At 37.4% G+C, this 288,358-nt stretch overlaps 1 pseudogene; it reads right to left on the bottom strand.

Annotated features, from left to right (window-relative positions):
* Window positions 1-21,749: 21,749 nt before the first annotated feature.
* Window positions 21,750-23,077, bottom strand: LOC100352449 (adenylyl cyclase-associated protein 1 pseudogene; annotated as a pseudogene).
* Window positions 23,078-288,358: the final 265,281 nt, after the last annotated feature.

Genomic DNA, 288,358 nt, shown 5'->3' on the forward strand with positions numbered 1-288,358 from the left:
AGTGTCACATGTGGATTCCTGGATTCTCCCTGATAGCTAAATCCTTCTACCAGCTCCTCTTGGAACCCATATCTTCTCCTTTGTATTCACAGAACATCCTCACCAAGCTTTCAACACCCTTAAGGCTGCCTTACAGACAGTTACTTCCTTGTGCCTCCATGATGTGACTAAACCCTTTAACTCTTTGTACAGGAGAAAGAAAAGAGACACTACTGGTTCTCACTCAGTCCATGGGGCCATGGTATAGACTGTTGGTCTACCTATCCAAGCATATCAACTCAGTTGCCAGTGGTTGGCTACCCTGTCTCCAATCTCTACCCACTTCTGTCCTCCTGTTCCAGGAAGCAGTAAAACAATTGTATTATTTTAAGATTCTCCACTCAGTGATGACTCTGCTAAACAATAAGTGCCACCATTGGCTATCACAGTGAAGAATGACCCAATACTGTGACCCAGGTGCTATGTGAAAACCCACATGTAACCTTCGAGCCTGTACAGACTCTAAATACTGCTACTTTCTTACCAGAAGTGGAGGGACCCCCTGACCTGGACTGTGAGGAGCTCCTGAATGATGTCTTTTCGACCTGATAAGGCTTAACAGCTGTCCCCCAACCCACATGTGAAACTCTACAGATTGGACCAGCCTAGTCCATGAGGGACAACCAGGTGGCAACACAGTAGTAAATGCCACAGCTCTAGTGGAAAGTGGATGCCTCTTGGGGACCTGGTCTGCCCAGAAGGCTGAACTCTAGAATCTAATATGAGTACTCCAGCTAGGCAAGGGGAAAAATGTCACTAACTATACCGATTCTAGGTACACTTTTCCTACCCAGCATGTCCATCGGGCCATCTACAAGGAAAGAGGTTTCCTCAATGCCAGTGGCAAGGAAATAAGAAAGAGATTCTAAAGTTACTTGAAGTTGTTTTGGATCCCAGACACGTGGAAATTATGCACTGATGGGGCCACCAAACTGGCACTGACTGCATCCAAAAGGCCATGCTGTGGCAGACAGAGAAACAAGACATGCTGTTGTAAATGTGAGCAGACCAGCTGCTCAAGGACTCACTGTACATGTAAAAGACCTGGAGCATCTTGGGATACCTGCCTGTACCCCAGAAGAGTAGGCCCAGAGGGAGGAAAAAGGAAGTCCCATGGATGGTGGGTGCTGTCTGACATGCACTGGATTATGCCCCAGCATTTGGCCTATGTCTTAGTAAAATCATATCACCAACTCACCCACTGGGAACAATAGCACCAATAGATATGTTAGCCAAAGTCTTCTTTATGCCCCATCTGTCCTCTCTAAATACATCCATGACCAGTCACTGCCAGATCTGTGCCATGGATTTAGTTACCCCCTGGTGATGGTCTGCACCTTCTTCAGAGGGGTAGAGGCCTTCTCCACCCTGACCAAACGGGCCAGAGAAGTGGTAAAGGCTTTCCTAGGACTCACCCTAACACTAAGGAACAAAAATGATCCTGCCTTTGTGGCCAACAGAGTCCAACCGCTGGTCACTGCCATTGGAATCAAATAGAAGCTCCATACAGCCTGGAGACCACAAAGCTCTGGAAAGGTTGAAAGAGTAAAGCACACTCTCAAGAATATTTTATGAAAATTGTGTTTTGAAACCAGATTGCCATGGGTCAGCCTGTTCCCATTAGCCTTGGTCAGAATCAAGTCCACTTCAGAGCCAACTGGGAACTCACCATTTGAGATACTTTATGGCCAACTTCCCCCTTTGCCTCGCCTTTTTAAGGATAGTCTTCAAGCATTGGGAGATGTTCACCAGAAAGTGACCTGGGAAAAATTGTCCACAAAATCCACAAAACTGCCTTGGAATGAACCCTAGTCACACTAGGCAATTACATTCACCCCTACCATCCTGGCAAGCTCATTTTGGTCAAGGGTTAGAAAACAGAACACCTTAAGCCCTTAAGCCCTAGAGCAGGGACCATATTGTTATGCTCATTACTCCCACTGTTCTCAAAGTTGCAGGTTTGATCCCATGGATTCATCACACTTGGGTTATGCTGTCCCCACATGCCACCTGGTCATCCAAGCTGGTTTCTGGGGAGTCACTACAACTCTGCCTGTCCAAGAATCCCGACAGCCAATCACAAGAGCCATCCTCTCTGCAAAGCTCACCCAATACAAACACTGACACTCTGCCCTGACCACATACCAAAAGTTGGTCAGCCTATACACCATGGAAGCTTAAGGAATCTCCAGCCATCACTCTAGTCACAAACCTGGGGGCCAAATGGTCAATGCAGCGAAAACCTGGAAAACTCAAGAGACACCTGGAAACTAGAGTCATGATGTTACCATATTCCATTGAGATTAATGATAATATTGGCCTTGCTGCTGTCCATAGGTTTAGCCAAGGATGTCCCAAAGGACTAGAGCTAAAGAGTTGCTCTAGCTATGTTCTATATAGGAATATTTTAAGTCTTATAGTCTCTGTTTTGGTAAGCTCCAAGTTGCATGGTCAGGTTATTCTCTGCGCACATGGGTTTTTGAGCTATTCCCCCTGGAACAACCCAGTAGTTGCAGACTCCCCTCAAAACAAGAGACTGTGGCCCAACTTAATCAAATTTGTCAACTTTACCCATGCTGATCTCAACCTATCCAACCAAAACATAGTTAGGGACTGCTGGATCTATATGACCCCAGGGCTCTTGCAATATATTGGATTAGCTGTCAATTTCTCCGAAGCTCTCCCCTTGAGTCAGGGCTCCACTGACACCATCCTAGGGCCCCAGCTCCCATCTAGGGAAATTCTCCTATTCTACCTGGGTATACCAGGGTCTATATCCCCAAACACACTGCCCTAACCTGCTCGCATGGTGTCTCTTACTGCATCATGCTAGATAAACTCTTCTTGCCAGATAGTTAGTCTCCTGCCTAATCTTTCCCTAATCCCAGTGTCTCAGACCTCCTCCTTGCCCGACAAACCACGTAGATATAAACGCAGCCTGGTAGTGTCTATTCGCCCTGGTTGTCAGCCTTCTGGCCACTACAAGCATAGGGCTGTCCTACGCTTAATACCAGGTTCTCACCAAACAAATCATTACTGACTTTGCAGACCTGACAGTGTCTGCTTTGGCCCTCCAATGACAGTTAGACTCCTCAGCCACTGTGGTTCTTCAAAACTGCTGAAGCCTAGATCTCTTGACTGCTGCCCATAGAAGCATCGGTCTATTCTGCCAAGAAGAATGCTGTTTCTATACTAATGAGTCAGGCATGGTTTGAGATACCCTACAAAAACTTCAGGACAGAATACAAGGTGTGAGGCTCTGTCAACATCCACATGGTGGAACTCCCTGATAGATTGGCTCCCCTGCAAATCACCTTTTATTGGGCCCTGGGTTCTCCTGCTATTGGCCCCTGATTATTCAATGCCCTTACCCAGTACTGGTCCCTAGAAGATAGGCTTTTAGAGGATTCTAAAGCACATTAAAGATGAGGAGGAGATGTTACAGACCCTAAACTCAGGAATCTGTCCCCGCTGACTTCACGGACCCCCTCCCCACTTGCTATCACACCTAAAACCCAGTTGTATGCCTAAGATAGTTGTGTGCCTCATAAAACTACCTTGTAATTGACTTACTGGTTGTGAAAGTACATTGTAACTATGACTTGCTGGTTTAATGTATAAAAGTAGAGAAAGGATCAGTTCTTGACTCCTAATGACATGAGTTCAGTGAAGTCTGCACGTGTGAATAAATTGTGTGCCTTTTCTCCTGAAAGTCTCAAGTGCCACTTAGTTGCTTGGTCTCCTGTCTGTAACACTTTGACCCCGAAATTTTCTGAGGCTTAGATAACTTTATCAATTGCAATGGAAAATGGCTGGAGGCTCCCTATGTATGGGCATTTTTCTACCTTCATAACCATCCCTCATTCTATGGTTCCTGAATTTTAGTCTAAATTCTCCTCCTCAGGGAAAAGATTAAGTCTTTAACAACTGAGCCTCTTATAAAGAACTTCAAACCTCTAATCCCTGAACCTCCAAATCCAAGCCTGACTTTGATCATTCAGATCATTCAGATCATACCCATCTGGCCCATTCCATCTTTATCCTTATGCCACCTCAACTCCCATTTCAGAACCTCCTTCACCCTCCAAACTCTCCCCACACCACCCACTCATACCCCCAGCAGCCATTCTCAGGAATCATCTCCTACTCCCAAATATTTTCTCAGTCCATTGCTCTCTGATTTTCTCATTCCTTCTCTCCTACCACCTGTTAACACTCACAACAGCCAGAGGAAAAATGGCCCATTTTCTAATCTGTATATTACAAGGAATGAAAAAGACTGCCCTTGAGGCTGTAAATTATGATAAAATTCAAGAGATCACCCAAAACCTTGATAAAATCCCACATTTTTTATGAACTAACTCCTGGAGGCCCTCTTCAAATATACCAACTTATATCTGGAGTTGGAAGCAGGAGAATCTACCTCCACACTCAATTTATTTCCCGGGCATCCCCAGACTTCAGAAAAAAAGTACTCTAAAAATTTGAAGATGGACCATAGAACCCTCAAGAAAGGGTCTTTAGTAATAGAGAAGAGGAATTTAAAACTACAAAGAGATCAGGATAAGTACCATCTACTTGCTTCTGCACTTCGAGGGTGCCAGAAAAAAAAATCCTCTGCCTGATGCCCTTCTGAGCCTCCGGGACCCTGTTTCAATTATAACAAGGAAGAACATTGGGTAAGAGCTTGCCACATTCCCTGGGCTCTGTTAGAGACATGCCCAATGTGTAAAGTAAGAGGACACCAGAATTCTGAATACCCCCATTTCTCTGGAAGTTGGGTCACTCTTTCCAATCCCAGATCTGAGCTGGGATTGTTTTTTCCTAACCTCCTTGTATTGGCTGCTGTAGACCAACTTGGCCTGGATTAGAGGGCTCCCACCATCATCATCACCAATGCGAAACCCAAATCTACTTTCTCTTAGACACAGGGGTAATGTATTTGGTTTTATAAGAACACATAGGACCTTTAGTGCTTTCCTCTCTATTATGGGAGCTAATGGCCAAATCTCAAAGCCCTCAGCACTCAGCTTCTCATTTGCTCAATAGGATCTCTGTCTTCACTCAGCTTCCTTGTCTTACTTGCCTGTCTGATTCTGCTCCTTGGTGGGGACATGTTGGCTAAATTATACTCCATAATCACCCCCATAAAATATTCCACAAAAGTCCTCCAGAATAATTGTGATGAAATTCTTGATCTCATCCTTTCCCCACATCTATGACTCCCCTTTGCATAAAGCCATTCCCCATTGATTTTTATATGGAAGCTCCACTAATAAAAAAGGCCTCTTCAGTGGCAGGCTATGCCATCATTACTATTGACTCTGTCTTAGAGCCAAATCCTTTACCACCAGGTACAACCTCACAACAGGCAGAGCTTATTGATTTTACCCATACCCTTACCCTGGCCAAAGATCTGAAAGTAAATACATACAGATTGCAAATATACCTATCATATCATATACTCTCCACCCCCCATTTGTCAAGAAGATCATATATTACAAATCATGGCTCTCACATCATTGACAGTTTTATTCTAAAACTACTATAGGCAGTAACACTACCACAGCAAGTAGCCATGTTCTACTGAAAAGGACATCAAAGAAAAAACTTTCATTGCCCTGGCAAACAACAAAGCAGACAGAGAAGCAACATACCAGGCTTCCCATGCCATGCCTATTTTCTACTAACCTCCCTGCTCTTAGCCTTCCCACTTGAGCCTCCCCAATACTCACCAGAAGAAAAGACAAATTTGCCCTTTCAGAAAGTAATTACACCAGAGGACTGGCTTCTTAAAAATGGCCAAGTAATAATTCCAAAACAGAGGAGCTTTGGGTTTCTTAGCTCCCTCTACATTCAACTGCTTGTGGGAAACAGATCCCTTCATCTCCTACTTTCCCATCTCATTGATGACCCTTAATCTCACCCATAACATGTCTGCTTTCACTCAATCCTGATCCATTTGCTGGAGGGGGTTCATTTGGTTATTTTGACTACCCTCACAATTGACAAACTGCCAGGCTTTTCTTCCTTCATTAATGTTTCTAGGTTAAACTCTTCCCAACCTAAGAAGATACCAATCAACGTGAGACCCCATTAAGGTGGTGATCACAAGCCCTGACACCTATGTATCTTTACTTCAACACTGTTTCAGAGGGCTCTGAAGAGAATGAAATGAGCACCCACAAGATCATGAGACTCCCTCCCATGTCTGACCCTGAACAATTCTATCATCTTGTCCTGACCCTTTGAGAAAGCTGTCACACCCCTATCCAATCAGAATAAGAACTCCTCACTTCCCTGTGTGACTGCTTTCTCCAAGGTGACTTTATTGACAATATACATGACTGCCTTTAGCTCTGGTTATATTGCTCTGTTGTGGGACCTAACACCTGAAGAAGATTTGCATGCTGCTTCTCCTGAGCACTGCCCTGCCTTCCTCCTGTCTAGTCCCCATACAAGGCATTTTGCTGCACATCACTTGGACCACACACTCAATATCACCTTTTTCACTTCTAAATAAAACAAACATCCAACTTGTGAATAGCAACTGGTTATGTGTCTCCCTAACCATCTCTGCTTACACTGCAATCCCCACCCCCCAGACTGCATGGGTTAACACCACAGCTTAGCATATTCAGATCAGAAGGAATTTTCTTCATATTCTACAGTCCAAGCAGACTGGACCATTAGGTTTTATGAGGTACATGTGTTGAGTATCACAACATTTCCTTATCTCAAAATACTGATACTCAGCCCAATTACCACCAATATACTACTCCTAGCCAAAGCCCCTTTTTGCATCAAAAGTGACCATACCCAAGGCAACATTACCCTGGAGGATACCTCTTGAGCTTTGTGGGGTAATAATCAACATCACATTCAGTCACATTACTCTGTCTCTCATCACACAACCAGCCCTGTTCTCAGCTCCTTCCACTCTTCTGTATTCTTGACCCTATTAACCCTATTTCCCAGTATTATGTGGGCTGTCCCTCTACATAGCATGGGTTCATTCCCTGGACTTATCTCAGAAAATCTAACTACACAATACCTTCTTCTAATTGTATATAAAATTCTACCAATTCATTCCTCACAGATACCCGCATTTTATTCTTTATGAAAATAAATCACAAGGAACAACCCAAATTAGCCACAACAATGCTTTACAACTTCTCACAGGCACCATATTGGTGGGCACTTTCAATATCTGGTAGAACAAACCAGGAACAGCAAGAGGCACTTAGGCATTTAAACATCTATTTTCCATCCATCTGACAACTTGCTTACAGGAACAGGGGGGCTTCTTCATTTGTGGGACCAACACTTACCTCTGCCTCTCCTAGTGGAGAGATCTGAACTTGTACTCTCTATCATTTTTCTGTCTCCTAACATTAATGTGTCCTCCACCAAAAACAATCTCTACCAGTTCATCTAACTGCAAATATCAGCCAGAAAAGAGCTGTCACTCTAATATCACTCCTAACAGCTTAGGAATTGCTGTTGGGGTAGGCAGGAAGTAGGAGGACTTGCCACATCCCTCTCCTACTTGCAGACCCTTCTTAAAAGATGCAAGACAGAGTCCTGTGTTGTGGCACAGTGGGTTAAAGCCCCAACCTGCAGCACCATCATCCCATATGGGCACCAGTTCGAGTCCTGGCTGCTCTTCTTCTGATCCAGCTCCCTGCTGATGCCCCTGGGAAGGCAGAAGATGCCCCAGGTTCTTAGGCCCCTGCACCCATGTGGCAGACCCAGAAGAAGCTCCTGGCTCCTGGCTTCAGATAAGCTCAGCTCTGGCTGTTGCAGCCATCTGGGGAGTGAACCAGTGGAATGGAAGACATTCCTCTCTCTCTCTCTGGCTCTACCTCTCTTTGTATCTCTGTCTTTCAAATAAATAAAAAAAATCTTAAACAAAAAGATGCAAGACAGTTTAGATGATATATTGTAAGGCCTTTTTTATTATTTTTTTAACTTTTATTTAATGAATATAAATTTCCAAAGTACAGAATATTGATTACAATGACTTCCCCCCGATAACGTCCCTCCCACCCGCAACCCTCCCCTTATCCACTCCCTCTCCCCTTCCATTCATGTCAAGATTCATTTTCGATTCTCTTTATATACAGAAGATCAGTTTAGCATACATTAAGTAAAGATTTCAACAGTTTGCTCCCACACAGAAACATAAAGTGAAAAATACTGTTTGAGTACTAGTTATAGCATTAAATCTCAATGTACAGCACACTAAGGACAAAGATCCTACATGAGGAGTAAGTGCACAGTGACTCCTGTTGTTGACTTAACAAATTGACATTCTTGTTTATGGCATCAGTAATCACCCTAGGCTCTTGTCATGAGCTGCCAAGGCTATGGTAAGGCCTCTTTTAAGTTCAAAGCCAAGTCATCTCTTTGGAAGCAGTAACCTTACAAAATCTACAGGACTATGATCCACTAAGAGCAGAAAAATGAGTTGTCTATTCTTAGAGGAAGAATGCTGTTTTATGTGTGCTGCTCACATGCTGCTGGACATGGTATCTAAAATTTGACAGTAGACATCTGATTATTGGAACCACTGGTTTCAAAAACCCTTCTGGCTATCATCACTTGCATGCCTTCTCACTCCACTCATAACAGTTTTTCTTTTTGTCTCTCTAAGGCCATGCATCCTTCAGCTGCTAAAATGATTTGTTTATTAAGTGGTCCAGAATCTCAACTCAAACCCATGTTGACAATATCCTTCTTCTAAAAGCCACCCAGATCCAGCCACTACTCCAGTGATCTCAATCCCAGCACTGGGGGAAGGAGTAACCATTGCCCTAACTACTGAATATTCACTTCAGCCTCCCTACCAATTCTCTCTGGGTGCCCTACAATCCTATCCTAAACTCCACTATGCTGTGTTTTCTACAATAAAAAGCTTTTCTGCTTTCATTGACTGCTTTTTCACCTTTTTCAAACCCTAAAAATTCCTAAAATGAACATCTGAAATTGTTTCTTCTAAGACCAGGAACAAAACAAAGATTCCACGTTCATTATTCTTAATAACCTATTGGAAGTGCTAGCCAGAAAAATAAGGAAAGAGAAAGAAAGAAAGACGGGCATCCAAGTATGAAAAGAAGTGATTGAACTATCCCTGTTTGCAGATAATATGATTTTGTATATAGAAAAGAGCTAAAATACCCCCAAAATGAAGTGCTAGAAATGATAAATGAATTAAAGTTGCAAGATACAAAATCAACATACAGAAAAAGTTTTATACACTAACAATGAAATTACTTAAGAATGAAATCTATTTAAAAAATGAAATGAATAAAAGAATAAAATTTATTTTAAAAAGCTACAGAAAACAAAATACCTAGAGATACAATTAACCCAGTAGGTGAATAATTTCTACAATGAAAATTTAAAAACAGTAATGAAAGAAATTGAAGTGGACAGGAAAATTGGAAATATTTTCCATGTTGTAGATGAGAAAATTAATATTAAAAGTCTATACTAACCAAAATGATATACATATACAATTCTTAAATGAATACTAATGACAATCTTCACAGAAATAGAAAAAAGACTACTAAATAATATAGAACCACTGAAGACCCCAAATTACCACAACAATCCTGAGGAAAAAAACAGCAGTGTTACCAGAGATGGCTGGATCTGAGATCCTTGCCTATGCATAAGGAAAGAATTTCAGAAGTGAGAGTAGCATTAAGCATGCTACTGGAATTTAATTAAGGGAATACACCTGACAGACCAGCAGGCATCTCAGCACAGAACTGAGAGTCCCATCTTCATTCAGACTGGAGTTTTTACAGATATTGGCCCCCTCTTTCTCCTCCTCTCTCCCTCTTGTGGGATATTGCTGAATGGAGGGATTTCCAGGCATGGGATTCATGAAATTCCTCCTGGAACTTTAATCAGTACAGTGTTGTTGGACCTAATAGCCCCACCACACTCCCAGGAAAAGAGAAGATTCCAAGCTGTCCCTGGAGCAGGGCTGGGATCCACCTCAAAATGTTCTTGGACTTGGTCAAGACTTTTGATGTACAAATGGTGGTGTGCTTCTAACGTTCTTCCCTCATTCAACACACAAGATTCTTATTTTTGTCAGCCCCTTTCATACACATAAGCTAATGTCTACCTTCTTATCTAACATGACATAGTGTTGGGCTAAATTGGAATCTTGGCCTGGCCATGGGGCATCACTTGAGACCAAGCCTTTCAGGCAACTCTGGAGCCCGAGGCTGTGGATTCTGACCTGGCATCAAGACAGGTCTAAAGGTTCAATTCATGGTTTCCGTCTAGAGTATTGGGCCTTGTGTGATGTGTCTAGATCTGAGTTCTACTAGCTTCAGAGCCCCATATTAGAGCAGAAACAAAATGTGGTGTTCATTTTTCTTTCCTTCCCCTATTTGGTGGGTATCTTTTTCCATGAGTGCTGCCTAGTGTTGAGGGAAGGAAACAGACAGTACTGTGCCTCACTCAAGAGATGTTACCTCTTACCTGGTTTCCTTAGCATTTCTGAAGGTATTTTTGCATGTAACTAGTTGTTAAACTTGAGGTTTCTGCTGGAAGATGATAGCGAGAAAGTCCTATTCTGTCATCTGATGTAGATGTCTGAACTGAGACTCTTCTGTGAATCTCTTTGTTCTTTTGAAAAGCAGTTTGAGTAAATAGCTCAGTACTCTCTTATAAGTAACCTTCTCTTCACAACTAGAATTTTCCAGTCTAGAGTTTAGCCCACTTAATTAAATTTATTTTATTTCAGTGATTTTATTCTTTACTACAAAAATGTTTCTAGTTCTTTGATTTTTAAATTTTTTTCAACTGATATGGCTATATTTATTTCTTCAAACATGTAACTAATATGCTTGTATTATTATCTTATCATCTTTCTATTTAATAAAGTTAATTTCATCTGGAATAAATTCATATTCTAAGTATTAGGTGACTATTTTATTATTTTCATGATTTGTAATTTTTGTTTGGAAAGTCATTTTAAATGTGAGGTTGTTTATATTTTTCTCCTTCTATATCCCCTCTTTCTGTATACACATCTCTCCCTTCCTTGTTATTTCTATCTTTGCTTTCACATGACCTTCAGATAATCAGAACAGGACCAGATCATATAATCATTTTTAAAATTTCCAAACTTATAGTGGTATTAAAGATATTTAAAATTCTGTAAGTTGAACAGTGGAGGCCTTGGTTCCCTTACCGGGTCCTTATCTATTCACTATATGCACAGCTTCAAGTAAAGCAGTATCCCCATGTATAATGCCAACAATAGGCTTATCAGAATTTTCTCAGGTATGAAGAGCCCTGTGTTAGCTTGTGGCTTCAGGCAGTATGATTTGCTGTAGCACCCATATTTTAGCTACAGGATTTCATTTTTTCATTATCCTGCAGGAACTCATCTCTCTAGACCTGCAGATTTGCCTTCACTCTCTACTTTGTGTCTCCATACCTGTTTTTGTCATAAAGATGTTACTTAATGTGGAGTGCAGCCCTGGGGCATTTTCTTGAGTCTCTCCAGACAAAGGGGGCTATCAGCTCTCCAGTTTCAACTAAAGATGCAAGCATTACCTGTCATCACCTCCTAGACCATAGAAAACTCATCTTAAGGAAATGTTGCAGTTACAAGTATGCTTATTTTAGTCTATATTTTAATGGACAGCCTCTGGCTGTCCTGCCAGCTGCTCCTTTACAAGCATATGGTAATAGTCACGTTAACTAAAATGAAACTGCCACAACAGGTATAACCCTCAGATTACAGACTCTGTTGCAGCAGTTGTCACTCCCTACCTGACCTGCCTGTCCACTGCTTCCTTGCAGTATGTTCAGTAAACCTATGTGTGTTCAGTCTGCTTGGTGAATTCTTTTCACTGTCAGTGATCTGGGCTTCAATAGGTTTCCTTTCATGTGGAACTGATGATGGTTGGAATAGAGGTTCTAGCAAGCAAGGAATTTCAGACATGCTTCTGTGTTCCCTCCTTCGTTTCATCATATGAACTTATTTTTTTTTCCTTCAGCACCTCTGACACACACAGACTAGTGTTTACTGAAGACAGATATTTATCTTACTTTCAAAAACACTTATACTTTTTAAATTCTATCTTTGCTATTTGTTTGATGGGGAAAGGCTATGTCACAGCATGAAAATGTGGTGACTTTTTAACCAGGTGTTTATTGTTTGCTTCTGATTTCCATCCAAATCATTTCATAGAAAATGCCCTTATGACATTTATGTTGCTTAATGTAATAAACATTTTTCTATCTTCATGATTTCCAGCCTCTTAGCAGCATTGAACAAATTTTGCAATTCTCTGTTTCCTCTCTTTTTTTCCATTACATATGAGTGTGCTTCAAAAGTTTGTTGAAAATGCAAATAAAGTTTATTTTCGTGTAAAGCACTTGATAATTGTATATATAAATATGCCTTATTCTTTACTCTATCACAAGCTATTATTCTAGCCCTGTTTTTGACTCTTTCTCCAAAAGATCTCTATCGTGTTGAGATTCCTTAAGAAACAATTCTTTGTTTTTTTTTTTTTTTCTCTTCTTTATCTTCACCCTGTCTAGGTGTTTAAATAATTCCACAGCACCAATTACTATCTGAGTAGATATTAGTTCATATATATATATGTATGTATATGTATATGTCCAGCCCAGATATCTTTCCTGAGCACTAGAGACTTACAACCAATACTTTATGTTACTGTCTCTTAGGTGTTTCATAGATATCTCAAATTGGAGATGAAAATTATATTCATTATTTCCCTCTAACTTATTTCTCTCCAAATCTTACTCAGCTCAGAAGACAATATTACCATCCAATTACATGTTTGAGCTAGAAGATATGGAATCATCTATGTCTCAATATTTTCCTCAGAATTCACACTCATACATTTGCACAAACACACATATATTTAACCCATCAGAAAATCCTATATATGAAATATGTGAATTAAAAATAATCACTGTCTCATTTTAGTACAGGACACTGTTATCTCTTATCTGGGTTGCCATGATTGCCTTTTAATTGGTCATTCTATATGAAGTAACTAGAATGATTTTTTATACACTAATAATATGACCTTTCTGCTTAAAAACTTCAACAATTTTAAAATGTACTTACAATACAATTGAAAATCCTTAAAATGGCCTACAAACCCTAAATAACCCTTCCCCTAATTCTCCAGGTGTACTTATGAACACTCATTCTGTCCTTCATTATATCATAAACATGGAGGTACTTCAAAACATTCATGGAAATATGGAATTAAAAATAGTTTATTTTGAGGCAAAATTATCAAAATCCTTTCATAGTATTTCTATAATTTTCTTTTATGGAAAGATTTATTTATATATACATATATATATATATACACACATATATTTATTTGGAAGGCAGAGCAACAGAGGGAGAGACAGAGATAGAAAGACCTCCTATTCCTCTGGTTAATTCTCCAAATGGCCTCAACATCCAGGGCTAACTCAGGCCAAAGCCAGAAGCCAGGAACTCCACCAAGTTCTCCCTCATGGATGGCAGGGTCCCAAGAACTTGGACCATCTGCTGCCTTCACTGGTTTATTAGTCAGCAGCTGGATCAGAAGCAGAGCAGCCAGGACTCCAACTGACACTCCAATATGGGATGACAAGGTTGCAAGTGGTGGCTTAACCCACTGTGCCACAGCCCAAGCCCTTGCAATATGCATTTTGAAGAACTTTTTGGAGTACCTCTGTATGCATGGATTTCTTTTAGTATAAAAATAAACTTATATTTTAATTCCATTTTCCGTGAATTTCTGAAGTACCCCACCATAATGACCTTCTTTTATGTCTTTAGTGCTTTCTCCAAAATCTTCCTTCAAGGTTTCTCTACCAAGGTATTTGCAAGACTGCTACCTTTTGTCATTCAGGTCTCAATTTATATGCCACCTCTACACAGGACCCATTCTGGGCCATTTTAAATGTGCCCCCTCCCCACTAATCTCTGTCATAAAGCTTCTGCTTCTTTGTTGTTTTTTTTTTTAATGTTTTCCAAGGGCTATTTTTATTGGGTTTATACATTTGGCTATTTAGAAAATATTTCTTTCTTGTACTTAGTTGTTATTAGATCCATATTGATATCTAGTACTAAAATATCTAACACTTCCTGCAGTTTGAAAGCAAATAGTGGGGGCCAGCACTGTGGCTTGGAGAGTAAAGCTGATGCCTGCAGTGCAGGCTTCCCATATGGGTGCCTGTTTGAGTCCCAGCTGCTCTACTTCTGATCCAGCTCTCCGCTATGACCTGGGAAAGCAGTGGAAGATGGCCCAAGTCCTTGGGCCCCTGCACCCATTTTGGGAGACCCGGAAGAAGCTCCTGGCTCCTGGCTTCAGATCCGCACAGCTCTGGCCTTTGCAGACAATTGGAGAGTGAACCAGTGGAAGGAGACCTCTCTCTTCTCTCTCTCCTCTCCCCTCTCCCCTCTCCCCTCTCCCCTCTCCTCTGTCTTTGTGTAACTCTGACTTTCAAATAAATAAATAAATCTTTAATAAAAACATTAAAAAAGAAAGCAAATAGTCCCATTCATTCAGATACATGCAAAAAGAAAAGCCAATGGGCAAGCACCATGTGACTGTCAAAGTCTACACTTGTTGTAGGTAGGCATATAGGATAAAATTGACTAGATTTGAGAACTGGAAGACCATGCCTCCACCATACCACTGTGTGACCTTATGCCCCAACCTGACCATATCTGTGTGTGTACCTGCCAATCAGCATAATTAACCACACCCCTTTGGAAGTGGTTAAAAGGTCTGATGCACGCTGGTCCCAGCACATTTTCCTTTTGCCCTGGACCTGCATGTTGCCCCTGCATTTTCAAGGTACATGGCCTTCTGGCCACCTGCTCTATGCTTCCTAGCCTAGATGCTCTTCCATATGGCTGGCTCCTGGTGCTCTGTATGAATCCAGATTTCCCTCTCTTTCTTAGATAGAGCCCTCATTCTCCTATGCATTTCTCTCACTGAATAAAAGCTTAAAACTTATCATGTTGCCTCATTTATTTATGCCAGTATTCAAAATTCTTCTCTGAGTATGAGGCAAGAACCCACAATGTGTATTAATATCCCAAATTTATTATTAAGCATCCTGTAACACCCCAGGTGGGACTTCTAAGGGGTATGTCTCTGTTAACACGCTCAGAATCTCAAAATGGAGCTATTTCCATATTTCTGGGAGACTTGCAATCATGCAAAAGAGAATATTTACTTTACATTCTTGTTTTGAAGGAGTATGTCCTATATAGAAGACTATTCTCATTAAAAATTTTCAAGCCATTGAACATTAGTGTCTGCATTAACAAATATTGCATGCATGGCTGGATTCAATGTTATCTACTAAGTTTTGTTTGGGAAAAATGTCCTTTGGACTAGAAAAAAATATGCTTATATAATGCTATTATTATACATATACACACTTACTTGAAGTCTTGAAGAATTCAAATTCTTCTTCTTCTTCTAAAAGGTCCTTATAAAAACTTAATGGTACTTAACCTAGTCAGTGGCTTCCCAAAATTTTGATTACTGTGATTAACATACCTACCACATGTGTCTTGAAGGTCAGTCAGCATCAGCCCGTGAGCTATGCAGGGGATATAGAACAGAGTCTACATATGGGCACTTTACATTTAATTATTCTTTAAATAACATTTCAATGGCAATTGAATGGTGCAGCTGTTTGTAATCAACTTAGTACTGTGATCTCTTGAGCACATAAGATAAGTAACTGCTGCTGAATTTTGCATTCAGGTTGGTATAAATCAGGTTGGTTTCTTTTAAAACTAGTGTGTTCTATAAAGGCAAAATATGAATTATAATATATATTCAAACTTCGTATGATGTGGGAGCAATGTTATTCTTGAATTCCCTCTTTCTGCTTAAAACAAGGTACCTAATGTTAGTTTCCATGGAGCTACAAATGATACTAATAATGAGTTATCTAAAATATATTCAGTTTCCCATTTGAAGAGATTAACTTAAATGAGTTATATATATTCATATATATTCTGTAAACTTGTCCTTACTAGGACCAAAAGCTTGCATTTTCCATATGCTTTGGGGTTAGTGGGGACTGTAAAAAAGAAGTATCTATAATGAGTCTGCATGTGAACAGATCTACCTCACTCATTGAAGAAAAAAATTGATGCTCACTAAACAAGCTTCCAAAAATCTATGACCAAAAATCATATATGTGAATCATCTCTATGATTAAACAGTGGTCATGATTAACATATTATAAACCATAAAATTAACTATGAGTAAATACGATTATTCTCATTGAGAATACGAAGAAATTAAAGCTGAGAGGAGTAAAATGGCTTATACAGCATCACATGGCTATAAGAGGTAAACACTAAACTAACCAAGTCAGTTAAATCCAAAGGTGGACTTATTAATAAACATAATATAAGCCCCCAAAATGTCTGATAATGCATCTTTTTGCACAAATGTAAGACTAAATTGGGCAAGAAGGAAATACAATAGACATATTTGGAAATTTGTATTATGCAGATTTTGAACCAACACGTCAGTACTTATAATGTTAAATTTAAAAATGAGTGACACTTAGTGAATCATATTATGTGAAAGGAATGAGATGAAGCAGTGGTCATAGGGATAATGGTAATGCCATTAACAAAATTGAGAAAGAGGAATATATAAAGCACAAGTAAGAATGTTCTTTAAACATATGAAAAGATGCTCCTCACATATAAATAAGGAAATGTAGCAAATGTTAATTGAACCTACAGTGAGATACTATATCTCAACTATCAGGTGCACAACAAATAATACAAAATTTCATGGTTAAGCTCCAAAATGTAAAAGACTTTGGAAGTTGTCACTCACATTCTTGTAACTAGAGAAAAACCTGATAAACCTGATAAATTGAAAATCCATGGCTGTTTTAATTTGATCATTGAGATGAAATGGAGCAATTCCTTAAAACACACAAATTATGAAAAATCATATAAGAAAAAATAGATCATCTGAAAAGCCTATCACTCTCAAACAACTGAATCAATAATTAGTAACTTACCAAAAGGTAATGCAGCAGGCCCAGATATCTTCATTGGTGAATACTACCAGTTACAGAGGAAATTATATTCATTCTCCTCAATCTCTTCTAGAAGACAGAAAGAACAGGAACACTTCTTAAAACATTCTTTGAGGCCAGCATTACCTCAAAACAAAATGTGAATGGAATGGGAGAGGGAGCAGGAGATGTGAGGGTTGCAGGTGGGAGGGAAGTTAAGGGGGAGAAAAAGTCATTGTAATCCATAAACTGTACGTCGGAAATTTATATTTATAAATAAAAGTTTAAAAAATCATGCTAAAACATCACAAGAAAAGTAAACTATAAGTCAGCATCTAATCTGATCACACATGCACAAACCTGCACCAAAAATAGACAATTTAAGTCAATAATGTATACAAAAGAATTATATACCATGACTAAGATATATATTTCCACTATGTAACTGCTTTGTCATGTAACATAAAGCTGTATAAGCCCCCAAATCAATGGGCCAAACAAGAAAAATGACAGCATCAGTTGATCATATGACAAAACTCTAAGCATATTCATATTTTTAAAAAATAAGAAAAAAGATATAGAGTATTTCTTCAATGAGATATAGCACATCTATAGGAAACCTATCATTAACATAGTACTTGATGTTGAAAGTCAGAGTATTTTTCTCCTAAGATTAGGAGCTAGGCAAGAGTATCCTCTCTTACCTCTACTATTCATTATCATACCAGCAGTCCTATCTATTCCAGTAAGATAAGAAAAGGGAATGAAAGTTACACAGATTAAACCAAAGTTTAAAAACTGTTACTTTATCCCATTTAGTATTTTTTTGTTCTACTTAATACTATTGGTTGATCTCTTTAATTAACACACAATTATTCTTAGGTGTTTAAATTTAACTGAAAAGTGATCCCTGTTAAATATAAGAGTGGGAATAAGAGAGGGAGGAGATGTAGAATTTGGGACATGCTCAGACTTGCCCCAAATGGTGGAGTTAGAAACATGCCAGGGGACTCCAATTAAATCCCATTAAGATTGCATGTACCAATGCCATGTCACTAGTCCAAGTGATCAATTTCCGTTCACAATTGATCACACTGACAGGTCTAATAGTCAAAGGGATCACACAAACAAGACTAGTGTCTGCTAATACTAACTGATAGAATGTAAAAGGGAGAGATTGATCCAACATGGGAAGTGGGATACACAGCAGACTCATAGAATGGGAGATTTCCTAAACAGCACTCTGTCCTCAGAATCAGCCCTTAAAGCATTCAGATATGGCTGAAGAGCCCATGAAAGTATTTTAACACTCTGGAAAAAAAAAAAAAACCTAAATGAAAGATCTCTGTGAGTGAGATCCCAGTAGAAAGAATGGGCCATCAAAGAAGGAGGTACCTTTCTCTGAAGGGAGGAGAGAACTTCCACTTTGACTATGACCCTGTTGGAATAAGATCGAAGTTGGTCAACTCAAAAAGCTTCCATAGCCTTGGCAACTCATGACTAGAGCCTAGGGAGATTACTGACGCCATAAACAGGAGTGTTAATTCGTAAAGTCAACAACAGGAGTCACTGTGTACTTACTTCTCATGTGGGATCTGTCCTTAATGTGTTGTCCAATGTGAAGTAATGCTATAACTAGTACTGAAACAGTATTTTTACACTTTGTGTTTCTGTGTGGGTGCAAACTGTTGAAATCTTTACTTAATATATACTAAACTGATCTTCTGTATATAAAGATAATTGAAAATGAATCTTGATGTGAATGGAATGGGAGAGGGAGCGGGAGATGGGAGGGTTGTGAGTGGGAAGGAAATTATGGGGGGGGGAAGCCATTGTAATCCATTAGCTGTACTTTGAAAATTTATATTTACTAAATAACAAATTAAAAAAAATAAAGAAATAAAAAAATAATTAGATGACTTATAGGAATATTATGCTGGCTTATCTGACTCTAATTTAATCACAATGGTTTTTTTGAACTCTATCCTGGTCTCCCAATAAGTGGCCATACTCCGCTATTTTCCCACTTGCGCTAGCAGAGAGCTCGATTAGAACTGGAGCAGCCAGGACAAGAACCAGCTCTCATATCGGATGCCAGTGTCCCAGTTGTTGGTTTAACCTGCTGTGCCACAATGCAGTCCTTACAAATGACTTTTAAAGTGAAAGAAAGGAAAGAAACAAAGAAGTCTGGGACATTCAATATGAGAGAACTTGCTGGCTTTAAAGATGGATGGGTGCCATGAGCCAAAGAATGTGGGCAGATTTTAAAAGGTGGAGAAGATAAAGGAATGGATTCTCCCTGGAGGAACACAGCTCTATCTATATATAAGCACAGCTAAACCAATGCCATATATACTATCTACATAACTATAATATAACAGAAAATTGTGCTTTTAAGTCATGAAATCTGTGTTTTTTTTTCTGTTATAGTTGTCATAGAAAATGAATACAAAGCAAATAATTAGCAATCCTGAAGCACAGCAAAGTTGAAATAATATACAACGCCAAATTTAAAGATTTTTATAAACATACAGTAGTCAACGGAGTAGATAAACAGAAAAAAATAGGAGACCAAAATTAGACTTACACAAACATTGTCAGTTGATTTCAGATAAAAGCATAGTCAATTTAATAAAGTATTAATATTATTTCAAAAATGATTTTTGAATATTTGGATACCTATTGCCAACACAGAGGGAGACTTACATCTTTCATAGTAATTAACTCAAAATATTTCATGTCTAAATGTAAAATGCAAATTATAAAACAACTATAGGAAAACATAAAAAACTTTATAACCTTGAGTTTGACAAAGAAGTCCTATATATAACACAAGAAGCATAGTTTATTGAAAACTGTTGATGTTTGACATTATGAAAATATAAACATCTAGACTGTGTATGCCACTGATTGAAAACTGAAAAGAGAAGGCACAGACTTGAAGAATAGATTAGCAAATCATGTATCTGATAAAGGATACACGAAATACTAAAAATATACAAAGAATTCAAAAACTTTAACAATACAATAAAGTTTAAAAAGAGGTCAAATATCTGCTTACATAAAGGTAAAGGATACAGATGAGAATGATATTCAGCCGGTGCCGCGGCTCACTAGGATAATCCTCCGCCTTGAGATGCCAGCACACCGGGTTCTAGTCCCGGTCGGGGCGCCGGATTCTGTCCCGGTTGCCCCTCTTCCAGGTCAGCTCTCTGCTGTGGCCAGCGAGTGCAGTGGAGGATGGCCCAAGTGCTTGGGCCCTGCACCCCATGGGAGACCAGGATAAGTACCTGGCTCCTGCCATCAGATCAGCGCGGTGTGCCGGCCACAGCGCGCCAGCCATGGCGGCCATTGGAGGGTGAACCAATGGCAAAGGAAGACCTTTCTCTCTGTCTCTCTCTCTCACTGTCCACTCTGCCTGTCAAAAAAAAATGATATTCAATTTTATTTGTCATTAGGAACTTGTACATTAAAACAGTATACAGACAGATCTTTGCCTGGTGGTTAAGACAGATACACACACACACAAACACATAAGCAAGTTTGAAATTAATGTTATTCTATTTTCTGTATAACTTTAAGTACAAAAAGGCTTATTTCCACAGCACTAAAGAAATGGGTAGAAATCACAGGATAATCTCTATTCCCATGACAAAATTTGCATATTTTTGTAACTGTTCTAGAGGGAAAACCTGACATCACATTAACAATGCTGTGCACGATCATTACATACATTAATATCTATAACCAGCCCATGGTGGAGGTTTTAATCCTTTGTTTAGGTGCCTGGACAGAAGCCACACACCATTGGGTATGACAAGCAAAGGAGACAATGGGTGACAGGCACCTAGTGGGAATGGAAGAAGAATGCCAGATTCCTTGGAATGGTATATTACTTTTTTTTTTTTTTAAAAAAGTCATCTCTATAGAAAGGTGCTGATCAGGGAGCTCAGAAAAAGAAAGGATCCAACTGCCTTCAGTGATGGGCACTGCTACAGCAGCTGTTACCAGAGAACCCACTGTTTCATGCTTGAGGCAGACTTACAATAGAATCTAGAATCTACAAAATCCTACAAAATTGTAGGAAACAATTTTGCTTAGAATGCTATATGACGAAGTCTCAGCCTTTAGTCCGATGCAACCTTTGCCTCACTTGTCAACTGTGAAAGATTAATTTGGTTAGAAGAACCACTTGGAATAACAACAGCTTCTGCTACCTATCTGCTCATTGTTAGGAAAAGCTTCTCTAGTGTGAACATTCTGATCTGTTAATTCCTGGGACTCATTTGTTCTTCCCAAAGGACTGTAACTGGTCAAATAACTCCAAAAGCTGAGAGCAAAAGTGCCCTAGTCCTTGTCTGCAGTTTCTTAAGAATGAATTGGTGGTGTGTGGTTGTTCTGATAGAAAGAAGCTGCATCTTCCTGAAGATAAACTGACCTGCTATCCTGTCCCAAATCTCAGGCTGAAGTATATTTCAGTGAAGGCAGGTAGCCGTGATAGCTGTGCTTCTCAGGGCAGATAAATAGTTTCAGAGCAGAAATGTAGAGGAAATCTAGAAAAGAACCATCTTGATACAGACTTATCCCATGGTTTGAAAGAGAAGGCAAAGAACTCAGTGGTATTTCATTTAACTGGTGATTTCTGTCACGGTGGTGACCAACGTCTGCCCATTCAATAAACTCTTGAATTGCTCTGGGACTGGAAACTCATTGAAGTTACTGCCTTCCGTAGGAATGAGAATGTTCATCTCAGATGATTTGGCACGGAAAATCTAGGGAATTCTTGCTCAGGTAAGTGTGGTACCCATTCATTTTGCTAATGGAAATGGTTGGCACTTTACCCATTACCTGATCTTGACATCCCTTCTACTGATTATCTCCACAATGCTCACCACATCATCTAATACACAATTGATTTTCTTGCACTTATCTACTGTAATTGAGTTAAGCTTGCCCTTGATGTGCAATGTTGTGTTGACATATTTGTGTATGTATGCCACCTGTTTCAATTCTATGTGATCAGTCACCAGGTTTGAAACATTTTCTCGATTTTCCACTATCAATTTCTTGTCCTCCAGTTCAAGTACAACTGGTTTATTCTTTGTGGCTTGTTTGAGGGGTGGGCAGCTTGCGGTTTAGGTGCAGAGAATGGTTTGGGTTTCGGGCCACACATACGGGACCACTCAGAGCCTTCAGGGCAGGTTTCTTGTGATTCCTCATATCATCAGACACATGTTTCAAGGCATCTGTGATGTTTTCTCCCTGATTAATCTACACAGACAATGCTGAGCAGGACACAGAGTCATTAGAGCCTGAACTGGTAGGAAATGTGGCGGTGAGGGCGGGAGAGGGGGGATGGTGCAGGCATAGGGGATGAGGACCTGATCCAGCAGAGGGTCCAGATGCCAATCCACTCAGTTTTTTTTTTTTTTTTTTTTTTTTACCATTTGACACAGGCCCTATTTTGCTCCAGGGCAGTCTAGTGGTATGGAGCTCCTTAACGTAAGCCTGGAGCTCTGTCCACATACTCAAGTTAAGCTTTGAACCAGTCTACATTTTTCTATCCACATCTTTATATTCCTTGAAGACTTGGTTTGTATAAACATGGCAGCATCATTCATTTCTTTCAATAGGGAGCCATAGCCACCCAAACCAGGGCCTGGATGCTTTTGCTGACAACTAACAGGTGATTAAACAACTTGCTGCCTTGGTTTTTCTCCCAAAATGTTGTCATTTCTTGCATCTGCTCCGAGATGGGAGGCAACAAATCAGGGAGCTTATTACCTGCTGGCTGCTGACACCGAGTGGTTTTAACCAAGAGAGCTTGCTCCAACTTCAGACCTTTATGCGCAATCTCTAAATGTTTCTGCACATCTCCCTGAATCTCCTGGGCGTATATGTGGCCCCAAACCCAAGTACTGATCTTCAAGTACTCTGCTAAGACATCTCTTGCCATGCCCGCTGCACATATCAGAGTTCCTGAGTTTAGCTACTAACTCCACATTTCATTCGCATTTACCGCAAATGTACACCCTGGGAGTTAGCAGGTGATGGCTGAAGTACTTGGGTCTAAATTACCTATAAGGGAGACCTGAATTGAATTCTAGGCCCTGAGCTTTGTCTTGACCTTGCCATGGGTATTGCAGGCATTTGAGAAGTGAAAGCAGATAGAAGATTTCTCTCTGATTTCTCTTTGTCTCTGTCTCTGTATCTCTCTCCCCATCCTTCTTGCTTTAAAATAAAGAAATAAAGCAATATACTACCATTTTACACCAATTAGTATGCCCAAATTCCTATAACTCAAGCAAAAAAAAAACAGTTGAAAAATATACAAAGAAATGAAATAAACATTTCTAAAGAAGATATACAAAAAAACCTACAGGTATATGAAGAGATGTCTGGCATCATTAATCATTAGGGAAATGTAAATCAAAGCCATAATGAAGTATCACCTCACAGCTTTTAGGATGGCTTTTTTATATGCACACAAACACACACATGTTTATGTTTCTTGCATGTCTTGGCTATTGCGAATAGTGTAATAATGAAGATGAGAATAACTACATACATTTTCCATCATGGTGGAATCAACTTATATTCCCATTATGACTTAACAAGAATTCCATTTGTTCCATATCCTTGCCACTCGTTGTATTTATGTGTAGATATTCTCAAAAAATTAGAAGTAGAACTGCTATATGATACAGAAATCTCACTTCTGAGAACAAATCCAAATGAATTGAAATCAGTATGCTGAAGAGATATCTGTATTCTAATCTTCGTTGTTGCACTATTCACAGTAGCCAAGACATGCAAGTGACATAAATGTCCGTTGATGGCTGACAGGATAAAGAAAATGTGATATATGGGGCCAGTGCCATGGCATACTAGGTTAATCCTTCTCCTGCAGCACCAGCATCCCATATGGGTGCCGGTTCTAGTCTAGGCTGTTCCACTTCCAATCCATCTCTCTGCTGTGGCCTGGGAAAGCAGTGTAAGATGGCCCAAGTCCTTGGGCCCCTGCACCCGTGTGTGAGACTCGGAGGAAGCTCCTGGCTCCTGGCTTCGGATCGGCCCAGCTCTAGCCACTGTGGCCATTTGGGGAGTGAACCAACGGAAGGAATACCTTTCTCTCTGTCTCTCCCTCTCACTGTCTGTAACTCTACCTCTCAAATAAATAAATAAAATCTTTAAAAAAATAAGATGTGGTATATACATATAATTTAATATTATTCAGCCTTTTACAAAAAGAAAACCTATCATTTGTGACAACATGAATGAACCTCGAGGGTATTATGCTAAATGAGATAAGCCAGACACAGAAGGGGAATTGCTACATGACATAACAGACAACAAATCTAAAATCATCAAACTGGTAGAAGTGAAGAGTAAAATAGTGCTTTCTAGGAGTTGGTAGGCATTGGAACTTGGGAGGTGCTATTCAAGTGTATTAAGTTCCAGATTTGCCAGAGTACGTCCTAGAGACACTTGTGTATTAGTTTATTTTGATGTAAAAATTTTTGATACACATGCAATTTTTACAATATGGATTTTAATGAACTTTTTGAAGATACTTTGTACTGTATACCATAGTTCTTATAGTTAACAATACTGCACTGTATACTGAAAAACTGCTAAGAAGGTAGACATTATGTTAACTCTCCTTACCACAAATAATAATAAATATATTACTATAAATAAAGAGGACAAGAGAAAACATGGAGGTGAAGGATGCTTATGGCAAGACTGTTATATACATTAAATGTATACAGCTTTGAGACAGAGATCCAAAATAGAAAAGGGAAAAGAAGTTCTGATTCTGAACACAGGAAAGGAACAGAAGAAAAGGGGAAATAACAGCATTCCCAGGGGACATTTGGAGAGAAATTCACAGTAGAAATTCTACAAAAAGAAGAGAGATGCCTGTCATAAAGCAGTGGGGATGTTACAACCACACAGCACTAAGCAGGAAACCATGGGAGACTCACACAGCCAGCGGATGAGGGGAAGCCATCTTCTTGGAGCAAAGTACTTGACAACCAGCAGGGAGGAAACGCCATCTTAAAAAGGCAAGTAGAGGCTGCTGTACTGCACAAGTGGTAGATTGTATTAGAGGAATAAATCTGTGATCCCCATTGGCTTTGAGTCTGGCCTGGAGGGTTGACAGGAAGCAAGGTGCCACTTAGGCTCATGAAGCACTCCCCTACCCTTACTCTATCGTGGCACCTGGAAACATTTAGCCAAACTGGAGCACTGAACAACCCTTTTCAGTTGAGCAGGTGACACTGGAAACACCACAGCTCTTTCTGTGGGTAAGGGAGGCTTGTAGGGCTCTGAGTGGATCCTTCCTCCATGTGACAGTGGGAGACCTGTACCATGTGACTGTGGAAATTCTTTGTGTGATAAGGCATGTGATAGCATGTGGTTGGGTCTGAGGTAGTCACTGCATCTGGCTTCAGAGGCTTGGGGTTCCACAATCACACTGAGGGGCTCACAGATCATTTGTGTGGTTCAGGCACCTGCATGGGTGAGTTGCCTTGGTGCTATGGACCCATGCTTGGTGTTTGGTTCACCTTAGCAGAGAGGGGCTAATGCTGTGATCACACTATCTGATGCAATCATACCCTTCCCCTAGATAATGATAGGGTAGATCTACCATTCCCATCTGGGGTATCACACTGGACTAGGTATTCACTGAAGGACTAGATATTCAACTAAGCCACAGAGGCATATTTCAATGATAAAAAGCTGTCAGAGGAGAAAACCAACAAGTGTTTCTACAGATGCCTAAATATAAACGTAGAAATACAAAAACAAAATGAACAAGGAAGACAATACTTCCCAAAAGGAACACAACAACACTTTAATATTAGAAAGTGAGGACAAACAGATTGATGAAATGCCTGACAGGGAATTTAAAAGAATGATCATATGATTACTAAAAACAAAGAGAGGCAAGTACATGAATTAAAGAAATCCATGTGTGATATGGATGATAAATTCTGTTGTGGGATAGAGATATTGAAGAGAAATCAAACTGAAATATTAGAAATGAAGAATTCAATATGTCAAAGGGAACATACAGTGGAAAGCCATAACAACAGACAGTGAGGCAGAAGAAAGAACATCCGAGCTAGAAGACAAATCCTCTGAAATCTCTCAGTCAGACAAAAAAGAAGGAGGAGAAAGAGGAAGAGGAGACAGAAGAGGAGGAGTATACAAAATTAGGAAAACCAAAATTAGTGTTTTAGATTTAAGGGATACTATCAAAAAACTAAACATATGTCTTACATGTGTCTTTGGAGTTCCTGAAGGTGAGGAAAGAGAGAATGGATTAGAAGAGCTATTCAGTGTAATAACAGCAGGAAACTTCCCTAATTTGGAGAAATATAGAGCCATCCAAGTACAGGAAGTACACAGAATTCTCAACAGACATGATCAGAAATGTTCACATGACACATCGTAGTAAAACTTTCAACAGTAAAACATAAAGAAAAGATTCTAAAATGAGCACAACAGAGATGCCAGATTTCAACCAGCAGAGCTCCAATTAGATTGACATCTGATTTCTCATCAGAAACCCTATAGGCTAGGAGAGAATGGAAAGACATACTCCAAGTCTTAAAAGTAAAAAAAAACCTGTCAACCCAGAATATTATAATTTCCAAAGCTCTCACTTATGCATGAAGGTGAAATAAAGCCCTTCCACAACAAACAGAAATTGAAAGAATTTCTCACCAATCATCCAGCCTTACAAATGGCATTTAAGGATGTGCTACACACAGAAAAAGGAAAGATAGCCATAATTCTCATACATTCTCTCATAATAGTTAGAGAATGTAAAGCCAGAAAAATCCCCTAGTAAATGTACAAAGGAAATCTAAAACAAACAATGGGAACATTTAAGGGAAAATCTCAAGGCCAAGTTATTATTTATCAAAAATAACGTTGAATGTAAATGGCCTACACTCTCCAATTAAAAGATACAGATTTGTTGAATGGATTTTAAAACAAGATCCGTTTAGTTGCCACCTCCAAGAAACACAAATCAGCAGCAAAGATATACACAGACTTAAACTGAAAGGATGGAAAATAATCCATGATAATGGAAAGTAGAAACGAGCAGAAGTAACAATTCTAACTTCAGACAAAATAGACTTTAAGACAAAAACTGTCAAAGGAGAAAAAGGCATTATGTAATGGTTAAGGGATTATTTCAAAAGGAAGTTATGACTATGGTAAATGTATATGCACCCAATGCTAGATTGTCAGGCTATTTAAAACAAATGTTAATGGATCTATGCCAGGGGATTCTGATTCAATCCCATCAAGGTGGCATGTACCAATGCCATCTCACTAGTCCAAGTGATCAGGTTCAGTTCACAATTCATCATAATAATAGGATTAAGAGTCAAAGTGATCACATAAACAAGACTAGTGTCTGCTAATACTATCTGATAGAATTAAAAAGGAGAGAACGTTCCAACATGGGAAGTGGGATACACAGCAGACTCATAGAATGGCAGATGTCCTAAACAGAACTCTGGCCTCAGAATCAGACCTTAAGGCTTTCAGATATGGCTAAAAAGCCCATGAGAGTTTTTCAGGCATGGAAAGCCAAGACACTCTGGCAAAAAAAAAAAAAATGACCTAAATGAAAGAACTCTGTGAGTGAGATCCTAGCGGAAAGAATGGGCCATCAAAGAAGGAGATACCTTTCTCTAAATGGAGGAGAGAACTTCCACTTTGACTATGGCCTTGTCTAAATAAGATCGGAGTTGGCAAACTCAAGAGGCTTCCATAGCCTTGGCAACTCATGACAAAACCCTTGGGTGATTACTGACGTCATAAACAAGATTATCAATTGTTAAATCAACAATAGGAGTCACTGTTCACCTACTCCCCATGTAGGATCTCTGTCCTTAATGTGTTGTACTATGTGAATTAACGGTATAACTAGTACTCAAACAATACTTTATACTTTGTGTTTCTGTGTGGGTGAAAACTGTTGAAATCTTTACTTAGTATATACTATATTGATCTTCTGTATTTAAAGATAATTGAAAATGAATCTTGATGAAGAATGGGATGGGAGAGGGAGTGAGAGATGGGATGGTTGCAGGTGGGAGGGAGGTTATGGGGGGAAAAGCCTCTATAATCCAAAAGTTGTACTTTGGAAATTTATATGTACTTAATAAAAGTTTAAAAAATTAAATTAACATTCCTAATCAAGCAAAAAATAAATAAATAATAGATCTTAGAGAAGAAATAAACAAAATTGAAACAAAAAAGTAATACAAAACTTCCAGTGAAATGAAGAGCTTATTTTTTTGAAAAAAAATAAAACCAATATACTAGTGGCCTAAATAATCAAAAATATGGAGAAGACCAAAATTAACAAAATCAGGGATAAAAAATGAGATGTAAGGATGGATACTACAAAAATAAGAAGAATCACCAGGAATTACTGCAAACTGCTATTTACAAACAAACAGAAATATAGAAGAAATGGATAGATTTCTGGATACATACAATCTACCAAATTTGAGTCATGAGGACATAGAATACGTAAATAGTCCAATAATCAAGATGGAGATTGAATCAGTAATAAAGAACGACCCAACAATGAAAAGCCTAGAATCTGATGCCTTCATTGCAGAATTCTACCAAACCTTCAAGAAAAATTAATTGCAATTCTCCTCAAACTATTCAAAATAATTGAAAGGAAGGGAAACCCTCCAAATTCCTTTATAAGGCCTATATCACCTTAATTCCAAAACCAGAAAAAGATACAATAAAGAAACTATAGACCAATATTCCTGATGAACATAGATGAAAAATTCTCAACCAAATACTACTTAATGAAACCCAACAACTCATCAAAAAGATCATTCTCCTGGATCAGGTAGGATTTATCCCTGTTATGAAGGGATATTTCAGCATACACAAATCAATAAACATGATATATCACATTATCAAATGGAAAAATGAAAAACATATGATTATTTCAATAAATTCAAAGAAATTATTTGCATTTGGTATACTGCAACATCATTTCATGATAAAAAATCTTAAGCAAATTGGATATAAAAGGAACATTCCTCAGTATGATCAGGGCAATATATGAAAAACACAGCCAATATGAAATTGAATGGGAAAAAGTTGGGAGCATTTCTACTAAGATCTGGAACCAGACTAAGAAGCTCCTCTTTTACCATTGCTAATTGATATACTTCTGGAAGTTTTAGAGCCATTAGGCAAGAAAAAGAAATCAAATGGATACAAATTGGAAAGTTGGAAGTCAAATTATACCTGTTTGCAAATGACATGATCAAGAAAGGATGTTGTAGTATATCAAATGATTTCTTTGCATTTATTGACATAATCATACACACACACACACACACACACTCACACACAAAAGGGGAGACAAACCAAAAAAAAAAAAAAAAACCCTCCAGAAAGAGATTTTGGTAAATGTGCAGGATATAAAATCAACACACAAAATTCAAAAGCTTTTGGCACATACAAAAAATGCTATGGCTCAGAAAGAACTTGTAAGAGGAGTCTCATTTAAAATAGCTACCAAAAATCTAAATACATTGGAATAAATTTAACCAAGGATGTGTAAGATCTCCACAATGAAAATTATAAAACGTTAAATGATCATAAAGTGTGTATATCACAAAACAACAGCCAATATCATACTGAATGGGGGAAAACTGAAAGTATTTCCCCTCAGATCTGGAAACAGACCAGTCTTATTCAATATGCTACTAGAAGATTTAGCAAGAGCAATTAGGGAGGAAAAAGAAATAAAGGACATTAAATTGGGAAAAGAGGGAGTCAAATTATCCATATGTGCAGATAAGATTGATATTGTTCATGGAAAACCTAAACACTCCATTCAAAAGATCTTAGAATTAAAATAAGCCAATTCAGTAAAGTTACAGGTTACAAAATAAACATACAAAGAAACAGTAGCTTTTTTGGATGCTAATGATGAACTCACAGAAAGAGAAAAAGAAAGCTCATTCACAATAACAACAAATTAATCAAACATTTAGGAATAAATTTAGGCAAATAAATTAAAGATCTCTACAATGAAAAGATTCAAAGAAAATAATCAAGGTCAAAAAAGATGGAAAGTTATTCCCTGCTCATGCATAAGAATCAATATCATCAAAATATCTATACTACCTAAAACAATTTACACAATCAACACAATCTCTATCAAAATACTGATGGCAGTAGAGAAAGTTAGAAAAAAAATCTTTTAAAATTCATATCAAATCATAAAAGACCTCAAATAGCAAAAGTGACCTGAACAAGAATAAATAAGCTGGAGTCATCACAATACCTGATATCAAAGCATATTATAAAACTGTAGTTTCTAAAACAAACTGAAATTGATCACTTGGACTAGTGAGATGGCATTGGTACATGCAACCTTGATGGGATTTTATTGGAATCCCCTGGCACATTTCTAACTCCACCATTTGGGGTAAGTCCGATTGAGCATGTCCCAAACTGTACAACTCTTCCCTCTCTTATTCCCACTCTTATATTTAACAGGGATCACTTTTCAGTTAAATGTAAACACCTAAGAATAATTGTGTGTTAATTACAGAGTTCAACCAATAGTATTAAGTAGAAAAAAAAATACTAAAAGGGATAAAGTATTAAACTGTACATCAAGAATCGGGAAAAGGGCTGATCAACTCAGTGTTTCTCATAGTGTCCATTTAACTTCAACAGGTTTCCTTTTTGGTGCTCGGTTAGTTGTCACCAATCAGGGAGAACATATGATATTTGTCCCTTTGGGACTGGCTTATTTCACTCAACATGTTTTCCAGATTCCTCCATTTTGCTGCAAATGACCAGATTTCATTGTTTTTTACTGCTGTATAGTATTTTTCATTTGCATTTCCCTGATTGCTAGTGATCTTGAACATTTTTTCATGTGTCTGTTGGCCCTTTGGATTTCCTCTTTTGAAAAATGTCTATTGAGGTCCTTGGCCCATCTCTTAAGTGGGTTGTTTGTTTTGATGTTGTGGAGTTTCTTGATCTCTTTGTAGATTCTGGTTATTAACCCTTTATCTGTTGCATAGTTTGCAAAAAAATGTTCCCATTCTGTCGGTTGCCTCTTCACTTTCCTGACTGTTTCTTTTGCAGTACAGAAACTTCTCAATTTGATGCAATCCCAAATGTTAATTTTGGCTTTGACTGCCTGTGCTTCCGGGGTCTTTTCCAAGAAGTCTTTGCCAGTACCTATATCTTGCAGGGTTTCTCCAATGTTCTCTAATAATTTGATGGTGTCGGGTCATAGATTTAAGTCTTTAATCCATGTAGAGTGAATTTTTGTGTAAGGTGAAAGGTAGGGGTCTTGCTTCATGATTCTGCATGTGGAAATCCAATTTTCCCAGCACCATTTATTGAATAGACTGTCCTTACTCCATGGATTGCTTTTGGATCCTTGATCAAATATAAGTTGGCTTTAGATGTTTGAATTGATTTCTAACCAATTTGGTACTAGTATAAAAACAGATACATATGAATGCAATAGAATCGTGAGCCCAGAAATTAATCCATGAATTTACAGCCAATTGAAAGGACAATCTCTTTAATAAATGGTGCTGGAAAAAATGTATCTACATATGCAGAAGTGTGAAACAAGACCCCTACCTTACAGCTTATAAATAAAACAACTCACAGTGGATCAAGGATGAAAATCTATGACCTTATACCATCAACTTACTGGAGGAAAACATCCGGGAAACCACAAGATACTGACACAGGCAAAGACTTCTTAGAACAGATGCCGCGGCTCACTTGGCTAATCCTCCAGCTGCAGCGCCAGCACCCTGGGTTCTAGCCCCGGTTGGGGCGCCGGATTCTGTCCCGGTTGCTCCTCTTCCAGTCCATCTCTCTGCTGTGGCCCAGGAAGGCAGTGGAGGATGGCCCAAGTCCTTGGGCCCTGTATCCCCATGGGAGACCAGGAGGAAGTACTCGGCTCCTTGCTTCAGTTCGGTGCAGCGCACCGGCAGTAGCGGACATTTGGGGTGTGAACCAATGGAAGGAAGACCTTTCTCTCTGTCTCTCTCACTGTCTAACTCTGCCTGGCAAACACAAAACAAAAAAAAAAAAGACAAGACTCCAGAAAAACATGCAATACAAGCTATTATAGGCAAATGGGATAAAATTAAGCCAAGAATGATTTGCAGAGCAATGGAAACCCTCAATAAAGTGAAAAATCAATCAACAAACTATGCAACTGATAAAATATTCATATACAGGATCTATAAAGTGCTGAAGAGACTCAACAAAAAAACAAACAATCCAGGTAAGAAATGGGCAAAGGACATGAAAAGGCATTTTTCAAATTACAAAATACAAAGAGTCAACAGAGACATGAAAAAATGCTTGAGATATGTGTCCATTAAGGAAATGCAAATAAAAACCATAATGGGGTTTCATCTCACCCTAGATAGAATGGCTATCATCCAGAAATAAAAAAATCATAAATGCTGGTGAGGATGTTGGGAAAAGTTTATACTAGTACACTGTTGGTGGGAGTGTAAACTAGTACAACATTATAGAAGACAGTATTGAGATTCCACCTCAGATATCTGAAAATTGATCTATCAATATAACCCAGCCATCCTCCACTTTGGAATTTTTCCAAACAAAATGAAATCAGAATATGAAAGTTATTTATACTCCCATGTTTATTGAAGCTCAATTCACAATAGCTAATATATTGAAATAATCCAGGTGTCCATCAACTGATGACTGGATAAAGAAAATGTGGGGTACACACACACACACACACACACACAGAGTATGGAATACTACTCAGCCATCAACAAGAATGAAATCCTGTCTTCTGCAGCAAAATAGATGCAACTGGAAACCATTATACTTAGTGAGATAAGCATAGTATTTCTTTCCAAAGGTAAAATTTCTTACTACACAAACCAGCAACCATGATTATACAGTTTAACCAAATTGAATCAAATACTATGTCCACACGGAATGTTTATGGCACCTGAATTTTCATAGCAGCCTTATTCATAATCACCAAAACTTAGATGCAATCAATATGTCTTATAGGTGAATGGAAGAACATACTGTGTTACAGTCATATGATATAGTATTCAGAAAAAAATAGTATATTAAGCCAAGAAATGATACAGATGAATCTTATACGGAAAAGGCAACTAGAGAGCAAATAAAAGTCGTTTCTATCAGGAAGTCTGAGGGTGGAAAGGTTGAATAAGTGAAGCATGACACATATTTTAGTGTAATGACTATATTCAGTAAAATGCTGTAATGACATTATACATTCATCAAAAGATATAAAACTTTGCAATACAGTCAATCTTAAAGTATACAAATTTTAGAAAATCTGGGCGTAGGGGTTAACTCCCTGGCCTGAGGCGCCAGCATCCTATATGGTGCTGGTTCAAGTACCAGCTGTTCCACTTCCAATCCAGCCCTCTGCTATGGCCTGGGAAAGCAGGAAGAAGATGGCCCAAGTCCTTGGACCCTTTCACCCGCATGGGAGACATGGAGGAAGCTCCTGGCTCCTGGCTTCGGATCGGCACAGCCCTGGCCGTTGTGGTCAGTTGGGGAATGAACCATCAGATGAAGGATCTCTCTCTCTCTCTCTCTCTCTCTCTCTCTCTCTCTCTCTTCCTCTCCTCTTCTTTCTCTGTATAACTCTGACTTTCAAATAAATAAATAAATCTGTTAAAAAGGGAAATTTGTTTAGAAAGTCAGAGGATGCAGAATGGAATGTAGAACATGACAAAATAATCTAATTATGTTACAAATGAATGGAAGAGACTCTTGTAAAATGGTGGGGAGAAAGTGTTGACAACCTGAAAACGAGTGGAAACCATAGGACTAAAAGCAAAATAAGCCATACATAAACACTGTACATAAACACTTTAGTACAATAAGGTTTTCCATAAGAGTAAATATTATGATATTAATGTACTCATACATGTACTGTTCTGGAAAAATTAAATGGATGATGAATGGCAGAATTTGAGTTTTTCACTGTAGGAGTGGGAGGTAACAGATAAGACAGTAGAGGGGGCATGCCTGATCCATGTAGTAATGAAGTAGAATTAGAAACATCAATATGAATTAATGCTTAGTTTACTATATAGATCGATAGATAATTGATACATAGATAGATAGATAGATATGTCTGTTAGTATAACATATATTTCCCAATTACATCCACTGCAAAAGTCTAGAAGCAGAGACTTCCCAGTATCAAGAGCTTACCTAGCATCCAGACATTGATTTCTAATACCATTTTTCTATGAAAGGAACCAAGAGCCCTTGAAGAAAGGGTGATCACAGGACAATGGCAGTAAATATTTAAGATGATTGTCGTTCATGCTATCATGCCATGAAGTAAGGAAATGCTAAAGCAAACCAACCAACACACAATGATTGGAATATATCAAAGAGACCCAGGAGCCAACTTGAAGAGCACTCACAACCAAAACTGGAAAGAAATTTAATGAAATAAAATAGCATTGCATTAAAATCCAGTCTAAAATAAATGTCCACAAATTTATACAATTATACAAGGAATAAATAATTAAATGAGGAAAAGTAGAAGCATCACCAATTCAGAAAAATTCCAAGTAATTTATATATAGTTTTGCACTTCAGGAAATAAACATAATTCTCCACATCTGTGCATAATAACTTCCTTTCTGACATTATAGCATGGACAAAAGATTAACTTTACAGTGAAAAATCCTAACAAGCATTACTTCAGCAAAGTGATAATGGTAGTAAGAATATGGAAAATTAATCCATTTATGATGTCATAGAGGTGGCCTAGTGGGAGGTCCTTAGAGCAATAGGGGAGGGCCCTCAGAGGGTAGTTGTCCCAAGTGTGTTGATTATTAAAGATGAATGGAGCCTAGCTAAAACTATCTGCCTCATTTGCCCTGTTATCTTTTGTGTTTGTGACACTATTGCCATCCTCCGGCGTCACCTGAACAAATGGTACCCATACATTCATGGACTATGAACCTCCAAAATCGAGAGTCAAAATAAACCTTTTCCTTTGTAAATAGTTTCTCATATTTTCTTACAGTGATGAAAAGCTAGTGAGTGATCAAGATAAATCATAAATAATGTTAATTGTATGTCCCCTTGAGAATTATGAAAATGACACTTTATTCTTCTGCTCTTCCTACCAAAACTTTTATAATCAAATCTAACAATGAGATAAAGCATCATACAAATTCAAACTGAGGGACAAGCTACAATATACTTGATCTGTTCTCTTAAAAAATGTTGAAATCTGCAGGCCAGCTCTCTGCTATGGCTCGGGAGTGCAGTGGAGGATGGCCCAAGTGCTTGTGCCCTGCACCCCATGGGAGACCAGGATAAGCACCTGGCTCCTGCCATCGGATCAGCACGGTGCACCGGCCGCGGTGGCCATTGGAGGGTGAACCAACGGCAAAAAAAAAAAAAAAAAAAAAAAAAAAAAAAAAAAAAAAAGACTTTTCTCTCTTTCTCTCTCTCTCACTGTCCACTCTGCCTGTCAAAAAAAAAATGTTGAAATCATGAAAAACAAGCGAAGTCTGATAAAATGTCACCATATAGAGGAACCTAAGGAATTAAGATGATTTAACAAAATGTTTTATTGTGACTGGGATCCTGAAAAAGAAAAAAAATAGAAAAAGGGATGATATTTCAATAAAATATGGAATTAGTTAATATTGTATAAACATTCATTCATTAATTATAAATTGTACCTTAATATGAAATATTAACAATAGGGGAAATTGGATATAGAGTATATGGGAATTTTCTTCACTGTCTCCAAGATATTTTGTAAATACAAAATTTTCTCAAATGTAAAAGTTTGCTTTGAAAGTATATTCATTCTATTAGTTAGACTGTGTAAAAATAAGTACATATACATACAGCTCCATGTTCTGGTGGGAGTATGAATTGCATTGCTACAAACCCTTATGAAGGGGAACTGGATAATATGTAAAATGTACATGTGCTTATCATTCAAAACAACCACGTAACTTCTCAGAATTCATCCTGAAAATGCAACTTCAACAATAAAAAATGTATAAATACAGGGTTATTTGCTGCAGCATTTTCTTATACATATATAACACTGGAAATACCTTAAGTGCCCTCCAGTAAAAACATAGTTGAATAAACTAGCATCAGTTTACACAATGGGATATTGTACAACTGCAAGAAACAATGAGGAAGAATGTAAGAACTGATAGGGAGTAACTTCTAGGATATATTAAAATGAAGTGTAGAGTATCTATGGTATGCTAGCTTCATAATAAATATAGAAAAACAATAGAATATACAAATAACTCCCGATTTTTTAAAAAAAGAAACATAGCAAAGATAAGTCAGAAACAAGAGACTGGTTACACAGTAGGTGAGTAGGAACAAGACAGAAAGGATTGCAGATGTGAGTAATTTAGAATGCATTGAGATGTCAAAAATCTAGTCTTTCAGGGAGAACCATATGTTCTCCCTGATCGGTGACGACTGACTGAACACCAAGAGGGAAACCTGTTGGAGTGAGGTGGACACTATGGGAAATGGTGGCTTGATCAGCATAGCCCTGACTGTTAATGAACAACTAAATACATTATCCCTCTTAGTAGTTTTTTTTATCTGTTCTACTTAATATGACTGGTTTAGATCTGTAATTGATGCACAGTTATTCTTAAGTGTTGAAAATTAACTGAAATGTGATCCCTGTTGAACATGGTGGTGGGAATGGGAGAGGGAAGAGATGTATAATTTGGGACATGCTCAGGCTGACTTGCCCCAAGTGGTGGAGTTGGAAGCATACCAGGGGATTCCAATTCAATCCCATCGAGGTGGCATGTACCAATGCCATCTCACTGTTCCAGGTGATCAGTTTCAGTTCACAGTTTGTCATGGTGAAGGGACTGGGAGTCAAAGGGAGCACATAGACAAGTCTAGTACCTGCTAACGCTAACTGATGGAGTAAATAAAGGGGAGAGTGATCCAACATGGGAAGTGAGAATCTCAGCAGACTCATAGAATGGCAGATGTCCTAAATAGCACTCTGGCCTCAGAATCAGCCCTAAAGGCATTCGGAACTGGCTGAAAAGCTCATGAGAGTATTTCAGGCATGGAAAGCCAAGACACTCTGGCAAAAGATCTCTGCGAGTGAGATCCCAGTGGAAAGAACAGGCCATCAAAGAAGGAGGTACCTTCCTCTGAAGGGAGGAGAGAACCTCCACTTTGACTATGACCTTGTCTAAACAAGATAAGAATCGGAGAACTCAGAGGGCTTCCATAGCCTTGGAAACTCATGACTGGAGCATAGGGAGATTACTGATGCCATAGACAGGAGTGTCAATTGGTAAAGTCAACAACAGGAGTCACTGTGCACTTACTCCTCATGTAGGATCTCTATCCTTAATGTGCTGTACATTGAGATTTAATGCTATAACGAATACTCAAACAATATATTTCACTTTGTGTTTCTATGGGGGTGCAAACTGTTGAAATCCTTACTTAATGCATACTAAACTGATCCTCTGTAAAAAAAAAAAAAAGAAAAAGAAATTATCAATTCCCAACTTGACTCTCACTGGGATTAAACATGACAATAGGTCTGCTCTGATTTCATCATCATTTAAAAAAATCATCTATTATTTTTCACTTTATGTTTCTGTGTGGGAGCAAACTGTTGAAATCCATACTTAATGTATACTAAGCTGATCTTCTGTATATTAAGATAATCGAAAATGAATCTTGATGTGAATGGAAGGGGAGAGGGAGTGGGAAAGGGGAGGGTTGTGGGTGGGAGGGACGGTATGGGGGGAAAACCATTGTAATCCATAAGTCGTACTTTGGAAATTTATATGCATTAAATAAAAGTTTAAAAAAAATAAAAAAAAAATCTAGTCTTTCTTTCTAAATAGTCTTAATTTTTTGAACCATGTTTTTATTTTACATATTCAAAATTATATAAACACAGCAGAAAAAGTGCATTAATTTAACAAGGATGGGGGGAAAGTTCAGATGTTAAATACAAACAGAAATAAATGAAGCTGCTTGTCAAATGGATACCTTAAGCTTAATCACTATGAAGGTAGGCAGGATGATGGTAACTTACTCAGGTAACACTGTAACATACTATTTTGGAACCATATAAACTCAGGTAAATACATATTAGAGCGGCAGGTGTGTGGAACAGCAGTTAAGTCCTCTCTTGGGACAAACTCATCCCATATCAGAGTGCCTGGTTGGAGTCCCAGCTACTTGTCTTCTGCTACAGCTTCCAGGCAATGCCCACTCTGAGTGGGAACAATTGGTAGCTTGTATACTTGAGTCTCTGACACACACATAGGAGATCCAAACTGAATCCCAGGCTCCTGCTTTCAACCTGACATTTCCCTAACTATTGCTGGCATTTGGGGAGTTAACCAGTACATGCAAGATATCTCTACATCTGTCTTACTACATTTCAAATAAAACAAAAATAAACATTAATGTGCAGACAGCTTTTTTGTTTGCCAATTTAATTTCCTTTGGATAAATTCCAAGGAGTGGGATGGCTGGGTTGTATGGTAGGGTTATATTCAGGTTTCTGAGGAATCTCCAGACTGACTTCCATAGTGGCTTAACCAGTTTACATTCCCACCAACAGTGGGTTAGTGTCCCTTTTTCCCCACATCCTTTCCAACATCTATTTTTGGTAGATTTCTGAATGTGAGCCACTCAAACCGGGGTGAGGTGAAACCTCATTGTGGTTTTGATTTGCATTTCCCTGATTGCTAGTGATCTTGAACATTTTTTCATGTGTCTGTTGGCCCTTTGGATTTCCTCTTTTGAAAAATGTCTATTGAGGTCCTTGGCCCATCTCTTAAGTGGGTTGTTTGTTTTGATGTTGTAGAGTTTCTTGATCTCTTTGTAGATTCTGGTTATCAACCCTTTATCTGTTGCATAGTTTGCAAATATTTTTCCCATTCTGTTGGTTGCCTCTTCACTTTCCTGACTGTTTCTTTTGCAGTACAGAAACTTCTCAATTTGATGCAATCCCAAATGTTAATTTTGGCTTTGACTGCCTGTGCTTCCGGGGTCTTTTCCAAGAAGTCTTTGCCAGTACCTATATCTTGCAGGGTTTCTCCAATGTTCTCTAATAATTTGATGGTGTCGGGTCATAGATTTAAGTCTTTAATCCATGTAGAGTGAATTTTTGTGTAAGGTGAAAGGTAGGGGTCTTGCTTCATGATTCTGCATGTGGAAATCCAATTTTCCCAGCACCATTTATTGAATAGACTGTCCTTACTCCATGGATTGGTTTTGGATGCTTGATCAAATATAAGTTGGCTGTAGATGTTTGGATTGATTTCTGGTGTTTCTATTCTGTTCCATTGGTCTATCCATCTGTTTCTGTACCAGTACCATGCTGTTTTGATAACAACTGCCCTGTAGTATGTCCTGAAATCTGGTATTGGGATGCCTCTGGATTTGTTTTTGTTGTAGAAGATTGTTTTAGCTATTCGAGGTCTCCTGTGTCTCCATATGAATTTCAGAATCATTTTTTCCAGATCTGACAGGAAGGTCTTTGGTATCTTGATTGGTATTGCATTGAATGTATAAATTGCTTTTGGGAGAATGGACATCTTGATGATATTGATTCTTCCAATCCATGAGCATGGAAGATTTTTCCATTTTTTGGTATCCTCTTCTATTTCTTTCTTTAATGTTTTGTAATTTTCATCGTAGAGTTCTTTAACATCCTTGGTTATGTTTATTCCAAGGTATTTGATTGTTTTTGTAGCTATTGTGAATGGGATTGATCTTAGAAGTTCTTCCTCAGCCGTGTCATTGCCTGTGTATCGAAAGGCTGTTGATTTTTGTGCATTGATTTTATATCCTGCTACTTTCCCAAACTCTTCTATGAGTTCCAGTAGTTTCTTAGTAGAGTTCTTTGGATCCCTTAAATAAAGAATCATATCATCTGCAAAGAGGGATAGTTTGAGTTCTTCCTTCCCAATTTGTATCATTTTAATTTCTTTTTCACAATAGCTAAGACCTGGAACCAACCCAAATGCCCATCAACAGTAGACTGGATAAAGAAATTATGGGACATGTACTGTATCGAATACTATACAGCAGTCAAAAACAATGAAACCCGGTCATTTGCAACAAGATGGAGGAATCTGGAAAACATCATACTGAGTGAATTAAGCCAGTCCCAAAGGGACAAATACCATATGTTCTCCCTGATCGGCAACAACTAACTGTGCACCAAAGGGGTAACCTGTTGAAGTGAAATTGACACTATGAGAAACAGTGACTTGATCAGCCCTTGTTCTGACTGTTGATGTACAATTTAATACTTTATCCCTTTTAGTATTTTTTTTGTTCTAGTACTATTGGTTGAATTCTGTAATTAACACACAATTATTGTTAGGTGTTTAAATTTTAATGGAAAAGTGATCCCTGTTAAATATAAGAGTGGGAATAAGAGAGGGAGGAGATGTACAATTTGGGACATGCTCAATTGGACATTCCCCAAATGATGGAGTTAGAAACATGCCAGGGGATTCCAATACAATCCCATCAAGGTGGCATGTACCAATGCCGTCTCACTAGTCCAAGTGATCAATTTTAGTTCACAATTGATCACACTGATAGGTCTAAGAGTCAAAGGAATCACACAAACAAGAGTAGTGTCTTCTAATACTAACTGATAGAATCAAAAAGGGAGAGAATGATCCAACATGAGAAGTGAGATACACAGCAGACTCATAGAATGGCAGATTTCCTAAATAGCACTCTGGCCTCAGAATCAGCCCTTAAGGCATTCAGATATGGCTGAAGAGCCCATGAGAGTATTTTAGGCATGGAAAGCCAAGAGACGCTGGGAAAAAAAAAAGGAAGACCTAAATGGAAGATCTCTGTGAGTGAGATCCCAGTGGAAGGAACAGAGCCATCAAAGAAGGAGGTACCTTTCTCTGAAGGGAGGAGAGAACTTCCACTTTGAATATGACCCTGTCGGAATAAGATCGAAGTTGGCGAACTCAAAAGGCTTCCACAGCCTTGGCAATTCATGACTAGACCCTAGGGAGATTACTGACGCCATAAACAAGAGTGTCACATTGTTAAGTCAACAACAGGAGTCACTGTGTACTTACTTCTCATGTGGGATCTGTCCTTAATGTGTTGTCCAATGTGAAGTAATACTATAACTAGTACTGAAACAGTATTTTACACTTTGTGTTTCTGTGTGGGTTCAAACTGATGAAATCTTTACTTAATATATACTGAATTGATCTTCTGTATATAAAGATAATTTAAGATGAATCTTGATGTGAATGGAATGGGAGAGGGAGCGGGAGATGGCAGGAGTGCGAGTGGGAGGGAAATTATGGGGCGGAAAGCCATTGTAATCCATAAAGTGTACTTTGGAAATTTATATTTACTAAATAAAAGTTAAAAAATATAAAAAGTTCAAAAATAAATAAATAATGGAAAAGACACATAGAGAACCACAGCAAATATTATGTTTTAATCTTTTAATAAACAGGTTTATTTTTCATAGGATTATGGGTTAGCAATTCTATAACTACATCATATGTGTTGTAGGATTATGGAAGTTAGTAAATACATTGTAGATAACAAAAACCAGGTTTTTTCACTGTCAGCAAATGAATTACAAATTAATTACAAGGGGAGAAGGAAGAAAGGCTAGAATTAACCTTGCGATATTGGATTAAAATCATTGTGAACTGTTTTTAATATAATTGTAGATAGCTAGAAAGATACATCTGTATATACATATACATTTTTTCCATAGCTCTCTCCACTAAGAGGACCTGGAAGCCAGGACACCCAGTACAGCAAATACCAAAAGAAGTTGATTCTTTACCCAGAACCTAGGGCAGTGCTTAAAACTAGATGTTCAATAAATGCTAAATACCATTATCAACATCATTATCTTATTTTAGCATCATGATAAAAAATGTTGATTACATGTACAGAGGAACATTAAACAAATTAAAGCAATATAATGATGATAAAAGCAAGAAGGGATATTGAGAGGCCACATTTCCATTGGCATAGGAAGGCATAGCCTTTCCTAAGTCAGAAATTTTGACTTTGATAAATATAGTTAGTGTTACTTGTAGTGGAAGATGGAAGAGTAAAAAAAAATAATTTTAAGATTGAAAAGAAAATACTTCTAATCACTGCAGGAAAGATATGAATTGAAGTCATCTAATGGTAGCAAAGAATGTAGGAAGAGAAAAGTTAAGGTTAAAGTTAGGAATATTTGGACTTTGTTACAACCAGCACTTCTGGAGAAACGTCATTAGGGACAAGATCAAACTAGAAAGGTCTGCAGAGCTGCAGAGAGTGCCCGCGTTAATAAGCATGAATGTGAAATAAATTCAATCCATTTCCTAACAATATTAGTTATCAAAACACACCAGTTAGTATTTTATTGGTTGGGAATTTTTTTTTTATGCTTAAACATTGTCTAACTGTAACTTTCTTAAGCAAGAGAATGTTTCTTACAGAAATTCAATACTTTCTGTGGCTCTCAATGCAGTGTTGGGGTCATAGCACACACCCAGCGGAAGACTAGTAACAAGTAAACAACTATTGCTTTTTCAGCTTGGACATGGTGATTTCCCTACACTTGGAGATTGCTTAGTTCTTCAACCTCTTTCCAAGTAGGTCAGAGAGATGCATGACTTCCCTTATAAAAATTGGTTGATTCCCAAAGGAGCTCCGAGAGAGAAGGCTGCACAGCCACACTTGCATTTTATAGAAGTGCATCTGATGATCTGTGGCAAATCTTTCATCCAGGGCCAGCTTGTCTAAGTCCATGAATACAGGGTAGAGTAAAATTTTCTTGTCAATATCATCATTAAACTAATATGATGAAGAAAAGAAGTCACTTCTGCATCCAGATTGGCATTTGGATTGTTCACTGTTTTTAATTATCCACATTACTCGTATCATGGTGTTATCCAAAATGTGGCTACACTTTATATGCCAACCACTCCTCCTAGGTTGTGGACTGGAGATCCCAGAGCAGCAAGTACTCTTATCAGAGGAAGATATTTTGAACTGTAGCTTTTCTCTAGACTCAAGGGTTTAATTCCAACCTAACAGCTGTACTGCAATCCATGAAATATTTACATTGTTTCTTGCTAAATTATATACATTATTTACCATATCATCTATTAAACATTTGCCGCCCTTCCAAATATGTCATGCATCACACCCCACTGATCTTGTTTCCTTTAGCATTAAAGTAAAAAAGGCCAAGCCTTGCAGAAGCCTGGAGAAAAGTGACAGTGACAAAGAAGAAAGCAGAGGAGGAAAAATGTGAAGAAAAGCAGAAGGTAGCTATCTGAAAATGGGATCAGTGTTACACTCTCAATATTTCTTCAACTTTCCCTTTCTCTAGCTAGAATGGTCATTTTTCTCACTAAAGAAAGATGCTTATTTTCCACTAACTTATATATACAATCTAATATAAATTAAAAATAAACTTATTGTCCATGAGAGATATGCTTTATAATGGCCTGATATGTAAAATCATCTGGTAAGAAAGGTTTACAGTGATGTCAAAAGTCAAGACACTAGCCTATCATATTCAGAATTCTTCCTGCAGAAAATGGAAAAGATTACCTTCAATCAAATATAGAATAGAAATGAAATACATTCAGCCATTCAACTCTCCTTAAACAATGTAATATCTTACTCTGTGAAACATGAAAGTTATTAATAGATGTGTTGTCAATGAGATGCATGTGGTCTTGCAATCAGTAAAACCTGCCAAACTATAGGCCAACAAATGATACCAAACTCTGAAAACCATTGGTGGTGTCAGGAATATTTAAAAATAATCTGAGTGGTTCCTACTTAATCAAGATTTTAATTTCCATTGTTACAAAGGTAGGCACCTCAGAGATTGCTAGTTAGATACCAATTATGTATTCTCTTTTTCTATTTAAATGAACATAACCTTGACTTTTAGAGGAGCACACTGAAGACTGAACTTACAGCCTTCCTAGTACCTGAGGATGGTATATGATTAAGTTTCCACCAATAACAAAGAGTATACAGAAGTGCTTTGTAGAATTTCCAGAAGTAATGTTATCAAGGATGGGAATATGGATTTCTTCCTCCCTTCCTCCATCCTGCTGCTTGAAAACTGGAGAGGATGACAGGAGCCCAGTAGCCATCTTGGACCGGAAGGATCAAAGCCATATCATAGCAACCAAACTGCAAAAAGCTAGACAAGTCAGGCTGCCTCATGGCTATAGTGCTGTCATACTGTAGGTCCTCGACAGCCTACTTCAGGACTTGTTTTACATGAGAGAGAAATAATTCCCTGTCATTTTTAAGCTACTTTATTTTATGTTTCTGTTTTATGTAACCAGACCTCATCTATAGTAACACAACTAAGTTATGCACTATTTCTTTCTCTCAACCATTTCAACATACAGACATTGAGTACCCTCATGGTACCATTTGCTGTCGAATCTTTTACTGAGAGCAATTGCTGCTATCTTAGTGGTACAAATATAACTCCGAATTGTTGCAGTGAGAGTTTGCTTTCTGTTGAGCGTGAAAGGCTGTTTTTGTTCCTGTTCATTTGAAGTCAAGGGATACCTATTTATAGTGATTATGAACACCCTAAATTTTTCCTCCAATTTAGACTGCACTGAGTTATAAATGGGGTAGTGCTGCTAATGTCATGAAACATACAAGAATTATTGATGTCCACATCCCTGGAGCTGACAAAACCTTGCTAGTTAATTTTCATTTTTGGATTGAGTAGTTGTTTGCAATTACTGTACAGATATAAATGATCAACACACTTGACTTATACATAGAAATTAAATGCCTAAAAACCCATTTGTTTCACATGCAAAATCATTTGAAAATTCCCTTAAACTACATTTCAGGTCAACAAACATTTGTTGAGTGCTTATCATATGTTAGGAAATAGAAAGCATACTGATCTGAGATTCAACAAATCCAAAGCATATAAATGGACTCTCAAGAGTGAGAGCAGTGCAGACAGTTTTGAAGAAAGCATTTGAATTATAATTATGCTGAAATGAATGGGTGCTATAATTGCATTTTTGCATTAAGTGTAGTCATCTAGGGCATCAATACTTCTTTTTAAATCTTCTAAATTTTTTTATTTTGCTTTGATGAAACACATTGAATAACCTCATATTGCAGCTGGGATTTCCTGAAATCTCTATTTTCGAAAATTAAAAATCTCCAAAGTGCATTGCAGGTGTTTTTATGGAAGTGTATTCTTTAAGACTGTCTTGAATAGGTCCTAGATTTTTTTAATTAAGATTGATTTTTTAAACTGTTAAAAGATGGTTTCTGTACCAATGTCTTCAGAAAAATCAGGTGAAGGTCATTGACCTTGATTATTTTAATGACAAAGATGAAAATGTCTATTTTCAGTCAAAAGTTATATGATTGCCTGAGCTTTCATCTTTATTTTGCAAAAGTGGACAAAGCAAAACTGTTCTGAAGGCTGTATTGACAAGGTGTGCTGTTATGTAGTTAATAAAAAACTTCAATATGAAACAGAAGGATAGATAAGAATATTGGCAAGAAAATTAACAATGCATTGCATTGTTTTTAGATCTTTAGGTGCAATGCATTCTCACCTGGTTTTGTTTAGCATAGTTTCTCGCTTTTCAAAAATGTATTTGTTGAATTAATTTGAAAGGCAGGGACATAGAAAGACAAAGACAGAGACAGAGCAAGAGATGGACTGAGAGACATCTCCCACCCACTGACAGACTTCCCCAAAAGCTCATAGTACCCACACAAAACCAAGAGCCGAGAACTCAATCTGGGTCTTCCAGGGATCCAAGTTCTTGATTCATTATCACCTGCTGCTTTCTAGAGTGCACATTAGCATGAAGTTAGTGGAGTCGGGACTTGAACTCAGGCACTCTGGTATGAGATGCAGGCATCTCAGGTGGCACCCAAACCACTATACAAACACTCACTCGCTCTGCACACTCTTTGACGTGCCTACATAAACCACTTTATGATTTGCTAATTTGTAGCCTTATATACTCTGTATACTTTCTGGGCTCTACCATTGAGTTCATGGGAATAGAAACTGGCTATCAAACCATTTCATGGGTATTATAGGTATTCCAGCTCCACATTATGTGTATGCAATGTTCTATTTTGCATCCCTTAATTGCATACCAAGATGGGCTGATGATTGAAATATGGAGTCCTGAACCAACTGTAAAGCCCAATACAATATGAACTATATACATAATATTTCCATACTTACCTCTGTTCCTCTGTTTTTCCTTCAGTTTAGGACCTATAATGAATTATGAATTGCCTGATTTTAAACTTGATGAAGCTCATGTTAGAAAATCTATTGTTAATCCAGTATAGTTTAGCTGAGGGACCACCAATAATACATATGTGCTCATTCTAACTTTTAAAAATGTTTGTTTAATGTGTAAAAATTGTACATATTATGGGTATAGTGTGATATTTTAGTACATATAATATATCATGTACTGATCAAATTAGGGTAACTAGCATTTTCATTTCCTTATTTTTTATATGTTTAATCTTGCATCCAGTATTTAAAAGTTGATTTATTTTCATTTTATTTGAAAGGCAGAGAGACAGATACACACACATACACACACACACACACACACACAAACGGCACTTCCATCTACTGCTTCACTCCCTAAATGCCTACAACAACTGAGGCTGGGCCAGGCCAAAGCTAGGAGCCTGGAACTCATTCCACGTTTCCCACATGGGTGGCTGAAACTCAAGTAGTTGAGCCACCTTATACTGCCTCTCAGGGTGTGCATTATTAGCCGAACCTGGATTGGAAGCAAAGTAACAAGGATTCAAACCAAGGCCTCTGATATGGGATGCAGAATTTCTTAAATGCCAAATGCCTGTCCCAGCCTGTCCTTTATTTCTTTATAAGTTATATAAAAAGTGAATTTTCATGTTACTTGATCCTAGTCTGTAATTGGGGAGTGATTTTTAAAAGAAATTCGAGGTATTATTTAGTCTGTAAAATATATTTAATAAAAAGAGTCACAAAAATTCAACATCTGCAATGTACCTGATGGTCATCCTCTCAAGATGAATGACCTTTATTTTTGTATCTCCAATTGTTGTGCTTTTTCATTTATTCCTCTCTGCACCAGTGTGCTTTCACTTGTGCCTATTTACATTGTTGTGGGGAGGGAGGAAGGGAGGGAGAGAGAGCATGCAAGTGAGATCAAGTATAATATTTTAATGGGGATTTTGTGCAGACTGACTTTTTAACTGGTGATTTCATGCTTGGGATTAGAAAAAAAGGAAATAAAAGGGCATCTATTTTCCTAACACTATATTCCTTGTATTCCATCTCATCTAGAAATCTTCTCAGTTCACTAATTTTAAGCAATTTTAAATCTATTTCCTAAAGTAACATTTAGGAATTAAGTATTTAAATGCCAAGAAGTGAAAAAAAGGCTATATAGAATATAAGCACAAAATTAAATAAAACCAAGCTTTATCAGTTCTTCCATTAGGAACACACAGATTTTAGAAAAAAATGAAATAAAATACTATTTAAAAGTATAAGAATAGTTCAATTTCACCAGAGAAATAAACCAGTTCTGGCATTCAACCAATTCTACAGGCTTCCTTGGGGGCTAAATTCTGTCTGCACGTCAATGAAACAATCAGTATTTGAGACACGAAGTAACTTTTGGCAGACATTGAAAAAGGCACCAAATGGTCTCTGTCTTTGCTGTGATCAACTGTGAAATGAAACCTACCACTTAAATCACTTCTGCTGCAACCTAATTCATACTCCCTGAGCACAATGCAGAATAAATCTCAGTGCCCTCCAAGCCACGGATTTTTTTTTTAATAAAGCCAGCAATGCAAAGGTTCTATGGTTGGAACATCATCCCAATCTTCAAGTATATTTGATATTTCAACTGTAGTTTGAAATTTAATCTATCAGTGCATTGTCTGGTATACATAAATGCCAACATCATTTAAGTATTAGTTCTACTACTGATTAGCTGTGTGGTCTTGGTCAAGTCACTTCTGTTTTATGGCCTTCATTTTCTTCAGCTGCATATTCAAACATTAATCTCATTTCAAAGGTTTCTTTTTAATTTTAAGGATCTATAACCTCAACTAATATTTAGACAATGGTTTAAATTTTCTTTCCTGGGGCCGGCGCTATGGCACAGTGGGTTAACGCCCTGGCCTAAATCGTTGGCATCCCATATGGGTGCCGGTTTAAAGAAGGGGCTGTTCCATTTCCCATCGAGCTCTCTGCAATGGCCTGTCAAAGCAGAAGATGGCCCAATTCCTTGAGCTCATGCACCTGCATGGGAGTCCCAGCAGACGCTCCTGGCTCCTGGCTTCGGATTGGCGCAGCTCTGACTGTTGCAGCCAAATGGGGAGTGAACCAGTGGATGGAAGACCTCTCTCTCTTTCACTCACTCACTCTCTCTCTGCCTCTCCTTTATCTGTGTAACTCTTTCAAATAAATAAATACATCTTTTAAAAAATAAATTTTCTTTCCCTTTTCCCTCAACATTCAACTATCAAACAGAATTATGCAGAATAGATTTAGCTACTCATTTGTAAGGTAGGGCCAGTCTTAGATATGTGAGGAATAGATATCTGTCCTCATTGGACAACATGCCCTTAATTCATATGAAAAGGCCCTGTACAGAGATGTAAGCCTCCAAAACACCTCATATACAAATTCCTTTGTTTTATGAAAAGGTTTTCCTTATGCAATCTTATTATTTAGGAATAGAGTTGAAAAGTATGGTATCCTTCATGCAAAGCAATTATAGCTTCATTTTGGGCTTACAACCATGATAAAATAGTGTACTTGGTTATTCAACACTAACTACAGACACTTCAACAAAACAATATTAATAATAGAGGTTAAAAAGTTTCTGCTTGTTAAGGTGTGTGTGTTGATCTGGCTCTAGGAGATATTGTGTATACCTCTAGATAAGGAAAGCCTCTACAGAGTTTTTCTTTTGAGATCCAGCAATGTAGGGATTTCTGTACTCCAGGAAAAATCAAATGAAAGGGTTTAGGTTGACCAAGTGTTCACAACTGATGTAATGCAATACAAAATCACAAGAGTATCAAAATCTTTACCAAAAACTTAATTACTTCTTAAAATTGAGACTTATTTTACTCAAACTCATTGATATACAATCACATGTACATGTATATATGTACATATGTATATAGGCTTATTGGTTTCCAATAAAGAGTTTTGTGTAGACTATCTGTGAGAAAATAAGACCCAACCTACAAAAATCCATTTGATACAGCTCTCATTACAAGAGTACCTATTTTTTTTTTTTTTGGACAGGCAGAGTGGACAGTGAGAGAGAGAGACAGAGAGAAAGGTCTTCCTTTGCCGTTGGTTCACCCTCCAGTGGCCGCCGTGGCCAGCGTGCTGCTGCCGGCGCACCTCGCTGATCCAATGGCAGGAGCCAGGTACTTATCCTGGTCTCCCATGGGGTGCAGGGCCCCAAGTACTTGGGCCATCCTCCACTGCACTCCCTGGCCACAGCAGAGAGCTGGCCTGGAAGAGGCGCAACCGGGACAGAATCCGACGCCCTGACCTGGACTAGAACCTAGTGGGCCGGCGCCGCAAGGCGGAGGATTAGCCTAGTGAGCCACGGCGCCGGCCTAAGAGTACCTATTTTTAAACTAATGTATATTGGTTAATGCTCAACTTAGAGTAATTAGTGTATCTATCACCCTAAACTTTTACCATCTCCTTATGGCAAGTACTTTAGAAATCCTATTTTCAGTTATATAATTGATTATTATTAATTATATCTAGAAGATATAAGTTTATCTCAGAGTAAAATAAAAGTCTGAGGAGTTCAACTGCATTTTAAGAATATGTTGCTCCTTGGGGAGAAATAGTTTGAGTTTCTTGTACCTCACTTCCTGCTAAGACTATTTTTCTCAATATAACATAAATATATTTGATATTTCCTTGTGCTTTTTTTGCCTGTGTTCCTTAAGTGTTTGATGTGCTAGGTTCCCACACTAAGTAGGAACAAGGCTTGATTTCAACTGACAGATGCTGGCAGAAATTATTAATACTTCATGAGAAGCCAAAGTTAGGCAAATATGCACCAACTGTTCTATAGATTTGGAAATAGAAAAACAGTCGACCAAATTAAAGACTACAGAGTGCTGTGGGAGCAACATAAACCCACTCAAGGATCTAAAATAAATTTTTTTTCATCCATCCTCATTTCCTGTTGGCTTCAGTGCCAGATGTTTGAGAATTTCATGTGTCTTGACATCCTCCAAATAACGGTATGAGTAATTAAGGCATATGTTGATGTGTGTGTGTGTGTGTGCGTGTGAGCACGTAGGAATGGGGCTGAGAGGGAGAGGGGGAGGGGAGAGAAAGAGAGAGAGAGGAAAAGAGATATTACATGCGTGTATCTGTGTGTTTGTTTTTCCTGGAGAATTCTTTTGTATAAATCCCTGTATTCACGTCTAAGAATACAGAGCTTAAAAAATAGAAAGTGTTGTGCCAGGAAGAACTAGGATTAAATTTACCTATCAAGCCACATCTGTTTTTAACTCAATTAGATGATCAAATTTGGTGCCTCTGTTTTCTCATTTATAGAAAGGGAATAATTGGAAGGGTTCAAATGTCATAGGAGTGTCTGAGAATTAGTTAATTTTTAGCACAGTGTTTACAAAAAAGAAAATAATCAATAAATAGTAATTATAATATCAAGGATTCTTAAAGAGTTGAACAGTTTTTGAAATTCCAGAGGAGGAGAAAGACAAAACATGGCCATTTTCGTTCTGGGATCCATATGTACTGAATTTACATTACTGTCACATATTAGATAGGAAAGCCAACGTAGTGCTTAAGAAGTTGATATCAGTAATCAGATACATCACTGTTGAACACCTAGCTTTATCAACTATTCATTTGAACAATTTATTTTATAACTCTGAGCTCTCATATTTTTGTATTGAACGACAAAGGTTGTAATGGTTCCTACCTCACTTTCTTATAAGCACTCAATGAGCACTGAATGCATGTAAAGCATTGTGAACACTGCATCTATCACATAGTAAGCATGCAATAAATGGGAGTAATCACTATTGTCACAGTGTTACTTAACAAATTATATAGTGATGATGATGGAAGGAACCTGATTATCTAATATATGAATTGAAAACCATTCTTTTTTAAGTATAGCATGATTTGTTCAAAAAAACAGAAGTAACCAAATCAAGGTTAAATATTTCTTTAGTGGCAAAGCTATGATGGAATCTGGGTTTCTTGTACCACAGTTAGTACTATTTTCAGTCTCTTAGAGATGCCTGTGGATATAACACCAGGATTTTTCCAAGAAGCCTTTGTGGGTTGCCATGGGTTCAGACTCTAAACTACCATTTAGGAATTCTTTAAATGTTATATGATCTTTTTATTCCCAGTGATGAGAGACCTAATTATGCTTTTTCTTCTCAGGGACATTATAAATGATGGCTAAATATTCCTATCTTTCAGGTGAATAATCTAGCCAGAGATCATTTTTAAATCTTTCAGCATCATTAATGTGGTCATTGGTTTTATTGTTCTCACTTCCCAATCCTTGATCCCAAAATCTCACAAGAAACACAACCTTAGCTTTCACATCCATTTATTATCAATTGTCCCAGTCCCTATTATTTTTAATAGTTCAAACTTAAAATCCATCTTAATGTGTTCATTGAATAATGTGGCTTCAGTAACGGGTTAACCAATCTTGGTGTCTTCCATTGTGATTGGATGAATTTTTGCAGTGTATCAATGAGCTTTTTTTTTGTGGTTACAATAGATCTTATGTATATTTCCAAAATTGCAACATGGAATTGTTTTTAATTTGTGGTTAGGAAAAAAATAGTTGGCTTCAATGGACACATAGGTCATAGGTTCCGAATCAGAACTAAAATAATAGGAGCAATTAGAAGAGACATTCCTCCTACAGTCTTTTTTTTTTTTTTTTTTTTTTTTTTTTTGACAGGCAGAGTGGACAGCCAGAGAGAGAGACAGAGAGAGAAAGCTCTTCCTATTTTGCCATTGGTTCCGCGGCCGGCACACCGCGCTGATCTGAAGCCAGGAGCCAGGTGCTTCTCCTGGTCTCCCATGCAGGTGCAGGGCCCAAGAAGCTGGGCCATCCTTCACTGCACTCCCGGGACACAGCAGAAAGCTGGCTTGGAAGAGGGGCAACCGGAACAGAATCCGGCACCCCGAACGGGACTAGAACCCGGTGTGCCAGCGCCACAGGCGGAGGATTGGCCTAGTGAGCCATGGCGCTGGCCCCTATAGTCCTAAAGTTGGAAGAATTCTCAGCGGCCATTAGCCCAACTTCTCAGTAATTAAAGAATCCTTTTTAACTCTCACTAATACAATAGTCATTGAGGCTCTTGTATTAGCAATCATAGCCACAAGAATTTTGGGAGTTATCTAATTTAACATATTACCTTGCTAGATGGGGAAACAGATGGGAAATGAAAAGCTCACCATTTAAATTGCTAATTAATTCCTCAAGATTGAAAAAATGAGTAGGCAAATCAATGATCTTCTTCCCACTGAGTTGTTTGTTTGTTTGTTTGTTTTTTGAGTGTAAAGCATTGGGTTTCTTCCCCTTTTACTGATGCAGATTGATTTTGTTTCTGGAACATTTGCTAATACTATTCAAACTGTAGGACAAAATGGTAGCAAGGTTAAGGGTGAAAGATGAAATCAGATGTTTCTAGAATAGGGAAAAGCAGGAGCGAGGAGGTTTTAAAGAAACTTCAACAGTTTATGTTTTCAAAAGGAAAATAATGATTATTAAGGTAAATTTTTCTTCCAATCACTCCTTTTTTGTTAACAATTACATTGCAGCAGTGCTGTTCAACACAATTTTCTGTGATAATAGAAATGGTCTATGTCTATATTGTCTAATATAGTAGCTACTAGCCACATATGGCTATTGAGCTCTTGAAGTAGGGCTAATTTGACTAGAGAACTGAATTTTTAATTTTACTTAACTAAATCACCACATGTGGCTAGTGGCTATCATATTGAACTTAGCAGTACCAGAGCCTAACAGTACCATTTTTTTTTTCATTCAGGCAAGATGGTCCTCCCTTGTTTTATGTCATGAAAATTCTCCTAAAGAAAGAACACATCTTTTCTGACACATTTTATTATAAAAAATCAATTCTACCATATTTTGTGTTATACAATATATTAAACAAGATATTTTATTCTTTCCAAATAGTTTACCTATCGCCATGCAAATTATCTGAGTTGCAGTTTAAGCTGCATGGTAGGTATAATGTTGAGTAGAAGACCCTGGTGAACAGCAGAGAATCAATAGGTGTGCCTGAGTAAAAGACAGATTAAACTGCACTACCCTTCCTTGAAATAGTTTTTCTTTTTCAGAAATATCTCACAGAACTGCTGATACATCTCACAGAACTGCTATGTGCATTTACAGAAATAACTGGTTCAGAATAATTGTAAGTGAAACAAAATGAAAAATAAAGTAAGAATCATCCACATTTGATAGATGAGGAAGTTAAAGTCTGGAAAGTGAAAGGAAAGACCACACCAATTTATTAGTAGAGTCTGAAAGACAACACAGGCCTCTTGAATTCTTCACTAATTATTTCTTTTGTTGCAATATTCAGGGACCAGCACTGTGATGCAGTGAGTTAAAGCACAGACTGCAGTGCTGGCATCCTATATGGGTACAGGTTCAAGTCCTGAGCTGCTCCACACCCTGAGAATGTGCTTGGGAAAGCACCAGAGGATGGCCCAAGTCCTTGGGCCCCTGCACGAATGAAGAAAATCCAGAGAAGCTCCTGGTTCCTGGCTTTGGATCAGCTCAGCTCTGACCTTTGCGGTCACTTGGAAAGTGAACTGGTAAATGGAAAACCTCTCTCTCTCTCTCTCTCTCTATATATATATATATATATATATATACACACACATATATATTTCAAACAAAAATAAATCTTTAAAAATAACAGTTCAAATGAGTTTCTTAGGTTAAGAATCATAGCAGCAAGGACTCAAATATTATAATTTTCAAATGTCGATTTGGCAACAATAGGATCACAATTCAGTTATAGAATTTCCTTGCTTACCAGCACAAGTAACATTAATGTCACCTTGAAATGGCTTTTTGTAAACAAATTTCAAGTATTATTTTATGCCATTTGATAAATGTGTTGTCCCATCATTTTCCAGTGAATAAAATTTGCTCAAAAATATTACCCAGCATATCATAGACTATGTACCCTAATGTAGTTGACTAAATTCTTTTTTTTTTAAATTTATTTGAAAGTCAGAGTTACACAGAGAGAGGAGAGGCAGAGAGAAAGCAAGGTCTTCCATCCGATGGTTCACTCCCCAATTGGCCGCAATGGCCAGAGCTGTGCCTATCCAAAACCAGGAGCCAGAGCTTCTTCCAGGTCTCCCATGTGGGTACAGGGTCCAAGGACTTGAGCCATATTCCACTTATTTCCCAGGCCACAGCAGAGAGCTGGGTTGGAAGTGGAGCAGCCGGGTCTCAAACCGGTGCCCATATGGGATGCTGGCGCTTCAGGCCAGGGTGTTAACCCGCTGCACCACAGCGCCGGCCCTGACTAAATTCTTAGATGCATTTTCAAGATTATTTTTTTCTTGCTCAGATATAATTCAAGCCAAATGAATGCACATTTCTATGGTTAGTCAATACAGAAATATATCTTAGAATCAATACATTATGCTATATGGAATTGGTGATGGTATTAGATCACCACTGCTATACATTCACACTATGAGTTTTGTTGAAACTCCCAGACTTAGCTCTTAGACATCTACCACAACCATAGATTTTGTGAGTTTTGCCAAGATGTTGTCAAATTGGCTTCCTCATTCATCAGAGAGATATCAAATTTATTTGCAATACTTCTTAAAAGATGGCCCCAAGGCCACATCAGCAACACCTGAAGAGAGGAAATCATAAAATATAGATTCTTGACTTATGTTCCAAAGGATATTCATTAGTGAAAGCCTGTTCTTTGCACAGTACTCTTCTGGGTGTACAACAAAGGACAATAGAAAAGTATAATTTATTTGATATTTTAAGAGTCTATAGTCATTTGAATATAACTCAAATCCACATTTTATTTTGAAATTAAAATTAGGTTGCGGACATAAACAAATAACCAGAATAGAGTGTGAAAAATTCTGTCAGAATCAAAATATTAGTAGGGGTAAATATTGTGGTGCAGTTGGTTAAGCAGTCACTTGGGTCTTACACATCTTTCATCAGAGTGCCAACTCAAGTCCTGGCTACTCTTCTTCTGATCCAGCTCCCTGATAATGTACCTGCGAGACAGCAGATGATGGTCCAAATACTTGGGTTCCTGCAACCCATTTGGGAGACCTGGATGCAGTTCCTCGCTCCTGGCTTCTGCCAGACCTATCCTTGGCTGCTAATGGGCATTGGGGGAGTAAACCAGTGGATAAAGAACTCCCACTCTGTATTTCTCTCTGATTTTCAACTAAGTAAATCTTTAGAAAACATTTTTAGCTAAACATTTTTAGCTAAAACCAGCATGTAAAAGCTCTATAAACTTGATGCTATTGCTAGACAAATGGTTTTTTTTTCTTTTTTTTTTGGACAGGCAGAGTGGACAGTGAGAGAGAGAGACAGAGAGAAAGGTCTTCCTTTTGCCGTTGGTTCACCCTCAAATGGCCTCCGCGGCCGGCACGCTGTGGCCAGCGCATCGCGCTGATCTGAAGCCAGAAGCCAAGTGCTTTTCCTGGTCTCCCATGCGGGTGCAGGGCCCAAGGACTTGGGCCATCCTCCACTGCACTCCCTGGCCACAGCAGAGAGCTGGCCTGGAAGAGGGGCAACCAGGACAGAATCCGGCGCCCCGACCGGGACTAGAACCCAGTGTGCCGGCCCTGCAAGGCAGAGGATTAGCCTATTAAGCCATGGCACCGGCCTAGTTCCTTGCTCCTGAATTTGAGAACCAGGAGATGAGATTGATCTCTCTCTTTTTCTTTCTCTCTCCCTCCATCTGTACCTCCATGTCTCCTTCTCAAATAAAACAACATTCATTTTTTAAGTTCCAAACCAAGGATTTTATGCTGCACTCATTTTTTTTTTCATGGCCAGCACATTACTGTCTTCATAAATTATCCCCGCTAATTTAAACGCACCAAATCTGGCACTTTAAGTCTAGGATGAGTAGTGGATCCTAACAAGTATTGGTGAGAAATGTCTCATGCTTTAAATTTTACATATATCTGAAAATAGAATATTTTCAACCTATACATTTGCCTGTAGACTCTAAGGTCTCCTTTTTTCAAAAACTGTTATTTAAACAAGGCTAGAGAACAGAACAGGCAAGATCATGTGTGGAGGGGGCAAAGTACAGTAGCAGATGCTTGAATCTTAGTCAGATACTAACATTTTTAAACATCCTCCTATGAGGTTTGCTTAAGTCTGATTTCTGATCCTTCAAAAGCAAATCAATGCAATGATTGCAATATTCTATATGGTTATGAAGCAACAGATGTAAACCCATTTACCTCTCGTCATTTCAAGTGTTTATGAGCAGGGAATTTTGTGAAAGAGGTTAAGTTGGGCCTACATATATTTGTTAGGAATCAAATTAGTTTCTTAAAATTAAACATATTTCCTGTGCCTTGTAATTTAAATGCTTGATGTATATTGGTGGAGGAGAAATAATCAAGCTTATACTAGTTCAGAATAAGACTCAACACAGCTTAGTCAAGAAAACAAGATGACTATCTCTATATTTGGAAATATTATTGTTTTCTTGCATCTTTATTTTTTTTTTTTTTTATTTTTATTTTTTTTTTTTTTTTTTTTTTTTTTTTTTTTTTGACAGGCAGAGTGGACAGTGAGAGAGAGAGACAGAGAGAGAAAGGTCTTCCTTTTGCCGTTGGTTCACCCTCCAATGGCCGCCGCTGCAGCCGGCGCACCGCGCTGATCCTGGCAGGAGCCAGGAGCCAGGTGCTTTTCCTGGTCTCCCATGGGGTGCAGGGCCCAAGCACCTGGGCCATCCTCCACTGCACTCCCTGGCCATAGCAGAGAGCTGGCCTGGAAGAGGGGCAACCGGGACAGAATCCGGCGCCCCAACCGGGACTAGAACCCGGTGTGCCGGCGCCGCAAGGTGGAGGATTAGCCTATTGAGCCACGGCGCCGGCTTGTTTTCTTGCATCTTTATACAACAGCACTTATTTTCAATGAAGTCAGAGCATGTTGATAGTCAAGATGTTTAACATGAAGGAATTAAACTTTATTCTGCCTGTCAAGGAGCCACTAATCTCATTGATAAGATAAAATCATTTCTATGGCAGATATTCAACAGTCGCAGGACAATGATAAGCACATGGAAATTCATATAATGCCTGCCACACATAACTTCTAGAGAAAGTGTTGCTAACTGCTAAATGTCTGGAAAAATTAAGCTAGAATGGCTTCCAGGGAGCCCTACCAGGAAATTGATAACTATCTCATAACTATTGAGGATTCTGAGGCCACAGTAGTGAACAAGTTAAATATAAGTTCTGACTTCATGTACTTTAGGCTAGAAGACAATGAATACATAAAACAGGCATGAGAAATATTATAAATAGGAAATTCAGGTGCTATGATAGTTTCAATCTAGTTTTGAGGCCAGGGAAGGTCTCCCTGAGGAATTGAAGGCCCTGAGGCACAAGTGGGCATAATGTATCCCAGGAACTGGTAGAAAAACAGTGAGATTGGAAATTAAAGTTTGAGGTAGAAACAGCAAAGAAAAAAGTCAGAGAGAGAGAAACTAGAAATGCACATGACGAGAAGTGAGTGGGAAAATGAGGTGAGCTTGAACATTGTACCTTAAAGAGCAAACTAAATCTGTAAAATGAGATTGATTAGAATTTTTAAAATTCAATTATCTATAATTGAATACAAATATCAATGTTTTTCCTTTTATCTTATTTTATTCAAATAGATCATGTGCACAAAAAAGCTGGATCCTTCAATGATGCATCACAGAAATAGATATGGAAGGATGGAAGGACTTTGAACTTCAACTGAAATCTAAATTCTTAGTTATTTCAATTTTAACGTGATTTCAATCTGTTCTGAAAGTTGTTATTCTTGGGTCTGCCAGATATTTAGTCAATACATTATAATAATTATTTCATAATTTAAGCCTCCCAAATTTTCAGACCCAGAGAGCAAATACAACCATACAAAATCACCTGAAGATTTAATAAATAAAATGTCAGTGCTTTAAGATATATATGATAGTGTATTCCATCACTCACATTTGGAGCTCATTTAGTAAAGCCATGAAAGTTAAGTTGTAATGACTCACAAATGCTGACCTCATCACTTACATATGACAAAAGACATTTCAGCAGATGCACATTTGTCTTTTTGAACATTTTTAATGATTTAAAGGAAATGTAGCTAAGTTCTATAGTTCTCCCCCTGTGCTAAATTAATGAGAAGGCAACTTATCTTTAGCAGATGATTTATAGATTTATTTGCTTCCAAGAAAAACAAGCAAGAATATTAGGGTTAGAATTTGTTTCTCACACAGTATTCAGCAGCTAGATCATCAATGGGCCCAATTTGAGAAACAATTCAATTTTAAGCTGCAAAGTGCCACATATGCACTCAAAACTAAAAATTCCAAAATCAGTTGGGATGGAAATAATAAGCATGAGAATTCAAGCATGTAACTGGGATGATTCTACACTATAATTTATCCTCTGTCTTACACATACATAATATTAATATACACTGTAGAGCAAACTATTGAAAATCTGCTGGGATTCATTGGTTAGATACAAGTCATAATCCTTATTTCATTTAACTCTTTTTAAATGATTGGTCCATACAATAGTTTCATATGATGTATGTCTGTTTTTTAACATTTAATAGTAAACAATATTAGTTCATCTTTAGCTCTTCTGTGACCATAATTCAGAATGTCTAAGCCACATAGCCAGTTGGAAATCTAGCACCTTGTCATTGGAGAAGGTAGAGACATCTGCAACTCAGTGAGATAGAAACTATTGGAAATAAACTTAGTTCATATAAGTACACATTAGGCATAAGAATATGGGAGAACTGGCTATGGTTTGGTCAAAACTTCACATTTGGGAGGTCTGATATAATTGGTATGTCATCATAGCTAGATATATGACGCTCAGGAGTCTCATCCTAAATAAACTTGAGGGCATTGGAGTAACCATGACTCCTGGTGAATCGTGCTAAGCAAGAAAAATAAGGTATTTAGATGACAGACAATCCTGCACCCCAAAGCTAGTGGGTTGAGACTTATTTGATTCAACATGGGTAAGCCTAGAGAATATTATGGTAAGTGAAATACATGATACAATTCACATGTGTAGTCTAAAAACATCAAACTAATAGAAACAGGATACAGAGGTGACTACTCAAAGTCAGCAGGTAGGAGAAACATGGAGATATTAGTCAAAGGGTACAACCTTGTAATTATAATATGAATAATTTGTGGTGCTCTAATGTACATCACAGTGACTAAAGTTAATTATAATGTATATGTGAAATTTACTGAGAATAGATTTGAAGTATTCTTATCACATACACACAAAAATAACATATATATGTGGGTATACAGATATGTTAATTAACTGTGGTAAGTATTTTACAATGAATACATGTTTTATGTTGTATACTTTCAATATATACAAATTTTATGTGTCAATTATACCTTGGTGAGGCTGAAAATGAGATCAAGTAATTGTCTCTCTAATCAGAGCTAAGTTTGACTTAACAAAGTTGTAGGTATGATGAAGGATACCAAGAATTCTTGCTGGAGGAGTGTTTATAATGGATAGGCCTTGCCACTCTAAATACTTATAGTCACCAATGGCATGTGGTATAGAAAATGGCACTATGTATAACATTTGAGGCTTTTTTTCTTATGATTTTTTTTTGACAGGCAGAGTGGACAGCCAGAGAGAGAGACAGAGAGAAAGGTCTTCCTTTTGCCGATGGTTCACCCTCCAATGGCCGCCGCGGCCGGTGCGCTGTGGCCGGCGCACCGCGCGGATCCGAAGCCAGGAGCCAGGTGTTTCTCCTGGTCTCCCATGGGGTGCAGGGCCCAAGCACTTGGGCCATCCTCCACTGCACTCCCTGGCCACAGCAGAGAGCTGGCCTGGAAGAGTTTTTTTCTTATGATCTTAACCATATTGAGCCAACTGTTTAGAACGAATCAAAAATAAATTTATCCTTGGGCAAATGGGAGAGTTGCCAGACCTTATTGTGTACCACAACTGATCAACAGAGGTATTTGAAGTTGGATTATGACTAATAAACCAGTAAGATAATAAAATCCTTTCTATTATGTAGCTTGAGTATGACCCATATAACTTAGAACTTCCTATCACTCATTGGCATACATTCTGTCCCTTGAACTTGAACTACAATTTTACAGATCTGAGATCTATCTGAGATAGATATATAGATGATAGATGATCAATAAATAGATGATTGATAAATTATAGATCTATACATGATAGATGATAGGTAGATAGATAGATCTCATCTGCTGGGTCACGGCCCAAATGTCCACCAATGCAGGGGCAGGCCTGGCTGGGACTGGTATGCAATCCAGTTCTTCCACATGGGTAGCAGGAATCAAACCATTTAAGTCATTACTACTTCCTCCCAGGACCTGCATTAGCAGGAAGCTAGAATAAGGAGCTGAAACTAGGAATCGAGCTCAGGTACTCTGATATGGGAAGCAAGCATCCTAACCAGCATTTCAAGTGCCAGACAAAGGCTTACTCTCGGTACCTTTTAGTCTGGAAAAATTCTATTTTTTTACATTTTTGTTTCTTTTTTTAATTTTTAAATTTTTTTAAGGTGAACAAATTTCATGCACTTCACATATACAGATTTATGAGCATAGTAATGCTTCCCATCCTGTCCTCCCTTCTCCTTCCTTTCCCATTCTTTATTTTTTTCAACTTTTTTTTTTTTTTTTTTTTTTTAAACTTTTATTTAATGAATATAAATTTCCAAAGTACGACTTATGGATTACAATGGCTTTCCCCCCATACCGTCCCTCCCACCCACAACCCTCCCCTTTCCCACTCCCCCTCCCCTTCCATTCACATCAAGATTCATTTTCGATTATCTTAATATACAGAAGATCAGCTTAGTATACATTAAGTATGGATTTCAACAGTTTGCTCCCACACAGAAACATAAAGTGAAAAATAATACATGATTTTTTAAAATGATGATGAAATCAGAGCAGACCTATTGTCATGTTTAATCCCAGTGAGAGTCAAGTTGGGAATTGATAATTTCTTTTTTTTTTTTTTTTTTTACAGAGGATCAGTTTAGTATGCATTAAGTAAGGATTTCAACAGTTTGCACCCCCATAGAAACACAAAGTGAAATATATTGTTTGAGTACTCGTTATAGCATTAAATCTCAATGTTCAGACAGCATTTAAGTGACCATCAAAATGCAAATTTAGGCAATCTGTCTCTAGGAATAAATATCTGTGGAGGGCAAAAAATGTAGCAGTAGAAAGGGAATTTAGAAATTAACTTAGAAGTAGTTCTCTTTTCATAGGTGGGGAAAATGAGGGCTAAGAAGTTGGCAAAAGAGAAGTTAAGCTTATTAATAGCCAAAAGGAAATTAGGATTTGCATTTTTTTGTTTTTCCATTTTTCACTTCTCAATGTTGCTCTCCTCAAAATCTGTCTCTAGGAAAGTTTAAAAATAATTCCTAAGAATACATCAAAATTATCTCTCATTGTCTGACTAATTTCAGTACTTTTTACCTGAATTAAATGTGACAAAAAGGACAAGGAAGGAGATCATTTTATTCATACAAAAGAGGTCCTTCTGTTCTTACTCTATAATTTATTATGCATGTTTTTATTCAGATGCAAGTAAGGTTGCTTCTAAATCACAAATTCATTTTTAATGGATCATTAAACCAATTCCTATGTATCCATAGTGATGAATGATGCCCATATTCCTAACTTGCCCCCATAACTACCCTTATTGTATCTTGTGTCCTTCTGTTTCAGTAGACTCTTCTACCTGATGTTTTGTATATATTCTCCAGTTGTTTCATGTGTTTCCATTTTGCACACCTCCCTCTATTCCTAGAACTGTGCATTCTCCTAAAATGCCAGTCCCAGGGATCTTAGTGATCTATTCAATTTCTTCTGAGTTTAACATTTGTCATCCACAGATAACAAGAGTCATTTCTCATGCTAAAGTGATTGTTTTGAGAGAAAGTTTTCTCCTTTGTGTGCAAAACTAAGTGAATTATTTTTCTCCTTTCACAAAAGATTGAGAATGAGTGTGTCAACTTGTCTTGGAAAAACCAATGTTTTTTTCTGATGGACATATATTTCTTGTTAAGGTCTGGCTGACTCTGAACCTGAATGTGTATGTGTAGTAACTTTTTCCTATTATTTTGCAGGTAGAAGCAAGATAGAACTTTATTGTGCTCCAGAAAGAGCAATAAACCTTTCTTCAGACTTCATAAGACAGCACAGTAAGAGGAATTTCACACCAACAGGACATTTTCCCTTCAAAATAACAAAAGGAACCAAAATAAACCAAAACATATGAACAGAGGAAGGAAATCAGTGATCTTTGAAGCTGAACTCCAGAAATAATTTATAGGGCCAGAGTTATAGAAACACTTCATAGATTGTCAACTGGTTTTCTCCTACTCACCCAGATCCCCAGATGCAAAGCAAGAGAAGTCCCAGAGTGACAAATTTAGATGGACAATATTAATCTGGACCGTGAAAAGTCTTCTATATCTGTTGTTGTATCGACTTCCATAGTTACCTCAGAAAATTGTGCTTTTAATTGTTTTACTTTTACTTTTAATTTTTGCCAATGAAAATATTGATTTGTTTACCTATATACCTTAAGGTCTAGCAACATAGGAAGAAAGCAAGTTGCTACTTAAGCAGGTTGGAGTGCATTTTTGGAACAATGGAAATTTATCATTGAGTCTCTCACGGTCTTCACCTTTCAAAATATATCTTTCACATAGAATCGGCTGCCACAATAAATTTAGACAGTGCATACTCTAGAATAAAAATCACAACACTGTCACTTTTTGACGTTGCTGGATAATTTGCAATGCATAGAGATGATTTGAATACATGTCCCAAAGGAGACCTGGTGAAGGAAACTCAAAGGTAATCTGACACAGCAGTGGCTAATGATAGCAAAGCCAGGACAGAGGCATTGAAGTAAAACCAAAAGCATTTTCAATATTCAGCTGCTAGAATGATGTAAGGAAGCAAAGACTCATTTCTGAACCTTTTCAATTTATATGACTTCTCAAATTCTAAAATCTTCATATACCATAATCCAGTAAAAGAACATCTATGGTATCAAGTCCCAATTTCTAAACTTACAATTAAAGTCTCTGGGAAATAGGATTGGATCACCTCCATTTTCCATAAAAACGATTTATAAAACTGGAAAGTAAATACATGAGACAACTTGGTGGATCATTTCACTTTCTTTTCTGTGTTCTCTTATTTCTTAAGCCATCTTTTGTAACCAATTTTAAAAAGTTTAGCCTAAGTACTTTTTACCATACAGATATTAACATAAATTACAAGATTTTATTTTTTTGAAATGTTTATTTATTTATTTGAATGGCATAGTGAGAGAGAGAGAGAGAGAGAGAAAGGGGAAGAAAAACAGAGACAGGGATCTTCCACCTGCTCACATCTTCCATGTGAGTGCAGGGCCTAAGCACTTGGGACATTTTCCACTGCTTTAGCAGGGAGCTGTGTTGGAAGTGGTGCGGCAGAGACTTGAACTGGCACCCATATGGGAAATTGGCATCACATGTGGCCACTTAACCAACTGTGCCATGACAGTGGCCCCAAGGTTTTACTTGTATCATTATTTCTCAGCTTAGTTCAATGTTAAGGAAAATGGTTTTGCCAGCCCCCTTTTTTTGCCAGTCTCCTTTTCTTCCTTTTTTTTAACCATGTATAAGTCTTGGGGGCAGATTTAGACCTAGTTTTAAAAATATATAAGAGAGCTTCCAAGATGGTAGAGTAGGAAGGGAGCTTACTGCTCTAGTCTAGGAGAAGATAGTTTTAAAAAAAAGAGTGAAGGGTGCAGTCTTAGGGAACTCAGGGAAGAATTAGGGAGAAAATGACAGAGGAAACTCCATGGAAATTAGAGTAACACAGTGTACCTACATGGAGGGCATGGATGCCCACAACTCAGGACTCCACCAGCCAGGAGCCTACACACCAGTTTTGGAGAGTGAGGTGAAACCAGACTGCAGCAGCCCAAGCCACTAGATATAAAGCTGCAGGAAGAGCCTAGAGGAAACCCTGCTTGGAGCCCTGTGGGGGACAGAATACCTGCCAAACTAGAGGAGAAAAAAAAGGAGGGACATGTTTCTCTCTCCCTGATCACCTTACAATGATGTCCTGTAAAAGGCTGATAGAGTGGGTACCATTTTAGACATATATAACAGCTGTGCCAGATCGTGTCTGTGCCCAGCAACCAGCTGAGTGGACACTCCTGACTCTGGTGGGGAGAACTAACAGGGGTCTGAGTGCTTGTGACTTTGTGTGCCAGGATTGTGAAAAAACAGAGGCTGTGTGGGAGGACTCACCACGTGGCTGGGACTTTGGGCAGTCACTGTGCGAAACTCCACATGTTCAGGGTTTCCTGGTGACCTGGTGAGGGACATTGCTAGGGAATCTGAGCTTACACCAAGGACTCCACAGATCCTTTGGTCCTTGAGGCAGAGCAGATGAATATTAGACCTGCTGGGGTAGCCCTCAGGCACTGGTCTCCTTTGAGGAGAGGAGCTCAGCTGAGCAGAATAAACTTCCCTTCTGATAAAAAAAAAAAAGGTGGAGATTTACCATGCCAAACCTGGTTGTGTCATCTTAGGCAAGCCCTTAACCCTGGAGAACTGAACAGAGCTCTCTGGCCACACCCACTACATACCTCTAGATATTCACTGAAAGCAGATACTCCACTTATCTACAGAGGAGCAGTACAAAGATAAAAGCCAGCAAAAAACAAAACAAAACAAAACACAACACAACACAGAAGAAACAAATGAGTATCTCCACCAATAGCTAATAACAAATGCACCAATTCAACACCCCAAAAGAACACAACACTTCAATACTAGATTGTGAATACAATGAGACTGAAGAAATGCAAGAAATGGAATACAAAAAAAGATCATAAGATTACATAGAAGCAATGAGAAGAAAATGCATGAACCACTGAAAGGAAATTTCTCCCATGAAACTGAGATCTTAAAGGGAAATCAAAATGAAATTAAGAATTCAATAGGACAAATATAAAAATGCAGTGGAAAGCCTTAACATAATCAGTGGGGCAGAAAAAAGAATGTACAATTTAGAAGACAAAGCACAGGAAATTATACAGTCAAACCAAAAAATAACAAGAAATTAGGAAACTGAAAAACAATGTTGGGAAACTACAGGATACTATCAAACAACCCAACATATGCGTTCTAGGAGTTCCTGAAGGCATGGAAAGAGAGAAAGGATTATAAGTCCTTTTTAGTGAAATAATAACAGAAAAATTCCCTAATTTGGAGAAAGAAAGGGACATCCAAGTAAAGGATGCACATAGAACTCCTAATAGACATGACCAAAAAAGATTTATACCATGATACATTGTAATCAAACTCTCCACAGTAAAACATAAGGAAAATAATCTAAAATGAGCACAAGAGAAATGCCAGACTGCCTTCAGAGGATCTCCAATTAGAATCATAACAGACTTTTCATCAGAAACCCTATAGGCTAAGAGAGAATGGTGAGACATATTCCAAGTCTTAAGAGAAAAAAATTGTCAACCCAGAATACTATAGCCTGCAAAGCTCTCATTTATGAATGAAGGTGAAATAAATACCCTGCATAACAAACAGAAATTGAAAGAATTTGTAACCACCAGTTCAGCCCTACAATAGATGCCTAAGGATGTGCTACAAACAGAAACATAGATACACGGTCATTACTAGGAAAGAGGGTAAAGGAAAAAAATCTCCCAGGAAAAGTTAAAAGGAAATTCAAAGTAAAAAAAATAGGAATATTTTGGAAAAATGGCAGGGAAAAGTTGTTACTTATCAACAGTCACTTCGAATATAAATGGCCTCAATTCTCCAGGTAAAGACAAAGACTGGCTGAATGAATTAAAAAAACAGAACCATCTATCTGCTACCTAAAAGAAACACATCTCACCAACAAAGATGTACACAGACTGTAAGTAAAGGATAGAAAAAGATAGTCCATGCCAATGGAAATTAAAAAATCACTGTTGTAGCCATCCTAATATCAGATAAAATAGAATTTAACACAAAAACTGCTAAAAGAGACAAAGAAAGGCACTATGTAATGATTAAGGGATCAGTTCAACAGGAAGATGTAACTATTAAAAATGTATATGCACATAAGTAAATGGCACCTGGCTATTTAAAAGAAATGTTAAGATTTAAAGGGAGACATGGACTCCAATACAATAGTAATGGGGGACTTCTATACCCCAATTTCAGCAATGGACAGATAAATGACACAGATAATCATCAAGGAAACAGCAGAGTTAATCAACACTAAAGACCAAATGGACCTAACAAATATATACAGAATTACAAAACATTAAAGAAAGAAATAGATGATACAAAAATTGGAAAATTTTCCATGTTCATGGATTGAAAGATTAAATATCACCAAAATGTCCATACTACCAAAAGCAATTTATAGATTCTACATGATACCAATCAAAATGCCAAAGACATTATGCTCAGGTATAGAAAAAATGATGCAGAAATTCATATGGAGCCACAGGAGACCTCAAAGAGTTAAACCTTCTTATACTAAAAAACAAAGCCATAGGCATCACAATACCAGATTTCACAACATTCTACAAGGCAGTTATAATCAAAACAGCCTGAATCTGGTACAAAAATAGACGAACAGACCAATGGAACAGAATGGAAATGGCAGAAATCAATTCAAAGATGTACAACCAATTTATATTTGACCAAGGAGCTGAAACCAGTCCCTGGAGAAAGGACAGTCTCTTCAACAAATGGTGCTGGGAAAACCTGATTTCTGCATGCAGAAGTATGAAACAAGACTCCACCCTACACCATACACAAAAATCCACTCAACATGGATTAAAGATCTAAATCTATGACCTTGCACCATCAAATTATTAAAGAACATTGAGGAAACCTGCAAGATATTGTCACAAGCAAAGAGTTCTTAGAAAAGACCCCAGAGGCACAGGCAGTCAAAGCCAAAATTAACAAATGGGAATACCTCAAATTGAGAAGCCTCTGTATGGCAAAAGAAACACTCAGGAAAGTGAAGAGGCTACTGACAGAATGGGAGATATTCTTTCTAAACTATGCAACTGATAAAAAGGATTAATTACCAGAATCTACAAAGAGATCAAGAACTCCACAAAAACAAAACAAACAATCCAGTTAAGAGATGGGCCAAGGAGTTAAACACTGTTCAAAAGAGGAAATCCAAATGACCAACAGACGCATAAAAAAATGCTCAGGATCACTAGACATCAGGGAAATTCAAATAAAAACCACAATGAGGTTTCACCTCATCCCAGTTAGAATGGCTTCCATGCAGAAATAAAAAAAAATGCTAGTGAGGGTGTGGGGAAAAAGGTACCCTAATCCACTGTTGGTGGGAATGTAAACTGGTAAAGCCACAAGGGAAGATAGTATGGAGATTCCTCAGAAATATGAATACAGACCTACCATATGACCCAAGCATCCCATTCCTGGGAATTTACCCAAGGGAAATAAAACAAGTAAATAAGAGTTATGTGCACCCCATGTTTATTACAGCTCAACTCACAATAGCTGAGCCATGGAATCAACCTAAATGCCTGTCAACTGAAGACTGGATAAGGAAATTATGGGGTGCCAGAGCCGTGGCTCACTAGGCTAATCTTCTGCCTGTGGTGTCGGCACCCCAGGTTCTAGTCCTGGTTGGGGCGCCGGTTCTGTCCCGGTTGCTCCTCTTCCAGTCCAGCTCCCTGCTGTCTCCCAGGAAGGCAGTGGAGGATGGCCCAAGTCCTTGGGCCCTATACCCACATGGGAGACCAGGAGGAAGCACCTGACTCCTGGCTTTGGATTGGCGGAGCGCACTGGGTGTAGTGGCCATTTGAGGGGGTGAACCAATGGAAGGACAACCTTTATCTCTGTCTCTCTCTCTCACTGTCTAACTCTACATGTCAAAAAAAAAAAAAGAAATTATCGGATATGTACACTCTAGCATACTGCACGGTGGTAAAAAAATGAAATCTGGTCATCTGTAACAAAATCAATGAATCTGGAAAACATACTTAGTGAAATAAGCCAGTCCCAAAGGGACAAATACCATATGTTCTCCCTGATCTCATAGAACTAATAGAACACCTAAAACGAAATCTATAGAATTGAAATTGACCCTTCAATAAGGGATGACTTGAGCTGCCCTTCTCTTGACTATCAAGGAAGAGTTTCAGGATTTTTTTGCTTATTTTTTTTTTTTGTTGTTTTATTCTTCACAATATTTGTTGAACTCTTTACTTAACATAGAGTTAATCATATGTGTATAAAGTCAATTCAGGTTGAATCTCAGTAAAATATACGTGTGAGAATAAAAGAAGGAGGAGGAATTTTGTAACTTTAAAGCTCTATAGTTCTGCATACATTCATATGGACTTACTTCTAAGGGTACAGTTAAAACCTTGTTATGGGACTCCAAATCCCATTAATCTGGGTGGTAAAAATTCCATCTTAAATGTTAAAGTGATCATATTATATATGAAAGTGAACATATAGGTAGGATTAAGTATTAAAGTGATCATATAAATAGGATCAAGTATCTGGTAATAATAATAGAATTAAAAAGGAGAGAATGTTCCAACATGAGAAGCAGTCCACACAGCAGACTCATAGAATGACAATCACTTTAGGTAACACTTTGACCTCATAATCAGCACTGAAGGCTTCCTGGTCTGGCTGAAAAGCCTGTGGGAGGATGCCAGGCATGGAAAGGCAAGACACTGTGAAAAAATATTCTAAATGAAGGATCTCTGTGAGTGAGTCCCCAGCGGAAAGAAGGGGCCATCAAAGAAGGATAATGTTTAAAACAAGTCAAGTAAGAGGAAACACTAATACAAATAATGTGATAGGAATATATATATATATATATGATAGATGAATTTCTTTAAAGATATAAGCTACAAAGGATCACTTATGAAATATATAGAAAACTGGAATAGCATTCATTCCTGTTAAGGAAATTGAATTTATAGTTAAAGATATTTTAAATCAGAAAATCCTAAGCTCATATGGCTTCACTTGTTAATTCTACCAAAAAGACGACAAATAAATAATAGCAATGCTGCAAAAAGCTTTCAAGGAAATTGAAGAAAAAATTTAAAGAATGAGAAAGGAATGGGGAGGGAGTATAGTGTTGGAAGCATCACTTTGCTCCTAAATCTATATAGATGAAATGCATGAAATTTGTTCACGTTATATCAATTTCTAAAAATTGAAAAAAGTAACTGCCATCTCATTTTATGAAAACAGCAGTGACCTAATATCAAAAGCACAAAAATATTAGAAAATAAAAGACAAGCTACAGTGTGGGAGAAAATATTTACAAGTCTCTTGTTGGCAAAAGAGTAATATATGGAACATATAAAAAAATGGATGTCATCATGGTCCAGATTAAGCCACTGTTTGGGATGCATGCATCCCATATCCAGTACCACTTCAAGTCCCAGCTACATGGCTTATTCCAATCAAGCTTCTTGCTCTTGCACACCATTAGGAGGTAGATATTGCCAAAGTACTTGGTACCTGCCCCAGACATGGGAGATGCAGATGGAATTCCTGGCTCTTGGCTTCAGCCTGGTTTGTCTCCAGCCATTGTGGGCATTTGGGGAATGAACCAGTAGATGCAAGATCTTTTTCTCTTTCTCTCATCTCTCTCTTTCTCTAATAAACCTTTTAAAAAAATACAATTATGAATAACTCTTAAATTCAACAATAAGAAAGCAATGTAATTAAAAATGAGCAAAATATCTAAACAGATATCTCTTTAAAGGAGATATACAAATGGGAAATAAGTCAATGGAAAGATATTCAACATCATTAGCCATTAACGAAATTCAAATTATAAACACAATAAGGTATTGCTACACACCAATCAAAAGGGGTGAGATTAAAAAGTAGTGGTAACACTAAATGCTAAATACGATGTGGGAAAAGTACATGACTCTTGAAATAACAATATTACAGAGACAGGGAACAATTCAGTGATTGCCAGGAGATAGAAACTATAGAAGGAATGATGTAGCTGTGATTATAAAGAGGTTGCAGGGGGTAGATCTTTGTGTCTGTGGTTATATAATGGATGGCATAAAATTGCATGCCTATAAATTGTACAATGTCAAATTACTGTTTTTAATATTATCCTATAATTATGTAAGATTTATACACTGGGGCAATTGGATAAAGGGTACACAGAGTCTCCCTTACCTTTTTTATATCTTCCTATAGATCTATAATAACTTTAAAACAAAAAGTTTTTAAAAAGTTAAACTAATAAAATATTGGAAGCAAAAAATTATTATAAGGAAAGAATACTGCAGGTCAATAATTTTCATGGATGTAGATGTAAAAATTCTTAACAATATTTTAGTATAGTAAATCATATAAAATGATATTTTAAAATAATAATATGGTACAGTCCAATGGAATTTAGTACAGCAATCCTTGGTTGGTTAAACATTCAAAATCAATCAATGTAATTCATGATACATAAAAACTTATCATCTCAATATAGGCAGCAAAAGTATTTATTAAAAATAATAACTTTCATATAGAAACTCTCAACAAACTTAGAAATGGACATGGATTTTATCAACATAATAAAGGTCATCTATGAAAAGTATATAGCTAACATCCATCATGCTTATGGGGAAAGACTGCATGCATTTGCTTTAAAATTAGGAATAAAGGAAGTGTCTGCTTACACCAATTCTATTCAACATTGTACTAAATGTTCTAGCCAGTGCAATGAGGCAAGAAAAAGAAACCAAATTCATTCATATTGAAGAGGAAGAAATGAAAATGTTCTTATTACCATATAATGAAATCACCAATGTAGAAAAACTATGTGTTTTTTTTTAAAGTAGTTCTAGAACTAATGAGAGAGTTTTGCAAGTCTGCAGGATACAAAAAAAAAAATCAATATTAACATCAACTGTCAATTCTCCTTACACTGATATATAAGTAGCATCGAGTTCCAATCAAAAATCCAGCAAGATTTTTTGGTAGAAATCGACAAGCTGATTCTCAGCTTATATGAAAATCTGAAAGAGAAAAAAACAAACTAATTTGAAAAAGCATAAAGTTAAAGGAATTATACTACCCTAATTTAAGACTTACTATAAATCTACAGCAATGAAGATTGTGTGGTATTTGCATATAGATTTACAACATAAATGGAATAAAATAAAGCACAGAAATAGACCTCTTTATATATCGTGAATTGTCAAAGACTGGCTAGTGATAAAATACAGCATTTTCAAGAAAAATTTTTACTTAAATATTTAAATGTTCATATTTAAAATGTAAGAATGAACAAAAGAAATACTCCAAGATATTGGTCTAAGTGACAACTTCTTGGATAAGACCGCCAAAGCACAGGCAACAAAAGCAAAACTAAGCAAATGGGATTATATCAAACTCAGCACAGCAAAGGAAATGATCAATAGAGTGAAGAGACATCTAACACAAATGGAAAAAAAAATATTTGCAAGCTACCTATCCAACAAAGAATTTATATCCAGAATATATTAGCAACTCAAAAAACTCAACAACAACATCAAAAATAAACAAATTGATTTTTAAGAAATAGGTAAAGGACTCCAATAAATAGTTCTCAAAAGAAGAAATACAAATGACTAAGAAATACATGAAACAATGCTCCATAGCCATCAGGGAAATGCAAATCAAAACCACAATGATTTATCACCTCACCCCTGTCAAAAGAGTAATAAATACCAGCAATGATGTAGAGAAAGGGGAACATTTACACACTTTTGGTGGGAATATAAGTTAGTGTAGCCACTATGGAAAACAGTATGCAGCTTTTTCAAAAAACAGAAATGGACTTGCTGTGTGATCCAGCAATCCGACTATTGGGTATATAGCCAAAAGACATGAACACGTTGTATTAAAGAGATGTCTAAACTGCCATGTTCATAATAGCACCACTCACAATATCCAAAATATGGAATCAACCAAGGTGTCTACCATCAGATGAATGGAAAAATAAAATGTGTTATGTATATACAAAGGAATATTATATATTGAGTCAAAATGGATACAACTGGAGTCTATCCCATTGAGTAAAACATGCCAGACACAGAAAGACAAATACTGCATGTTTTCTCTTAGATGTAGGCACAAAAACAAAACAAAATAAATAAAACAAAACAAACAAAAAAAAAAACAGAAAAAGAAAGCAATGACTGTGTACATCAGTATTGCTGCAAATTTGTTTTTGTCAAATATTGTTTTATATCTTTGTCAAACCAATGGATAAGAATGGCATTCCACTACAGTTTAAATGATTTGCAATTATTTTAAAATTTGCTGTCAATGGATGAAGTGATCATATTCCCATGTGACTGTATTTATGGCCCTTGCCCTTATTATCATTGAATTATTTTTTTTTACTTTTTACTTATTGATAACTTTATTTAATGGAGCATTAAGCCCTTGACTGTAATGTTAATTAAAATATTTTATCTGAAAATATAAAAGAAAGAGAGGGGAGGAAGAAACAGCATATCATTATATTCTTAGAATTGTATCTGTGAACTACATTGAATTTGTTATCTTTGTATTAATATCGCATCAGCATGAAAAATAAAGTATCAGAAAAAAGGAAATGCTAATCAGTTCCATGCACAATAGCAAAAATTAACTCATTAAAATAGAACTAACTAAAACAATATACTTGATAAAACAATATACTTGATAAAAGAAAACACAGGAGTAAATTTTTATTACCTCAGATTAGGCAATGTTGTCTTTGATAAAATATCAAACTCATTATCCATAAAATAACAAGATCTTAACAGATACTCATTAAAATAGCAGAAAATGTTCTAATTGTGCCAATACTGTGTGTTGGCAAGGATATGGAAGAGCTGGAATTCTCACATAGTGTTGGTGAGTCTTTGAATAATACTACACTTTGTAGTTTGATGGTTAACTTAAAAATTAAATGTCCCAAGTTAAACATACATCTACCATATGATTCAGCCACTCTACTCCTAGGTTTTCACACAAGAGAAATACAAGCATATGTCCACACAATGACATATACACCAATGTTCATAGAGTTCACGTATACTAGCCAAAAAGTAGAAACAATCCATATGGACATCAACATCATATTCAATAAATAAGTTGTAGTATAGCCATAGGTGAAATGTTATACATCAATAAAAATTTATCAATATAAAATATTGAACCGTCAATATATAAAGAGCACCAAAAAAAAAAATCTCAGAATACAGGCCCAGCATTTGTTGTGTAGTGGGTAAAGCCACTACCTGTGAGGCTGACATCCCATTCAAGCAACAGTTTGTGTCCTGGCTTCTCTACTTATGATGCAGCTCCCTGCTAATGTCCTGGAAAAGCAGTGGAAGATGGTCCAATTCTTCAGACCCCTACACCCACTTGAGGGACCTCAAAGAAGTTCCAGGATCCTGGGTTTGACCTGGCCCAGGCTTGGTCCAGCACAGGCCAATGCATCTACCTGGAAAGTGAACCAGAGAATGGAAGACACTTTCTCTCTCACTCTCTGCTCCCTCTCCCTCTGTCACTCACTCTAATTCCTTCAAATAAATAGGTAAATTTTTAGAAAAATCTCAAAATATGAGAGGTCTTCAAAAAGATCGTGAAAAATGCATATTATGAAAAAACTATGCATAGATTTCAAAAGTTGTTTGCACAAACTAAAGTTGGAACAACTTGGTATAGCATTTCTGAACAGGATCTATTTCTTACACATCAAATGGAAAAGAGGTCATGAATTCTGCTAAAACTGAAGCAAAAACAATCACCAAATTTATGATAAAGTGTGCGTAAAGAATGGTGAGATTATTGATGTTTTACGAAAAGTCTATAGGGACAATGTCCCAAAGACATCAACAGTTTACAAATGGAGAACTCATTTTGAGAAGGGATAAGGTGATGTTGTAGATGAAGTCTACAACAGCATATCATCAACACCAATTTTCTAGAAAAAACTTAATTTCTTCATGCCCTATTTTAAGAGAACCAGTGATTAACAGAAGAGACAGTAGCCAATGCCATAAACATCTCAACCAGTTCAGCTATATAATTCTGGCTGAAAACTTGAAGCGGAATATATATTCTGTTTGACAGATACCAAACTGTTCTGCCCAGATCAGCTACAGACAAGAGCTGAGATTTCAATGTAAATTTTAAATAAGTAGAACTAATAAATTGAAGCACTACTTTGAAGAATTGTAACATGAGATGAAGCATGGTTTTACTGGTATAATCCAGAAGACAAAGCACAGTCAAAGGGTTGACTAGGAAGGGGTGAAGTAGTCATCAAACAAAAGAGCACCCTAAAAAAGCAAATACCATTGGACCAGGATTTGGAGACACTTAAGCCATTATGCTGTTAACTTTCTGGAGGACCAAAAAACAAAAACATCAGCTTCTTAGCAGAGTGTTTTGAGAAAGTAAGCCAAAGCTTTAGCAGAAGAATGCCCAGAAAATCTTCACCACAGAGTTTTTATCACCACAATAATGTTCCTGGTCATTGCTCCTATCTAATGGGTGCAATCTTACAAGAGTTTTGATGGAATAACATTAGGCTGGTTTGTCTTCTTCTGGTTTCTTTTTATTTACGAATCTCAAAAAATGTTCAAAGGACATCCACATCATTTTTTCCTTCATTTAATAGTGTAGAAAGCACTGCATTGACATGGTTAAGTTCCTAATACCCTTGGTTGTATTGGGATGAACTAAACGCTTTTTATAAAATGTTGTTGAATTGGGATAGACTAAAAGCTTTTTTATTTTAAATGCTTTAAAATATGTGTTGAACTTTATGGAAGTTATACTGAAAATACTGTAAATTTTTCATTTTTACACTTTTTTTAAGATTTATTTGTAAAGATTTTTTTTATTTGAAAGACAGAGTTACAGAGAGAGGCAGAGACAGAGAGAGAGAGGTCCTCCATCCGCTGGTTCATTTCCCAGATCGCTGCAATGGCCGGAGCTGCACCAATCTGAAGCCAGGAGCCAGGAGCTTCTTCTGGGTCTCCTACACAGGTACAGGGGCCCAAGCACTTGGCCATCTTCCACTGCTATCCCAGGCCATAGCAGAGAGCTGGATTGGAAGAGGAGCAGCTGGAACTAGAGCTGGAGCCCATATGGGATGCTGGCGCTTCAGGCTGTGGCTTTAATCCGCTGTGCCACAGCGCCAGCCCCATCATTTTTACCTTTGGATTTCACTTTTCTATGAATATTTTGGTGTCCTCTCATAAATTAATTTTGTTTAGTTAAAGGAGCTAGATAAAAAGGAGTACAAACTTTATGATTACATGTATGTACAAATTTTAGAAAATGCAAACTAAGATTTAAACAATAATTATGTTTGTGTGAGGAGAAATTGGGGTGAGGACACACAAAATTTTGTGAGTTGGCAGATATACTCATTATCTTCATTGCAATGATAATTTCTTTTTTAAAAAAAAATTATTTATTTATTTGAGAGGTAGAGTTACAGACAGTGAGAGGGAGACAGAGAGAAAGGTCTTCCTTCCGTTGGTTCACTCCCCAGATGGCCACTACGGCCGAAGCTGTGCCAATCCGAAGCCAGGAGGCAGGTGCTTCTTCCAAGTCTCCCATGTGAGTGCAGGAGCCCAAGGACCTGGGCCATCTTCTACTGCTTTCCCAGGCCACAGCAGAGAGCTAGATTGGAAGAGGGGCAGCTGGGACTAGAACCGGCGCCCATATGGGATGCCAGTGCCACAGCGGAGGATTAACCTACTTCACCACGGAGCCAGCCTCTGCAGTGGTAATTTCATGGGTGTATGTATACAGATGCCAAAATTTACTGAATTATACTTTTAATTACATGAAGTTATTTTAATAAAGCTCTCAAATCACCATATAAAAGGTTCACAGTAGTTATTTTTATGGCATTTTATTAGAATGGAAATATTATTTTAAATTATTTGCCCTTTGGCAAAAGTGATGCTCAAATTTCTTTTTTTCATTTATCCTGTGCCTGTGATTTTCTATTCCTTTTTTTTTTGTACCCAGTTTGAGAACTACTTTCTTACTTTCCTTATTAATTACAAAGCAAGACTCTGTCCTAAGAGAAAATGATTGATTTTTATTTGAGAGGCAGAAAGACATAGATACAGAGACAGAGTTCCCATCTAATAGTTCACTCCCCAAATGCCCACAATGGCCAAGGCTAGACCAGGAAGAAGCCATAGGCCAGGAATTCAGTCTACATGTCCTACATGGGTGGCAGGGACCCAACTATTTGAGCCATCACTTTTGCTTGCAAAGGTATACATTAGCAGGAAGCTAGAATCAGAAGTGAAGCTAGAACTTGAACCCAAGGTTACCTTTCAGCATCATAACTGCTAGGCCAAATGCCTGCCCCAAAAGCAAGCTTTTTGAAGGCAACGATTGGGTTTATGTCCTTACTGTTAGCACCAAGCACAGTGCATGTCGCAAAATAGAAACTCAATGAATATTTGCTGATTGAACTAAACTGTGTGATAATGTTTCATCTTTGCCTTACATATGCTACATTGAATAACAACCATAAACTCACTTGAATGATATAACTGTGATGGATAAAAAGCTAGAAGAGGTATTTTACTGGTTTGGCTTATCACCAGTCCATTATTTGCCACATTCTGCCATTGCAACATTCTCACACACTTTCTTTGTTTTAAAGACTTATTTATTTATTTGAAAGTCAGAGTTACAAAGAGAAAGGAGAGGCGGGCGGGGAGGGGGTGGGAGGGAGGGAGGGAGAGAGAGATCTTCCATCCACTGGTTCACTCCCCAGATGGTCACAATGGCCGGAGCTGCGCCAATCTGAAGCCAGAAGCCAGGAGCCAGGAGCTTGTTCTGGGTCTCCCATGTGGGTGCAGAGGCCCAAGGACTTGGGCTATCTTCTACTGCTTTCCCAGGACATAGCAGAGAGCTGGATCAGAAGTGGAGCAGCCAGGACTTGAACCGGCGCCCATATGGGATGCCGGTGCTTCAGGCCAGTGATAACCTGCTGCATCACATCGCCTGCACCTCTCACACACACTTTAAAATTTAGATATAGAAAAATCTCAGACTGATTTTGGTTTAACTGTCCCCCTGGCACTTAATGCCAATGTTGTTTTGAGCAGTTAATTTGAGGTCTCCACATCTTAATTTTTTCACTGTAATGTAGAGATAATTACACTTCTTTTTAAGGTTGTGTATGGAGTTCATGAGATAAGGCCCTTAAATTACCTGCGTCTTCGTAAACAGTGCTCTCTTTCCTTCTGGGTGTCAAATATTTAGGACATATTCAAGAAAATCTTCCCATCCACCCATCCAGTACCTCATCTCTTCTGGACTTGGTCCTCTCTGATAAGGCACTGAGTGAAACAGATTAATAAATAATTGCATGGTATTTAAATAACTTTTACCAGAGAATTGAACACTTATATAGAATTGTAGGATTTGTCTCCACAGAAACATTTGTATCTATATGTTACACCACATATTCAGTTGTGTTTGAGTCCTACCAATGCTTAAGCTGGCTTTGACCTCTATACATCTCATGTTCAAGGTCCTGCCTCCTACCCTATAACTTCTTATCCCAAAACATCTATTCTTCTTCTCTTAGTATAACCCAAACCCAAATTACATGATCCTTCAATACAAATGTACGAGGGGACTTCAACAAGTTCATGGCAAATATAATTAAAAAGGGGCCGGCACTGTGGCACAATGGGTTAAAGCCCCGGTCTGCAGTGACAGCATCCCATATAAGTGTCGGTTCTAGTCCCGGCAGCTCATTTCCAATTCATCTCTATGTTGTGGCCTGGGAAAGCAGTAGAAGGTGGCCCAAGTCTTTGGGACCCTGTTCCCACGTGGAAGACCTGGAAGAAGCTCCTGACTCCTGACTTCGGATCGGTGCTGCTCTGGCTATGGCGGCCATCTGGAGAGTGAACCAGTGGATGGGAGACCTCTCTTTCTCTCTCTGTCTCTGCCTCTGCCTCTCTGAAACTCTGCCTTTCAAATAAATAAATAAATCCTTTTGAAAAATAAAGTGCAATAAAAAATAATACACGGTTTCCATGAAACTTTTGAAGATTCCTTGTGTTTGCTGTACTAGTTATACTGCAATGAAAAGACTTTTCCTAAGCCTAATGAGAAATTTCCTGGTACAAATGAGTGTCTGAATATTTACCACTTAGTCACTCATTTTGCTGGAATAAAGGAGGGAGGGAAGGAGGGAAGGAGGGAGGGAGAGAAGGAGGAAGGGAGAGAAGGAGAGAGGGAGGGAGAGATTTTTCCCCTATTCACCAGCATGTTCTGGAGATACCATGTAAAGCAGAATGAAAAATCCTAAGGTAGTAGTTATAAAATATGAGTATACAAAAGGAGTTTTCTGCCAATCTTACAATCTTAAAACTATACTTAAACACAAGGCATGGTAAACAGCTAGAACAATGACAATCAATATTCATTGACCATTTGTTATGAACCAGTTCTGTTTAAAGCACTTCACATGTAATGACCCTGTTAATTCTCATTGCAACTTTCTGGTTTAGGTACTATTATTCTCATTTAACAGCTGAGAAAATAGAAGCTAAGTATCACAAGGATAAGACACAAATCATATTAAATCATTTTACTAAGATGAAGCAGGGCAAGGAATTGAGGCTTGTTAAAAATCTACATTCTTAAGCCCTATACTTGAACAATACACATAATTATAGTAAAATTTCAATTGATCTGAACTCCATTTACTTAAGCCGTTATGCCAATATTTCTTCTTTTAAGCTCATATTGTATATATTTTTTTATTTCTTGTTCCTACGTTTACATCCACAAACACACAAAGTCTTAGCAATCACTAGATTTATTTACTAAAGGTATAAAATATAAATTGACACTGTAGAAAAATATCAAGTAACAGAAGAATAAAACACACATATTTGCTGTTTCTAACCCTCAAGAAAACAGATCAGGTGCTGGCACTGTGGCTCACTAAGTTAATCCTCCGCCTGTGTCACCGGCATCCCATATGGGCGCTGGGTTCTAGTCCTGGTTGCTCCTCTTCCAGTCCAGCTCTCTGCTGTGGCCCAGGAAGGCAGTGGAGGATGGCCCAAGTGCTTGGGCCCCTGCACCCACCGCGTGGGAGACCAGGAGGAAGCACCTGGCTCCTGGCTTCGGATCAGCATAGCTCTGGCCGTGGCAGAACAAACAGAAGGAAGACCTGTCTCTCTCACTGTCTCACTCTATCTGTCAAATAAATAAATAAAAAGAAAACATATCATCATACTAATATGAACAACCCTTTCTCATGCAGTCTATTTAAGTGAGGTTTTCTGATATGTTGACATTTTTACATATAATGCTTGCTACGTGTCAAGGAAGCAAAATACTCATATGATTATCTTACCAAAAATTTTTCAGTATTTATCTGGTTAAAGATAGTGACTAACTTTCCTTCTGCAATGAAGTATGATAATTTTATGACATAGTGACACATGAATGGTATGTTTACAACTAAATACTATATAATAAATAACACACACACAGACACACACACACACACACACGTGAGGTTCCTTGAAAAGTTCACAGAGCAGCAGGCATATGGCTCAGTGGTTACGATGCTGATTATAATGCTCATATCCCATATTGGAGTGCCTGTGTTAGAGTCCCAGCTATACTTCCAAGTTGTGCTTCCTGTTAATGTACACCCCAAGGGCAATATGTGATAGGTCAAATATCTGGGTCTCTGTCACCTGTATGGGAAACCAAAATTGAGTTCTGGGTGTTCCTGGTTTCAGGCTGGCACAGTCTCAGTTATTGTAGGCATTTGTGATCTTCTATCCTCTAGGTGGAAGATTTATCTCTGTTTGCCTCTGTCCCTCTACATTGGCTTTTATACGGAAATCAACAAGCAACACATGCTGGTGAGGACGTGGGGAAAAAGGAACCCCAATCCGCTGTTCTTGGGAATGTAAACTAGTACAGCCACTGTGGAAAACAGTATGGAGATCTCAGAAACCTGAATATAGAGCTACCATATGACCCAGCCATCCCACTCCTGGGAACTTACCCAAACCAAAAGACATCAGAATGTGAAAGAGTTATCTGAACCCCCATGTTTATTGCAGCTCAATTCACAATAGCTAAGATACAGAATCAACCAAAATGTCCATCAGCTGAAGACTGGATAAAGAAATTATGGGATATGTACACTATGGACTACTACACAGAGGTAAAAACAAAAATGAAATCCTGTCTTTTGCGACAAAATGGATGCAACTAGAAAACATTATACTTAGTGAAATAAGCCAGTTCCAAAAATAAAAATACCGTATGTCCTCCCTGATCCATGGTAACTAATAGAGCACCTAAAACATAATCTATAGAAGTGAATTTTTTTAAAACTTTTATTTAATGAATATAAATTTCCAAAGTACAGCTTATGGATTACAATGGCTTCTCCCCCATAATGTCCCTCCCATCCTCAACCCTCCCCTTTCCCACTCCCTCTCCCCTTCCATTCACATCAAGATTCATTTTCGTTTCTCTTTATATACAGAAAATCAGTTTAGCATACATTAAGTAAAGATTTCAACAGTTTGCTCCCACACAGAAACATAAAGTGAAAAATACTGTTTGAGTACTAGTTATAGCATTAAATCTCAATGTACAGCACACTAAGGACAGAGATCCTACATGAGGAGTAAGTGCACAGTGACTCCTGTTGTTGACTTAACAAATTGACACTCTTGTTTATAGCCTCAGTAATCACCCTAGGCTCTTGTCATGAGTTGCCAAGGCTATGGAAGGCCCCTGAGTTCACCGACTCTGATAATTTTTAGACAAGTCCATGGTCAAAGTGGAAGTTCTCTCCTCCCTTCAGAGAAAGGTACCTCCTTCTTTGATGACCCGTTCTTTCCACTGGGATCTCACTTGTGGAGATCTTTCAATTAGGTTTTTTTTTTTTTCCCCAGAGTGTCTTGGCTTTCCATGCCTGAAAAACTCTCATGGGCTTTTCAGCCGGATCCGCGTGCCTTAAGGGCTGATTCTGAGGCCAGAGTACTGTTTAGGACATCTGCCATTCTATGGGTCTGCTGTGTACCTCACTTCCCATGTTGGATCGTTCTCTCCCTTTTTTATTCTATCAGCTAGTATTTGCAGACACATTTTTAGATGCAATGACTTTGGACAGTCCTTGTCTCAACTGTTGAGGAACATCTTTTTTCATACTCTTGTTGAACTCTTTACTTTGTATAATATTAATATTTTGTGTATAAAGTTAATTGAAAATAGATCTTAGTAAAAAAACAAGAATGGTAATTGGACAAGGAGACAGGAAGAAGGGTGAGAGTGCAGGTGGGAGTGGGGTATGGTAGGAAGAATCACTATGTTACTAAAGTTGTACTTATGAAATGCATGAAGTGTGTATGCCTCAAATAAAAGGCTTCTGTGAAAAAATAAATAACAACAGAGAAATTATAGAATCTGGGTAAGGTTACCAAGTCAGAACCTCAGAGATTAGGATTTGGGATCTGGAATGAAATAGAAGCAAAAATAACAGGAAACAAAGTGAAAAATTTGGAAGGCCTTCTTGGGGCTTCTAAATTGAGATCAGTTGCACAGGAAATTTTTAAAAAGAGGACATGTTAGAGAGACAGTGGCCTGCCAGCCAAGAAAGACATGGGCACCATGCTGTCAGTTTCCAATTGGGCATGTTACAAGGAGTTGGAGCCAAGCTCTGGGAACTGAGTGCACTGTGCAACCTTAGAACTCTGAGTTTCAGGTGGGATCATGGTTTCAGCTGACACCCTAAATATGCCTGGGGAGTGCAAGAGCAGAGTAATCTGGCCCACATAAATCATGGCTAAAACACAGCAACCAAAAACAAATACATCTTGCCTACCTGACAACGGATATAAGCAGGAGAGTTAACCTGAGCCTTACCTTGTTGGATTTGCTTTGTGATATAGGACAATAGATGAATACATACATCACAGATTCATAGTTCCACACAAGCTCTTAGAGAGCATGCTGTCCTATCTTCAAGAGGTTTAATTGAACCTCCTCAAGGCCACACTGCCAATTAGTGACCAACAGAGTAGTGAGACATATGCATGCACATTGCTAGAATTGTGCTATAAAATAGGTCAAGGAGAAAGGCATTAGACAGAGCAGTTAAGATCCTGCTTTGGAAGACAACATCCCATGCTGGAGTACCTGAATATGAATCCCAACTCTGCTACGAATTCCAGATTTCTGCTATTGTGTGCCATGAAAAGCAGCAGGTGATCACTCAAGTACTTGGGCTTTTGCCACTCATATGGGAGGACCAAATGGAGTTCCAAACTTCTGGTTTTGATGTAACATAGCCCTGTCATGGGAATTTTGGGAGTGAACCATCAGATGAAAGATTCTCTCTCTCTCTCTAATAAAAAAATTAAAATGGTAAAATAGATAAATAAACTCTCAAATGAAAAATTTTAAATGGTAAATAAATAAAATTTTTAAAGATCATATTAGGTGGGTATGAATATGGGGGTCAGTTTCACCTCTACATGCTATCCAGGTTCTTGTTAACGCACCTGGAAGGCAGTAGATGTTGGCTCAAGTGCTTGGATTCCTGCCAGGGATGTGAGAGAACTGATTGGAGTTTCTGGCTCCTGGCTTTGGCATTGCCTCACCCTTCTGTTGTGGACATTTTGGGAATGACCCAGTGATGGAATATCTCTTTGTCTCTCTCTTTCTCTGTCTCCCCCTCCCTCTGTGTCACTCTGCCTTTCAAATAAATCTAATATTTTTTTCTAAAGTTCATGGAAAAGTGGAATTAAAAGTTTATTCGGATGCAAAAATTCTGAAATTCAAGATAACTTTTTCATGATTCACATTCCCATGAATTTTTTGAAGATCCCTCATATGGATGGATATCAGAATTTTTACATGAAAATAAACTTATTTTTTATTCCATTTTCCAGATTTTGAAGTGTGTGTGTGTATATATATATATATATATATTCACATACACATACACACACCAAATCATTTGTAGAGATAATGTATGTAGTCACAATTAAGAACATTTGTTACAGGCTGGTGCTGTGGTGCAGCAGGTTAACACCCAGCCTGAAGTGCCAACATCCCATATGGGCGTCAGTTCGAGACTTGGCTGCTCCACTTCCGATCCAGCTCTCTGCTATGGCCTGGGAGGGCAGTGGAGGATGGCCCAAGTCCTTGGGCCCCTGAACCCACGTGGGAGACCGGGAAGAATCTCCTGGCTCCTGGCTCCTGGCTTCAGATCAGCACAGCTCTGGCTGTTGCGGCCAATTGGGGAGTGAACCATTGGATGGAAGACCTCTCCTTCCCTTCCCCCCAACTCTTCCTCTCCTCTCTCTGTGTAACTCTGACTTTCAAAAAAATAAATCTTAAAAAAAGAACCTTTGCTAATGCATCCTGATATTTTTATATCAAAATTCACATAAGCAGAAAAGAGAGACTAGTGTTCATGTATTGATAAAAATTATGAAGCTCAAATTGAAGATTTAGAAATATTAAAAGGAAGTTTCCACAAAATATTTATTAATATAATATAAAACTTTAATAAACACTCAACATAATAATGTGATGGTTGACATGGGTACTGAAGTGTTTACAAATAATAAAATTGGGCTGTTAAAGTCAAAAGACTTGATAAAGTAATTGAATAATTGGCATTTGAACTAATAAGAAAATTTTGGAAATGCAACATTATCAATTTGAAATATATCCACTTATCTTCCTAAGACCTGCTCTTTCAAGCATTGAAAGCACATTCTAGCAGGTGGCCAAATAGCTCGTGTGTGGTGCAGAAAATGTGACTTTGGGAAAGGCAAGATGTTTTCATAACACACATGTGCATTCTTAAACACACATAGTTCACCTATAAAATGATCTCATAAAATAAAACTTTCAGGGCTGGCATTGTGGTTCATCATGTTAAGCCACTGCTTGGGATGCCAATATCCCATACTGGAATGCCTAGGTGAGTCCTGGGTACCCTGCATTTCAAATTCTGATTCCCACTAAGGTACCTGGAAGGTAATGAAAGATGGCCCAAGTACTTCTATTTCTGCCACCCACATGGAAACCTAAGGCTGCTCTTGGGTGCAGCCTGGCCCAGTTCTACCTGTTGCAGGCATCTGTTGAGTGAACCATCAGATAAAAGATTTCCTTCTCTGTCACTCATGTTAAAATTAATAAAATATTTTAAATTTTCTCAACAACAGGAGTCACTGTGCACTTACTCCTCATGTAGGATCTCTGTCCTTAGTGTGTTGTACATTGAGATTTAATGCTATAACTAGTACTCAAACAGTATTTTTCACTTTATGTTTATGTGTGGGAGCAAACTGTTGAGATCTTTACTTAATGCATGCTAAACTGATCTTCTGTATATAAAGAAAATCGAAAATGAATCTTGATGTGAATGGAAGGGGAGAGGGAGTGGGAAAGGGGAGGGTTGCGGGTGGGAGGGACGTTATGGGGGGGGGAGCCATTGTAATCCATAAGCTGTACTTTGGAAATTTATATTCATTAAATAAAAGTTTAAAAAAAAAAGCAAATGGGCTAAATAAAAAAAATATAAATTTTCTCATCTAATGTGTTTAAGAAAGCATTCATGAGATTAACATGATCAGCTTGTAAAATTCTCACAGATACTATTTTTTTTCATTTTGCCTAATTTATCTTGATTAAGCACTATACACACTTCTCTTAGCAGGTATCAATTGATTAAGTAAATTCATGCTATATTTCTCTATTTGTCTCTCATCACCTTTATGTTCTTCCCCTTGCAGCATTTTTTTTTACCCAAAAGTGGTAGTTTGCATAAGGATTTAGGAAAATATATAGTTTCATTTTCTTTGGGTCATTCCCTAAGTGATCATTAAATTCATTTAAGAAGATGAACTGTACAAAATAAGGGAAAAAACTAGCATTTTATATATTATATGTGTGTATGTGTGAGTGAAGAACTCCACAAGTCCTCATTTGTGTGTGCAGACTCAAAGAAGCTATGTCAAAAAATCACCTACGGGGGCCAGCACCATGGCTCACTTGGTTAATCCTCTGCCTGCAGAGCCAGCATCCCATGTGGGCACCGGGCTCTAGTCCCGATTGCTCCTCTTCTAGTCCAGCTCTCTGCTGTGGCCCAGGAAGGCAGTGGAAGATGGCCCAAGTGCTTGGGCCCCTGCAGCCGCATGGGAGACCAGGAGGAAGTACCTGGCTCCTGGCTTCGGATTAGCGTGGTGCGGCAATTTGGGGGGTGAACCAACAGAAGGAAGACCTTTCTCTCTGTCTCTCTCTCTCACTAACTCTATCTGTCAAATAAATTTAAAAAAAAAAACCTACCATTATGCTATGTTAGTTACTTTACCATTATTACTTTTTAGTATATGAATTTGAAAGAAAAGATGTAGGTTACTCTTAATTTTAAAAATTATTTAAAGGTAGCTTGCATGGACACAAAGATTTTCACAGCTACCTAATATAATCCTCAAGTATTTGAGTACCTATTTTGTGTAACTGTAGTTAGAGTGTCTTCCTAGATATCCAACAGAAATACTTTCAAATAACTACTTTTTATTTCAACTTCTTACCAATATATTCCTTCACCAGTCTTTTTCAATTCAGAAAATGCCACTGCTATATGCAGTTGCTGAGACTACAAATATGGGTATCAAACACATAAAGAGATTTTCCTCAAAATTACATACAAATCAACTATGCTCTCTGTTTCTTTCTGCTTCTTGGTTCACCATTTATCCTCTCTGCATCCATGGCCCACTATTGTCAGCCCTACCAGATCAAAAACTAATGAGACTATCCAATCTTGAACTGTGAACCTCCAAAATATAAACCAAAATAAGCCTTTTCCTTCCCAAGAATCTCCTCTCAAATATTTAAAGTAACAAAAGCTGACTAGTAGCATGCCTCCCATCTGTAATACTCCATATTATGTTTTGAACTGAGATAATTATTCTCCCATGATGAAAGTTGTTTGAATACATAATATTGCCATTAGAATAAAACCTAAACATCTTAGCCTTATCTTCAGGTTGCTATATGATCCAGCACTTACCTACCACTCAAAATTAAGCTCAAGACTTTCACCTTCCTACTTACTACATTCCAGACACATTGAAAGTGCCTCTGTTCTTAGAACAACATACAGCCAATGTGCTTTAGGGCCTTTTATATTCTATCCTATCTCCCAGTTCCTTAAATCAGTGCCAATTTTTCATCCATTATTCTCAGTACACATGACCTCCTCTAAGAGATATCTTTGACTACTCTAAGTAGCATATTCTCCATTAAAATTTTCACTTGAAGCACATCTAATTTGTCACTATTAAAAATTTACAATTAGTTGTGTGAGTATTTGGTTAACATCTGTCCCCTCCCACATTCCTATTTCCCACACATGCACTAGAATTTTATAACCATGACTGGTTCATCAATATATCCCCAGCTTTTCCTTCAGAAGCTAGGATGGACTAGGTCTGCAACATATATTTATTAAAGTAAAGATAGTGTCAATTGATTCAGTTATCACAGGAAAAAAGGTGCCATGGATGGGAAGTGGCAAGGAGGGAAGGGACTACAGGATCTAGAAAAATCAGCATTTTTGAAATCATCCAGCTGACCTTCCAGATATCCTTTCCTCTGGTAGGACACAATCCTGCTTATCAACTTCCTCAGGTACAAGTAATCCTCTGAGCTTCTAGACTCTATAACTTCCAGATAAGATCAAGCCAAAGACACAATTTGAATCTTTCAAAGAAGACATAAATAAAACCAAGCTAACCAATCATTTTCATAACACATTTATCCTCTGATTCCCACCTTTTCCTTCTTAGCCCCAGTTACTCTTAAAAAGAATAAACTTTAGAGAACAGCAGATCTAAACTCGACACACAGCTGAGGGCATAGACATGCATCTATAAAATAAGATTTTACTACCCTGATGGTTCCTGGGGCATGGGGCAATGGACTTCTTCGGTTAACATTAATTACTGAATCAGGTTCCAATACTGTTTACCCAAATATAAGGAATAAACAGAATTCAGTCATTCAGAATGGAAGGCCTATCTGCATTACTGACATGCTCCAATTAAAGACTATTTTCAAATACAGATTTTGTTAATTTTAGTTCCTATAATAACTTGATAAATAGAGAGGAATTAACTATAATAGCACATCAAACATTATTGATATTTGAATGAGGTAGTCAAGAGTCAGGTCACAGTGTTCCTCAGATGCCATGCTCAAAGCTTATATATTTTTTTTCCTGAAAATTACACAGTATCACTGAAGAAGCTTAATTAGAGAGTGATGAGATCAAATTTTAGATCATGTTTTATGTAAGTCTCAATATGGGAGCCATGAAAATGATAGATTGAAAAGGGCAGACCAACAACAAGGAGAATAATTTGGAAGTTGTATCCATATTCTGATTAAAAATGACCAATACCTAAAACTATGCTACTAGGAATGGCAGAGAGAGGATATATTTCACTGATGATTAGGATATAGACTCAGGTTAACCTCCATACTACAGGGGTTGGATGTAGGGAATGAGAAAAGAAGACAAGAAAAACATCTTTTCCAGGTTTCTCATTTGTGGAAGAGGGTAGTTGGGGGGTCATTTTATACACTTAAAAGCACAGGAGGAGGATTAGGTTCATGTGAAAAGATCATTTGACATATGTTCAATCTATGATATCTGTGAAATATGGAAAAATTGCTACATGCCATGTTGTATTATATTAAATTTCTTCCCTTATAACTTTTTTTCTCGTATAATTATGGGACCACAGTCTCCTGCAATATTCAATACATAGAAACATTCTGAGCAGGTGCTCAATATAGTTGTTGATTTGATTTAATTTGCGTACACTCTACTTCAGGTCGCCCAGAACAGCCACCTGGGCAAGAAGAATGGGAAGGAAGGGGATGTTCATCTAATCTGACAGAGTAGGGCTGTAGTCTGCAAATTATCCCTGCTGTCAGCTAAATTCCTTGAGCTGCTGAACAGATGCCTGGAGAGAAGGTGGGCCTATACCATTTGCAGAGGCGGCTTGGTTGTCATGACTGCCAATTGTGCTGCAGCAGAGCTGTCTTTCCTAAACTCAACTTATTTGTTTCCTTCTCTGGAGCTGTGCTATGGCCAAGACACATCTGTGGCCTTGAAAGAAAAATGAGTTGAGTAGAGATGAAGGAATTAGCTATTTCTTCACTGGAAATTTAAATAATAGGCAAAGCAGCTCTTCAATGCTGTACTCAATTACAGCACAACCCAATCAGTTGCCATTTGTTGGAGTAAATGGACTATTTAGGGTGTATTTTAAAATAGGGCTTGCATCTCCTTCTAAGATGGCTTTTACTGTACAATAGTGCCATATTGTTGCTGTATTTAAAGTACTCATTTTCAGTGTTCAGGGACTATGACGGCAACATAGAAAAAACTTTTCAATTTGCCACTTTATCACACAACCTTCAGAAGAATATGTGCCCATTTTGCTCCCTGCATAGGAAAATGGATTCACCCATAAGCAGTTAATTTGATTTTTTACATTTGACAACACAACAGAATTGTATATTGCCTTGATCAATTCCATCCCTGCAGCCATTGTAGAGTCCTTGACATTGGAGGTTGTCTTTCCAAAGAGAAAATGCCTTAGTGGTTTGGACTTGAGACCCAAGAGATGTGTTGATGCTCCAAGGAAAAACTGTGAAGAATGCAATCCTCAGCTGAAGAAAGCCAATGTTTGCTTTGGAGTTTGGGGCAATATTTAATCCCCAGATGCTGCATCTCTACTTAGTAAGGATTGAGTCCCATGATAGGATTCAAAAACCTGTAGATTAGGCTGTGAGCTTGGAGATGGAGTAGAAATTCCTAATTCCTAGTCCTGACTGTGATGTTGCTCAAATTGGACAATGTGGGGCAGGTTTCTTTAGCTCTCAGATCTTAGTTTTCCCAAATGCAAAATTCGGTGTCAGAAATGATGTTCTCCATTTTCCTTCTAGAAGGAATATGATGTTATTCCGAATTCTTCAGCTAGGTAGATGCCTACTTAAATGGGATTAAAAGATCTAACAAAAATGTAATTTGCCCCCAGTGAGTTTTCAAGTCAGTTTCCCATGGTTCTTATAATTACCCTTACTAGAGTAAACCATCTGAATGAAGGAAGCATCTCCACAATTAAATATTCTACCCACAGATAAGAATCCTAATGGAACTCAGGAGAAGGTTCAAGAGCAGAGGTTCAGAAATGTGCCATGCATCAATCAAACATGAATGTAAATTTTGACAGTTGCTGCTATATTTTTTAAAAGTAATTCAACCTCTCTATGTCTCAGTTTTTCTCATCTGTAAAATTAGTTTAATAAAAACTGACTCATTTTGTGGTTGTGATCTAATGAGACAAAGCATATGAAGCACTTTCAACTAGGTACAGTGCCTTCATATAGGAAGTACTAAAAATGTTACCAATTATTATAATTAAGAGACTCCAGCATAGCTGAAGAATGATTGTATCACATATAGTCTAGTATCATGTGAAATATGTTAGACACATTTAATTATCATTCACAGTAGGTCCTCTGAATGCCATATACAAAACACCTTGCTGGCTGCAGTATTACACATCTGTATTCCTCTATTGTGCAAAATAAGAGAAACAAAACAATTTTTCTTTCTTTCTACCTTGTCCAGTATTATTATTTTTCTTTTTTATGACAAATGACACCTAGAAACCTTCTTTCACCCATACTGCACCAATATATCTGATATGGCTGATTGCCAGCACTATTAATTCTGTCTTACTAAGACTGCTTCCCTAGAATGAATCCTTGTTCAGCAAAGACCACTGGGATGGTCACATGAACATACTGTTTTCTAAGACACCCTCTCTAAAGGAAGAGAAAACTAAAGGCAATCTTAAATAAAGACAGGGTTCCTGGTGGTTAGACTTCCTTATGAACTATTTAAAAACTCAGTTGGTTTGAAATGACTTACTTCAGCCATGTATATGGAACAGTCACTTGATAAAGTACACATTAAAAACTCACACATAGCTTTTAAACACATTCTTTAGGTACAGCTCTAATCATAATGATATCCATTGTATTATTTCTAGGCTTCGCTTCCTAAATATTAAATCTTGAGAAATCTCTATTGAGGAGATCAATAAACTTCTGTCAGTTTAGAAATTTCAGAAATTTAATCTATTTTAAAAGGTAACTCTACATTTTTTCTCATTTACTTCAATTACTGTGACCCAAGAACATTTGGCCAGAATGTTCAAATTGTAGAGCTTCTGATGATGCTATGGCATCTATTCAGAGTCTTGTTGAAACAAAGTCTTTGGGAAGCCAATTTCATGGGTTTTTTTTTTTCATGGTATGATGTTTGAATTATTTTCCTTCATGTTAGTTTTGATAATTTGATTTAAATAATATTTCCCATTGTGGGTTGCAATGTGGATTTCAGATGCTGGACTGCTCTACTGTGGATTAGTTCTCTGTTTGCATGATAATCCATTTCTTGTCTCTTTAGCTAGCATTTTTAAATATCTTCATTTAGATTTCTATTGAAGAAGGGAGGGGAGTAAAAGGAAAAGCTCAAGGAAAGAGAGTTCCTTAACAAAGAAAGGTTGTTGGAGAGGAAGGAAATAAAGAAAAGATTTAAGCTAGAATATGAAATAGAAGTGCTCTGAAAATAAAAGGAGAAGCATTTCAATTTTCTTCTGGTCTATAGAAAATCACCAAAACAAAATGGCATTATTCAAGTCTAGGTAGAAAGGAAGATTATCAAAATTACCACTTGTAGGTGTACATTTATTAGTAAGAAAATGACCTGCTGTATTCAGATGAAAACGTGCAGCTCTCCTAGTAAAGGGAATTCAGATACATGCTAATTATCTGCCTAAGCCCTTCAAACAATTCCCAGGGCATCTCTTCTCCAAGGCTTGTGCATGCCTCACATACCCTGTTCTTTGAAAATCATTTCCTAGTCATAGTTATAGGAAGCTGCCAGCTGCTTAACTTCAGTGTCTTGGCCACAAATTGATTATATATACAATGTATTATATATAATATATATAAATATGCTGAAGAACATACACTATTAAGGAGACTATAGACATAAGCTTCATTTATGAAAGAAATCTTAGTAGAGTGTCCTTGGGATTAGGGCAGTGGTGAAGAGATTCATGGATTCTATACCTGCATTCTAGAAGCCAATTTGGGTAGATAAGAATCAGACTATTCAATTATTGTCTGTCAATTTAAAACAGAGAAAAACAGAAAATAGCAGATAATATAATTTACAATAGCATCAAATTATGAAATATTTAGGAATAATTCAGACCAGAGAACTAGACGACTTATATACAAAAACCACAAAAGATGGTTAACGGAAATTAAAGCATTATTAATTTTTTAAATAGTAAAAGTTTCTTCTTTCTTTCCTTTCCATGTTATTTTCAGTTCAGATTACTTTGGACTCTATGTTGACGAGAGAGCTCTGAGTAGATATTAACTACCTTGAGAAGCCAGATGCATAATATTCCTCCATCAGCTTTCACAATACTATTTGACACCATTTATCATCATTTCCTGAAGGATCTTCATGTTTTCCCATGCCCCAGACTTAAGCAAATAATATCCTCTAAAACATGGTAAAGGAATTCCTATTAGAAGAAATTTTGGAATTCATTATAATGAGTTGTGTTAAAATAATAAATATGTGTTTTTAAGTTCTTCCTTTTGCCAAGTTATATATTGTGGTTCTTGAGGTTTCCTGAATATAAGGCCTCTCAGCGTTGGCTATAGGGAGCATTTGTGCCAGTTCCTTATGGCAAGCAAAGAGGTAAGCGAAAGGGTGAGTACCTTGGAAAGATGAATGGTAGCTTTGGAAAAGATGAAGAATATCTATAGGCAATCTTTGTCCTAACCTAATATTTAAAGGAAATGGGACCCTCAGAAGCACCCAGTCCCTCTTTTCTGTCATTCCATCGTCTGGTCCATTGGTAGGTAATATTTTACACTGCACGTGGTAGATCACTTGGGGGAACTTCCTCAAGCTTTTAGAGGTTTTTCTTCTTTTCTTTTTCCCACAAGCCCTAATGCCAACTATAACATGCATCCCTCTTTCCAAGTCAAAATTTCCTTTTAACTAGCTTCTAGTTTCAGGTTCATAAATGAAAACTGCATTGTATAATTTGATAACCAGCAATAACTATATTAAGACTGAATGTGCAACAAAAATTGTGCATTTATAAATATCCACATATGGGATTTCACATATTAAAGTGCAGACTGGGAGATATGGGAGGGTTATGAGAGATTTCCTCTCTTTATATTCAATTATTTTTCTGCATACATATGACAGTAGCTTTGTTGCAGGACAAATAGTTTTTAAAAATGACACATTCATAATAAATCACATTTGCCAAAATAAATTATAGAATTTGTATTGTGGGACATGAAGGGGCTAAGTCTTTGATTACTTTTCTACTAGATAAACAATTTCTCCTAGATTTCTTTTCCAAAGAATTTATAAAGTATAGAAATAATATGTGCTTTTGTTTTTATTTCTATTCTGTTTTCAGTTTTGATTCCTGGACACCAACAAATAACTCTAGGATATAGGCTCCAAAAATTTTTAACTTCAATACTCTTCCAAACTAAACAAGGAGAAGGAGAAGAAGAAAAAAGAACACAGATGAATTTTCTGCGATAAACAAAACCATTCATATTTTTTCATATATAAATCTTAAAAAGTAATTCATTTATGACATACAACATTAGTATATTAATCTTAAGGCAAGTAATACTGATGTGCTGCATTTGAGCTTTTTCAATAAAGCACAGCTGATTCTTTCTACTTATTTTCTTCTGTGACTCAGAATAAGATAAGATGAAGTGAAATATTAATACAAAAAGGGAAAGTTCACAGAGTTCACCTGTTTTTAAAACATCATTTTCCCAGGCTTCCCAAGTATATAAACAATCATTTTATTTTCTTTCTCACTCCATTTTTCTCCCTTTCTTCCATATATATTTGTCCCATCTCAATCTACACTGTGAAAGTAGTTCATTACTCGACAACCTCCAAATACTTGCAAATATCTAGAGCATTTTTTCTAGTCCATACAGAGATGATAGTCTGGTTACGGTGTGGCTACTTAACAAAATCTTCCAGAAGTTCTGCTGCTCTTCCTTCTGGAAAGGGGGGATTTAATATAGACTTTTTAATGTGCTAGTAGAAGTTCAATTGAATGTTTTCACCTGTTCCTTTGGTATCCACTGTATAAATCAGTTTATATCTTACAAGTAATATAGAATAACACCACCAGCTCTACTTTTACTTTTAAAATATGACTCCAGGGCTGGTGTTGTGGCACAGCAAGTTAACCCACCACTTGCAACACTAGCATCTCACATCAGAGCACTGGTTGAAGTCCCAGCTGCTCTGTTTCTGATAGAGCTCCTTGTTATTCTGCCTGGGAAGGCAGGGCATGATGCAGCCCTGCCCTGGCTGTTGTGGCCATTTGGGGACTAAACCAGCATGTGTGCTTGCTTGCTTCCTTGCTATCCCCCTTCCTCCCTCCTCTCATCACTCTGCCTTTCAAGCAAATACATCTTTAAAGAAAAAAAAAAAAACTAAATGAAAGATCTCTGCGAGTGAGATCCCAGTGGAAAGAACGGGTCATCAAAGAAGGAGGTGCCTTTCTCTGAAGGGAGGAGAGAACTTCCACTTTGACCATGGCCTTGTCTAAATATGATCAGAGTCAGTGAACTCAAAAGGCTTCCATAGCCTTGGAAACTCATGACTGGTGCATAGGGAGATTACTGATGCCATAAACAGGAGTGTCAATTTGTTAAGTCAACAACAGGAGTCACTGTGCACTTACTCCTCATGTAGGATCTCTGTCCTTAATGTGCTGTGTATTGAGATTTAATGCTATAACGAGTACTCAAACAATATATTTCACTTTGTGTTTCTATGGGGGTGCAAACTGTTGAAATCTTTACTTAATGTATACTAAACTGATCCTCTGTAAAAAAAAAAAAAATTATCAACTCCCAACTTGACTCTCACTGGGATTAAACATGACAATAGGTCTGATCTGATTTCATCATCATTTAAAAAAAATCATCTATCATTTTTCACTTTATGTTTCTGTGTGGGAGCAAACTGTTGAAATCCTTACTTAATGTATGCTAAACTGATCTTCTGTTTATAAAGAGAAACGAAAATGAATCTTGATGTGAATGGAAGGGGAGAGGGAGTGGGAAAGGGGAGGGTTGCGGGTGGGAGGGACGTTATGGGGGGGAAGCCATTGCAATCCATAAGCTGTACTTTGGAAATTTATATTCATTAAATAAAAGTTTGAAAGCAAAAAAAAAAGCCAATAAATATTTTTTTAAAAAAATGCATGACCTCCAAACTATGTACCATCCAGCCTGAAAGAGGTACTTTTGAGAAAAATTACAGAAAGATGCTACTGAATCTCTCCTCTCCTCAAGATCCTTATAACAGTTATTTCTTAGTTCACTCACCTGTATCAATTACCCCCATCTTAGCAATAGGATTGCGTAAGGTTGATTCAACCTCCAATCATATCCCAAGAGGATCTTACTTGATTTAAGCTAATTGGTTTGTTTCTCCCTCTTGAGACACTATTTTTTATATTAAAGATAAACATATAAAAGAGTGAAGTACTTAAATTTGATAAAAATGGATGGCTTCTGAGACTTAAATTTCCTTTTCTTTATCTTTCCCAAATCTGTTATTGAAGACCTATATAAGCAACTCTCAAGCACCCCACCCTAAGCAAAAACAAAGATATTCTGGAGTGGGCTTTTAATTTAGTGGTTAACATGCCCACATCCATATGAGTGATTGGATTTGAATTCTGGCTCTACTCCAGATTCCAGTTTCCTGCTAATGCCCCCACTGAGAGACATCAGGTAACAGCCCAAGTACTTGGATTCTCGAATTGCCAGCTCTTGGCTTTGACCCTGGCCCATCCCCAGCTGTGGTGATCATTTGGGTGAGCAAATCAATAGATGGTAGTTACACCTCTTGCTCTCTCACTGTCTCTTTCTCTCTTTCATAAACAAATATTTTTAAGATAAAGGTAAAAGCAGAGATTAGAGAAATGAGTAAAAAATGGTTCAACCATATGTTGTATCCAAGAGACCCATTTTATGCTCAGGATCACTAGCCATCAGTGAAATGCAAATAAAAATCACAATGAGGCTTTACCTCACCCCAGTTCTAATGCCTATCACCCCCAAATAAAAAAAAAAAAACAATAAATTCTGGTGAGAATATGGGGGAAAAGGTACCCTAATACACTGTTGGTGGCAATGTAAACTAGTAGAGACACTGGAAGACAGTATGGAGCTATCTCAGAAATCAGAAAATAGATCTACCATATAACTCAACCTGGGTTTACCCAAATGAAATGAAAACAGTAAATGAAAGAGTTATCTATACCCCCATGTTAACTGCAACTCAGTTCACAATATCTAAGATATGGAATCAAACCAGATGTCCATCAGCTGATACCTGTACAAAGAAAATGTGGTATAAATACACTATGGAATACTATTCAGCCATACAAAAGAATGAAAATCTATCTTTTGCAACAAAATGGATGCAACTGAAAAACGCTATGCATAGTGATATAAGTCAGTCCCCAAAAGACAGTATCATATATTTTCCCTGATTTATGTTAACTAATATACAGAATACAAAAAATATAATGTATATGAGTGAAATTGATATTTTGCAGTTTGATTATTGTTTATAGCCTTTATCTATACTCTTGAGGAACACTGATTTTTTTCTACTTACTACTTGTTGAATTCTTTATTTAGTGGAGGGTTCAGCTTGTGATTATAAAGTAACCTAAATGCATGTCATTAAAAAAATAAAAGAAAAAAATAAGAAAGGAAGGAGGAGGGAGGGTAGAAACATGGGTGGGAAGTATCGTTACACTCTTAAAACTGTATATATTAAATACATGTAATTTGTTCACCTTCTATAAATATTTTTAAAAAAGAGACCCATTTTAGAATCAAATTAATGAGTAGGTTGAAAGTGAAATGATGGGGAAAAAGATATACCATGCAAACACAAACAGCCATTCTAACTGGAGCCTGGGAACTCAATTGTTGTCTCTTATGTGGGTGGCAGGAACCCAATTAATTGCTACATAGCCATTGTTTCACAGAAAATCCAGGAGAAAACTAAATGCAGGATGGAGTATCAAGCCTGGGTACTTTAATATGGGGTAGAGGCATCTTTTTTTTTTTTTTTTGAATTTTGAAAATTTGCCGGCGCCACGGCCTACTAGGCTAATCCTCCGCCTTGCGGCGCCGGCACACTGGGTTCTAGTCCCGGTCGGGGCGCCAGATTCTGTCCTGGTTGCCCCTCTTCCAGGCCAGCTCTCTGCTGTGGCCAGGGAGTGCAGTGGAGGATGGCCCAAGTCCTTGGGCCCTGCACCCCATGGGAGACCAGGATAAGTACCTGGCTCCTGCCGTCGGATCGGCGCGGTGCGCCGGTTGCAGCGCGCCAGCCAAGGAGGCCATTGGAGGGTGAACCAACGGCAAAGGAAGACCTTTCTCTCTGTCTCTCTCTCTCTCACTGTCCACTCTGTCTGTCAAAAAAATAAAAAAATTTAAAAAATGAATTTTGAAAATTTATATAAAGGGAAAAAACTTCATGTATTTTTTTTTCTTACTACTATTTGTTGAACTGTACTTGGTTTAGTATTAATCTTATGAGTGTTAAGTAAACTGAAAGTAGATCATTGTAAAATTAATAGAGGGAATAAGAGAGGGAGGAAAAAGATGGTTTGGAGAAACAAACTGCCTGAATGGATTAAAATACAAGACTCATCTATTTGCTGCCTACAAGAAACACATGTCATCAAAAAAGATACATGAAGACTGAGAGTGAAAGGATAGAAAAAGATATTCCATGTTACCATAGCAAAAAAAAAGTAAGTGTTGCAATCCTAATATCAGACAAAACAGACTTAAACACAAGCACTTTAAAAAGAGAAAAAGAAGGTGGGCCAGAGTTGTGGCGCAGTGGGTTATAGTCCCTGCCTGCAATGCGGGCATCCTATATGGTGCCATTTCTAGTCCCTGCTGCTCCTATTCCAATCCAGCTCTCTGCTATGGCCTGGGAAAGCAGTAGAAGATGGCCTAAGTCCTTAGGCCGCTGCACCTGCTTGGGAGACCGGGAAGAAACTCCTGGCTCCTGGCTTCAGATCTGTTCAGCTCTGCCCGTTAAGGTCATTTGGGGATTGAACCAGCAGAATGAAGGACCTCTCTCTTTCTCTGGCTCTACGTCTCTCTGTAACTCTTTCAAATAAATAAAATAATTCTAAAAAAGAGAGAGAGAGAGAGACAAATAAGGGTACTATGTAATGATGAAGGGATCAATTCAACAGGAAGATATGATAATAAAGGTATATGCATGCACCCAATCACAAGGCACCAGGCTATTGAAAAGTAATGTTGATTGAACTAAAGGAAGACATAGACTCCAATGCAATAGTAACAGGAGACTTCAACACCCCCACTTTCAGCAATGGACAGATCAACTACACAGAAAACCAACAAAGAAACAACAGAGCTAATCGACACTATGGACTAAATGGACCTTACTGATATCTACAAAACTTTTCACCCTAGCATTACGGAACACACATTCTTCTCATCAGTGCATGGAACTTTCTCAAGGCTAAACCACATGCTAGGCCATAAAGCAAGTCTCAGAAAATTCAAAAAAATCAAAATCATACCATGGATCTTCTCTGAGCACAATGGAATGAAGCTGGAAATCAACAATTCAAGAATCTGTAGATGATACGCAAACACATGGAAACTGAACAATATGCTCCTGAACAACAGTGGGTCATAGAAGAAACCAAAAGAGTAATAAAAAAATATGGAAATGAAGGAAGATGACAAAACAGCATATTAAAACTTAAAACTTATAGGATTCAGCAAAAGTATTGTTAAGAAGGAATTTACAGCAATCAATGTCTACATGAGGAAATTGGAAAGATACCAAATAAATGAGCTATGAATGCATCTCCAGGACCTAAAAACACCAAATGAAACTCCAAATTCATAGGAGGAAAGGAATACTTAAAATTAGAGAATGAACAAAATTGAAACCAAAACAATACAAAAGATCAGTGAAATGAAGAGCTGGTCTTTTGAAAAAATAAATAAAATTGATACAACATTGACCCAACTACCCCCCCAAAAAGGGAGAATACCCAAATCAATAAAATCAGAGATGAAAAAGGAAATGTAACAACAGATACCACATAAATTAAAAAAAAATCAGTAATTACTACAAAGAGCTGAATGCCAACAAATTGGAAAATCTAGAAGAAATGGATAGATTCCTAGACATAATCTACCAAAATTGAGTCATGAAGACATAGAAAACCTGAACAGACCAATAACCAAGACAGAAATTGAATCAGTAATAAAGACCCTCTGACCAAAGAAAAGCCCAGAACCAGATGGTTTCACCACTGAATTCTATAAGCCATTTAAAGAGGAACTAGTTCCACTTCTTTTCAAGCTATTCAAAACCATTGAAAGGGAGGGAATCCTCCCAAACTCCTTCTGTGAAGCCTGTATCACCTTAATACCTAAACAAGAAATAATCTCTTAAATTTTCATATTGAAATAGCTGTTGTATTTAACAGGGGCATCCATGTTCTGTGTAGAAGTGCCTGGGTTTGAGTCCTGACCTCATTCTCCATTACAGCTTCCTGCTAATGCACATCCTTCGAGGCATCAGCTGATGGCTCAAGTACTTGGGTTCATGTCGCTCATGTGGGGGATCTGGATGGAATTCCAGGTTCCTGGATTTGCATGGCAGAGATTTGGGAAGTAAATCAAACTCTCTCCCCTCCCCCCGCCCACCCTGCCCCTTATCTAGTTTCTCTTTCTTTTTTTTTTTAATTTTATGTAAGATATACACATTTGATGTATACACAGATTCTGGCACATACTGATACTTCCAACTCTACCCTCCCTCCTGCCCATATTCTCACCATTCTTCCACCTCCTTCTCTTATTCCCATTCTTATTTTTTACAAAGATATATTTTCCATTAACTTTATACTTATAAGATTAACCCTACACTAAGAGTTCAACAAATACTATCAGGATTAAAAAAAAAAAAAAAACACTTTTCCTCAACAATGGAGACAAGTGCTATTAAAAATCATTGGATCTCAAAATGTTAATTTCACTCCTATTGATTACCAAATATTTTTAAACACCATGGTAATGTGTAAGAACAAAAAAAGAAAGGAGTACAAAGAAAACTCAAGCTTTCACACTGAAAATGTGAAATCATGGGATCTAATTAAAATTTATAAAATACTCCTTCCAAAAGCAGCAGAATTATACAGTTGTTTTCTTGTTTCCACAGAACACACACAATTATAAATCATATCTTGAACTATTACAAATCCTGAATTGCTTTTAGCCCTTGTTTATACTTTTGTGGCACTGTGGTTTTTCTATTTTATTGCTGAATATTCTGTTTAGTGAATTAAGCTTGTGATTATAGAGTGCACTAAAATTATGTCTTTGCAAAAAAACTATACCTATGAAGTACATGATATCAACTCCCTTTATATTAGTAAAAATTTAAAAAGTAAGACTATACATTATGCTTTTTAACAATAGGATAAAGCTAGAAATAGTAACAGAAAATTGTAGGAAAATCATCAAATACTTGGAAACTAAACTTCACACTTCTAAATAATACAAGGGACAAAAAAGAAGTCTCAAAGACATTAAAATAGTTTAAAACAAATTAAAATATATATGTGTCATATCAAAATTTATGGAGAAATAGTAAAAATAAGAGGGAAATTTATAGTACTAAATTCATAAATTAGAAAAGAAGGAAATACTTCAAATCATTACAGAGTAGTATAATTTCACCTCCAGAACCCAGAAAAACAATAAAATAATATCAAAGCAATCATAATGAAATTAATAATAAAGTTAAGATGAGAAATCAACAGAATTAAGGAAAGGAAAGTAATAGAAACAGTCAAGAAATAAAGAACATAAGAAAACTGATAAACTTCTAGCAAGATATGATGATAAGAAAAAAGAAAGAAAGCACATTATTTTCATTATCAGTGGTGAAACAGAATTTCACTACATGTAGAGTGCTACATGGAAATAAAAGTCATAACTTAAAAAATCCAAAGAAAGAAATCTCTAAGCTCTTAGAACTTCACTGGAGAATCTTATTAAACATTTAAAGAAGAAACTAATAATAGTTCTAAAATTTTTCCTGAAAACAAAAGAATACTTCCTTATTCATGCTATGAAGCTACTATAGCCCTGAAACTAAAATCAGACTAAGACAATAGCAAAAAGTTGATGACACACCAGAATTTCTCACAACGATAAATGTAAAATATTAGCAAATTCAGAATATATAAAAACGTTACCGAGTTGGCCAAGGAAAGTTTATTTCAGAAATGCAAGTCTCAATCAACATTCAATAATATAATCTGTCATATTAACTGGGTAAAAAAGAAAAATCACAAGACCAATACAGAAAAACATTGATAAAATTTAACATGCATTCATAAAAAAAGTCATAGTACAATATATGTAGAGGAGAGCTTCCTCAAATTGAAAAATAGAACCTATGAAAAAATAGCATATTTTTTCTCTATAGTACAATATTAGGTACTTTATCTCTATGATCATGAACAAGACTTCTACTATGATTGAACATAATGCTAGAAAATCTATCCAGTTCAATCAATGCAAGAAAAGTAAATAAACACATGCTGATCAGAAAGGAAGTAATAAAGCTGCTTTTATTCTCAGATGGCATTATTGCCTACAGAAAACATCATAAGAAATGTACAAATGATTTCCTAGAATAACTGAATTCAAAAAGCTCTCTGAATACAAGAAAATACATAAAACTCAACTGCATTTCTACAAATAATGAACTCACTGACAATAAAATTTAAAATGTAATGTCATTTATACTTTACAAACTATGTACTAGCTGTAAGTCTAACAAAATGCATACAGAACTACAAGTATGCATGATTTCAAAAATTTTTATACTAAAATAAGCCTTTCTCTGAAATTAATTTTCTCTAAAGTTTTAGAAGTGTCCTTGTATATTCTAAAAACTATGAAACACAGGTAAATCAACCAAGGACTAAATAAAATGGTTTTCCAAATTTGTGGAGTGGAAGATGCAGCATTTATAAGTATAATGTAATTTCTATCAAAATTATAGCATGCATTTTAATAGATACAAATGAATTTAGTCTGAAATTTATACAGAAATTTAAAGGAATTAAGACAACTAAAATAATTTTGAAAAGAAAAACAACTTATTTTTGAAAAAGGTACAAAGAAATTCAATGAGGAAGTAAATATTTTCAACAAATTCTGCTGAAGTAATTGCATATGCATAGCCAACAAACATACATACATACGTACACACATAAGTATATTGAGAGGGAGAGAGATCTTGGTCGGTCTCACGTATTATAAAAAATTACCTAAAAATGGCAATAAATTTAAATGCAAAGTTATAAACTTTTAGGAAAACAATAAGAAAATCTTTAGGATCTAGAGCTAGAAAAATAATTCTTACACTTGATACTGAAGAAAAGCAAAATCCAAAGACAGAAAACTATGATAAAATGGATTTCATCAAATTTAAAACCTTTGCTCTACAAATGATTTAGATAAAAGGATGAAAAGAAAGCTACTAATTAGAAGGAAAAATTGCATGCTGTGTTTCTGATAAAGGACTCTCATTTATAATAAAAATTACCTAAATAACATAATTCTATTAAGAATAAGTAACATGGGGACTGGCGCTGTGGCATAGTGTGTAAAGCCAATGCCTGCATCCCATATGGGCGCTGGTTCGAGGCCCAGCTGCTCCACTTCCAATCCAGCTCTCTGTTATGGCCTGCAAATGCAGTACAAGATGTCCCTACTGTTTGGGCCCCTGCACCCATGTGGGAGACCTGGAAGAAGTTCCTGGCTCATGGCTTTGGATTAGCCTAGCTCTGTCCATTGCGGCCAATTGGGGAATGAAACAACAGGTGAAAGCTCGCTCGATCTCTCTCTCTCTCTCTGCCTCTGCCTCTCTGTAACTTTGCCTTTCAAATAAAATAATAAATAAATCTTAAAAAGTAAGTAACATTTATGAATAGACATTTTACTGAAGAGAATATGTAGATGAAAAATAGGCATATGAAAATATGCTCAATTTGATAAACCTTTGGTGAAGTAAAAATGAAAACCATAAGAAAACACAAACTAAAGCCACCCACTTAACATGAAGCAAGACCCCTACCTTTCACCTTACACAAAAATCCGCTCAACATGGATTAAAGACTTAAATCTACGACCTGACACCATCAAATTATTAGCATTGGAAAAACCCTGCAAGATATAGGTACCGGCAATGACTTCTTGGAAAACACCCCAGAAGCACAGGCAGTCAAAGCCAAAATTAACATTTGGGATTGCATCAAATTGAGAAGTTTCTGTACTTCAAAAGAAACAGTCAGGAAAGTGAAGAGACAACCGACAGAATGGGAAAATATATTTGCAAACTATGCAACAGATAAAGGGTTGATAACCAGAATCTACAAAGAGATCAAGAAACTCCACAACATCAAAACAAACAACCCACTTAAGAGATGGGCCAAGGACCTCAATAGACATTTTTCAAAAGAGGAAATCCAAAGGGCCAACAGACACATGAAAAAAAGTTCAAGATCACTAGCAATCAGGGAAATGCAAATCAAAACCACAATGAGGTTCCACCTCACCCCAGTTAGAATGGCTCACATTCAGAAATCCACCAACAATAGATGCTGGAAAGGATGTGGGGAAAAAGGGACACTAACCCACTGTTGGTGGGAATGCAAACTGGTTAAGCCACTATGGAAATCAGTCTGGAGATTCCTCAGAAACCTGAATATAACCCTACCATTCAACCCAGCCATCCCACTCCTTGGAATTTACCCAAAGGAAATTAAATTGGCAAACAAAAAAGCAGTCTGCACATTAATGTTTATTGCAGCTCCATTCACAATAGCTAAGACCTGGAACCAACCCAAATGCCCATCAACGGTAGACTGGATAAAGAAATTATGGGACATGTACTCTATAGAATACTATACAGCAGTCAAAAACAACGAAACCCAGTCATTTGCAACAAGATGGAGGAATTTGGAAAACATCATGCTGAGTGAATTAAGCCAGTCCCAAAGGGACAAATATCATATGTTCTCCCTGATTGGCGACAACTAACTGAGCACCAAAGGGGAAACTTGTTGAAGTGAAATGGACACTGTGAGAAACAGTGACTTGATCAGCTCTTGTCCTGACGCTTGATGTACAATGTAATACTTTAGCCATTTTAGTACTTTTTTTGTTCTAGTACCATTGGTTGAACTCTAATTAAAAATTATTTTTAGGTGTTTAAATTTTAACTGAAATGTGATCCCTGTTAGGAATTTGGAAAACATTATGTTGAGTGATAGGCCAATCCCAAAGGGACAAATACCACTTGTTCTCCTTGATAGGTGACAACTGAGCACCAAAAAGGAAACCTGTTAAAGAGAAATGAACACTATGAGAAACAGTGACTTGATCAGCCCTCACCCTGACTGTTGATAGCAGCTTAATATGTTATCCCTCTTAGTATTTTTTTTTGTTTGTTCTACTTAATACTTTTGGTTGAATACTGTAATCAATACACAATTCTTCTTAAGTGCTGAAACAACTGAAAAGTAATTGCTGTTAAATATAAGAAGGGGAACAAGAGAGGGAAGAGAAGTGCAATTCGGGACATGCTCAAGCTGACTTACCTCAAACAGTAGAGTTAGAATCATACCAGGGGATTCAAATTCAATCCCATCGAGGTGGCATGTACCAATGCCATCTCACTAGTCCCAGTGATCAATTTCTGTTCACAATTGATCGTAATGATAGGACTAAGAACCAAAGGGATCACATAAACAAGAATAGTGTCTGCAAATACTAGCTGATAGAATAAAAAAGGGAGGGAAGGGTCCAACATGGGAAGTGAGATACACAGCAGACCCATAGAATGGCAAATGTCCTAACAGCACTCTGGCCTCAGAATCAGCCCTTAAGGCATGCGGATCCGGCTGAAATGCCCATGAGAGTATTTCAGGCATGGAAAGCCAAGACACTCTGGAAAAAAAAAAAAAAAACTAAATGAAAGATCTCCACGAGTGAGATCCCAGTGGAAAGAACGGGCCATCAAAGAAGGAGGTACCTTTCTCTGAAGGGAGGAGAGAACTTCCACTTTGACCATGGCCTTGTCTAAAAATGATCAGAGTCAGTGAACCCAGGGGGCTTCCATAGCCTTGGCAGCTCATGACAACAGCCTAGGGTGATTACTGAGGCCATAAGCAAGAGTGTCAATTTGTTAAGTCAACAACAGGAGTCACTGTGCACTTACTCCTCATGTAGGATCTTTGTCCTTAATGTGCTGTACATTGAGATTTAATGCTATAACTAGTACTCAAACAGTATTTTTCACTTTATGTTTCTGTGTGGGAGCAAACTGTTGAAATCTTTACTTAATGTATGCTAAACTGATCTTCTGTATATAAAGAGAATCGAAAATGAATCTTGACATGAATGGAAGGGGAGAGGGAGTGGATAAGTGGAGGGTTGTGGGTTGGAGGGACGTTATGGGGGGGAAGTCATTGTAATCAATATTCTGTACTTTGGAAATTTATATTCATTAAATAAAAGTTAAAAAAAAGATCTAAATGAAAGGAGAGACATTGTCTTTGAGAATTAGATCACTCAACACAATAAAAGTGCCAATTGTCTGCAAAAAAAAAAAAAAGAATACCTAAATTTTTAAAAATGTGAGAACATCAAAGTAGGAAGAGGATGTAGAGTGACTAGGTAACCAATATAATGCTTGTAGCAATGTAAACTGTAGACAAAGTTTGGAAAACAGTTTGGCAGTTTCGTAGAAAAGTATGCACACAATTATCATATGAAGCAGTAATTGCACTCTTGGGTATTTATCCCAGAATAATGAACACTTATGTTGACATAAAATCCTGTAGATAAGTGTTCATAGTAACTTTATTTGCAACTACCAAAAATATAACCAGTCTACATGCCCTTCAGTAGGTAAATAGTTAAAATGTTTTCCCTCTATACCATGAGCTATTATTCAGCAATAAACAGGAAGGAGCTTTTAAAACATGACATATCTTACATAAGTCTCAAAAGGACCATGCTTAGTGGAAGAAAAGAAAATAACAAAAACAAAATATTAATACTGTGTGATTGCATTAATGCTACATTCTTGAAGTGCCACAATCAGTAAACTGAAAGCAGTGAGAGAAACAGTAACGTTACATACTAAGGAACAAATATAGAACCTGCATTAACCAGAAATCAATGAAGTTATATCATCAAATGCTGAAAGAAAAAAATCAACCCAGAATTTAATCTCCTATATATTTGTAAGTTTAGTAATATACTTCTAAATATCTAAGGCCAACAGGATACACAAGAGACACTAGAAATATTTTAAATTAAATGAAAATAAAATTAAAGGCTATAAAAATGATGGGATATAGCTAAAGTAGTAGAAGGAAATTTATAGAATTAAATGCTTGTGTTAGGAAAGAACAAAGATCTGAAATGGGTAATCTAATATTCTCCTTCAAAAAATGAGGGAAAGGGTTTACAGTTTGGCCTAGTAATTTTGCTACTGCTTGTGACTCCCACATCTCATACTGTAACGATGCCTAAGTTCGAGTCCTGGCTCATCTCCGAGTTCCATGTTCCTACTAAAGTACACCCTGGGAGACATCAGGTGATTGCTAAAGTAATTGGGTCCCTGTCATCCATGTGGGAGACGTGGATTGAGTTCGAGTTCTCAGTCCCCAGCTTCAGCCTGGCACAGACTGAACTACTGCATACATTTGGGGAGTGAATCAGCAGACAGGAGTGATCTCCTGCTCATTCGCTTGCTCTTTCATCACCCAACTCCCAGCCCCTCACAAATAAGCAACAAAAGAAAAAAGAAATTAGGAAAAGAAGAATATTTCAGACATATGGCATATAGAATGAAGAAATAATAAAAGCAAAGTGAATAAAATTGAAAATCAATAACAGTGAAGTTAATACCACCAAATGATAATTCTTCTAAAAAATAAAAATTACACTTCTAATAAGAATGAAGAAAAAAATATAAGGAAGGAAAATATAATATATATAAAAAATGAGAGATAAGACATTACACGTGCTCCAGAAATTAAGAACATACTAAATGAATATTAAGAAAAATTCTATTCCGGCCGGTGCTGTGACTCACTTGGCTAATCCTCTGCCTGAGGTGCCGGCACCCCGGGTTCTAGTCCCGGTTGGGGCACTGGATTCTGTCCCGGTTGCTCCTTTTCCAGTCCAGCTCTCTGCTGTGGCCCGGGAAGGCAGCAGAGGATGGCCCAAGTCCTTGGGCCCTGCACCCGCATGGGAGACCAGGAGAAGCACCTGGCTCCTGGCTTCGGATTGGCACAGCACGCTGGCTGTAGAGGTCATTTGAGGGGTGAACCAACAAAAGAAGACCTTTCTGTCTCTCTCTCGCTGTCTATAACTCTCTCTCTCTCTCTTCTCTCACTGTCTAACTCTGCCTGTTAAAAAAATAAAAAAAGAAAAACTCTATGCCAATAAAATTGATAGATAAAATGGTCAAAATTTCTTGAAAATCACAAAAAAATCACTGAAAACATTGATATCCAGAACAAATATGTTTAACCTAATGTTAGTTAAAATCTTTTGCACAAGAAAGATGCAGGCCTAAATTAGTTTACTGATAATTTATAATAAATGTTTAAGGAAAGTAACACCAGTGCTATAAGAGCTCTTGCAGAAAACAGAAGAGAAATTCACAAATCATTTACTAAAGCCAAATTTCCCTGACACCAAGTGGGGGAAGACATTACAAGAAAATAAAATTAGAAATTAAAGTACCTTAGGATCTTTGAAAAATAATCCTTAGCAACATATTAACAATTTAAATACAACAATGTATAAGAAAGATAATCTACCATGATACAGTTGGGTTTGTTCTGAAGATATCAGGTTATTTCAACATTTGAAAATCAATAATTTTTCACTAAACCAACAAGCAAAAAAAAAAACCCTAATATAAGATTATATCAATAGATACAGAAAAAGCATATGACAAAATTGAACATCTGTGGGGAGCAATCCGGACTAGACTGAGTTACTCGAATTAAGACTTATTCTATGCATCTGCTCTCCCACAATATGGCGCTGGGAGAGAAGTAAACAGCTTCCGCACAGCTGCCTCCAGTTCAACTAATAAATTGTAGGACTTGCTCCTGATTGGAGGAGAGCAGTGTACTCGGCGTGTGGGCAGCCGAGTTGGGATTGGTGGAGGAGGACTATAAAGGAGGAGAGAGACGGCATGCACCGGGAACATCTATGGGGAACATCTAAGGGAACCCGTGCAGCCCCCGAGAAAGCCGGCGGTGTGCCGCTCCCCTGCGGAAGTGGGGAATGTGGCCAGGGGGAACTGCCCTTCCACGGAGGTGGAAGGGATAGTAGCCAACCCGGGAAGAACCAGCAGCAAACCCGGGGAGGGCCGAGCAGACGAAAGAACAGCGCAGGGTCCTGTGTCGTTCCTCCACCAAGACGGGGAGCGACAAACATCCATTTAAAAAATTCTCAGCCATTTAGTGACACATGATTTCCTCATCTTGATAAAAGATATGTCTGGGATACCTAAAGTTAACATGAAATTTCAGTGAGAAAGATTGAATGTTTTCCTCTTCATTTCAGAAACAAGGGAAGAATGATCAATTTATACTTATATTCAAAATTAGACTAGGTTCTAGCTAGTGCAATCAAGTACAAAAATGAAATTGGAAAGGACAAAATAAACTGTCTTCACTCGCAGATGACATGATTATCTATTTAGAAAATTCTAAAGCATTTTCAAAAAATGTATTCCATCTGAAAAATGAGTTTTCAACATAACAGGAGGTAATATACCCAAATCAGTTGAAATTTTCTATACCAGCAAAGAGCAACCAAAATTTACAATGAAGAAAACAGTATCATTTATAATTGTGTCAAAATATTAAATATGCATGAATAAATCTAACAAAAGAACTACAATGCCTGCATGCAGAAAACTATAAAATATCTTTGAGAAATGTAGAAATGTCTAATTAAGTGGAGCAATATACAGTGGTCATTGATTAGAAAACAATATATTAAGATGTCAAGTCTTCTCAAATGGATCAATAAAATTATGTCACTCTCAATCAAATTTAAGCAGTCTGATTTATTTTTATAAGAAATTATCATGGGGCCAGTGCTGTGGCATAGCAGATAAAGCTGTCACCTGCAATGCCAGCATCCCATATAGGCACCAGTTTGAGTCCCAGCTGCTCCAGCTCTCTGCTATGGCCTGGGAAAGCAGTCAAAGATGGCCCAAATTCTTGGACCCCTGCACCTGCATTGAAGATCAGAGGAGGCTCCTGGCTTCAGATCGGAACATCTCTGGCAGTTGCAGCCCTCTGGGATGTGAACCAGCAATGGAAGACCTCTCTCTCTCTTTCTCTCTCTCTCTGCCTCTGCCTCTCTTCAACTCTGCCTTTCAAATAAATAAATAAATCTTTCAACAAATTATCTTGGAGCCAGCACTTTGGTGTAGTGAGCTAAGCCTCTGCCTGAGGCACCGGAATCCCTTATGGGCGCCAGTTAGAGTCCCGGCTGCTCCTCTTCAAATCTAGCTCTCTGGTATGGCCAGGGAAAGCAGTAGAAGATGGCCCCAATCCTTGGGTCCCTGAACCTCTGTGGGAGACCTGGAAAAAATCCTGGCTCCTGGCTTAGCTCCAGCCATTGCAGTCACTGGGGGAGTGAATCAGCAGATGGAAGATCTTTCTGTCTCTCCCTCTCTCTGTAACTCTAACTCTCAAATAAATCAATAAAAATATTTTAAAAAAAGAAATTATCATAAGAATTATCAAGCTAATTATAAATTGTATATAGGAAATCAAATAACCTGAATAGCCCAAACAACTATGAAAGAGAACAAAATTCAAGATATCTTACTACATAATTTAAGGACAAACAGGTATATAGTGTCATTGAGAAAAGTATAGACATATAGATGTATGAAACAGAAAATCCATAAATAGATTCACATACATATATTTCAACTGATTTTTTAAACAAATTGCCAATATAATTCACTGGATAAAGAATATCTTTTTTTGTACCCTAATCCACTGTTGGTGGGAATGTAAACTGGTAAAGCTACTATGATAGACAGTGTGGCAATATCCCAGAGGCCTGAACATAGACCTAATGTATGACCCAGCCATCCCATTCCTGGGAATCTACCCAAGATAAATGAAATCAGCATATTAAAGAGCTATCTGGACCTCCATGTTTATCACAGCTCAATTCACAATAGCAAAGACAGGGAATCAATTCATATGCCTTTCAACTGAAGACTAAATAAATAAATTATGGGATTTGTACACCACGGAATACTACACAGAAGTAAAAAAAAAGTCATTTTCAGCAAAACAGATGAATCTGGAAAACATCATACTTAGTGAAATAAGATAGTATCAAAGGGACAAGTTCTATATGTTCTCACTGAATTATGATAACAAATAGAGCACCTAAAATGCAATATGTAGAAATGAAATTGACACTATGAGAAGCAATATATTTGAACAGCCCTGCACTTGACTGTTGAGGAACAGCTTTTTATTCTATATTTTTATTTTTTCCTTTATTTTCCTTTATAATATTTTCCTTATATTTTTCTCTTTCATACAAATCATTGAACTCTATGCTTAACATAGAATTATTCATATGTATAAAGTTAATAGAAAATAGTTCTTAGTAAAGAATAAGAGTGAGAATAAGAAAGAAAAGAGGAATGGGGGTGGGAATATAGGTAGGAGGGTGGGCATGTTGGGAAGAATTACAGAGATCCTAAAGCTGTAATATTGAAATGTATGAAGTTCATAACTGTGAAGCAGTATAGTCCTACATATTTTCCTATGGACTTACTTCTAAGGGTACAGCTAAACAGCTGTGCTGAACCCCAAAAACTTTTAAGCTGTCTGAAAAAAATAGCAATTTAAGTATCATAAAGACTAAAGGATAGGATTAAGTGGTAAAGTAACCAAATAGATGTAATCAAGTGATAAAATGATCATATAAATAGAACTAAGTGTATAGAAACAATAATAGACAGAATTAAAAAGGAGTGAAGGCTCCAACATGGGAAGCAGTCCATAGAACAGACTCATAGAATGACAATCACTGTAAGTAGCAGTCTAGCCTCAGAATCAGCCCTTAAGGCACTCCAATATGGTTGGAAAGCCCAGGGAGAGCATTTCAGGTGTGGAAAGCCAAGATACTCTGGCAAAAAAATGTCCTACATAAGGGACCCATATGGATGAGACCCTAGTGGAAAGAAATAGCAACCAAATAAGGATGTATTTTTCTCTGAAGGGAGGAGAGAACTTTCAACTTTGCTTATGACCTTGCGAAGCTAGTGGATCCAAAATGCTTCCATAGCTGAGGCAAATCATGTCAAGAGCCTTGAGTGACCACTGATGTCATACATAATAAGAAAAAGAGTCATTTTGTACAAACTTCCCATATAGGACCTCTGTCCCCAAAGAGTTGTACCATGAAATTGAATAATAAAACCTGTTCTTAAGAATCACTTCCTTTTAGTGTATTAAATGGAGGACATTAGTATGTCTCATAAGATATAGTCATGTCTAAGAGCACAAAAAAGATGTAACATACTTGGGTACTTCTTTAAAGACAAGTTTATAAAAGGAAAGAATGGTGGAGAAAGGATGGGAAAAGAGGAAGGGGGAAAAAAAGCTAAGTTACCTTCAAGAAGCAATAACCTAGAAAAGTTCTTGTATAGACTGTTGTGGAACTGTTCTCTTAGTTCTTTTATTCCAGTCATTCTTCCTTCCTTCTTTCTTTGTTTTCTTTCAAAATTTTTAAAGATTTTATTTATTTTATTTGAGAGGTAGAGTTACAGACAGTGAGAGGGAGAGACAGAGAAAAAGGTCTTCCTTCCATTGGTTTCTCCCCAAATGCCCACAATGGCTGGAATTACACCAATCCGAAGCCAGGAGCCAGGTGCTTCTTCCTGGTCTCCCACGCGGGTGCAGGGGCCCAAGGACTTGGGACATTCTTTACTGCACTCCTAGCCTACAGCAGAGAGCTGGATTGGAAGTGGAGTAACCGGGACTTGAACTGGCACCCATATGGGATGCCTGCGCTGCAGGCAGAGGATTAAACAAGTGAGCCAGGGAGCCGGAACCTCCCTCCCTCCCTCTCTCTCTCTCTTCTTTTCTTTTATTTTTCTTTTCTTTCTTTTCTTTTCTTTCTTTCGTTTTCTTTCCTTGCTTCATTTTACTTCCCTTTCCTTTTCTTTCCTTTCTCAGATAAAATAGGAGAGGGAAGAGGAACTCAGGGGGAGAATGGGTGGGAAGGCAGGTATGGTTGGAAAAATTACGATGTTAACAATGTTGTATTTTTTTAAACTTTTATTTAGTAAATATATATTTCCAAAGTACACTTTATGGATTACAATGGCTCCCCGCCCATAATTTCGTCCCACCTGCAACCCTACTTCCGCTCACTCTCCCATTCCATTCACATCAAGATTCATTTTAAATTATCTTTATATACAGAAGATCAATTCAGTATATATTAAGTAAAGATTTCATCAGTTTGAACCCACACAGAAACACAAAGTGTAAAATACTGTTTCAGTACTAGTTAAGCATTACTTCACATTGGACAACACATTAAGGACAGATCCCACATGAGAAGTAAGTACACAGTGACTCCTGTTGTTGACTTAACAATTTGACACTCTTGTTTATGGCATCAGTAATCTCCCTAGGCTCTAGGCATGAGTTGCCAAGGCTATGGAAGCCTTTCGAGTTTGCCGACTTCGATCTTATTCTGACAGGGTCATAGTCAAAGTGGAAGTTCTCTCCTCCCTTCAGAGAAAGGTACCTCCTTCTTTGATGGCCCATTTTTTCCACTGGGATCTCACTCACAGAGATCTTCCATTTAGGTCTTCCTTTTTTTTTTTTTTTTTTTCCCAGCGTCTCTTGGCTTTCCATGCCTAAAATACTCTCATGGGCTCTTCAGCCAGATCCAAATGCCTTAAGGGCTGATTCTGAGGCCAGATGTTATTTAGGACATCTGCCATTCTATGAGTCTGCTCTGTATCCCGCTTCCCATGTTGGATCGTTCTCATCCTTTTTGATTCTATCAGTTAGTATTAGTAGACACTAGACCTGTTTGTGTGATCCCTTTGACTCTCAGTCCTTTCATTATGATCAATTGTGAACTGAAATTGATCACTTGGACTAGTGAGATGGCATTGATACATGCCACCTTGATGGGATTGAATTGGAATCCCCTGGCACGTTTCTAACTCCATCCTTGGGGCAAGTCCGACTGAGCATGTCCCAAATTTTACATCTCTTCCCTCTCTTATTCCCACTCTTATATTTAACAGGGATCACTTTTCAGTTAAAATTTAAACACCTAAGAATAACTGTGCGTTAATTACAGACTTCAACCAAAAGTATTAAGTAGAACAAAAAAATTCTAAAAGGGATAAAGTAGTAAGGTGTACATCAACAGTCAGGACAAGGGCTGATCAAGTCATAATGTTTCATAATGTTGTATTTATGAGATGCAAACCAAACATCTACAGCCAACTTATATTTGATCAAGCATCCAAAACCAATACCTGGTGTAAAGACAGTCTATTCAATAAATGGTGCTGGGAAAATTGGATTTCCACGTGCAAAATCATGAAGCAAGACCCCTACCTTTCACCTTACACAAAAATTCACTCAACATGGATTAAAGACTTAAATCTATGACCCAACAGCATCAAATTATTAGAGAGCATTGGAGAAATTGTGCAAGATATAGGTACTGGCAAAGACTTCTTGGAAAAGACCCTGGAAGCACAGGCAGTCAAAACCAAAATTAACATTTGGGATTGCATCAAATTGAGAAGTTTCTGTACTTCAAAAGAAACAGTCAGGAAAGTGAAGAGGCAACCGACAGAATGGGAAAAAATATTCGCAAACTATGCAACAGATACAGGGTTGATAACCAGAATCTACAAAGAAATCAAGAAACTCCACAACATCAAAACAAACAACCCACTTAAGAGATGGGCCAAGGACCTCAATAAACATTTTTCAAAAGAGGAAATCCAAAGGGCCAACAGACACATGAAAAAAAGTTCAAGATCACTAGCAATCAGGGAAATGCAAATCAAAACCACAATGAGGAGCCACAGAGTCTGAGCGCCAGTGCGGGAAGGGGAGTGGATGTGACACAGACACCAGAGGGGAGAGGAGCGACGCCCAGGGCTCCAAGTCCACACATCGGCGCTGGAAGCGGAGGTGAGCTCAGTAACCACAGACATTGGTGGGGAAACAGCGGACAGAATTTTAGAGGGAAGCGGGCTTTGAAGCGGGAAAGTTCAATAGACTGACTACAGGAGAGAAGGAAAAATTAATAAATAAATAAATAAAAAGGTGGGGGCATACTGCTACAGACAAGTTCCACTCTCTGCCAACCTTGCAAAGGCAAGCAAGAGACAAAGAGTTGGAATATACATAATAAAAGGGGAGAGTTAAGGCTACAATTCAGTAGCCTAGGCAACCCAGTGGGAGTCCACAGGAGAAACTGAGCCTGCACAGACTCTGGGTAGAAGCCAGAGATCTGAAGCTAAATACCATCCATTCTGCTCAGCCTTGCAGTATTACTTACCTCCTGAATAAAAAATAAAATAAAATAAAATAAAATAAAATAAAATAAAATAAATGAATAAATAAATAATTAAATAAAGAGAGATTTACCACGCATAACCTGAGGGTGTCACCTTTGCACACCTGTAACCCTGAAGAACCAAGCAGAGCTCTCAGGCCACACCCATCTCAAGCCGGCAAGGCTCCTCCAACAGCAGGCAGTCCACTTAACACGGACATAGTATAAAAAAAAAAAAAAAAACTCATAGTGAGGGAAACAGAATTAACCATGCCAAGCAATAAACACAGATATCGAGGGGACAAGATCAACGATGACACTATGACACCTCCAAATAAACAAAATACCCCAAGCCAAGATTATGAAGATGATGAGATAGAAGAAATGCAAGATACGGATTTCAAAAAATTTATGATAAGAACATTTAGAAGTTTTCAAAAGCAAATCCTTGAACTACAGAAATCCTTATTGGACAGGATTGAAAATCTCTCTAGTGAAAATGAAATTTTAAGGAAGAATCAAAATGAAATGCAGAAACTAGTAGAACAGGAAACTGATAGTGACGAGAAATGAAAATGAAATGAAGAGCTCAATAGATCAAATGACAAACACATTAGAGAGCCTTAAAAACAGAATGGGTGAACCAGAAGAGAGAATATCGGACTTAGAAGACAGAGAACAGGAAAGGATACAGTCAAACCAAAGAAAAGAAGAGGAAATTAGAAATCTAAAAAATATTGTTGGGAATCTACAAGATACTATTAAAAAAAACAACATTCGGGTTCTAGGAGTTCCTGAAGGCATGGAGAGGGAGAAAGGATTAGAAGGCCTTTTTAGTGAGATACTAGCAGAGAACTTTCCGAGTTTGGAGAAGGACAGAGACATCCTAGTATAGGAAGCTCACAGAACCCCCAGTAAACATGACCAAAAGAGATCCTCACCATGACACGTTGTAATTAAACTCACCACAGTGAAACATAAAGAAAGGATCCTAAAATGTGCAAGAGAGAAACGTCAGATTACTCTCAGAGGATCTCCAATCAGACTCACAGCTGACTTCTCATCAGAAACACTACAGGCTAGGAGGGAATGGCAAGACATAGCACAGGTGCTAAGAGAGAAAAATTGCCAGCCCAGAATATTATATCCTGCCAAGCTCTCATTTGTGAATGAAGGTGAAATAAAGACCTTTCATAGCAAACAGAAATTGAAAGACTTTGTGGCCACTCGTCCGGCCCTGCAAAAGATACTTAAAGATGTGCTACACACAGAAACACAGAAACACGGCCATCAATATGAAAGAAGGGAAAGGAAGAACACCTACCAGTAAAAGAGCATGGGAAGCTCAAAGCATATACTAGAAAATATCTCCAGGAAAATGGCAGGGCAAAGTCACTATGTATCAATAGTCACATTAAACGTGAATGGCTTGAACTGTCCAGTTAAAAGACACAGAATGGCTGACTAGCTTAAGGAATAACACCCAACTATTTGTTGCCTACAAGAAACACATCTCTCTAACAAAGATGCATGCAGATTGAAAGTGAAAGGTTGGAAAAAGTTATTCCATGCCAACAAAAACCAAAAAAAAAAGCAGGTGTAGCCATATTAATATCAGACAAAATAAACTTTAATACAAAAACTGTTAAGAGAGACAAAGAGGGACACTATATAATGATTAAGGGTTCAATTCAACAGGAAGATATAATTATTATAAATGTATATGCACCTAATTACAGGGCACTGGTCTATTTAAAAGATATGTTAAGGGACTTAAAGGGAGACTTAGATTCCAATACAATAGTACTGGGGGACTTCAATACTCCACTCTCAGAAATAGATAGATCATCCAGACAGAAGATCAACAAGGAAACAGCAGATTTAATCGACACTATTGCCCAAATGGATCTAACAGATATCTACAGAACTTTCAAGACTACATCTAAAGACTTTACATTCTTCTCAGCAGTGCATGGAACCTTCTCTAGGATTGATCACATACTAGGTCATAAAGCAAGTCTCAGCAAATTTAAAAGAATTAGAATCATACCATGCAACTTCTCAGACCACAGTGGAATGAAGCTGGAAATTAGCAACTCAGGAAACCCCAGAAAGTATGCAAACACATGGAGACTGAACAACATGCTCCTGAATGAACACTGGGTCATTCAAGAAATCAAAAGAGAAATCAGAAACTTTCTGGAAGTAAATGAGGATAACAACACAACATATCAAAACTTATGAGATACGGCAAAAGCAGTATTGAGAGGCAAATTTATAGCAATAGGGGCCTATATCAAGAAATTGGAAAGGCACCAAATAAACGAGCTTTCAGTGCAGCTCAAGGACCTAGAAAATTTGCAGCAAACCAGACCCAAAGCTAGTAGGAGAAGAGAAATAATTAAAATCAGAGAAGAAATCAACAGGATTGAATCCAAAAAAACATTACAAAAAATCAGCCAAGCGAAGAGCTGGTTTTTTGAAAAAAATAAACAAAATTGACACCCCATTGGCCCAACTAACTAAAAAAGAGAAAAGACCCAAATCAATAAAATCAGAGATGAAAAAGGAAACATAACAACAGACACCACAGAAATAAAAAGAATCATCAGAAATTACTACAAGGACTTGTATGCCAGCAAACAGGGAAACCTATCAGAAATGGATAGATTCCTGGACACATGCAATCTACCTAAATTGAACCATGAAGACATCGAAAACCTAAATAGACCCATAACTGAAACAGAAATTGAAACAGTAATAAAGGCCCTCCCAACAAAGAAAAGCCCAGGACCAGATGGATTCACTGCTGAATTCTACCAGACATTTAAAGAAGAACTGACTCCATTTCTTCTCAAACTATTCAGAACAATCGAAAAATATGGAATCCTCCCAAATTCTTTCTATGAAGCCAGCATCACCTTAATCCCTAAGCCAGAGAAAGATGCAGCACTGAAAGAAAATTATAGACCAATATCCCTGATGAACATAGAAGCAAAAATCCTCAATAAAATTCTCGCCAATAGAATACAACACATCAGGAAAATCATCCACCCATACCAAGTGGGATTTATCCCTGGTATGCAGGGATGGTTCAACATTTGCAAATCAATCAATGTGATTCACCACATTAACATACTGCAGAAGAAAAACCGTATGATTATCTCAATAGATGCCGAGAAAGCATTTGATAAGATTCAACACCCTTTCATGATGAAAACTCTAAGCAAATTGGGTATAGAACGAACATTCCTCAATATAATCAAAGCAATTTATGAAAAGCCCACAGCCAGCATTCTATTGAATGGGGAAAAGTTGGAAGCATTTCCACTGAGATCTGGTACCAGACAGGGATGCCCACTCTCACCACTGCTATTTAACATAGTTCTGGAAGTTTTAGCCAGAGCCATCAGACAAGAAAAAGAAATTAAAGGAATACAAATTGAGAAGGAAGAAGTCAAACTATACCTCTTCACAGACGATATGATTCTTTACTTAGGGGATCCAAAGGACTCTACTAAGAGACTATTGGAACTCATAGAGGAGTTTGGCAAAGTAGCAGGGTATAAAATCAATGCACAAACACCAACAGCCTTTGTATACACAAGCAATGCCATGGCTGAGAAAGAACTGCTAAGATCAATCCCATTCACAATAGCTACAAAAACAATCAAATACCTTGGAATAAACTTAAACAAGGACGTTAAAGATCTCTACGATGAGAATTACAAAACCTTAAAAAAGAAATAGAAGAGGATACGAAAAAATGGAAAAATCATCCATGCTCATGGATAGGAAGAATCAACATCATCAAAATGTCCATTCTCCCAAAAGCAATTTATAGATTCAATGCAATCCCAATCAAGATACCAAAGACATTCTTCTCAGATCTAGAAAAAATGATGCTGAAATTCATGTGGAGGCACAAGAGACCTCGAATAGCTAAAGCAATCTTGTACAACAAAAACAAAGCCAGAGACATCACAATACCAGATTTCAGGACATACTACAGGGCAGTTGTAATCAAAACAGCATGGTACTGGTATAGAAACAGATGGATAGACCAATGGAACAGAATTGAAACACCAGAAATCAATCCAAACATCTACAGCCAACCTATATTTGATAAAAGGATCTAAAACTAATACCTGGAGCAAGGACAGTCTATTCAATAAATGGTGCTGGGAAAATTGGATTTCCACATGCAGAAGCGTGAAGCAAGACCCCTACCTTACACCTTACACAAAAATCCACTCAACGTGGATTAAAGAACTAAATCTACGACCTGACACCATCAAGTTACTAGAGAACATTGGAGAAACCCTTCAAGATATTGGCACAGGCAAAGAATTTCTGGAAAAGACCCAGGAGGCACAGGCAGTCAAAGCCAAAATCAACTATTGGGATTGCATCAAATTGAGAAGTTTCTGTACTTCAAAAGAAACAGTCAGGAGAGTGAAGAGACAACCGACAGAATGGGAAAATATATTTGCTAACTATGCAACAGATAAAGGGTTGATAACCAGAATCTACAAAGAGATCAAGAAACTCCACAACATCAAAACAAACAACCCACTTAAGAGATGGGCCAAGGACCTCAATAGACATTTTTCAAAAGAGGAAATCCAAAGGGCCAACAGACACATGAAAAAAAGTTCAAGATCACTAGCAATCAGGGAAATGCAAATCAAAACCACAATGAGGTTTCACCTCACCCCGGTTAGAATGGCTCACATACAGAAATCTACCAACAACAGATGCTGGCGAGGATGTGGGGAAAAAGGGACACTAACCCACTGTTGGTGGGAATGCAAACTGGTCAAGCCACTATGGAAGTCAGTCTGGAGATTCCTCAGAAACCTGAAGATAACCCTACTGTTCGACCCAGCCATCCCACTCCTTGGAATTTACCCAAAGGAATTTAAATTGGCAAACAAAAAAGCGGTCTGCACCCTAATGTTTACTGCAGCACAATTCACAATAGCCAAGACCTGGAACCAACCTAAATGCCCATCAACAGTATACTGGATAATGAAATTATGGGATATGCATTCTTTAGAATACTATACCGCAGTAAGAAACAATGAAATCCAGTCATTTGCAACAAAATGGAGGAATCTGGAACACATCATGCTGAGTGAAGTAAGCCAGTCCCAAAGGGACAAATACCATATGTTCTCCCTGATCGGTGACAACTGACTGAACACCAAAAAGGAAACCTGTTGAAGTGAAATGGACACTATGAGAAACGGTGACTTGATCAGCATAGCCCTGACTGTTAATGAACAAATTAATACATTATCCATCTTAGTAGATTTTTTTGTCTGTTCTACTTAATATGACTGGTTTAATTCTGTAATTAATACAGTTATTCTTAAGTGTTGAAATTTAACTGAAATGTGATCCCTGTTAAACATAAGAGTGGGAATAAGAGAGGGAAGAGATGTACAATTTGGGACATGCTCAAGCTGACTTGCCCCTAATGGTAGAGTTAGAAACATACCAGGGGACTCCAATTTAATCCCATCAAGGTGGCATGTACCAATGCCATCTCACTAGTCCAAGTGATCAATTTCAGTTCACAATTGATCATAATGAAAGGACTGAGAGTCAAAGGGAGCACATAAACAAGTCTAGTACCTGCTGATACTAACCGATAGAATAAATAAAGGGGAGAGTGATCCAACTTGGGAAGCGAGATCCTCAGCAGACTCATAGAATGGCGGATGTCCTAAATAGCACTCTGGCCTCAGAATCATCCCTAAAGGCATTTGGATCTGGCTGAAAAGTCCATGAGAGTATTTCAGGCATGGAAAGCCAAGACATCTGGGAAAAAAAAATAACTAAATGAAAGATCTCTGTGAGTGAGATCCCAGTGGAAAGAACAGGTCTTCAAAGAAGGAGGTACCTTTCTCTGAAGGGAAGAGAGAAACTCCACTTTGACTATGACCTTGTCTAAACAAGATATGAGTCGGAGAACTCAAGGGGCTTCCATAGCCTTGGAAACTCATGACTGGAGCATGGGGAGATTACTGAGGCCACAAACAAGAGTGTCAATTTGTAAAGTCAACAACAGGAGTCACTGTGCACTTACTCCTCATGTAGGATCTCTGTCCTTAATGTGCTGTACATTGAGACTTAATGCTATAACGAGTACTCAAACAGTATATTTCACTTTGTGTTTCTATGGGGGTGCAAACTGTTGAAAGATTTACTTAATGCATACTAAACTGATCTTCTGTAAAAAAAAAAAAGAAGAAGAAATTATCAATTCCCAACTTGACTCTCACTGGGATAAACATGACAATAGGTCTGATCTGATTTCATCGTCATTTAAAAAATCATCTATTATTTTTCACTTTATGTTTCTGTGTGGGAGCAAACTGTTGAAATCTTTACTTAATGTATGCTAAACTGATCTTCTGTATATAAAGAGGATCGAAAATGAATCTTGATGTGAATAGAAGGGGAGAGGGAGTGGGAAAGGGGAAGGTTGCGGGTGGGAGGGACGTTATGGGGGGGAAGCCATTTTAATCCATAAGCCATACTTTGGAAATTTATATTCATTAAATAAAAGTTAAAAAAAAACACAATGAGGTTTCACCTCACCCCGGTTAGAATGGCTCACATTCAGAAATCTACCAACAACAGATGCTGGTGAGGATATGGGGAAAAAGGGACACTAACCCACTGTTGGTGGGAATGCAAACTGGTTAAGCCACTATGGAAATCAGTCTGGAGATTCCTCAGAAACCTGAATATAACCATACCATTCAACCCAGCCATCCCACTCCTTGGAATTTACCCAAAGGAAATGAAATTGGCAAACAAACAAGCTGTCTGCACATTAATGTTTATTGCAGCTCAATTCACAATAGCTAAGACCTGGAACCAAACCAAATGCCCATCAACAGTAGACTGGATAAAGAAATTATGTGACCTGTACTCTATAGAATACTATACAGCAGTCAAAAACAACGAAATCTGGTCATTTGCAACAAGATGGAGGAATCTGGAAAACATTATGCTGAGTGAATTAAGCCAGTCCCAAAGGGACAAATACCATATGTTCTCCCTGATCGGCAACAACTAACTGAGCACCAAAGGGGAAACCGGTTGAAGTGAAATTGACACTATGAGAAACAGTGACTGGATCAGCTCTTATCCTGTTGATGTACACTGTAATACTTTATCCATTTTAGTATTTTCTCTTTGTTTTGTTCTAGTACTATTGGTTGAACTCTGTGGTTAACACACAATTATTCTTAGGTGTTTAAATTTTAACTGAAAAGTGATCCCTGTTAAATATAAGAGTAGGAATAAGAGAGGGAGGAGATGTACAATTCGGGACATGCTCAATCGGACTTGTCCCAAATGGTGGAGTTAGAATCATGCCAGGAGATCCCAATACAATCGCATCAAGGTTGCATGTACCAATGCCCTCTCACTAGTCCAAGTGATCAATTTCAGTTCACAATTAATCACACCGATAGGTCTAAGAGTCAAAGGGATCACACAAACAGGTCTAGTGTCTACTAATACTAACTGATAGAATCAAAAAGGATGAGAACGATCCAACATGGGAAGCGGGATACAGAGCAGACTCATAGAATGGCAGATGTCCTAAATAACATCTGGCCTCAGAATCAGCCCTTAAGGCATTTGGATCTGGCTGAAGAGCCCATGAGAGTATTTTAGGCATGGAAAGCCAAGAGACGCTGGGAAAAAAAAAAAAAAAGGAAGACCTAAATGGAAGATCTCTGTGAGTGAGATCCCAGTGGAAAGAATGGGCCATCAAAGAAGGAGGTACCTTTCTCTGAAGGGAGGAGAGAACTTCCACTTTGACTATGACCCTGTCGGAATAAGATCGAAGTCGGCAAACTCGAAAGGCTTCCATAGCCTTGGCAACTCATGCCTAGAGCCTAGGGAGATTACTGATGCCATAAACAAGAGTGTCAAATTGTTAAGTCAACAACAGGAGTCACTGTGTACTTACTTCTCATGTGGGATCTGTCCTTAATGTGTTGTCCAATGTGAAGTAATGCTTAACTAGTACTGAAACAGTATTTTACACTTTGTGTTTCTGTGTGAGTTCAAACTGATGAAATCTTTACTTAATATATACTGAATTGAACTTCTGTATATAAAGAGAATATAAAATGAATCTTGATGTAAATGGAATGGGAGAGGGAGTGGGAGATGGGAGGGGTATGAGTGGGAGGAAAATTATGGGGGGGGAAGCCATTGTAATCCATTAACTGTACTTTGGAAATTTATATTTACTAAAGAAAAAATAAATCAATAAAAAAATAAAAAGTAAATAGGTAAAAAAAAATATTAGGACATATGTACATATGCCTCTGGAGATGGGGTGGCATTTATTTGAAAAAAAGCAACTGAGGAATTAACATTTTCACTATAAAAAACAGAATACCTTTTTAAAAATGGCACTAGAAACCTTATGCACCTTTATATATAAAAAAAACTCTGAACCATCCATCACACCACATAGAAAATTAACCAGAAACATAATCATTATCTAAATATAAACATACAAATTTTAAAAGAAAGTCTGGGTGAAATATTTATGATCTTGAGCTATTCCAAGGGATAATAGATTGAGACAGGCATTGTGGCATAGCAGGTAAAGCTGCTGCATGAGATGCCAGCGTCCCATACAGAGTTAGTTCGAGTCCCAGCTGCTCCATTTCCAACACAGCTCCATGCTAATGTTCAAGTGAAAGCAGCAGAGGATGGCCCAAGTCCTTGGGCCCTGGTACCCATGTGCGATATTTGGAAGAAACTTCTAGCTCTTGGCTTCGGCCTGGCCTACTTCTTTACATTGTAGCTATTTGGGGAGTGAATCAGCGGGTGGAAAATTTCTCTCTCCATCTCTCTCTCTCTCTCTCTTTAATTGTGACTTTCAAATAAATAAAATAAATCTTTAAATAAAGATATAATAAATAATACATATAGAAACTATGAAATGAAAATATTGATAAATTAGACATCAAAGTAAAAAAATACAGTTCTTCAAAAGACAATTTTGCAAAGATAGAAATTTCAGCAACAGGCAAGGAGAACATTTTTGCCAATTACATATCTGATAAAAGACTTGTGTACAGAATACAAAAGGGACACAACTAAATAGTAAGACAAACAACAAAAGGCAAATGTTTGCATAGATATTTTATTAAATAAGAGCTACAGATGGCAACTAAGGATATGAAAAGATGTTCAATATCATTTGCCATTAGGAAATGTAAATTAAGCTAAAATGAGATACCACTAATACTACTAGGCTATCTAGAATTTTTAAAACTGCAAAAAGAGGAAGGAAAAGCACATTTAATTTTCATACATTGCTGGTGGGAATGAAAATTATGCAGAGATTTTAGAAAAGATTTTGGTGCTTTCTTCTGAATTAAACATACACTTATCATATGACCCAGCCACCACAGTGCTAGTAATTTACCCAAGAGAAATGAAAACATATGTCCATACAAAGGATGTTACACAAATGTTCATAACAGCTTTATTCAAAATAGCCCCAAACTGAAAGGAATACAAATGTTCATCAACTGGTGAAGGGCAAAACTGAGATACAATTATACAATGAGAACTATTTACAATAAAAAGTGATGAACTACTGACACTTGCAATAGCACTGAAGAATCTTGAAAGCATTATTCTACAAAACCAGACAAAATCACATATATATGATTCCATTTATATGAGATTCTAGAAAAGATAAAATTATAAAGATAGTAATCTGATCAGTGTTTGCTGGGGATTGAGAGTGAGACTCCTGATTCCATTCAAAATAACAGCCAATGTCCTTACAATGGCTTATGAGGTCTTACGCAATCTGACATCCTCATTACCTCTCTGGCCTCATATCCTAACACTCTCCTCCTCACTCCCTTCACCTGAGCCACACTAGCTTCATGACTAATCCTAAAACACTCAAGACACACTCTGCCATTTTAAGGCTTTTGCACTGGCCATTTCCTCTGCCTAACTCTTTCTTTCCTTAGATACCTATTTTTGTTATTCCCTCTCTAAGTCTTCACTCAAATCTTACCTTCTCAACAGGGACTATCCTATTTAATAGTCTCCTCCTTTTCATACAGTCCAGGTACTTATCATATTTGAGCATATTAAATAACTAATCTTTTTGCTTATTCTTGTTTGTCTGCCCCCACTAGAATGTGAGCATCAATACAGACAGATATTTGTCTTATTTATCTTCTGGTTTATCCTGAATGAATACAACAGTGGGAGCTGGCTGCATAGTAGGTCACAATACTTATTAAATGAATGAATGTTTTGAAACTTCCATATTATGCAGCACATGATAGGATTCTGTCTATCTTTGTATAATTTGAAAGTTTTCTATCAACTAAAACTTCATGCAATCACTGTTTTAAAAAAAAAGTTTGAAATGGTTTAGAAGATGAAGTTTCAAGGATAACATCTTTTGATAGGCCATAAGAGTATGGAAATTAAGGTATACCAATAAAAGTGGAAAGATTTATCCTTGGCATGAATTGAAATGACATAGACAATTTTAACTAGTTCACTAAGTACCCACTTATTATGAGTCCTGATATCAGATAAGTCTTGTGGTAGACACAGGAGATCTTATTACAGAATTTCAGGAACTAGGAATCTAGCTCTCAGCCATGGCCTGGGAAAGCAGTAGGAGATGGCTGAAGTGCTTGGGCCCCTGCACCCACATGGGAGACCAGAGAGAGCTCCTGGCTCCTGGCTTCGGATTGGCTTACCTCTGGCCATTGCAACCACTAAGGGAGTGAACTAGTGGATAAAAGACCTTACTCTCTCTCTCTCTCTCTCTGTTGTAACTCTATCGTTCAAATAAATAAAAGTATATTTTAAAAAGAGCAATTATGTTAAAAGATGATGTGTTCTTTTAGTTGTTAAAAATAAACCCTCAGAAAAGTCATACAATTATTTAAACAATAAAAATTAACTGATTTTTAATGTTCCTTTTGTGATTAGTAATAAGAAATAATATTTTGTAACATGGCTGTTAGTGAGTTATATTTTTGCAAATTTTTTCTTCATGTTTCTTTTTAATATTATTCATTTAGCTGTATGGCTGATTTATACATTATTAATGTCAATCATCTTTTAAAAGTTTTTTCTCAAAATATCATTTACTATTTTCAGATATGATGTTTTAGGACATGGAGAATTTCTAAATTTTATGTCACCACTTGTATTTTTTTCTCTTTGTGCTTTTTAAATGATCACAAGTTCTATTTCACCATATACAAATTTACCTATATGTTCTAGTTTTTATTGGTTTTCTTACTATATATTTTTAATCCTGTAGAAAATTATTTTGGAGTATTCTTTGAGATAAATGGTATAGCAATGCTTTTTTTTTCAAATATACAATATATTGCCCCAACACATTTTGTAAGTGTCTCTGTGTTAGCATTATTTATAACTTTAAAAATATAAGACTTGTAAACATAAAGTTGAGAGAAATTTTAAAATTCTACTGAATGACAATTACTATATAACAAAGTACATATATTGGCCACTTTTTAAGCATCTTAAAGGCAAGGAAAGATTCTTTGCTCTAATGTTAAGTAAAAAATAAGAATATAGTATGATTTTTATCAACTAAATATTAACAGTGGAAGGAGGTACACCAAACTATTGACACTCATTATGTATACATCATTGGATTATGAGTTTTATTTTGAGTCTTCTGTATTTTATAAGCTACATTTAATAAGCATTCATTATTTAGAGTGTTTTTTTTAATATTTATTTTATTTGGAAAATAGAGCCACCAAGAAAGGGAGAAACAGAGATCTTTCATCCACTGATTATCTCCCCAAATGACAGTAACAGCCAGGTGTGGGTCAGAACAAAGACAGAATCCAGGAAACCATATGCTTGGCAGGGGCACAGATAATTGGCCCATACCCCACTGCTTTTCTATGCACATTAGCAGGGAGCTAAATTCGAAGCAGAGCAGTCAGGACTGAACTTGGCACTTCAATATGGGTTGCTGCTGTTGCAAGGGGCAGCTCAACCTGCTGCACCACAATGCTGGCCCCAATCATACTGTTTTTAGATATTTTTAAATCAATTTTCTGGTAATAGTCAAAATTAAAAATATGAAAGGAAATTTGTGTGAAATTGTAAATTTTAGTTGATCGCAAGATTAATATAAAGAATGATCAACATGAACTGCTTATCCAGACATCTATATTAACAGAGATATGGGGTCCAATCCATGGATAGCAGTAGTCTCACATATTTCCATGATAGCTAATAAGCAAAGATTATATTCATTTTAGTTCTGGGTTCTGTATTTGGAAAATAACACTTAAAGATAGAAAACATTCACATATAAAGTTTGTTAGAGTACTTAGTGTTATATTTCTTTTTAAATATAATTTGTGGGGGCAGTGTTGTAGCATAACAGATTAACCTGCTACCTGCAATGCTGGCATCCCATATGGGCACCAGTTCATGTCCTGGATGCTCCACTTCCAGTACAGCTCCTTGCTAATGCATCTGACAAAGCAGTGGAGACTGGCCCAAGATTTTGGGCCCCTGCACCCACATGGAATACTTGGAAGAAGCTCCTGGTTCCTGGCTGTGGCCTGGCCCAGCTCCTAGTGTTATGGCCATTTGATGAGTGAACCAGAAAATGGAAAGTCTCTCTGTGTAAGTCTGTCTTTCAAATAAACAAATAAATCTTTAAATGTACATATAATTTGCTTATTTGTTTATTGACATATAAAATAGCTAAATTAGAACAAGATTAAGAGGGAAATTCATTATATAAAATTGGAATTCTTAGGCAAGGAACAGTTTTATGTCATCCCAAAAGACAAAACTAGACTTAGAAAAACAGACACAGCAGCTGAAAAAGAAACTAAATAGTTACCTCTCATGACCAGTATAGAAAGATTACTACTTTAAGTGGCAAGGTAGATTGAGCAACCCAAATTGTTTATTTCAAACTTCAAATTCCTAACTCAAGGATTATCTGATCACCTTCACTTAGACAAAGAAAATTTTCTATACCATTTAATATCATTAAGAAAAGGCAAATTTAAATTTGACTTATTTCTTTGTGTGGTGATAAGTGCTTCTAAGCTAAAAATTATAATGTTCATATGAGAAAAATATGCATCCTAGTATTACAAAAGAATTTGTGAAGAAGTTAAAAAATGCTAGAAAATGTTTTCAAATTTTCTAATGATATACCCTGGAGATTCAGTCAGATAATAGTATTTCAATTTTAACAGGGATATATATTTTGATTTTATTCACATGATACTCATAATGCTCTATAAATGACAAAAAATATGACTTATAGCCAAAATTCACAGTACAATGACATCATTGGTATCAAAGGCCATCATTTATCTCATAATTCATAGAGCAAAAATATTATTATGAATTAAGAATTAAACGTTTTACAAACCTTTTTTATTATGATGAAAGATGTATAATTATACTTCTTGAAAGACATTAAATCTAATGACGTTAGAGAATATAAAGAACAAGTATTCTACCAATGAGAACTTGAGTTATTTATCAATTTGGCATAAAACTTCTGTGCTCATACCAGAATTGTGGCCATTTTGTCAATCTATAACCCAAATGACAAGTTCACTTGGAGTCATTTCTCTTGAACTACCTATGAGCATTCTTGAATACCAATGCTTATCAGGGCAATCACGGGATTGTTAGATATAGCCAGATCAACCATTGTGAAAACAAGAGCACTGACTAGACCAAGTCAGACACATGAATTCATTCATTAAGCATGAGCTATGTACCTAATATTCGCCATCTAGACCCTAAAAGTGATTAAAAAATGTATAAAATGTTACCCTATTAAGTAGCTTAGAGTTTAATCAACATTGCAAGATTTGTACACAGATTAATAATGCAAGAAACAAGGTGATAACATAAAGGAGAGAAAATTAAGGTGTACTGGGATTTCGCAGTAGAACATATTGCTTTTTGATAGGGAAAATATAAAGCAAATATTTAAGTTAAGCCTTAAAGAAACATTTAGGATATGGACAGGAGAGATATCAGGACAAGAAAAAAGGATTTGCAGGAGGGGGATGATGGTACAAAGAAACTGCTAGGAACTAGAAAGCATACTTAGAAGAAATGAATGGTGCTGCACAGATGAAGTAAATAGCATGGGAAAGATACATTGGGAACAGAGGAGTAAGGGAAAGGGCTAAAGTGTATTGTTAAAGCATTCGAAATGTGTTTGGCACTGAGGAGCTTCTAGGGGTTGGGCAACTAGTACCAGCAGGATGCCATAAATCCCAAGATTGTTTCATTGTGTGCCTGTCAGTAAGGGTAGATGGGAACATGATTCTCCTTCATAGGCTCCCAACCACTTCTGATTGGTTTCATTTCCTATCCAAGTATACCCTTGAATTTTGAGGAAGCTCAGAGACTAATCAGAGTATGCCTAAAGGTCTGCACAAAATTCTAGTTTGTTTTTTTTCCTTTCAAGACCCCATCACTTTTACAAGATTGCCAAGCAGAATGATTATTGAGCAAAGTAGTATATATAGACTCAGAAAGGAAAATACTAACAATATCAGATTAAATACAATGGTCAGAAAGCAAAATTTTCAGCCACATAATGTAATTCATTTTATTGTTTTGAATAATGTGTTTTGCTATATTATCTATGTCTGTTCCTTTTAATGAATATAGATAGCTTAAGATGCCTGTATATTGAACCATAATGAAAGTAAGACTATCTAACTCTGTCTCAGCCATCAAACATTGGTTCTGCTTGAAGCAGTTTTTGCAATTGGCAGATGCCAATAAGCCCCCTCACTAAAGATGCTAAAATTGAGTTAGTTATATATAACTATTGCTATTTACTTCATCTGTGCAGCACCATTCATTTCTTCTAAGTATGCTTTCTAGTTCCTAGCAGTTTCTTTGTACCATCATCCCCCTCCTGCAAATCCTTTTTTCTTGTCCTGATATCTCTCCTGTCCATATCCATGACACAGCACTAACAGAGATAATACAGGCAGTAAATCATGGTGATACAAAAAATGAATTGTATGTGTGTACCAGCATTTCAGCAAATATAGTTTTGTAAAACTATGTCTTACACCTTTGTGAAATCAATGGTTAAGAATCTCATACTACTATAGGTTTAACAACTTGTCAATACTGTACTGTATATGGGTGAAATGGTCATTTTTCCATTCAATTATTGTTTAGAGTTGTCTATATTCCCATTAAACTAGGATCTTTTGCTCTTTTTTGTTAAATTTCTTACTGGTGAAGTATTAAGCCTTTTAGCTGTAATTTAATTTTAAAATGTTATCTCAAAAGCTAAAAAAAAAAGGAAAAGAAAGGAGGGTATCAGAGGGTGAGTAATTGCAAGGCAAGAAGCAGGTTGATTACATTTAATAAAACATCTTGAGCACTTAACTTCTTGTATGGCATAGTATTGTGGGGGTACATCAGTAAAAGGAATTTTGATGTAATTTATTGTTGAGACCAGAGCATCTTAAAGAAAATAAATGGAATTACTCTTAAATTGTAATTATATAATATTAGGGATAAACTTGAAAATACTGAAATGTATGGCCTGCATCTTGATAGAACTGACATGTCAAAAACTGTAGTGTACAAAATGACATATGACCAAATGCAAGGTTTAAGTTGGAAAAAAAATTCTGAGAAGCAGTTATACTCATCAAGACAGTAAGATATGAAATTAGAAGATGAGAGATCACTGACTAAGAATAGACATCAAGATAAATAAAATAAAGGTAGAAAAGCTAGAAGTCTAAGTAAAAGAGGGAGGGTTGAAGTGAAGTGGATGTGAGCAGGAGCCCGAGAAAGTGTGTTGGACTTAAGTCAAAGCATATTTTGGAATGGGTATCTGAATAGAATTTTTAAAGGTTGATTCAATTGATTCATATTGGCTCTCCTTGAAAAGCAGGCTAAGAAGATAGCACTGCTTACTTCCTCTGTATGAAGTGATTTCCCTCTTTAGAAAGCCAATTCCAATTATGGATTTCATGCATGTCAGGCTCAATAGGCAGGGATATGATTACATCGGAAAGTGGTATGCAGTGTGTGCACTTTAAAATTACTCAGAGAATAATAGTTTGCAATCTTTATGTAAATCAGTAAGCCTTTCTGGCTCTATCACTCCCTCCCAGCATGGCAGGAAAAGTGCAAACCTCATCCATTTGCAAAGAAAATGACTGATGAAATATTAATAAAGATTACTGACAAAGTAAGCACTATGACTCAGGTTGTATAGAGCTGTGGGACCTAGATGGTGAACAGATTTATTCATCATCAGTGCAAGTTATTCAGATGTTTTAAAGCCGATGATACCGCCTCTATAAACTCCAGCGAGCCTTTGGGCATGAGGCAGCTTGGGGATATGGGAAGGGAGAATTTGAAAGAAGGGAGTAATTTTATTGGGATTAAGTAGCAGTCAAAAAGGAGAGGAAATCTGAATGAAAAATCTTACAACACATTCACTAAGTAGTACAGAGGTCCTCATTTCCTCTCTAAAATAGTTACATTTCCCTCAATCTTATTTGGAGCATCATGGGGATTCAATTAAGCCATACATGTTTCTCAGCACAAGGCTACTATACAGAGGCTTGAAGATCATATGCACATGTGACCGGCTAATATGTTTCTTTTTTATTTAAAAAAATCAAAAAGTGTGATGTGAACACTGCCAATGGTATGTAAAACAAGGTACCTCTAAGACAATTATACCTATTTAAATGGATTTGTGTATTAGAGACTTACATGATGACAGGGTCTTGAGAAAAGATCAGAAGAAATCAATGTGTGTTAAATGCAGAAAGAACTGACATATATTCTGTCATCCCTAATGTCCCCTGAACTTAAGAGTTTGTTAGCCCTGGTGAGGGGAGAGATAAAAATCATATTCAATAATTTGAGGGACTTACATTCAACAGGGATGTTCAAAGCAGCTACCTATGCATCATCTCTGGTAACCCTTCAATCTTTGCAAGGGTGGCTCAGGGGTTGGGGATTGCTACACGGGTGCCTGTGATATTCAAGTTATGGTGTTGGGGTGCCTTCTTCCTGCACTCCTGGGAAGGTCCTCTCATGATCGTTATTGTAACTCTACCACATAATATATAGGCCATGAACTAAAGGGGAAATCCTTTATCTGAGTAAATTTCAACATTAACGGGGTAGTAAAAGGAGAGAGCATGCATCAATCAAGAGATATACCCATTTTTATAAGTGAGAAATTTGAGGCCCAGAGAGGCCTTCAGTAATTTAGTCAAGGTCAAGAAATGAGTTACCAAGGAAACACAAAGAATAATTGAGGTCTCCTGAATCCTAGCAGACTTTCTTTCTTCAAAAGCATACTGCTGACTTGAAAGCTTAAAAAACTCTCAGGGCCTCCTTTGATAGGTATTTTCCTATAGGCTAGAAAGGTAACTAAGGTCATTTTTATAAAGGAAGAGGAATTAAAGAAAGAGAAGACTGCAGCTATTTCTCAAAGATTGTAGTTCAGTTATATCTATTACAGTGAATAACTTACAGAACAAGGGACACAAGAGAGCCCAGAGGGTAGTGAGTCCATCCTGACTTCAAATTTTTCAAAGAAAAAGGAGAAGTTATCGCTATTGTTTTAAAGGTGGTTAGAGGATTTTTTTCTGGTGCTGTTGCATAGTACCCATAGCTTTTAAAAAGTCAGACTGATAGTCATCCTTCCTGACTCTCAGGATTTAATAGGGATTAAGAGCTGGGGTATCAAGGTGCAAGCCTGAACTACAGAAGATGAGTTGAGCTTTGCTGTAAACTATTAACTGCTATTAGTAATTATATTAAGTATATGTGTTTAAAATCCCATTGCTTTTACATGAGGACTGGGAGACTTTATTCAGTTAAATAAAGGCATGGCTTAGTGCCCTACTGGTTTGTGTGATTTGTATACATTGGCAGAATTCAAGTGCTGTTTTTCTTTTATTCACAAGCACTAAACACTAATGAACTACGGGGACTGTCAATTCAAACAAACTATGAAGAATGTCAACATCAGAAGTGCAAATACTCTTGTAATTAATGAATTTAATAATCATTCCCTCTGGTTTGGGATATTAACACAAATCTGGTGCTTATAAAATAATAAGATGAGTATATATACAAACATAAGACCTAGTCTCAACACATACACAAACACACAAGAAAATAAAACTCAGCAACTTCAGCCCTGGACTGATAGACAACAAGATAAACTTGAGATTTTTCTCATAAACCCTATGAACTAAAGCCCAAGAATTTTATCCTATAGAATTATTTCATTCTTTGTTCAAAGTCACATGCTGATGTATCTGCATGTTTATTTGCATTGTATTTTATATACAGGCAAAATAATTTTACTTATCCTCAAATCTACAGAATATTAGAAGCAGCAAATTAGAAGGTCAATCAAGTAAAAGTTGTCAGTTCAGATGACAAACAACAGTCAAAAAATGCAAGGTATTCTTGTAACAAGCTAGAGGAAAAAATGTCTAAGACTATGCCCAAGATTTTTATTCCTAAGAGTTTCAGACATTTCTTCTAGCATCTTGACAAGGATGTGAAGAATTATCTTAATTCTTGAAACTGGGTATTACTGTTAGTTTTCCCTTTGTTTACTTAATTATTTTTACTTGTAGTATATTAATTTTGTTAAAATTAAAAAAGTGGTACTTTTTAAAAAAAAGAAATTAAAAGCACTGCAATTTGATGTTATTCTAGGTATCTCAAATACAAAGATATGATAACGTATTACATGACCTGATATTTGATGGTAATATTGATTCATTTCTTCAGTCATGAAACAAAAATATTCTTAAATTCTCTGAGATTTTATCTTCCTTTATATGAATTATTATGAAATAAAATTTGTGTCTTGCTGATTTTCTAAAAATTTCAGTCTTTAAAAAGGGGTTTAAGTTTTTTGAAAAATTGACTACTCCCTTAGTGATGCTTGATTGAAAGTAAATTTCCATATTTATATGTGTATGTTAGAAGAAATATCAATTTATTCTGAGTTCAATGAAAGAAATTTAACTTTGGGTGCCTAGATAAAAAGAAGTAGGACTGTTCCCAGGGTATACGGGGTTGAGACCAGGGTACATATTAAATATTTTTTGCAGAGCCTCTGATTATATGTAAAACTTTATTTATAAAATTATAAAATCAATGTTAAATTCACATGGGACCATATGAAGACATAGAATTTGATAAAGAAAATTTAGGGCCAGTGCCACGGCTCAATAGGCTAATCCTCCGCCTGCGGCGCCAGCACACCGGGTTCTAGTCCTGGTCGGGACACCGGATTCTGTCCCGGTTGCTCCTCTTCCAGTCCAGCTCTCTGCTGTGGTGTGGGAGTGCAGTGGAGGATGGCCCAGATCCTTGGACCTTGCACCCACATGGGAGACCAGGAGAATCACCTGGCTCCTGGCTTCAGATCAGTGCAGCGCGCCGGCATAGCGACCATTTGGGGGGTGAACCAACGGAAGGAAGACTTTCTCTGTCTCTCTCTCTCACTGTCCACTCTGCCTGCCAAAAAGAAAAAAGAAAATTGTATGGTGAATAAGTGCTTTTGTTTTTGTGAAAACTTCATAGTGTACAGGTACTGCCAGATTCTGTCAAGATCCAGAAACAAGTTATTTGTGTATTTTATTGTAAAATATGCTATTCCTGGCTAAATTCAGATCTCTCATAGGATAAAAAGTAGAAATAACAGAAATACTGTTATTACTCATAATATCATAGCTCTTTTTTTTAAACTTTTATTTAATGAATATAAATTTCCAAAGTACAGCTTATGGATTACAATGGCTTCCCCCCCCATAACGTCCCTCCCACCCGCTACCCTCCGCTTTCCCACTCCCTCTCCCCTTCCATTCACATCAAGATTCATTTTCGATTCTCTTTATATACAGAAGATCAGTTTAGCATACATTAAGTAAAGATTTCAACAGTTTGCTCCCACACAGAAACATAAAGTGAAAAATACTGTTTGAGTACTCGTTATAGCATTAAATCTCAATGTACAGCACACTAAGGCCAAAGATCCTACATGAGGAGTAAGTGCACAGTGACTCCTGTTGTTGACTTAACAAATTGACACTCTTGTTTATAGCATCAGTAATCACACTAGGGTCTTATCATGAGCTGCCAAGGCTATGGAAGCCCCCTGTGTTCACTGACTCTGATCATTTTTAGACAAGGCCATGGTCAAAGTGGAAGTTCTCTCCTCCCTTCAGAGAAAGGTACCTCCTTCTTTGATGGCCCGTTCTTTCCACTGGGATCTCACTCGCGGAGATCTTTCATTTAGTTTTTTTTTTTTTTCCCCCAGAGTGTCTTGGCTTTCCATGCCTGAAATACTCTCATGGGCATTTCAGCTGGATCCGCGTGCCTTAAGGGCTGATTCTGAGGCCAGAGTGCTGTATAGCTCTTTGCAACAACTTTATTGGAAAATAAAGATCTTCTTGCCTCTACAGTTCTCAAATCCCATTTGTTTAATGCTGGTTATACCATCACTCATGACACACTTTATCATCCATTCTGCTTTTGTAAATAGTAGCCCCCAGAGAATGCCTTATAAGTTATTACTGTGGTTTCACTTTTTAAAAAATATTTATTTTATTTATTTGAAAGTCAGAGTTACAGAAAGAGAGAGGTAGAGGGAGGGAGAATGAAAGAAGGAGAGAGAGAGTTCTTGCATCTGCTGGTTCACTTCCCAAATGGCTGCAATAGCTGGAGCTAGAGCCAGCAACTTCTTCCAGGTCTCCCACATAGGTGCAGGGGCCAAAGGTCTTGGGAGTCCTCTGTTGCTTTTCCATGTGCCTTAGCGGGGAGCTGGATCAGAAGTGGAGCAGCTAGGACTCTAACTGGCACCCATCTGGGATGCCAGTGCTGCAGGCTGCAGCTTAACCTATTATGCCACAACACCAGCCCCTACTCAGCTTTCTTGATGGCAACAAATGCAAGTCTCACTCAGAGCATGCTGTGGGCAATAATTTTTCCAGTCACATTAAATTTATCATTCAGAATCTCAGAACATAAGGTTAAAATCTTCCAACTGTGTCTTCTTTTGAACTCTTTAGAATGTAATCATGACATTCCTAATATATGATCTGTTTTATTTTCAATAGCATTCCTGTATTCCACATATCATTTTCAGATGGGAGAATAGGAAAGGGGCTCAACATCACAGTAAACAGAATGATCCTGATTGCTCAAAGAATGTCCCTTTTCTCATATCCAGCAAAGCTGAAGACCAACATGAGAGAGATTACATTTTCACATGAATCAGGGAAAGTAAAGATATTAATTGAAATGACCCTGTGGTGTTGGGAAACAATGGCCCTGCTATCCAGAAAGAGAGAAGTCTAGCCACCTCCAGAGGACTTCCTGAAATACAGCCCAAAACCTGTGAGGTGGGTAGATTTACATGCTAGCTGTTAGCAGCAGATGGCACAAAGCGTAAATGTTCACACATGCAGAAGAAGACCAGGTAGAGATGATGAGCCAGTTCTCAGAACCCTGAATTCATCCTGTACCCAATTATGAGGTTTACCCCACACAGCTGGTCAACCTCACATAAGGGAAGAACATATGTCAATGTCTTAAAGGAGAGAAGTGAGAACTAGGTTCCACATGGATCCCAGTGCAGACTCAAGACAATTTTCTCAAATGTCAGTGTTGGTCCTAGCAAGACCCAGGTGCCAGAGAAAAATTTACAAAAATTTATGGCAGTGCTTCAGGTGATTGAGATCCACACAGTCCTGGAGTGCACCACCCAAAATGCTTTGTTGGTCCTGCCATATCCCAGTTACTGGAAGATGATTTTAAACAATTGAAGAAGCCATTCTAAAGTATTGGGTACCCTGAGGAATCAATTATGAAGACAGCCCACCCCGCTCAGAATAGTACTGCATGGAGTATTCAAAAGCCAAAAGAAAATAAAAATCAAGATGCAATAAAAGACGGTGAAAAATAGCCTAGAAGTCTGAAGAGTCTAGGTTTGAGCTGGAACATTAATATTGCCTTTAGAAACTTGGAAACCTATATAGAGACTATTAGCAATTTAACTAGCAGGACAAACAGGGAAATATATATCCAAGGTACTGAGAGACACTGTCTCTTTGAAAATAATGATTATGAAAAAGAGAGGAGGAAGAAGAGGATGACAATAATGATAATAGAAAAAATAACTGCCTGATTATATTCCTGACACCATGCTAAGTACTATGTTTCTAACATATCAAATCCTATAATGTCCCTATTTCTATATGATTTTTATTATCTTGATTTCATAGATGATTGAAATGGGGGTCCTGACAGATATATTTGCTTGTCTAGTCATACAAATTAAGTGTACATTTTTAATTTTATTACATTTATAGCTTAACTCAATGGCAGAAAAACAACTACATTTATAAAATATTTATATACAATGTTTCAGAAACAGCTGTTTGGTAAACTCAGGGATAGCTTATTCTATGCTGCATCACACAGTTTAAATCTGAACTTAGTTAAACAAGTGTTTATCAATCTAATAAAAGCCTAAGGGTATTTTACTGTGATGGGTAGGAATCACTTTTAATACCTCTAGATCTATATAGTAGATTAAAGCCACTAGCCACATGTGTTTTTTTTTAAATTAACAATTACGATTAAGTAAAATTAGGAATTCAGTCCCTCAGTCGTACTAGCTACATTTCAAGTACTTACTATCTACATGTGGCCAATGTTTATCATATTAAACAGTGTAGATATAGAATATTACCATAATTTCAGGAAGTTTATTGGTTTGAACTGATGAAGATAATCTTGCTCTCTCCTGAAACTACTACTTGATGACACTAACAATAAAGATAATTCTAAAGACAGAGGTTTTGTAGCCTGATAGAGTGATACAAGGGGAGAGATCAGAACATCTAAATTCCAGTCCATTTTTTTGGTCCATGTACTGCATGCATGACAGGTCTTCAACAAATTCATGGAAAACAGAATTAAAATTAAGTTTATTTTAGTGTAAATAGTATTATGAAAAACTTTGCATGGATTTCAGACATTTCTGCAACAAAATAAACTTTGAAGTACCCCTTGTATAATCTTTGGAAGTTATTTCCTTTCCATGTGCTTCAGTTTCTGAAATTTCTATGTAATAATAAGAAATCCTCTGTGTTATAAATATCAATAAGAGGATATAATAGATAGCTATTTTTTTTTGTTTTCTCTCCTATTTTACTTCTAGGATATGCTTTCTTTAATTTAATGTGATTCTGCCAGTTCTCTTATTCAAGAACTCAGCCTGTTCTACCTCAAGCATGCATGACCTAGGACGACTAATGAGAGAACAATTGTTCCCTGATGACGGTGATTGGCTCCAGGATATTTATGTGACAAACTGAGCTCGTGTCCTTTGTGGAATGGGTGCTCAGTAACAGAATGTCAGGTCTCTTTCTCTAGAATGTTGAACCACCAGATTATATGATCTTAGAACTGCCGGTGACCATCTGTGATGCCAGCTGGCTAGATCTTGCCTGGGAAAGAAAATAATAAAGAATAAAAGCTGAAATTAAGAAGTGGGAAGGAAAAGAAACTGAATCTGATAACATAATTTGGAATACCAGATCTAGCCACATATTCTGAGTCCAGATTGCACATGATTTTCCAGTAAATAAGTCAGTGAATTTCTTTTTAGCTTGTGCTTGTTTGAGATGACTTTCTACCCTTTTCCTTAAGACAGAGTTTTTTTTTTTTTTTGACAACTCCTATGACTTCAAATATCAAACACTGTAAATCTATGACCTCTACCCTGAGCTCTAGACATGAATATACAACTTTTCAATGTCTCTACCTGGATATCAGTATCTTAAGCATGATACTTTAAAAACAGAACTCATGATTCCACCTCAAATTTAGTTCTCTCCAGGAACTTTCTTGACTACCTTTCTGTTCTCCACACCCTCCTTAGGCACAATGGTCCACATTTTTACTCTACACACCACTACATGGTGTTTGCACTGCATTTTTTTTTGTCCCTCACTCCACAAGTCCATGTCTATCACGATCTCTTTAATGTTCCTCATGGTACTCATCACTTTCTGAAATTATCTTGGTTATCAAATTGTTTATTTGTTTATTTCTTTTCATTACTATTGGCTATAAGGTCCATGAAAACACAAAATTTGTGTTCAGGCTGACGGTGGTAATTGCATAATTCCCTGTGACAAATGGTAAAATGGGGATGAGAGGCTAGATCTGACACCTCATCCAATTCTTACAAGGATCCTAAAATCTATCTGGGAAACATGGCTAAAATTAAGATATGTGGGAAATTTAAAATAATGAGACAAATAGTATCAAGGCACTGTTCATATTTCAGGGCAAAGGGACATGACAGACCAGATTTCAGTCAGATCTGCCTCAGAGCACATTTGACCCTATTTAGATGTGCATTCCTTTCTCAGAACGTGTTGAGGTCTGCCAGGCTGAAATTTGCCATATTCCATCATTTACATGCTGAGAGCTATGCTTTACGTGAAAGCAAATTATTTCCATCCTATAGATAACCACCAATCCCTTCTTTTCCCAGCAATTTCTTTGTTCTTTTCCCTTCCGCCTTACCATTCTAGAACTGTTTCCTGGGCATTTGGGGGTAGGGAACATTTTTTTTTCTACCAAGGGCCAGTTGGATATTTATAACATCATTGACAGGCCATACAAGATTATCAACTTAAAAATTACCCCATTATAGATTTATTGAATTGCATTCATAGCTTTTAAAGCAAGTGGTCTGTGTTTTCCTCACCTCTGCAAGTTATCCAATCCTTTTTTTTTTTTTTAATAAAACAGTTGGCTACCCTGCCTATACCCCTTTAAATTCTTGGTGAAGAACTGATACAATCCCCCTCCCCACTTGTGGTCTTTACCTTAAAACCTGCTTGGAATCCATAAGTTGTTCGAGCTATAATTTGAGATCCCTTGATGGAACAACCCCAAATAAACTCATCTGTCTTGATTTGTGCCTCAGTTTTTGGAGAGTAAACCTGCAAATGCAAGATACCTCTGTGTGTGTCTATGTATGTCTCATTCTGTCTCTGTTTCTCCCTCTCTTCCAGCCTTTCAAATAAATTTAAAAAATCTTTAAAAATAAGTAAAATAAGTATGTTTGGAATCAATATTTTATATCTAAACTAAATTTAAAGAAAGACTCTCAATATTTTATTCTTGCATTTAACAGCTTTGTTTAATGCTATTATGTGTTACTAGCAAAAAAAAAAAAAAAACCTCACAATTTGGGGTTTCTCAATTTGCAAATAGAACCCATTCAAAAATGGATTCTTTTCTTCAAACAGTAGCCTCAAAAATTATTGTAAATTAGGTAATGACACTGTATAATTTCAGTTTCCAATATTATACAGTTAAAATATGATCTTAAATACATTCAAATTTGTGAGGAAAGGCCATGAAGCATTCATGGAAAAAAATGTTGTGATTAACATACAAACCAGTCTCGTAAATCCATGCACAGGCCATATGTCACAGATGCATAGGGGATGAATTATCATTGGGATTCTATGGGCTGCTTGCAATGAGAGACAGAGTTGTAAAGAGCTAAAAGAACTTATCAAACAAGAAAGACCTTAAGAAGCAATGGAATAAACTGTTCAGGGGTATAAGCAGTCAGAAACAAAGATCTAAGACAAGGACAGAAAAGATGAGCAAAAAAAAAAAAAAATCAAAATATTCCCAGGCTCAGACTCATACTGGCAAAGGTAGTAACAAGGGGTCACACCCTATCTATCTATCTATATCCATATCTCTGTGTGTATATATATATATATATATATATATACTTATAGTAAGAAAGTTGTGCACCATAAGATTTTTCTTGTGATTTGACTCAAAATGGTTCAATGATTCTCACAAGATATTAATGCTAGACTGTATTTTCATAATGTGAACTGAACATTTCAAAACTTAGCTGGTAGGATAATAGGTTAAATGTGATACAGAAATAAAAAAGGAACCTATTCTCTGCCGTCAGGCCACCTGGGGTAGTAACTATGGGCTGAAGTATACTTCCATCTCATCAAAGCAAGACTTGCCTGATTTCCCCAAATAAACAACACATGTACTGAATTATTTTTAAGTAAACATGTTGGAATGTTTTTTCACTATGTTAAATATTATATAATAACTATGCATCATTTTTAGAAAGAACAACATATTAACATCTATCTCATTACTCAGAAACAAACACTACTCACCTTTGGTTTTATTTCCTTTCATTCTTGATTAACAAAATTCTCTTTATCTCAGGTTTAGGAGTACAAAATAAGCTCCTATCTCGTCTGATATTAAAAGGAATGAAAGTCTTCATAGCACACATCTCAACCAATCCTTTTGTTCTCTTAAACATTGATTTTCTCAGAATTCCTCAGAATCCTTATGGTGGACACAATACTTCTATCGACTAATTAACCCAAACTCTATACAATGAAAGCCAAGTAATAATCCAAATGGAAACCAAATAGCTATTAAAATGGGGGTAAGTAAATATACCAAAACAATGATGAATGTCAGTGACCAAAACAAATCTATACAATATTTCCAGTAATTGTAAAAACAAAGGAACTCTGAATTCTGACCAGCGCATTTTGGGGGTATTTCAAAGAGGCTGCAGCTTTCATCTAAACAACTGAACTCTATAATAGATTAAAAAAAAAAAAATACCAACTACATGTTTAGCTCTGCTATGGCCTCTTTTAGAGTATATTATTTCCATTAAGTGTATTTTCCTTCTCTTAATTGTATCTGTTAAGCTACAATTTAAAATAAACTAGTGCTTGAGCTAATATCCTTTCTGATACCTTTCTTGAATTATTAACCACTTCGGTTTTCATTTAGTTTTGCCCATCCACCTATTTCCATGGCAATTTCCAAGCTGAAAGAAAGAAGAAAATTATATTAAAATGTGTCATCTTAGGTGCTGTGGGTTAAGCTACTGCCTACAAACACCAAGCATCCCATATCAGAGTATTGGTTTGACTCCTGAGTGTTCCTTTTCTAATACAGTTCCCTGATAATGTACCTGGGAAGGTAATGAATGATGGTCAAAGTACTTGGGACTCTGTCACATGTGAGAGACCTGGATAGAGTTCCTGGCTCCTGGCTTCAGATTGGCCCAGTCCTGGCTACTGCAGCCATTTGGGAAGTAAACAATGAGTGTAGTCTTTCATAGCTCTCTCTCTGTCTCTCTCCCTCTCTCTCTCTCCCTCTCCCTCTTATCAGTCTGCCTTTCAAATAAATAAATAAATTTTTAGAGAAAAATATATCATCTTAAGCAAGAGTGGAGGACAGAACGTCTGGAAGGGGACATATATATATATATATATATATAGTCATTCAGGATATGTGATGCATTATATTGATGGCGATCAAGGCACATTAATGGCTGCCACTTCTGCCAATGCTAATGTTGCCATTATTGAATTACCATACTCTGAAGGAAATAAAGTGCTATATATAATTCAAATGTTTAATCTCCAAATGGGGTGATGTATTATAGGTTAATTATAAACTTCTGGCTGAATTTAGGTGTGCATCTTCATATTTTGAATGAATATCTAGCCAGAGATATCTCATACTAATAATTTACAGCTTGGGATTCTACCAAATCCATTATCTACAGCAAAATGTTTTAACTTCAAAGTCTGTCATGTTTGCTTCCAAATATCTGTCTTCCCCTGTGCCCAAGACTTTCACAATATTTTCCTAATAACTGGACTCATTGCTGTGACATAGATTGGAACGTTGAAGGGCCCATACTCCTGAATTTTCTTCATAGTATTCTCCCCTTACAAACATTTCTCTCTTTTTAAAATTTTTCATTAACACTCAAAAATTGCACAATAAAACATTTCAACAATATAACATTATGGGTTACATTATAACATTTCAACAAGTGTATATGATGCATACTGATCAAATCAAAGTAATCATTATTTGAAACTTGACCCTGAACAATAGCGGGGGGTGGTTCCAATATGGCGTAATAGGGAGTGAGCTTACTGATCTAGTGCAGAAGATAGTTTAATGAGTGGAGATAGTGTAGTCTCAGGGAAGAGTTTGGGGAAAAATCAGAGGGACACAGTGGGACTACATGGAGGGTGTGGGCACCCACGGCTTGGGGCTCCAGCAGCTGAGTGCCTACCCACCAGCACTGGAAAGTGATATAATTAAAAATGAATCTTAATGAAGAATGGGATGGGAGAGGAAGAAGGAGATGGGATGCTTTGTGGGTGGGAGGGTGGTTATGGGGTGAAAAAAACACACTATAATCCCAAAGTTGTACTTTCAAAATCTATATTTATTGAATAAATTTTTTTTTAAAAAAAAAGAAACTTGACCCCCTACCTCTCATGCTAAAAATTCAACTCAAAATGGATCAAAGCCCAAAATACAAGATTTGAAACAGTGAAGCCAGTAGAAGAAAATGTAAGGCAAATACTTCAAGATAGCGATTTAAGCAATAACATTATTGACAAGACAATAAAATAGGCAATAAAATAAAAATTGATAAATATAACTATAGCAAATGAAGTTTGTTGTACAACAAAGGAAATAATCCACAGAATGAGGGAAAAATCTAGATAATGGGAGAGAATTTTTTATATGATTTATTTTATTTACTTGAAAGAGAGTTACAGAGAGAGGTTGAGACAGAGAGGTCTTCCATCCGCTGGTTCACTCCCTAAATGACCGCAACAGTTGGAGCTGCACCAATCTGAAACCAGGAGCCAGGAGCTTTCTCCTGGTCTCCCACACTGGGGCAGGGTCCCAAGGACTTGGACCATTTCCACTGCTTTCCCAGGCCACAGCAGAGAGCTGGTTTAGAAGTGGGGCAGCTGGGTCTCGAACAGGCGCCCATATGGGATGCCAGAGCTTCCGGCCAGGCCTTAACCCGCTGCACCACAGCGCCTGCCCCAGAGATTTTTTTAAAATATTCATATTGCAAACATTTCTACTTAGATTTAACCCTCATATCAATATTTCGATAGAAAGAACATGGGTTGTTGAGTCAGAAAGATTTAGGTGTAAATGGGGGAAACAGTGATATTTATAAACTTTCTATTTTTCTCTGATTAACAAAGTAGCATAAGGTCACTGTAAAAGGAAATGAGGAGGGAGTATAATTCAGATAAAATAAAGAAAATTAAGGTAATCCAAATCCTGATACCTGAACGTAGCCACTATTAATATTTTAGTATATTTTCTTCAGGCTCCGTACCTCAGGCAAAGAAACTGACACTCAGATTTATACAATGTGGAGATTAAGTAATTAAATAACATAATTGTGGCAGGCACTGCAGTGGCGGCATCCCACATAGGCACAGGTTTGAGACCCGGCTGCTCCACTTCTGATCCAGCTCTCTGCTATGACCTGGGAAAGCAATAGAGGATGGCCCAAGTCTTCGGGCCCCAGCACCCGCACAGGAGACATGGAAGAAGCTCCAGACTCCTGCTTTCAGTTCTGCCCAGCTCCAGCCATTGCAGCCATCTGGGGAGTGAACCAGCAGATGGAAGATTTTCTCTCTCTCTCGCCCTCCCTCTCTGCCTCTGCCTCTCTAACTTTTTCAAGTAAGTAATAAATATTTTTAAAATAAATAACATAATTAAAGCACTTTGAATGATGCCTAGCATAGAGCTTGCCACCAATAAATACAACTATAGTTTATCAAAGTGATTTTGCATTTCTTATATTATTTGATACTCCATATCATCATTCTAATATAAATGAAATCGGAAATATTAGCATTCTTCTCCTTTAGATGAATCTTATTTTTTTTAAATAGAGTATTCCAGGCTCTGAATACCTAAAAATTTGCAATCCTGTATATCTGAGTATGGACCAGGCCTTTTGCATGTGCCAATATTTCAACACGTAAATCTGGTACACAATTTGAGAACCTCTGCTTTAAAGAGACCACTCAGTGAATATTCAGAAAGCATGTCCTAAACATTCTCTTGATAACCTTGATGTAAATTCTATACAGCTCTCAGCAAAGTCCACACTGGTAGGCAGGGAGCCAAGGTAATTCTGATACACAGACTTCAGAATCCAATGTCTTTCTGTCATGTGTTAAATGTCCTCATATGTTTTTTAATGTCTTCTACCTATGTTGTCCTCAATTCATATTCCTTATTAGCAGCCCCCAGGAAAGCAAATCTGAACTCCTGATATCATTATGCAGCCCTACATTACTTAGCATTATGTGTTGCCCCCAGTCACAGATAAATCAATGGTATTGACTCACTAAATGATGGATTTGAAGCAACCAGTCAATGCTACACTAGCCGTAAGGGAAAAGAATGTGGAACTGACTTATTTTCAACAACCTCCATTTGCTTATACTTATTGGAACAACCACTTCCCTCTGGGCATGGTGAAGAACAACTCCCTTCATCCTCTATCAGATTCTTCCTTCTCCAGCTCCTCTTGACTGTCACCCACAAGTCTCTTGTTGATATTGTTCTTCAACTTGGATAATGTGTACCACTTCAGATATTCATAGAAGAGGGCCTAAAGTATTAACCCAGCCTCTTCCTGGTAGGCTTCTTGTTCATTCACTTACAACGGTTCTTTTACTACTTTCCTCTGGAAGTGCTGAAATGATTGAATATCCAGAACTTCCTGTAAGCTGCCAATTCTTACACTGTAATTTCTATTTCTATGTCTCTGGAATCAGGCTGCCTGGCGTAGAACGCATGCTATGACATTCCTTAACTCTTTGACCTTGAAAGCAAGGTTCTTACATTCTCTGCATCAGTTTTCTCATCTGTAAAAATAAAAAATGTGATGGTAGGGGGATAATATCAATATCCACTCCACAGACAAATTCTGTGGATTACATTTCATAATACTGGTAAAGAACTTAGCACTGTGACTGACACATGATAAGTGCTCTGCAAGTGTTAAGGAGAGGTGATGTTATCATTGGGAGTGACAGAACAGTGAGAAATGGGCTGATGTCAGGGAAAATGAGAGGCAAGAAATCCCACAGGGCTATTCTGACAACAGAGGTCAGATGGGGCATAGGTTCTCAATTTCGGGCATCAACAATCCAAAAAGGGAGCATCTAACAGAAAGGAGAGAGTATGGCTTCATCAGGGAAGTCACATATGTTCATCAAAGATGAACGGGAGCAAGAACATAAAGGATTATTCCTACATAGATGGAAATGTCAAGACTGCAGTCCAACATCAGTGTTTCCTCCCCAAGATGTGTTGTGAGAAATTTCAAATTGTTGGTGTTTAACTTTATTTTTGAAAAAGGGAAGAAAGAAAACCCATTATTGACTTGATTTTTTTGTCCCCAAAGTAGCAAACTGGTACATTATGTAGCCATTTAGCTCTCCCTGTGTGGGTGTTAGGAAAAAAAGGCTATAATAAACCCACAGTAGTTCTCTTTAACTGTAGGAAGTGCATCAATACCAATGTTCAGGGTCAATGCCATTATGCAGCATTTCTGCTAACTATAGCTGTAACATGACCTGAAAGGAATAATGTCAACCATGAATCTTCCCAGTTATATCCCTACACTATCCACAACACAAAGAGATCTCTGCCCCTCACTCCCACACACCTCTTTGAAAGCATCATTAAGGGGCCAGCACTGTGGCGTAGTGGGTAAAGCTGCTGCCTGCAGTGCCAGCATCCCACATGAGTGCCAGTTTGAGTCCCGGATGCTCCACTTCTGATCTAGCTCTCTGCTATGGCCTGAGAAAGTAGCAGAATATGGTCCCTACACTCACTTGGGAGTGCTGGAAGAAGCTCCTGGCTCCAGGCTTCAGACTTCGGATCGGCCGAGCTCTGGGCATTGAGGCCATTTGGGGAGTGGACCAGCAGATGGAAAACCTCTCTCTCTCTCTCTCTCCCTCTCTGCCTCTGCCTTTCAAATAAATAAATAAATCTTTTTTTAAAAGTATCATTAAGAGCTATGCTATAGTAAGCCAATGAAGCTCTCAGCTTCAAGGATCATGATTCCCTTGAGGCTACACTGGGACTTGCTTCTAAATGAGAATTTGAGAAGCTACATTTTTCTCCCTTCCTCATACAAGAAGAGAATCGTTACTATACATTGCCTGTTTTGAAAAGCACAGTGCTGAAATGTCTTTTGTCCTGTAATGCTGACCTGTGTAATCCTAACTTCTTATTGTAGTCCATGCTACAGTACCAGAAACATAGATCTGAGAAGTCCTGGCCAACTATATCATCTTTCTGGTAGGTAAAACATCTTATCCTTGCGTTCCTTCCTGCCCTAGGAATGTAGGTTACACTAGATCATATTCATTTCTCCCTAGGTGAAGTCACTGGGAGTTTTGCAGTTCCGTTAATAATTTACCCTCATCCTACTTCTCTCCCACTCCTTTCCTCACTGCTGCCAATATACACTATAAATTCTTTCCTCCGTGATGTTCTTTATGCTATTTCCTACCCCTGAAAAGCACTCCCTCCTCCTCCATGCCTCTTCAAGTTCTATGTATCTTTCAACACCTAGCTCAACTTCCTTCTGCCTTACTAATTAAGTCTCTTGTGCTGGTTCCAGTGCACACTGGTCTGAATCTCCTCTTAGTTGATATAATAGTATAAATCATCACAAAGGCAATGGGTATTTTCCTAGGAAAAATGATCTATATATGTCACCAGTGACTACACACACACACACACATATACATATATACATATACACATATATATACATGTATGTGTGTGTGTGTGTTCTGATCTTCCCAAGAAGAGTTAAATGTCCTAGAGAGCAATATTATATTGGATACTTCTATACTTCTCCACTTCTTTTGTCTTTCCCACAGCAATGTACACAGATATTGTAAACATATATAAATATTCACTTACAATCCCCTAGGATCTCCTGTTATTCATATCCAAATTATTTCTGTCCATTATTTACACTGTAGTCCAATGTTTTCCCCTAATAAATATCTAAAACTCATTTTCTTCCCAGTTTTTAAGAAGAGGGGAAATATAAAAGAAAAGGGTGCTGTGATTTTTAGTAAAATTAAATTGAAAAGAAAATAGAAAAGAAACATATTTATCATTCTCTCTTATCACTTATGGCATTAAAACTAATTCTAGAACCATACTTACTGATCTGGTTACTGAAATTTTATGTATCTGCTGGGCTGATTGTGTTTGGCTCAGAAAACGAGTTTAAAAAAATAATAAAGTACTATTTATTAGGAGCTTTCCAGGCTCTAAATGTTCTGTTTAGATTTAATTTTAGCAATTCCGTGGAGAAAATTCTTTTCCCATTCTACAGACAAAGAAAGCGAGACACAGAAAGGTTGAACAACTTGATCTTATTTACAGTAATTAGGGTTCAGAACTAGAATTTGAACACAGATTTGGCCTTATTCTTTTTTTGTATGTGTTGTTTAGCAAAATTTGAACACAGATTTGGCCTTATTCTTTTTTGTGTGTGTTGCTTAGCTTTTTTTTTTAACTTTTCCAAAGTACAGTTTATGGATTGCAATGGCTTTTTCTCCCCCATAACTTCCCACCCACCCATAACCCTCCCATCTCCTGCTCCCTCTCCCATTCCATTCACATCAAGATTCATTGTCAATTATCTTTATATACAGAAGATCAATTTAGTATATATTAAGTAAAGATTTCATCAGTTTGCCCCCACACAGAACACAAATTGGATTTGGCTTTATTCTAATGCTCATATTTACACCTACTGTTCTCTATGGTCTCTCTGGTTTCAGGGTTTGTTGAGGACCTAAGAAGAAGGATTTGCAATCTATATCAGATCAGGACTGGGAAACCAGGTTCTTAAAGGGCTACATTATATCAATGTATTTAATACTGCTGGTAAAAATTACTCTGGATGAAACATCATCATATGGTATATAAATACAGACTTTTGAAACCTGACATTCTGATTTATAGTTCCTGACTCTGCCATTAACTAGGTATGTGACAGTGGGCAACTCATTTAACTTTTTTTGAATCTGTATTTTTTTCTTATCTGAAAAATGATGTAATTGAAATAGCTGATCTCTAAGGTTCCTTCTGACTCTAATAGTCTATGAATTAAATATCAAAATTATTACTCAAAGAGAGACAGCTGTTTAGGAATATGTAATTAAACCAACTGAAGGGAAAATCTGGCTCAGTAGATTTAAATATACGTGTTAAGCTAAATTTAGTGTTTCAGCACTCACAGACAATTTTTCCTTGCAAGTTAATACAGAAATCAGCGGTAAAGTTTTCCTAACATAAAGAGGAAAATATCTCATTACAATGTCATCAAAACAAATTCAGATGTTCAAAGGCCAGAAATGTTATAGGCATAGACATTTACATCTTCAGTAAATGAGGTTATGGTATAGAAACTAGAGGAGTCCTTCAGGCCTCAGAGGTTTCAGCTGACAACTTTTCATGAATTAAACATCAGGATGGAACGTGTAGTCTATTCCTTTCTTTACCCTTCCTCAGTCTCTCAGTCTTTGGGTAGCATTTCTTCTCATCATCTTTGTGTTGATTCTGGCTGTTTTCTGCACTTAGCTTGTCGGAGCATTTAGACTCTAAGCTTCTGAAGACAAAGCTCTTCAGAAAAAGCAAAATAGTCAGATTTATAGCATATGCCTTAACATATGATTTAGCATCACTCCTTTTGTAGCTTGATACCCACAGTAAACCTAAATTACACTGCTTTCTCAATGTCTTGTTAACCAGTTGCCTAATATTTGGTGATTAAAAATTAAGATTGGGGTTCCACGGGCAGGAAGAATAATTCCATCTATTTGTATTTGATTCATGATTCATTAGAACTTGTTCCCACCATTCACCACCTTTCATTTCAAGAGATTACAGTTGAAATTTGTGAAAGACAAAATATTATTATTAAGCAAAATCACAATATGTGACTCCCATTTGTATGGGAAGAGAGTCAAGCAAAAAACAAAACAAGAACATCAAAAAATGACTTCTGCCACCCTACTCTCATAGTGTTTCATCTAAATCCAAATTTTCAATGTGTCTAAGGGTAGTATGGTTTTGATTCTGTTGTATATAGATGTGTAAGATTGGGAGAGAATTAGGATGGGAGAGACACAAGACAAAAATAAAGAGATGGAGAGAAGCAGAGAGAAAACCAATTAATATCATATTTGGTTCAGTTGCAAAGCATCTGCATATTCAACACTATGTCCAGCTTTGGGGACTGTGACTAACATTGTCTTTTGACTTACTCCATAACCATCTTCTGCTTCCTAATAAATTTGTTTGCAAAAATTTGCTTAAGGCCCAGAAATAAGACATAATAGTTGAGTATTATGAAAATTCACTTACTCTTTCTCAGCGATCAAATTAATAGGATACATGTGATGTAATCCTGGCCTATGGAATGTGAAAAGAAGTCTTCTACCCCTAAAATGTCCCAGAAAGTTTAGATCTGTCACAATCTTTTCCCTAGTACTGGACACTTTTTATCTTTAACAACATTCAGGCTTTTGTTTTCCTGTGTTCCTGCTTTGAACATTTTCATATAAGGACATGATGTTTGGAGCTATTTCAGTCACCTAGTGACCACTAGGGAAGAGCAAAAATAATTCCAGAGAGGCCCACTCAGTGTCCTGACATCATCATTCCATTGAATTAATCCTAGCAACAACTCCCTCGAGTTTTCTCCTTTAGAGAAAACTAAATGTCCTTATAATTTAAACCACTGATAGTCTGGTTTTCTGTTACTTGTAATAAAATACATCCTCAAATATACAGGAAACTGGCCAGAAATGTGACAACCTTCTAAAAAGTTGCAATAAAATCAAATGGCTGCTACCCATGATCATACTGTCCTATACCCTTTCAAGATCATCCCAAATGCACTGATGACATTGTTTGGCATTTGACTATACACAAGATTTGTCTTCTGTATTTCTATTTCCTAAATTCATGTCATCTTTTCAACAGGATTGTAAACTACTTGAGAGCTGTGCTTGACTATTATAAACATCATAACAATAAGATAGTGTGGTTCTACTTGTTGAACTGAAATATGGCTCTCCTATCAACCATACTTGTGATAGACTCTGAAACTCATTTTTTTCCCATCAAGACAGATGCTGGAAGGAGCATGACCCTTTCCAACAGATTCTGAAGGGGGAGTCTTCTGTTCCATTTCTCATACTCCAATGAAGTTTCATATAAGTAGGTCTTAAATGAATAATACTGGTTCAAATGTATGCTTTTTCAACTTCATGATGATATGAAGGGAATACACATTCAGGAAATAATGTTCTCAGAATTTTTAATTTTGATCTTTGCCTTGGCTAGTAAGATATAATGTGATTCTCTCTCATGATGCTGGGCAGTGGCAGCAGCCACAGGTCCTAGTCAAACCCACGATCATGAGCGGAATTCACTAGTATTTTATAGTGTGCTGTGTTGCTAAGCTAGATTAGGTGTATTAAATACATTTTCAACTTGCAAAATTGTCAATTTATCAGAATGTTACTACATCCAAAGAGCACTTGCACAGTTGTGCACTACTTAACAATGGGAATATGTTGTGAACAATGTGTAATTAGGAATATTGGCCTGATGTGAACACAGTAAAGTGAACTTATACGAATGTAGATATATACCTGTGAAACATCTAGACTATATGGCATAGCTTATTGTTCCCAGGCTACAAATATGCATAGCATGCTATTGTACTAAATACTGTAGGATATTGTATCACAGTAAGAATTTGTATACTTAAATATATCTAAACATAGATATGGTATGGTAAAACGCACTATAAACAATTTTTAAAAGCACACTTAATTCGGGGCACTTATGAATGGAGCTTGCAAGACCGTAAATTGTTCTAGGGAAGTCAATGAGTGAATAGTGAGTGAAAGTGAAGGCCTAGGACCTTGATGTACATTCCTATAAATGTTTTTAACACCATACACAAGGCTGCACTGGAATTCTGTGTGTGGGCCAGTCCTGGTGCGTGCCAGGGTGTCATCATTTACCTCATTGCCCAGATCCCCACAGAAGATCCGGAAGTTATCTGCATCCCACTCCAGCAGGCTGGGGTCTTCCCAGCTGCTCCTGGTGGCTCTGTGAATGCAGCGTTTCAGCTTTTCTGGCTTCCCTTTCTTCTTGTCTTCACCCAGGGGCTCTGGGACCTCGAGAGCCATGAGGCCAGGAGGTGGCTCAGGCCGAGGGGGCCGGGGTCTTGGATGCAGGGACAGGAGTTCTGGAATGCACAGAGGAGCAACAGACCACGTACTACCTCCAGAGGCAGGGGCAGAGGCTCCGACTCTGGCAATGGCATGGCCAGGGCCAGTGGAAGGTTGGGCCCAGTGACGGCAGGGCCTGCTGGGGCGCCTCCTGCCCCCACAGCCACTGCTGCACTAGCCTCCTCCAGCCCAGCTGCCACCACCACTGCCTCTTCCTTCTCTTTCAGGCCCAATCCCAGGCCTAGGCCCAGCTCTTGGGGTACCACTGGCTCTTCCAGGGGAGGACTCAGAGCAGCCATGGAGCCCGGGGAGGGGGGGGGGTCTGGGGCCCAGGCCATTGGTGGCAGCATCATGGGTGGTCCAGGGGGCCTGGGAAGAGGGGGCCCCACGAGGGCCTGGTGAGGGGGCCACAGAGCCATGGGGCGGGGAGCACCTGCCAGAAAGGCTGGGTCAGTCCAAAACCAAGACCCAGGAACTCCATTCTGGGTTCCCACATGAATAACAGGAACCCAGGTATCTGGGGTATCTTTCAGTGCCTTCCCAGGTACATTATCAGAAACCTGGGAGCAACTAGGACTGAAACTGGCACACTGATATGGTATGCTGGTATCAAAGGTGGCGGGTTAACCCACAGCACCACATGAATCCCAACTTTCTGATTATTTTAGTAACAATTTGCTCAAAACACAAACACATTATATGGATGTACAAAAATATATTATTCTTTAAAATTAATTAATTAATTTCCAAGGTTGAATGACACAAAGAGAAATAGATCTTCCACGAGCTGGTTCACTCCCCAAATATCTGCAAGAGCCAGGGCTAGGTCAAGACAAAGCCAAGAGCCAGAAACTCCATTCAGGTTTCTCATGTGGGTGGCAGGGACATAAGTATTTGGGCCAACATCTGCTTCCTTTCCACGATCATTGAGAGGAAACTGAATAGGCAGTGGATGAGCCAGGACTCAAACAGGCACTCTGATATGGAATGCAGGCATCACAAGTGGGGTCTTATCCCCTTGCGCCACAAGCCCACCGCTGAAACATCTTCTTTACAATCTCTTATTCTATACATTTTTATATATCTTAATTTTGTTTTTACTTTTTAAACATTTTTGTTACAAACACACACACACACACACACACACACAACTGATGTAGACCAACACAGGGTCAAGATCATTAATATCACTTCCACGTCCACATCTTGTCCCACTGGAACATCTTCAGGAGTAGTACCATGCATGGAACTGTCATCCCCCATGACAAAAATGATTTCTTCTAGAACTCCTCCTGAAGGATCTGCCTTAGGCTCTTCTTGAGGAAGTGTCACTGTTTTCAGAAATATGTCCATGGTGGCTTGCTTGGTTTCTTTTTCATTATAGACAAGCTTGTAAGCAGATAATTCAGCATGAACATTGCTCTATTTATGAGAATTGTGCTATATAGGAGTCCACATTTCTAAAATGTTTAAGGACCTTGTTGAGGACTATAACAGCTTCTTCTAAATCCTTCAACTGTTCTTGAAGGTCTAAGGCTTCTCACCATGCCAGATCATGCCAATGGTTTCAATTTGTACCTTACAACTTTGCTCCCAAACAAGACTTAAAAGTCTTGAAACCTGGCATTGATTTGGCCTCCTTATGGATCAAACTCTTTTTAGGCATCCATTTCCAGAATAGGAAAGTTGCATCCAAATCGAAGATTTGCTCTGGCAAGTAATTTTCCTCCACAATCAGCTTCTCTAGAGTTTCCAAAAATTCTTCAACTGCCTTCACGTCAGTAGTCACAGAATCACCACTCACTTTTACATTATGCAGTGAATAATCATTCTTGACTCATTGAAACCACCCCAAGTTAGCAGGAATTTCAACATTATAAGTCAGATAGATACTTTTCTTTCAATATGACAATTTTCTTTTGCTTTGGCCATGATCCTCACAGTGATGATAGGGATAGGCTTCTGTGTCTGGTCCTCAATTCAGGTCATTAGAAATTTCCCTACATGTGATATTGGCCCTCCTCAAATTTTTGTTAAGCTTATTGCCTTCAATGAGGCAGACTTTTAACAGTTTCCATCATCTTTTCTTTGTTCTTCAAGTTCATAACGATGGTGGATTGAGATATGCTTGACTGACAAAATATCCATCACTGATTTTCTACCTTCATAGCTCTAAATCAATTTTAACATCACTTCCAGGCCAATCACTAATTGCAGCCTCTTACTGGCAATGTACATAGTGGATTTTGTATGCTTACAGGCCACGATGGCCAAAAAAAATCACATATGACATTAAATTAAGCACAAATGAATATAATGTAACTCAGAGTCATTGACAAGGACATACCTGAAGGAGCTGATGATATAAAATGGAATATATTTTACAGCAAACCATTAAAATCTTATGCCACATTTTAAGTAGAAGGAATATACAGAAAATAACAATAAAAGTATAATATACTAAATACATAAACCAGTAAATCATTTTTACCTTTACCAAGTATTATGTTTTGCATATGGCTGTATATGATATACTTTTATAGGATTTGCAATTTTTTTACACCAGCATCACCACAAAGATATGATTCATGCATTGTACTATGGCATTAAGGTGCCTATGGTGTTAATAATTGATAAAAAGTTTATATCTCCTCTATAAACTCGTAGGACCATGGCTGCTCAAGGGTGTCAAAAAGTTCATTGAAAGTGGATTTAAATGGATTTATCTTGGTGCAAAACATTTTGTACTTCATGTATATGTATTTTATAATACATAGTTTTCATGAACTTTTGGAAGACCCTTCCTGTATGTGGTCTGCTGTTGATCAAAACATCATTATGCAGCATATGACTAAATTCTGATTCTCTCAGGCTTCTACTTTGCCAAAGTCAATTTGGTATTATTGTGACTCATGGATTCTAAACAATACCCTAAACAGCTTGAGAGTGTAATCAAAGAAACGAAACAATGGCATAACTACTTAATCAAATCAATTTGAAGCCTTGACTAAATTCACCAGTGTTTCTATTGTTCCAAATAACAGCAGAATCTTTAAGCTAAGACACTAAAATCCTTTTTAAATATTTCCTTGTAATTTTCCTTGGCCTTAGGTCATAGGTTCATTAATCCCAAGTCTCTCTCTCACACACACACACACACACTCTCTCTCACACCTACTGCTTCTGTAGGTTGTGCAACATTCATAGAATCTAAAGTCAGAATCAAGAATTTGTAGAGGAATAGGTATTTGGCCTAGTGGTTAAGATGCCAGTTGGGTTGCCCATGTCCCATATCAGAATTCTTTGGTTTGATTTCTGGCTCCAGCTCCTGACTTCAACCTCTTGTTAATGCAGACTCCAAGAGGCAGTGGTGATGGCTCAAATAATTGGGTTTCTGCCACACATGTGGGAGTGTTGGATTGAATTCCAAGTGCAGGGCATTTGCAAATTCAGCCCTGGCTATTGAAGGCATTTGGAGAGTGATCTAGTACATAGAAAGCTCCCCTCACCCACTTCTCAAACACATTTTTTGTCAAAAAACATTTTAGAGTACCCTAGCTGATTCACAGAATTTTTTATTTCTTCCCCTGAAACTGCTCAGGTTTTGCAGCTACATGAATAACTCCCAAAGCCTCATCTTCATCTGAAACACTGTATTTTTTTGCATCCCACAAAAGCAGATGTTCTTGTCATTTCTTTAACTCTGAATTGGACCCCTTTTCCCCATCCCCCAAATTATCAGCAACCAAAAGTGGGTTCATTTAGGTTGTGTTGTTGTGATATAGTGGGTTATGCTGCTACTTGCTATACCTGCATGCCATATTAGAGTGCTGATTTGAACCCTAGCTGCTTTGCTTGTTTATCCAGTTCCAGGCTAATACTGGGAAAGCAGAAGACAATGTCCGAAGTACTTGGGCCCTTGCAACCTACATGGAAGATCCGGATGGTGTTCTTAGAACCTGGATTTGGACAGGCCCAACGCAGCTATTGCAGTCATTTGGGGAATGAACAAGCATATGGAAGATCTTGTTCACTCTCTGTCGCTCACTCCTTCTCTGTTGCTTTCTCTTTCAAGTAAATAAAAAATAAATCTTTAAAAAGTGGATTAATTTGACAAACGATATATCAAACTCGCCAACATATGCTCAAGGGTGTGACTTCCAAAGGGCCTTCATTTCACTTTTGCTTCTTTCCTGTCCATTCTCCCTTTCACTGTGATCATTATATTTTATGTGAAAGAGTCAAAGATAATTTCTTTCCTTGAGCAATTCTAAGATGAATTTCAAGGAAAATAGGCAATTAGAATTTTAGCACCTGCACAATTCAATTCCAAAGCACTTTAAACAACAGTGCTAAATTTACTAGAGAAAAGCAAATGTTTATCTTAAATACGGTTTAATCCTCTTTTCCAGGAAGCTTATGTAACAAAAAATACAGCTGGAGGCTATAGTGGCCCATTTATAACCATACTTGGGTTTGTTACTAGGGAACCTGTCAAAATCAGCTTAGCTTGTTTGAATGGCTCATTCTGGCTCTCTGTGTCTTTCTTCTCATTTGATTTTAGGAATTCAAACTGGTTTAGTGATGCTAGCCAGAGGAAATGGATTTGTTTGTGCCAACTGGGCAGGACTAGAATAAATGAAATAGATGGCTATCCAAATGGTGTCACGTTTGAGGGGCGGCTCATTTGTCTCTGCCTCTCTCCAGTGCTCTCTTTACTGAAATGACTTTGGATTCCCCCTCAGAGTCATTACTTTGGGATACAACAAAACCTACAGCAAGCTACATATGGCAGGGAAATATACCCCCCTCTTGGGGAATAAGCCAGTGTATTAGATTGATTTTGCCTGACTGGCAGAAAGAAAAAGAAGGTACCTTACTGTGAGAGACTCAAATTCCAGCACTACAGACAAATTTAGCCATGCACAATTTATTCACTGCCTAAGAGGAGACAGATCTGGGGTCCAACTACCTTGATTAACATTATTCTCAAATTATTTTCACGTTTTATTCTTTAGAATTTGGCACCATTGCACTCCTTGACCCTGATTCATTTCCTTTTTAAGCAAGGTCATCTAAGGAACCTAGTGTATTAGTTTTCTATTGCTATGTAACAAATTTTGATGTACTTCCAGGCTTAAAACAACACCCATTTATTAGTTCACAATCAGAAGTCCAGATAGGCTTGGCAGGGTTCTCTGTTCTGAGTCTCACAAGACTGCAGTCAAGGGGTCAGCACTGTGGCAACAAGGTAAAACTGCTGCCTGCAGTGCCGGCATCCCACATAAGTGCCAGTTGAAGTCCCGGCTGCTCCACTTCCAACCCAGCTCTCTGCTATGGCCTGGGAAAGCAGTAGGAGATGGCTTAAGTTCTTGGGACCCTGCACCCGTGTGTGGGCCTGACTTCGGATCAACTGAGCTCTGGCCATTGTGGCCATCTGGGGAGTGAACCAGAAGATAGAAGACCTTTCTTTCTTTCTTCCTCTGCCTCTCTGTAACTCTGCCTTTCAAGTAAAATAAATAAATCTTTTTAAAAAAAGACTACAATGAAGTGTGCTGACCAGCCAAGGCTTTTATCTGAACTACATGGGGAAAAGCATGCTTTTGAACTTATTATTATTATTGGCAGGATCCAATTACTTGTGGTTTTAGGACTAAGGTATCCATTTTTTTTAAAGATTTATTTATTTATTTGAAAGTCAGAGTTACACAGAGAGAAGGAGAGGCAGAGAGAAAGGGGTGGGGGGTTCTTTCATTCGTTGGTTCACTCCCCAATTGGCCGTAACAGCCAGAGCTCTGCTGATCCAAAGCCACGAGCTTCTTCTGGGTCTCCCACATGGGTGCAGTGGCTCAAGGACTTGGGCCATCTTCTGCTTTCCCAAGTCATAGCAGAGAGCTGGATCGGAAGTGGAGCAGCCAGGATTCGAACCAGCGCCCAAATGGGATGCCAGCACTACAGGGAGCAGCCTTACCCACTACGCCACAGCACCAGCCCCAAGGTATCAATTTTTTTTTTTTGACCATTAGGGTCACTCTCTGTTTGGGGTAGTCTTTCCACACAGTCTCCTCCATCTTCAAAGTCAGCAATAGCAGGTGCTTGAATTCAAGCTATTCAGTTAATTTTCCCTTTTACTGTGTAATATGGCATAATCACAGCAGTAAAACAGTAAAATTATGCCTACCACATACGTACTTCTTTTTGTATTAGAATAATTGTTCTTCATATAAGTCTAGTTGGAAATGTCAGATTTACTTAATTTTAATGTTTGTTTAATTGAAACGTACATACCCATTGGGACCTTCCTTAAAAGCCTGATCTATACAATACTCTCTCATTATTAATAACCAGATATTGAAAATCAAAATATACAGCCCAGAAAAAGATAAGATTATTGGATGTGATCTGCAAATTGACATTTTATTTTGACTGTTCCAACTCTTGTTTCAAGCACTGGTATGATGATGGAGGGAGGAAGTGAAAGAATAACTTTTAAAAATGTTCTATTTAGGTTATTTTTCTCTTGTTTTGTGTGTTTTTGTTTGGTTTTGGATTTTATTTATATAGACTTCAAATCATATGAACTCCCCTAAGTGAGGTTTAAGAGATTGCTTTGCCTGATCTTCACTGAATGTCATTAAGAGAGAATATATCTCCAAGATTCTGAAAACAAGTTAAACTTTTCTTTCTTTACCCAAGATAATTTCAGACATTCCGTGAGAAGCTGAGGTAGTCATAGGTTTCATGACTAAATATGAGAAAACTGTATGTTCACCGATAGGAAGGATAAAGCATTTTTGGAAGGTATGAATGGAATCGTGGCTACTTAAGAAGAATATTTAAGTAATGGCAGACTAGGAATCCAAGGAAGGAAAGCCATGGGCCATGTATGCAAACAATAACAAATCATTTTTTGTTAAACTGAATTACTGGAAAAAACATGAAATTTGGTATCCCGATAATCTGTGATAACTTACAGTAATAAGAAGCCAAACTTATTTGCCTACAGAGGCCAGGAATACAAAGTGAGTGAAGAAAGTCCTAAGAGAAAAAACCCAATGAGGAGAACTCTGGTGAATGTAAGGACACACATTATATACAAAGTTACCATTTAGCTCCAGCTAATTGTTGTTATATGATAATTCAAGACTGTTATTTTCCTACATTCCAATTTTAAGTAAAAATTTGAAAACAAGAAGTTATATAAAATTTTCTGATTTTTAAATATTGGCAATTAAAATTCTGACTTCAACTATGACATGTGAAGATCTGGCAAGTTTCCATTCCTACCCTTACAATAAGAAAAAGCTAGACAAGCTAAAATCAATTATGTTTTTCAGACCCTTCTGAGAAACGAGATTACAGAATAAGACATCACTATAATATTTGGAGTAAAACATCGCTATAATATTTGGAGAAGCTGGTACATCTAGAGAAATTGCAACTGAGATGTTTTTGCCTGAAGATGGTAATGCTGGAGTCATCAACAGGAAGGAACACTTACATGATGCCTTCATGAATTGCTGGAGTCTGAAAGCAGGGACTAGCATGAAAGCAAGCAACTTGTGGGTGCTACAATATTGAGCAGGAGCACATTTTCATATACATCATTCCTCCCAACTCTAACAAATTGCCAAGATTGGCATCTAGGAAAGATACTCTTGAAATTGTGGCAGGAAGGAGGGAAAAGTGACAATTTTGACTTGGGCTCACTCAGAGTCTTCTACATAAGGCTCAGAGTATTCTACATAAGAAAAGTCTACTTGCAAATGGAAATGAATTTTCCAGAGCACAATTATAAAAACCTTTTTCCTGAGGTGAGAAAGGAAAATTATTCTCTACTTTATTCCCCTCCAGCCTTCCTATACACCTAAGAGGGAAAAGAAAAATAGTCACTAGGGATTGTAATTCAAGGAAATAGAGTGCCAATGCTATAGTCAGGGAAGGTAGTAGGGGAGCAGACTAAAGGAAAGAAAGCTTTACCTTGGAGGAGGGGCAAAGCATTAGTGAAAGTCACACCCCAAGGGCACAGACATACTAAAAGACAGATTTAATCATAAGATAACAACAAAAAATGCCTGGTTCTACATCCTACAAGGCAGCTCCAGTGTAATAACTGCAATTTACAGCTCAAAGAGCTGTAAGATACAGAATTTTATTAAAGAGGAGTACTCAGAAAAGCCCTCAAGAAAGGAGAAAAGACAAAACGAACAACATTGGAGTAATACAAAGCTGCTGGTATCTACAGATACAACCTACAAACATTTAACAAATACCAACTACTAGCAAGATCAGCAGAAATATGTACCCTAAAGACCTATTTACTTCAGTTCTTATTACCCCAAACAACATGTCTTATGTTCAACAGAAAATTATCATAAACACTAAAAGATAAGAAAAACACAGCCTTAGAGACAAAGTAATCATCAAAACTAGGCTCAGACATGACACAGACTTTGGATTCATCAGACTGGGAATTAAAAATAACTGTGATTGATTTGTTAAGACATCTAAAAGAAAAATAAAAACTAGACAGCATGAAATAACAAATGGACAATATAAGTGGAGAGATAGAAAATCTAGGAAAAGATAAAAAGGAAATATGTCAATTCAAAAACACAGCAAAAGAAGTGAAAATTGTGTTCAAAGGAGTGATAAACAGACACAACATGGATAAGAAATAATAAGTGAACTTGAATATAAGTCAATATACACTTCCCAAACTGAAATAAAAATAATCAAAAGAATGAGGAGTAAAAAAAAGAAGTAAAGCAGAACAGTAGGCCAGTATTCTGGTATAATAGATAAAACTACCATCTGTGATGCCAGCAACCCATATGGGAACTGGTTCACGTCCCAGTTGCTTCACTTCTGATTTAGCCCCTTGCTAATGGCCTAAAAAAGGCAGCAGAAAATGGCCTAAGTTTCGGAGGCCCTGCACCCACGTGGGAGACCTGAAAGAAGCTCCTGGCTCTCCGCCATTACGATCATCTAGGGCATGAACCAGTGGATGGAAGACATCTCTTTCTTTCTCTCTCTCTCTTTCAAATGAATAAAACTTTATTTTTTTCAAAAGCAAATAAATAAACAGGATAGGACTTTCAAGCAAGTTAGGACAATAACAAAAGTTGCAGCACTTGTGTAATGGCATTGTAAGGAGAAGACTGAACATAACAGGAAAAATGTGAAATAATAATAGCCAATAAATTTCTAATATTAATAATAGTTATCAAATCAAAGATCCAGAAATCTCAAGGAATGACAAGTAGAATAAATAGCAAACAAAAGAAAACAAAAATATACAGGTATATCATATACAAACTGCAGGAAACAAAAAATGGGAGAAAATATTTAAAGATGGTTGGCACAATGTCTGTAGAGGAACTTGAATAAGAATTAAAATGGACTTCTCATCAGAAACCATATAAACAAGAAAGAGGAGTCAAATATCTAAACTGGTAGTGGGAAAAGAAAATCTACTGATAGAGAATTTTCCATCCAATAAATAATCCCTCAAAAGTGAAGCAAAAGTAAGCAATTTCAGTGAAACTGAAACTGAGGGAGATCATTACCTGCAGACCCACCCTGAAATAAATAGTAAGAGAAGTTCTTAAAGAAGGAAAATGACATAGACTCTGGCTCCTGACTTAAATTTCATGCTAATCATTTCTGCCTCTCAGAGCCTGGGAGGCAGAAATTAATTTCTCTAGGAATTGGGTCTCTGATACCCATATGAATAACTCAGATTGAATTCCTAGCTCCTGGCTTCAGCCTAGCCCAGCCCTGGACATTGAGGGCTTGAATGAAACAGCAGAGATGGAATCTCTCTCTCTCTCTCTCTCTCTCTCTCTCACACACTCTCTCTCCCCTCCCTCCCTCCCTTCCTCTCTCCCTCTCCTTCTCTGATACATTTTTAGAAATAGAACAAACAGCACAGTTATACATGCATAAAAGATCTGAATGTATATGGATCCAAAGAAGATATACTGATGGTAAATAAGATATGAAGAGATGCTCTGGGCGACTTTGTGGCACAGAAGGTAAAACTGCCTGCGTGTCGGCATTCCTTATGAGCACCAGTTGGAGCCCCTGCTGCTCCACTTCTGACCCAGCTCCCTGCTAATGTGACTGGAAAAGCGGCAGAAGATGAATCAAGTACTTGGGGCCCTGCCACCCAGGTGGGAGGACCACATGGAGTTTTAGGCTCCTGGTTTCATCCTGACCCAAATCTGGCCATTGTGGCCATTTGGGGAGTGAATCAGTATATGGAAGATGTGAGTGTGTGTGTGTGTGTGTGTGTGTCCCTCTAGCTAATTCTTTCAGATAAATAAATAAATCTTTAAACAAAATGATGTTCATCATGTTATTAGAGATTATAAAAACAAGGAGATACCACTCCACACCTTGTGAATAGCTAAAATTTTTTTAAAAATGAAAATATCAGTTGCTGATTAGGATTTGGAGCAACAGGAACTCTCATCCATTATTGATGAGAATGGAAAATAGTACAATGACTTTGAAAAGAGCTTGATGGTTTCCTACAAAGATAAACATAGTCTTACTAGTCAATCCAGAAATCATACTTCTAGGTATTTACATAACATATCTGAAAACTTATGTGTACAGCAAATCTTCACATGGAGGTTTATAGCAGGTTTATTCTTAATCTCCAAAAACTGAAAAGAACCAAAATGTACTTCATTAGGTAAGTGGAAAAGTGAACTGTGGTAGTGTTTAGTATTCCATACAATAGAATTCTATTTAGTAACAAAGTAATGTACTTTCAATCTGCATGAAAATTTTGATGAATCTTAAACACATATTGCTAAGTAAAAAAAAAAAAAAAAAAAAAAAAAAAAAAAAAAAAACAAGTACGAAAATGCCACATGCTGTATAATTCTTTTCATGTCATTCTGTACAGTAAATAAATAAGTGGTTTATGCAAGAGGGAAGGAAAAATAGTTGACTCCTAGGGCATTTCTAGGATGGTGAAACTATTCTGGATAATACTGTAGTGGTAGAAACACAACAGCATACATTTGTCAAACTCCATAAGACTTTATAACGCAATGAATGGACCATAGTGCATGTAAAATTTTAAAACTGATCCTAGAGATCAGGTGCTACAAGAAAGGAATGCATACGATGATAAGAGAATATAGGTGCATTACAAATATGAAGTAACTTCACTGAAGAGGGTTGGGAGAAAATTGCTGACCTGTGTAACTTAGACATAAATAGAATCCTTCTAAGACTAAAAGCAAAATAAATTGTACGTACGCACTATACTCTAGCTAGTTTTACCTCATGGGAGTAAAGGTTAAGCATTCTGATAGCACGGCACACATATACTGAGATTGAATAATTAAGTAAATGGACAGTATATAGTGGGAACTAGGTTTCTTACTGTTAAAGTAGAAGTTTACAGATAATCAAGAAGAGGAAGCTGAAATGATTCATTCAGTCATGGATTAGAGTTGGAGACATTAATATGAAGCAATTAATATGACATTAATATGAAGTTTAGATTAAGAGATACAGATGATTACAGATGGAAATACATACAGTTATGTGCCTATGCATTGAATAGTATACATACATATTTTTCCTGGTACAGTTAGCTTACAAAGCCTTTAATAGTGAACCTAAAGGAAGCTGGAGGAGGAGAATAATTTTACAATGTATAAACCTGATAAATACTACTTCATCTAGGTAATCAAAGTCAATATCAACAGTCATAAGTCATGTTTATAATACATACCTTTGATATGCTGTGATGAGAATGGCACTTTACCACTCTGGTTTTTATCCCTAAAATATTTAACCACAATATAAGAAAACCACTGGAGAAATTCTAATTGAGGTAATTCTTCAAAATACCTGAGCAGTACCCTTCAGAAATGTCAAAGTCATCAAAACTAAGGAAAGTCTGAGAGAATGTCACAATCAAGAGGAGATGGGATGAATAAGTATAATGTTTTATCTTGGATGGGAACTTGAACTGGATAAAGCCAAATTAGATAAAAACCAAGACATTCTGAATAAATACTTTAGTTAATAATAATGTAACAGTATTGGTTCATTAGTTATGGCAAATATACTTTACTTATACAAGATTTTAACAATAGAGGAAACTGGAAACATTCTTTACTAGCTTCATACTTTTTCTATAAATCTAAAATTATGCTAAAGTTAAAAAGTCTACTTAAAAACACATAGTGGACTATACTCTGAGGATAAACACAACAGTTGGCTGGGCTCCAGAATACTGCCTCTGATATAAAATGGTCACTGACAAAGCAAAAACTTGGGTTTCTCCAAGGTCAGCATGAGCTTAAACACTACAGAGTTGGTACAGCTTACCTTAGGCAGGGTAGAGAAATAAAACACTTTGGGAGGCACTGTGCTCACTGCTAAGGTGAGACCAGGCAGAATCCACTGACTTCAAGATGGCAGGGGCAGGAGGTAGTGGTGCTGAAGATTTTACTACAAAGGTGCATAGCTCAGAAAACTACTTCTAGAGTAGCTCAAACGTGAAAGAAAGCTGCTTTGGGGGCCTTGTGAAGTAGTATATTTTGTAGGTTCTGGTCAACAGGGAATTGCCCTTTGCAGGAGACTACATCTGGCAGAGTTTGCTTTGAGGTTTGCAAACAGCAATAAAAAGATATAAGCTTTTTAGTTAAGATGTCATCAAGTGTAATAAAACGGATATGGTCATTCCCACACTAGCATTAACTGAGCAAAAATATGCCTTTATCTAAACTGTTCATGTGGAGGAAAAAAGGACAATATAGGATAAATTATTTTTGTGATTCAGAAAAAAATGTATGCTTTATACAAAATTCTTTTTCTGGGCTACACCCAGGATAAGTACCTAGTGGGAAACAGACATAGAGAGCAGAGGAAGGAAAGATATGGCACAGGGAATTAATCATCTTCATCTTTTTGGGATTAAGTCCTCAGAGAAATCAATTACATAAAACATGATCTAGGCCCAGCATAAAATTCTGGTCTCGTCTTTTTGGGTCTACTCTGGGATAATAGCCAGGCTGTTGTAAATCAATTGACTGTGGAATCAGGTAGAGTTGGGCTTTTGCATAGTTTGAGACTAAAAGGAAGTATTTTATTAGTCAATGATTCAAGGTATATTTATATAGTGTTCCATGGCTATCCTTGTTTGGGGACCAAAGGACCATTTCAAATACATTCTTTCATTTTGATGTTTTTGATGTTCATCACAAAGAAGTCCATTGATGAGAGAAATTCAGTAGTTAGCTTAAGGTAACACAAACAGAAAGTTAGGAACACGGAATCTGACTTCAGTTCCTTGACTTTCAGCAGAGTGCTCTTTTCGTCCTGCCATAATGCCTTTCATACACAGCTTAGGACCTGAGCCTGAGTAATCTGCCACATGCCCCAAGGTGTCCTAAAGTTTCAGAGACAAGAGTTCAGGTGAGTACACAATATAGCCAGTAGTGATCCTTTGTGTAATTGGAATTGAAATAGGAGAGAAGTCATCTAGGCTACAGGCATCAAACAACATCTGATTGTTTCCTCCTCTCAGCACTACCTGTTATATGAAACAGCTCGTGGCATCTCTGCTTATTGAGACCACTTTGGGGGTAATTGGCTGGTGATTTGTCACAAGGACCTGGGTAAGATGTACTTTCAACCACAGATATCAGTGATATAAGGACATTTTTGTACTGTCACCCTTCTAAGTGCAGACAAACTAAAGCACCTCTTATTCAAAACCAGGATATCTGGCTCCAGAAAGACATCGAAGCCAGGATATTTATTTCAGCATTTGAGTAACTGATTACTTAGACAACAGTGATCTGGTTCTCCAGACATTCATAGGTTATTTGATTAACTTATCCCCATTCTTTTAATGAACATCTGTCATCATAGAGGACAAAGGATGGGAGATATTGAAGGGATGCATAGCCTCTACAAACAGGAGTGGCATAAATCATTCCAATTACCAAATGGCTCCAGACTTCTTTCTACCTCTGTCAAAGAAGGGAAACAATCTGAGCAGCCAAGTCAATGATGCTGTGGGAATCATGGCTAAATACCACTTAAACAACACTTGGGCTAAAATAAAATTTGAAAAAGAAGCCCATATTTGGCATTATAACATGGCCTCATACCTCATTTTATAGTTGCTGAACTTTAAGTATTTAGTTCCAAATATTTTAAATGTTTGATGTGAATATCCCAGACAGAAAGGTCATGTCTAACTTTCAAAATGATTTGATCTATTTAAAACAAGCTATAATAAAAAGGAAACAATGACAACATATAAAAGCTTTTGAATTTTTAATCAATTATTTAAGTTATATGCAAGATAGGCAGCATAGCAATAGATTTAAAACTTATGTGGCTCTAGCTGATAGAATTGTGAGGAGTTAAAAAACTTAGCTTATCTGAATTTTATAATTTTAGTCCATGAAAAATAATATTTTTAAATTTTAACTTGAAATTCTTAATTTGTAAATTTTAATGTGAAAAATAATGGGCCATCTTATAAAATTTCCAATCAAAAGATGTGAAAAATAAAAGATCTTCAAGAGATCCTCTGCTCTGATCTCAATCTTTAGGCAGACCTGTAGCGAAATTTACTATAGTAGTAGCTTTCCTGCTTTCAAAGCACTCCATTGCTTAAACTCTTTCATTCTACAGATGAGTTAACAAAGGCCAAGGATGAATAAATACCTTGCTCCCCAGGGCACACAGCTAGTTGGCAGCAGAGGCTAAGAAGGGCCACTAGAAGTTGACACCAGCATTATTTGAACTTTTTCCCATGTTCCCTGCCTCTGCTATCCCTTTACAACCACCTTCATCCCTATATGCTATCACCATCCCTAGGGTCCAAATTTGAAGAAATCTGCTATAGATAAGCAATTTGGAAATACCATAAACCTGGGAACACATTGTTTGGAAAAAATTGTATGTATCAGCCCTGTCAGTATACACAAGCAGCATATATCATGTGTTTTGAGACAAAGGCATCTGTTCCCCACAACAAAGCACTGACTAAAAGATTATTCTCACTATTTTATATGTGCCTGAAACCCCCATCCTGTCATACTTGTAGACCCATAGATTTAATGTTCAATCAATCATCCATAAGAAGTATATTGACTTTGAGCAGTCACAGTGGGAGACTCCACATGCTCAGAGTTTCCTGGTTACCTGGTGAGAGACATTGCTGGGGAAACTAAACTTATACTGAGGACTGCACAGATCCTTTGTATGGTCCTTGGGACAGAGCACAATATTATGCCCAGGAGGGCTAGACCTCAGGGACTGGTCTCCTTTGAGGAAAGGAGCTCAGCTGAGCAGGAAAAAAAATTCCCTTCTGATAAAGAGAGAAAGAGAGAGACAGAGAGAGAAAGATTTACCATGCCAAACCTGGGTGTATCACCTTAGGCACACTGTTAACTCTGGAGAACTGAACAGAGCTCTCTGGCCACACCCACTACAAGCCTCTAGATATTCACTGAAGGCAGACATTCCACTTATCTCCAGAGCCGTGGTACAAAGATAAGAGCCACCATAGCAAAAAAAAAAAAAAAAAAAAAAAAAAAAAAAAAAAAAAAAAGAGAGACCAACGAGTATCTTCACAAATGCCAAATAACAAACACACTAATTCAAGAAACAACAATAAGGAAGACAACATGATGGCCCCAAAAGAACACGACACCTCAATGCTAAATTGTGAAGATGATGAGATGGAAGAAATGCAAGAAATGGAATTTAAAAAATTGATTATAAGATTACATAGAAGTAATCAGAAACAAATTCATGAACTACTGAAATCCATACAGGAAAATGAAAGAAAATTTCTCCCATGAAATTGATATCTTTAAGAGAAACCAAAATGAAATGAAGAATTCAATAGAAAATATGAAAATATAGTGGAGAGACTTAACAACAGAATCAGTGAGGCAGAAGAAATTATATTGGACTTAGAAGACAAAGCATAGGAAATTATACAGTCAAACCAAAGGCAAGAAGAGGAAATTAGAAAACTGAAACACACTGTTGGGAGTCTACAGGATACTACAAAAAGACCCAACGTATGTGTTCTAGGACTTCCTGAATACATGGAAAGAGAGAAAGGAGTAGAAGGTCTTTTTAGTGAAATAATAACAGAAAATTTCCCTAGTTTGGAAAAAGAAAGGGACATCCAAGTACAGGAAGCACAGAGAACAAATCATGTAAAAGGAACTATTTGGGGGATATGGGAATTAAGAGTTGAACAACTCATGGTCCTATTCTTGAAAAATTGACACAGCATGAAGTTACTTGAAAGCATAATGGAAATGTGTGTTATGAAAAAAGCCTATGAGTAGATTTCAAAATTATTTTGGACCAAAATAAACTTAACTATATATCTGTAAATAAAACTAAGTAACCACTCTACTCAAAAATGTAATAGATGGGGTGTGCGTGTAACTTAGTAGTTAGGACACCAGTTAAGATGCCAACATGCCATATCAGAGTACCTAATTTTGAGACTCAGATCTGCTCCCAATTTCAGCTACTTAATAATATACAGCCTGAGCGGCAGTAGTGATGGCTCAAATAGTCAGTAATTGTGTTCTTATTTCCCATGTGGTACACCTGGGTTGAGAGCTGAGTTCACCTGTTGTGGGTACTTGCAGAGTAAGTCAGCAGACAGGAGTTAATCAATCTCTTGCGACACACACACACACACACACACCTCAAAATAAATATTTTACAAATGAAACTATAATAGAGGAATAAGCCCAAGTGTAATGCAACATAAGGACACCTAATTCAGTAAGGGCTATTCAGAGAAGCCTTCTTGGATGTGACATCTAAGCTGTATTTTAAATGATGAGTAGGCAGTTAAAAAGGAGTAAGTTGAGAGACATACCCTTAGCAGATGAAACATAGTCTCAGGCACATTGGAGCACACTGTTTATTGAGCAGCTGAGGTCAGTCAGCACAGATGAAAAAGGTCGTGACATAATGAAGTAGTGAGAGATGAGAATGGAAAGGTAAATGAGGGCCAAGTTATATAGGGTCTTGTGGAAGCTGCTAAGGAATGTGGGCTTTCCAAAGCTGTCAGAAGTCACTGAATAACTTTAACCAATAACATGCAAACTCTGTGCCCTGGGTTCAGCCTGGCCCAGCTCTGGTCATTGCAGCCATTTGAGGAGTGAACCAGTGGGTGGAAGATATTCTCCTTCTCTCTCTCTCTAACTCTGCTTTTCAAATAAATAAATAAATCTTTAAAAAGAACATGCAATAGAGTTGGATTCACAGCATAATACTGTCTGTACGGGTCACTATATTAGCATAAGTGATTCTAGCTAAGAGCCAAGGTATAACAGAATGACAGAACTATAAGTGGATTAGGTACAATGGGGCCAGGTCAGGTGCACTGAATCCTAACTGCAATTGGGTCATGATAAATCCTGTTCATCACGGGACTTTGGAATATACAGGCTCCTGTGAGTGCAATTTCAGCTGAATTGCGCTGTGCTGTGCATTTGGATTGGAGCTGCAGAGGATGCACAGAAGCCAAGGTGAGCTGCTTCTCCCTCTGCATGGTATGTCCCTTCTCTCTAACCACCTGATTTGTTTCTCTACTTTGTAACCCAATATCAAGCCAGCAAGCAGGACTCCATACATGAGAACTCTGTCAAGCTTCTCTGGGATAATATAACCTGAAATCAAAGAGGAGGCCAGACATAATGTTGAGTAAAGGCTCAACCTCAGAGTTACTCTGCCCCCGTTAACAATGTCTTCAATCACACATTGGTTTTGTTACCTAGAAAGCCACCTTTCGCAAAAGTGTAGTCTCTTCCACACAAAGCTTAAATTCATTCCATGAGACAAAGTAAAGCCCCATTTAGCTACACACATTTAAACTATGGGTTTACTCTGGAATTTTTCTATCTAATCAGCAATCAGCAGGCCATAACAAGCTCTTAAATTTTGCTAGCCCTGTCTCAATCATTGGCATGGCTTTGGGGGCAGTAGTTATAATGAAAATAATATCACCTTTATTAATATTTAATTTACATTTCTACCTGGAAGACTTAGAAAAACTGCAGAGGGATAGCATTTATACAAAGAAGGGAGCTAAGCTTTCAAATGTAGTAAAGGTGCCCTTCATTAGAGAGAATGCTGTGCCAGGGTTCAGAGAAAATGCAGATTAATAGTTTTAGTGAAATCATCTTCTCCCTTAACTAAGGAAGGCTATGACATAAACACAATGTCTTATGATACTGCTTGCTATAGCTTGCCACTGCTCATTCATGTGTAATACATTTTAAGTAAAGTTTTTTATTTTCTGATAGAATGCTTCAGAAAAGTGGTAGATGGTAATTGAGAACTTGGAAGTGACTGGACAGATGCCACCCACAAATGATCGTTGTTTAAGGTGCCAAGGCAAAACTGGGACCTAGAATCAGCTTTTTCTGTAACCTCCTATGATTTGAAGATGTGATGATGAATATTAAAATGTTAAAATTATATAACCAAAATGATTATGAGGGTCCGAATACAAGCAAATCATACACGAATCACAGAAACTGAGAGCGGGAAGGGATGTTAAGGCTGATAAATATAATCCAAAGTTGAGAACTTTGAATCCATAGAAAGTGACTTGCACAATGTTAATTTTCCATGAATATGCACTCTCAACTCAGTTTGACTCTTATTCTCATTAACCACTTTCTTTCATATTAGTGGGGTTAGAAAAGAGATAGGTAAGACAAACTTGGTAAGAGGAAAAATGAAGAAGAGGTGGCAGAGCTTCTAAGCCTGGACAACAGAGAACAGTGATAACAATTAGAAATAATATTGGCATGCAGAGTGCTACTTAATTATATTATTCTGAAGGAACAAAGGAACCTAATAATAGAACTTTGATTCAGACTTCTTCCAACACCCCCACTAAAGAGTTGCATGCAGCAAGGAACAAGTAACAGTTAAAAGGCAAATCAGTATTTGCTGTGGCTCTTGCCACAAATCTCACTGTAGAGAATTTTAGTAAGTCAGGTTAGACCACATGCAAAACTCTCCTTTTGCATGATCATTATGCTTTTGACCAAATCTGATCATGTGCTCTGCTCTATAGAATTTGATAACTTCCTAACCCCTCCACTGCTACCACTCTAGTAGAGGCCACACTACAACCTACTACCAGGGTTATTCCCTAACTGGTCTCCCTGCTTCTATTTTTGCTGTTTTTTAAAAATTGTCAGTGATTCCATTAAACTGTAAGGCAGATCATGTTGTGTTGAAACTTTGAAACAATCAAAACTCATCCTAGTGGCCATCAAGGCCTCATATAATCTTTTTCTCTCATTGTTATCTCATTGCCCCTCTCTCTGGAGATTCTCCACTTCAATCATTGTTCCACTAACTTTGGCTCCTGTTCTGTCCCTTGAATTACATCAAGAATTATCTTCTCAGGACCTTCTCATTTGTTTACTCTGTTTGCTATATTATTCCTACAAACATCTGATTCCTTCCAAGACTCTTATTCAAACATCACTTAGAGATATCCGGCTTGATCTATATAATAATAGTAGTATTCATGCACCCATTCTCATCCTTGGAATTTCCTTACCTGGTTTTATTTTTCTCCATTTTACTTCTTACCATCTTTCTGTCTTTCCTACTGAGATGTAATAGCCATAAGGTCAGTACTTCAGTATTTTTTTTGTTGCTTTGATGTGATCTATTTTGTTTTGGTTTGTATTTGCTTGCACTAATGTATCCTAATGCCTCAAACAAGGTCTGGAATATAGTAGACACTCAATAAATATTTATTGAATGTATTAATGATTGAATAAGCACTTAAAATGTCAACTTTGCTTACATGACAAGTACTGTGCTAAGTGCTTTGCATTTATTGTCTCAATTCTCATACACAAAAAAATAGCATTAGAAAGGTACTTTTAGTGATTCCATTTCTAGATGAAATAGCCAAGAAATTAAATAATTTTTCCAAGACCACAAAGGTAGTTGCACAGCAGCTAGGATTCATTAAATCAAAGTATAGCTGATTCCTAAAGACTATGTGCTTAGCTACCATGAAATATCTCCTCTTTGCTTCCTATTTGAACCTCAATTTATCTGCCTTTCCTTTATCTCTCACATTCTCTCTCCTTTTTCATAATGTTCTATGAAAACAATTGACTTTGTATATAAGGGTATTTCAAAAAGTATGTGAAAGGGGGAAATTAAATGATTTATTCATTGCAGTGCAAAAATTGAAATTTGTGCATAGTTTTCTCATAGTAAACATTTTCATGAACTCTTTGAAGAACCTCCTCATATATGTTATTATCCAGAAAAAAAAAGCTCTCTTCATGAGTACTGAATATCAGTCTCATATGTGATGGGATCCCAATCAGGTACCATTTGATTTCAAAAAATGACCTTGAATGCTAATGAGTTAGCATGGAGAAGTATCCAAGTGCTGGGAGTGTGTGAGCTGCACAGAAGCATTTGATTTCGGTGCTTATCTGAAGCTCAACATATCACAGGCCTTTTGAATACCCCAGGAATTGGAACACAAATACAGAAAAAGCTATGTTTGGTTTATAACTTTTAAATCCGTATGTCAAGTTGTTACTGCACTAAACACAAGTCTTGTATCAATTCATGTGCCTGTTGACAATATTTTCTTGAAAAAGAAAACAGGCAAGAAACTAACTAATCCAAACAGCCCAGCCATAGACTCATAGAAAAAGATGTGAATTTATTTTGTTTGGAACTTTATCAAATGCATTGGGATGATGAGATGGCTTTTTCTTTTTTTTTTTTTTTTTGTTTTTTTTTATTTATTTATTTATTTTTTTAAAACTTTTATTTAATGCATATAAATTTCCAAAGTACGACTTATGGATTACAATGGCTTCCCCCCCATACCGTCCCTCCCACCCACAACCCTCCCCTTTCCCACTCCCTCTCCCCTTCCATTCACATCAAGATTCATTTTCGATTATCTTAATATACAGAAGATCAGCTTAGTATACATTAAGTATGGATTTCAACAGTTTGCTCCCACACAGAAACATAAAGTGAAAAATAATGGATGATTTTTTTAAATGATGATGAAATCAGAGCAGACCTATTGTCATGTTTAATCTCAGTGAGAGTCAAGTTGGGAATTGATAATTTCTTTTTTTTTTTTTAACAGAGGATCAGTTTAGTATGCATTAAGTAAGGATTTCAACAGTTTGCACTCACATAGAAACACAAAGTGAAATATATTGTTTGAGTACTTGTTATAGCATTAAGCCTCAATGTACAGCACATTAAGGATAGAGATCCTACATGAGGAGTAAGTGCACAGTGACTCCTGTTGTTGACTTTACCAATTGACACTCCTGTCTATGGCATCAGTAATCTCCCTATGCTCCAGTCATGAGTTTCCAAGGCTATGGAAGCCCTCTGAGTTCTCCGACTCTTATCTTGTTTAGACAAGGTCATAGTCAAAGTGGAGGTTCTCTCCTCCCTTCAGAGAAAGGTACCTCCTTCTTTGATGACCTGTTCTTTCCACTGGGATCTCACTCACAGAGATCTTTTGCCAGAGTGTCTTGGCTTTCCATGCCTGAAATACTCTCATGACCTTTTCAGCCAGCTCCGAATGCCTTTAGGGCTGATTCTGAGGCCAGAGTGCTATTTAGGACATCTGCTATTCTATGAGTCTGCTGAGTATCTCACTTCCCATGTTGGATCACTCTCCCCTTTATTTACTCCATCGGTTAGCGTTAGCAGGTACTAGACTTGTCTATGTGCTCCCTTTGACTCCCAGTCCCTTCACCATGACCAACTGTGCAGCAATAATTACCTATGTTTATTATTTTCTCCTGTCCTTAGCAGTTTTCAAAGTGGTTTTATCTGTGTGATCTCAGTTTAAGATTTTAACAAATGTATGAGGGGTGCAGAGGAAAAAACTGAGTTCCTGTGTGTGACGGTGAGAGAATAGCCCAGCCTGGACTGTTACCCACATCTTCTCTGAGGCCAGTGCTGTCTTCCTTAATATAACTTTTTTAGTAATTCCCTGTGGAATCTGCATTAGTGAAACACTGACCTCCAACATACTCAAGTTTAATGATAAAGTGCTGCCAGAGTTTGCTAAAAAGATATAATATAGTTAACCTTGTAACTGGAGTGATAAGAGTAGTATTTCAAGGTTCCCTGTCCTGAAGTTTTACTCTGATAAGTCTGACCTAAGTTATGTATTTCCCTATTCTCCAAAGTCACTGAAGCCGAATCACATGAAGCTGGTAGTAATCCCATAGCATAAATCGATGTAAACAGTTTGCTTCAATATTCCAGGAATAATGTAAAGGATGGGCCATTGGACGACTTTGAAAAAAGAGCAATAGTCAAAGAGCCTAGGTAGCCAGAGGAAAATATGTGAACGCAGAGTACCTGGAGTGGGAGAAAAAATATGTGGTGGATGGAGAGAGTGATCAATATGAAGGGTGGAAAAAAAACTGGTCTAGGAGTCCAAATCACAACTGACCAATTTTTCTCTGGGCTTGCTCTGATGGAAAACAAGTTGTGTCTAAAGCAAAGCAAACTAAAGGGAGTTTGTGAAGGTGAAATATTATTTGTAAATATCCCAGAAAAAAAAGGAACTGAAAAAGACTTAGTTTTCCAAAGTACTCCAGTATGGTACACAGAAAAGATAGAATTGATTTCCCAGGAAGCTAATGAGCTACTAAATGGGGGATGTAAACTGCAAATGATGCCAATGAGAAATATTAATGGAAAATATGCTGCATGCTGGTTTTCTTCATTATATTTCTGAGTTAAATTTTCTAGACACCCCTCACACACACATATATATATTTAAATAATTAGATTTGGCTTAATCTTATGAGTATAAAAATTAACTGAAAATTGATCTCTGTAAAAAATAAGAATGGGAAAGGAAGAAGAAAGGCAGGGGTACGGGTGAGAGGGAGGTGTGTTGGGGGAAGAAGCATCACGTTCCCAAATATGTATATATTAAATGCAGAAAGTTGTATTCCTTAAACAAAATAAATTTTAAAATATAAATAAATTTGCAAGAAAACACAAAAGTGGAGCCAAAGCTGTGGCACAGCAGGTTAAAGCCCCAGCCTGCAGCACTAGCATCCCATATGGACACCAGTTTGAGTCCCGGCTGCTCCTCGTCTGATCTAGCTCTCTGCTATGGCCTGGGAAAGCAGTGGAAGGTGGCCCAAGTCCTTGGGCCCCTGCACCCACATGGGAGACCCGGAGGAAGCTCCTGGCTCCTGGCTTCAGAGAAGTGCTGCTCTGGCCACTGAGGTCATCTGGAGAGTAAACTGGCGGAATGGAAACTCTCTCTCTCTCTCTCTCTCTCTCTCTCTGGCTCTACCTCTCTCTGTAACTCTTTTAAATAAATAAAAAAAAATTCTTAAAAAAAAAACACAAAAGCCTCTTGGGTTTTAAAATGGCAAGAGGAATATTTCAGGAATCTGTTATCTTCAATTCTTTAATGTTCCATGATAGTAAGCATAACTAGGTCAACAATTACTTTAAGTGAGATTTTATTTTTTAAACTTTTCTAGTCACAACACTAGAATTTTTATTGGAAGATAGAGTTACAGATAGGCAGAGGCAGAGAGAAATTTTCCAACAACTGGTTCCCTCCCCAGATGTTTGCAATGGCCAACCCCTAAGTGGGATTTATAGAAAAGAACAAAAACTATTGGTTGATGTTCATGTAAAGAAACATTTTGTTTTTATGTTTTTTTTTATTTTTATTTTTTGACAGAGTGGACAGTGAGAGAGAGAGACAGAGAGAAAGGTCTTCCTTTACCGCTGGTTCACCCTCCAATGGCCGCTGCAGCCAGTGCGCTGCGGCCAGCACACCACGCTGATCCGATGGCAGGAGCCAGGTACTTATCCTGGTCTCCCATGGGGTGCAGGGCCCAAGGACTTGGGCCATCCTCCACTGCACTCCCTGGCCACAGCAGAAAGCTGGCCTGGAAGAGGAGCAACCGGGACAGAATCAGGTGCCCCGACTGGGACTAGAACCTGGTGTGCCAGCGCTGCAAGGCAGAGGATTAGCCTAGTGAGCCGCGGCGCCGGCAGAGAAACATTTTGAAACACTGAATAATACATGGCTAAAATGCTATTTACTCTGCCTTCAGAATACATATGGGTTCTTATTCTGAAAACAATGCAGTATTGGATTGTTTTCTGTTGCTATAACAAAATACCTGAGATGGGTACTTTATAAAGTTTACTTAAGGAAAGATGCTGAATTCTTTCTTTGAACATGCTGCCATGTTCTGTAAAGATGTCTCTCGGAGTAGTCACACTCGTGAGGCAACAAAAACAAGCAGTTTGTAGGTTTTATGCTAAAGCTCCACACCTGCCATCTTCCATTGCAGATATTAGATAACTTTGTGGCTTGCCTGACTCCTCACTCTGCTCCTGAATGGTTATCTCTTATTATTGGAATTTTCTGTAAAATATGACACTGTTTTCCCCTGTATCCTCCATTCCCTAACTAAAAAGAGGAGTTACCACACTGATTCTCTTTCTCTTCAAACTTCTCAAGACCTTATCACTCTCTAATGTGACTATGTTAACCAGGTAACTAAATCACTAATCTGATTTACCTTCTATTCACATCTCTCCAACTAACCTATTCTTAGAAACTCTTTCTCCCTGGGCCAGTGCCACGGCTCAATAGGCTAATCCTCTGCCTGTGGCGCCGGCACACCGGATTCTGTCCCAGTTGCTCCTCTTCCAGTCCAGTCTCTGCTCTGGCCCGGGAGTGCAGTGGAGGATAGCCCAAGTGCTTGGGCCCTGCAGCCACATGGGAGACCAGGAGGAAGCTCCATGCTTCTGATCGGCTATGAATGCTTCATCCACAAAGAAAATCCTCTTTTAACTATGCACTTATTTTTGTGATCTTTCAGCCTATAAATACCAAATTATACCTTAAATTAGAATTGTCATTTGTATTTAACACTTTAAAAACGTCTTTTAGATATCAAGAATTTAATGATCAATAATATTATCGGTCTGTACTAACCTAAATATAGTTAGCACAAACAAATTGAATGTCCTTGTCATTACCAACTACCACCCATTATTTGCTTTTGTTCTTCTCCATAGTTGCCTTGTAAGCCCTTTGATACCATAGCCTAGTAGCCTAGGTTGAAATGAATACAACTACTGTGTAATACATCAAATATCTGAAATCTTGCTGTTTTCTCTAGGATTTCAAAATGTCATATATAACTGACATATGGGATTGGTAAGAAAAATAAGAAATAAGGAATTTATCATAATGTAGTTACTATTCAAATCATACAATTGAAATTCTTCTCATTGGACATTATGTTATTGAGAAGCAATTCTCATTCAAATAAGAAGCCAAATGTTCTTGGGTATGTCCACTTTCCTTAAGTTAGATTTCATGAAACTCACGCTCCAACCAATACTACTGTTCTCGGTCTGTTATTTAGAGCTCTTCCACAACCTGAGCACTCCTGTGTGACTTGCTTTCTAAGAGGTAATGCTTTCCAAATCGAAGTTGAGGGAGATTCTGAAGATGCATTCTAGACAGTTATACACAATCCAAACTAAATCCTCATGCTGTCTTCAGTGGGTAAAGGAAACATCTAGATTATTGAAGAAAAATGAGTTTGTCTTTTTAAAAGCTTTTTATTTTGTATTTATTTGAAAGGCAGAGTTAGAGAAGAGGAATCACACACACACACACACACACAGAGAGAGAGAGAGAGAGAGAGAGAGGAGAGAAAGTGAGGGATCTTCCATTTGCTGGTTTACTTCCCAAATGACCACAATGGATGGGGCTAGGCCAGGCAGAAGCCAGGAGCATGGAGCTTCTTCTGAGTCTCCCATATGGATGCAGGGGCCCAAGGACTTGGACTATTCTCCTCTGTGTTCCCAGGCACATTTGCAGGGAGTTGGATTGGAAGTGGAGCAGCCGGGTCTTGAACTGGCGCCCATATGTGATGCTGGTACTGCTGGCAGAGGTTCAATCTACTGCACCACAATGCCAGCCTGAGTTTCTGTCTTAATGAGTTTCTGCACATGTTCTATAAGTACATTTTTGTTTATTTAATAAAAGGAAGTCAGCAAGTAAGCAGCATGTAGCATATCTTAATGACAGTATGAAAACGATCATAAAGGTTTCTAATACCTATTAAAGTAGGAAAGTTTGCAGTCTCACTGCTTTTTAAAATGAACTAAAATCAACTTAAATTTACCCTCTTTTTTCTTAATTGCACTAGGATATATAGGGAAGGAATGTAGAGTTATAGCTAAAACTTAAGGAATTTTGCATTTCCTATATCCACTGCAGTGTCAGAATGGCAAGCATCTTCTCTATATGGCATGCTGAAAGACAGTAATGGATATTACTGGTTTAGGTGCATAAGTCCTGACTTCAGAGTATGGATTCCTAATTTCAAATCCTATCTCCATCACATACTGGTGATGCATCATTTCCTTTCTCAGGGTTTAAATTTCTTAATCTATAGTAAAAGGATTTACATATGATTATTGGGAATCTCCTTTTTCATTTTTTCAGTTGACTTCAGCTTTGTAGAAATAGATTGATAATAAATTTTCGTTCAACACATGGTTGAAAGAAGTAAATTGGATAGAACTTTCACATAGGTTACAGTCAACTTGTGTTTTCTTTTACTCTGTCAAGAATATCAACTAACCAACCACAAAAAAGGAAACCTGTTGAAGTGAAAGGGACACTATGAGAAACAGTGACTTGATCAGCCCTTGTCCTGACTATTGATGTACAACTTACTACTTTATCCCTTTTAGTATTTTTTGTAATACTATTGGTTGAACTCTGTAATTAACACACAATTATTCTTAGGTGTTTAAATTTAACTGAAAGGTGATCCCTGTTAAATATGAGTGGGAATAAGAGAGGGAGGAGATGTACAATTTGGGACATGCTCAATCGGACATGCCCCAAAAGGCGGAGTTAGAAATGTGCCTGGGGATTCCAATTCAATCCCATCAAGGTTGCATGTACCAATGCCATCTCACTAGTCCAAGTGATCAATTTCAGTTCACAATTGATCACACTGATAGGTCTAAGAGTCAAAGGGATCACACAAACAAGACTAGTGTCTGCGAATACTAACTGATAGAATCAAAAAGGAGAGAACGATCCATCATGGGAAGCGGGATACACAGCAGACTCATAGAATGGCAGATGTCCTTAACAGCACTCTGGCCTCAGAATCAGCCCTTAAGGCATTTGGATCTGGCTGAAGAGCCCATGAGAGTATTTTAGGCATGGAAAGACAAGACACTCCGGCAAAAAAAAAAAAAAAAAAAAAAAAAAAAAAACCACACCTAAATGAAAGATCTCTGTGAGTGAGATCCCAGTAGAAAGAATGGGCCATCAAAGGAGGAGGGGGGAGGTACCTTTCTCTGAATGGAGGAGAAAACTTCCACTTTGACTATGACCTTGTCTAAATAAGATCGAAGTCAGCGAACTCAAGAGGCTTCCATAGCCTTGGAAACTCATGACTAGAGCCTAAGCAGATTTCTGACACCATAAACAAGAGTGTCAATTTGTTAACTCAACAACAGGAGTCACTGTGTACTTACCCCTCATGTAGGATCTCTGTCCTTAATGTGCTGTACATTGTGATTTAATGCTATAACTAGTACTCAAACAATATTTTTCACTTTGTGTTTCTATGTGAGTGCAAACTGTTGAAATATTTACTTAATATATACTAAATCAATCTTCTTTATATAAAGATAATTGAAAATGAATCTTGATGTGAATGGAATGGGAGAGGGAGCGGGAGATGGGAGGGGTGCGGGTGGGAGGGAAGTTATGGGGGGAAATAGCCATTGTAATCCATAAACTGTACTTTGGAAAATTATATTTACTAAATAAAAGTTTAAAAAATATCTTTATCAATATAAAAAAAGAAATGGTAATCCAGAAAAACTGAATCCCTACATTACTGTGACATTAGTTTTAACTAAGGTTCGAAGCTCTGGTTGGGCTCAATCTTGTCTAGGTAAAGAGAACAAAGTTGTTCACAATCTTCATCTCCAAAGCTCAAGTTCTTTTGTAGGACTAACATGTGTATAATCACAGGATTCAGACAGGCATTGCTGGTTGAATGTAATAAGGAATATAGAGAAATAAATGTTCATATACACTGTCTCCCATCTCTTTCATTTCATTTTCTTTTGAATATATTCCAGTTGAATATTCTGTAGTCTGCTCTTGAAAATGTTCCCATGTACCTATGTTTTCTAATTACACTAATTTATTGTTATGAATCATCCTATTTAGCCCATCAGTCCATGGTCAGGACAAAAATTTGCTTTTTACTTGGCTCCTATTCTATTTCACTGGCCATTCATCTTCAGGCCCCTTTGCTCATTTCTACTTGTGGCATAGACTAGTTAGAGGTTCATTAAACACATATCTGCTTCTTCCTTGACACACAGCTTAAATTTACCAGCTTCCCTTGCAGTTCATTGCAGCCTAAGAGATTTCATTAGTAAAAGATGTACACCACTTATGTGGACCGATTCAAACCTGGCCTGTAAAATGAACCCACTCATGATCCTCCAGATTAATTGCCCTTCTTCCATCATGATGCACTATGATGATCAATGTTGTGAAATAGAAAGCCAGGTTTTAAGGAGAGTGAAACCATGTTAGGTATCTTGGGTAAAATATCTATCCTTTAGTAGCGCTTATTTTGGAATTTACATAAGCGAGATATAAACATTTATTTTCTTAACATGTTTAGCAATTCCTTTTTTAGAGAAAATAATGTTGATAATCTGTACTTCATTTATATAATTCTTAAATGCACCATTTATATATATACATATATATGTATATATAAAACATATATGCTGTTCAAAAAGTTCCTGGAAAATTTGTATCATGAAAAAGCTATACATGAATTTTAAACATTTTTGGATCACAATGAACTTTATTCCATTTTCCATGAGTTTCCCTCTTTTGTATTTGCTGACGATACAAATGTCCATCTCTATCCTGGGTTTCTACCCTACAATAAGACCAATATATATATATTTTTTTACCTTGTATCTCTATTTGAATTAAAATTTAACATGTCCCAAATTAAGTCCTTGATCATCCCTAAAACACATGCTTCACATTACTTTCTCATCTAAATTATGTCCCCTGCATCCTTCCAGTCCCAAGGTTAAAACTTTGGGGTTATCCTTGCTCCTTTGTTTTCTTAACCCTCTCATATCAAATTCATCATCAAATCAAGATGGCTCTACGTTCAAAATGTATTTAAAATTTCAACCAATCACCACCTCCATCACTACTACATGAGGCCCCAAATCATCATCTCTCACCTGTATTATTGCAGTAGTCTTCTAGCTGGTCTCAGAACTTTCTCTATTGCATCCCTTCAGTCTATCCTCCTAAATGTAAATTTATAGCATACTTTCATTTAGAAACCTCCAATTTCTCTACTATCATCCATATTAAAAGCCAAAATCCTTACAATTGTATTTGGAGGATACTTAACCTGACCTCATCTATTTTTACACCTCCCTCCCCCTTGCTTGCTCTTTCATAATCACAGTGACATTCCCAGTATTACCCGAACATAATAAGCCCACTTATTCTCGAAGGCCGTATTCAAATTGCATAGAATTTCATTCCTGAAGATATTTAAACAGTTAATCTCACACTCTTCAGGCCTTTACTAAAATGCAGCCATCTCAACCCAATCCTCCCCACTCTATATAAAGTCATAAACCTCCCAAACTGCTCCAAACACACTCTAGCTTTATTTCCCTCCCACTACTTACCACCATCTAACAGCATATGCATTTAACAATTATATATTTTCATATCCCACTAAATAGATTGTAAAGTCCTCAAGGGTAGAACTCTTGTTCTGTGCTGTACTCTCAGTATGAAACATAAACACATATGAACTCCACAATAAATATTTGTTAAAGAATGCATTTTAAACCACTGTTATCTTAAATTCTTTTTTTCTTAACATTTTCTTAACTTTTATCAATCAGAATCAAGCAGAGCTTCCTTCACTATCTATAGATCCCTGAGCAATTGGTAAGGCTAACAGCCACCCCTTCAGTGTCTGTGTTCCCACCACAGGTCTGAATCCTCCAGTCTCTTACCAAGATAGCTTAAAACAGCCAATCACCATTCCACTGGAGTTGCTATCCATCTCACAGATGTAGTACTGTGCTACTCAGGATGTGGGTAAGAGCACTGTGCCCAGATCTTTTGGCCTGGCAGAATCCATCTCCACTGACTACTATTCAATATCCTGTCAGCTCTGTTATGTGAGCTCTGTTACCAGAGTAGGGGCTAAAAAATATTGGCCTGGCATTCACAGGTTTTTCTTCCTTTCTTCCTGAGATACACCTGGTTGGTTTTTATAGCACCCTCTTCAGAGGAAGGAGATTCTGTTTGGTTTTGCTGTTTGTTTGCATTCTTGTTCTCAGTTTCATTATTTCTGTCCTTTTGTAAAGAAATCTGTAACTCACTCATCTGCAACTGTTATAGTTTTTTTTTTTTTTTGGAAATTGATTAGTTATCTCTCTCTCTCTCTCTCTCTCTCTCTCTCACTCTCTCTCCCCTGATCTATTTCCCCTAAGGCAGACCATCAGCACAAATTATCACTTTAAATGCTCCATTTTGTATATAAAATAATCTGATCAAATTTAAATGACTAAGAATAATTGTGTGTTAATTAAAGAGTTCAACCAATTGTATTAAGTAGAACAAAAATACTAAAAGGAATAAAGTAGTAAGTTATTCCTCGACAGTCAGGACAAGGGCTGTTCAAGACATCGTTTCTCATAGTGTCCATTTCACTTCAACAGGTTTCCTTTTTGGCACTCGGTTAGTTGTCACCGATCAGGGAGAACATATGATATTTGTCCCTTTGGGACTGGCTTATTTCACTCAGCATGATGGTTTCCAGATTTCTCCATTTTGTTGTGAATGACCAGATTTCATTTTTTTTACTGCTGTATAGTATTCTATAGAGTACATATCCCATAATTTCTTTATCCAGTCTCCTATTGATGGGCATTTAGGTTGATTCCATGTCTTGGCTACTGTGAATTGAGCTGCAATAAACATTGAGGTGCAGACAGCTCTTTTATTTGCCAATTTAATTTCCTTTGGGTAAATTCCAAGGAGTGGGATGGCTGGGTCATGTGGTAGGGCTATATTCAGGTTTCTGAGGAATCTCCAAATTGACTTCCATAGTGGATTTACCAGTTTACATTCCCACCAACAGTGGGTTAGTGTCCCTTTTTCCCCACATCCTCACCAGCATCTGTTGTTGGTAAATTTCTGAATGTGAGCCATTCTAACTGGGGTGAGGTGAAACCTCATTGTGGTTTTGATTTGCATTTCCCTGATGGCTAGTGATCCTGTATATTTTTTCATGTGTCTGTTGGTCATTTGGATTCCTGCGGGGAGCAACTCGGACTAGACTGTTACTGGAATTAAGACTTATTCTATGCATCTGCTCTCCCACAATATGGCCCTGGGAGAGGAGGAAACAGCTTCTACACAACTGCCTCCAGTTCAACCAATAAACAGCAGGACCTGCTCCTGATTGGAGGAGAGCAGTGTACTCGGCGTGTGGGTAGCAGAGTTGGGATTGGTGGAAGAGGACTATAAAGGAGGAGAGAGACAACATGCACCAGGACATCTATCTGAAGGAACACCTGAGGAACATCTGAGCAGCCCCCGAGAGAGCCGGCCAGCGGTGTGCCGCTCCCCTGCGGAAGTGGGGAAAGTGGCAGGGGGAACCGCCCTTCCACGGAGGTGGAAGGGACGGTAGCCAACCCGGGAAGAACCAGCAGCAAACCCGGGGAGGGCCGAGCAGACAAAAGAACAGCACAGGGTCCTGTGTCGTTCCTCCGCAAAGAGGGGGAGCGACATAATGGTGCCATGACTCGGATATGAAGCCTAGGCAGGGTTTAGTGTCGTTCCTCCGCAAAGAGGGGGAGCAACATAATGGTGCCGTGACTCGGATATGAAGCCTAGGCAGGGTTTAGTGTCGTTCCTCCATGAAGAGGGGGAGCGACATAATGGTGCCGTGACTTGGATATGAAGCGTAGGCAGGGTTTAGTGTAGTTCCTCCATGAAGAGGGGGAGCGACATAATGGTGCCGTGACTCGGATAGGGAACCTAGGAGGGAAGAAGTGGGAAGAAGTGGGAAAATACCGGAGAGAGAGATTAGAAGAGCCTAGGGAAAAGCCGGACAGAAAAAGTGCCGGAAGAAGCTAGGAGATTGAAAGCGAAAGTGAAACCTAGAAGAAACTTAGACTTGGTTACGGACTGTGGGGAGAAGCCAGGAGAAATGAGAGGGGAATATTGTTGGAAGAAAAGTTAGGAAACATACCGGGTAGAGAAAAATGTTAGGGAGGATGAAGCCGTGGGGGCAGGCTGAGGCAGAGACGTACGCTAGCTTGGGATTCGTCAAGTCAGCCCAGGGAGCAAAAGGCGAAAAGCTAAACCAGAGGCGGAGACGCGTAAGCCAGGTTGGAATCCGTCAGATTAGCCCGGGGAGCAAAAGAGGGGAAGCCAAACCGAAAGGCGCAGACGTGAGCTAGGTTGAATTCACCAGGTTAGCCCGGGGAACTTAGACTGAATACCGGTGGCAGAAACATGAGCTAGGCTGTGTGATTCGCGGAAGCTGCCGCGCACAGAGAGAGCGCGTGGGGCACAAACGGGGAGAGTGCTTGGGGCGCGAGTAGGAAACGTGGGGCTAGCGTGAGGCCGTGGTGCAGGCGCAAAGGGCGCGGAAACCGCGGAGTGTCTGCAGAGCCGGGAAGCCACCGCGGGGCGAGGCGCCGAGAAGCAGCCTCGGGGCGGGCGCCGGGAAGCCGCGGGGATAAGAGAAACAGAAGTATAGAAGTAAAATGAGAGAAATAGGAATGCTGGCAGATAGAAGTAAAATAGGAGAAATAGGGATGCCCGGAGATAGAGAAATAGAGAAAAATAAGGCCTCCCCACAATATGGCAATGAGAGAGCTTGGATTTGGTCTGCCTGATTAGAGAGGTGGTGAGCACCTGCGGGCGGCTAGCAGCTTATGCGCCGCAGGTCACCGAAGACAGGCACGAATTAACATCAATAAGTCTCCCCACAATACAGCAATGAGAAGGCTCGGATTCGGTTTGCCTGATTGGTAGGGCTTGTAAGCACCTGCAGGCAGTTCTAGCAGAGCAGAGCATGCACTGCAGGGCACCAAACACAGGCACGCATCAGCGCCTAAAAACCTCCTCACAACATGGCGAAGAGAGGACCCGGACTCGGTTTGCCTGATTGGTAGGGCTTGTAAGAACCTGTGGGCAACTCTAGCAAGCAGAGCAGAGTGTGTGCCGCGGGCCACCGAAGACAGGCGCGTATCAACGCCAAAAATAAAAAGAAAGGGGGATCTGTGGGGAGCACATCCTTGGCCCATCTCTTAAGTTTAAATTTAACTAAAAAGTGATCCCTGTTAAATATGAGTGGGAATAAGAGAGGGAAGAGATGTAGAGTTTGGCACATGCTCTCTTGGACTTACCCCTAATGGTAGAGCTAGAAATGTGCCAGGGAATTCCAAATTAATCCCATCAAGGTGGCATGTACCAATGCCATCTTGTTAAAGTGATCAGTTTAAGTTCATAATTGATCAGAAAGATATAATTGTCAAAGGGATTACATAAATAAGATCAGTGTCTGCAAATTATAATTGATAGAATTAAAAAGGAGAGAATGATCCTACATGGGAAGCAGGATATGCAGCAGACTCATAGAATGGCAAATGCCCTGAACAGCACTCTGGCCTAAGAATCAGCCCTTAAGGCATTTGGATCTGGCTAAGAAGCCCATGAGAGTTTTGCAAGCATGGAAAGCCAAGACATTGTGGCAAAAAAAAATTACCTAAATGAAAGATCTCTGGGAGTGAGATCCAAACAGGAAGAATGAGCCATCAAAAAAGGAGGTACCTTTCTCTGAAGGGAGGAGAGAACTTCCACTTTGACTATGGCCTTGTCTAAACAAGATCGGAATTGGTGAACTCAAGAGGCTTCCATAGCCTTGGCAGCTCATGACAAGAGACTCAGGTGATTACTGACATCATAAATAAGAGTGTCAAGTGTTAAATCAACAATGGTATTCACTGTGCACCTGCATCCCATATAGGACATCTGTCCTTAATGTGTTGTACTGTGCAAATTAACAGTAAAACTACTACCCAAACAGTACTCATTACTTTGTGTGTCTTTGTGGGTGCAGTCTGTTGAAATCTTTATTTAGTATATGCTAAGTTGATCTTCTGTATATAATTAAAAATGAATCTTGATGAAGAATGGGATTGGAGAGTGAGTGGGAGATGGGATGGTTGTGGGTGGAAGGGAAGTTATTGGGGGTAAAGCCGCTATAATTCAAAAGTTGTACTTTGGAAATTTATATTTATTAAATAAAAGTTTAAAATATAATCTGATAAAATATTTTTATAAAAATAGTAAATAACATAATATTTAAGATGATCACATAGCTGAGTTTTATATATATATATATATATATTTAGAAGACATCTTTGCCTACAGATTTATTTTCGAGATGGTAAAACTAAGTCCTGGAGGATCCAAGCCACTATAGTAGCTTGGCATTTGCAAACTGCTTTCGCATATATCTCCGTGTTTCAATAACCCTGTAGGGTAATAACCATTGTGTGCATTTTACATATAAGGAAACTGGAAACTGGGGTTCTGTAAGTTTGAGGAACTTCCAATTGTCACACAGCAGAGAAAGAATCCTTAATCCGCTTTTTCCAACATACCATGCTAATTCTTAAACATGCTTCAGAAAAAGATTAGTGTTAAGCTCTTAAGTTTGTCGTATGTAAAGGGTGAGGAAAAAGGATTGTGCAGGGAACAAGTTGACCCACAGTTAAATTGATTATTTCTCCTGAAGAGCAGCCTATTTCTACGTCTTTGTCAGGGCTCTTCTGACAGCTGGTGTGGTACTGATAAGTTGCCGAGGGCAGAGACACAAAGATTGGTTTAGACAAAAGCAGCATGGGTGAGTCCACTGGTCCTTAAAGGAGACCTTGTCCCCATGCAGCCTCAGCACTGCCAATTGGCAGACACAAGTAATGGTCAAGGCCATGGTTTTGTAACTCTTTGTGGATAAGTAAGAAATATTAAAGCAGCTTTCTCTATTTTGCTCTGTTTACTCTCTGAATTCTAAGGTCAGAGGGAATATATCATATTCTCTCACTTAGATTTTCCCCCTTTTTTGTCCTCAGATATTTTAATGTTAACACTGTTAATACATAGCAAGCTTGTAATGTACAATATATGTACAATAGTACATATATATGCAAGTGTGTTGCCCTAATAATGATAAGCTCTAGAAAATTTGAGTTCAGATATAAAATCTTCCAATCCAGCATATTTTGCTACTCATAACAAAGCCTCCTTTCAGCCCACAGCCTCCAACCACTTGGTTAGAATGCCTCGTGTGCTGTGAACTGTGGTTAAGGTTATTGCAGACATCTATTCAGTCCAATGAACTTAACACAATGCTCCTGCTTTTACCTATTCTCACGTACATTCTGTAAGTCCCGGGTATCTTTGGGAAACATACCAAAGAGAACATGATTGAGTTATATGACATATTTATTCAAGGTAAAATATTTGGCTTTGGGTAGAATCCAAGAAATCTTACACAATCATTTGAATTCTATATTTTGCCTTTCCAGCAATACCTTTGGCTTATTCAGCATTTTCACTGCAAACAATGTATTCAGCACATAACATAACATCTTACCTAGAGGGAGTGGTTAAAACAAGGAGACAAAAGGACTCAAGTACTAACTGTCTTAAAAAATCAGTCTTCAAAAATTCATGGAAATACATATTATAGAAAAACTTATATATGTATTTCTAATAAGATTTGCACCAAAATAAATATTTGAATTTCACTTTATCAAAAACTTTTGACGAACCCTCATGTTGAGTAGTTTCATGCTCAGTTGTCCTTTAGGAATTTATCTGTATAATGAGAAAAATACCAGACTGCAGCATACAGAACCAAACACAAGTGTTTTTATTCAATTAGTAATTTTTTTCTCTAAACTAAAAATGTAAACAGAAAGGGCCACAAAAATGAACTCACTGTTTATTCTTCCCTTCTGAAATAATGACCAGAATTACAAATCAAGCCAAAAACATATCTATCACGCTAGTCACATACACTTTTAGGGGATAGGAAAAGTCAGGACCACAGAAACAAGGAAGTTTGGGCTATTGCAATTACAGAAAATATCTAAGAAGTGAGTGTAAACTGTTTAGCAGTGCATGATATATTCAACCACTGATGTACAAAAATAGCTTTTTAACTGCCCCTCATGCTCTTTCATTCCATTTTCCACACTATGTGTGAAGCAATCATTTAAAACTATAAATATGAGGAAAAACAAACCATTGTCACTCTCTTATTTAACTCTGCTTTGTCCATTCATGTGGCACTTTGGATAAAGGACACATTTCTTGACATGACCTAATTAACCCTGCATGATCTAACACCTGAGTAATTCCCTAGCCTCATCCAAAACTTTCTCTCAGATAACACTCAAAATTTCCGTCGAAATGAACTGCCTTGCCTTTGCAAAAGTTGTTCCCTCTGCATGAAACTTTCTACCTACTGAGCTTCCAACCCCTCCCCAACCCACACACCCATCTTATTTCTCCTTTTGCCTTAATAGTTCACTTTAGCCCCTCAAGTCTCATCATAGCAGTGACAGATTCTCTAGACTATGTTATGCAGCCTAGTAATCTTCTTTCGTGACATGCTGTAAATCCCATATCATAGTTCATAATATATCACAAGTATTTAATTTAAAGATTTGCTCTATTTTGCTAGGCTCTGAGTTCCTTAAAGGCAGGAACTATTTCTCACTCATTATTAAAAGCAGTTTAACACAGTGGCTAAGACTGAAGGCTCTGGAATGATTGTTTAAATTCAAATCCTGTATCTATCACCATAACCTTACTAGGTTACTTGACCCATTAATATATTGGTTTTGTCAACTACAAAATGAGATAATAATAACATTTATCTCAAATGGTTGCTGGGGTGATTATATGAGTTAATATATGTAATGTATTTTAAATAGAGGTAGGCACATAAGTGTTCAAAAATATTAATTGCTATTTGTTGTACCCACAATACCTAACACAGTAGCACATACCCAACAAATGCATGATGAATACATGAATGAATGAGTAAGGAGTATAATTTGGTGGGTCTTATTGCTAAGCAGTAAACTCTAAGAGTAGGAACACAATCTATCCTTTACATGATTGAATTTTTAGTGCCTAATGGTTGTAGGCACCATGTGGTTCATCAACTCCTATGAGTTTTATGAATTCATGAGATCAAGAGGTCTAATTTTGGTGCAGCTTTATGATAATTACTGAAATGTTATTCCAAACTTCAATAAGCAAATTTCCAAGATTACAGAAAAATGTAGAATCTAAATCTTTTCCGGTAAACCATTATACTAGACATTTTATTGTCATTGAGGATGGAGTCAGATTATAGTTGGTTCTCAGAGAAACTTGCCAGCAGCATGATTCATCCCAAAATAAAAGGCAAAAAAGAAAAAGAAATCTTCACAAAATTCCATTTTGCTTTTGAAAACATTAAAGTTTTACTTACTAAGTGCTGCTTTCAAGTGAATAACCCTACTGATTAGCACAAGTTTGCACTGATGGAAAATGGCTTTGAAAGTTGGATTTGAACTTCCCAGCTGAGCCAGTAGCACTCAGGGGAGGAGTGAGCTGAACTATTCTCCTTTGCACAGCCATACAAGGAAAATATGCACAATCCTTGACATAGCCTAGAAGACATGTAGGATTTTGGATCCTAGTGCTTTAACTTCTGGACTTCCTGAGCAAGTTTGACCTCTCGAAACCTCTGTGTTTTCACCTATAAAATGGGAAATATAGGAACCTCACACTGCAGATTTGTTCTAACTATTAAAAAAGATCATGTATATAAAGTGCATAGCAAGATGCCTGGAACATAGTAGGTACTCAACAAATGGGAGCTTTTTATTGCAGGCTTTAACCCTTGCCATCTTAATTTGTTGGCTAGATTATCTGAGGAGCAATACAGTAGTCACTTCCCAAATTCAAACACTTAACACCTTAATCACTGTTTGCCAGAGAGCCTTTCTCAATATACAGCATAAAGAGGCTCCTTTCTCATTATTTGAGTATGATATTAGCACCTTGACTGTTCATCTTTCTAGCTCTGTGATCTTAGACAAGCTACTTATAAATTCTGGGTGCCTTAGTTTCCTCTTTCATAAGGTGGAAATACTAATGACATCTAACCCTTCAGGTTGCAGTGAGGTTAAATAAAATAGATTATAGCCCTTAACAAGAGATCTAGCAAATTGTACAAACTTAACAAATGTTACCAGTAATAATGACATACAATGCTCATTCTTTGTCCTTGAACTCTATTTGATATTCATTTGGTATAATGCCTTGAATATTCACATGAAATTATAAACATGGTCTTGAGAAGAGGAGTATAATGAGTGTATAAGATTTGCTCAATTTATTAAGCAGGTACTCTTCTAGGTGATTTACAGACATTAATACTCACAGCAATGCAGTGTAGTAGACATGATTAACCTGACTTTGAAAACACATCAAGATATTTTGAGATATTTTGAGAATGCTACCTAAGACCAAACAACTAAGAAATGTACTTTTTTTTTTTAATTTGACAGATAGAGTTAGACAGTGAGAGTGAGAGAGAGAGACAGAATGAGAAAGGCCCTCCTTCAGTTGGCTCACCCCCCAAATGGCCGCCACGGCCGGAGCTACGCCGATCCGAAGCCAGGAGCCAGGTGCTTCCTCCTGGTCTCCCATGCGGGTGGAGGGGCCCAAGCACCTGGGCCATCCTCCACTGCACTCCTGGGCCACAGCAAGAGCTGAACTGGAGGAGGAGCAACTGGGACAGAATCCGGTGCCCACAAGGGATGCCGGTGCCGCAGGCGGAGAATTGACCAAGTGAGCCACAGCACCGGCCCAAGAAATGTACTTTTAAAAAGGTAGAATTGAGAGCTGAGCCCTGGGTTTTCCTGACACCAACATCTGTGTTCTTTTCACCACATTGTTAATTCATTATTGTGAATTTGTTTAGCAGATTAGCTAGCTGTCATTGACAAGAGAGAGAGCCCTTATGGATGAAATAGAGGACAAGAAAGTTCAAGAAGGAAGGAAAACAAAATAAAATAACTCAAACAATACTTGGCCTCAGGCCAGTCCTGTCAAAGGTTTAAGTCTCTGCTCTTTCTCCAGTTGTCTCAAGGTCCAAAGGTTTTGCTTGTGCTTTTTGCCTTAGGTTTACATTAATTTCTCAACCTATGAAACTTACTCTGGATCTCAATATTTTAATTTCCATTGCCTGTGTGAAATGGTCATTCTTTGCTCTGCTTGATAATTTGTCTCTTTTTCTTTTTGTTCATATATACCTTCCCTTCACCTTTTCAAAATGTAGCGTTTTCTGTCCACCATTGACCTGATTCTCTCCCTGTACCTGCAATTCTGGTGAAAATTGCACATCTCTATCAACTAGACATTGGGAGGGAGTTAATGATATCATACAGGGGTAGTGTGAGAGACTCCAAAAAGTTTGTAGAAAATAGATATCATGACAAAAATGCATGGATTTCACAATTTTTGTACCAAAACAAATTTCCTTGTAATTCCATTTTCCACAAACTTTTTGAAGTTCCCTTATATTTCAATGCAGCCTATGGATAAGCCACCATGTTTTTGTCTTATTTTCCTTTTCACTTTTTAATCTACTTCTCCATTAGCTCCACTACCACTGAGAAAAGTATTTACATTTCTTTTTGCCCATTAGAGATCAAGGTCCACTTCTCCTTTCTTACATTCTAGACACATAGGCTGATTTGTGACATCATGGATATAGCCAGACAGAAAATTACAAAGCTACCCATACTAAATATATCTGCATTGCACAAGGTGCCAGAGATAGGAAGTGACTCAAAAATGTGGCATCAAGGAAACTGAAATATTTCTGATAATTCTAGACCCCTAGAAACTGGATGGTGGACTTAATGAAGTACTTACAAGGTACCCCTAACCCATCTGATAATTCAAACCAAAAAATTTTGTGCTGTACTAAAGCCCTTTCCATGGGAAGAGCTTATAAGACATTCGAATTTTATATCTGTTCAGTTTTAGCTTTTAACATACAGTTAAATCTTCTCTCTCAAACCAGCTTTGTAGCAATTCCCAGTAGCTATCCATATACTTCTATTTATGGTGCATTCAAAGAACGAATAGGGTTTTCTTTTATTCCTAGACCTTCAAACTTCTTCCCTTACCTATGGATGCCACTGGTTTAAAATGAATTAATAAGTAGGACTAATGAGACAATGTGAAGAAACTGCTTCCAAATATTCAGGAAAGCAGATCAAATCAAGCATTTATAATCTTATGTATCTAGATGCATAGCTATCCTAGATCAAGGTAGAACCTGGAAAATATCCATAAAGAAGACAGTTATTAAGAGATGGATTCACTGAAGTCCTGTTTACATTTATGTCACCTAGTGCAATGATGTATGTGAATGTATGCTCCCTTTCCTTTATTGTTGCCAGCATACCTATCAGCTTTTTAAAAGCTAAAGTTTACTAATGCAAAGTGAATTGCCCACTTCCATTTCCACAGGAATATCCATTTTCAATAATGATTTTCATAGGATAATAAGCATTAAGATAAAAGTATTATCATGTCTGTGTAAAGTTTAAAAAATTATTACCTTATACAAAAGAACTAAAAACAGAACCCCAGTTGATTCTATGTTTGCTTGTCACAGTCCCTTGTTCTTGGGCATTAGTGAAGTTCATCTGTAGCCAGGAAAGCTTTTCAGTGAAAACCACTGGGTTAGAAACAATGAAATAGGTCTTCCTGGATGACTCAGAAGCCAAATCCTATTAAAGACTTCCTTTCACTTTGCCAGAACCATTTGAAAACTTGACACCCACATCCCCCTGTCACCTCTCCATATCCAGATCCCTCAGCTTTTCCTTTTTTTTTCTCATGCTAGAGCTAAAACCACTTTTTTCAACTGCACATACCTACTCTGAGTCATGAAGATAAGAAAGTTTCCCATTGAGAGAGAATGACCAATGTTCCTAGAGTTAAAAGATAACGTCTACAATTGATATTGTTAGTGTAGAAATACCTAAAGGTGAGGTCTGTTTTCTTGTATTCTACATTAGCATCTCTACATTCAACCAAAAGGCATTTAGTGCAGTTTATCAGTGTGCTAAGATAATAGAAACTCATATATTGTCAAATGGAAAATTGAAAACCATTAAAGAAACATGAGCAAATAGTTTATACCCCTACAATAAGATTTTCTACAACTTAAAGAGAAATGTATGTCTATTTATATTCTTTATATGTTTTTCCTTTTAATTTACATTAAAGCATTTTAAGAGTGTTTTATTTTCCCTACATGATTCAGTCTTCTCTTTTGCACTGGATGACAGAGTGCAAGTGAAGTTGCCCTGCTGTTAAAGTGTATCCTGCCATAAGGAAGCAAAAGGACACTCTCTCCTATATCTAGGTCTAGGCCAACTTAAAGTTTATTGGTATCACTATTCAGTAGATTATTATGTGATCCAAGCATAAATGATCTGCCAACACTTAAACTCCTAATTCGCCTTCAAAATCCACCTCAAAAGATCTCTTAATAGTGCTATTTTTGCAGCTCTTCTGTAAATCTAAAAATATTTCAAAATACAAAGTTTAAAACAACTGTCAAAAGCTTTTTATTCCATGACATTCTGGAAATAGTGCTTCTTTTTGGATGTGGAAAAGGACACTTCCAAATAAAACCTCTATGGTGCTCCCAAAAGCAGGCATATTAATAAGTGAAGGAACTGTCCTTGGGCTAAACTCCTGTGCCATCAAAGCTGTAGAAGTGAGGTACACATTATTCAGCATTTCTCATGAACCTGGACACAAGTGACTACTTTCTTTGTAGAACAATTCAAAGCTCAGGAGCCTGCCCTGCAAGAGGACTACTGATAGCACTAAAAGGCTCTTTGTAAATTCATTTGTAAAGGAAAAAAACCAAAAAGCTCTAATCTAACCCTTCTGAAATATGTCTATAATTGATTTTTTTCTCTACTTTTTATGAACTGACTATAGAACTTGACTACAAGGCTAGCCTCCTGATGCAATACAAAATATTATAAATCATACACAGAACACAAGAAATCACAGCACTGTCCCCTCTAGGGACGTTCCAAAGTACTAATCCCAATGATATCTGATCCAAGTAGTTCAACCATACAATTTTTGCATTTTAAAATATAAATTGATTCTGTGAATCACTTAAATTTACTTTATCAGATATTATTAGTACTATAACAAAAAGCTTAAAATATGAAAATTAAAATTCTTTCTAGTCTCTTCAGAGCAGCAATGTGTTCATTTGCAACGCTTTTCCTGTCAACAACTAAGACTGGCCTGTCCATGTGCCTTTGGAAGAAGCTTTCACTTAATGACTATTAAGTAATGGGTTTTTTCAGGGAAAAGGGGCTTCATTACCATTGCAAATCATTCACTTGCAAGAAAACATTGCCTGCTCCATTTCCACAGTTGTTTTCTCTTAAATACCTACCCATTAATGCTCTGTATCTCAGCAGACATGTTTACTTAACTCAAGGAAACAATAGTTATCTTAGAGGATTAATGAATGTTTTCTTGGTTTTCACTGAAATATATTTTCTTTGTGTGCTTGATTTTCCTTTATACTTCAATTTCAACTATGTTTCTCTCTTTAACTCTAAATTCACATATAGCTGTTTGATGTGGGAATGCCATTTTGCTCATAGTTAAGATTTTCTCTTAATACTTTCTGAATACCCAATACTTTCTGAACCTTCACATTTAAAGACAATGAATTTGTCATGCTTGTACTCTATAAATAGAGATGGTAAATCTTAATTATACTTTCAGATTGCAGTGTCTGTTTCCAGCTGTGCATTTGCGTGTTTCTGATAGGGATATATGTCCCAGTATGTTTATTTTTAATCTCAAATTACAACCTTCACAAGCCAAGACCAAATGTAAAATGATCAACATTTACAGACATGTGTCAACTGCTTGTTAACAGGTCCATTTCTTGACATACCTCCCTGAGAATTTCCCTGTGCCTATAATCTGGGGGAAGACATGGGCCAAAAACATTTCATACTTAAAGCTAGATGTGCCTATTACGCTTCCCAATGCTTATCAAGCAAGCCCTCCCTTCCCCTACCAAGTTTGGCATGTGTGGGGTGTTTCCATGTATTTCTCTGGATCTTTCCTCAAGAACCATAATAGATTTTGAAAAAGCTGCACTATTTAATAAGGAAATGTGGATTTGAAAACTGAGCTGGATGTACCCCCTTAAGCTATTCACAAAGACTACCAGTATATGGAATGCAACACTGATTGAAAATATCTTCTAAGGTAGCTTCAAGCTGATTACACAGAAACAAAGTTCTACAATAAAGATTCAATGGAAGAACATGCTTAAAACTCATACACAGCATTAGTTCATTTATTAGCTTGTCTTCTCTAACTAGTCACCCACAGAGGCTAAGACCTATTTTTTTTTTCTCTATCATGTATGCTAGTTTGACTAAAGGAATTGGATAATTTGGTAGTACAAAACTTTGAGCATTCTTCCTTTGAAGACCCATGGCAGATGGTAATTGGAATATGTTTTTATGGATGACTCAACAGAGAGCAAGGAAGAAGAAAAATGAGTCTTAGACTCAATGATCGTAAGCAACAATGGTGGTAGAAGTGTTGATTATTATGAAGGTCTTAACCTTAGAGATTACCTGTTGTTAATGTCATCTACATTGTATATAAAACTGCTGGCCTAATTTGTGGATCCCTTTGAGTGTATATCAGGATTACTAAATAGCTTTTTTAACAAAGGAACACCCCCTCAAGTGTTTTTAGTTGCAAATGAAAATACTTGTTTTCTGATGTGTGAAGGAAAATGTTGGTTGGTTACTTGCTGTTTTATGTACAGAGGCTTCTAAATGCTGAAGTTAACTAAGCAATTCCAGTGGCCAAAATTAAAAATAAATAAATCCAACAGTTACTCTTTTGACATTGACCATTCTCTTTACCATATGACAAATTCAGTTCCTTTCTAGAATCTGAGTGTAAATTTATAAAATCGTAGTCATATTATCATAAAGCATGTTAAGTTGAAATAAACTAAACTTCAATTCATTTGAAAATCCTGGAATTTGAGTACAAGGAATGCTGCCTACTGAAGGTAATACCTACATAGCAGTCCAAAATTTTCCCAAAATCTGGAAGTAAGGGAGAAATTGATGTAATTTATGTTTTAAATCCAATTATAGTTTTCTAGTAGACACCTAAAATTAACTGAACACTTGATTTCCCTCGCCTACAGAAAATCTCCTTTCCAGTCTTCCCCATTTAGCTAAATGGCATCATTAGATCAAGCAAACTTAATTATTGATTTCACTCCTCTCAATAAATATTCATGCCTTCTAACCTATCAGCAGGTTCTATTTAGTTCCATATATAAATTTAATTTGACCACTCATCTTCATGTCCCATCCAATCCAAGCCTCCAATATTTCAGTCTTGGACAACTGCAACAAAATCACAAATGTTCTCTCCTCTTCTATGTTTCAGTCACTATATTTTAACCTGTATAAAGTAAAATAAATATTTTTATAATGTTACATAGGTCTTTCTTCCCCCAAAATATTGCAGTATCTTTCTATTGTCATTGTACCTAGAATAAAGCCAATAAAGCCAAATTCTCTATTACTTCAGGCGCTATAGATCTAATTTCTACTACTTTTTCAAATTCACCCGGTAACACTTTCCTCTTACTCCTATACTGCATCTACAACAGCCTTCTTTACATTTTTGAAGTGTCCATGAATATTACAACCACACAGACTGTACTTTTCTTTCCATCTGTAATCTACTTCCTCATATTTCTTTAAATATTTTAAAATTGATTTTTAGTTTCTGAGAGAGAGGGAGAAGGAGAGGAAAGGAGGGAGGGAGAGAGAGGGAGAGGGAAAGATGGAGGGAGGGGGAGGGAGACTGAGAGGGAAGGAGGGAGGGAGATGGAGATGGAGAAGGAGAGGAAGAGGAGGAAGAAGAAGAAGAAGAAAGAGAGAGAAGAGAGAGAGAGAGAGAGAGAGAGAGAGAGAGAGAGAGAGAGAGAATATCTCCCATTTTGCTGGTTAACTCACCAAAGTTGAGGTTGGGCCAGGCTAAAGCCAGTAGATCTGCTGATAAAGCCCTGGGAGGAATTTCACAAATTCCACACCCAGAAAATCCTTAGTCCAGCAATATCCCAAAAAAAAAGGAGGAGGAAGAGGAGAAACAGTGGATTTGCACCCATAAGAACTCCAGTCTTAATGCAAACTGGGCAGTTCGTTCTTTGCTGAAATATCTGCCGCTCATATCAGTTATATTCTCTTCACTGACTATCACTAGCTCGCTTATTGCTGATGTCTGTGTCACATAAGAAATTGTTTTCGTATGGGAAGACAAGAATTTGAGTTCCAACCTTCTCTGGTCACAACAATGCTAACTTCAGCAGAAGAAGGGATTTGATTGGAATTTAAAGACTGTGAGTGATCCCATAATTCTTGTCTGTAGCAATAAATCTCTCCCTTCAGATGCAACAGAGGCAATATTCAAGACTGGAAAGAAAATGGAGTGATATTCGGGGGACTGGATGTGTAACCTTGGACAAATCACTTAGCCTCATCAAGCTGTAGGTTTTTCACCTTTGAAAATGAAGGGCTGGATGAATGCTTTGCAAGAGCCTTTTGGGGTCTGGAATTACAAAGGCCTGTAAAATTAATAGGATATATAGGTAAATTGATCCCAATGAGAGGTATTTCCAAATTTTATGGCATTCCTGAAATACGAATCCTTTATTTAAAGTTCTATAAAAGATGTAAACTACATTTCTATAAAGAAAATTGGTAAAAAGCTACAAGAATGAAACTATCCACAACAACCCTCTAGTTTCAGAATAGTTAAGAAATGAGAAAAGTCACTGAAATATGCATTTAGTTGTATGTTATGGTGTATCCCCTCAATAGCCATCTCTTCTCTAGATGACCTGGTAGGAGACATGAATGTACTATCTGAGCAGTGATTGAGAGAATGTATGCCCTTGCCTTCTGGAAGTTAAAGCACAGATTTTTTTTTTTTTCATCCTTATCCTTTGTCATTCTTCCTTTTCATTGCCCTTCATGAATTTCAGCATTGCTGCACTCATGCAGTGTAACAAAGAAGCAGGTTCACTACATTTGGTATCATTTCCTCTTGGCTTTTTTTCCTCTGGTAAATCTTGTGAGCATGAAAATGAAAACATGTACTAATAAAATTCTGATTCCAGTTCATTCTCTGTGACTATGACATTGGCTCTGCCCCCCTCAGGCATACTGAGAGTCATAAACCAAAAGGAAAGAAGAAATGACAAAATTAAAAAATATTAAGTGAGAAATTAGGATACAAAAGCAATGTTAACAGTTTAGCATAGTCTTTAAATGAAGAAAATAGTTTGTATTTTGCTATTATAAAATATACATTTTTTATCCCATTTCCTGATATACAGCTTCTAAAATCCTTGGACTCTCTGGAATAACAAGATTATGTTTTGTGCTCTAAGCAGATGACCTTTGTCAGGTTCTCGCTAGGTAACTTCAAGTTGGGGGCTGGTCACTAGAAATATTAAGGCATGATCACAGGGTTGAGACTCAGTCCTACCCCCTGAACTCCAAGGAGTTGGGAAAGGGACTAAAGATTAAGTTGATCACCAATGACTAACCCAAAGGGCTGGGTTCTGGGAACTTTCACATGTCTGAATACATGAAGGTGTCTGGAGATAGTGCACCCAGAGAGAACATGGAAGCTCTGAACCCCATCTCACATGCCTCACCCTATGCATCTCTTTCATCTGGTTGTTCATCTGTACCATTTCTAACCACCTTTACAATAAATCAGTAGATGTAAGTAATATGCTGCCCTGATTTCTATGAACCTCTCTTACAGATAAATAGGACCAGAGAAGAGGATGGTAGAAACCCCAATCCATAGCAGAACAGCCGTTAGTATAGGTAACAATCTGGGGCTTGTAATTAACATCTAAAGGTCAGGGGGATAGTCTTGTGGGAGAAAGCATAGAATCTGACACTATCTCCAGGCAGTGTTGGAACGGAATTGAATCACAGGACCGCCTCCCTGCTGCTATCCACTGGAGAATCATTTTGCTAGTGAGAAGAAATCCACACATGCTTGTGACCAGGTGAAGTATTCTGTGCTACATGGAGTGAGTGGACCATAGAGAGAGGAAAGAAAACAAATTATCCTTGTATCTCTAATAGATTTTAAAGACTGAAAGGAAATGCATTCTATATTTGTGCTTTTCTGCAATTTCCACATGTTCTATAGTAAGACTGTCTGAATTTTACCATACACAAAAACAATGGAGGCCTTTGCTTTTCAATTTAATAAGGAACTCCTCAAAAATAAAATAAAAATAAGCCAATATGTAATAAAGCAACAAAGAAGGAATTTCTGGTAAAGTTCTTACTGTAAAAGGAGAGAGTTAGAATGCACACTCCCCTTGGAAAGGAAATACAAACTAATAATAACATACAACTTTTAGAATTTCTGTGATATGCTAGAATATGTCTGAAACTGTTTATGTATTAAGCAGGAAACAATACCTGTTTATCTTGGTTGTTATACTGGCTTATTATACTTCTCCAACAATTCTTCTCCCTTCTTTTTTCTTAAGCTTCCTTTTCTATAAAATGAGAATAAAAACCTTTCCTCTCTCTCCACTACTGCCTATAGAGACATGCTATGTTCCTCATTAGAAATCTATGACAAATTTCATAGTCTCTGCAACATATTTTAACCCTTCAGAAACAAAAGCTTTCAATGTGTTATTACTACAGATTCTATAAAACATTAACCCTTCTTTAGATTATCTTTCCTTCTCAAAATAATCATTTATTATATTTAAATATTGTACATTTCAAATTAATTGAATCAGATATACTGCATTCTCTTGATACATTTATTTGACTTCTGTTCCATACTTTAGCTGAAAAAAATGGGTCATTTCCCAGCAGACGATCATAATAAAAATAGACCATCCTCAGATAACAAGTACATTCAGATACCAGATAATATTAGTCTTTAAGGGAAACTCAGTTGAAGACTTTATTAGTACAAAGTTTCTGACTTCCCTATATTTTAATATAGTCATAGTTGTTTTACCTTTCATAATAAGCATTGTTAATGACACACACAATATTGTTCCCTTGTCATTGGGTTAGTATGAAAATAGGTTTCATTCTCTATGCTTAGTAGGAGAAATTTAACAAGAAGATGTGAACTAAAAATCCACAGTAGCTTTACCCTAGTGAATGGACAGGACTTTGATTCATTAACAAGATTCAGGTGTAATTGCAGTCCTGGTTTTTCATTAGCAACTTGAATTTCAGTCACATTCTACTATGAATACACAGGATATTATTCATTAATTGGGATGTAATTATAAAGTTGCCCAAGTTATCTAACAAATGTGCTAATTAGACCCTCTCTAAATTATAGTGATTACATTTACTTCCTTTGGTGACATGTTCTTGAGCTGTAAATGGACTCTGACTCCATGTCTGGTTCCTTTTTGGCAAAGCATGCAAGCACAGATACTTTCCTCTTTTGCTCCAGTTCACTTAGCAAACTTCCTTGGAGTAGGTACAATGATTCAGTGAAGTTCTGAATCAAAAATGCTTCTGGCTTATGAACAACATAATACCCTGTCAGACAATGCAACACAGTAAAAAAGCATTCTGCAGCTCCCCATTTTCTATCCAATGAAGAAGGATGCTCCTCCATCAGTCAGCAAGACAAGCAGATGAGATGACCAGGTGAATGAAGAAGCTTGTCTTTGATTGAGCTAATGTGCCTGTACATACCTACTTCCGCTGACCCAGCCTACTGTTTCAGAAATGTTGAATACACCCACACTACCTTTGGCTGCCCACTGTGAGCTTTCCTTTCTCTAGTAGTCCATGGCCTAGACCATTCTCTCCTTTTTTTTCCCCTCTGCTCTTTGTGTCAAAGAGCTAATCTGATGGACAAGACATAATTCCAACCTTCAAGACATAATTTCAACACTATTCTCTATTTTTTTCAAAGATTTACTTGCAAGGAAGAGAGGTAGAAAGAGGGAGAGAGATGGAGGGAGAGAGATGGAGGGAGAGGGAAAGGAAGAGGGAGAGGGAGAGGGAGGAAGGGATAGAGGGAAATTAATGAATCTTCCATATGCTGGTTCACTTTCCAAATACCTGCATCAGCCAGGGACCTAAACCGGAAAAGCCTGGAACATAATCCAGGTCTCCCATATGAGTGGCAGAAGCTCAAGCATTTGGACCATCTTCCACGGCTTTACCAGACACATTAGCAGGAAGCTGGATCAGAAGCAGAGCAAGCAGGACTCAAACTAACAATCGAATATGGGATGCTGTCAAAGCATTCAGTGGGTTATCCCACTGTACCATAAGGCCATCCCCTACAAATTTTTCTTTTCCTAGTTTATTACATGTCTAAACTTGAAGGAGTGATACTAATTGCAGTTATTATAAGTGCTTTTGGTATGCTAGCAAGCTTCACAACCCATGATTCAGGATACTGCCTAATTGTCATAGACAAAGAGCTAAGTACTACTAGGATCTCTCATTTATTTTCTGTGCATCCCTTGAAGGGGTCCTCTTCTTTGTTCAAGGTTTTCTCTTCTTCGGTAGTGAAATGAAATTCATGAGCTGCAACCCAAATTTGAAAAGTAATTTACAGGGAAAGGCTGAAAGAATTCTCTTGCACCATCTGGACTAGAAATGGCAAACAGCTTTCACCCTGAAGGCAAGCCTTGATACAGTGCCTTTGGTACACACACTAATTACTATCAGACCCTAGTCTCCAAAAGTCTCTCAGTCTCCCTTTCTTAAATTTCTTTGTAGTAACCTCTTACTACAATTAACTCAGTTGAAGGAAAGGTGTAGCAATACCGACAGACTCTCTAATTACAGGGTCATGAAGTAATTTATCTCCTCTATGGAAAACATCATGATGTTCAGTCTTCTCTTGAGGGTTTCTTTCCAAGAACTCCAGGACCTGAGAAAAGTAACTACCAGCTTGTGGAATAAAGCACTTTTCCATCATCAAAATTCTCAAAAGAATATAGTATTACTGACCAATAAAACGAAGGCCACAAATACTGCAGATCAATCAGAGACCTACATAGAAGTTGGGCATACTATCTCTGAACCAAAAATTCTATCTGTTAGAACCTTAGGTCCTTAGCCCCATGAGGAGCCTAAGAATTGGATGATAGCTGCCTGCCCCCTTGTTCTGTTCTTTGCTTATAAATACCTACTTTCTTCTACCACTCCAGTGTTAGTGATTGGATTGCTGTGCATTGGGTGAACAGACTGGTGTTTTGCAATTCTATAATAATCCCAATGGTGGGCTTTGTTCTATTGATACTGGTTGTCTATTGTGTAGTGTTAGAAGTAATTCTGAGGCCTTGTATTGGATCAATGGTAAAGAATGCCATGACTGGGATGCAGTCTACCACTGATGTAAAAACAGGATGTGGGGGCCAGCAGTAGCTTAGAGGGTAAAGCCACCACCTTGCCTGCATCCCAAATGGGTGCTAGTTCATGTCCCCGCTATTCCGCTTCTGATCCAGCTCCCTGCTAGTGTGTCTAGGAAGGCAGCAGAGGATGACCCAAATGTTTGAGCCACTGTACCCACGTGAGAGACTCTGAGAAGGCTTGTGGCTTGAGATTGGCCCACCTCTAGCCATTGCAGCCATTTGGGGAGTGAGCCAGTGGATAGAAGACCTCTCTCTCTCTCTCTGTCTTTCCCTCTCTTTCTAACTTTGATTTTCAAATAAATAAATAAATCTTTAAAAAAAGATGTGATAGTCTATGTGTAACCTATTTTTGTTTTTTTTTCTATTTTATATTAGAGGTATATCAATTTATCTGCCGACTTTTATATAATAAGGTATAAGCATGATTAGATATTTGAATATTTTATGGCTGAGACAGTACCAACAGATGAGGCACAGGGTTGTCTTCTCTCTTCCTTAATGGTTGGGTTTCTAGGCACTTCAGAATTTATAACACTCTCTCCCAGTAGGGAAAATATGTGCTAGAGATGGCTTGAAACAGAACCCAAATTACCTAAAAATGTAATTGCCAACATTAATGTCACTTTTTTTCCAGTGAAGGCAGCAAATACAATCAAATGTAGCTATGTTCCATGAGCCAGAGAGCATGAGAAATTCTCATTGGCCATCATGATTGACACTGATGATAATATCAGATTAGCTCTCATCACAAGACTGGAAGGTAAGCCTGAGCCATGAATATAACAGTGTATTTTTTCTGGAGAATAAAATAAAATAGAAACAACAGTTTAAGCAAGTCCAGGAAATATTACATTCTGAAATGTAAGAGCTGGTTTGGAACTTCAGGGACAAGAGACACAAAGATACAAAGAGGAGATATATAATATCCCAACGTCAAATGTTTTCTACTCTATAGGTTGACAACTTGGAAACAGTTAACACTCTAGATAGTATGTGTGTGTGTGTGTGTGTGTGTGTATGGGAGGGAGATAAGGAAAAATCCTCTATTTACATAGGCAAAATAGCTAAACAACAGTGATCAAATCACAAAAATTAATATGTTAAAGATTTATTACTATCAGGAATTTTCAAATTACAAGAAATGAGGGGTTGGCGGTGCTGTAGTATGGCTGGTAAAGCCACCACCTGCAGTGCTAGCATCTCATATGGGTGCCAGTTTGATTTCTGGCTGCTCCACTTCCTAACTAGCTCTTTGCTATGGCTTTGGAAAGCAGTAGAAGATGGCCCAAGTCCTTGGGCCCCTGCATCCATGTACAAAGACCTAGAGGAAGCTCCTGGCTCCTGACTTCAGATTGGCATAACTCCAGCCATGGTGGCCAAATGGAGAGTGAACCAGTGAATGGAAGATGTCTCTCTCACTCTCTGCCTCTTTTTCTCTGTGTGTGTAACTCTGACTTTCAAATGAATAAATAAATCTTTAAAAAAATGAGGGACCAGTGCTGCGGCACAGTGGGCTGAACCACTGCCTATGGCAACAGCAGTCCATATGGGAGTGCCAGTTCAAACCCTGGCTATTCCATTTCTGATCCAACTCCTTGCTAATGCACCTGGGAAGGTAGTAAATGATAGCCCAAGTGCTTGTGCCCCTGCTACCCATGTTGGAGACCAGGAAGATGTGTCCATGTTCCTGGTTTTGGCCTGGCCCAGCCCTGGCCATGACAACCATTTGTGGAGAGAATCAGCATATAGAAGATCCCTTTTTCTGTCTCTACCTCTCTCTGCCTTTCAAATAAATAAAATCAATATTTTAAAAGCTAATAATAAATGAATTAAAAACTTAAAAAGGATTGTACATCCCTTTAAAATCAATCCCCTATACAAGTGCCTAGAAGGCAGATGTGAGATATCAGCAGGTGCAAATCTTCCAGCCTCATAGCCTTATTTTAAGGTATATTGGCCCTTCCTTTATGATTGCCAATTTACTACACAATAAAAGTAACTTATTTAATTGAATGAGTGGTACAATTGGCCCTGTAAAATTCTCCTATAACATCTTGATGGTCAGTGTTGTCTCAATGAAAGTGGGACCCGCTAGTGGTTCTAGGCCAAGGATAAGAAGTAATTACCACATGCATGTAGCCCCAGCTTAAATGAAGACCACTTTTCCATCATAAAGAATATGGTATCACTGACCAATAGAGGAAAGCAATGAATACTTTCAAACAACCCAGAACCTGGACATACACTGAACACTCACCTATTCCCCCAACTTTGAACTGTAAGATTCACTGCCTTTACTCCCTTAGGGAATCTGGGAATTGAGCATTAGCTGCCTGGCTCCTTGCTCTGAACTTTACGGTATAAGCCTCTCCTTTCTCCTACCATCCTGGTGTCATTGATTGACTTTCTGTATGTCTGGCAAGTGATCCTAGTTTGGAGGTTATACAGCAACTCTGCTAACTAGTTTTGGGGACTGTTCTATAACAGTCTCACTGGGCAACTAACATTGCGTTCAGTATCTTCCTTCCTTCTAACTGCCACACTTAGAAATTTATTTTCAGGGAATCCCTCCTACCTTGCACACTTTCTAATTAATAAATGTCAGTTCTAGGTCTCACTCTTTCTTATAAAAAAGGCTACATGTGCCAATATACAAGTGATTTGTGATGATAACAATTACTGGTTCAACCCAATGTTCTACCAAAACTGGAAAAGGCTAAGAAGACTATAGTTAGAAAGTAGACAGTCAACAAGAATTTGAAAATGAAATACAAATGTAGTAGGTGAGATTGTAAAGATTAAAAAACAAAATTTTGGATAATAAAACAAAAGCCAAGTTCAGAAAGAACAAGAACAAAACTCTTAAAAGAGCAGGTTCCCCATGAGCCTAAAGATAAACAGATCACCCTGATAAAGCTCTTCACACAGTGAAACTGCAAAGAGGCAAGTGTGAGAAGTCAGCTGTGAGTTCTTGAATGGTAGACAAAGTGGGAGCTAAATACATGAGCAGGTGACAAGTGACATTTCCCATCTACACATGGGGAAATAAACTCATTCCCTAAAGGCCCTATCCAGTGCTTACTCTCCTTCATGACTGCTTCATTGAGTTAAAGTATGTCTACTAGAAGTCCCAAGCACTACGAAGAATATGTTGCTTGCTTCTCCATGAAATTAAGCAAAAAAATTAAATAAGCATCACTAACACCAATAAGTTTCTGATTCTTTTCATGACTAACTCAATGAAACTTTGATTTTTTGGGTAAAAATATCAAGAATAAAATTTTTCCTTAAAATATTTTGTGAATATGCAGTTGGCCCTCTATATCCACAAGTTCCAAATATATGGATTCAAGCACTCATAAATCAAAAATACTTAGAAAAGGGGAGAGCATTGTGTTGTAGTAGGTTAAGCCACCACTTATAATGCTGGCATCCTATATGGGAGTGTAAGTTTGAGTCCCAACTGCTCTGCTTCCAATCCAGCTCCCTGTTATTCAGCCTGGGAAAGCAGAAGGTGATGGCCCAAGTGTTTGGGCCTCTTCAATCATGTGGAAGACCTGGAAGATGCTCCTGGTTCCTAGCTTTAGCCTAGCCTAGCCCTGGCTGTTGCAGGCCATTTGAGTGAGACAGCAGATTGAAGATCTCTATCTCTGTCTCTGCCTCTCCCTCTGTCACTCTGCCTTTCAAATAGATAAAATAAATCTAAAATTAAAAAAAATAGAAAGAGTTGTTTTTATGATAAACATGGATGGACATTTTTCTTGTCAATATTCCATAAAGAACATAGTATAACAACTATTTAAATATTATTTACATTTCATTAGGCATATTAGAGATGATTTAAACTTTCAGTGAGGATTTGTGTAGGTTATACACTTTGCCATTTATATTAGGGACTTGAGCATCCCTGGATTTTGTTTTCCATGAGGGGATAGGGTGTCAGGGGATTAATCTCTCATGGATACAGCAGAACAACTGTACTTTGATAATCCACATCCCCTCATGTCTACTTCCTGCTAATGATTTCCCCCTCTTTGTCCCCTCCTATAGAGCATGAAGCAGCTTCTCGCTGACATGAGCCCTGCTTTCCCCAGTGGAGAAGAGGGTGCTGCTCATCCTGAGTATTCAATACCAGCCAATCCTTCTCCCACAGGAGGTTTAGGGTCAATCTGGTTCATAATGTCTGGCAGCTGTGTCTTTGAAGTACAGGCTCTAGGGATTAGGAATATTTCAAAGGTCATAAGCCTGTTAATAAGGTTATCAGCCATGCTGAGACCAACAATGAAAAGAAGTTAAATTCCTCCACTTCTCTAGAAAACAAAATCAAATTCAGCTTCTTGGCTGTGCTCTCTTAAGCTAGGCAAGCCCAGGTTCCTATTTCTAGGGCAGTGATACCACGAGAAGCAGTACATACTTCTACAAATGCCGTTTCTTTTGTATTATGTAATTAAACTGGATACTTGCTCTTAAAAATTAAAATTATAATTTTGCTCTAGGGTTCATAGTGGACTGAATTATTTCCTGCACTACTTACCCTGTGCTAGAATACTTATGAAGAATCTGGGAATTAACAAAGTTCAGGCTTCAGTTTGGGGAAATTCTCATGTATCAATTTCTTCATGTTCCCCTATGAATTTGGACCACATCTGATACGCCTTGTCTTAGTAATCACCACCATTACATGACCAGAACCTAGTGGGGGGATATATTAGCTCAGAAAGCCATAATAAAATACCACAAGCTTGTGGCTTAAACAATAGGAAATGTATTTCTAATTCTGGAGGCTGTAAGTCCAAAATCAAGGTACAGATAGCAAGGCTTCTCTCCTGGACATGCAGAGGGTAGTCTTCTCTCTGTGTCTTAAAGTAGCCTTTGTCTCAGTATATGAGCATTCCTAGTGTCTCCTCCTCTTCCTTTAAGGACATCAGTCCTATCAGGGCCTTACCCTTATGATCCCATTTAACATTGATTAATGTTAAATTAATGATAGGACCCCCTAAATGACTCTATCCCTAAATAGACACATTGGGAGTTAAGGCTTCAGTCTCTGAATTTTGGTGGATACAATTCATTCCATAGTATTAACATTAATTCCCCAAATTTAATGTATTACCAAAACCTGATCCTTAAAATAAATGAAATATCCTTTGAACCATCCAAATTCCCCTAAAATCTGCCACAAGTAGCTGGTTCAAGCTGTCATGACTGACTTTGCCTGAACAAATACAATCATCTCTGAACTGATCTCTCCTCATCTGCTCTCTTCCTCTTCTCATATGTTCTCCAATCAGCCAGAGTAATCACTCCAAAATACACATATGAACAGCTCATCATCCTCTTTAAAATATTTCACCTGCTTAAGCACATTTAACCACCATCTGACCCTTTCTTAACTTCCCAGCCTTCCTACCTCATGGCTATGCTTAACTTTCTGTTCTTGCCACACTGGCCTATGTTCAAAGTTTTCCAGAAGACCTGTTCCTGCTCCACTACAAGCTTCTACACATGCCATTTCCCTACTTCCATTCATTGCATCAGGGAAGCCTTCCTTGATCATCATGACTTGGGCAGTTCCTCTAATTATACAACCTTGTAGCCACTTTTAAGACTTATCACAGCTGCTATGTTAATTAATGTATGATGTTATTTGATTATTGTCTGCTTTTCCCAGATATTTTAAAGCCCTTCAAAGTATTGCTATAAGGAGTGAATGAGATAATTAATGTAGAATACTCTATCCAGAGCCAGGCATATAGGAAGTACTAAATTGGTTGAGCTTAGTTTTTGACCCTAAAGTTATCATTTGTTTTTTACGATTTATGACTTGTTATAAGCATCTAATATATGGTTAACTCTCAATAATAATTGCTATTATTATTATTATTATGCATTCTGTGATATTCTTCTACATAGAGATCTATCTTTACCACTAGTTGTGTGACCTTGGGCAGGTTGCCTAACATTCGCGATGATAATGAGGCTGAATTCAAATAGATGCTATAAAAATTAGCCAAATAAAATGAATTGCAGAGAAGAGGTTCTTGGATATATTATTTCATTCACTCACATTCTATGCAGAAGATTCATGCCTTCCTTTCATGTAGACACAGAAAACAAAAGGCATGTTAGGAAAACATTTTATACTCATAAAACAAGCCCTTGCCTTCATGATGAGAGAGATGATGTCAGACTTTCTTTGGGAGTCAACATAATTCTATAGTTTTCAAATGCCAGGAGACTACTCATAAACATACTTGTCCTTCAGCAATGTGGCCAGAAGGATTCCAATATGAGCTGCTTTTCTCTGGTGGAAATGTACAGACCTAAATGCATTTACCTCCATTTCCAGTTCATCTTTGTCTTTCTTATGTTCAACAGCTAGGCCTTCAACACTGACAGCTGGTGGAGCTGCTTTCAGACAAGGATATAAAAAAAATCCAAATTTCAAAAACACCAATTTGAGAGAGATTATTCTCATTACTGGATTCTGTCTTGACAAAAAGATTAACCATAGGATTATTTTAAACAGTGATCTTGGGCTGAATAGGGTGTAGCCACACCAACTTCAGCTGATCTGGGATATGAAAAGAACAAAGGGAGGATTATATTTCCTGGGATTTAATGGAAATTTTCAGTAAAGTTCTGAAAAAACAGCAAAAACTCCATGGGACAGGAGGAGATAAGACAGACCCCACTTCATGCAGCCAAACGTTGCAGTCAGTTGCCGACTATGAACCAACATCTTACCACAATGAGGTAGGAAGAAATTGCTATATACCCCGCTGCTCTTAGTTTTAGCTGAGAAGGAATTCCACAGTGACCCACTGATTTTACTGCAGTCTGGGTTGCTGACTGGGGTCAGAATAACTGCCAGGCTTGGAGCAGGGAAGGTGCTTGCTTCTTTCCCATCCCAACTCTTGCAGAGCACCATACTCATCAGGAAAAGCTGGTCAGTGCACCTATGTTCCACTCCTACCATTATCAGAACCAGCATCAGGAGGAGAAAACATCTTCTTAAAGAGAAATAAGAATAGACTACAGTAGCCCATGTCACTGGTGATATTGCCTAGGGAGAACCTTGTGGACCACATGGACTGTGAGTCTAGCCTGGAGCACTAGAAGGGTACAGGGTGCCAATCAAAACTTGTGAAGTGAGAGCACACTGCCTGCTTTCCATCTCCTCAACAAGGGCACACAGCAAATTGTAGGGAAGAAGTGCCATGTTAAAAGACACATACAGGCTGCTGCAGCATAGAGAGCCATAATGATGAAAGAATATGAAGGCAGAAAATCTTCTAGTAAAATTACAAAGGAAATACAAAGCAAACAATAGGAATATTTCTAGAAAAATGACAGGGCCAAGTCATTACATATCAATAATAACCTTGAATGTAAATGGCCTAAACTCTCCAATTAAAAGATACAGACTGGCTGAATGGATTAAAACACAATATCTTTCAATTTGCTTCCTGAAAGAAACATACACCACTAATAAAGATACACACAGACCAAAAGTAAAAGCATGGAAAAAGATACTCCATGCTAATGGAAAAAAAAAATCAGGAGTAGCCATCCTGATATCAGACAAAATAGACTTTAACAGGAAAACTGTTGAAAGAGACAAAGGAATTATGTAATGACTAATGGATCAATTCAATAGGGATATGTGACTATAATAAATGCATATGAACTCAATACCAGGGAGCCTGGATGTTTCAAAGCAACGTTAATGGATACAATAGGAATCATAGACTCCAAAACAATAATAACAGGGAACTTCAACACCCAACTTTTATCAATGGACAGATCAACTAGACAGAAAATCAAAGAATAAGTAAAGCTAATTTACACCATGGACCAAATGGACCTAATTGATATCTATAGAGCATTTCATCAACAACTGCAGAATATACATTCATCATCCTGGAACCTTCTCTACGATAGACCATTTGCTAAGCCATAAAGAAATTCTTAGCAAATTCAAATAATTAAAATCACACATGAAACTTTTTAACTTAAATAAAATTCAAAGAAAAATAAATAAAACCTATAGTTAACAAAAGACTTGTAAAAAGGAAATCATACGATGTGTCTTTTCTGACCACAATGGAATAAAGCTGGAGATTAACAATTCAAGAATCTCTAGAACATGTGCAAATACATTAAGACTGAATAACATGTTCCTGAATGAACAGTGGGTTATGGAGGAAAACAAAAGGGAAATAAAAAAATTCCTGAAAAGGAATGAAGATGACAACATAACATATCAAAACAATAGGATACAGCAAAAGCAGTGTTAACAGGGAAGTTTATAGCAATCAGTGCCTCCATCAACAAATTGGAAAAGTATAAAAGGAATGATCTAGCAATGCATCTTAAAGACCTAGAAAAAGAACAAACCACACCCCAAATTAGTAGAAAGAAAGAAAGAACTAAAATTAGAGAATAAACATGATTAAAATGAAAAAATACAAAAGATCAGTGAAATGAAGACCTGAGTTTAAAAAAAAAAGACAAAATTAATACACCATTGGCCCAACTACCAAAAAAGAGAGAAGACCCAAGTTAATAAAATCAGAGATGAAAAATTATGTTACATTGCATAAAATAGAAATAAAAAATCATCAGGAATGACTACAAAGAGCTATATGCCAACAAATTGGAAAATCTAGATTTCTGGACACACACCATCTACCAAAATTGAGTCATGAAGACACAGAAAACCTAATAGGCCAATAACCAAGATGGGGATTAAATCAGTAATAAAGACCCTCCCAAAAAGGAAAAGCCCGAGATAGTCCCACTGCTGAATTTTACCAAATTTTTAAAGAACTAATTCCAATTCTTCTCAAACTATTCAAACAATTGAAAAGGAGGAAATCCTTCCACATTCCTATGAGGCCAGCATTACCTTAATTCCAAAACCAGAAAAAGATAAAACAAAGAAAGAGAACTATAAACCAATGCCATTGATGTATATCGATGTAAAAATCCTCAACAAAATACCACCTAATAGAATCTAACAACACATCAGAAAGATCATTCATGTGGACCAAGTTGGATTTATCCCTGGTATGCAGAGATGGTTCAACAAATGCACATCAATAAATGTGAGATCAAGTTAACAAATTGAATAAATAAAACCATATGATTATCTCAACAGATGCAAAGAAAGCATTTGATAAAATACAGCATCCTTTCATGATAAAAACCTTTAGCAAATAGGGCATAAAAGGAATGTAAATTAACACAATCAAGGCGATACATGACAAACTCACAGCCGGCATAGTATTCAATGGGGGAAAAGCTGGAAGCATTTCCACTAAGATCTGGAACCACACAAAGATTTTCACGTTCACCATTGTTATTCAGTATACTCTTAGAAGTTTTAGCCAAGCCCTTAGGCAAGAAAAAGAAATCAGTGGGATACAAACTGTAAAAAAGGAAGTCAAATTCTCCCTATCTGAAAATGCCATGCTCCTATATATAGGGGAAAAAAAGACTTCACTGTGAGACTATTGGAAACCAACAGAAAGTATAGTAAACTTTCAGGATATAAAATCAATACACAAAAATTAATAGCATGTGTATATAAATAGAATGCTATGTCTGAGAAAACTTGTAAGATCAGTCCTGTTAACAATAGCTACAAAAAATATTTAAATACCTTGGAATAAATTTAATCAAGGAGGTGAAAGATCTCTACTCAAAAACTATAAAATATTAAAGAAATAATAGAAGACATAAAAATAGAATAATCTTCCATGTTCACATATTGAAAGAATATTACCACAATGTATATACTACCCAAAGTTAAATATTCAATGCATTCCCAAACAAAATACCAATGACATTAATGACATTATTCTCAGATCTGGAAGAAAGATACTAAAATCCATATGGAAACACAAGAGACCCCAATTTCCTAAAGCAATCCTATACAACAAAACAAAGCCAGAGACATCTCAATACAAGATTTCAAGACATATGACAGGACAGTTATACTCAAACCAGCCTGGCGCTGGCACAAAAACAGACATGTAGACCAATGGAACAGAATAGAAATCCCAGAAATCAACCCATGAATCAAAAAACTAATCTTTGACATAGGAGCTAAAATCAATCCTTTGAGAAAGGACAGTCTCTTCAACAAATGATGCTGGGAAAATTGAATCTTCATATTCAGAAGTATGAAAGAAAAACTGTTCCTTATACCTTTTAAAAAATCAACCCAAATTGGATCAAAGTTCTAAGTCTACAACCTGATACAATCCAATTATTAAAGGAGAACGTTGGGAAAGCTAAAAAGAAGCACAGGCAATCAAAGACAAAATAGACAAGTAGGAATACATCATGCTAAGTAGATTGTTCACTGCAAAGGAAACACTCAACAAAAGGAAAAGGAAACCAACAGAATGGGAGAAAATATTTGCAAGCTATGCAAGTGATAAGGAATTAATATCCAGAATCTATAAAGAACTCATGAACCTCAACAAAAACAAACAATCCAGTTACAAAAAGGGAAAAGGACTTAAGTGGACATTTTTCAAAAGAAGAAATTCAAATGGCCAATGGACACATGAAATAAAGGTTCTGGATCACTAGACATCAGAGAAATGTAAATAAAAACCACAATGAGGTTTCACCTCACCCCAGTTAGAATGGCTATACAGAAATCAACAAACAACAAATGCTGGCAACTATGTTGGGAAGAATATACTCTAATCCACTGTTGGTGGGAATGCAGAATAGTACAGCCATTGTGGAAGACAGAATGGAGATTCCTCAGAAATCTGAAAATAGATCTACCATATAACCCAGCAATTTCACTCCTGAGAATTTACCCAAATAAAATGAAATCAGCATATGAAAGAGTTATTTGTACCCCCATGTTTACTGCAGCTCAATTAACAATAGCTAAGTTATGAAATTAACCCGAATGTCCATCTAGCAATGACTGGATAAAGAAAATTTTGTGGCCAGTGCCGTGGCTCACTAGGCTAATCCTCTGCCTGCGGCGCCGGCACCTGGGGTTCTAGTCCCGGGCGGGGCACCAGATTCTGTCCCAATTGCTCCTCTTCCAGTCCAGCTCTCTGCTGTGGCCTAGGAAGGCAGTGGAGGATGGCCCAGGTGCTTCGGCCCTGCACCTGCATGGGAGACAAGGAGGAAGCACCTGGGTCCTGGCTTCAGATGGGCACAGCGCTCCAGCTGTAGCAGCCATTTGGGAAGTGAACCAACAGAAGGAAGACCTCTCTCTCTCTCTCTCTCTCTCTCTCTCTCTCTCTCCCTCTCTATTCCTCTCTCTTCCTCTCTCTCTCTCTCTCACTGTATAACTCTGCCTGTCAAGCAAACAAACAAACAAGCAAAAAAGAAAATTTTGTATATATGCACTATGGAATACTACTACCCTTAAAAAGAATGAAATCCTATGTTTTGCAACAAAGTTAATGCAAGTGGAAACCATTATGCTTAGTGAAATAAACCAGTCCCAAAAAGAGATACCATATGTTTTCCCTGATCTGTGGTAAATAACAGAGTACAAAAATATGATGTAAATGAGCAAAATTGACATTTTAAGTTTTGATTACTGTTTAAAGCCCTTGTCTCTACTGTTGAGGAAAAGTATTTTTTTTCTCCTTACTACTTGTTGAATTCTTTACTTAGTGGAGGGGCAAGCTTACTAAGGGGCAAGCAAACTAAAAGAATGTCACTGTAAAAAGTAAGAATAAGAAAGGAAGGCGTATGCAGGGTGTGAATGCGGGCAGGAGGGAAGGTAGGGTGGAAAGTATCACTATGTTCCTAAATCTGTATTTATGAAATACAATGAGGTTCCACCTCACCCCAGTTAGAATGGCTCACATTCAGAAATCTACCAACAATAGATGCTGGAGAGGATGTGGGGAAAAAGGGACACTAACCCACTGTTGGTGGAAATGCAAACTGGTTAAGCCACTATGGAAGTCAGTCTGGAGATTCCTCAGAAACCTGAATATAACCCAACCACTCAACCCAACCATCCCACTCCTTGGAATTTACCCAAAGGAAATTAAATTGGCAAACAAAAAAGCAGTCTGCACATTAATGTTTATTGCAGCTCAATTCACAATAGCTAAGACCTGGAACCAACCCAAATGCCCATCAACAGTAGACTGGATAAAGAAATTATGGGACATGTACTCTATAGAATACTCTACAGCAGTCAAAAACAACGAAACCCAGTTATTTGCAACAAGATGGAGGAATTTGGAAAACATCATGCTGAGTGAATTAAGCCAGTCCCAAAGGGACAAATATCATATGTTCTCCCTGATTGGCGACAACTAACTGAGCACCAAAGGGGAAACTTGTTGAAGTGAAATGGACACTATGAGAAACAGTGACTTGATCAGCTCTTGCCCTGATGGTTGATGTACAATGTAATACTTTATCCATTTTAGTATTTTTTTTGTTCTAGTACCATTGGTTGAACTCTGTAATTAACACACAATTATTCTTAGGTGTTTAAATTTTAACTGAAAATTCCTGTTAGGAATTTGGAAAACATTATGTTGAGTGAAATAAGCCAATCCCAAAGGGACAAATACCACTTGTTCTCCTTGATAGGTGACAACTAACTGAGCACCAAAAAGGAAACCTGTTAAAGTGAAATGAACACTGTGAGAAATGGTGACTTGATCAGCCCTCACCCTGACTGTTGATGAACAGCTTAATATGTTATCCCTCTTAGTATTTTTTGTTTGTTTGTTCTACTTAATACTTTTGGTTGAATACTGTAATCAATACACAATTCTTCTTAAGTGCTGAAATTTAATTGAAAAGTAATCGCTGTTAACTATAAGAGTGGGAATAAGAGAGGGAAGAGATGTGCAATTCGGGACATGCTCAAGCTGACTTACCTCAAACAGTAGAGTTAGAAACATACCAGGGGATTCCAATTCAATCCCATCAAGGTGGTATATACCAATGCCATCTCACTAGTCCCAGTGATCAATTTCTGTTCACAATTGATCGTAATGATAGGACTAAGAACCAAAGGGATCACAGAAACAAGAATAGTGTCTGCAAATACTAGCTGATAGAATCAAAAAGGGAGAGAATGATCCAACATGTGAAGTGAGATACACAGCAGACCCATAGAATGGCAAATATCCTAACAGCACTCTGGCCTCAGAATCAGCCCTTAAGGCATGCAGATCCGGCTGAAATGCCCATGAGAGTATTTCAGGCATGGAAAGCCAAGACACTCTGGAAAAAAAAAAAACCTAAATGAAAGATCTCCACGAGTGAGAGCCCAGTGGAAAGAATGGGTCATCAAAGAAGGAGGTACCTTTCTCTGAAGGGAGGAGAGAACTTCCACTTTGACCATGGCCTTGTCTAAATATGATCAGAGTCGGTGAACTCAGGGGGCTTCCATAGCCTTGGCAGCTCATGACAAGAGCCTAGGGTGATTACTGATGCCATAAGCAAGAGTGTCAATTTGTTAAGTCAACAACAGGAGTCACTGTGCACTTACTCCTCATGTAGGATCTTTGTCCTTAGTGTGCTGTACATTGAGATTTAATGCTATAACTAGTACTCAAACAGTATTTTTCACTTTATGTTCCTGTGTGGGAGCAAACTGTTGAAATCTTTACTTAATGTATGCTAAACTGATCTTCTGTATATAAAGAGAATCGAAAATGAATCTTGATGTGAATGGAAGGGGAGAGGGAGTGGATAAGGGGAGGGTTGCGGGTTGGAGGGATGTTATGAGGGGAAGCCATTGTAATCAATATTCTGTACTTTGGAAATTTATATTCATTAAATAAAAGTTAAAAAAATAAATAAAAAAAGAAATACATGAAATTTGTTCACCTTATAGAAATAAAAAGATTTTGAGGCTGGCGCAGTGGCTCACATGGCTAATCCTCCGCTTGCGGCACTGGCATCCCATATGGGTGCCAGGTTCCAGTCCCAGTTGCTCCTCTTCTAGTCCAGCTCTCTGCTGTGGCCTGGGAGGGCAGTGTAGGATGGCCCAAGTGTTTGGACCCCTGCACCCGCATGGGAGACCAGGAGGAAGCACCTGGCTCCTGGCTTCAGATCGGTGCAGCGCCGTCTGTAGCAGCCATTTGGGGAGTGAACCAACGGAAGGAAGACCTTTCTATCTCTCTAACTGTCTGTAACTCTACCTACTAAAAAAATAAATAAATAAAAATATTTCAAAAAACTCTTTATTTAATTTATACTAAATTGATCTTCTGTATAAAAAGATAATTGAAAATGAATCTTGATTCGAATGTAATGGGAGAGGGAGTGGGAGATGGGAGGGTTGTGAGTGGGAGGGAAGTTATGGGGGGGAGCCATTGTAATCCATAAACTGTACTTTGGTATTTTATATTTATTAAATAAAAGTTAAAAAAAACCATTGATCTCCCCAAATCAATTAAAGTGTACATTCACACATCATTAGTTGAAAGAGCAGAGTTGTAGTACAGAATTACCAAGTGAGAGGCAACAGCAAAAGCCCCTAGGAACTATACCATGACAAGACAATTGTTAACAAAAAGCAACTTGAAATTATGATGAGCTTGTGAAAGAATAAGAAATAACTTACAAACCATTCATTTTACACAGCTTTTCAGTTTGCTTCATCTCTAAATAAAGAACATTAGGATAAAAGAATGTTTGATTTGAGAGGACTTCACATATTACATATATCATAATGCGATCAGAAATTCCATCTTGACTTTGCTACAGTTTGAGAACATGATTGCAACACAACACATTTGAGAAGGTGGAACATGAATAGTTCTAAAGGAAGGGAGAAATGAAGAAACTGTTGAATCTGTCAGCTCCCTTTCATTTCCTTTTCATGGACTTATGCAGTAACTGATACAGCCAAGTAGTGCTGTTTCTTTGAAAACTTAATGTCATAAAAGGACAATATGCTAAATGGTTTGTTCCAAAAATCTTATGTTAATGCTACTAAGGGAGTCCAAACTTAAGCCAATTATGATGTTTGAAGGTGAGGCCTCTGGGACATGATTGGATTGTATTGGGTCATTATGATAGGGCCCCTAGTGGCCATATATGAGACCATGTAGACATGGATGCATATTCCTTGTCTCTTGACGTGTGCTACTTTGTGCCACTTGGGGAATCTGCCAGCAAGAAAATCATCATCAAATGCCCAAACAATAAGGACACATGATCTCAGACTTGCACCACCAGAAATATAAACCAATATAAACCTCTTTCCTTCATAAGTAGTTTACGTCAGGTATTTGATTGTAGTAATATAACTGTACCAGGGTAGACATTTGGCACAACAGTCAAGATGTTGTTTAGGATACCTCCATAACATATTGATGTGCCTGGGTTCAAGTGTACACCCTGCTTCCAATCCAGTTTCCTTATAACGAACATACTAAGAAATAGCAGATGATGATTCAAGTACTTGGGCCCCTGCCACCCACGTAGGAAACCCAGATTAAGTTTCAGGCTCCTCATATTGGGCTGGCCCAATGCTTACTGTTGCAGGCATTTGAGAAGGAAAGCACAGATATAAGATATCACTCTATTTGTCTTTGTCTCTGTCTTTGCCTTGCAAATAAATACATAAATACTTTTTAAAAGCTGACTAATACAAATCATCAAGATAACAGATTGTCCAAGTTGTAATCCTCACTCTTACTTACACATTGCTTATTAATTCTAATGTTTGGTAAGTTATTTCATTTCATAATCTCCATTTCCTCATTGGTTGACAAACAGGACACATAGGAAGGTTGTAAGGATTAAGTCCATATAAAGTACTTGGTGCACACAGTAAGTATTTCTCAGCAGATGTTAGTCATTAGTATTAAATACTCTGTGAATGCTATTAATATTAAATACAAGTTTCCTGAATGTGGCAAAAGACACTCCACTATTTAAATGAAAAAATGTCTACTCCAAATGTCTCCAGTGATACAGAGAGTTAGCATTACAGGATATAATTGAAGAAGTTGTTTTTCTTCTATTGGAAAGTTCATTTAATAAAACAAGAGCAAACTGAATGGTAGTTACATAAAGGAAATGTTAAAAAGTGAAAAAATATATTCATACTGTCAAACAATGGAACATGAACCATTATGAAAAAAGTCTGTGGAGGAATAAGAAATGATTTACCCAGGGAGAAAGATTATTTAATGATATGGAATGATTTGAAAAACCTCTAAGTAAGTAAAATAATGCAGACAATAAACTATATGTGCAGTATGATCCATCCAACATATATTTGCATGGACGTAAATACACATTTTTTTAACTTGGAAAAAAAGAAGACATACTAAATCATTAAGATAACTATATTTGGGTGGTTGGAATGTGACTTCTAAATTTTTTAATCTGTATTTAAAATCTTGTGCACACGAAATCACAGTTTCCACAAACTTTTTGAAGAGCTCTTGTGCATGTATATGTATACAAACATATATTCATGTACACACACATACATATGTGTATGCGTATTATGCTACACAATGATTTTGCAGATTAAGAAACACTGTCGGGGCTGGAGCTGTGGCACAGCAGGTTAAAGCCCTGTCCTGAAGCATCAGCATCCCATATGAGTGCCGGTTCTAGTCCCGGCTGTTCTTTTTCTGATCTAGCTCTCTGCTACGGCCTAGAATAGCAGTAGAAGATGACCCAAGTCCTTGGGTCCCTGCAACCATGTGGGAGACCTGGAGGAAGCTCCTGGCTCCTGGCTTCAGATCAGCACAGCTCCAGCTGTTGTGGCCATCTGGGGAGTGAACCAGAGGATCGAAGACCTCTCTCTGTCTCTACCTCTCTCTGTAACTCTGTCTTTCAAATAAATGAAATAAATCTTTAAAAAACACTGGCATGGTTTTAAAGGTGTCAAGAAGTGAAGTGACTCAAATTTTACCTATCAATTTTCAAAGTGTAACTCCAAATTGGACAAACATTAGTTGATCAGATGACAGTATAAATAAACTGATCAATTTATAATTTTTTTAAACTTGGTATAATCTAGCTCATACTCTCTTCATTTGAAAGGGTAATTTAAAAAGTTCATGGAAAGTGGAATTAAAAGTTATTTCAATGTAAAATTCATGCATATGAAGGGTCTTTGAAAAGCTTGTGGGAAATGTATATTAAGAAAAAAATTTGCATGAATTTCCAAAAATTTTACACCAATATAAACTTTTCTTTCAATTCTTTCCACAAAAATTTTTTAAAAGATTTATTTGAAAAGCAGAGAGAGAGAGAGAACATTCCATCTACTGTTTCATTCCACAAATGACCACCATCGGCATGGCTGGGCCTGGACAAAACCAGGAGCCATGAAGTACATATGTATGGGTCACCCACATGGGTGACTGGGACATAAGTATTTGGGCCATCATCTCCTGCCTTCCCAGGAATATTATCAAGAAGCTGGAATGGGAGTGAAATAACCAGGATTTGAGTTGGTGCTCCGATATGGGATGTGGTTGTTTTAGGCGATGCCACAACGCCCACCCCATCTACAAACTTTCTGAAGTCCCACTGTATACATAAAACTTATAAATTTAACTAAGTGAAATTTTTCTATATGTGGCAATGTTTTAAAAACATCAATATATCTATGTGCTCATTTGATTTTTCTTTTTCTGTATTATTTGAAATATTTTAAAATGAAAGGCACAAAGCAAAGCAAAAACAAAACAACTTTTCCTGTAGGATACTAGGTCAAAAACAAATCTCTAAGGTTATTTTACACAGTCCCTTCTATTTGAAAATGTTAACATTATGTTGAACAAAGATAACATGAATGAGAATGCGAATAGAATGGGATTTTTGGAATTGCTTGGCCCCAATCTCCCAGAGATCAACCTCTATATCTTTCTAGACATGGATAATATGAAACATTGTTTCTTAGTGTTTACCCAGTGAGTCTTTCACTGTTTGAATTTATACATCGAGGAAAGACTACTTTGATTATCAATTAAGTTCAAATATTTGTCAAAATATAAATTCATATAATTCACCAAATTATCTGTCCTATGTAGAAATGGGAGATATTGGCTTTTTAAATGTAATTGGTCATAATAAATACAAACAGGTAGGCATTTAGGAAGCAAAGAAAGAAAAATCCAGATCACATAGTTTGCTCTAAACAGATTTAGACCTTCCACCTAGAAAGTCATGTCTCTGAAATAAAAAGTCCCACAATAAAGTCCAACCATTATTCACACAGCAGCAAGCCACTCTAACTACTGTATTTCTGTTTATCTGTACTATTCTGCACCGGGGCACTATACTAAGCAAAAATATAGACTTTCTGTCCTCCCCCAAAGACAGCCTGCTAATAAAACTTTAGTTTCAGCATTTCTTAGTACTTCTGCAAAATAAATACCTTATGTTGCCTCTTATTATCTGAGCCCCTTCCTCTTTTGTACGCCTAATATAACCCACATAATTTATTTATGCCTTTAATGTATGCAGGCATTCATTTAAATTCCATTCTTCAAAAACTTTTCAGTACCTTTTAACCTTTTATTTAAGGTATACAAACTTCATGCATTTCATAAATACTTTAGGAAGATAGTGATTCTTCGCACTCACATTCCCACTCTTCCTCCTCACTCTTCTATTCCCATTTTTATATTTTCTAAGATCTATTTTCAATTAATTTATACACATAAGATTAACCATATACTAAGTAAAGAGTTCAACAAATAGTATGAAAAAAAATAACTGTTCCTCAACAGTCGGGACAGGGGCTGTTCACAGTTATCACATCTCAAAGTGTCAATTTTACTTCCATAGATTATCTTTTAGGTTCTCTATTAGTTACCACAGATCAGGGAGAACATATGGTATTTGTCCTTTTAGAACTAGCTTATCTCACTAAGTATAATGATTTTCAGTTGAATCCATTTTGTTAAAAATGACAGAAATTCATTTCTTTACCACTGTGAAAAATTCCATGGTGTATATATCCCATAATTTCTTTATTCACTCTTCAGTTGAACAACATTTGTGTTGATTCCATATCTTAGCTATGGTGAATTGAGCTTCAGTAAACTTGTGGGTACAGATAACTTTTTCACATGCTGATTTCATTACCTTTGGGTAAATCCCCAGGAGTGGGATGGCTGGGTTATATGGTAGGTCTATATTCAAATTTCTGCCATATTTCCATAATGTCTTCCATAGTGGCTGCACCAATTTACATTCCCACCAAGAGTGGATTATGGTAACATTTTCCTCACATCCTTGCCAGCATTTGTTGTTTGTTGATTTCAGCATGAGAGCCATTCTAACTGGGGTGAGGTGAAAGCTCATGTGTTTTTGATTTGCATTTCCCTGATGGCTAGTGATCCTGTACATTTTTTCATGTGTCTGTTGGCCATTTGGACTTCCTGTTTTGAAAAATGCCTGTTCAAGTTCTTTGCCCACTTCTTAGCTAGATTGGTTGTTGTTTAGTTGCTTAAGCTCTTTATATATTCTGGATATTAATCCTTTATTATTTGCATAGTTTACAAATAACTTCCCCCATTTTGTTGTAGATTTAGGTCTTTGATACATTTTGAGTGAGTTTTTGTATAAGGTAGGGTTCTTGCTTCATATTCTGCATATGGAAATCCAGTTTTCCCAGCACCATTTATTGAAGAGACTGCCCTTGCTTTGAGGATTGATTTTAGCTCCTTGTAAAAGTGAGGTTGCATGGATTGATTTATGGAGTTTCTATTCTAATCCATTGGTCTATCCACCTGTTTTTGTGCCAGTACCAGGCTGTTTTCATTATAACCACACTGTAGAATGCTTTGAAATCTGGTGTTATGATGACTCTGTTTTTATTCTATAAAATTGCTTTAAGTATTTGGGGTCTCCTGTGTTGCCATATGAATTTCAACACTGTTTTCTCTATATGTTAGAGGAATGTCATTATTTTGATTGTGATTGCATTGAATCTGCAAATTACTTTCAGTAGTATGAACATTTTGATGATATTGATTCTCCCAATCCATGAATATGGAAGATTTTTCCATTTTCGTATCTTTTTCTATTTCTTTCTTTAATGTTTTGTAGTTCTCATCATAGAGATCTGTGATGTCCTTGGTTAAATTTATTCTAGGTATTTAATATTTTTGTAGTTATTGTGAATGGGATTGATCTTAGAATTCCTTTCTCAGCCATGGCATCTCTGTACAGAAAGGCTATTGATTTCTGTATGTTAAATTTATATCTTGCCACTTTACCAAACTCTTTAATGAGTGCCAATCATCTCTGAGTGGAGACTTTTTCAGGTTTAGGAATTAAGGTGATGCAGCCTTCATAGAAGGAGATTGTGAGGAATCCCTCCCTTTCAATTGTTTTGAATAGCTTCAGAAAAAGTAGAGTTAGTTATTCTTTAACTGTCTGGTAGAATTCAGCTTTTCTTTTCTGGGAGGGTCTTTATTATTGATTCAATTTCAGTCTGTTTAGGTTTCTATGTCTTCATGGCTCAATTTAATTAGTTTGTATGTGTCCAGGAATCTATCCATTTCTTCTAAGTTTCTCAATTTGTTGGCACACAGCTCTTCGTAGTAATTTCTGATGATTATTTCATTTCTTTGTATCTGTTATATTTCCTTTTTAATCAGTAATTCTATTGAATTGTGTCTTTTTTCATTAGTTGGGTCAATGGTGTGTCAATTTTGTTAATTTTTTTCAAAAAAACAGCTCTTCATTTCACTGATCTTTAGTATTTTTCATTTAAAATTATTTAATTCTTCTCTAATTTTAATTATTTCTTTTCTCCTACTAATTTGAGGTTTGGTTTCTGTTGTTTTTCTAGGTCCTTGAGATGCACTGATATCCCATTTATTTGGTACCTTTCCAATTTCTTGATGTAGGCAATAATTGCTATAAACTTTCCTCTGAACACCGCTTTTGCTGTATGGTGTAAGTTTTGATACGTTGTACTGTCATCTTCACTTGCTTCCAGATTTTCTTTTTTGATTTCTTCTATGACCCACCTTTCATTCAGGAGCATGTTGTTCAGTCTTCATGTGTTTACATATGTTCTAGAGATTCTTATAGATATTCTCTAATAGAAATTCTTGAGTTGTTCATTTTCAGCTTAATTCCATTTTGGTCAGAGAAGATGCATGACATGATTTGAATTTTTTTGAATTTGCTAAGACTTGCTTTATGGCCTAGCATGTGGTCAATCCTAGAGAAAATCTCATGCACTGCTGAGAAGAATGTGTATTCCGCAACTGAAGAGTAAAAAGTTCTGTAGATACCCGTTAGGTCCATTTGGTTATAGTGTCAATTAACTTGTTTCCTTGCTGATTTTCTGCCTGGTTGATCTGTCCATTAATGAAAATGGGGTATTGAAGTCCCCCATTACCATTTTATTGGAGTCTATGTCTCCCTTTAGGTTTATTAACATTTTTTATGTATCCAGGTGCCCTGTAATTGGGTGCATATATGTTTATTATAGTCACATCTTCCTGTTGTATTGATCCATTAATGTTTACATAGTGCCCTTCTTCATCTCTATTAACAGTTTTTATATTAGTCATTTTGTTTGATATTAGGATAGCTACACCAGCTCTTTTCTAGTTTCTATTGGCATGGAATATCTTTTTCCATCCTTTCACTTTTAGTCTGTGTGAATCTTTGTTGATGAGATGTGTTTCTTATAAGCAGCAAATAGATGGGTCTTATTTTTCAACCCATTCAGCCAGTCTATATCTTTGAACTGGAGAGTTGAGGTCATTTACATTCAAGGTGATTATTGATAAGTGACAACTTGGCCCTGCCATTTTTCCATAAATATTCCTACTTTTACTTTGGATTTCCCTTTTACTTTTGCTGGTAGATTTTCTGTCTTTACCTTCTTTCATGGGGGTGACCGTTTCTCTGTGTGTAGTACATTTTTAAGCATTTTCTGTAAGGCTTAATGAGTGGTGACAATTTCTTTTGATTTCTGTTTGTTATGGAAAGTCTTTATTTCGCTTTCATTCACAAATGAGAGCTTTGCAGGGTACAATATTCTGGGCTGACAATTTTTTTTCTCTTAAGACTTGGATTCTCGGCCATTGGAGGGTGAACCAACGGCAAAAGGAAGACCTTTCTCTCTGTCTCTCTCTCTCACTAACCACTCTGCCTGTCAAGAAAAAAAGACTTGGATTCTATTTCACTATTCTCTCCTAGCCTTTAGTGTTTCTCATGAGAAGTCAGCTGTGAGTCTAAATAGAAATCCTCTGTAAGTAAACTGACATTTCTCTCATGCACATTTTAAAACTCTTTCTGTATGTTTTATTGTGGAAACTGACTAAAATGTGTTGTGGTGAAGATCTTTTCTGGTCATGTCTGTTAGGAGTTGTATGTGTGTCCTGTACTTGAATGACTATTTCTTTCTCAAAATTGCAGAAGTTTTCTGTAATGATTTCACTAAATAGGTCTTCCAATCCATTCTCTCTTTCCATGCCTTCAGGATCTCCTAAGACCCGTATGTTGGGTCATCTGATAATGTCTCATACATCTCCAACACTGTTTTTTTTTTTATTTTTCTAATTTCTTCTTCTTTTTTCGGTCTGATTGTAAAATTTCCAGAGATTTGTCTTCTAACTTGGATATTCTAGGGAAATATATACCCAGCTAGACTTTCCTAACTCCTTTATATCTTAATAGTGAAAGAAAAAAAACAGATTATAGAGAATGATGTCGGAAATGGATACTAATTCAAAGTGTGAAACATATTTCTTCCCAAGGTGGTCTTTTAAGTTTTTTTTATATTGTTCTTCCCAGACTACAAATACTCACTCATACAAATTCCCATGTATTTTTAACAAATTTATTTATTTATTCAAAAGAAAAAGTGACATAGAAAGAGAGATAAAAAGACAAAAAGATATATAGAGAGGTAAAGATCTTTCGTCTGCTAGTTCACTCTCCAAATGGCTATAGCAGCTGGGGCTGAGCCAGGCCAAAGGCAGGAGATAGAAACTCCATTCAGGCCTCCCATGTAGGTGGCAGAAACTCAAGAAACTTGAGCCAATACCTGCTGCTTCTCAGGCACATTAACAGAGAGCTGGATCAGAAGTGGAAGAGCTGAGACTCAAACTGGCACTTCAATATGGAATGAAGGTATTCCAAACATTGTCTTAACGTGCTGCACCATAACAGTGCCCACTTCCAGGAATACTTTTTATCCAGGCTATTATATATGTAATACAAACATTTATGTCTATAAAACTAGTAATAACAAAGTTTTGTGTGATTTAAAATGTGTATAATTAGTGTAATTTTAATATGTAACTGCAACTAACATTTCACTCCTATTTTTTACTCAATTTGCAAGGTTATTAGATATAATTTCCCAATGCATCACAATTCAAATAATTACTTTTTAAAAAAAGTTTATTTACTTGAAAATCAGAGCAAGAAAGAGAGAGACAGAGAGAGAGAGAGAGGGATAGACACACACACACACACACACACAGATGTATCTTCCATCTGCTGGTTCACTCCCCAAATAGCAACAACAGTCATCTGGACCAAGCCAAAGTCAGGAGTTGAGACTCCATCCAGGTCTCCTACATGGGTGGCAGGAGCCCAAGCACATGGGCCATCTTCCACGACGTTCTCAGGTGCATTAACAGGGAGCTGGGTCAGAAGCAAAGCTGCCAAAATTCAAACCGGCAGTCCTATATGGGATGCCAAAGTCAGATATAGCAGTTTAACCCACTGTGCCACAATATTGTCCCCCTAATTTCCTATTAATAGACACTTTATATTGATTCTAATTTTTGCCTCTATTAAACAATATTATATTAAGTACTGTTGTATACACACCCTTGTATACATTTATAAGAGATATTCTAGGGACTCTAGAATTGGAAATGCATGTTTTCAATTTTACCCAAATTTAACTTTATTATGTTTACCAAGGAATTATAACAATTTGTATTTCTAGCAGTATTTCTAAATGTTTCTTGTTCCTTGTGCTTTCATTCACCTTTGACAACAGCAAATATATCTTTTAATTTTAAACAATAATATGAATATATCACAACGTATTCCTTCACATATTGATGACATTTGGTTCCAGCTTTTGCTTCATATAAACAGAGCCTCTATGAAGATTTATGAATAACTTTTTGTGCGAGCATGTTTTCAGTTCTTTTGAATAAATAGTTATAAATAAAATTGCTGAGTCAATTCTGTACCCAGAAATATGGAGAAAATATATTTCTCTCTGTTTCTCCCATTAAGTACAACGAGAAACACGGGAAACAATAAAGAAATCTAACAAGTGTAAAATATATAGAGAAAAAGAACAGTTAGATGTCTTAGAGCACAAGGAATAACGTGGTAATAAATTTCCTGATTGGGGGCTGGCATTGTGGCAACCATTGCAGACAATGTAGAGTGAACCAGCAGATGAAACACCTCTCCTTCCATTCCTCCCTCTCTCTCTCTCTCACTCACTCTCTCTCTCCCCCCTCCATCTCCCTCTCTATGTCATGCTGCCTTTGTTTTCTTATTTTTTAGATATTTTAAAATCAAAGTTATAAAGAGGGAGGGAGGGAGGGAAGAAGAGAGGGAGTGGGGGAGGGGGAAGAGAGAGAGACAGAGACATCTCTTCCATCTGCTGGTTCACTCCCCAAATGGCCGCAACAGCCAGGGCTGTGCCAGGCCGAAGCCAGCATCAAGGAGTCTCTCCCACATGGGTGCAGGGGACAGACTATTTGGATCATTTTCCACTGCTTTCTCAGATGCATTAGCAGGGAGCTGGTTTGGAGTAGAGAGCTGCAACTTGAACCAGTACCCATATGGGATGGCAGAGTTGCGGATGGAGGCTTTAGCCACTATGCAACAGCGCTATGCCCAATGCTGCCTTTCAAATGAATAAAATAAATGTTTTAAAAACAGAATTTTTGAGGGCCAGCATTGTAACATAGTGGTTTAAGCTGCTACCTGCAACACTGCCATCCCATGTGGGTACCGGTTCGTGTCCTGGCTGCTCTACTTCTGATCCAGCTTCCTACTAATGGTATGGGAAAATCCATGGAAGATAGTCCAAATGTTTAAGCCTCTGCACTAAATTGGGAGACCTACCTTGAAGAAGCTACTGGCTCTGTCCTGGCTCTGCCCTGTTATGGCCATTTGGAGAGTGAACCAGTAGATGGACGATTTATCTCTCTGCCCTCCTCCTCTATAACTCTCACTTTCAAATAAATAACTAAACAAATAAATAAATAAATAATTTTTAAAAACAGAATTCTACTTTTTTTAAAAAAAATAAATAAATTTGCTGTGTATTCCTTAGGTATCATATATCTTGACTTGGGTCTAAAGATACTGGCAATATGTTAATACCAACAGGCACAAATAAAAAGAAACCTTCCCCCACCAATAGGTTACTCTCTCTAGTCAAAAGATAATGAAAGGAGAAATCTAGATGGAAAACTTTATGAATAGTTATACATGTGTATGAAACAAAAGATAAAAAAGAAGATCTCAGCCAAAAGATTAGAAAATATAATTTAAAAAATCAAAATACACAGAACCAAATGAAAATTTTAGACTGAGAAATACAATAACCAAAATAGAAACATCAGTATATGGATTCAACACCAAAATGGAAGGAACAAAGAAAAGACTAAGTACATTGGAAGCTAAAAGAATAGAAATTGCCCTGTCTGAAAAACAGAGATAATTCTATTGAGGAAAAAAATGAACAGAAATTTAAGGACCTATGGAACTACTAAAAATATTGTAACATTACTGTTATCATGGTTCCACACACAAAGAAGAAAGAGGATGAGGCTTAAACAATACGAAAAGAGGGCTCAGAATTTTTTTTTAAAGATTTATTTATTTATTTGAAAGTCAGAGTTACACAGAGAGAGGAGAGCAGAAAGAGAGAGTTCTTCCATCCGCTGGTTCACTCCCCAAATGGCTTCAACGGCTGGACCTGCGCTGATCCGATGCCTGGAGCTTCTTTCAGGTCTCCCACGTGTGTGCAGGGGCCCAGGGACTTGGACCACCTTCCACTGCTTTCCCAGGGAGGGCTCAGCATTTCATAAAAGGTTAATCCTCTACCTTCAGTGCCAGCATCCCATATGGGCGCTGGTTCATGTCCCAGCTGCCCTTCTTCCAATCCAGCTCTCTACTAATACACCTGGGAAAGCAGTAGAAGATGGCCTAAGTGCTTGGACCCCTGCACCCATGTGGGAAACCCAGAGGAAGCTCCTGGCTCCTGGCTCCTGGCTTAAGACTGGCTCAGCTCTGGCCATTGCAGCCATTTGAGGAGTGAACTTGCAGATGGAAGACCTCTCTGTCTCTACCTCTTTCTATATTTAACTGCGTCTCAAATAAGCTTTAAAAAAATACTAAAAAAAAAAAATGGCTGAAAACCTTCCAAAATCTTAAGAGGCACAAAACTGCAGATTTAAAGAACTGAGCAAACAATAATCATGATAAACCTAAGAAAATGCACACCAAGACAGATCATATTAAACTTCCAAAAAAGAGGTCACTTTTTTCTGGAAAGCAGCCATAGAAAAATGATACCTTACCTATAAAGAATAAATAATTCAAAAGACAATAGGTTTCTCATCAGAGGTGATGAATGAAACCAATGATTCAAAGCAGGTTCAACATTCAAAACTCAATTAATAAATTTACCATAATAACAAAGAAGAAAAAAAACCACATTATCATATAGACCACTGCAGAAAAAGAATTTGACAAAATTAGTGCTAAATCATGATGAAAAAATTTTCAGGATAATAGGAATAGAAATGTCCTCAAGCTGATAAACAGCATTTATGAAAACCAACAGCTAACATTTTACTTAATGGTGAATGACTAAATGCTTTCACCTTACATTGGGAATAAGAAAAATATATCTCCTCTCATCACGCTGCTTCAGTATAGCATTGCAAATTCTAGAAATGCAGTAAGCAAGAGAGAGAAATATAGGCACACATATCAGAAAACAAAAAATAAAACTATTGGAATTTACAAATGACATGGTTATTTAAATATTTCAATTAATCTATTTTTTAAAATTCTCCTGGAATATATAAAAGTTCAGTGAGGCTGAAGGATATGAAATAAACATAAAAATTAAATTTACTTCTATATAGTAATAATAAACGTATAAAAATCAAAATCAGAAATATGATTTAAATGATTTAAAAAAGAGAAATATTTTGATATAAATCTAACAGAACAATATGTAAATACTGAAAACTACACAATGTTGATGAAAAAAATATATCTAAATAAATGGAGACACACCCTGTTTTTGGATTGGAAGACTCGACAAATTATGCCAATTTCCCATACACAGGTTTGATGCAATTATAATCAAAATGCCAGAAAAAAATTGTTATAGATATATAAAAAATAATTCCAGAACTTATACTGAAATTGAACATAAATAAAGTAGCTAAATGACATTTTAAAAAATTATAAGGAATCATTCTACCTGATCTCAAGACTTTTAACACCACTACAGCAATTTTTTTAACTTTTATTTAATAAATATAAATTTCCAAAGTACAACTTTTGGATTACAGTGGCTTTTAACTCCCCTTAACTTCTCTCCCACCCGCAACCATCCCATCTCCCACTCCCTCTCCCATTCCATTCACATCAAAGTTCATTTGCAATTATCTTTATATACTGAAGATCAGTTTAGCATATATTAAGTAAAGATTTCAACACTTTGCAACCCCACAGAAACACAAAGTGTAAAATACTGTTTGAGTACTAGTTATAGCATTAATTCACATTGTACAACACATTAAGGACAGCGATCCTACATGAGGAGTAAGTGCACAGTGACTCCTGTTGTTGACTTAACAAATTGACACTCTCGTTTATGGCATCAGTAATCACCCTAGGCTCTTGTCATGAGTTGCCAAGGCTATGGAAGCATTTTGAGTTCCTTGACTCCGATCTTATTTAGACAAGGTCATAGTCAAATGGAAGCTCTCTCCTTCCTTCAGAGAAAGTACCTCCTTCTTTGATGGTCCATTCTTTCCACTGGGATCACTGGGATCTCACAGAGATCTTTCTTTTAGGTCTTTTTTTTAAGACTTTGTGATATTAACAGAGAAATAAAATGAATATCAACGAAACAAAACATACTAGAAGTAGATGAAAACAAATACATTCAAGTAATTTTTCAATGAAGGTTTAACAGCAATTCAATGAAAAAAAGATTTTACAACAAATGCTTCACAGTAATTGCAAGCCACATGCAAGTAGAAATAAAATTGACATCTTACACAAAAACTCAAAATGAACTAAACCAATGTCAAAAGACAAAAAATCATGTTTTCTATGATATGTGGCAGTTAATATAAGATACATAAATGTGTTGGAATGAAATGGACATTTTGTGATATGATCATCTTTTTTAACCCTTGTTTAGAAGAACTGTGATCTTTCGACATTTCACTTGCTGAATATTATGGATAGTGGTCAATTAAGCCTGTGAACATAGAGTAGATTAAAATTATGTCTTTGCAAAAACTGATCAATAAAAGGGAGGGAGGGAAGTATGGTTGTCTTCTTGGAACTGTACCTATGAAATACATGAAATGTATAATAAAAAAGAAAATATAAAATTTAAAACTTTTTAGATGGAGAAACTTTTTAAGTCTGACACTACACAGAGTTCTGAGATTTTTTTTTCACCAAAATTGTAATCCATAAAAGGAAAAAAAAAAAGGTAACTTGGACTTAACATTAAAACAATTTGTACTTTGAAAGAGTGTGTTAGGATGAAAATACAAGATGCAAACTGAGAGAGTATATTGGCAAATAACATAGAGGCTAAATATATAAAAACAGTTAACAATTACAAAATCAGTAATAAGACTTCTGATTTCTGGTCCAGCATGTAAGTGGCTTGGCAGTCACCACTCCATCCTAATAACAGGTAGAGTGGTTTAAAAAAAAAGTGAAAAATCAACATCTGTTCTTAGATCCATAAGAGAGAGGAGGTCACAGGGCAAACCATAGCCCTACAATTGGAGAAACTGACAAATACCAAGAATCACAACATACCAAAACAAAAACATATAAACATAAAAAAATCATCCAGTTCAAAATTTGGTAAAACCCAGTGCAAGGTAGACAAACCTGAGCTGCAGTTCACAAATTTCTGGAGTCTCACTGTGGACTAAAAGCTCCAGGTGTACTCAGTCAAAATTATAATATGGTCTCACAGTTTTTTTGAATTTCCTCTCCTAGAGCTGAATCAGGTTCTCACAGTTCATACTAGAGAACAATGCCTTTGGGCTTGTTTTGGGGGTAGGGAAAGGAACTAATAAAGGAGGACATCCTAGTCTTCACAAGGCTTTCCTTGAAGAGAAAGTATTTAACCAGAAGCTAATCTACCAGATTTTTAGAGCCTAATTGACCTGTGGGGAAAGAAATATCCAACTCCAACCACTTCAAGATTTCCATGTAGGAGAAGAGAAATATCTAGCTCTGGACCAATTTATGCATCTTGTTCTACCTAAACATATTGAGCTACTGAGAAGACCTGGGGAGTTTCATAGTCCAAAGACACAGGAACACCAAAAATAATACCTAATCACATGACTGATTATAGAACACATTGCCTGCCCCAACACCTTACCACAGCACCATAATGGCCTATTTACATAAGACCTTTTACCAAGAATGTTTCTCTATCAATAAAAATGTCAAGACAAATTAAAAAACAAACAAAAATTGTGCAGCAGAGACATTGGAATGATCAGACCAGGAATTTAAAACAACTATGATTGATATGCTAAGAGTTCTAATGGATAAAATAGACAGTGAAAAAAAAATTGACATTCTAAAGGAAGAACAAAAAAAATGCTAAACATGAAAACACTGTTATAAATGAAGAACAATTTTTCATTGGATTATTAAAATCTGAGACATATATAAGGACTTGTGAGTTTTAGAATATCTTAACAGAAACTTCCAAATTAAAATGAGAAAAAAACCTGAAAAACAAAATAGAATATCCATGAACTAAGGGACAACTACAAAAGACACTACACCTCAGAGCATGATGCAATTGAACCATTTTTGATAATCTATCTCCCTTTAATTCTGGCACATATGCTTCATCTATTTTATATTCTTCTTTGTGCAGTGTCATAAGGTAAAAAACTTAAGTTATAGATTTAAGATAGTCCTTAATTTGTTTGCTATGCATTTCTTTAAAATTATTAGGCCTTCATAATGCCATATTTTTATTATTATAAAATGTCTCAGTTTTAACAGATAGATTCTCTTCTGTATGTTTTCCCATCATTTTCCTTTCAATTTATGGGTATTTTTGAAACTCAAGAGTGTCCCATGTAGAAAGCATATATTTGGCTGTTTTTTTAATATTTACTTTACTTATCTGAAAGGCAGAGTGACAGAAAGGAGGGGGGGGGAAGAGAGAGAGAAGGAGATGAACAGAGGAAGAGAGGAGAGAGGGACAGAGGGAGGAAGGGAGATATTTCATTCTTCCATTCACTTGTTCACTCCCTAAATAGTCACAATGGTCAGGGCTGGGCCAGGCCAGAGCCAGGAGCCAGAAACTCCAGCTGGGTCTTGTGGGTGGTAAGAATCCAAACACTTGAGCCATTTTCCGCTGCTTTCTTGGGTGAATTAGCATGGAATTATTATCAGAAGTGAAGCAGCTGGGACTTGAATCAGCACTCTAATGTCCTATGCCAATGTTGCAGGCAGCAGTTTAACTAGTTGTGCCTCAAAGTTGGCCCAAGCTCCAAGTGCTTGTGGTTTTTTGGGAATCCAACCTAATAATCGCTGCTTTTAAATTGATTGCTTAATCCACTCACATTTATTTCCAGATATATTTCAAAGTAATCTGGCATTTTACTTTTTCTCTATCTCAGGTATTGTTTTTTTTTTCTTTCTCTATTATTCTTTACTTATTTTAAATTAATTGAATATTATTTAATGTAAAATTTTAATTTCTTTAATGATGTTTTCATTTTTTTGCCTATTACATCTAATATCTAGCTCTTCTCACCAAGAGAATTCATTGTGTTTTTTTCTTGTATATGGATTGCACTTTCCATTTTACTTGTATATCTCATAATTCTTTGTTGCTAACTACCAATTTTAGGTGACATTAGAAACTCTGGATACTGATTCATTTTGCCTCACTTTGAGGCTTCTTTTTACTGTTGTTTCATTGTTTGCTTCTTTGGCTAGACTATTTAAAAGAAGTCTAATTTCTCTAGAATTCAAAGCCAGTAAAGTTATTTCTCACAAGTGGTATATTGTCACCCTAGAATGAGAGTGCTTTTAACAGGAATATATTTTTATATTTCTTTGATCTCTGTTAACCTGTCTACTTTAATTGATATTAATGCCTAGCCATTAGACTCCAATAATCTATGACTGATTGCCATTTTGTTTCCAACAATACCCCGAGGCATAAATTGCCCCTAGTGTAATTCAATTACATTTTGTAAAGAATTGCTTGGGGGCTGGTGCTGTGGCATAGCAAGTAAAGCCAGTGCCTGCAGTTCTGGCATCCCATATGGGAGCCAGTTCGAGTCCCAGCTGCTCCACTTCCAATCCAGCTCTCTGCTATGGCCTGGGAAAGCAGTCCTTGGGCCCCTGCACCCATGTGAAAGACCTGGAGGAAGCTCCTGGCTTCAGATCAGCCCAGCTCATCCCTCCCACCCACAACCATCCCATCACCCACTCTCTCTCCCATCCCATTCTTCAGAAAGATTCATTTTTAATTATCTTTATATACAGAAGATCAACTTATCATACAGTAAGTAAAGATTTCAACAGACTGCATCCACAAAGACACATAAAGTATAGAGTAATGTTTGGGTAGTAGTTTTACTGCTAATTTGCATAGTACAACACATTAAGGACAGAGGTCCTACATGGGAAGCAGGTGCACAGTGACTCCTGTTGTTGACTTAACAAATTGACACTCTTGTTTATGGCATCAGTAATCACACTAGGCTCTTGTCATGATTTGCCAAGGCTATAGAAGCCTTTTGAGTTCACTGACTCTGATATTATTTAGACAAGGTCATAGTCAAAGTGTCAAAGTGGAAGTTCTCTCCTCCCTTCAGAGAAAGGTACCTCCTTCTTTGATGGCCTGTTCTTTCCACTGGGATCTCACTCACAGAGATTTTTTTTTTTTTTTTTTGCCAGAGTGTCTTGGCTTTCCATGCGTGAAATACTCTCATGGGCTCTTCAGCCAGATCTGAATGCCTTAAGGGCTGATTCTGAGGTCAGAGTGATGTTTAGGACATCTGCCATTCTATGAGTCTGCTATGTATCCTGCTTCCCATGTTGGATTGTTCTCTCCTTTTTAATTCTATCAGTTAGTATTAGCAGACACTAGTCTTGTTTATGTGATCCTTTTGACTCTTAGTTCTATCATTATGATCAATTGTGAACTGAAATTGATCACTTGGACTAGTGACATGGCATTGGTACATGCCACCTTGATGGGATTGAATTTGAATCCCCTGGCACATTTCTAACTCTACCATTTGGGGCCAGTCAGCTTGAGCATGTCCCAAATTGTACATTTCCTCCCTCTTTTATTCCCACTCTTATATTTAACAGGGATCACTTTTCAGTTAAATTTAAACATCTAAGAATAATTGTGTGTTAATTAAAGAGTTCAACCAATAGTATTAAGTAGAATAAAAAATACTAAAAGGGATAAAATATTAAGTTGTTCATCAACATTCAGGACAAGGGCTGATCAAGTCACTGTTTCTCATGGTGTCCATTTCACTTCAACAGGTTTCCTTTTTGGTGCTATGTTAGTTGTCACCAATCAGGGAGAATATTTGATATTTTTCCCTTTGCGACTGGCTTATTTCACTCAGCATGATGTTTTCCAGATTCCTCCATTTTGTTGCAAATGACCAGATTTCATTTTTTTTACTGCTGTATAGTATTCTATAGAGTACATGTCCCATAATTTCTTTATGCATTCTACTTTTTAGGTAGATTCCAGGTCTTACCTATTGTGAATTGAGCTGCAATAAACATAAGGGAAAAGTAAATTTTTATAAATTTTTATTTGATATGCAGAAATAGAGATGTAGAGAGAGCACTCCCATCTGCTAGTTCAACACTCACATACCCAGAATGACAAGTACTGGGTAGGGTCAAATATGTGAGTTGGGAACTCAATCCAGGTCTCCTGTGTGGGTAGCAGGGAGCCAACTACCTGCTTCCCCTCAGGTTGTGCATTTACAGAAAGCTGGAATCAGGAGCAGAGTCAATACATGAATATCGACACTCCTCTGAAGTATGTTTGGGTATGACGTATCATGATTCACGAGTTTATAAATTATGAGTCATTTGGAGAGTTTCCTGATTGCTTATTTTTATGTGAATTTACCTTCAAACAATATTGTTTTCTACAGCAGTTATGTTCATGTCCTCATTTGTAGCATTTTCTCTACGTAGTCTTGAATTTCTCTCTCTTAGGCCCTATGTTTTTCATCTATTCCGGGTCAGTTTAACATAATTTTTGTATTCGATTTCACTATGTGTTAAGTTTTACAGCATGTTAGTATTTTCTGTGTGTTGTCATTATCCACAAATGGCCTAATACTCTGTTTAATTATAAGTCACTCTTTATATCTATTGCACAGGTCCAATTACTCTTTTCTTCCTTGTATACTTTACATGGTGCGAAATGTTACACTACAGTGAATTTATACATGGGGTAGGCTTTTTTAGCTCTTTATTTTATATAGGACCCCATTCATAGTCTCTGCGTTTCTCAAATCTTCTAGCCTAGATACCAAACTTTGAAACTCACTTATGACATGCCATTCCTGAACTGCTCACTTTTATCTCTTACTCAATAATTTGAATTCCATTTATATTTCTAATATATATGTGTATGCATACATATACACATGTATATGTATTTGTTATTCTCAAGCTTTACTAATTTTTACCATCATGTATTTTGTTCAGTATTTCCATGTTTTGAGAGGAGGGGTAGGGAAGACTTGTTATCTACCATGAATCTATTGTCTTGACACATCTAGTTTCCTTCCTTCCACTTATTTAGTGGTTATTCCCTGCCTATTCTTCTGATTTGTGTTCTCCAAGAAGCCTTCCTTGTAAACCAGGATGGGTCTAGTGCCCTGATTGTACTCACATTACTCTGGGCATGGCCCCATCATACAACCTGTTACACTGCATTGTCTCTCAAGTAAATCTCAAGGTCCTTGAGACATGATGACTTTTTTATTATTCTACATATCTGTATAAACAAGCACAATCCTACTCATAAAGCAGATTCTCAATATCTATTTAATGAAAGAATGACAGCACATATTTACAATTATTATCATGAACCTAAATTATAAACAATATCCACAACTCAACACTTAAAGATAACATGGAAACATTAAATGTTGTACAAAACATTGCCTAGGAATAATTTGGTCTTTGTTTCTAATCCATAGTCACCATCTATACCAATTTAATTACATTTTTGATTGACAAATCAGTTATCATCCGAATAAGAGAGTCAACCTTCAAAAACATCCAACTGGCTAAAACAGTAAACAAAATATATTATTTAGGGGGTCAGCATTGTGGGACAGTGGGTTAAACTGCATCTGCAAAGCCAGTATCCTATATGGGCACTGGTGCGAATGCTGGTTGCTACAGTTCCAATGCAGCTCCTTGTTAACATTCCTGGGAAGGCAGACGAAGATAGACCTAGTTCTTGGGCCCCTGCACTCAAGTGGAAGACTCAGATGGAGTCCAGCCCCAGGCTCCTGGTTTTGGTCTGGCCCAGCTCTGGACATTGCAGCCATTTGGGGAGTGAACCATCAGATCAAATTCTCTCTCTCTCTCTCTCTCTTTCTTACTTGCCCACTCCCCTCTCTCAATTTCTGTATCTCTTTGTAACTCTGCCTTGCAAACAAATAAATAAATAAAATTTTAAGTGTATTATTTACACTTCAACATTACATAAGGTGCAGAAGACCTGGAATAATATCCATGCACCTGAGAAAGTTATTTTGGTTGAACATAAATCCAACATGAATCTATATAGGAGAGACAGGCAATTGGTTCATTAGTTATGATGCTATTTGGGAAACTGCATCCCATGTCAGAGTGTCTGGGTTTGAACCCTGGCTCCACTTCTTATTACAGCTTGATTCTAACTCACACTCTAGGAGGCCACAGGTGATAGTTCAAGTATTTAGTTCCTTGGCATCTATAAGGGAGAACTAACTTGAGTTCTGGGCTCTTGGCTTAAGCCTGCCCCAGCCCCAGCTGTTGCAAGCATTTGGAGAGTGAACCAGCATATGGAAGATATTTGTGTCTGTCTCCCTGTCTTTCAAATATCATAACAAATAACTTTAAAAAGTTAAAAAGTAATTTGTATAGTACATAGCATGATGAAATGATGAACTTATTTTAAATAGAAAGTAGTACAATTTAAGATAATTACATTAAAATAAGAAAACTATGTATAAATGTAGGACTAGAATAGTGAAGATTAGACTAGAATAGTGAAGATTTTTTGTATTGTATAAAATGAGCAACAGTTGAAGTAAGAATGTTTTAAACTGCCCATTGCTTCTTGAAGGAATAAAAAAAAAAAAAACTATGTCCACAATGTGTAGCCCAGTTTACAATTTAAATGGGCTCATCATTTTTGCAAGTAGAAGTTTTCTGGTACCAAATTTCCAAAACTTTGTGCATAATTACAAAACAAATAAAAGTCTTGCTGTCCTGAAACTGGGAAAGCTATTAAGAGAGCATAGTAATCCCAGTTGCTAAATAAATCGTGATTCTTTAATATGACAACAGTAAGCTGGTCTTCCAGAGGCAACTATATAGATTTCTTAGTTCAAGCTAGCGGTTCTCAAACTTTCTCGTATGTTAGATTCACTTAGTTCCCTCTTCCAGATATTCTGATTTAATTGACATGGGATAAACATTGGACATCAGAATTTTTAAACTTACCACATTATTCTAATACTCAACAAAGTTTGGGAACCATTGCTTCATGATATTATTAATTATAATAACAATGTCTACCTTTATTGTACATCAGGTGAGGACCAAGAGTATGGAGCCGTTCATTGTGGTATGCTTAATATTATAAATCCCGGTTTAGAGATGAATCCGTCAACCACAATTATGATAAAATCTTAAATAAATTCAGTTAGGTAGGTATTTAGCCTAGTAGTTAATACACCAGTTAAGACATCCTCATTCCATATTGGAGTACGGGGGTTCAATTCTCACCTCTGGCTCCTGACTCCAGGTTACTGTCAATGCAAACCATGAGAGGGAACACTGATGACTCAAATAATTGCTTCTTGTCACTCATGTGAGAGACTAAATTGTGTTCCTAGCCAATGGGTATGTCCCCAGCCCATTCCCTTGGGTATTTGTGAAGTGAACGAGTGGATGGGAGTTCTCTCTCTCTCTCTCTCTCTCTCTCCCCCTCCCTCTCAGCCTCTCAAATACATGGTCTCTTAGTTAAATAAAAATAAAAATAAATAAATAAAATCAACTTATCACTTGCTAATATGACCTTCCCAAAGTCACTTTCCCTATAAACACTAGATTCAGGATTCAAAATCAGGTATATTTAACTTGATAGTATACTATATATAATGAATTATACTCCAGATAAGGTAGTAATGATGCAGTAACCATGTTATTGAAAACTTGTCTGGAAACACTATCGCGGTCTACTGAATGATATTTTAAATGCACCTGTGAGTTATTATTTATAACAACACTGTAGTGAATACACATTCATCTTCTACATTGCTCTAGGGAATGTTGCTTAACAACAGCAGCTCTTGTAAGGGAGCCTTCAGAATTTAATACACAGTAAGCTCAGAATGATTCAGTAAATGTGATGCAAGTACCAAGACTACTAATGTGATTATTCTTAGATTGCACTAATAAAGTATGATATCTTGACTGGGGAGGTGATTATCCTGGCTCTTCTGTGATCAGAACAGGTGAAAGTATTACATACAGTTTTTAGGCTCTCTCATTCTTTTGTTTATTATAATAAAATATTACAGACTCACAATAAAATATCTAAAATAAGACCTGGTATGTTTCAAAAATTCAATTTTTAAAAAAGCTAACATAATGCCATATACTGCATGTTATTTAGTATACCCAGTCTGGCCTAGGAACGCACCCTCTAATAAAAATCACTATTTCTATAACACATATCTATGAATATATATGCCACATTTCAATAGTAAAGATTATATATACACAGCTTTATATCAATGCAGGTTTTGCTGCCAAGTAATTCAGGTTAAGTCAGGTTTAATGGCCAGATAATGGGAAAACAATCTTTTCCCTTTCAGAGTTATTTTGATTTCTGAATTATATATCATGCGTTGCAGAGCTAGATGGGCCCATAGTAATAAAAAATTAACCAATACAGAAAGAGGCAGAAGAAAAAAAAAAAAAACTACCTCTCCATCCCTACTCAGTTTTGGGGACATAACTATGTTTAACCTTTTACCTTTGAGTTTCCCAATGATTATTGCCATAATTCAAAATGTGCTTAACATATGTTTCCTGATTTATAAAATATTAAGATAATATATTCAACTTTTGCCTCACTTCTTCCCTACTCACCGTTACTGTTCCCAGCACAACCCACCCTCAAAAAAGCCTCTGCTAGGGGCCAGCGCTGTGGCACAGTAGGTAAATTGTGGCCTGCATCCCATATGGGCATCGGTTTGAGTACCAGCTACTCCACTTCTGATCCAGCCCCCTGCTAATGTGCTTGGGAAGGCAGTAGAAGATAGTTCAAGTCTCTGGGCCCCTGTGCCCACATGGGAGACCCAGAAGAAACTCCTGGCTCCTGGCATCGGCCTGGCACAGCCCCAGCCATTGAAGACATTTGGGGGGGAACCAGTGGATGGAAAATCTCTCTCTCTTCTCTTCTCTGTAAATTTGCCTTTCAAATAAGTAAATAAATGTTTAACAAAAAGCCCCTGCTAGTCACATATTTTAAGCACAACTCTGCATAATATTTTTAAACTTCTTTTCTTAATCTTTACATTTTACATGGTATCTTTACCTTCTTTTTATAGAGTACAATACTGGGTCTTATGTTTTCAAAGGGAATAACCATAGTATAGTAAATAGACATTAAACAATGTCATTTAATAAGCATAGAGCTTCAAAAAGAGAAAATATCAAGAAAATATGGGGCAAGTGTTTGGCATGGCAATGAAAACAAAATTTGGGATGTTGGCCTCCCATATTGGAGTGCTTGGGTTCGTGTGCTGGCTCTGTTCCAAGCCATCTTCTTGCTGATGCACACCCTGAGGGGCAGCAGGTGAGGAATCAGGTATTTGGGTCCTTGCAATCCGATGGGGAGACCCAGGTTGAGTTCTGGGCCCCTAGTTGTGGCCTGACCTAGTCCTGGCTGTTCTAAGCATTTGAGGAATTGATTGGTAGATGAGAGATTTCTGTGTGTCTGCCTTTCAATGTTTTCAAAAAGAAAGGGATGAATGTTGTCCTCAAGTAATCAAATGGCTACCATGAAGATGAGAGAACACAGTGTTCTATGTATCGTCAAGAAGGTAGGACTGGGAATTATATATGAAGTCTACATAACAAATTTTGGAACAAAAGCTGGCGCCGCGGTTCAATAGGCTAATCCTCCACCTTGCGGCGCCGGCACACCGGGTTCTAGTCCCAGTCGGGGCGCCGGATTCTGTCCCGGTTGCCCCTCTTCCAGGCCAACTCTCTGCTGTGGCCGGGAGTGCAGTGGAGGATGGCCCAAGTCCTTGGGCCCTGCACCCCATGGGAGACCAGGATAAGTACCTGGCTCCTGCCTTCGGATCAGCGCGGTGCACCGGCTGCAGCGCACCGGCTGCGGCGGCCATTGGAGGGTGAACCAATGGCAAAGGAAGACCTTTCTCTCTGTCTCTCTCTCTCACTGTCCACTCTGCCTGTCAAAAAAAATTGGAACATCATAAGCACAATTTTACAAGGATAAGCAAGTGTTCTCCAAAGATGCTACAGATATCCCCAAGAGGTAATGAATTTTCTATTACTAAAAGTGTTTAAACAGCAGTTTGATAATCTCTTGTCAAGTTATACATTAAGTCAAATACCAACTGAAAAGCATAAATTAGATGATATTTATGGTCCTTTCCTACTCTAAATGTCTGTGATACTTGGGCCAGCACTGTGGCATAGTAGGCTAAGCTTCCACCTGAGGTGCTGGCATCCCATATGGGCACTGGTTTGTACCCAGGCTGCTCCTCTTCTGATCCAGCTCCCTGTTATTGCCTGGGAGAGCAGTAGAAGCTGGCCTAAGTCCTTGGGCCCCTGTAGCCGCATGAGAGATCAGGAAGAAGCTCCTGGCTTCTGATCAGCACAGTTCCCGCCATTGAAGCAATATGGGGAGTGAACCAGCAGATGGAAGACCTTTTTCTCTGTCTCCCCCTCTCTCTGTAACTGTACCTCTCAAATAAACAAATTCAATCTTAGAAAAAAACAGTATATGATACTACTGCTTGGTCTCTAGGACCACAGAGTTAAAAAAAATCTCAGATGATCTCACAACATTAGTTTCAGTAGCACCATTACTAATAAGGTCAGTCATTCATTCAGTGAGATAAGCATGTGTAGAATCAGAATCTTTTACTCAGAACTCTGTACTTTTCTTTCAGGAAGTCTCACTAGATTCTTTTTTTTTTTTTTTTGACAGGCAGAGTGGACAGTGAGAGAGAGACAGACAGACAGAGAGAACGGTCTTCCTTTGCCGTTGGTTCACCCTCCAATGGCCGCCACAGCTGGCGTGCTGCAGCCAACGCATCGCGCTGATCTGAAGGCAGGAGCCAGGTGCTTCTCCTGGTCTCCCATGCGGGTGCAGGGCCCAAGGACTTGGGCCATCCTCCACTGTACTCCTGGGCCACAGCAGAGAGTTGGCCTGGAAGAGGGGCAACCGGGACAGAATCCGGCGCCCCAACCAGGACTAGAACCCAGTGTGCCGGCGCCGCAAGGTGGAGGATTAGCCTATTGAGCCGCAGCGCCAGCCACGAGATTCTTCCTGATACGATTTTTACCCTTGTGTATAACAGTTTTTTGGGATACACCAAATGAATTAAAAAATATTTATAGCTAAACAGTATTCTTAAATCCATTGCCAGAAACAGATAGGAGAAGGAGGAAAGATAAAGAGAATCAAGTCAGTTAAGAGTTATTAGGTCTGAGGTTTACAGGCTTGTTTAGGGGTGGGGCAGGAGAATAGGTTGTTAATTCCTCAAGAGCATGAAAGGAATCCAAATTTCTCTAGTCTTTTGTCTACTGAGAAAAATTCATATCCGATTTAAAACCCAGGCCTTCAACTTATCATTTTGCATTTTTGTTTGAAAAGCAGCTGTTCACAAGAATGCTACTCTTGCAGGTAAGTATATAGAATTCCCTCAAATACGGATCCTTGAAACTTGAAGAGATGCATTTAGATTCCTTAGAAACATTTGTTAATAAAGATAAATTTAAAAGTTGCAGAGAAACTTAACATTTATTACCCTATCTCCTCCATTAAATAAATTCTTTTCTTCTGTATTTATTTTCCCAATATTTTTATTTAAAAGATTTAAACAAAGTCTACAAAAGCCTCAAATCTCAATGAAATCAAAAAAGTTGGAGCCGGTATTGTGGTATAGAGTGGGTTAAGCTGCCACCTGCATATGAGCAGCAGATTGAGTCCTGGCTGCTCGACTTCTGATCCAGCTAAGGCTCAATGCACCCGGGAAAGCAGTGGAGAAAGGCCCACATGCTTGAGCCCCTGCACCCACATGGAGGACCTGGAGGAAGCTCCTGGTTCCTAGCTTCACATCAGCCCAGCTCTGTACATTGCAGCCATTTAGAGAGTAAACCAGCGGATGGAAGATCTCTGACTCTCCTTCTCTGTCTCTGTAACTCTGCCTTTCAAATAAATAAATAAATCTTTAAAAAAAGAAAAAGTTGTTTTTTACTATGGAATCATAGATTGTAACGCTTCCTACTTAATGACTGGCTTTACCCATGTGTTGAACTCGTGCAGATCCTCCTGAAGATTTCATGAATGTAAGTGCACACATACTCTGAAACATAGGAGTGAAAATTAATTTGAACAGTGTAATAATTATTAAAATATTGAAATAATTAAAGAGTACGTTTTCAGCAAAACAACTGAAAATCCAAAGTAACCCTTCTCCTTTAAAAAAATATTTTCCTGAGGAACCAGCATTTTCTAATGATGACACTTAAATTAAGTCCCCCCATGACCATGATTACATACATATACAAACACATGCATGCACACCCACCCCTGGTCATATTCAGAAACATTTCTCCACACAGATTTTGAGCCAAGGCAAAAATAAGCAATACATCCATTAATTTCTTTACAGGGTTGGTCATAACTTGGTTGGAATAGACCTAGGGAAATATATCTAAGTTGATCAACAAATAATCTACTCACAAAGACTAATAGGATGAAACTTATTGAATCAAAGGGGAAAGACTAAGAAAGTTAAATGATACATACTCATAAATTCACAAAGTAGATGAGACAAATTATATTGACTGCCATGTTCTGCACTATAGAACTAGACCAAAGATATCTGAACACAAGTAAGGAACTTGAGGATGCCAAGATAATCATCAAGGAAAGGATTTTATAACATAGCCATGAGAGGATAAATTAAAAGGATTTCCCTACTTTGAGATGCTATGTCATCTCAAGTTTACAAAATTCTTCAGTTGCGTCACAGATAAGAATAACAAAGATGTGAAAGCCATTCACATGATATATCAGTCTCTGCTTTTTTGTGTGCTGCTGCTGTAACAGAATATCTGAGATAAGATAATTTCCAAAGAACAAAATTTATCTCTTAAATTTCTGGAAGCTGAGTTGTTTGAAGTTAACGTGCTGGCAGGTTTCGTGTCTGCTAAGTGCCCAGTTCCTACTTCCAAAATGCCACCTTGAACAATGTACACTCTAGTGGTAAGGAATAGTTTCTCAGAGGGCAGGAAAAAAAATAGAAGAACAAAGAACGTATGAGGACGGGCCAGCTTCACCCTTTTATATGGCACCAAGCCCACTGATGGTAGAGTCCTCACAGTCAAATTATCTCTTAATACTATGTAAATTATAATTAAATTTCATTATGCAATTTTGAGGGGATATTCAAACTACAGAAACAATCATCTTTGGAAAATCTTATCTTCAAAATCATTCTAATTTGTGTGATATTTGTTGCAGTTTTTCTTTTTGTGAACTGAAATCATAATGTATGTAGTGGGTGGTATTAAGAAAGTGTTAGTCAATTATTTATATACCCGTGTCTTGGAATTCCATGTGCTGCCACATAAATGTCCCCAAATGCCTAGTGCAGGTTATGGTAGAGGAACGATAGTCAAGAAATTTTGTATCAATAAATGGTACTAACAGGGGGACAAAACGTAATCCACAGTAGAGTAAAATTATATGAAAGGTACATGTGACCTCTCCACAATTTTTACAAATTTTGTGAATTTTTAATTATTTAAAAATTTCAAAAACCAATCCACAAGGAACTAATATTTTAGCAAACATGGAAAAATTAACAGGAGTTCATTAACAGGAGAAAAATTAACAGTAGAAAGAAAACAAGAAGATTCTTGTACTGGTGAGTGACAAAATTTGTGAGTTAACCACAGTGGAACTGTATTCAATATCTGGTAATGAACCAGAGAAGCCTACTAGGATATTTCTCTAATTCTTATTTTGAGATTTTTTTTAATTCTCTAATTCTTACTTTGACTATTATCTAAATCTCTGTTTCTAAGAAGATAGACTCAGTTCTGGAGGCCCAGAACAAAAACAAAATACAGGTTGTTCCATGCATAAAATAGTTCATCATTTCCCTCCTGCCATGAGCAAACTCAACTACGCAATTACTGTGCTCTTATGTACAAGTGCTGCTATACCTTTTCCTAATAGCTGGGATATTTAAGGAGAGGGACTCCCATGCAAACACCTACCCCCAGGTAGAATTAATCTGAGAGGACGTTCCCAAATCATTTCGGTGTTGCAGATGGTGCCCCTGAGTCCACTTAGAACTTTCCCTTAGAAATAGATAGATTACCTTCTTCCATTAAATTTAAGCTGGAGTACAAAATTATTTTCCTAAAGACAGTAGGCTCTTCATGGCTAAATCCACTAAGCCAAACAGGATGCTTCCCCCACATTTCTTGTGGTTTCTTTTAAATACCAGCTCTTTGTACCAATAACACCACTGGTTCCTGAAAACACAAATGCTTTGCTTGCATGGGGGTGGGTGGAAAGACATGTCTGTTCCTATACAGGTCTTTAAGTTAGGCCTTGTTATTGGATCACTTTTGTAGTGAATGTTTTCCATGAGTATTGAGGACTAATTTTCTGTTAGTGGAAATAACTGCCAGAAGAGAGAATGTGAGGTTAGGGAGATGGGTACAGAGGAAAGACAAAGCCTTTACTGTATTGTACTGGGCCATATTGGCATTGCAGATTTCATCATGACAAAAAGTTCTCTCCAGGCACCAGTGAGTCAGCTGACAAGATGCAATCACTCCCACAGTCTCTTTAAGCCCATATTTAAATAATGTATTCCTTCAACCCCACATCTCTTCCTCTCATGTCAATTGCAGCAAGATAAATGTTACATTAGATCCCATCACATACTTTCAATTAAAGAGGCTTTGGAGCATGTTGGTGTAATTTGAATGCAGGCGCTTCAATTTTTTTTTTAAGCTGGGAAAACGATAAAGCTTGCTTCTTTGGTGCCTAATGAACAGCCTGAGTCATTAACCAGGTGAATAAAGAGGGAATGGATGGGCTCCCTCCCCTCCATCCTTTTTAATTTTAATTTGCCTTATTGCAGGGAGCAATTCTGCCGCTGACAGCACATTTCCCATCCCTCCTGCCTGAGTCACCAACCGACAAGGAGAAAGTTTGCCAATTCACAGTGTTTATCCATACCATTAACCTGCCCCATATCTGAATTTTGCCTATCCATGACATCGAAACAAGGTTACAGAAAGGTCATTAAAAGAAAAAAAAAAAGGAAATTGGATTTATAAAAGGAGTCAAGGGTAGAGAAAATTCAGTGATGAACAAAATACCTTAGGGCCCAGATGGCACTAGGATTTCAGGGTATGAATTGAAAGGTCAGGAAGGAGTCATAAATGCACCCAAATACTTGCAGACTGATATAATGCAGGATGGCCTTTCATGGACACAGCAGGTAAATCCTGAGATATACGGTTTTAAGAGGTGCTCTAGAAAGCCTACTCCTTCTACCTCCTTAACCATTCATTAGCTAATACTCCTTTCTTATGAGAGAAAAGATCCAATGTGAGGAGCCCTGGGAAAAGCAATACATTATCTTTCATTTTCTCAAAGGCGACTGTGTTGCCTCTTTCTTTCATAACTGAAAACCTTCCTATCGATGGTGTCTGCAGGTGGGAGAGAGAGAGAGAAGTAACTAAGGGATGTCTCAAAGAGACAAAAAAGTGTCACCTTATAGCACGACCTTGAATGTGTTCAACAGATACGGGCTTTCTATAGTCCACACTTTTGAGGAAGACTAAGTACCACTCACTCTCTCTCTCTCTCTCTCTCTCTCTCTATATATATATATATATATATATATTTCAAAGTTTTCCCTATCCCATTCCTATTGAAGTTCCAGAAATTACCCAAGCCCTATCTTGCCATAGCTCAAAATTAAAAGATGCAGAGATAGTCCTGATGGTTACCTGTGAGCCTATTAATAGCAAAACTGCATTTATTGGAATAGTCATTGAAACATAAAATTTCATCAAGTATCTTCACAGAAATTTTGGCCTGAGGATCTTCAAAGTGCTCAGGTATGGGTGAAGTCAGATTATAGGAAACCAAAGTCAAGTAGGAGACAGAACAAGTCACATAACTTGCAAGCCTCAGTGCACAATTAAAATGTGAAGTCCTTGTGAAAAATCAAGAATGTCAAGACAGTGACAACAGAGCACTGAGCTAAAAATGGCACTCAGAGCCCTGCTTGACAGCACAGGTTTCACACCCATGAAGTGAGTTCTAGTGGAAGATATTTTTTAAGAAGATGTCTTAGAACAGATTTATCAGGTATGTATATCTCCCTAGATCATCTATTTGTAATGAATTACAATATGGAAGAGGGAAGATAAGGACTAAATTTGAAGGAAGCAAACACTGCTGTCATTGTTGTTGCACTTTCATTTTTTGGTTTAATTTTTGTTGTTGTCCTTTATTCCCTAAATAGTATTATTTTGAGGAGAGTAATGAGAATATCAAGAATTCTTAAGATGAGTAAGTTTGAACTCAGGTACTTGGCCCACAACCTCTCCAGAAAGGAAGTGTGGAAAAATTCCATTTTTATCCATCTTTAGGCTTAATCACTGTACTGCATTAGTAATCCTAAATTCAACTACAGTTAAATTGTGCAATGTTCAAATAATTTATGGCCTTCCTGTGGCACACTGAATTATTCATATAGTTGTTTCTCTCAGGGGAAAAAAATGGCATTAACTGAACCTGCTACTAGTTCCTATGAAATCTTGGTAGAAATATTAAAGGCTTTGGTCAAATTTCTGAGAAGAGCTTTTGTCCCAAATACAGCCCTATATGACCTGAAAACATAAAGCATGACATAAAGACATGGGATGCTATGTTATAGGGAGAAAAAAGATCATAGATATAATCCCTACTATGTCCATTAATACTGTGCTTATATAATTACAGAATACTGAATACAGACCTAGTTTTAGACTGAGTCTTACTTTGGCTCTAGCACTGACTATAACAAGATTTAAGAGAAAGGGTAGATGATTCAGCACAATTTGTCTACTATTACTCTAACAAAGATCCCTTTCCTGAGCTTCTGGCTTCAGCTATCTATCTGCCCATTTGGATTTTCCCATAGGTACCTAAAACTCAACATGCTCACCATTTAACTTCTACCCTATTCATTACCCCATAATTGTAATATCGTTTAACCAATTTATAATGTGTCCATCCAGTGACACAAGCTAAGTTCATAGAATTATAGTCGATGCTTCCTTCTCTCATTGCCAATCCTTTGGGTGAGACTAGAAGAATTTAAGTATTAATTTAAGTATTAAATGATAAAGTAAGCCATTTAAAAAAAAAAAAAAGATACCACTGTGGAGCCAGAAAAGTGATTCTAGGATGGGATGTCAATCCACATGGTATGGGTTAGTGGAATGGAGAATTTCAATATCTGAAGTACAGAATCAAATGGAACACTTCAGACCAGTAGAAATGAAAGCAAGAAATAGGGAACATCATCAAAATCAGACCTGGGTTTAAATCCTAACAACATTATTGATTAGCTATTTAAATAGAAGTTGGTTCCTCTCTTTTCTTATTTGTAAAATAGAGCAATGGTCAGCAAAATATTTTTTTTTTTAAATAGAGCATCAGGTAGCAAATATTTTTGGCTTTGCAAATCATACATTCTCTATCACAACTACTCACTTCTGCAACTGTAACACGAAAGCAGCCATAGACAATATGTACACATTTGGGTGTGGCTATGTTTCAATCAAACTTTATATACAAAAGCAGACAGCAAGCCATTTGTGCCCGACTGGCTGTAGCTTGGTGAACCCTGGGATAGTTCATGCTCTGGTAACCCCATAATCTTAGAACTAAATGTAATAAGAGGGATTTTTTGGCTTGTATCATACCAAAATGGATGAAAACACCATCTTTCATTTTGTAGTTAATATAATTTATACATACAGGCTCTAAGGTGGTATGGGAAGGATCCCATCAGTCCAAGAAGTACATATTTATATATTTACATATTTACATATTTCCCACCTACATTGCACTGAGTAAAACCCAGTCTTATGGCTCCAATCTATTGTAGGAAACTAGGAAAATATAGTATAGCATATGAATATTTGCTAAGCAACCCACAGTAATTGTCATATGTGATGAAAATTTCTGTCTTGTATCATTGTAAGGATAGATTATACATATATAGAATGTTTAGAACAATGCCTGACACATAAGCAATAGCCAGTAAGTGTAAAGGCCCTCTGAACTCTTTCATTCCAATCATTTCATTTTCTAACATACAATAAGATGTTATTCAGGCTCATACAGAATTATTTACTGACTTAACCTCTCCATGCCTTTTCATATCCTATTTCTTTGACTCCTCTCTTTGTCATTTCTACCTAACACCTATTTACTTATCTTTCATATTCTTGCTCAAATATGATCCTTTTTCCCCTTTCTCAAATTTATTTAGATCTTTCCTCTTGCACTACCACACTTAGCAGACAGCATAAGTAGAGTCGTTGGCATGTTGTAATAGTGTTAATTATCCATATGTATGTCTTCCACTGGACTGTGAATTTCATGACAGAGCAGTGTCAGCCACATCTATACTTCAGAATTTACCATAAACTCTTGCATATAACTAACAGTAAATAAGCACTCATTAAATTCAATTGGTTAATCTTAATGGTAGGAATTTCTGGTCCTTGGTAGCCTGAAGTCAAAGTGGGAGGAAGCAAGACGAATGATGATCTTTCACTGTTTGTGCCAGCAATTGCCCACTAACTTATTGGTACCTCCTCAGCATGAGAACTGGCACAGAACTATGTAGCAAGCATTTGCTAAAACTTGCATAAATGAGAAAAACAAGGGGCAGGGCATGTAGCCTAGTGGTTAAACCCCTGTATCCCACATCATAGAACCTGAGTTTGATACACAATTCTGGCTCCTGACTCCTGGTAATGCAGACCCTGATAGACAGCAGATGATGGTTTAAGTAGTTGGGATACATCTACCAATGTGGAAAAACTGGGTTGAGTTCCCAGCTCTCAGCTTCAACCAGGACCAGTCATGGCCAATGCAGGCATTTGTGAAGTGAACCATCAAATTGGAGCATGCTCGCACTCGCTTGCTCGCTTGTGCTCTCTCTTTTCAAATAAATGAACAAATAAAGATTAAAAAAAAAAAACACAGGAAAGGTTATGTGGTACTATGTATGCCTGAAAAATCTTTTCCATTTTTCATGGAATCCAGTTTGTTGAGAGAAAGAATTGACTAAATTCAGGGAAGAAATCTGTGTGAATAGTAGCTATTCCCCAGAACACATTTATTTTCATTGTAGAGTTGGTCCATTAAGAATACTTGGGAAGCTCATTGACTAGCATTGTGTAGTCCAGAAACCAGCGACCCTCATACCTGGGGTTTCTCATTATCAAGTGTTGAGCGTTCCTATTTAGGGAGTCCCACAGCAGCAGCAGCAGGAGCCGCAGGAGCCGCAGGAGCCGCAGCAGCAGCAGCAGCAGCATCTATCCCACAACATCCCTCACTCTGAGTGGAAATCAACAAAAAGATAATGATAAAGTGAGACTCTAGTTTCTCAGCTCACCTTTTCAAATAATGCCTTTTATTATTTTAACCTCCATTGTCTTTCAGTGATTCTTCATCTTCATTATTATTATTAAATGATGATAGTAATCAAAGCCGTCATTTGTTGAGCAGTCTTAATGCATCAGGTACTTTATATAAACACTGTTAAACATTTTGGAAAATTAAAAATATTTATCCTGATATAAGGAATCTAGATTTGGCTACTGCTAAATTTGACTACCAAGAAAAATTACTAATTTGTTAAGTATTAAAAATGGTACTGTTTGATTTCTATCCTCCTCCTCTCAGCACTCATGATCTCAGGATTGGCCCTGACTAATCAAACCCTCCAAGGAAATGGGAGGCAACATACAATACAATGGTTTAAGGGAAGGGGGCAGAATTGACGCTTTATGTTCAGATCTTATCTTTGACATCCATGCATGACCTTGAAGCAGTGACTTGATTTCTCTAACCCTGTTTATTCATAAATAAAATGGAACTGATGATAATGTCTACCTCAGAGTTATTAAAGGAGTTAAATAAGATAATGTTTGTGTAACAGTTATCCCAGAAAATAATAAGCATTCAGTAAATATAAACTATTACATTGACTTGGTTGAATATATTGGAGATATTTGTTAAGTTGTATCTGATACCACGATGGCATTTTCAAACATTTCTTGAGTAATGAAGTGTTCTAAATGGGAAGAGTCCAGGAGTCTATATATTAGCTCAAATGAAATCTTACATTTCCTAAGTAACCTCTATAAAATCACTTGACCACACTTGAGCTCAGCTTCCTTGTTTACAAAATGACTTCAAATATCTCTGAGTTTACTGAAAGAATCCATTGCTTAGTTGATTTTTTTCAGACCCTTGTTATGAATAAGTGCCAACCAAATAGGATAGCTTTTGTCATATTGCCAATTTGACTATAACCTATTGTCTATACTCTTGAGAAACAGTGGTTTTTCTATTTACTACTTGCTGAATTCTTTATTTACTGAATAGTCAGGCTTTAATTAGAAAGTAAATTGATAGTATGTTGTTGCAAAAATTGCCTGGTGATCTCCTTCAAAACATTTGTCTGTTTATTTATTTATGTGTTTGAAAAGTAGATATGGAGATACACACGCACACACACACACACACACACAGAGGCAAGCTGGCAGGAACACAAAGATCTCTCCTATCTTTTTTTTCATTCCTCAAATGCCTGAAACAGCCAGGGCTGGGCAAGGCCAAATCCAGGAGCCAGAAATTCAATCCAGGTGTCACATGTGGGTGACAGAGACACAACTATTTGAGTCATCATCTGATGTCTCTCAGGGTGCACATTAACAGGAATCTGGAATTAGGACTCAAACCCAGGTGCTCTGATATGTGATGTAGACAGCCCGAGCAATGTCTTAACTGTTATGCCAAACACCCACTCTGGTGATCTTCTTCTAAAGTAAGCTAATGTCCCTTACGGTGTCATTGAAGCAGGAAGGGTGCCCTGATTTGGGGCACTTATCTCTGTGACCAAATCCAGTGCTAAACTCTTATGTTCAGCTTCCCCATGATGATGGAAATTTAAGAAGCACAGAAACTGTTCATTTTCCAGGGACAGAATTCACTGAATTCACTATAATTAGAGTATGCCAACTTCCTAATGTTTCCTCAAGTTAACTAATATTTTTCTTAAGAAGTTGCAATGAAGCAACTATTTCAGTACAGAACCACATAATTTGTTCAGCAAATGGAACCTGAAGTGCAAGTAGCACTTTTATAGCATTTCCAAGGCACACCTATGAAGGTCTAAATTTGTAGTGGTGTCCCACACCATTGTAAGGAGACAGAAAAGGAGTGAGCTTGAATGAGTTCAGCCACTCATGTGACTCAAGATAAGAGAATTACACAAAAATTCTACCTTCTCCTAAGAAGTAAATGCTCAATGCCATGACCCTACATACATGTTTCAGCTCTGAAATTGTTGCTTTCTTGCATGGAAAAAGAAACAATAATCTCCATCTGACACAGCTGATGGGAAGACTTGGTAGATATTCAAAGAGTATTTCTCGTTTCTTACACATGTTTATTCTTATAGCGTGGGGCAAAGCAATCAGAAAGGATCAGAATCTTTCAGGGATCCAGCCCTGTCTCTTTCCAGACTGGATGCAGTTAATGGGTCAGTGCTGTAAATATAGAGGTAAGGGCTTTCAGCAATAAAGCAGATTAGTTTTATGCAGTGGTCGTTGCAAGAGGAAATGAGTAAATTCTTCTTAGTAATAATTTTGGGACACAGAAGCAGCAACCATTATGTATATGTAACTGGAATCTAATCATGAAGAAAATCCCAAAGCCCAAATGCACATTACCCCAGGTAGCCAGACTACAGACAATAGGAAGTACAATTGCTAAGGAACTGTTCCAGATTAAAGGAGTCTAAAGATTCATGACAACTAAATGCAATGTATGATCTTTTAATGGATCCTGAGCTACAAAATATAGCTCAAAAGACATCATTGAAATTATTGGGAAAATTTGATTATGGGCTATGAAGTTGATAACAGAATTTTATCAAATTAAATTTCCTGGTTTTGATAATCATACTGGAGTTATGTAAAACAATGTGTTGTTCTTAGGAAATATATATTATTTAGTGGTAAATAAGAAGAATATCTAAAACTTGATCTATCGGAATTATAAGGAGAGAGAGTTGGAGAGAAAGTAAATAGGACATAATGTAACTTATAATTAGTCAATATGCATAAAATGTGAATCATTTCAGTTTTCTTTAACTTTGAAATTATATAAAAATTGAAATGTAATTGTAAAAATGGAATAAAGGCCATAAAAAGAAAAGGACAAAACTATGACAGATGGACACAAAATGTGTACCTGACCTCTTGAGTAGAAGAAAGCGTTGAGAAAGACTTGCCAGAAGTACTGACACCTAAAACAAGAAATGATAAATTCATTCTTTTTTCAAATGAGGTGCTGTGCTTGGCATGGAGGAAGTATTCCAGACAAAAGGAGTGGTGTATGTGAGGACAGACTTGAATACAGTAGTTCCCCACTCCCACCCCTTACCTGTGGTTTTATTTCCCAGAGTTTCAGTCAGCCAGATTCAACAAGGGTAAGTGTAGCACAATCAAATATTTGGAGAGAGAGTGAAATATCATGTTGATAGAACTTTTATCACAGTATGTAGATTTAACTATTGCATTTTACTATTAGTTGTTATTCATATATTATACTACCTAATCTACAAGGTAAACCTTAACATAGGTATGTGTAGGAAAGGCATAAGTATGTAGTTGACTAAGTACCGTCTACAGTTTCAGACATCCACTGAGGGTCTTATAATGCATCCCCTATGGATAAGGAAAGACTACCTAACTGAATATAAAATAGAGGCTGTGCTGAGCAATGAAGTGGGAAATATAGGCTGGATGCAGAGCATATTGAGCCTTCTAGGGAATACAGATTTGAGAAGATGCTTGTAAAAAACTCATGGGATGTGAAGGAAAGTTAGTGGCCATTTGTGTGTGGTTTTTCTGGGAAATGGTTTTTAGAAGAGTTTCTGGTTGGGAACTCCTGAGAGGCGGTGAGCAGAGGAAGTTTCCTTGAGGTTATTTATGAAAACAATTGACTAGGTAAAGAGGGTAGGCAAAATCCCAAGCATTATTTCACATACGAATTCTAAATCTTTGGAGGTGTTCTGCCACAAGATATAATACCATATTGCCAGCAACAGAGGTCACTTCTACTCAAGGAAATTATGGAAACAACATCTGGCAGATGTTGGAAGAGAGCAGATCTCGGAGATATGCTCCTCATCATAGATAGCACTCTGTTATAAAGACTTATGACTTTTAGGAGAAAGAGGTTTTTTTTAACATTTTTTTAATTTTTTTTAACTTTTAGTGAATAAATATAAATTTCCAAAGTACAATTTTTGGATTACAGTGGCTTTCCCCCTCTATAACCTCTCTCCCACCCACAACCATCCCATCTCGCACTCCCTTTCCCATCCCATTTATATCAAAATTCATTTTTAATTATCTTTATATACATAAGATCAATTTAGTATATATTAAGTAAAGATTTCAACAGTTTGCACCCACACAGAAACACAAAGTATACAGTACTGTTTGAGTACTAGCTATACCATTAATTCACATAGTACAACATATTAAGGACAGAGATCCTACATGGGGAGTAAGTGCACAGTGACTCCTGTTGTTGATTTAACAAATTGACACTCTTATTTATGACGTCAGTAATCACCCGAGGCTCTTGTCATGAGCTGCCAAGGCTGTGGATGCCTCTTGAGTTCGCCAACTCTGATAATTTTTAGACAAGGCCATGGTCAAAGTGGAAGTTCTCTCCTCCCTTCAGAGAAAGTTATCTCCTTCTTTGATGGCCCGTTAGGAGAAAGAGTTTATTACAGACAATAAACTTAGAACGATCAAGGTGCTAGGAAAGTTAACATTTATAAATAAAGCAAATCATCTGTAAAAAATAAAAACAATGTACAGTCAAGACAAGATCCTGCAGATTCGTATTTCTCTGTTCTCTCCAAAATATACCTATAAAATGTGGAAACAACATGCACATAAAAAGATACCAGAGCAGAAATCTGAAACGTGTAAAGGGGGAGGTGGATCAGTGAGGGACACCATAATTGAAGAACCAACATAGTGGCAGTGTCTTAAGACACTACCCTCAACAGGAGAATGCAATTCAGGCTCAGCATCTCCCACTCTGACCAAACAGGAGAAAATGATTCAGGTGGGTTTGTTCATACCTTGTCTGGATTGAGTGGCAGACCCGCACATACTGACAGGCATTCCCAGTAGCACCAACAAGAGGGACTGATCAGGAGGAGTTCCACTGACACAGGAAGTTCTTTCTCATCTGACTGCACCTGATCCTTCCTGCTCATACACAGAGCTATCAGGCAGCCAGGCAGCACCTGCAGGGGGGATGTTGTCATAAGTGCTCAGGTGATAAAGTAATCCTTGTCTCCTCCCACTGTCTAGGACACTCATTAGTTGTGTGACACAGGCAGAGATATCCCATTACAATCAGCCATCCAGTCCAGTAAACAGACCTTGTCTCTTCTGAGCCTGAGACTCTAGTCAAAGAACCAGAGCTCCTGGCTAGCACCGAAAGGGGAGCCACAGCATGCACTCAGCTAGGGAAGCTCTGTTTATCCATATTGGCTACAGACTCCCTTTCCCCACCCAGAAAGGCTGTTTCTGCCCCCTCAGACACCACCAGCAGGATCAACATGCACCAAAAAAACAGCACTACAAATTTTCAGAAAATTAAATTATCAGAGATACAGTCCACGAAAATAGGCCAAGACCTATATGCTAAACCTAAACAGTGTGACTTCCTGCTATAATGAAAGACGGAAATAGTCTTCAGAGTTTTCTTACATAATAATTAAAATGCCCAAAATTCAAAAGAAATATCACCCATCATGCCACTCATCAGAAATAGAGGAAGGAAGGATAACAAAATGATACCAATACTATGATGCATCAAATGCTAGACTTGTTTGACAAGGACTGTAGATAAGCCTTTCTCAAAGTGCTACAACAATCAGTTATGAATATCTTAAATGTAAAAATAGAAAATGTCACCAAAAGAAATATATTTTTTTTTAAAAATTAGAAATTATACAATGACTAGAGGAATAAAGTAACTGAAATAATGAACTCAGTAGATTGGCTCAGTAGTAAAGGAAAGATGATCCAGGGTAAAATCACTGAATCTGAAATCACAACTTACCCAATAAATAACAGAAATGATGGAGGCATCTGGCCTAGTGGTTAAGACACCACTTGGAACATCCATATACCATATCAGAGTGCTTGAGTTTGAGTCTCATTTCTCCTCGGAATTCTAGCTTCCTGCTGATGCACACTCTAGGAGGTAGCAGGTGATAATGCAAGTGACCATGTCCCTGTAACCAATGTTGGAGACCAAGATTTAGTTCCTGGCTTGTGGCTTCAGCCCACCCCAGTCCAGGAGGTTGACAGCATTTGAGTAGTGAACTAGCATGTTGGAGCTTGCTCTCTCTTTCTTTCTGCCTCTCTTTCCCTTTCAGACAAATAATTTTTAAAAATAGACAGAAAAGTCTGAAAAAATAAGCAAATCCTCAGGGCTCTGACAGACAATAACCAAACATTTAACATCCCTGTTATCAGCATCCCAAAAGCAGAGGAGAGAGTGGAGTTGAAAGAGTATTTGAAAAAATAATCACTGAAGATTTTCCAAATTTGGCAAAATGTGAAAGCCTTCAGATTCAAGAAGCTAAAATAAACTCCAGAGATGATAGGCTCAAATAAATCTATGCTGTGTCATAATTAAACTTCCAAAGAGCAATTGCACAAATCAGATTATAAATAACAAGTGCTTTCTTCTATACCATCAAGAGACACTAAGGAGCAAATAAACTGTGATGACCTGGAGAGTGTGTGTCCTATCTAAAGGGGCAACATCTAGTCAGCTCCCTCTAGTTATATATATGGGAGTTCACTAGATTTCTTTGCACGTGTAATCTTATTTTTGAATATAACTAATTAATTCTTTATATTTTAAACCACACCCCCAGTTTATGACCTCTAATTTTGTAACAATTAAAAGTAGCAAACATAGCAGTAGTGAACCAACAGTTAGAAGATATTCCCTTCTCTCTCTCTCTCTCTCTCTCTCTCTCTCACGTACACACACATAAACTGAAAATAAGTAAATAACAAAAATTAGAACATGAAGTCAGTCTTTATTGTATATTTTTAGATAAGGACCCAGAGATGTGGACAATTTATGGATTTGTGCAACATGACTTGGTAAAGCCTCATAGCCAGGACTCCTGACAGTTTTAAGTTGCAACCCTGTCTCTTGCGCTTAGTTCTACATTTGGAAAAGCTGCTAAGAAAGCCAGGATGTTCCCACTTTGGTACTAGAGAAAAAAATCATGCAAACTCCTGCTTGTGATTGGAAATCCTCACATCGGCCACACTTCAAGCAATAGTAAAAATACAGAAATAATGTCCTTTAGTTACTCTCTTAAGCCACTTTCATACCAGCTTAGGAAGTCTGACGTGATATTACAGAAAGGCTCATTATGTAACTAATAAGCATTTTCATAACCTCTTGATGTGTATGAGTATGTGTATGCCCTTACTAGCATCTGCATCTGGCCACATTTTTGGATGAGGATCTGCCAGGTGTCACAAAAGTCCAAAACAAGTAGGCATTACCATATTTACCCTGTAGATTTCCAGTTAGGAAAAAATAGTGTCTGAAACACACCCTGGACAACCAGTAGCCATCACCATTATTTCTGAAGAGAACTTTTCCCTATCCCTCTTTTCCATTCTCAAAAATGTGCTCTTTTTTCTCTTTCAAAGACAGGTGTGGGGGAGTAGATGCAAGCAAGAGGAGCTTCTAGGAATTCCAATTTGTATGGCATGCTCTATTCCTTCAGAATGCCTAAAGAAAACTTGAAAACAAAACTGACAAACAAATGGTTTTTGTTAAGCCCACACAATATTTTCAAAACATTTTCATGGGCTGCAGACACTTGAAAATCAGGATCTATAAAATTCTAAGTTTCTAGTCCACAAAATTTTGGATGATCTAGCGATCAGTGTACTATAAGCTTACTTAGCTGGATAGTGGTTACCTCTTTGAAATGGGATATGAGCTCTCCATTTCATTTGAGTCTGTGTCATTCCATATTATTTCTATCCCTAAGGTTCTATATCAAATTCCATTTTTCATTATAACTTCACTGTTGACTTCTTAAATAATTGAGAATTACTTGTCTGTATCAGTTCCTAACAAAAGTAGAAAATGAAATAGACCAAGATCACAATATTTTCCCAGAAAAATTGAAAATTTAAGCTTAGCCTGTTCTCAATGATACAATTTGCCCAACTTTCATAATCAACATTAAGATACATGTTTTGGACCTTCATTTGTAGATGAAGTTCCTCAAATTTCCTAGAGTAGGTCATCAAATTTTTCATTATCTTCTTTCACACTGAGATTGCAGGAGGTGCCAAAAAACTGAAAGGGTTAGCAAAGGCAATGGTTTTTTGTTATGTTTTGTTTGCTTTTAATTGAGAGTTATCAGAGAAGTTCAAGCTTACTTAGTATATGTGATTAGACTCTAATTACAATAGAAGATTTAATGGGAAAACTGCAAACCTGCAATATCATGCCTGACAAACTTCCCTTTTAAAAATGAAGGAAAGATAAAAGATTTTTCCGAATAAGCAAAAGCAGAGAATTCATCACCTCCTGACCTACCTTAGAAGTGTTAAGAAAGCTCTACAAGTTGAAATAAAAAGATACTGAACAGAAACACAAAAGTAGAATTCTTACTGGAAAATGTAACAACATAGGCAAACAGAATATAGTAATATTATAATGGCGGTACATAAATTACTTTTAACTCTAGTATAAAAGTTAAACGATAAAGGTATTAATAATAACTATTGGAGCAGGCATTTGGTACAGTGGTTAATACACCATTTACGACACATACATCTGATATGAGACTGCCTGGGTTCAAGTCTCAGCTTTTTTTTTTTCTGATTCCAGCTTTCTCCTGATGCACACTCTATGAGGCAGCAAGTATGGCTCCAGGTCCTGCCTCCCACATGGGAGACATGGGTAGCATTTTAGGCTCCTGGCTATTGCCTTGCCCAGCTTTTGGCAATGAACCAATAGGTGGAAGCTATTTCCACATTGTCTCTGCCTTTCAAATATACAAACAATAAATGTATCTTTTAAAAATATATATATATCATAAAAATTTAATATTTGATACACAGTATCAATACAATATGATTAAATTCTGAAGACCTGTGCTACAACATTATGCATACAGTTAACAGCACTGTATTATATACTTAAAAACTTACTGAGAATGAAGATCTTACATTAGGTGCTCGTACTACAAAATTTTTTTTAAAAACTGAATAAAAATAAAGAAGGCAGCAGTGAAACTTTGCAGGTGATGACTGCTTATGGCCCTGATTGTGGTGACAGTTTCATGAGCATATACTTATTTCCAAAGTCATCAGAATTATATATGTTATTCATAGTTTTTTTGTATTTCGTATGTCAATATAAAGGTTTTAAAGATGCAATGAGGTATTCATAAAAGATGTCCCCTCGAATATATATTAAATTACTGAACTTGTTTTCCCTTATGAAACATCCCAGATATATAAAAGGTAAATTCTTTTTCTGTGGATACCACATTTATGACTTAATTTTATTTAATTCATTGCTCAACCCACAAACATATTTACTGTATTTCATTGTGTTTCGTTTTGTTTCAAATCTTCACTGGGGAAAGCTTCACATAAAAAAATAAATCTAAGATTCTAGAGTTTCTGGTCCAGGAGATATAATTTTTCAGGTGCTACAGGTAAGTCCCAAGGCAAGACCTGTCCAAAACATGGCTTCCCAACAACCTGCTATAATGCACAGAACTCTACATCTCAGTCTTTTCTTTAGTTGAAAGATACAAGTTACATAGAAAATATAAACCTAGTAGGGTTGGGGCACAATGAGTGTGCTTTTAGAATTGCATATCCTAAATTGGTATGAGAGCAGTCTATGACCTAGGAAAAGATGGAGAGCAAATTTTGAATTGTGGACAGAGCCAAGAAACCAGATTTGAAATATAGATTCTTACACTTAAGAAAAGGAATGGAATTATCTACTCTAGCTTCTTTTACAATCAGGGATTTTATTATCTATAGTATGCTTGAAATGGGACCTTCCAATCTCTAGCCTCTGATTTCCAGTTTGCACAAAGCCTACTGTTGCAATATCTAGTGGCCAGCGGCATAGTGCAGTGGGTTAACACCCTGGCCTGAAGCACCAGCATCCCATATGGGTGCCGGTTCTATTCCCGGCTGCTCCACTTCCGATCCAGCTCTCTGCTATGGCCTGGGAGGGCAGTGGAAGATGGCCCAAGTCCTTGGGCCCCTGCACCTGCATGGGAGACCCAGAGGAGGCTCCTAGCTCCTGGCTTTGGATCAACACAGCTCTGGCTGTTGCGGCCAATTGGGGAGTGAACCATTGGATAGAGGACCTCTCTCTCTTTGCCTCTCCTCTCTCTTTCAAATAAATAAATAAATATTTTAAAAAGAGAACTAGCTCATTCTGTGGTCCTTGACCCTAATCATCAGTTGTGTTTCTCTCTTTTGAGTCAAAGTACAGCTCTATGTTCCATTCACTGATTCTATTTCAAAATTCAGGAGCAACAAAGGACAAGTTTAATTTAAAAAGTTTTATGGAAGAATTTACTCCTGATTTTTATATTTGTATGTTAATATGTTGATAAACTGACAGTGGGTAGCAGCCAGAGTCACATTTTCAGCAGAGAGGAAAACTGCCCTTGCTCAATCTTGCTTTTGCTTGTGATCAATCTTCAAAGTACAGAAAAATACCTTTTTCTCAATGAGCTTCTTAGAGAATAGAATAAATTTGACTCAAGTGCAAGTCAAATAGGCAGGCAATCAAAGGAGAAAAAAATCCACTAGTTTGAAATCCCAGGCCATTAGCAGTTTCTGATTCTTGACTGGTTACAACTAGTGATAATTATTCCTTTTAGAACAAATCTGAGGATCAAGCAAAGCAGCTGAGATTAGAAAAATGGGAAATTGCTCACAGCCATCATTATTGCATCATGATTAACCAAAAACTAATGGGTTGGTTTTTAAGTAGCACCTGGGTTTTTCTATTGTAATTTCCTACTTAATTATAAGGATTACTGTGAAAGCATACCTGTGAGTTATGGCTTCAGCCTACTGGAAACGCTTGCCCACACCCATACACTGAGAGCCCTGAGCTTGCCATGAAACATCCCGCCAAGTGCCACTATTAGCATTTTCCAATAGACCTCTCTCTGAGTCATGCCAATTTCATGCTTCGCATAAATTACATGTTGCTTAAACTTTCTGGATAATCACAATAAAATGACAAATCTATCTCTAATAATTAAACACATTACCTAAATGTTGCATTAGGAATGCAGTATATTTTCTTTTTCTTTTACAAGACACAAGGTAAAATATTTTAAAGGAGATAATTGGCATGTGAGAATCAATTTGCCCACTGAGTGATTTTAAATAAATTAATCTTTGGAATCAATTTTTATTTACTGAAGTAAAAAGTTATTATTGACAAAAAGAGATAAATACTAATTGCACACATACATCCAAACTACACTGAGTGTTGAAATTTTCAAAATTTGTCAAGGGATTGGGTAAACAATTTCTATAACACCTGTATAATAGTCTATGAAGTCATTGGTGTCTGATTTCTCTAGAAGATTTTATTATAGATTGATTCATTAACGAGGAATAGGAAATCAATTGGGATTGAATGAGAAAAATAGCTGATACTAATCCAATATGAAATGTAGTATGTTCTACCATATATGAGAAAGTTATACCAAAAGTAAATTTTTTCCACTTCTCTTACTAATGGTACATGTTTTCAGTTTTAAGTCATCTTCTTTGTCGACTATAAAAACACAAGCTTGCCAAAGGAATCCACGCCTAACTTACTAACCACCTCCACTGTTACAATGAAGCAGCAATATTTGGCTCAGAAAAATATATAAACCAGCTGTAAATAAATGGCCACCAGGCATCAAAAGATAAGGTCCTAGACTTAGGTAGTGTAGTTGACCTTGGGTAGGTATGCAGTCTCCCTAGGCTTCCTCATTTTTCCTGCTTGAAAATGAATGGTCTCTTTAAATTCCCTTCCAAGTTTAATATTTATTTGAAGTTTATACTCTATATTTTGAACATGTATTGATAACTAGCTACAGTCTAGTTAATATTCTGTAATGATTAGCAAATCAGTTTTGATAGTGCTGATTAATCTTGGAAAAACTTAATCAAGTACTGTAGTTTTCAAAACCAGCAACTAGCCTTAATAGAAATATTGATGAAGAGAGAGCAGCAGAGGGGAGGATTGGGAGTAGGATCAGGGAAGTGGGGGAAGTGTGGTTGTCTTCTTGGAATTGTACCTAGGGAATTTATAAAATCTTTTCTCTTTATATTAATAAAGATTTTTAACAAAAAGAAAACACTAAACTTATTTGATCAGCTTTATGGGCCTTAGAATAAGTACCATTTAAGCCTTCATCTATATAACAAAACCAAAACAATTTGGATATAAAATAAGGAAAGTATAGAGTACTCTGAAGATAACCAAACTATTCTTAAAGAAAATTAAATTTATAGCTATGGTTAAGATCATCCACTTCACCTCTAAATCCCTTTATGGTTAGGCCCCTGAATTTGCTATCCTATTGGCTGGTGGCTAAAATTGATTGATAGGTTTGGCAAATCCCACAGGGGAAACATTCTATGAAGGGAATTACTGGCTTGGAAAACACAGCTGTTAACCTTGAGTATCTTTAATCGTCCACCAATTAAGCATAAGAACCCTTAAGCTCCCAGTGATTAACCTTTATTACCCCAAGTTGCTCCCATAGGCTTTTCTACTTAAAGACAAAATAGCAGAATGACAAACTATAGTACTGTTAACCTTTTCATAGTGTTTTTGACTGTACTAATGCAAAAAAGTATATTAATGCCCACAAAAATATGTTGGCTGCCACAGTCAAGAAGAGTCCTCAGATGTCTAAAATATTTGAGTCAAGTGCTCTGGGCAAACTGGCTTTAGGGGAGGTAGTCTTTGGGCTGGAATATTGGAAAAGCAATACATTAAGAATCAAGAGATCTGGATTTTAGATCAAATTCAGTATGAACAGAACAACTGAGGAGTCACCAACATTCTCTGGGCTTCAGTTTCCTCAGTATAAATTGAGAGCATTGAGAGTGATTGTATTAAAGAATCTCTAACGTCCTTTTCAACTGCAATATTCCATGAGCCCGATCTATTCTTCTATGATGAGCTAACAGGGACTAATTTAAACAAGACATTTTATTTGGGTACAAAATGATGAAGACAGGTATGCTTGATTACTCTTCTGATTGCATTTGGATATTAGGCAGTTTCCAGAGTATAAACTGGAATATATATCTCCAGAAGCCAAAGCACATGCACTCTGGCAACACAGTGAGCAATGCAGCTTTTGAGTATCAGCAGGCCTCACAGAATTTCTAATTTTGTTGACCTTTAGCAGATGCAGATTTTATAGATATACAACTTTTCATATAATTTCTTTGTAGTCACTCTGCATGAACTTTGGGGAGGTGCTACTATGCAGAGATTGATACCAGAAGAGAATCTGGGGGGCATAAAAGTAACATGTCCAATGGCTTATGTAAAGACAAATGCATCACACATCATAAAATTTCCACCCACTAGCCCGTTTTCTATAATAGACAAACGTTTTAATGGGAAACAGTTGATTTACTTCTTCATATTGATAACAGTAACAGCTTACTTAAGATCATTGTAAGCCAGAAGCAAAAACCCTTGAAAGTGCATTTGGAAGTAAAAGCATAAACCTGAATTAGGATCTTTAATACAATCACTCTCAATGCTCTCAATTTATACTGAGGAAACTGAAGCCCAGAGAATGTTGGTGACTCCTCAGTTGTTCTGTTCATACTGAATTTGATCTAAAATCCAGATCTCTTGATTCTTAATGTATTGCTTTTCCAATATTCCAGCCCAAAGACTACCTCCCCTAAAGCCAGTTTGCCCAGAGCACTTGACTCAAATATTTTAGACATCTGAGGACTCTTCTTGACTGTGGCAGCCAACATATTTTTGTGGGCATTAATATACTTTTTTGCATTAGTACAGTCAAAAGCACTATGACAGGATAAAGGGTGTGCCATATTGCTCTGAAAGGAAAAATGGGAAATATTGTTTTATATAATGACTCATGAGAAGACCTGGTTAACAGTCTGGACAGAGCAGAGGAACAAGAAAGTATAAGGAACAAGAAAGAAGGTGGGAGGCTGTATCAGTTTAAAATTCTTTAAGAAATTGGTTATCAAGACTCAACTTAAAGTTGCATTGCCAAAATCAGACACCTCTTCTCCAAAATCCTTCAGGAAATTTTGGCATAAAGACCCTATATGAGCATCGATATGGAAATCAAGGAAAAGAGACTGAGCTCTGAATGTGAGCCAGTGTGGAGCATAGTTTCACAAAGATAAGCAAAACAAAAAGACAAGAACAAAATCTAAACAGAAGTCAGAAATCAGAGAAATCAGAGACATGAAAAAAATAAAAAAAAAAACAGGAAACAAATCATTGTCATTTTTTTTTTTCTACTCAACTATTTCTTTTCAAATTCTGGTAGCCTGACTCCATCTTCTTTCAGGAGAATTGCCTTTTCCAAATTTATTGACATTCTTGGTTAAAGCCAATACTAAGCCCCCCTGACGTGGTCACAGCAGTGGTCTATGACCCAGGCCTGGTCAATGGTAATTTCCCTTGCACTCGGTTGCATGTTTTGGTCCAAAATGTGGATCACAAAGTGCAAAATAAAAGACCTTCCCTTGAAGAAATCTCAGATAGCAGATTGAACTAACCTTGCCTAGGTTTTTTTTATTGTTTTCTCAATGTTCTTTTCAGATTGTTGTACATAAATCCTACTTATTTTGTGTATTGAGTTTTGTAGACAAGTTGACCCAATTGATCATTAGTTCTAAACAGTATTTGGTGGAATATTTAGCGTTTTCTCCATGTAAGATCATGTCATATGAAAATATTAGGTTTAATTCTTCTTCTTCAATTTGGATATTAATGAAAAAGAGTTAACAAAAAATCTTCATTTACAATAGTAGCAAAAATTTGACATACTTAGGAATAAATCTAACCAAGAAGGTGGGAGAATTATGCTCTCAACATTAAGACACCATGCAAGAAATTAAAGACAAATAAGTGCAAAAATATCTCGTGTTTATGGATTGGAAGATTTAATATTGTTATAATGTGTATGCTACCAAAAGCAATCTACAGACTCAATGCAGTCTTCATCAAAATTCCACCAGTATTTCTTGCAGAAATAGCAAAACTAATCCTAAAATTATTATTCAATCCCAAAGGACTTCAAATAACCACAACAATATTTTTTTGAAAGTTAAAAGGGTCACACTTCAAAACTCATATTTACTCAAAACAACTTGGTATAACATAAAAACAAATAAACCAATGAAACAGTCTTAAAAACAAACCTTCGCATAAAATATCAAGTGATCTTGACAAAGGAGCCAAGATTAGTCAATGCAGAAATGAAAATCTCTTCAACTAATGGTATTCAGAAAGCTGCGTGTCATTAACATGCACCAGAATTAAGTGGGAGCCTTAATTAAATTATATACAAAATTTAACTCTAAATGGGTTAAAGGCCTGAACATAAGACATAAACTATAAAAATTCTAAAAAATATAGGAGATTATAAAACTTCTAAAAAATATAGGAGATGATCTTAATGATACTGCATTTAGCAATGGTTTCATGAATATAATATCACAAGTACAGGTAACATAAGAGTATACAAGTAGGATTATATCAAACTAAAAAGCAAAAGAAGTAATCAACAGAGCAAAAACACAATTTACAGAATGAAAAAAATTTAAAAAAAACTACAGAAAACAAATAACCTGGTTGAAAAATGACCAAAGTACATAAATACACATTTTTTCAAAGATGGTATACTAACAAGCCAATGACTAGTGAAATATTAGTTACTAAAGAAATATCATTAATTGAATATACTAGTAGAGAAATACAAATCAAAACCATGAGATCTCACCTAACTCAAAAGAATGAAAAAGCAATCTACAGAATGAAAGAAAATATTTGCAAACCATACTTTAGATTAGTGGCTATTATCCATAATATGAAAGAAATGATCATAATTTAAAACAAAAAAGCTAACTTAAAAAGGAGCTGAGGACTTGAATAGACATTTCTCCAAAGGAAGCATACAAATGGCCAACAAATTATTAAAATATATTCAAGTCACTAATCAGGGAAATATAAGTCAAAACCACAGTGAGTATCATTTTGTACCTGTTAGGATGCCTATATATAGACAGAGACAGAGTTGAGGGTGTAGAGAAAATGGAGCTTTTATGCACTGTTGGTGGGATTACAAAATGATGAAATCACTGTAGGGAACAGTATGGGGACTCCAAAAAATTAATAATAAAATTACCATATGAGCTCATATTCTACTTCTATATATATTCTCAAAAGAATTGAAAGCAGAGCCTTAAAAAGATATTTACATATCCATGTTTATGTGGTACGATCCACAGTAGACAAAGGTGGTGAAAGTAATCTAACGGTCCATATATGGACAATATGAATAGTCCAATTGTCCACATATAAATATGAACATATGAAGTATCTAAAATAGTCAAATGCATAGTTAGAGAAAATACAATAATGGGTACCAGAAGTTGTGGGGAGGACAAAAAGGAGAACTGTTGTTTAATGAGTAAATAGTTTCAGATTTGCAACATAAGATATTTCTGGATATCTGTTTCACAACAATGTGAATATACTTAACTGCTACTGAAATCTGTACTTAAAATTGTTAGGATGAGAAATGTTTATGTGTTTTTACTATAATAAAAATTATCTTGCTTTACTGAAACTCAGTTGTTAGCATGATACAGTGTCTTTATGGGAATTTGGATTAGTTTCTTTGGGAGAGGGTATGAGTATGTTCTATAATTAGAAAAAAATCAAGGGGATATTTTATGTGTGAAGGTCATGTCACTAAAGCATATGTTTATAGATCTCCAAATATCAATATAATCTACCACACTTCTAAACCCCCAGTACTTAAGCAGAGACATGTGGATTGTTCTGGTAAATGAATGCTTACTTCCACATTGAAGCATTTAATTTCAGTTGAGAAACTCTCTAGAGATTTCTTACTGTCTTACAGCAATTAAGAAGGCCAATGTTTCTGCACTGACTGAGCCTACATCAGCCTGGAGCCCTGAATTACTGTTGTAAACAAAGCCCCACACTGAACTGTAGTGAACACATAGCATAAATGAGAACTTCTTTCTGCTTTATTAAGTCATTAATATATTACTAAGTCATTGATATTTGTTAGTATAACATAAGTTATGCTAACTAAGATATTATGAAATTATCCTAAGTGCTTCATTAAAACTCACTGCTTCCAGGATCCCCTGAGATTATGTACATATGCTTAGGGATTCCTTTGCCTTCATCAAAGGAAACACTTGATCAAGAAAAAAAATGAATCTGGAGTGAAAAGAAAGGCTCAAGCACTAATCACACAGAAGCACAAATCCAGAGCAGAGTCAGAGAATTAAAAAATCATATCATAATCTTGCTTGGCTAATATTTGTCCCTTTAGCACCTCAAAGGTTAAGTGTCTTAGAATCAAGATATCTATTCATATTCTCCTATGGAAGGAAATGATTTAGGGCAACCAAACTGAATCTGGGGTGAAAACAAAAATGAGATTTTGATGAAGAATAATTCCTATGTATTTATTTCAATTCATCCATGGCATTGCTATTTCAGCATGACTCACAACATTTAACCATATTATTTTTTAGACATGTGTTACCACTCATAAAATACTTCCAATGCCCTGACCAGAAACACACACACACACACACTCAACTTTTAATCACATTATTTCAAGAACAATCTCCATAAAGTTTTTGAAGAAGTTTCCTTTAAACGTATATTGTGGAAGAGGATGGGTTTTTGGAAACAGCAGTGATTCACAAAAATGCACTGCTTAGAGCTTTTCTTTTGGGAGGCAAAATGGCCTGCCAGGATCTACCACCATGTGAAGAACACACTCCTTTCAGTCTTCTTCCAGACAACGACTGAGCACAACAGAGGTACTGAATCACCTTAATTCTGAGAAAAGATAGAACATCTCTGGTAAGTGATTCTGGTTCAACTTCTTCGTTCAGTCTGACCAAACCATTCCTAGAAATCTGTGTCTTTTTCCCTCTTTAATTCCACAATTCTCAGACCTTAAACATAGTCTATAACTTCCATTTATCTTCTCATCCCCACCAAAAAAATGTTTTACATTTCCAATTCTGTCTCAACAGCTATTTCTAGGCTAACCCAATATATCTGAGGAGTCTTGAAACAATTCATACAAAATGTGTCGTATGAAAAAATACATAAATTTCATAATTTATTTTGTGCTAAAATCTGAAATAAGTTGGTATAACATGTCTGAAAAGGATGGATTTTGAGGCAGTAAGAATAATAATACATTAGTTTGGAAAGAACCCCTGTCCAAGCAATATGAGTTCCGCTAAAATTGAAGCAAGGATAAAAAAAAACTTTGTGATGAAGTTTGGGTGGAAGAATGAGAAACTCATTGCCACTTTATGAAAAGTTTACTGCGACAATACCCCAAAGAAATCAGCAGTTTACAAATGGCTAACTCATTTGATAAGGAACAAAGGGGAAGTTGAAGATGAAGCCTGCAGTGACAGACCATCCAGGTTAATCTGTGATAGAAAAGTGAACTTTGTCCTCTAATTGAAAAAGATCTACCTATGACTAACAGCAGAAACAATAAATAGGCAATGCCATAGACATCTCAACTGGTTAAGAGTTGGCAATTCCAGGGGCCAGTGTCATGGCGCACTAGGTTAATCCTCCACCTTCGGCACCGGCATCCCATATGGGTGTTGGGTTCTAGTCCCGGTTGCTCCTCTTCCAGTCCAGCTCTCTGCTGTGGCCTGGGAAAGCAGTGGAGGATGGCCCAAGTGATTCTGGTTCAACTTCTTCGTTCAGTCTGACCAAACCATTCCTAGAAATCTGTGTCTTTTTCCCTCTTTAATTCCACACCAACATGAGAGACCAGGAGAAGCACCTGGCTCCTGGCTTCGGATCGGCGTGGCTCCGGCCATTGCGGCCATTTAGGGGGTGAGCCATCGGATGGAAGACCTTTCTCTCTGTCTCTCTCTCACTGTCTGCAACTCTACCTGTCAAATAAATAAATAAATAAATCTTTAAAAAAAAGAGTGGGCAATTCTGACTGAATTGGAGTGAATTTTTTGCTTGATCAATGTCAAAACCATTGTGCTCAGATCAGTTGTAGAAAATAGCAGACTTTCAATGGAAATTTTAAACAAGTAGGATCAAGATTTTGAAGCATTTCTTGGAAGAATTGGAATCAGAGATGAAATATGGCTTTACCAGTACATTCCTGAAGACAAAATACAATCAAAGCAAGAAGCAGAAGTGGACCACTCAAACAAAAGTAAACTATACAAGAGGAAAGGAAATGGCAATAATTGTCTGGAATTATCAAGTCATTTATCTTGTTTCTATTTCTGGAGGGCCAAAGAAAAAGAACATCTACTTCTTTACAGAGTGTTGAGAAGTCCAATGCTTTAGCATAAACATGCCCAAGAAATCCTTAGCAGAGTCTTTCTCTACCACAACACTCTGCATTCTTCTCATCACATGAGGACAGTTAGTTGATATTTTCAATGGGAAATCACTAGGCATCTACCTCAAAGTCATGATTTGGCTCTTTGTGACTTCTGTTTTTTTTCTTAATCTTATGAAAATCTAAATTTAAAGAGCACCTCATTTTCTTAATAAGGTAAACTGACATGTTTAAATTTTCAGGATACTCAATTCTTCAGGGATGGACTACATGTCAGGTATCATTTCAGAAAAGTCTCTTGAGGGGCTGGCACTGTGACTCAGTGGATTAAACCACAGCCTGCAGTGCCAGTGTCCCATACGGGTACCAGTTCAAGTCCTGGCTGCTCTACTTCCAATGCAGTTCCTAGCTAAAATGCATGGGAAAACAACAAAGGAGGGCCTAAGTGCTTGGGCCCCTGCACCCATGTGGAAGATCCAAAAGCAGCTCGTGGCTCCTGGCTTCGGACTGGCCTAGCCCCAGTCATTGCAACCATTTTAGGAATGAACCAATGGATGGACAATCCCTCTGTCTCTCCTTTTCTCTCTGTAACTATGCCTTTCAAATTAGTAAAGAAAATCTTTTAAAAAAGAAAAGTTCCTTGAACTTGATGGAGCTTATGTGGAGAAATAAAATTTATGCATTTTTAAATTTCCTTTTTCCTTAAAATGCTCAAAGTACCATCCTATTTGAAAAGAGATGAATGACTTAGCTGCATAGTCCCAACTTGGCAAATGATTTCTATCAACAATTTAGTGATTCCAAGGAAAAAAAAATCTTCAATAAACTAATTTATCTGGCATATTCAAAAGCACTATGTTTTAGAAAACATATACTACTGTTAGTTTATTTTTTAATAGATTTTCTTGGAAAGACATCAAAGGCCATAGCTTGAGAGTAGGCAGTGGTTTGTATCTTAAATTGTCAGGTGATTCTAAATGCTTACTTTGGGGAGCAGACTAATACATGGGATAATCACAAAGATTCAATATGGAAAAGGTGATAACAATATCTATTGAATTATGGGTAAGAGGAAAACTGATTCTTCACAGTATAAGGAAAGCATATAGGAGTTCCACTTAGTGGCAACTTGTAGAGGACTCCTTAAAATGGGCTTAGCCTGAACTCTCATAGATATAATATTAATGTATTTTTCCAAGTTTTCTGTTTTATAATGTTTTCTATGATCCTCAAGCCATCAAAGATTTGATAAATTTAAATAATACATCTTGATACATGATACTTTAAAAAGTTTATGAAAATGATTTAAAAGATAAATTCAATTTGTGTGAAAAAATTTGAAATTCATCTGTTAGATTCAAAATGTTCATAGAAATGTATATTATAAAAAAGCTTCTAATTAATACTATAACTAGTGGCCGGCGCCGTGGCTCAATAGGCTAATCCTCCGCCTAGCGGCGCTGGCACACCGGGTTCTAGTCCCGGTCGGGGCGCCGGATTCTGTCCCGGTTGCCCCTCTTCCAGGCCAGCCCTCTGCTGTGGCCAGGGAGTGCAGTGGAGGATGGCCCAGGTGCTTGGGCCCTGCACCCCATGGGAGACCAGGAAAAGCACCTGGCTCCTGGCTCCTGCCATCGGATCAGCGCGGTGCGCCGGCCGCAGCGCGCCGGCCGCGGCGGCCATTGGAGGGTGAACCAACGGCAAAGGAAGACCTTTCTCTCTGTCTCTCTCTCTCACTGTCCACTCTGCCTGTCAAAAAAAATAATAAAAAAAAAATACTATAACTAGTACTCAAACATTATTTTACACTTTATGTTCTGTGCGCGCGCAAACTGATGAAATCTTTACTTAATATATACTAAATCGATCTTCTGTATATAAAGATAATTGAAAATGAATCTTGATGTGAATGGAATGGGAGAGGGAGCGGGAGATGGGAGGGGTGCAGGTGGGAGGGAAGTTATGGGATGGGGAAGCCATTGTAATCCATAAACTGTACTTTGGAAAATTATATTTACTAAATAAAAGTTTAAAAAAAGCTACTTATGGATCTCAAAATTTAATCCATCAAACTATACTTTTTTTTTAAATTTGATTTTTATGAACTTTTAAAAGTTTCATCATATATCATTTGTCATGTTCTCAGTGCCCCACAAAATTAGCTTGTTTGTTACCATAACCTTATGAAGATAGGTACTCATTTTTAAGAAGAGGATTCACCAAGATAAAGAAACATATTCAGAACCTATGTCTAGTAAACATAAGAGTCAGGATGTAACATTTCAGAGTACATGATCTTAACCACTATACATTATTGACAATGTAGAAAAGGAGAAGTTAGATCCTGCTGTTATACTGATGATGGTTACTATGCCAGACAACAGTTGATAACATTTACAGGTCTATATTTAATAGGAGAAATATAGAACTTCAATAGAATAAACTATGATGGTGAATTAATTTTAAATGATTATTTATTTATTTGAAAGGCAGAGCAACACAGAGAAGGAGAAAGTGAAACAGAGAGAGAGAAAGACAGAGAGATCTTCCATCACAGGCTGGTTTACTCCCCAAAGGGATGCAACAGCCATAGCTGGGCCAGGCAAAAGCCAGGAGCCAGGAGCTTCCTCTAGGTCTCCCATGTGGGTACAGGGGCCCAAGTACTTGGGAAATCCTCTGCTCTTTTCCCAGGCACATTATCAGGGAGATGCATCAGAAGTGGAGCAACCAGGACACAAGCCAGCACCTTTATGGAATGCTAGTATCAAAGGCTGTGGCGTAACCTGCTATGCCACAATACCAGCCCCTAGTTGTAGATTTTTCATAGACGCCCTTCACCAACTTGAGGAAACACCATTGCATTCCTATTTTGCTGAATTGTTTCATATACAATGTTGGATATTATCCAAATTTTGTGTACCCATTGAAATTATCATGGGAGCATTTCCATTGGTTCTATTATGGAATGACTTTGAAATATTAAACAAATACGGTATAAATCCTATATGGACATGATATATTTTATGTGGTGCTGTATGTAATTTGATAATATTGTTATAAAATTTTATATTTATATTCATAAATAATATTGGTCTGTAGTATTTGTTTCTTGTGATATCTATTTTCTGGGTTTAATCTCATGATAATACTGGCCTCATAGAATGAATTAATGAATTCAGAAGGCTTCCATTTTCTTTCATTTTTTTCAAAGTTTTTGAGAAGAATTTGTGCCGATTGTTTAAATATTTGGTGGAACTTAACTCTGAAGTCATCGTATCATTATGTATTTTGTGACGAGTTCTTTACACTAATCAGTATCTTTACTTGCTATATGTACACTCCGATTTTCTACTTTTGCTTCAATCATTTGAATTCCTTATGAATTTTTCAATTCCAGCTGAGTTATCTAATTTGTTTTTATAGAGTTGTTTGTAGTGCTCTCTTAGAATATTTCTTAAAAACAATTCTGTAAGGTATGTAGTAATATCCCCTTTCATCTTTGATTTTGTTAATTTAGGTCTTCTCTCTTTTCTCTTGATTAGTCTTGTTAAAAGTTTCTCAGTTCTGTTGATCCCTTCAAAAAATCAACTTTGTTGGTGGTTATTTCTCTATAGTTTTTTCTATTCTATCTTTGAATAGTTCTGCTACAGTTTTTATTTTCTACTTCTCACTTAAGGTTAGCTTGCCTTACTCATTAGTTTCTTAAGTTGCAAATTTAGGCTATTAAGATGGTATTTCATTTTTAATATAGGTGTGTTTATAAGTTTTCCTTTAGTAATTCATTTTATCACATCCCTTAAGTTTGTTTATTTTCCATTTCATTCATTTCAATGTATCGTTCAATTATCCTCATGACTTTAACTCTTTTGTTATTTAGGATTACATTTTTAAATTCTACTTAAACTCAAAATTGGCCAATTGTCCTGTTCCAGGAGCCCGGAAGTTTCCCTAGGTCTCTAATGTGAGTGGCATGGGGCCAAGGACTTGGGCCATCTTCTGCTGCTTTCTCAATTGCATTAGCAGGGAACTGGATCAGAAGTGGAACAGGCACAACTTGAACCAGAAACCATATATAATGTCAGTGGCGCAGGTGGCATCTTAACCCACTGTTTCACAACACCAGCCTCAGATTATGTTTTTAGGTACACATGTTTTTAATAATTACCATTTCTTGATGGATTGGCTTTCATCATTCTAAAATATCAGCCTTTGTATTTAACTTTTCCTTTAGAGTCCATTTTTGTCTATATTAGCATAGCCATTCCAGCTTTCTTCTATTACTATTGGTATGATATGTATTTTTTCATATTTTTTACCTTCAATATATTTTGCATTTCAGCACACTTTAGATTTGTGCCTATCATAGACTACATCTAACTGAGTCATTTTTATCCATTCTACCAATATGTGCCTTCCTTTCCTTTGGCGTGCTTAGTCCATGTACATGTAATATAATTGCAGATGAAGTCAAATTTTTGCAGTAATCTTGCTATTTGATTTTTAACTTTGGTTTTTGATTTTTCTTTTCCTTCATTACCATGTTTTGTATTGAATAGGTATTTTCTAGTGTACCATTTTCATTCCCTTGTTGTTTCTTCAGTTAAATATTTTTAGTTACATTCCTAATGGTTGCCCTGAAGATTAAAATTAGTTTCTTTATAACAAATTAGTTCACATTAATACTAGGTTAGTATCAATTATATACAAAAAAAATCTTTGCTTCTATATTTGTTGTTCTTTTTGTCATACAAATTATGTCTTTTAAACATTTTGTGTCTATCAACACATATTTAGAATTATTGCTTTATATAGTTGCAGCTATTAGGTAGCTAAAAACCTGCAACGCTATTAAGCTAAACACCTCCAGGCAACCAAATGAACTAATTTTAAAATGCTCCCCAAAAGGTACATCACCACAAAAAAGATTCTTGGACTAAGTCTCCTAGCTCACTACTTCTTTAGACAATTTTGAGAAGAACGTAATAAGAATGTTTCTGTAAAAGCTATGAAATATTTCTGCCTGGTGATTGAGAAAATTATAGGATTCAAGTTTATAATGGCAATCAATTGACAGCTGAATTCTGGGTGGTTTCAATTAACAAGAAATGTATGGACAATCATCTGTATTATATGAGATGTCAGCTTTTATGCATACCAATTTGAAGCCATAAGAAAGTGATAATAATACATATTTCAGAACAGGACCTATTTTCCAGCAAAACTTTTTAATTGATGCATAATAATTTAACTTAATCTAAGAAGTAGTAGTCCTATCATTTTAAGTACAAATTTATCTTAAGCTATTTTCTAATTGATTTTCTCCTTGCCTAGAAATATTAAATATGTTTGGTTCATAACTAATTTAATTAACAAACCTGTTGTTTTTCAGTCTATTCATCTTGGGAGGGGGTGAAACAGGAAAGGGAATGTTGGCAAGTTAAGAGTCAGTTGCTTTAATGGTTTAATATATGGACATACCATATATATATCTGTATATATATGCATATATATGTATAATATATGTCCATATATTATATATATGTATACATATGTATATATGATGTGTGTGTGTGTGTATATATATATATATATAAACTACCAAGAGTTGTCTGGCTTGAAATGTCCTTATAAAAAGCCACTATTTTGACTAGCTCTTGATTTTCTCTTTAAACAAGAAACAATTCAAGAAGAAGGGGCTCAAGGAGATTGGAAGAGAAATGTATGTTGACAGATGGGTGAGCCTTCCAGTGCTCTGCTGCCAGGTAAAATGAGTCCACTGGAGTTGCGATCCGTTTCTTCTACAGCTGCGAGGTGGCTGGAGGCGCATTTCACTACTTGTTAGTGCAGACCCAGTCCATTTGGAAACTGTCACGGGAAATAACAATTTGACGTTTAATAATTCATTCCTTGCTAAAGCCAATATTTTGGAATGGTATGTGATGCATCCTACATTTAATAGCAAGAGCTTGAGCTATTACTGGCAAGGTCATATACTTTACTGGTTTTTGAGGCTTGGAATTAATAGTAAAAAAATAAAATAAAAGAACAACTCTTAATAAGCACATGACAACACACGGGGAATTTTGTTCCGTTAGTTTTACTAAGAGGAAAAAATATATTCTCTTTAAAAATTAATGTATAACTGCAAACACATGGTTTATGAGATTCTCCTTTCTTAAAAGAGTATACTTAAAAAAAGGTTAATCTTATGTGATGAAGGTGGGTAAAGAGCAAAAAAATAAAATGCTCTTTCTTACCAGTGTTTTATTTTTCTTGTATCAATTCTCAAAGCAGACCTGTGACCTTGGAATTATCCACAATTCACACATCAAGAAAATGAGGCTATAAAAATATTAGTCTGCAAAAAACCAAAAACTAGTGGGTAAATTAATTAGAATTATACCTTTTATTACATCATGCTATTCCCCAAACATTCAAGGTTAAGGGTCATTGGAAAAGTGTCAATGATTTAAAAAGAAGGAAACAAAGGAAAAAAAAAGAGTAATTGTTAGGAAAATGGTGCAGTTTTATCTATGGCGCCATCTACACCCTGATTTACATCCTAGGCCCTGGCCCCTGCCACCACTGCTGAAAGCCAGGTGGCCTCATGGCCCAACCACCCGTGTCAAGCTCCATCTCCATCCTAATGGGATTAGCTGCTCCTGCTTCCCTGCCCGCCCTCTGGCAAAGTTTTAAAAGGATCTGTTCCTCAACAGGTGGCTCTCTCTTGTTCTCTCTCTCTGGCTGTCTCTCTGCTCTCTCTTGGCTTCCCTCTCACTCCTCCCTCCCTCCCTCCCTCTCTCTCTCTCTCTCTCAGTGGCTCCTTTGTCTTCTCTCTTCTCTCGTCTCCTCTCTCTCCCTCTCTCTCCTAGCTCTCTTGTCTCGCTCCTCTCCTCTCCTCACTCTTCTCTCCTCGCTCTCTCTCTCTCTCTTACTTTTTCCTTACTCACCCCTTCCCTCCAGCCTACTGGGTTTTCGCAAATAAACCCTTTCCTTTAATCCGGTGTTTGGTGTGTTTTGTGACTATCTTACAGTAATATCACTTGAACCTTTGGAGGAGTGCTGACAATCTACTAATCTACCATTGTGCTTTATTGTTAGTAAAATGGCTCCGTCTTATCTGTGGTGTGATCCATGCCCCAGACACCATCCCAGGCTCTAGACCCCACTGCCATCGCTGGAATCCAGGTGACCAGAGGGCCCAACCACAGGTGTCAGCTCCAGCCCCACCTTAATGGGATTCCCTGTTCCTACTACCCTGCCACCCCCCAACAAAAGTCTAAAAGGACCTGCTTCCCAAACAAGTGCTCGCTCACTCTCTCCAGATCTCTTTCTTCTCTCTCTCTTCTTCACCTCTTCCCTCCCACCTGTTGGATTTCCCTTGTCAATAAACCCTTTCCCTTAAATCCACATTTGGTGGGTTTTGTGGTGGCCTTACATTTATACTACCTAAAAAGAAAAAACCTGAAGAATGCACTCTGTGGCCTGGATTTGTCTACCTTTTCTTCCCTAAAATATTAATTTTAAGCAATATTTAAGGATTCTTATCTGACAAAAGGGTTAAATTAGTTTAGAAAGACTGTGGGTTAAACAAAGTTATACAGTTTTTTTCCAATGTTGAACTTTTAAAGCGTTTAATATGTTAATATGTACTGGTGAAGTTCCAAGAGGTGCTATGGAAACGCAGGTTTTCTAAATGTATCTTTGCACAGAAACCTGTTTTACCAAATTTGTTTCACAGAACACCAGCTTGAGAAATCCTCTTCTGTGCTGTTTCAGTGACTGATGCCCAGTGTGAAGGAAGTGAAGCAGGTTTGCTAAGGGAAAAGGAGCAAGGGCCTAAAATCTTTTGAGTCTGGGAGATGTCTCCCAAAATGGAAATGGACAGGGCACCTGGAATTCCCTGAAACTGTCTGCTTGAAAATGTTGTTCAAAGTTGCCTGCACTTGAAACACCAAGAAATAAAGCACATTTGAGGCCTGGCCACTCAGGAGAGGTGACCAAGTCACAGAGAGAGCTGATGGTGTTATGCAAACATTAACAAACCTGAACGATAACAGCTGTTCACACACCAGCATCAGCATTATGTGGAAACTACATAGTTGATCAAATGTCATAATTTGTGCCAGCCTTCCTCCAAACATCTTCCCTTTGTCCTCCCTAAGATATCATACTTTCTGGAATTTTTCCACTAAAGATACATATTCTTTGATTTGAAGTAGATATATATATATATATATTCTTTGAGTTAAGTATTTCCCAAAGACATCCACTTAGAGATGCAAAAATACCCTGCAGAGGAGTAATGTATGAAATCCCTTGCCACAGTTTATCAGAACTTTTCTTCTGCGCTAGAGAAATGGGGTCTCATATGTGGGAGTGTGATAATGGATTTTTGCAGGATGCAAAAGAAAAACTTTTCTTCCTATTTTGACTATTGGCACCAAGCCAGCAAAAACCCAATAAAAACAAATGAAAAAAGTCTCCCTAAGCTCGTTATTTTCCCCCTTCTTTAATAGACAGCAACGCCTATAGATATGGGCAGAAAGTTAGACCAGGGCACTTGACATTCTAGTGTCCTATCCTTTGTAGAGGGAGGCATAAATGAAAGCATTAATGAAAGAGCCATCTTATCATTTAAAATGCCATTGAAATACAAATTTAGAGATACAATTTATTTTAGATTCACTGGATAACTAAAGACTAAAATACGTGGTACTAACTCTAGAGATAATAATATTTTCATGGGAATAAAAAGAGTAGGCTGCAACGATCAGGGAAAATTACTGGAAAAAGCATATGAGCTAAAGTTTCCAAGCACAGAATGAAATACAGAAGTCCTGATTGCTCCTATGGGATCACGCAGAGTTAGTATTTGGTTTCCTCTGTTAGGCCAGTTCCAAGCAATTCATAGTGGTTGCTGGTCACCAAGAGCACAGTGTTGAGAAGGATGCTGAAACTGCTTCCAGGCTTGCTGTAAAAGAGTGGTAAGATCAGTTTAGTGATATCTGCCATGGGCTACAATAACCTTATCTGGCCATAGAAGCAAGAGTTCTCTAAAGCCAAATTTGACCTGATACTGATAAATATAAAAGATCTGAATCAGCCGGCGCCACGGCTCACTAGGCTAATCCTCCGCCTTGTGGCGCCGCACACCGGGTTCTAGTCCCGGTCGGGGCACAGGATTCTGTCCCGGTTGCCCCTCTTCCAGGCCAGCTCTCTGCTGTGGCCAGGGAGTGCAGTGGAGGATGGCCCAAGTGCTTGGGCCCTGCACCCCATGGGAGACCAGGAGAAGCACCTGGCTCCTGCCATCGGATCAGTGTGGTGCGCTGGCCGCAGCGCGCCAGCCGTGGCGGCCATTGGAGGGTGAACCAACGGCAAAGGAAGACCTTTCTCTCTGTCTCTCTCTCTCTCACTGTCCACTCTGCCTGTCAAAAAAAAAAAAAAGATCTGAATCAATTCTGGGTGAAGAAATCAACAAAATATATTCTCTATGCCACTATAAAATTATTTTGTCTACATTTATAATTTTTTTAAATAACGAATCTCCATAACCATGTTTCAGCATTACCTCTTTAAACAGATATACACGAACTACCCTATCACATGGAAAACTTTAATTTTGGGTTTAGTTGAGTTCAACCCATGTTTAATGGCTTAAAAAATAATTAACATGGGCTCAGTTTGAAGAATTATGTATGCAGTGAGAATGTTAAAACACAGTCTGCTTAAATGTCTGAGAACTAAAAGGATCTATCTCTATTTGGTGCCAATTTCTGGCTCTACACCAGATGGGCCTACTAATGGCTGTGGTCTTGTGAGTTTTAAGTGGAATTGGAAAAATGGGAAAGTTCTATCTTTATGCTTCCTTTCAATACCCTCAGCATGGCTCTTCTCATAAACACATCTCCTGAAAAAACAGAGGACTCTATGTCCTTTTCAGTATACCTTGGATTTTATGAATCTAAAATTATAGTTAAGTATATTATGTTTGGTGAGCTTTGCTTTTATCTCCAACAAATTGTCATGTTTCTCTTTAAGAGAACACTTTGCATTCTGTTGTCATAGTAACAAAATGTGCTAGTAGGCTGAAAAACTGACATTTCCCCCATGCTTATTATTCATGATGCAGACACCATTTTCTCCATCACCTCCATCAGCACTGGGGGTCTCTCCATTTAAATGTAAATTGGCCATAAAAAGATAAAAGACTCTACTTTTACTGGCCAAGAAAGGTGTCTGTGTTTGCCATTTTTGTTCTTCCTTCTCTACTTCGGATTCAGCACCTCCAGATAGGAGGTGATCTTTAAATGTAGAAGGGACATTTTCCATTGTACCAAAATATAGGACCTTTCTTATGCATGTATTATGCCAAAAGAGAGGAAAAATTATTCTTATGAACAGAGGGAATAACCCTGGCTAACGCTATACACATAAATTTACACTTTTCAAAGTATTTGCACAAATGTCTCTACCAGCTGTCTCTTCTGGACTCTAGACAGGCTCAAAATGCAATGCCTTCTCTACAATCTTCAAAACAAAGGCATACACGACCAGTATGCTTCCGGTTTAAAAATAAAATATTCACACTTCCTTAGGAGGAATGCATAAAAAAAAAGTCATTTTTGTGCAGTTAGGCCTCTGTGAGACCACACAGAAGGTCTGCTTCCCACAAATTTCATACAACCAGTCTTTCCTTAGACAACCTGTTCAGAACACGTTTTCTTCTTTCTAGAATATAGAATCCAATGAAGGCAAACCTTCTGCCTATTCAGCATTTTCATAGTATGAAACCATGGAAGCAAGTACATCAGCGAACTCCTTTTCCTTTGTTCATTTATATTGTTAGATATTTTTAAGTAAAATCTGATTTAATTTTCAGTATTTGTAGAATCAAATGGATAGGACTGAGAATTTGATTTTAACATAAACATATATTTATTGAAAGGCTAAATAAGTAAACTGTATGAACTTGCAAAATGCTTTCGTGAAGGCTCTGGGAAAATTTTTCAAGGCTAGCCCAAATTCCAAGCAATTACAATTTTAAGATGTTTTCCTATCAGTTGCAGAATCGTACAATTTGTCACAAGGTTGTACATAGTGAACAGAAATATCCCTCAATTATCCTGATAATGGTAAAGACTTTCCTAAATTCATTATGTGCTTTCCTGATTTAATTATTCAAGTTCAAAAATTGTTTTTTTCCTTCTTTCTTTGTTTATTGTAATGGCTCTTCATAAGATACTTTTTAAGAGGTCAAAGTTGTGGGTTGTTTTAAGATTTATTTATTATTTGAAAGACAGTTACACACACACACACACACACACACACACACCAGGCTAGGACATGTTGAAACCAGGAGTCAGGATCTAGGAGATTCATCTGGATCTCCTATGTGGGTAGCAGGGGTCCAAACCCTGGGCCATTTATCACTGATTTTCCTAGGCCATTAACAGGGAACTGGATCAGAAGTGGAGCAGCAGGGACACGAAGAGGTACCAATATGGAATGCTGGCATTGCAGGTGGCATCTTTTTTTTTAACTTTTATTTAATGAATATAAATTTCCAAAGTACGATTTATGGATTACAATGGCTTCCCCCACATACCATCCCTCCCACCCACTACCCTCCCCTTTCCCACTCCCTCTCCCCTTCCATTCACATCAAGATTCATTTTCGATTATCTTAATATACAGAAGATCAGCTTAGTATACATTAAGTAAGGATTTCAACAGTTTGCTCCCACACAGAAACATAAAGTGAAAAATAATAGATGATTTTTTTTAAATGATGATGAAATCAGATCAGACCTATTGTCATGTTTAATCCCAGTGAGAGTCAAGTTGGGAGTTGATAATTTCTTTTTTTTTTTTTACAGAGGATCAGTTTAGTATACATTAAGTAAAGATTTCAACAGTTTGCACCCCCATAGAAACACAAAGTGAAATATATTGTTTGAGTACTCGTTATAGCATTAAATCTCAATACACAGCACATTAAGGACAAGATCCTACATGAGGAGTAAGTGCACAGTGACTCCTGTTGTTGACTTAACAAATTGACACTCCTGTCTATGGCATCAGTAGTCTCCCTATGCTCCAGTCATGAGTTTCCAAGCCTATGGAAACCCTCTGAGTTCTCCGATTCTTATCTTGTTTAGACAAGGTCATAGTCAAAGTGGAGGTTCTCTCCTCCCTTCAGAGAAAGGTACCTCCTTCTTTGAAGACCTGTTCTTTCCACTGGGATCTCACTCGCAGAGATCTTTTGCCACAGTGTCTTGGCTTTCCATGCCTGAAATACTCTCATGGGCTTTTCAGCCAGATCAGAATGCCTTTAGGGCTGATTCTGAGGCCAGAGTGCTATTTAGGACATCTGCCATTCTATGAGTCTGTTGAGTATCTCACTTCCCATGTTGGATCACTCTCCCCTTTATTTATTCCATCGGTTAGTGTTAGCAGGTACTAGACTTGTTTATGTGCTCCCTTTGACTCTTAGTCCTTTCATTATGATCAATTGTGAACTGAAATTGATCACTTGGACTAGTGAGATGGCATTGGTACATGCCACCTTGATGGGGTTGAATTGGAATCCCCTGGTATGTTTCTAACTCTACCATTTGGGGCAAGTCAGCTTGAGCATGTCCCAAATTATACATCTCTTTCCTCTCTTATTCCCACTCTTATGTTTAACAGGGATCACATTTCAGTTAATTTTTAACACTTAAGAATAACTGTGTATTAATTACAGAATTAAACCAGTCATACAAAGTAGAACAGACAAAAAAAAACTACTGAGAGGGATAATGTATTAAGTTGTTCATTAACAGTCAGGGCTATGCTGATCAAGTCACTGTTTCCCATAGTGTCCATTTCACTTCAGGAGGTTTCCTTTTTGGTGTTCAGTCAGTTGCCACCGATCAGGGAGAACATATGGTATTTGTCCCTTTGGGACTGGCTTATTTCACTCAGCATGATGTGTTCCAGATTCCTCCATTTTGTTGCAAATGGCTGGATTTCGTTGTTTCTTACTGCGGTATAGTATTCTAAAGAGTACATATCCCATAATTTCTTTATCCAGTCTACCGTTGATGGGCATTTAGGTTGGTTCCAGGTCTTAGCTATTGTGAATTGAGCTGCAATAAACATTAGGCTGCAGACCGCTTTTTTGTTTGCCAATTTAAACTCCTTTGGGTAAATTCCAAGGAGTGGGATGGCTGGGTCGAATGGTAGGGTTATCTTCAGGTTTCTGAGGAATCTCCAGACTGACTTCCATAGTGGCTTGACCAGTTTGCATTCCCACCAACAGTGGGTGAGTGTCCCTTTTTCCCCACATCCTCGCCAGCATCTGTTGTTGGTAGATTTCTGCATGTGAGGCATTCTAACCGGGGTGAGGTGAAACCTCATTGTGGTTTTGATTTGCATTTCCCTGATTGCTAATGACCTTGAACATTTTTTCATGTGCCTGTTGGCCATTTGGATTTCCTCTTTTGAAAAATGTCTATTGAGGTCCTTGGCCCATCTCTTAAGTGGGTTGTTGGTTTTGTTTTTGTGGAGTTTCTTGATCTCTTTGTAGATTCTGGTTATTAACCCTTTATCTGTTGCATAGTTTGCACATATTTTTTCCCATTCTGTCGGTTGTCTCTTCACTCTCCTGACTGTTTCTTTTGCAGTACAGAAACTTCTCAATTTGATGCAATCCCAATAGTTGATTTTGGCTTTGACTGCCTGTGCCTCCCGGGTCTTTTCCAGAAACTCTTTGCCTGTGCCAATATCTTGAAGGGTTTCTCCAATGTTCTCTAGTAACTTGATGGTGTCAGGTCGTAGATTTAGGTCTTTAATCCATGTTGAGTGGATTTTTGTGTAAGGTGTAAGGTAGGGGTCTTGCTTCATGATTCTGCACGTGGAAATCCAATTTTCCCAGCACCATTTATTGAATAGACTGTCCTTGCTCCAGGAATTAGTTTTAGATCCTTGATCAAATATAAGTTGGCTGTAGATGTTTGGGTTGATTTCTGGTGTTTCAATTCTGTTCCATTGGTCTATCCATCTGTTTCTGTACCAGTACCATGCTGTTTTGATTACAACTGCCCTGTAGTATGTCCTGAAATCTGGTATTGTGATGCTTCTGGCTTTGTTTTTGTTGTACAAGATTGCTTTAGCTATTCGAGGTCTCTTGTGCCTCCATATAAATTTCAGCACCAATTTTTCCAGATCTGAGAAGAAGGTCTTCGGTATCTTGATTGGTATTGCATTGAATTTATAAATTGCTTTTGGGAGAATGGACATTTTGATGATATTGATTCTTCCAATCCATGAGCATGGCAGATTTTTCCATTTCTTGGTATCCTCTTCTACTTCTTTCTTTAAGGTTTTGTAATTTTCATCATAGAGATCTTTAACGTCCTTGGTTAAGTTTATTCCAAGGTATTTGATTGTTTTTGTAGCTATTGTGAATGGGATTGATCTTAGAAGTTCTTCCTCAGCCATGGCATTGTCTGTGTATACAAAGGCTGTTGATTTTTGTGCATTGATTTTATACCCTGCTACTTTGCCAAACTCTTCTATGAGTTCCAATAGTCTCTTAGTAGAGTTTTTTGGGTCCCCTAAATACAGAATCATGTCATCTGCAAAGAGGGATAGTTTGAGTTCTTCCTTCCCAATTTGTATCCCTTTAATTTCTTTTTCTTGCCTAATAGCTCTGGCTAGAACCTCCAGAACTATATTGAATAGCAGTGGTGAGAGTGGACATCCCTGTCTGGTCCCAGATCTCAGTGGAAATGCTTCCAACTTTTCCCCATTCAATAGGATGTTGGCTGTGGGTTTTTCATAGATTGCTTTGATTGTATTGAGGAATGTTCCTTCCAAACCCAGTTTGCTTAGAGTTTTCATCATGAACGGGTGTTGTATTTTATCAAATGATTTCTCGGCATCTATTGAGATAATCATATGCTTTTTCTTCTGCAGTCTGTTAATGTGGTGTATCACATTGATTGTCTTGCGCACATTAAACCATCCTTGCATACCAGGGATAAATCCCACTTGGTCTGGGTGGATGATCTTTCTGATGTGTTGTTGCATTCTATTGGCGAGAATTTTATTGAGGATTTTTGCATCTATGTTCATCAGGGATATTGGTCTGTAATTCTCTTTCAGTGCTGCATCTTTCTCTGGCTTAGGGATTAAGGTGATGCTGGCTTCATAGAAAGAATTTGGGAGGATTCCCTCTTCTTCGATTGTTCTGAATAGTTTGAGAAGAATTGGAGTTAGTTCTTCTTTAAATGTCTGGTAGAATTCAGCAGTGAATCCATCTGGTCCTGGGCTTTTCTTTGTTGGGAGGGCCTTTATTACTGTTTCAATTTCTGTCTCAGTTATGGGTCTGTTTAGGTTTTCAATGTCTTCCTGTTTCAATTTAGGTAAGTTGCATGTGTCCAGGAATCTATCCATTTCTGATAGGTTTCCCTGTTTGCTGGCATACAAGTCCTTGTAGTAATTTCTGATGATTCTTTTTATTTCTGTGGTGTCTGTTGTTATGTTTCCTTTTTCATCTCTGATTTTATTGATTTGGGTCTTTTCTCTTCTTTTTTTAGTTAGTTGGGCCAATGGGGTGTCAATTTTGTTTATTTTTTCAAAAAACCAGCTCCTCGTTTGGCTGATTTTTGGTAATGTTTTTCTTGATTCAATCCTGTTGATTTCTTCTCTGATTTTAATTATTTCTCTTCTCCTACTAGATTTGGGTCTGGTTTGCTGTAGGTTTTCTAGATCCTTTAGGTGAATTGAAAGCTCATCTATTTGGTGCCTTTCCAATTTCTTGATGTAGGCACCTATTGATATAAACTTTCCTCTTAACACTGCTTTTGCTGTGTCCCATAAGTTTTGGTATGTTGTGCTGTTATCCTCATTTACTTCCAGAAAGTTTTTGATTTCTCTTTTGATTTCTTCTATGACCCATTGTTCATTCAGGAGCATGTTGTTCAATCTCCATGTGTTTGCGTATGCTCTAGGGATTCCTGAGTTGCTAATTTCCAACTTCATTCCTTTATGGTCTGAGAAGCTGCATGGTATGATTCTCATTCTTTTGAATTTGCTGAGACTTGCTTTATGGCCTAGTATGTGGTCAATCCTAGAGAAGGTTCCATGTACTGCTGAGAAGAATGTAAACTCTTTAGCTGTAGGATTGAAAGTTCTGTATATATCTGTTAGATCCATTTGGGCTATAGTGTCATTTAAATCTACTGTATCCTTGTTGATCTTCTGTCCTATTGATCTGTCTATTTCTGAGAGTGGAGTATTGAAGTCCCCCAGTACTGTTGTATTGGAGTCTAAGTCTCCCTTTAAGTCCGTTAACAAATCTTTTAGATAAACCGGTGCCCTGTAGTTAGGTGCATATACATTGATAATTGTTATATCTTCCTGTTGAATTGATTCCCTTAATCATTATGTAGTGTCCCTCTTTGTCTCTCTTAACGGTTTTTGTGGTAAAGTTTATGGTGTCTGATATTAAGATGGCTACACCCACTCTTTTTTCATTTCTGTTGGCATGGTATATCTTTTTCCAGCCTTTCACTTTCAGTATGTATGGATCTTTGTTGGAAAGATGTGTTTCTTGTAAGCAGCAAATAGATGGGTTTTGTTCCTTAAACCAATCAGCCAATCGGTGTCTTTTAACTGGACAGTTCAGGCCATTCACGTTCAATGTGACTAATGATAAGTGGTAACTTTGCCCTGCCATTTGCCAAAGATAAGTTCTAATATATGCTTTGAATTCCCTGTGATCTTTTGCTGTGAGCTTTCCTTCCTTGGTTTCCTTCCTTTACCTTCTTTCATATTGATGACCGTGTTTCTGTGTTTCTGTGTGTAACACATCTTTAAGCATCTTTTGCAGGGCTGGACGAGTGGTGACAAATTCTTTCAATTTCTGTTTGCAATGAAAAGTCTTTATTTCACCTTCATTCACAAATGAGAGCTTTGCAGGATATAATATTCTGGGCTGGCAGTTTTTCTCTCTTAGTACCTGGGCTATATCTCGCCATTCCCTCCTAGCTTGTAGAGTTTCTGATGAGAAGTCAGCTATGAGTCTGATTGGAGATCCTCTGAGAGTAATCTGATGTTTCTCTCTTGCACATTTTAGGATCTTTTCTTTATGTTTCACTGTGGAGAGTTTAATTACAACGTGTCGTGGTGAGGATCTCTTTTGGTCGTGTTTATTAGGGGTTCTGTGAGCTTCCTGTACTAGGATTTCTCTGTCCTTCTCCAAACCTGGGAAATTTTCTGCTAATATCTCACTAAAAAGGCCTTCTAATCCTTTCTCCCTCTCCATGCCTTCAGGAACTCCTAGAACCCGAATGTTGGGTTTTTTAATAGTATCCTGAAGATTCCCGACAATATGTTTTAGATTTCTAATTTCCTCTTCTTTTCTTTGGTCTGACTGTATCCTTTCCTGTTCTCTGTCTTCTAAGTCCGATATTCTCTCTTCTGCTTCACCCATTCTGTTTGTAAGGCTCTCTATTGTGTTTTTCATTTGATCTATTGAATTCTTCACTTCAGTCACTATCCCAGTTTACTGTTGTACTAGTTGTTTCGTTTCATTTTGATTCCTCCTTAATATTTCATTTTCACGAGAGAGATTTTCTATCTTGTCCATTAAG

This window comes from Oryctolagus cuniculus, chromosome X (assembly GCF_964237555.1).
Source record: "Oryctolagus cuniculus chromosome X, mOryCun1.1, whole genome shotgun sequence".
Taxonomy (NCBI): Eukaryota; Metazoa; Chordata; class Mammalia; order Lagomorpha; family Leporidae; genus Oryctolagus; species Oryctolagus cuniculus.